The sequence below is a fragment of the Zalophus californianus genome, chromosome 6 (assembly GCF_009762305.2).
Source record: "Zalophus californianus isolate mZalCal1 chromosome 6, mZalCal1.pri.v2, whole genome shotgun sequence".
Taxonomy (NCBI): Eukaryota; Metazoa; Chordata; class Mammalia; order Carnivora; family Otariidae; genus Zalophus; species Zalophus californianus.
In genome coordinates, this window is record NC_045600.1 from 141105428 (window position 1) to 141365380 (window position 259953).

The window sequence follows — 259953 nt, forward strand, 5'->3', positions numbered from 1 at the left end:
TTGACCAGGCTTCTGGCTGGGTGCCTTGCAGAACCAGGCAAGAACTGCCCGCGAAGCCTGGCGGGGGGCCCAGAACGCGTTGTCTTCCCTTTAAACAGACACAAGCTGTCTGTTGAGATTCTGGAAACATCTGACCTTTTGCAGAGCCTCTCAAGGGTTGTTCGGAGGGCCAGAGGGAGGTCCCTCCATTTCTGTAAATGCTTTAACCCTTTCTGCACAGCCCTTAACAACAACAACAACAATGAAAAAGAGATCAGTTTTCAAGGAACTAGAAGGATTTGTTGCACCTGTTTTCCTGTTTTGGGGGGTGGAGTTGGTTGGGCAGCGGGTAGATCACCCCTGGAGGCACAGACTTTTCACCCACAGACCTCCTGCACCATTTTGTCTGTTCCTGGTCTCAAGAACAGGAGGCCCAGAGGCAGGAAAGATGCGGGAAACAGGGCAGCCCCACCAGCCTTGAGGAGAGGCCATATTGGAGGCCCCCCCGCTGATCAGGACAGGAGCAGATACTGTTCCTTTGATTGACTGGTTAATGTATTCCTTCACTCATCCGACAGATGATTGTAGGGCACCTGCCACGTGCCAGGCACGGTGTGAGGCGCTGGCCACACAACGCAAGCAAAGCCAGATAGACATATCCCATGCTGTCAGGAAACGCTCATTTCATGGGGGAGTAGCCTGGGACCAATCACCAGCACAGATAGCAGATACGGTTAAGTGAAGCGCTGGGAGAAACAGACAGGCAGTGCTGAGTGTGCCTGGCCGCGGGGGGGTGTGTGTGTGTGTGTGTGTGTGTGTGTGTGTGTGTGTGTGTGTGTAATTTCAGAAGGTCTGGGAGTTTTTCCAGAGGAGAGGTTTGAGCAGGGGTTTAAAACTTTGCTGCTTGAAGGGAACTTTCCAGAACGCTCGGTAAGACGCGGAGCAGCGGCGGCTGCCCGAGCTGCGCCCAGCAACGCGCCCCTTCCCGCTCCCCCACACCGGCCTCGGCCCTCTCACCGGCTGTAGAAAATGGTGAAAGAAACCACTTACTATGATGTTTTGGGGGTCAAACCCAATGCCACCCAAGAGGAATTGAAAAAGGCCTACAGGAAACTGGCCTTGAAGTACCACCCTGATAAGAATCCAAATGAAGGAGAGAAGTTTAAACAGATTTCTCAAGCTTACGAAGTACTCTCTGATGCAAAGAAAAGGGAATTATATGACAAAGGAGGAGAACAGGCAATTAAAGAAGGTGGAGCTGGTGGTGGTTTTGGCTCCCCCATGGACATCTTTGATATGTTTTTTGGAGGAGGAGGAAGGATGCAGAGAGAAAGGAGAGGTAAAAATGTTGTGCATCAGCTCTCAGTCACCTTAGAAGATTTATATAATGGTGCAACACGAAAACTAGCTCTGCAAAAGAATGGGATTTGCGATAAATGTGAAGGCCGAGGTGGTAAGAAAGGAGCAGTCGAATGTTGTCCCAATTGCCGAGGTACTGGAATGCAAATAAGAATTCATCAGATAGGACCTGGAATGGTTCAGCAAATTCAGTCTGTGTGCATGGAGTGCCAGGGCCATGGGGAACGGATCAGTCCCAAAGACAGATGTAAAAGCTGCAATGGGAGGAAGATAGTTCGAGAGAAGAAGATTCTAGAAGTTCATATTGACAAAGGCATGAAGGACGGCCAGAAGATAACATTCCATGGTGAAGGAGACCAAGAACCAGGACTGGAACCAGGAGATATTATCATTGTTTTAGATCAGAAGGACCACGCTGTTTTTACTCGGCGAGGAGAAGACCTCTTTGTGTGTATGGACATACAGCTGGTTGAAGCACTGTGTGGCTTTCAAAAGCCAATATCTACTCTTGACAACCGAACCATCGTCATCACCTCTCACCCAGGTCAAATTGTCAAGCATGGAGATATCAAGTGTGTGCTAAATGAAGGCATGCCAATTTATCGTAGACCATATGAGAAGGGTCGTCTTATCATTGAATTTAAGGTAAACTTTCCTGAGAATGGCTTTCTCTCTCCTGATAAACTTTCTTTGCTGGAAAAACTCCTACCTGAGAGGAAGGAACTAGAAGAGACTGATGAAATGGACCAGGTAGAACTGGTGGACTTTGATCCAAATCAGGAAAGACGGTGCCATTACAATGGGGAAGCCTATGAGGATGATGAACATCATCCCAGGGGTGGTGTTCAGTGTCAGACCTCTTAATGGGGCCAGTGAAAAACACTGCTGGCATTTTATATGCAGTAGTGAATGAGTGAAGGACTATAATCATAGCTCACTACTTGCTATTGTTTTTGTTTTAATATTCAACTATAGTAGTGTTTTAAATGAAGAATAAACTCAAATATAAAAGCTCAAAAAAAAAACTTTGCTGCTTGAAGACTGAGTATAATGAAGAATCTTGCACCCTAGACCTGCAACATCTAAATCTGCATTTTTTATAAAGATTTTATTTATTTATTTGACAGAGAGAGAGACAGTGAGAGAGGGAACACAAGCAGGGGGAGCTGGAGAGGGAGAAGCAGGCTTCCTGTGGAGCAGGAAGCCTGACGTGGGACTGGATCCCAGGACGCTGGGATCATGACCTGTGCCAAAGGCAGACGCTTCACAACTGAGCCACCCAGGCGCCCCTAAATCTGCATTTTAACATGAATCCCCCTTGTGATCTATACACACACTCAAGCAGTGCTCAGGGTTGAATGAGGAGTTACCAATCTGGGTACAGCTGGAAGCTGGAAGAGAACCTTCCAGTGTGTTTGTGTGTGTAGTTTATTTTTTAAGTGGGAGAGATTTGAGCATGTTTAAAAGCTATTGGGAATAAAGCAGGGAAGAGGGAGGGTGTGCGACACAAAGTACCGGGGAGGGGACGCCGGGAGGAGGGGAAGTTCCTACAGGGCAGCTTCTCCATCCCTGCTGCCAGCTGGGGTCACCTGGAAGCTTAAAACAATACTGATGCAGGGCCTGCCCCCAAAGACTCAGGTTTAAATGGTCTGCAGGGGGCGCCTGGGTGGCTCAGTCGTGAAGCGTCTGCCTTCGGCTCAGGTCATGATCCCAGGGTCCTGGGATCGAGTCCCACATCGGGCTCCTTGCTCCGCAGGAAGCCTGCTTCTCCCTCTCCCACTCCCCCTGCTTGTGTTCCTGCTCTCGCTGTCTCTCTCTCTCTATCAAATAAATAAATAAAATCTTAAAAAAAAAAAAAAAATGGTCTGCAGGTGCGGCGCCTGGCTGGCTGTCGGTACAGCATGCGACTCTTGACCTTAGGGTCTTGAGTTCAAGCCTTAGGTTGGCCCTAAAGCTTACTGGTAGACACAGACAGAGAGACAGAGAAAGAGAGAGATAGTCTGCGGGTGTAGCCAGCTTCCCAATGATGGCAATGGTGCTGCCAGGGTGGGGGCTCTCTGCTGTGATGGAAAAAAGGCCAGGAGGGGAAAGGTGATGGGTTGGAAGAAGATGCGGCCTCTCAGGGGCCCCGGAGGGCTCTTCAGCCGGGTCTCCCATTCAAGAAGGGCCTCAGATTTAGACTTGGGATGTTATTGTCAAGTGTATCTGTACCTATAGCCATTGTATTCATGTCAAAAAGCACTGCTTTATTGTGCCTGAACAGTTAAAATAGCTACCGTTTTTACTAACTGGTTTTGACGTGCTCTCTGTCCCAAGACCGTCACCCTGTTGGTGAAAGTGGCCTGGGTCTCCCTCTCTCAATGCAAATAGGAAAAAGATAAGGGAGACCCCCCCTCTGTTGACTCGTGTTTTGCATGTGAAGTAAAGGGAGGGTTTTGGAAGCTGGGAGAGGAGGGAAAGGTGTTGTTGCAGACAGTGGGCACCGAGAAGTGAGCAGAGAACCCAGTAGGCCAGCAGGTAGTGTGGAGGGTCTGTGGGAAGTGCTGAGCTGAATTTGCAGTGGAGCCTTCCCCTCTGAGTGAAGCTCCCAGCCACTGCTCAGGAAGAGGTAGTGGGAAGGTAGAGCCCAGAGCACATGCAGAGCTTTCGCCCAGCAGTGAAAATATGTCAGCGGGGGAGTTCAGGAAAGGTTGTTGCAGGGGTGAATCACAGCATCTAAGTTGGGTCGGGAAGGAGGGAAGAAAGGCTAATGGGTGGGGAGAAGGTGGAGATGCTGGTGAGGTCCCAAAAAGGTCAGAGGGAACATGGTAAACCAGAAAGTTGGAAGGAACAGAGATTGTGGCCCGGAAGAGAGATGCCTGAGTCTGGGATCTTGGTGATGAGCCATTATTGATGGTAAAAGGGGGGTGGGGGTTGGGTTGGGGTAGGGGAGGTCCCTGGAGACCTGAGAAACCAGATGTAGGACACGTCTTCCATGTGGTTGCTGAAGTCACCCAAGACGATGACAGGGCTTTAGGTGGAAAAAAAGATGGGGAGCCATGTGCCAAAGTCTCCATTGACTACGGCGGGGAGTGGCCAGGAGGGTGGACAACCTTAAGGCTTTTACCAGAGGTTGGAAGACCGTGTGGTTCAGGAGGGGCATCGGGATGTGATCATAAAAGGTGTGCTTGGAGCCCCAGGTCCTGGGAGACCTCGGGGAAGGTAGGGGAGGAGTGTAGGATGGAGCGTAGCCAAGGAATATGGGCCATTATGGAGACACCAGTGAGCTAGGGAACAAAATCCATGAGGTTCAAGGTTTATTGTTGAAGGCAGTTGTTCTGGGAGTGTGCTTTCTCTGCCTGCATCAGTGGCATCAGCTGATTACCTGGGAACTTATTAGATATGCAGATATTCAGGTCCCACCCCAGACCTACTGACTCAGTGGCGTGGAGCCTGGCCATCAGCTTTCACAAAGCCTTCTCCTGATTCTCACAGAGGCTCAAGTCTGAGACCCACAGGAATATAGTATTGGGAAAAATGGTTCACTTTGTGGAGAAAAATAAAATGGAATCCCAAACTTAGCATCACCAGGCGCCTGGGTGGTGCCGTCGGTCGAGTGCTGGACTCTTAGTGTCAGCTCAGGTCGTGATCTCGAGGCTGTGGGATCAAGCCATGTGTCGGGCTCCGTTCCTCTCCGTGCAGAATCTTCTTGAGTTACCCTCTCCCTTTCCCTGTCTCTCTGCCCCTACCCCTCGACCCCGTGCGCATGCGCACGCGCACGCTCTCCCTCTCTCTCAAACAAATAAATAAATAAATCCAAAAAAAAAAAACTTAGCATCACATGGAAAAGTGGATTTCATATGGATTAATTCCTAAATGTGACCAGAAAACTATGAAGTTAATAATGTAAAATGTTGGGCGCCTGGGTGGCTCAGTCGTTAAGCGTCTGCCTTCGGCTCAGGTCATGATCCCAGGGTCCTGGGATGGAGCCCCGCATCGGGCTCCCTGCTCTGCGGGAAGCCTGCTTCTCCCTCTGCCTCTCCCTCTGCTTGTGTTCCCTCTCTCCCTGTCTCTCTCTGTCAAATAAATAAATAAAATCTTTAAAAAAATAATGTAAAATGTTGAAAAATATCTTTGTGACCTTGGGGCAGGAATGAACTTCCTTTTTTTTTTTTTAAGATTTTACTTATTTATTTGAAAGAGAGAAAGAGAGCAGAGGGAGGAGCAGAGGGAGAGGGAGAAGGAGATAATCTCCCGCAGATTGCACTGAGCACAGAGCCGAATGTGGGGCTTGATCCCATGACCCTGACATCACAACCTGAACCGAAACCAAGAGTCAGACACTCAACCAACTAAGCCTGCCAGGTGCCCCAGGAATGAACTTCCTAAACAAAATTTCAAGAACACATACTAGGGGTGCCTGGCTGGCTCAGGTGGTTAAGCATCTGCCTTCGGCTCAGGTCATGACCCCAGAGTCCTGGGATCGAGCCCCACATCCCGCTCTCTGCTCAGTGGGGAGTCTGCTTCTCTCTCTCCCTCTGCCTCTGTGCTCCCTCTATCTCAAATAAATAAATAAAATCTTTTTTAAAAAACCACATATTATAATGCAAAAAGATCCATCAATTTGATTAATGAGAATTAAAGATTTCTGCCCAAGGATGGCTCCATTGACAAGGTTAACAGATGACGAGATTGGGAGAATATATTTGTGATATCTAAAGCTGATAAGAGGGGTGCCTGGCTGGCTCAGTCAGTGGAGCATGCAACTCTGATCTAGGGGTGTGGGTTCGAGCCTGAACCTTCAGCGTAGAGATTACTTAATGATAAAATCTTTAAAGCTGACAAGGGACTAATATCTAAATTCAGAGTATGCTAAGAACTTCTGCAAGTCAATAAGAAAAAGATGGGACTGAAATGGGGAAAAATGGGCAAAGATGTGAATAGGTGATTTACACAAGGGGAAATGTAAAAGCTAATAAACATAGGAGACGTTAAGATGTATTAGAAATCCGAGGAATACACATTAAAACAGTTGTTAGCAGGTTTAGTCATAGGACCTCCAAACTTCCCAAACTGGAAGCAACCCAGATGTTCATCAATAGGTGAGACAAACTGGTGTTCGTATAATAAATATTATTTAATGATAAAAAAGAATGAACTGTTGACACAACTCTCAGAAATATTTTGCTGTGTGGAAGCAACCAGACACAAAAGGCTACATACTGTACAGTTGTGTCTATATGGAGTTCTAGAAGAGGCAGAAGTAATCTGTAGTGATAGAAATCAGATTGGTGGCTGTAGGAAGCAGGGAGGGGAGACTGAGAGCAAGGGGCACAGGGAATATTTTTTGGGGTGATGAAAATGTCTCACATTTTTATTTGGATTGTGTTTACAAGTACATATGTGTCAAATGTGTTAATATTACTGAATGCAAATTGTGCCTTGGTAAGGTTTATTTCTTTTTAATTTTTTAAAAGATTTTATGTATTTATTTGAGAGCGAGAGAGCATGCAAATGAGAGAGAGCATGAGCGGGGGCAGGGGAAAGAGGGAGAGGGAGAGGGAGAAGTACTCAGGGCTCAGTCCCAGCACCCTAAGTCCCAGGAACCCAAGATCACGACCTGAGCCGAGGGCCGATGCTTAACCGACTGAGCCACCCAGGCGCCCAAGTAAAGTTGATCGAAAAACAACATTATAGGGGCACCTGGGTGGCTCAGTCGGTTAAGCATCCGACTCTTGATTTTGGCTCAGGTCTTGATCTCAGGGTCATGAGTTCAAACCCCACGTTGGGCTCCACACCCCAGTGTGGAGCCCACTTAATAGACAGATAGATAAAACAATGTTATAACTTTATATCATTTAGATTGTTAAAATGAGACAGCTGGATAATGCCAGGAATTGGGAGGGTACAGGGGTCCACAGCTGGTGGGCTTGCAGAGAAGGTGGCCTATGACTCCAGAGCAAGTCGTACCCTGTGAATAATCTCAAAGAAAACTCTTACAAGGTAGAGAGGAAAGAAGACATCCACTGTAGACTTATTTACCAGGGTGGGGAGTTGAAGACAATTTGGGTGTCCATTCCTGAGGAAGTAGAGAGATAAAATGTGGATGCACACCCTGGGGGCGCACTCTGCAGCAGCTAGGAGCAGTAGATTAGATGTACCCAGAACAGCATGGATGGGTCTGAGAAATAAAACACTAAGAAACTGAATGAGGGACGCCTGGGTGGCTCAGTCCCTTAAGCATCTGCCTTCCACTCAGGTCATGATCTCAGAGTCCTGGGATCCAGACCCGCATCGGGCTCCCTACTCAGCAGGAAGCCTGCTTCTCCCTCTGCCTGCCGCTCCCCCTGCTTGTGCGCTCCCTGTCTCTCTCTCTCTCTCTCTGACAAATAAATAAATAAAATCTTAAAAAAAAAGAACTGAATGAGGTACATCACAAGATGTCATTTATGTAAATTAAATATACAAAACAATCCAAGAAATGGGCCAAAGACATGAACAGACATTTCACCAAAGAAAAGATACGGGTGCTGGGGTGCCTGGGTGACTCAGTCAGGTAAGCATCTGTCTTCAGTTCAGTTCCCGATCCCAGGGTCCTGGTATCGAGCCCCTGGAGCCCCAAGTTGGGTTCCCTGCTCAGCGGGGAGCCTGCTTCTCCCTCTCCCTCTGCCCTTCCTCCTGCTTGTGCGCGCGCGCTCTCTCTCTCAAATAAATAAATAAAATCTTTTCAAAAAAATAAAACCTATTAAAAAAAGAGATACAGATGTTGTACAAATAAGCACATGAAAAGATGTTCAGAGGCGCCTGGGTGGCTCAGTCTGTTAAGCATTTGCCTTTGGCTCTGGTCATGATCCCAGGACCCCACATCGGCTCCCTGCTCAGTGGGAAATCTGCTTCTCCTCTCCCTCTCCCTCTGTGTGCGTGAGCTCCCTCTCTCTCTCTCTCAAATAAATAAATCAATCTTAAAAAAAAAGAGAGAGAGAAGATGTTCAACATCATTAGCCATCAGGGAAATGCAAATTAAAACCACAATGAGCTGTCACTGTAGCACCTATTAGAGTGGCTGAAAACTAAAACAGTGATAACACCAAATGCTGGCAAGGATGTAGAGAAACTGGATCTTTTCTGTGTTCCCGATGGGAATGTAAAATGGTACAGTACTCTGGAAAATAACGTGGTGATTTCTTATAACACTAAACATGCTCTTACCACAAGACAAGGAATGGCTGCCTTGGGGCATATATCCCAAAGAAATGAAACTTACGTTCATACAAAACCTTTACATGAATGCTCGTATTAGCTTTATTTGTAATAGCCCCAAACGACCTGTATGTATCATAAGGGCATTATGGTTAGTAAGAAAAGCCGACCTTAAAAGGTTTTATTTATATAACATTCTCAAAATGACAAAACAATACAGATGGGGAAGAGATTAGTGGTTGCCAGGGCTTGGGGATCAAAAAGGGGGGGAGTGTGACTATGAAAGGGTGCCACGAAGGAGACCCTTTGTGGTATTGGAACATTTCTGTGTCTTGATTGTGGCAGTGGTTACACAAATGTATTCATGGGATCAAATAGAGCTATGCACACACACACAAATAAGGGCATTATAAAAATTGGTGAAAACTGAATGATAAAGTCGGTCGTCTGTTTAACAATATTATATGAATGTCAGTTTCTTTGGTTTTGCTATTTAGTACAGCTATACAACATCACTATTGGGAGGAGTTGGGGGGAGTGTTTTCAGGATGCTGTGTACTATTTTTTGTCGCTTTTTGGGAGTCCCTAATTATTTCAAAATACAGAAGTGTTTAAAAAGTATATGCATCCAGGGCGCCTGGGTGGCTCAGTTGGTTAAGCGGCTGCCTTCGGCTCAGGTCATGATCCTGGAGTCCCGGGATCGAGTCCCGCATCGGGCTCCCTGCTCGGCAGGGAGTCTGCTTCTCCCTCTGACCCTCTTCCCTCTCGTGCTCTCTAGCTCTCATTCTCTCTCTCTCTCAAATAAATAAATAAATAAATCTTTAAAAAAAAAGTATATGCATCCAGTTCTACAATGCATTCTGCAAGAATGCGTACGAACAAAGGCATGTATATTAAACATCTTAGAATAGTAGCCTGTGGGGGAAGGAGAGTGAGGAGGAGTGGAGCGGATAAAAGGAAACAAACAGCTACATTAATCAGGGGACCCTGTGCTGGGAACTGAGGTGATTAACGCAAGGCTTTCTGCACCTGAGGTCCCACAGCCAGGAAAAGGGGTGGGAGCGGGGGAGGGGGAATCAATAACATTAAAGGTAAGGTCTTCTTTCAATGCATTAAAGATTTTTCCCTTTTTTCATTAGAAGGCTGGAAGAAGGTTGGAGCTGGGGAGGCAGGAAACAGGGACAGGGAGGAGGGACGGAAAAGGGAGGGGGGAGAGGAAGTTAGAAAGGCTGATAGGGGGAGAAGGAAGGGGAGGTCATGGACAGCATTCTTTTCCTGAGGGCTTGAGGCTGGTCTGGGGCCGGAAGAGGTCACCGTTGCCTAAGCCCTCCGGAGCTCTGAGGCCTCATGGGGGAGGCTTAGTTTCCAGGAGCTCCTCTGAGCAGCCCTGGCTCAGAGAGACACAATGGGCTCTGTGGTGGGAACTCGGAGGTGCTGAATTTTAGCATCTCCTCCTGTCCCTGCCCCCCCCCATTGTTGGGCAGGCAGTGCTAATAAAACTAATGGACCGGTTTTAAAGTCTTACACAAATGAAGTGCACTACCTTGGCTATAAATGCAGCATGTTTTACTACTAAGTGTGGACTATGAGGAGGAAGGAAGAATACGAGACACAGCAAGAAATAATTGAGGGAGTATGGAAAAGCTTATTGATAAGGATGCTCATAGGGATATTACTTACCATAAGGAACAATGAGAAAAGAGAGAGATGCCCAGTAGACCTAGTTAAAAATGTATGCTACACACACACACAAAAAAAAGGATGCTACGCTCCCGTGATAGAATACATTAAAAATGAAGGTATGCGAGAACTTTTTTAAAAAAGATTTTTATTTATTTATTTGACAGAGAGAGAGATGGCGAGAGCAGGAACACAAGCAGGGGGAGTGGGAGAGGGAGAAGCAGGCTTCCCGCGGAGCAGGGAGCCCGATGAGGGACTCGATCCCAGGACCCCGGGATCATGACCTGAGCCGACGGCAGCCGCTTAACGACTGAGCCACCCAGGCGCCCCGAGAATTTTTAATGTTATGGAAAAGTGCTGTGATATACTGCTGTCCTGGGGAAAAGTGATAAAAGGACACGCACTGAATAATCCTTTTTCTAAAAGTTTTTTGTTTTTTGTTTGTTTGGGGGTTTGGGGGTAGTTTTTGTTTTTGTTTTTGTTTTAGTAAGCTCCATGAACAATGTGGGGCTTGAACTCACACCCCAAGATCAAGAGCTGTATGCTCCAGCAGCTGAGCCATCCAGGCAGCCCCTTTTTCTAAAAGTTTTAAATGCAAACTATGCATAGAAAAGAGACAGGATAGTCACCTAAATATTAACTCAGTACACTTAAAATTTGTGAGCTTTATTACATATAAATTATTTCTCAAAAGAAGTTTTAGAAAATACTGACACAGGCTGCTTTAGTGGCCACTCTGGAGTCATTCTATTCTGGTCTGGCAGGTGAAATTATGGGTATTTTTTTCTTTTTTTTTTTTTTTGGAAGGATTTTATTTATTTACTTCAGAGAGAGAGAGCAGGGTGGAGGGGCAGAGAAAGAGGGAGAGAATCTCAAGCAGACTCCCCAAGCCCAACTTGGGCTGGATCCCACGACCCTGAGATCATGACCTGAGCCAAATCAAGAGTCCGAGGCTAAACGGACTGGGCCACCCAGACGCCCCTAATTATGGGTATTCTTCATTGTGTTTTCTGTTTTCCAACATATTGGTAGTAAATATGTAGACAGACCACTCTATGGGGGAGCACTATCTGGGGGAGTCTGGCAGTGCCTTGGAGGGAAGATGGAAGAGGAACGGTGCGGAGGCACTTAATCCTGGCCCGGCCTGCCAGGTGGGGGAAGAGGCAGACACTTGCCCTCTGGTTTCTCCATCCCCTGGACCAGCCAGCTCCGGCCGGCTCAGCCACGAACACGCCCAGAACGGGTTGTTTCAGGAACTGCCCTGAGAGCGGCTGTTGCTTTCCTGGAAGATAGAGCCAGGATGCAGGGCCTGGAGAGGGACGAGCCAAGGTCCCTTGATAAATGCTGCATATTTATAACCATCTCTCTCTCCCCTCCCGCAGATCTCTTCGTTTGGTTTCACTCTCACAGCTTGGCCCATTGCGGGTTAAAGGGATGCGGTGAGCAATATTTACCGCGGGCGGAGACGTGGGTGGTTTCGTGGAGGGTGGCACTGAGCTCGGCTCTCACTTGCCTCTTACTGGAAACAATACTGCCATTATTGAGCGCTGACCATGTGCCAGTTGTGTGCCTACATAATTGCATTTCTCACCACAACCCTGTGAGGTCTCTACTGCTCTGATGCCCACTTTGCTGATAAAGAACTGGAGGCTCAGAGAGGTTAAGGAGCCCGCCCTAGGTAACACAGCCAATTAGATGGTAGTAGATCCAGGAAGGATTCCAACCCCCGCGCGCCGGTTCCAGCTAGTGAGCCTGCCCCCTACGGGGCCCTGGACCGGCGAGGCCGGGCCTCCCAAGGTCAGGGAAGGCGCAGCCCCGCAGACCCTGCGGCCTCCTGGGGCTGGCGAGCTGTCGTGGGGCCAGGTCCCGACTGGGGGAGGTGGGCACAGCGGCGAGTGCAGAGTGGCCGTCCCCGCCCGAGGCGGGTGGCAGCGGCGGGGCCCTGCTGGGCAGCGGGCGAGCCCGAGGGCGCCTCCGGACAGTTCCCATAAACAGGGGCGGGGCGGGGCGGGGCTTGGCCCCGGCCCCGCATTTCCGGGGACGCCGCGCGGGACGGAGGGTGTTCGCGGGGACACTGCGTCCCCCGGGAGTGCGTCGGGCGGGCCAGGCAGGCGGGGCGAGCCTGGGGGCGGCCCGGGAAGAGGAGCCGCGCCGCAGAGGTGGCCCTGCCGTGGGCGGTGGTCGCGCGGGGGCCGTGACCCTCGCAGGTAGGCGCAGGGGGCAGGGCGGCCGGGAGCCGAGGCCCTGGGAGAGGGACGGACGAGGGCAAAGCCGCCGAAGCCGCCGCCGCCGCCGCCCCCGCTTCCCGCCGGGCCCCTCTCCCGAGAGGGCGCCACCTGCACGCTCTGATGGGCACCGGCGCCAGCCACTGGGGGAGCTTGTTGCCATGGCAGCGCGGGAGGCTGGGCCCTTGTTCCCATGGCCACCCGGGGCCTCGGCGCAGAGTCCTTTTAGCAGTGCCTTCAACCTACTCCCGACTCCCAAATCTAGAATGGAGAGAGAGGCAGGAGTCCTGGCCCGGGAGGGAAATCGTTTGGGATTTGGAAAAAGCCTGGGCCCTACCTCGTAATGGTCGTGGTGTGGACTTTGGATTAGGCTTTTGTCCTGGCTGTTTCTGTCTGAGTGACACGTGGATGTAGGGGTTAGGAAGGAAAGACGCTGGGATCCTGGAAATGAGGCTGATCTAGTGGCCACTCTGGAGTCGTTCGGGTCTGGCCAAAAGACTCAGAATCCCTGCATCCCCCAGGGAAAGTCTTCAGCCCTGTGCTCATATTTCCGAACCTGATTGTGAGTAGGTAATTTCACTTAGGAATCATAGGATTCTTGTTAAGACTCAAATGCCGCAAGAATGGTGAAGTGCATACTTTTTTAAAAAAATTGTGGGGTTTTTTCCCATTGATGCTTTAGAACTGAAAGAAGTTTAGGAATCCACCTAGTTGCACCTTCTCACTTTCATAAGAGAAACTGGACCCAGAGAAGTTAAATTACTTCCCAAGATGACAGTGGGTTGGGAAGATCAGCATTTGAGGCCAGTATCCTGCCTTAAAGGCCATGGCTGTTGCCTTTTTGGTTATTTTACTGAAGCTCAGGGAAGTCTGGGATAAGTCCCCTGGCAACCCTGGGGCTCAAGCTTTTGGTGACAGGTGACCTAAAGATGGGCCGTGGAGGCTGGAGCCTTGGGGAGAGCTGAAAGAGCCCCTCTCCCTTGTGCGTCGGTCCTATGCCTTGGGGCTCTTGCTTTAATATGATATTTGACAGGATTGGCTTAAATAAATCCCCAGGAGCCGCGCATTCAGCAGCTCTCCAAAATACCATTTCTTCTGAAGCCAACAGATCTGTTCAGACTGTATGAGCGCCCTTTGGCTGCCCAAAAGCAGGGAAGTGGGACTTCCCCCCCATCAGTGAGGTGCTTTTTCCTCTGAAAAGGTTTAAGAGGGAGGTGGGAAGAGAGATCCAGGAAGAAACACATGAACGAATCATTTGGAAATGATTCGAGCAGAAAACTCACGTATTCATTTATTAAACATTTACTGGGTACCCACTGTTTGCAAGCTCTGCACTGGGGCAGAAGATTAAAAACCTGTGTTAGGCAGGCCTGGTCCCTACACTCAAGAAGCTTGTAAAAGAGATGGCCAGAGAGAACTGTGATGTGTAAATGAGCGTATCACTAGAGCACAATGCGTGCCTTAATGGAAATCTGAGCCCAGAGCAGCGGAGCCCAGAGGAGCAGCTCCGGAAATCAGCTGAAAACAGCATGAATCTAGCCTGCACCACCTGGGAGCACTTCTGGGGCTCTGCCAAGGGGGCCCTGGCCAATACCTTTGTTGGGAGACAAAGGAATGAGTGAGTGAAAGTGTCTAGACAAATGTGGCTCAGGATGGGGATTCTCGGGAAAGAAGAGTTTTAGGGACCCTGATAAACTGTAAACCCTATGAAGGCAGCGACCTGTCTGTTTCTTTCAGTTTCTGCAGCGCTTACAAGGTAACGCGTGGACAAGAAAGATTTGTTGAGCGGATGAAAGAAGGAAGGAAGGGAATAAAAGAGGGAAGAATGGGGGAGAAGAGGAAGGAAGGAAGGAAAGGGACAGCAGTTTATATGATTAAGGAGAGGATGGCTGTAAGTTGAGACAAAACCCTGGTTGAAATTCTAACTACAGGTTCTGGAGTCAGATCTGCGTTCTGGTGCTACTCCTGACTTACCGCTGGGGTGACCTTAGGAAGTCCCTGAACCTCTCTGTGCCCCAGTTTCTCAGCTCAGGAGTGGGGATATAATAATTCCTCTCTCTCTCTGTTGTGAGAATTACATAAAAGATTGAACAGAAAAAGCTCAGCGCACAGTGTCTGCCTCAGTGAGTAGTAAGTATTCAGTAATAGCCTTACAAACGTCAACTTTGCTTTAGGTGAAATAATCTGCCAAGCAATTCATGTCAAGATTATAAAACTACTCCAAAAATGAGATAAATAATTTCTTTTTACCTGATAAAGGCTAATTGTGAAAGGTGCCTGTGTCTGCAGATTAGCATACCTCAAAGAAATGGTTCTTTACTTTTTTTTAAGATTTTATTTATTTATTCGACAGAGACACAGCGAGAGAGGGAACACAAGCAGGGGGAGTGGGAGAGGGAGAAGCAGGCTTCCTGCAGAGCAGGGAGCCCGATGCGGGGCTCAATGTGGGGCTCAATGTGGGGCTCGATCCCAGGACTCCAGGATCATGACCTGAGCCGAAGGCAGCCGCTTAACGACTGAGCCACCCAGGCGCCCTGGTTCTTTACCTTTTTTTTTTTTTGTAGGGGGAAGGGAACGGTGATCTTTTTGAAAGTAGATGAAAGCTCTGCTCTCACCAGAGACCACATATCATTCTTAGGGTTCATAGCTCCCTGAAGCCCGCCCTTGCTGCTCATAGGCTGTCATGAAAGAACTAAGGCAGAATTCACAGAGGAAGAGCCTGGGAAGAGCAAGGTGGGCCTCCTCTCATTCAGGGGGTTTGTGGGGTCCCTGTGGAAACCACAGCTGGAGGAGCTGGAGCTCTGCCTAGGCAGCTGGGTGGTCCAGGCTCCGGGCCCAGGTCCCCCAGAGACCCTCCTCTGCTTTGGACAAGCTGGGCCCACTTGGAGCCTCATAGTGTCCTCCGGCCTGATGCTTCCTCACAACGCATCAACGGTGCTGCCAGGAGTCCTGGGCCAGGGTGCCTGGTGTGCAAGATAATTGTCCCAGCACGGATCTTTGGTGTCCCCACACCAGCTCTGTGAGTGTTGTCTCTTAATACCACTGCTTTAGGGTGTGGCAAGTGGGGACACCTCCCTCCCACCATGACCAAACAGGACAGTAGTCCTCTCTTTGGAGCTGCAGGAAATCCGTGGAACCTGCATCTATCCCCCACCACCCTGATGGGCTCGCCCGTCTTCGCCCACTCTGTAGGAAGCAGTGGAACCAAGAGCAAGATGATCTCTCTGGCAGCCACCGGGTGAACCGAGGTGACCAGGAAACTACAGGGGTCAGAGAGCCCCTCATCTTTGCGAAGGGAGAGCCTTGGGCTTCCGGAAAGGAGGTTAGTTTCCTGGGGTGGAGGAAGGGCCCTGACCCGGGCCTTCTTTCCCTTCACGGGGCAATGGCCAGGAGTCTGGAGCTCCGAGTGAGATTCAAGGAGGAAGAACTTGGTGGCAAAGGGGGCAATGGATTCCTGATTTCTTGGTATCTTGGGAAGGGAGGGGCCTCAGGCCTGATAAGCCAAAATGGAAACCACGCTTTCCTAGATCCTTAGAACGTCTACCTCCCACCTAAGAGTGGATGCTGTGGTGTCAGAGAAGGAGAGCCCTGAGCAGTCACTGCGCCTCTTCGGGTGGCAGGTGCCAAGCATCAGCCAGGCCAACTACCCAGGCCCCCTAGTCCCCCCCCCCCCCCCCCCCCCCCCCCCCCCCCCGCCGTGAGCAGGACTGCAGGCCCAGGCAGACAGGGCCTCCCCCCGCCACAGCTGGTGTTGGGGGCAGGGGAGTGACAGTGGTAACGTCATGTTCTACCCTGTCAGGACTGGGACAGGTCGAGCCCTGCTGGTTGCACCCCAGCCCTGTGGGGCAGGGGGATCCCCTCCCAGGGAGTGGCCAACTCAGGCCCCAACAGGCCCCAGCGGGGCTGGCACTGGGGCGTGGGGTAGGCTCTTCGCCACAGCGAGCGCGGCGGGGGCCCGGGCTGGGCAGGCCGGTTCCTTCTCCTCTGGAGAGTTGCAGACTCAGCACTGGACTTGGAGGAGGCAGCTGAACCCGAGGGGAGAGGCCAGAAGGGGCTCCTCGGGGCCGGGCGTAAGATGGTTACGAGTTACTGAGGTCGTGGCAACTTGCGGGTAGGGGAGGCGAGCCGCCGCCTCAGGAAGCCTGGCTCGGCTCGGGGGGCGCTCACCGCAGGCCTCACCGCCGGGGCCCGGATGTCAGGGGCTCTCCTCAGTTCTGCTCAGCCCTGGGAGGGACTGCTGGCGTTCCCATCTCACAGATGAGGAAGCTGAGGCTCAGGGACATCGTGTGGCTGGCTCACAGCCCACAGAGTATCGGATGGTGCTGACATCCTTTGGGCAGAACTGGCGTGCTTCGCAACCGGATCCTACCACCTACCAGGGCCAGAAACCCAGGGACCAGTGGAGGGGTTAGAACAGAATGGGGGTCAGGGATGAGGCCATTTCCATGTGTTGCCAGACTCTGGTTAAAAGCTGCCCATGAGGCCTGAAGGCAGTGTTGGTGCCGTGAATGCCCTCTGCTGTGGAGGGTGCTGCCCCCGGGAGGCTCCCAGCCCCCAGGAGGCTCCCAGCCCCCAGGATCTGGAAGTCACTGGCCGATTTAAAAGCACACATGGTGTGCCAGCTGGTGTCGCTTCCTCATCAAAATGTATTGATGCTGCTGCCCAGCCCCTGGGGAGGAGACACCAGCGGCGTGCCCAGCCAGGGGGTGGGGTGGGGGGGGCAGCTGCAGCTGCAGCCTGCCATCAGAGGACGGCCCGGGGCTACGGGGGGATGGTGGCAGGGGGCCAAGGCCCGGGGAGCTGGGCCGCAGCCCGTGCGTGTCTGTGAGGCCTGGCCAGGCAGCCTGCCAGCAGAGCCTGGGACGGGGAGGAGCTCGGTGCCACTCCAGAGCAGGGGTGGATGGGACCTCTGGGTTCAGGCTTCACCGGGCTTTGGCAGGAGGCCCCTCCCCCGTGGCCAACAAACAAAGCAGTGACTCCCAGAGTAGAACTGTGGGAGCTGGAAAGCAAGGTTGCCCTGGGTGGGAATGAGAGCAGGCGGGCCTGGCCAGGGGCCGCCTGGCAGGAACCATCCGTGCCCAAGGACGTGGCTGGCCTGCACCTGGGCAGGGCCTGTACCTGTAGACCATGAGCGATGACTGATTGCTTGGGAAGCTGGCAGTGTCCTGACCATGGCACTGCCAGCACTCTGCCTGGCCTAGGCCCGCTGCCGTCTTCCTTTGTGCTAAGCAGGTTAGAGAGGCAATGGGCACATGAGTTTGTGTGCTTTACGTTTTTGTCCTTTTTCTCTTTATTTTCTTCTCTTGTAGGCTCTGATTTCTCTTCATTCTCTCCCTCTTCTGTAGCTCTTCTCATCTTTTTAAAAAATTTTTTATTTATTTGGGGCACCTGGGCGGCTCAGATGGGCTCAGATGGTTAAGCGTCTGCCTTTGGCTCAGGTCATGATCTCTGGGTCCTGGGATCGAGCCCCGCATCGGGCTCCTGGCGCAGCGGGGAGTCTGCTTCTCCCTCTCCCTTTGCCCCTCCCCCTGCTCATGCTCGCTCGCTCTCTCAAGTGAGTAAAATCTTAAAAAAAAAAAGATTTTATTTAGAAAGAGCGTGAGTGTGGGAGGGACAGAGGGAGAGAGCAGAATCCCAAGCCGACTCCGTGCGGAGCCCGGAGCCCGACACAGGGTTCGATCCCACGACCTTGAGATCATGACCTGAGCCAAAATCAAGAGTCAGATGCTTAACTGACTGAGCCACCCAGGTGCCCCTGTAGTTCTTCTCATTTTGTTCTTCTCCCATCTGATCCTACAGGTGAGTTGTTGTTGTTTTTTAACCTTTTGGCTTCTTTGTTTTTGTTTTTTGTTTTTCCCACGATAACAGGTATAAGATATGAATTTACATACAGGAAAATGCACAGATCTTAAGTGTACAGCTCAAAACATGTTAACATTTGTATACACTTGTGAGACCAACACCCAGATCAAGATAGAGAATATTCTGGCCTAAAGTTTCCTTCTCTGCCTACTAGGCATGTGCCCCCTAGGCCGAACATCTCTCACCATCGAGAAGTTTCATTTGGCCCCTCTGTATATATTCTCATACACATTTTATCTCTCATTTTTGTGTTTTTGCCTTCCTTCTACGTGTGTGTGTGTCTGTGCCAGAGAGAGGGAGAGAAAAGGAGAGACTGGGAGGGAGAGCCAGAGAGAAGAGACCCAGGGGAGGATGGGAGGGTGGAAAGGGCGAGGGCCGTGTGAGTGTGAATGGGGAAAGAGAGGGCCCGGCTTCACGACTCCATCTTGCTGGCTGGGGGCACAGACGCGTTGCTTTTCTCTTCGTCTCTTATGCTGCCTTTCCAAGCCGCCCCTGAGCTCTTTATAAACCCCGATTTTCTGGCCAAGAAAGACTTGCCTACATCCAAGAGTGGCAGAGGGGAGCAGGGGACACAGCATTGGCTTGGGAACCACTCTTAATCCCACAGGAAGTCAGCTCAAATGAGGTCTCTCTCGGTCAGTCATCCTCCTGTTTTTTCCAGTCTGGGGGAGAACAAATTAGCATGCTAACGGAAGACAGAGGAGCCCGCAAGGGCCGATGTTGCCATCTTGGGGGCATGGATTGGAGGGTACTCCTCCAGGTCCCTCATTTTGTCAGCCCTGCTAGAGTGCCACGCTAGGCAGTAGGGGTTCCAAAGATATGGAATTGTCACTGTCCTCAAGAGACTCGCCACCCATTTGGCATACGACATACTTGAAGCATTTGAGCAACCACAAACAGGGTGTAATTACCCACCAAGCGAGGCTGCATCAGCCTCTGCCTCTTCTCTTCAGGGATGAGCAGAGCAGCCAGACAACCCATGTGTTGCCAAGACACTAGGGCACACCAGCCTCACTGCCATTTGGAGAGCTAGCTGATGCAGAGATCCGGGCACCCACCAGCTACTAACTGAGCACGTGCCACTCACCAGCCCCTGTTCCGGTTAAGAACGGTAAGGAGACGCTGAAAGGAAATGCCGTAGCTAGTACCTGGATTTCAACAAGGTTTCTCACAATTGTTTCATAATATTCTTGTGGATAATATGGAGAAATGTGGGCTGAGGAGTGCAGGTCAGAGGAGACACATAGCTGGTTGTTCAACCTACAAAGGATATTGATCAGTTTCCACCCTGATAGAGGTCTCTGGTGGCCCTGGCTCTGCTTTTGGCCCCATTCTATCCGATCTTTCCCCCCAAAACTTACAAACCCCTGAAACACCTGGAACTTTTCTATATCAACTAATTGTTAAAACTTTGTGACAGTCGCACTCACTCTAACACACACACACACACATACACACACACACACGTTTTTGCTGAATCATTGGAAAGTAGGTTGTAGACATGACACTCACCTCTACAAACTTCAGCAGGCATCTCTGAAGGATGGTAACATTCCCCTAAAACCACAGTGCCATTGTCATACCAAAGAAAATGAGCAATAGTACCATAATACCTAAGACCCAGTGCACCGTAACATTTCCCCCAATTCGGAATGGCTTTCTTTTTTTTTCTTTCAAGATTCCATCAGTGTTCACATATTTCTTCTGATTATCATGTCTCTTTTCGTTTCTTGACCTAAAATAGTCCCCTTGTCTTTTTTATCTTGAGCTTTTTGAAGAGTCCCAGCTAGCTGTCTTTGTAGAATGCGGGCTGTATCTGATTGTGTGCTTATCATTAGATCCGGGTTTGCCAGAAGTGCTCCAAGGACCGGTGATGTTGTGTATTTCTTGTTGCATCATACCAGGAGGTAAATGCATCAGGCACTCGCATTACTGGTGATGCTGCTTTATTTATTTTTTTAAAGATTTTATTTATTTATTTGAGAGAGAGAGAGGGGAGAGCATGAACAGAGGGAGGGTCAGAGGGAGAGGGAGAAGGAGACTCCCTGCAGAGCAGGGAGCCCCAGGAAGGGCTCCATCCCAAGACCCTGGGATCATGACCTGAGCCGAAGGCAGGCACTTAACTCACTGAGCCACCCAGGCACCCCCGGTCATGCTTCTTTAGGCCACTTGGTTAAGGTAGTGGCTGCCAGAGTTCTTCCCCAGAGATACATTTTCCTTTTGGTAATTAGTAAGTCACTTGTAGGACAGACTTTGAGACCTTGTTCATATACAGTTTCCCAAAAATCTTCTACCCAGTGGCTTAGCATCCACTGATTACCCTTGCTTGAACCGAGGCTTTCTGAAGTCTACTCTTTCTTCTACAGTCATCAGCCAACATTCTTCTATAAAGAAAAGCTTCCTTTCTACCTCTTTTCTTTCTCTCTGTGTGTTTTCCTGAGTTTCACTGCAGACTAATGGATTGTTTTATTTTGATGCATTAGGGCCCATTACTTCAGTATGCTTTTTGATTCTCAAATTATCTCAAGTTTAGTCATCAAGCTGGGCCTATGTCCTTTTGACATGACCCCATTAATCTTTCATCACTTCCTTGCTTTTTGGCCCAAACAAAATGTCCCAGGCTTGCCTTCCCCAAGGAGACCTGGTACCTTTTATTGGAGAGTGGGTAATAGGTCTGCTCACCTAGTATGTTTTTTTTTTTTAAGATTTTATTTTTAAGTAGTCTCTACACCCAACATGGGGATTGAACTTACAACCCCAAGATCAAGAGCCTCACGCTCTACCGACTGAGCCAGCCAGGCACCCCTGACACCCAATATTTTTTATCAATGACTCAAATAAAGGCTAAGAAATGATTACCAAATTTACTGATGATTCAAAACTGGGAAGGGAAGTCAAATTCTATGATAATAGAATGAATACTCAAAATGACCTCAATAGGATGAAATTTGGACCAGAACTAGTAGATTTAAAGGAGATCAATATGAAGTCCTGTGCTTAGGTTGAAAATGTTAATTGCATAATTTGAGGTTTGGGGGAACTCTTTACTAGATGAAAGTTGGTATAGAAAAGTAGCTCTGGTTGTTAGCTGACATGAGCCAGCAGTTCCCAGGACTCTTGGGTTACATCCATCCATCCATTCATTCATTCATTCATTCATTCGTGTAGCCAATACTTATTGAGGGTCTGCCATATGCCAGGCACTGTTCTAGAAGCTTGGGCCATGTTAGTTAACGCCCGAATAAGCAAAAAAATCCCTGCCCTCCTCAGGCGCCTGGGTGGCTCAGTCGGTTAAGCGTCTGCCTTCAGCTCAGGTCATGATCCCAGGGTCCTGGCATCGAGCTCCGCATAGGGCTTCTTGCTTGGTGGGGAGTCTGCTTCTCCTTCTCCCTCTGCTGCTCCCCCTGCTTGTGCTCTCTCTCTCTCTCTGTCAAATAAATAAATAAAATCTTTGAAAAAAAAAAAACCCTGCCCTCCTCAGTCAACATTCTTGGTGCTGGGGAGTGGGGTCAGGTGGGGATTTCAGGCAATAATGAAAAACCACAGCAAAGGTGATGAGTGCTTTGAAGGATTTTCTCCAGGTAAGGGGATATGGGTGGAAGTTCAGATTCTTCAAGAAGGTGATCTTTGAGCAAGGGTCTGAGGGAAGCAAGGGACTCAATCATGTGGCTATCTGGGGGAAGAGTGCCCCAGGCAGAGGGAGTAGCCAGGACAAAGGTCCTAAGAGGAGTGTGGTGGGGGGTGTGCCTGAAGTAGAGTGAGTAGGGGGAGAGCAGTGGAGGATGTGGTGGGGGTGAGGATGGCACAGGGCCTTGTACACCACTGTAAGTCTTTGGCTTTTATTCTGAGTGAGACAGGGAACCCTTGGAGGGTTTCAAGCAAAGGAGTGCCATGACCTTACTGGTTTTGAAAGATTCTCGTTGCTGAGTTGAGAATAGGTTGCAGGGAAGCAGAGGTAGCAGTTAGGAGGAACTTACAGTAAGCAGGAGAAAGAGGGTGCTGATAGTCATCCCCCCCACACACACACACTGGGAGGTGGTGAATGGTCAGATTATGGATTTCGTAGTGGGTCAGATGTGAGGAAATGAAATAAAGTAGTTAGGCAGCTTGAAGACGGACTTGACTTTAAATGAGATGGAGAAACTCACATAGGAGGAACCCATTTTGGGGAGGGAGAGGGGAGACATCAGGAGCTTAGTGTAGGACATGTTGGATATGAGATGCCTGTCGGACAAGACAGCCCGATAGAAATGTTGAGGCCATCTGGAGTTCGGGACAGAGGTCCTGGCTGCAGATAGAAGCCTGAGTATAATTGGCTAAAAAACAGATTGACACCATTAATAGAGGTAAAGTGTCTAAGGCCTGCAATGCTAGAACCTCTGGTGGTTGGTGCTGCCCACATCCTGTGTGGAAGTCTGTGTCCAGTGCTGAGCGCCCTTTTATAAAAGGGGTGCTACTAGCCTGGACCGTGTCCACAGAAGGGTGTTAGGATGGTGGAGGTACAGGGGCGCCTGGGTGGCTCAGTCGGTTAAGCGACTGCCTTTCATGATCCTGGAGTCCTGGGATCAAGTCCCGCATCGGGCTCCCTGCTCCGCGGTGAGTCTGCTTCTCCCTCGGACCCTCCCCCCTCTCATGCTCTATTTCATTCTCTCTCTCAAATAAATAAATAAATAAATCTTAAAAAAAAAAAAAAAAAAAAAAGGATGGTGGAGGTACAGAAATCACAGAGCATGAGGAAGCCTGACTAGGAGAGGAGACCTGGGACCATGTGGGTGCTATGCCCATCTCCTGACAGCCACCCTGTGGGAAAGGAAGTGGCAGGCCCTGGGGGTGGGGTGAAAGTGACAGGTGGTGGCTCTGAGGAGGCTAGTTATGGCTGGGGGTGAAGAGGAACTTTCCAGCCAATTTCTGGAGAAACCATCACCACTGCCAGGAAATGACTAGCCTAGTGGAGGTTTTCAAACTGCCTTTGACTTGAAGTGCAGGAAGAATTACATTTTACTGCAATCCTGTGCACCTTTAGGAAAAGTTGAAACACGTTTCCCAACACTTTCTGATCTCCCGTGATCATTGCACTTTGATATTTGCTATTCTGACTTTTTCCTTAAGATTTTATTTATTTGAGAGAGCGCACGTGAGCACAAGCAGGGGGAGCAGCAGGGGGAGAGGGAGAAGCAGGCTCCGCAGGGAGCCCCACCTGCTGCTGGATCACAGGACCTCGGGATCACAACCTGAGCGGACGGCAGACGCTTACGGGACTGAGCCACCCAGGCTATTCTCCTTTTTTAATGCTGATAGGAACCCACTAGGGGGTCCAGTCTGCAGTTTGACCTCCCCCCTCCAGTCTCAGCAGAACTAAGCCCCATCCCTGAGGATGTTAGGAGCCAGGATTGTGGTGGGTGCCAGTGGGATTCCACTCCAGCCTGAGGGAGTACTTTCACCTGCCAGGCAACGTGCAGCCTGTGGAGGAGGTCAGTCGTCCTTGACAGTACATTACATGTAGTTATCCCACTTAAGCTAATCTTGCTCCCCCCGCCCCCCCCAAGGTTTGGCTTCGTATGGACATCTAGACGGGGATGACCCCGCAGGGTACCTAGATCAAGCCCTGAGCCCGGAGTGAACGCCCAGCCAAGACCTAAGGTGGGTTGACCCGTGCAGAAGTGAGCCTCAGAAGCAACTAGCCTCGTCACTAGCACGGGCTCGGCCGATTCATTTGGTCACGGGCAAGTGGGTGCCAGGAGCACCAGCGTGGGGGGGGGGGTAAAAGGGGTGGAGACCAAGGCCCGACCCTCGGGAGGCGCCCAGGGAGAGAGACCCACACGTTTTCCCAACGGCAAGCGCTCAGCGGGTCGCAGAGGAGCCGGAAGGGGTCGGGGAGGTGGTGGGACGGCCTGCGAGGCGGGGGAGAAGAACCACGGGTCCGCTCTCCGCGCCCTCGTGCTCCTGCGGCCTCGGCGGCGACTGGTTGGCGTCCTCCAGACGCGCACCGAGCTCGGGCAGCACGCGGCCGCCCCTCGGGCCGGCGGGGCGCCCTCCGCGCGAGGAGGGGGCGGGGCGGGAGCGGAGCGGGAGAGGCGGGGCTAGCCGCCCGACTTCCTCCTTCTGCCCCGCCCACCGCGGGCCACGTGACGGCAGCTCCCCCCACCCCCACCCCCACCCCCCCCAGGTCTAGCGGGCGGGGCTGCAGCCCGCGAGTCAAGTTGAGCCACCTGAGCCGGAGCCCGGAGGACGCCGTCGCTCCCCGCTGTCCGGAGCTCCGCGATGGGCCGGGGGAGCCGACCGTGCGCCCCGCGGGGAGCGCTGCCGCCCCGGCCGCCGCCGCTACTCCTGCTGTTCCTGCTGCTGCTCCCGCCGCCGACTCCGGCGCTCGCCCCTCGGATCAGCCTGCCGCTGGGTGAGCGCTGGGGCGACCCCGCGGGGGCGCGGGCTGGGGTCGGGGGGAGGGGAGGCGGCCTGGAGGTGCCTGTGCGGAGGCTGCCGTGACAAAGGAGGCAGGGAGGAGGCGGCCTGTCAGAGGCTTGGGGTCCATTAGGACCCCTCCTCCTTTCAGAGCGCTGCGGGGAGGGAGAGAGAGGAGAGGGCAACTGTGGGGCCGCGGGCCCCTTTCTTCCCTTCCTTTAGAGGGCGGGGTGGGGGGGTGTCTCGCGCCCGCGCTGTCGTCCAAGCTCGCCCCTCGGTAGGGCGTCCTTTTCGGCGGTGGCAGCTCCCCGCCCCCACCCCCGGTGCGGGCTACCCGCTGGTCCGCCTGCCCATCTGCTTGTCTTTGATGCTGACCAGAGCCAGCCGCGGTGCCGCCCCCGAGGGCGTCTCGGGGTGGAGGGGGCCGTGCTTGCCGTCCCATAAACACTGGGGTTCTGGTATTCCAGCAAGTCGCAGCAGGACTCCGGAGCCGCAGCGGGACAGGAGTCCTATCTTCCCTCCCAGCCCTTCACCCTGGCCTGTCGGCGCTGCGCCCGCCCCAACATGGTGGGATCCCTCCGGGGCCCGAGAGCGATCCTACCAGGGATGGGGGCTGCTCTGTGACTCCTAGGCCCTGAGAGAGAATCCTCCTGGGAGTACCATCCTCATTGGTGAGGTCCCTCACCTGGTGCTCGTGCCTGCTTCTGTGGCCCCTGGCTCTCCCCTGTCCCTACCCCTTTACATCTTGTTGCTTCTCCAGCTTCTCTTTGAAATCAGAGGGACCTGGGTTCCAAGCCCATTTCTACTACTGGGCAAGTAATTCCCTTCTCCCTGTGCCCTGGTTTGCTCATCTGCAAAATGGGCACAGTCGTAGGTACCTTGCAAGGCTATCTTGGAGATTTCATGAAACTAGCTGCGTTCTGTGGGCACAAGCTTTATAGGGGCCCAGTAGATGTTGTTTCTCCAAGCCCTTTAACTTGTTGTCACACTGGGAGAATTAGAATAAAAGATGTATGAATTAGAGCTTACATATTGAAGGTAGACCAGACTTCCTTCTCTCTACTGCATCCCCACCCCTGAAAACATTCTGTGTACAGAAGGGAAGAGTAGCAGAATCAGCACTTAGATTAACTCAGGGTGCTTGTGGCCCTGAATAATCCTGTCTGAAACATTGCAAGACCGTACTGAGAACATAGCCTGGGTTCAAATCCTGCCTCCACCACTTAGTAACCATGTGACCTTGAGCAAGCTACTTAACTCTTCCTGTGCCTTGATTTCCTCATCTTTAAAATGGGACAATAATAGCACATACCTCAAGGTTGTGAGGATTAAATCAGTTTATGTTTGAAAAGTCCTTAGGACAGGGCTTGGTACATGGAAACCGCTCCGTAAGTGTTAGCTGGCATTATCGTTACGTGTTAAGCACAGGCTTCATTCTTGCACATCCTGCACAGAGCCAGGGTGACTGCCTGGGGTGGGGGTGGTGCTGTTCGTTTGACCACAGTCCCTTGGGTGCTCCATCTCATTAAGTGAGGATAAACAAGTGTATCCGAACCCGGGCCTACTGCCTTGCCACTTTCTCGGTTGTGGCCACAACTCCCTTTGTCCTTAGACCCTCTTAGCTCTGGCAGGAGGGCAGTAAAGTGGGAACAAATGTTCCGAAGAACTCCATTTATGGCCCTGGGCTAGCTCACAGAGCCATCGCAAGCGCAGCTGGTCTTGTGTCCAGCTCTGGAACTGGATGGGGACCACCCAGAGGGTAACTGAAAGGCAGAATTGGGGAGCCGTGAGGGGGAACTGAGAGGGCGTGCGTCCTGAGAGTGGCTAGAACACTTGGTGGTTATTACCCACATAGCTCTCAGACCTGGCCCACTTCCACAAATCTGTGACTGTTGCCAGGCTGTGTCACACACCAGCGTCCCCCGCACAGGTCAGTTGGTGCTCTGGTCTGGCTGTCTGTGCACTCCCCTCTCCCAGATCCTTAGGTGAAAATCCAAACTCCCAGAGGACTGAGACACAGCCAGTTCCCCTGTTAGGACTGGCACAGATGCATTGCACAAAGGTGTCCCTTGAGAGGTTCAAAGGGCCTAGAAATGGCAGTCGATACTCTGCTTTCCAAGCTGTGGCTCCTAGAAAAAGACAAAGCTTCCGCTGTGTTCCTGAGACTGGGTCTGCCCAGAGGGAGCCTCTTTTTCTAGTCCCCCCAAAGCCCTGGAATAGTTAGCAGCACCTAATACCTGAACTTGTGAGCACACATCCATACTTTACTGATATGGACCACACCCCAGAGGGCCTGCCTCCCTAGACTTTCTCCTGGCCCTTGATACTGGAAGCCCCAGAGGGGAATGCCCTGGTGACTAAACAGGCTCACCTTTGGAGCGTGGCTGCAGGCAGTTTCCTGCCTCATCCTTGGGGGCTTGTTAGATGTTCTTGGCAGCGTGCCTATCCTGGGTAGGCCTGAGGTGACCATGGGGACTCGGCACAAGGGCCCATGGCCCCTCCCTCACAGAAGAGGGAGAGAGGCATGGAGGGAGAGCCTGCACCTCCCTTTCAGGCTACCTGTCCTCCCCTACTGCATTCCCACCCAAGCTCCCCAAGGGCCCAGATGCCTAGGGACAGTGAGCTGTGTCTTTGGTTTGAAACAAAGTCCCTAGAAGTGGATCGTCCAGGTCATGTGTGGGGTCCTTCCTAGGGAACCCTCACTGCTGTTAATCCGCAGCAGATTCCTGGGACCGTGAAGGAGGGGATTCCCCACTTGTGGTCTCGTCCAGTGGCCAAGGGGGAGGGGGGGAGCTGGGGACTCCAGGGCCAGCTGGGCAAGGAGAGGCCTTAAAGGGAAGTTACTTGTCTCTGTGGAAGGAATGCTTCAAAGAAGTGTGTGCAATTTTGGTTCTGTTGCGCTGGAAGGTGTAGTTTGAAGTTCCAGGACCAAAGACTCAGAAGAGGAGAGCTGCCGAGTGGAAATAATGGCGCCGGGTGTGTGAGCTGCAAGGCCATGTGCCTCCCAGCCGGGCTGTGTAGAAAGAAACAAAGCAAACCTCCTTTGGCTCATGAAAGTCTTATTGAGTTCCCTTATTTGGGCAATTAAGAGGAGTTATTAATTTCCCCCTGCCCCAGAAGTGCCTGTCTGGAAAGGTCTGGACACAGTGTTTCCAAACCAGATTGGAAATAAATCCATAGGCCTTGCAAACTTCAGTCAACAAAACCCCATTGAGCCGGGGAACTGGGCATTGGCACAAATCAGCTGCCTGTCCTCTGACCCTGGAGTGGACACCCAGGGTCATGGCTACCCCGAGAAGCCCCCAGTGCAGGCCGCTTTCAAAGTCTTGCTGGCTGGTGACAGGCCTTCCTCCTGAATGTGGCCTCAGCTCCACATGAGCGTTTGTCTTCGGCTCTGTCCCATGGCCTGGCATCTTCGTGGCCCCTTCAGAGCCAAATGGAAAGAGCTGTAACTATGGGCGCTAATAGCTAGGCTTTGAAGACTCACTTGCCTCCTAACTGCACCACCTGGGGCAAGCTGGGAATAATGGCAGGACCCATCTCACAGGGCTCTGAGCGGATTACAGGAAATAATGTATGGAAAGTGTTTGGCCCAGTGCCTGGCACGTGCTCCGTCCCCAGTAAAAGGTAGCGGCCTCTGTTCTCTGGTGGAAATTCCCTGCCTGCCTCGCTTGGTGAGGTTATTTGCATCCATTTGGGTGACACTGAGCGCTGGCTGTAGGCAGCCCCTCTGCTAGCTGCCAAGACCAGCCAGGTCAGGGAATGGAATAGTGCAGGTCCCACCCCCTGCTCTGGGGTGGAAGACAAAGCAAGTCACCCAAGGGGTCCTGCTGAATTTAGTGCACTTTTTAAGTGCTCCTGGTTCAGCTCTTTGAAGTTCTTCTTTGCCCCTAAGAACTTCCTCTGCCTGAGGGTGGACCCCACATCTCCCTCTGCCCTGTGTATAACCCACATTCAGCTGGGTGTTGAAATGCCTGTAAGCCAGCCCAGCAAAACTCTAAGCTTGCACAAGTTTGGGGGGCACATCTGGATACACCTGCACGTTCTTCCTCCACACAAGGGAGACAGAAGATGGCACAGAGCCTGGAGAAAAGGCTGGACTCGGCTTATGTAGTCACTCTTTCCTTTGTCCCCTTCTAGAGGCTGTGGCCTGACCCCCACCCTGCCATGGGTGCTCAGGATGGGTGGAGAGGCCTCTGATGGGCCCCTCCCCAGGGATCCCCACCCCTCCTCCTTGCATTCTGTCCTCCCGGCCAGGCTCCCCTGTGTCCAGGGTGGAGAGTGGCTCACATGGAGTTTGCTGTCTTGGGACAGATGCCCGAGGTCCCGTAAAGGCTCCACCCCATCTCCCGCCATCCTCAAGGCCATAGGTGAGCCTTCTCCATGTGCCTGGCCCTATGCAGTCTCCCTGGTCCTTTTTTAACCGCCACTCCTCTGTGAGCCTCTCCGGTTCGGGGCAGGACCACCTGCAGCCCTGAGGTGGCACAGCCGGTGTCCTCACGTTTGTGTTGCAGTATTTCGTGTCTGGAAGAAGGTAGAAAGTAAGGTAGTGGGTATAGAGCTACTGCGGGCGCCAGGCTTGGTTGTCTTGTTTCCCCCTACACGGTGGGAAAAGTTATCCCCATTTTACAGATAAGACAGCTGAGGTTCAGAGAGGTGACGTATTTTGTCCAAGGCATATGGCTCTGCCTCCCTGAGATCTGACGTGTTCTCTGTGGGATCTCTCTGCTCTGCACTGGTGGGTCCTCTGAAAAGCCCATCTTGACGGTTAGTAGGGTTCAGAGAGGTGGGGCTGTGGGGAGGGAGTTTCAGTGGGTCCAGTAGACAGAAACCTTTCATTTTATCATAACTGCTACTAAATGGGGGCCAAATGAGCAGACTCCTCTCCTTTTTGGCCTCCCCTTGCTCATCCTCTGAGGGGTGCTAACAGAAACAGGAAAGAAAGCTGCCCAGGATGGGGCACCCACCGTGTGCCGGGTGCTGGAGGTGGCGTCGCTCCATCCTGTGGGGGGCCCGAGGCTTGGAGACACTAACTAACGTGGTCAGGGTCATGCGACTAGAAAGCTCTGGGGCCAGGCTGTGGGCTACAGCTCTCTGACTCGAGAACCACATTCTGTCCGTTAGAACGGCTGCTTCCAGCCTCAGTCGTGAAGTGCGGGGAAGCAGCAGAATGGCCCAGCTTGGCCCTGGAATAGTTGATAGGTTACATTTGTCCATCTGGTAAAGAGACATACCAAGGTCACTCCCCGGATGGGAACGGGATCTGGCTGAGGCCCCGGATGGTGTGGCCACCGGTGGAAGTACAGTCCACTCAGGAGACCAGGAGCAAACATCTCAGACACAGGTTTGCACCCTGCGGGGGCGAGGGGGGTGGCAGGCCAGAGCCAGCATGGAAGTAGCTTTTCTTTGGCCTCCAAGTGTTTTAGGAAATCTTAATTAGTTGCTGATATTTAAAACTCAGGAAATGTAAGGTAAAAATCCAATTTTACAGCTCTTCGGAAGTTCTGGCAAGGCTGGGCCCCCAGTCCACTTGGCAGCATGCATCTGGGGCTGAGCACTAGCCACCTCTTCAAAGGGGCTCCTGCCTCCAGGCGACTGGAGCGCCACCTGCCCTCGTCCCCTCTCTTCTGCATGAGTGGGCTGCTGAGGTGGCCAGAGTGCTGGGTGTTTACTCAGAGCAAGGGTGGGGAGGAAGGAAAGTGGTAGGAGGAGCGGGGGGGGCACGGATAGGGTCAGTCCTGATTGTTGGTGGCCCCCTAATCTGGGAGCAGGACTTGGCACTTCTCCACATTGCATTTATCTGGTCTTTGCGGCGGCCCGGTGAGGGCTCAGGGACAGCAGGTCCCCGTTCCGAGCTGCACAGCTGGTCAGTGATAAGTCAGGACTCACACGTGGGCAGTGAGGCTCCCCTTTGCAGCCCTTGTGACCTCTCTCCTGTCTGTCAGCTGTCACGCTTCTGTCTGGGCCCCGAGCTCGAGGGACTGAGTGGTCAGTGCTTTGGGGAGGGGGCCGAGCAGGGCAATGCTTCTCAGACACGCTCTTGTGAGCGAGAGGCTTCGGGACCTCTAGGTCGTCTTGGAATCTCGAACCCCTCCCTGGACCAGAGTACCCTGAATTGGGACTTAGCATTCAGTCATTCAGTGACATGTTCCTTGGACCTTACCTGGCCGGATGATACAAATATGAATAAGCGCGTCTTGCTCCTCAAGGAGCTCTCGACTGGATGGAGGAGACAGACACAGAAAGCCATCAGCAAACCACGTGGCCGGCGCACCGTGAGAGGTGTGAAGGGGAAGTGACGGGCGCAGAGAGGGGGCCCTCGCCCAGCTGGGGATTCAGGAAGGCCTCCTGGAGGAGGTGGAACCAAGCTGAGTCTCAAAGGACGAGTAGGAGTTGGTGAGAAGGAAGGGCGTTCCAGGCCTTGAGTAGAGGCGAGAGAAATAGGACCTTGAGTTGCAGCTTGGTGTCCCTCAGTTGAAGCAGGGGAGGGAGATGTGGCGAGGGCTGGTGAGTTAGGGGCCTGGACGGTGGGGCACAGCGGAGGATTTATCCAGGACTGGGACAGTTCCCTGAGAGCCCTGTGGCTGCAGCACGGAGGCTGGGCTGGGGGCAGGGGCCTGTTGGGGGGCTGTGGTGGTATCCCAGGCGGGAAGGGGTGGTGGCCTGGCTCAGGACTGTGGTAGCAAATGGGATAGATTTGGCAAGTATTAAGGAGGGAAAATTGGCAGGATTTGATTACGGATGGGATGTCTGTGGGGTGAGGGAGAGGGAAGAAGGAACCTGTCCAGGTTTCCAGTGGGTGACACAGAGCACAAGAGCCCAAGCCAAAGGGGGCAGTGGTGGGTGGTAGTCATGGCTAGTCTCCCGCTGGATGGAAGATCTGCACTGATGGCGAGATTTGGGGGTTGCCAGTGTCTGGAGTGTTGAAGCGATGGGTGTGGGTGTGTGATCTTGAGGCCAAGGGCAGACCCCAGGGAACAACATGAAAGAGCAGACTCTGGAGCGGCGGCAGTTAGGTTAATGACATAGACGCCAGAGCTGCCAGCCCAGGTTCCAATCCTGGCTCCACCACTCTTCCTAACTGGCTGATTGCAGGCAGCTCTCCCCTGAAAACCTCAGGTGGTCAGGCCTCCTTCACAACCACCTTGCCAGGACTCCATGCATTCATCCATTGAAAATGTGTAGTAGGTGCTCCAGTAAATTAGCTCTTGGAGGGATGGAGACCCAGAAGGAGTGGCGGGGAGACGGGAAGTGACCCTTGAGGCCATTGTGGCCCACACCTGGGGGACAGGGGGCCCCCACCAGGCCAGGTGCTGCAGAGGCCATGCCCTTCAGTGTCTGAAGGTTGGCAGTGAGGTGATGCCTGGCCCCTGGCGAGTGTGGGGCTGGTTGAGGCCTGACACCCAGTCGGGGTGAGTGGGAGGTGAGGAATGGAGACAGCTCTGGGCGGCTCTTCTCTTCAGGAGTTTGGCTGCAAAGGAGAGTAGGGAGGCACATAGATTTCTAGGCTGAATATTGAAAAAAAAAAAAACGGCTTTCTGAGAGGCAGAGGTTGACAACACGGGGCTTGGCCTCGGGGGAGATAGGGAGGGAGGCAGTGGGAAATTGAGGTTGTCCGTACCCGATGGTCCCAGTTTCTTTTCTTTTCTTTTCTTTTTTAAAGGTTTATTTATTTATCTATCTATTTATTTATTTATTTGACAGAGGGAGACATCGAGAGAGGGAACACAAGCAGGGGGAGCGGGAGAGGGAGAAGCAGGCTTTCCGCGGAGCAGGGAGCGTGATGCGGGGCTCGACCCCAGGACCCTGGGACCATGACCTGAGCCGAAGGCAGACGCTTAACGACTGAGCCACCCAGGCGCCCGTGGTCCCAGTTTCTTCGGAAAACAGGAGACGTGTGAGAGGAGGAAGGTGGACTCTTGGGCAGTCAGGAGAGGGGTTATTAGGGAACAGAGGAGCTGCCCTTGGTCCTGGTGGAGGGGACGCTCCCGAGGTGATGACAGCTCATGACAGGTCCTGGGTTAGGGTGCACAGAGGGGGGTGCCTTTGAGGGGTGAGGGGCCACCTGGTGATTCTGGCGGGAGCTCTTGGCCCACTCGCTGGAAGCCATAGCAGCGGCCATTTGGGAAGTGGGCTTCCCTAAGTGTGCCTGCCCTAGGAACAGGGGATGCTTCTAGGCTGGGTTCCCTTGACTTCTTACCTCTTTCTTGGTTACCCCAGCATAGGGAGGACTTTTGGCCCACAGCCCCTCTTCCCCTGCAGAGAGTAGTCCTTCCCTGCTTGGGGGCTCGGCTCCGGTAGCAGCCCCGTGACAGTCGTTGGGCCCACCGCTTCCGGCCCCTCGGGCTGCCCTGCCCCAGCACTTGGGCGGGGTGGTGTAGAGGCAGGACGTGCGTCCGGGGCGGCTGACATGCCCTCATTTGCTGCTGAGTCAGCAGTCCTGCCCTAGGAGTGGTGCTCCTGCAGGTACAAGTGGGTCCAGGAGTCCAGTGTGACGCCTTGGGGAAGAAGAGGTGCTCTCATGGAGCCTGTTGGGAGGCTCCCAGGGACTTGTCCTGGGGCCCAGACCCCTCTCTGGGGACTTTGTGATTGGAGCTAAGGGGCAGCCAGCTGCCTCCCTGCTCTGGGGGCACCTGTCCTGGCTCTTCACAGAGAAGCTGGCATTTTCTGGCCTCATCCTGCTGGGGCCTGCGGGGGGCAGGATGTTAGGGCCAGGTCAGCGTCAGCCGTGGTGCCAGGAGCCACCGTGGAGAGAAAGCTGGGGTGGTGCTCTGAGTCACGGCCCTGCTGCAGCTCGCTGGTTTGGCTGGGTGGGGACCCTGCTGAGCCCGATTCCTGTCTCACCCCAGAGAGCTCCAAGCTTCCGGCTGAGTCACAAGGAAGGGGAGAAGCTCTAGCTGAGGCAGGGGGCTGAGTTGTTCCCGCATCACTTCCCGCGGAGAGAGCCCCAGGCCCCCGGGGGGTGGGGGGGAGTGGGGCCCTGCAGGTCGCTCTGACGTGCCCCGTCCAGCGTGCCCTCTCCAAGGAGGCAGCCCCAGGCCAGCCCCTGTGCTACCTTCCTGGAGCCCCAGGGAAGCCACCAGCTCAGGCCTGCCCAGGGTGGATAGAAAGGTTTCATCCGCCTGGGAAAACCGGCCACAGCCTCAGGCAGACCAGTTTTCTCCCTACTGGCCCAACCCGCTGGGTAGAGGATGTGGAGGATGTGTGAGCAGCAGGGGCTGCCCAGGAGAGCACACGAGTTGCCCTCTCTGCCACACGGAGAGCAGCCTAGAAGCTAAGACTGCCCCCGAGGTGTGCTGACACCCCCTCCCAGTCACCTCTACACAAAAAGCAGCCCGGAGCAAACACACAAGCATGGACAGGCCTTGTGGTAGGGTGTGCAGATGCAGACGCGCGCACACGCACACACACATGCACAAACACACGCACGCACACGCCTCAGGCAGGGCCCACACAGATGTCTGTGCGGTGACTCTGGAGGTGACCCCAGGTACCTGGGCAGGAACGCCACTCAGAACACCGGGGGGCAGGATCCAGCTCAGGCGCACAGCACGTGCCTGCGACACCCGACTGGCGTCAGAGCGGATGCGCTCTGGCCAGGAGACCCCCGCGTGACCAGGTGCAGACCTGGGTTAGGAAAAGCCCTGCGTGAGTTTTTTTTAACCCTGAGGACGAGGGAGGCCCAGCTCCTCCAAACAGCCCTGCTCCGCTGGCAGCCCTCGCTGGGCTGGATTTTCCTGCAGGGCTTTTGGATTTTGTTTTTGATCCACTCAAGTGTTGATCGTGTGCCAGACCCCGTGCCAGCACTCGGCTAACGTGTGCAAAGTTGTTCGGAGTAAAGCTCTCGGTAAATGTGGGTTATTATGTACGTTGTTATTTACATACATAATCTAATTTCTTCTCATAACAACCCTATGAGGAAAGGTGCTATTATCCCCATTTTACAGATAAGGAAAGTGAGGCTCCAAGATGTTAAGTGGCTTGTCCTGGTGGCAAACAGCCAGTAAGTGACAGAGGCAGCGTTTGAGCCCAGGTCTCAGACTCCCGAGCCTGTATTCTTAATCTCTGTCTCGTCAAGACTCCCAGTTGGGAAGCCAGCCCCCCCGGCCGGGGGGTACCACAGGGGAGCAAGGCCCTCAGGACGCCATGGCTTTGGTCTGAGAGGCTCGGGGCAGGGGGACAAAGGGGGAGAATGCGCAGAAGGGGAATGTGTGGTGCCAGGGGCCCCTCTCCCCCTTCCGTCCCTTTGCCCTTGCCTTGACTGTACCTCCAGTATGACCGGAGGTGCGGAGCGGGTACCGGAGCCACTGACGCCCTGGCTGTCCTTCCAGCCTGGCTGTGCTCAGTCTACGTGACCCTCGGCGGTATTCCACTCCCTCCCAGGCCTGAGTAGGGCTGAGCTGCCCCCTGGATGGCACCTTATCTCCGACCTTCAGCATGTCTGTGTCTGGATGGATTCCAAGTGCGGCCTCCTGCCTAGACTTCCAGCCCACCCTGGGAAGATGCCCCTGCTGTGCGGGCAGATAAGCATTGGCAAGTTTGAGCCCGCCCTTGCTTTCGGAGACCCACGAAGGGGGTGTGGAAGGCGTTGGCCCGCGTCTCCAGGACTCCTCCTCGTGAGGCCGCTGGGGGCTGTATTTTCCCCATTATCCCTGGGATGTGTGTGAGACAGCCAAAGGTCAGTGACCCCGCGTGCACCACCCTCTAGAGGACCTACATGGTGCTCTTCAGAGGTTGCTCCGTGGGCCTCCCACTTGAGAATCACCTGGGAGCCGTCAGATGGCACGTTGTTAGGCCATCTCAGGTCGGCAGTGGCAGCACCCTGGGCAGGCCTGGCCCCGGACAGAGGTCAGGCCTTTTGGGCGATTTTGCTGCATCCTGCCGTTGACCGACCAGGGGTTCTTTGGGAAGGAGACCTCTTAAGCCAGCCTTCCCCCACAGCTGCTTTTGTGCTGTGGGGCTTTGTGTAAGTTGCCTGGTCTCTCTAAAGTTTGGTTTCTTCTTCTGTAAGGCTTTGTAAGCCCTTGTAGGGCAGTCATTGGCCTGCAGGGGTTAATACCTGCGTATGTGCCCTGCTGCGCCCTCCCAGGTGTGAACCTGTGCTGGCCGGTGGGAGGGGTCTCTTCAGGGGGTTGCCTTCCTAGGAGCAGAGCATGAAAAGGTCAGTCTGCTTGTTCCAAAAGGTCATCAGCACACAGTGCAAGCAACACGATTGGGCCCCATTGTGTTTGGAAATTTTGTGGTTGACAGAAGTGGGGGATTAGAACTAGAAACTTTCTTCGGGCTTCCCAGCATGTAGAGTGCTGATAGGTGGTGAGGAGTTGGGAACTGGGAGCAGAAGACCTAGAGTCTCATGCAGTTCTGGACTTAATAGCTCAAAGAGAGGGGCGCCTGGGTGGCTCAGTCGGTTAAGCGACTGCCTTCGGCTCAGGTCATGATCCTGGAGTCCCGGGATCGAGTCCCGCATCGGGCTCCCTGCTCGGCGGGGAGTCTGCTTCTCCCTCGGACCCTCCCCCGTCTCATGCTCGCTCTCTCTATCTCATTCTCTCTCTCAAATAAATAAATAAAATCTTTAAAAAAAAAAATAGCTCAAAGAGAGGCCTCGACTGCTCCGGACCATAGCTGTTCTATGGTTTCAGTACCGCAGTTTGGGCTCCGGATGTGAGGCGTGACTTTCCCCCATCAATTCCCAGTGCCCCCCCCCCTCCAAGTTCTGACTTTGCTTCTAGAGCATGACAAGACTCCCAGCTGCAGAACCACACACGTCCCCCCATTGATTGCTCCACTGGTCACCTTGCGTCCTCACCTTCCCTCACCAGGAGATATCGTGGGCAGCGGCCTTGGGAGCTCTGTCATCCTGTTTGCTGGTGGGATGCTGTCCATCCCATGTCCCATTGGCTTTGCTAGGATGTCCCACCTGAGGGCTTCCTTCAGCATCAGTGGCTAGGCAAAAGGCTTAGCTTCTCCAGAATGGCTGCCACGTGTTCCTTCTCTTGGACAGCAAGAACAGGGTCACTTTATTTCCCTTTTCTCCTCAGCCACCAGGAGGCTCGGCATTAAATGCACAACCCATCTCTAGTAGCTGCGTGAAGATCTCTTCTGACCTGCCTGTGTGACTATGCCCTTACTCTCTGGTTTAGGCCTTTTCCTTGGATTTGTGGTTTTGGTTTTTTTCCCTCTGTTCTTGATTTTAGTGTTTATGTTTCACTACGTTCTTTTCTTTGTTTTCTTGCCCTTTGTGGAACCAGGCCGGGGGTACGTAAAAACACTCACCATGTAAAAGCACAAGAAGCTGTCTTCACAAGTGCTTTGTTGGCATGTTGCTCCTTTTGCTCCCTCAGCTTCATGAGACCGTGTCTGTTTGCGTGGCCATTATCTATTGGTCAGATAGGAGATACCTGAGGCCGGGCAGGGTGGCTCATTTCTGCTTGTTTTTCTTTTCTTATCAGCTGCTTCGAATTTTTTAAATAATTTCTCTTCAAACCCATTAGTCGCTCAAGGCACAGACGGTACCCTGGTTGGACAGATATGTGCGTTTCTTTCTTTTTTTTTCCTTCTATTTCTTTTGCATCACACAAGAGTCACCTGTTAATTATAGAATCCAAACATGGTAAGTAAAAAGGAAAAAAAAATGACCTATACTCCCACCAGGGATACCAATTTTCAGCATTTTGTGATTCATCCTCCTGGATTTATTCCCCCCCCCCTTTTTTTTCCTTTTTCTGTTTATACTTTTCCCACAAAAAATAAGATCTAACTAGACATACTGTTTTCTTTTGTTTTTTTTCCTTTAAGATTTTATTTATTTATTTGACAGAAAGAGAGCACAAGCAGGGGGAGCGGCAGGGAGAGGGAGAAGCAGACTCCCCGCTGAGCAGGGAGCCTGATGTAGGGCTTGATCCCAGGACCCTGGGATCATGACCTGAGCTGAAGGCAGACGCTTAACCCACTGAGCCACCCAGGCGCCCCTAGACACTGTTTTATAACCATCTTCACTTGGTGGTAATTAGAATCTTCCCTGTTATTATGGAATTTAAAACAATGAAAGGTATTTCAAGTTTATATCCAGGATACATGCACATAATTCGTTTTTAAGGGTGAAAGTACTTACTGTGAAAAGTGACCAGTGCCTCTGTCATCCCCGGCCCCAGGCCTGGGTAAAGGGACGGCTTTTAAATCAGACTTTTTGTTAGTACAGTGGTTTCGTCCATATACTTAAGTAAAATGCTTGCACTACTACTATTGCTTGGCTTACTTGATTTACTGATTTGCTGCCGAGAAAAAGAGGGCTTTCCATCACTTCTATCAGCCTTCCCCACCTCCTGCAGACATTTTTCTACCACTATATTGGGTTGCCTCTGTAATTTAAAATATTATCCTGAGGGGTGCCTGGCTGGCTCGGTTGGTAGAGCATGTGACTCTTGATCTTGGGGTCATGAGTTCAGGCCCCACGTTGGGGGTAGAGATTACTAAAAAAATAAACTTAAAAAAAAATTTTTTTTATACTTAAACCTCAGTTTCTTATTCCATTAACCACTGACAATATCTTGTGGCCCTTTTTGCTCTCCCAAGGAGATAGAGACTCCATTTTTTCCTCAACAACCCTGGTACCCAGCATCACAGCATCTCTCTGTTGTACATTGAGGTCAAGGTTGGTAACAGTTTGCGTTCTGTTTTATAACCGTAAATCTTCGATGAGTGACTGTGAGCTGGTACTGCGAGGTAAAGACCAGCGCCCCGCATTTGCTTCCCTTAGGCCATCGGAAATCTTTTGCTGCGGGACCAGGGTGGGGTGGGCTGTCCTTACAGGTCCTTCTCCTTGGATCTGATGCTACTCAAGGAGGGTGTTAAATGTCCTTTCTTTTCTTTTATTCTCTTACATGCTCAAAACCCACCACTTTATATTTTAGTTTGCTTCATATTTGACCCTGTTTTCCGTGTTTCATTTTGTTTGCTTGTTTTCCTGGTGTTTCTAATACTCCCTCATCTTTACCGACTGCATCATATCCCACCGAGTGCAGCGTTAATGCCATCTTTTCCTCTCGTCCCCTATGGTTGGGGTTGTTGCCCATTTCTCACTCATGTGAACGGCGCTCTAATAAATGTTCTTTTACATTCATCTTTGTACATTTGTTTCTGACAATGTCTGAGAGCCCAGGAAGGCTGTTCCCCTTTCAGCCTCGTCTGCCCGTCCCCAGCTCCTTGCCGTGCGCTGCCTTCCTCACTTCCCTTCACATCGGCCTGTCCTCGAGGTTGGTGGGAGACGTGTCTCCTGGGAGGCATGGGCCCCAGGGAATGTCCGTCTTCCTCTCCCCAGGCTCCCAAAAGCGGCCATTCCTCAGATTTGGAGCGGAAAACGTCTCCAACTACACGGCCCTTCTGCTGAGCAGGGATGGCAAGACTCTGTATGTGGGCGCCCGAGAGGCCCTCTTCGCTCTCAACACCAGCACCAGCTTCCTGCCTGGCGGAGTGTACCAGGAGGTGAGAAGGTGCCTGGGGCTGGCTAGGCTGGGCAGAGGATGGCAGAGGGGCAGATGGTTGGAAAGACCGACCTTCTGGGTGTGAAGATGCTGCAAATGGGAGAAGAGGGGCCGGGCACACCCCCCATTCGCATATGCACACTCCCCTTCTCCCGTTCTGCAGCTGCCGTGGAGCGCAGATGCCGAGAGGAGACAGCAGTGCAGCTTCAAGGGCAAGGACCCGCAGGTGAGCTAGCACCTGGAGGCCGCTCGGGCCGAGGGAGAGATGGAGAGAGGTGCACCGGACCCAACGTGGAGGCAGGATGTGGGAGCGGTGTAGCCAGCTGCGGCTTCAGAGATGGCCACACCTGCGTTTGGCCCTATGCTTAACTATCTCTGTGACCTGGGACAAGTAGATTGACCTCTCTGAGCCTTAGTGTCCCCACTTATAAAATGGGGATAATGATGCCTGTCTCACAGGACTTGGGGTGAGGATTCAGTGAGCTAATACGTGTAGGGCACCTGGCACCTAATCAGAACCAAATAAAGTCGGTTTCCAGCAAGAGCAGTGACTGGGTATCCTCCTGCGGATGGGGCGCTAGAGCAGGTCTGACCGATCCTGGTGTGGTTCTGGCCAGACCACAGGGTGTGGGGGTCTGGTCCAGCCCCCCTGGAGAGTGTTCTGCTGGAGAGTGTGGAGCACTCTCCACTGTTCGCGGAGACCTCTTTTTTTTTTAAAAGATTTTATTTATTTATTAGAGAGAGAGAGAGCGCACATGCGAGGGGGGAGGGTCAGAGGGAGAAGCAGACTCCCCGCTGAGCAGGGAGCCCGATGCGGGACTCGATCCCGGGACTCCAGGATCATGACCTGAGCCGAAGGCAGTCGCTTAACCAACTGAGCCACCCAGGCGCCCTCCCGGAGACCTGTTGTCCTGCGTGTAGCAGGAGGCGGCTGAGGTGAAGGCAAAAGAGCCCCAGACTTGGGGTCAGACGCAGGTTCGAGTCCTGACTGCCCCTGACCTCTTAATGGACAAACGTTTATCAAGCACGTGCTCTGTGCTCAAGTCCTTCTAGACACTGGCAATACAGTTGTGAAAAAGAAGAAAGAACAACAGGCCAAACACAGCCACTTGAGCAGGTAGTCAGGCCACACCTCATTAAGGAAGTGACATTTGCGTCAGGACTAGACGTTGCTGAGGGAGTTGGCCATGGGATACCTGGAGAACGGGCAGGACGGGACTGACCCTGAGCAAGGTGTTTGGGGAACCCCCAGAGGGCCGGGCAGGGGAGCGCCATGGTTGGCATGTGTGTTAAAAGGGTCGCTCTGGCTGCCGTGACGGAGCGTGGCCTCTGTGGGGACAGAGGTGGGGAGCCCAGTGAGGGGGACCAGACCAGGGTGGCACCGGTGAAGGGTGTGAGAAATGGTCAGGTTCCGGATGTAGTTTAAAGATGGGCCCACCAGGACTTCCTGACAGGAAATGGGGGATGTGTGAGAGAGGAGTCAGGGCTGACCTCCAGGTTTGGAGCGTGAGCAGCTGAAAGGGGAAAGGTCTCAGAGGAAAAAGTTTTGGGCAAACAAACAGATGCTTGGTTGGAGATACCGCTAGACACCCTTGCAGAGGCGATCCATGAGTCTGGGGTCCGGGGTCCTGCTCTGGGCTGTGGCTTACCTCACCAGGCAGGTGGGGAGGACCAGAGATTTTCACTGAGGTTCTGAAAAAGACCTTCAGGGGGCAAAGACCACCTAAGGGGAGGGGTTCCGTGCCTTCACTCCCAGACTGAAAGGAAGTTTCCGGAACGCAGAACTAGCTGCGCCCCCAGGCCCCCCTCCAGAGTGCACACGCTCCTTGGTCCTCAGTGTACTCTGCCCCAGGACACTGCTGGCTTCTCATTTGCCCTGGGATATGAGCAGCTCCAGAGAGCAGAAGCTTTCCGCACGCACCCTGCACACACTGGTGGTGAGGGCTTGGCAGTGCCCCCTGGTGGCGTGCTTGGGCCTGACATCCTCCTCCCTCGTTCCCCAGCGCGACTGTCAAAACTACATCAAGATCCTCCTGCCACTCAACAGTACTCACCTGTTCACCTGCGGCACGGCGGCCTTCAGCCCTGTGTGCACCTACATCGTGAGTGCCCCTCTCTGCCCAGGCTCGCCTGGGGCTGGCCTGGGAGCCGCCCCTCTCTCTGCACCAGGCGCTGTTCCCCAGCACTGATCCCGGGCCCAGGGCAGGGCCCAGGGCGCAGCATCTAGGGAGCAGTGGGTCTGAGAGCCCTGAGGCCCAGCCCCAGATCTGGTGGCCGGGTTGGCTGGCAGGGGGGTGGGGGGCGGGGGGCGGAGAGGGGTGCAAGAGAACACCCCCGGGCACAAAGGTCCTGGCCAGCCCAGGACTCACACCCTCTCTTGCTTCCTCGAGCTCTCCGTTCCACAGCCCACCTCCTGCCCTCACTCGGTTCCACAGCCCACCTCCTCCACCCCTCCTCACACACACTCACTCCTGGTTTCTGTTTTACCCACACCTTAGCAGGGGGTGGCATTCTGAGGCAGTGGGTTGGAGCACCGCCTTTGGAGTCAGACACACTGGGTTTGAATCATGTTGCCACCCTTTCTGAGTCCTGTCGTGTCTCTCCGGTGGTCACTGGGACTAGTAATGCCCACCATAGAGGGTCCCTGCCAGATGGCGCCCACAACTGCACCCTGGGTGCAGAGATGACCTCCCCTCTCGCCCCCCCACAGAGCAGCCTTCTCTGGCACACCCCCCTCCTTTCCCTCCAAGCCCACACATTTCCTGGCGTGCCCCTGACCTCTTCCATCTGCTTCCCTGCAGAATGTGGAGAACTTCACTTTGGCACAGGACGAGGTGGGGCACATCCTCCTGGAAGATGGCAAGGGCCGTTGTCCCTTTGACCCCAATTTCAAGTCCACGGCCCTGATGGTTGGTGAGTGTTGGGGACAGAGTGGCAGCATGAGTTCAGCAAGGCTCCGTGTGGGGGTGGGAAGGTGGGCAGCCTAGGTCCCAGGCCTGAGCTGGTGGTGGGTCCCCGCCATGCTGAGTCCCAGGGGGCACAGAGTGACCCTTGGCTGCCCTTGGGTTTGGCTTTTCCCAGATCCCACTCCCTTCCCTGTCCACCTCAAGTGAGATAGGCAATGCTGGGGTCACTCAGGGCCCTGTGCTGAGGGGCCATTCCCATGGGAATGTTCTCTTGGCAGATGGTGAGCTCTATACCGGAACAGTCAGCAGCTTCCAAGGGAATGACCCGGCCATCTCCCGGAGCCAAAGCCTCCGCCCCACCAAGACCGAGAGCTCCCTCAACTGGCTCCAAGGTGAAATCCTCCCCACACACCCAGTGGGCAGTCCCCAGAGCCCAGGGAGGGGCACGCTCTCCCCTCAGGGCCAGGCCAAGAACAATCTCTCTCCTGTCTGGGATTCCCAGGCTGACTACACCCCCCATTGGTCCCACAGACCCAGCGTTTGTGGCCTCGGCCTATATTCCCGAGAGCCTGGGCAGCTTGGAAGGAGACGATGACAAGATCTACTTCTTCTTCAGCGAGACCGGCCAGGAGTTTGAGTTCTTTGAGAACACAATCGTGTCCCGCATCGCCCGCATCTGCAAGGTGAGGGGGCCGGGCTGCCCCAGAGACCCCGAAGGCTCCCCCGGTACAGGATCAGGAAACACCAGGAGGCCTCTTCTGTCCTCCAGGAGGAGCAGCTTGGCTAACTGCTTTTCTCTCTGTCCTTTTAAGCTCTCGTGTTTTTTCCTGTTTAAGAAAATGCGAAAGTACAGAAAAGTACACGCAGAAATCACGTACAATATAAAGAGGCAGGGTAGAATCACGACAAAGAGCAGAGACTCAAGCCAGGCTGCTTCAGTTCCGACCCCACCGGTCCTGTGACCTTGGGCAAGTCCCGTGCCCTCTCAGTTAGCGTCCCCATCTGTTCAGTGGGCATGATAATACCTGCCTCAGAGTTGTGTGGGCTAAATCCATCCCCAGAAAGCTTTTAGGAGTGTGGTAGGCAAAAACTAAATGTTGACTGTTAGTGTCGGCATCCTCCTGTTGCACCACAGATGATTAGAACATTCCTTGATGATCTATTTCCTTTTTTTGGAGTATGTGTAAATAGGTAGGTATTTATAGTATTAAAAAACTATTTACAAGCAAGAGTTCTGCAGTGTGGGTATTCAGGTTCCCTGCTCTTGGGGAATCATGACCTCCTTCCCTGTGTGTAGGCAGGCTCCCATCTGTCCGTTTCCGGGTACTCTGCAGTAAGAAGGGCACCCTCGTTTACTTGGCCAGCCTCCTGGTGATGGGACCTGGACCCCGCCTTCATGTCTTCCTGATTCTAAGTGGAACTCCGCCCTGGCTGTGGCTTGCCCCGCCAGGTGTCTGTGTAGCTACCACTGGGGAGGGCCCGCAAGGAGCCCCAGGTTCCCCCCCGGCGGCCCGTGTGTACGCCCAGCCTCTCTCTCCCTCCCCCAGGGGGACGAGGGCGGTGAGCGGGTCCTGCAGCAGCGCTGGACGTCCTTCCTGAAGGCCCAGCTGCTATGCTCGCGGCCAGACGACGGCTTCCCATTCAATGTGCTGCAGGATGTCTTCACGCTGAGCCCCAGCCCGCAGGACTGGCATGACACCCTGTTCTATGGGGTCTTCACATCCCAGTGGTACAGACCCCCGGGACCTAACTGGAGATGGGAGGGTGGGGGATGCCTGTGACTGGGGCCCAAGATCTGGCTGCATCCCGCGCCCCAGGGCTCCTGGGTTCATCCAGCTACTTCCTTTGTAGGCACAGGGGGACCACAGAGGGCTCTGCCGTCTGCGTCTTCACCATGAAGGACGTGCAGAATGCCTTCAATGGCCTCTACAAGGAGGTGAACCGTGAGACACAGCAGTGGTACACGGTGACCCACCCAGTACCCACACCCCGGCCCGGAGCGGTGAGTACTGGCTGCTGACAAGATGGCTCCCCACGCCCTGCTGGCTTCTCTGAGTCTGTTTTCTCATCTTGAAAGTGGGGACCAAAGCCCAGGCCTGCTTGTTTTACTGGGTTGGATGTGGCTATGAATGTTGGAATGGCTGAAACCTGCCTCAGGGTGAGCCAGTGTGCTCCCATCCCAGCGCTTAAGTGTGCGCTCTTGTCATTGTCCCTTCGTTTGTGCCTCCCCTACTCAGCTGTGGGCTCCTTATCTAGTGAGTGACTGAGTGGCTTGGCCATGGGGACATCTTCCTTCTGTCCTTCCAGCCTCATAGACTCCCTCCCAAAGCAGACCTTGAAACAAGGATATGAGTGTCGGCAGTTGATGTGGGAGGTGACTCCAGGAAGCACCATGAGGGAACAGGAAAGTGAGAGGGGGGAGCAGAGCCAAGGAAGAGTGTCACTGAGCTGTTCCCCTCATGGGCATCTGGGCCTTACTTCCCTGGGGCCCCGAGAGAGCACCTTCTGACCCTGCACTAGGAAACCCGGCCAGCCAGGGCTTCCTTCGAGCCTGGCGAAAGGAGCATGAAGGGTGGTCATGCTTCTTGAGGCCTGGGTGAGGGTGAAGGGCCTGGGCGGGAAGGGGGAACCCTGCCAGCCAGGGCCCCTGGGTGCCCCATATCCAGGCTTTGCCCTTGGGCCTCCAGATCAGTGTGTTGGCTCCATGCAGAGCCAAGTGATGGGCCATGGCTTCTGAGGGGTGGGCAGATACCCGTCCTGTCCGCTGGGGAGGCAGGGCCGGCAGTCCTGGCCGCGTCTTCAGGCTGCCCCTCCTGCGTGCTGCCTTAAGCGGCACTCCGTCTCACGCCGCCACCTCTTCCTTCAGTGCATCACCAACAGTGCCCGGGAGAGGAAGATCACCTCATCCCTGCAACTCCCAGACCGTGTGCTGAACTTCCTCAAGGACCACTTCCTGATGGACGGGCAGGTCCGCAGCCACCTGCTGCTGCTGCAGCCCCGGGCCCGCTACCAGCGTGTGGCCGTCCACCGTGTGCCTGGCCTGCACCGCACCTATGACGTGCTCTTCCTGGGCACTGGTGAGTGCCGACAGCAGGGCAGGTTCGGGGTAGAGGAGCCCCGGCTGTTGGGATATGGGTCTGAGTGCCGTCCATGTTCCAGGTGATGGCCGGCTGCACAAGGCGGTGGCCGTGGGCTCCAGGGTGCACATCATTGAGGAGCTCCAGATCTTTCCAGCAGGACAGCCCATCCAGAACCTGCTCCTGGACGCCGACAGGGTGAGCTGGAGGAGGAGCCCAGGGGAGCGTGCTCGGCTGCCCCTCTGCTATGGACAGGCGGGCCCCAGCCAGCTTTTCCTCCCTGGCACCAGCAGGATGGAAAGATCCAGGCTCATGGCATAAGGCAGCAGAAAGCGGGGTGCCCGGGAGCACGAGAGGAGGCTCCTTGGGGAGTGGCCGGGTGCGGCTGTGGGTGGTGGCCCTGGCTTCCCGCTCCTGCCTCTCATCCCCGTGTCTGCGTCCGTACAGGGTCTGCTCTACGCCGCCTCCTCCCCTGGCGTGGTCCAGGTGCCCGTCGCCAACTGCAGCCTGTACCAGAGCTGTGGGGACTGCGTCCTCGCCCGGGACCCCTACTGTGCTTGGAGCAGTTCTAGATGCACACACATCAGCCTCTACCAGCCTGAGACAGCCTCCAGGTGAGAGCTCCTGCCGGCCCTTCCCACCTGGCCATCCCTGTGCCCTTGGCCTCAGAGCACCTTCCCTAGGCCCTCTGTAGACTCCCCAGGCAGCCTCCTTTTTGTGTCCACGGTCAGCGTGACTAGGAACTGACTCCCGTTCTGACTCTCTAAAGTGTTCTGGTTTGGGCCATAAATGATGTTTGCCTTACCCATCTGTAGAGCTGGGGACCTCATTCGGTAAAGTACGAAGTGTCACGGCTCTGCAAAGCTTTGCAGGAGATTGTGGATTGGCGTGTGAACGTGTTTAACAAAAAAATAGGAGCTATGTGACAATCCATTAACAAACCCATTGAAAATCGCTTTCAGAAGCATGAAATTGGGTTGTAAGATGTTCGTATAGAAAACTTGAGAAGTAGAGGTAAAACAAAAACTATTCCGAATCCCACCACCTAGAGGGAATTGCAGTGAGATTTTGATATATACCCTCCCAGGTTTTTATATATATATCTGTGTGTGATAAACAAAAATACGTGTATTTTAAATAAAAATGGCATCTGTCCCATTCGTAGTGTCGTTGCTTCTACACACAGACCTGGTGCCAGCTTTATATTTCAAAGAATCCCATTTGAGCACACGCGTGTGCACCTGGAAGGACACGCCCAAACTGCCACCTGTCACGATCACCACCGGCTGGTAGACTGTGTTTGACTCCTGTAGTGTTTTCAGCGTTTGTACTTGGTTGAGTTTTTTAGGTTTTGTGAGTGTATCACGAATTACTTTTATTCTTTATTATGTTTTATTAAGCAAGTGCGTGCATGTGCATTGCTTTAAAAGAGGCAGAGACATGCGTATAGATTCAGCCGTCCTTCCAGAAAGGTCCGTAGTGCTCTTGTAGTGCAGGGAAGTATTGTAGTGAATTGTATTTGAAATAAATACTGTGTAGACAGAGGAGATGCTGGTTCAGACCCTGCAGGGCAGTCAGCTTGGGGAAACCACCTGCCTTTTACTCCGGCTTTGGGCCTGGCACACCCGGGGCCCCAGGCCCTTGCGGGGCTGCAGGGCCAGAGAAGCGCCATGTGCTGCACTGGGGATGGGACCAAGCGGGTGCATGGTGGTTTCCTGGCCTCTCTCTGACGCTCTCTGGTCCTCAGGCCATGGATCCAGGACATTGAGGGGGCTAACACCAGGGATCTCTGCAACAGTTCCTCACCTGGGCCCCGGTCTTCTGTACTAACAGGTAAGTCGCCCTGAGAAGGGTTGGAGCTGAGGTGGGGGCCGGGTCTGCTGAGAAGGCCCCTGCAGGCAGTGGTGGGTATAAATGCCTTTCCTCATGTCCTCGTCCCAGACTCCGAGTCGCCAGAGTTGCGCATCGTGGCACAAGGAGTGCAGTCCCAAGAGAGGTGGGGCAAGCCTGGGGCTCCTGTGGATGCCGGTCCCCCCGCCCGTTACCCTGGGCCCCTTCTCTCATCTGTCCATAGGTGAGAAGCGATGTGAGCAAGTCTACTTCCAGCCCAACACGGTGAACACCTTGGCCTGCCCCCTCCTCTCCAACCTAGCCACCCGGCTCTGGCTACACAATGGTCTCCCGGTCAATGCCTCAGCCTCCTGCCGTGTGTTGCCCACTGGGGACCTGCTGCTGGTGGGCAGCCAGCAGGAACTGGGGGTATTCCAGTGCTGGTCCCTGGAGGAGGGCTTCCGGCAGCTGGTGGCCTGTTACTACCCAAAGGTGGTGGACGACATGCTGGCCGACCGAGCCGACCGGAGCGGCAGCATCCCCGTCGTCATCAGCACGTCCCGGGTGAGCGCACCAGCGGGCGGCAAGGCCAGCTGGGGTGTAGACAAGTCCTACTGGACCGAGTTCCTGGTGATGTGCACGCTGTTTGTGTTCGCCGTGGTGCTCTTCATTTTATTCTTCCTCTATCGGCACCGGGGTGGCATGAAAGTCTTTCTGAAGCAGGGCGAGTGTGCCAGTGTGCACCCCAAGGCCCGCCCCGTGGCGCTGCCACCTGAGACCCGGCCGCTTAATGGCGTAGGCCCCCCTAGCACCCCACTCGACCACCGAGGCTACCAGGCCCTGTCAGATAGCTCCCCGGCACCCCGCATCTTCACTGAGTCAGAGAAGCGGCCGCTCAGCATCCAGGACAGCTTTGTGGAGGTGTCCCCGGTGTGCCCCCGGCCCCGGGTCCGCCTGGGCTCTGAGATCCGGGACTCCGTGGTGTGAGAGCACGCTTCTCGAGGAGTCCACCCTGGCCTCCGAGGCCGTGAGTGCTCAGAGGGGGCCAGCCGGACCTCTGCGCCTCAGGGAACATGACCGTGGCGCCCCGGGGTCGGGGCTGATGGAGCCCGCCGGCCTGCTGCTCCTCCGCCAAGTAGCACGGCCCCCTCCGACCGACCAACCGCCGTGGCCCAGGAGGACCCAGTTGCAGATGGGGGCCTGCCTGGATGGGCAGAACAGTGCTCCTTGTGTAAAACTGAGCCCTTTGTTTAAAAACAATTGCAAATGTGAAGTGGTTGAGAAGCACGACACATCACAGAGCTCCCTGTGTGCGAACAGCCCCGCCGCGGGGCCTCAGGGGCATGGCCGACTCACCCAGAGTGCTTGAGACAGCGCTGGCCGTCCCCACCAGCTGGTCTCTTCCACCTTCTGCCTTACCCTGCGGCCACCGGCCGCCCCTCGTCTCTGCAGAAGCAGGGGCCGGCTTGGGCTCCGTGGGTCCTGCCTTGCCAGCTGGCCGACTTATTACAGCCATCATCCCGTCACCTCAGGGACCCGAGGGCCATGCTGCCACTGCAGCTGTCACGAGGCCTTGGGCTCAGACTCACCTGCTGGACCTTTCGGGCCTGTATCAGGCTGTGGCCACGTGCGAGAGGGGCAGCGTGAGCCCAGGAGAGAGTTTAGGACGATGGACGCCTTTCCATCGAAGTCAAGGAAGGGACTGTTGCCTGCCTTCCTCCATCCCAGCCTTCAAATCCCACATCCACCCCGGGCTCCTCCCCAGAGCCCCGCCCCCGGTTCATCCCCTCCACCTTGCCTGCTCCCCCTCTAAGGGGTGTTGATACTGCCCTATACAGGAACCCCGAGTTTATGTGGGTTTTATATTTTTTTTAATAAGAGGCACTTTACTTTTTTTTTTTTTAAATAAAATCTAAATAACAGAAACGGAACCATGGCCCTTCCTCCCAAAAGACTGTTCCTTTTTTGAGGTTGGCCCAGTTCTCTGAGTTTCGAGGAGTTCTGAGCCTCCACTTTCCAGGGGCTAGTGGGCCAGAGCCATCGTGGCCTGGCCGACTCCCATCTCCCAGGGGAGTGTGGTCCTAAAGGTGGGAAGTTTAATGCACTGATGGGAGGGGCAAGGAATTCATTCGTTTTCCCGCAACCCCTTTGCTCTGCACCTCCCCCCGTTCAGTTCAGGGTGGGAGCACAGAGGACCAGAGGTTTTGTCATGTTTTTTGTTTTGTTTTTTTTAATTTAAAAAACGTTTATTTTTTTAAATGATCATACGGTGAAATTGGCGGTTGGTTTTTCTTTTGGCACACGGTTGTCTATAAATTTTTACATGTGTGGAAATTCTGTAAGCAGCACCAGCATCAGCATATGGAGGAGTTCCATCTATCAGGCTGCCCCTTCCTGCTCACAGCCTCGTGCGCGGTGGGCGGTGGGCCGGGTAGGCTACAGTCTGACTTCCTGCTGGCTCTTTAGATCCTGTTCTTTCCGGTATGACCGAAGGCTTCTGGAAGTCCAGTCCTTCCTCATACCAATGTTTCTAGTATCACGCAAAGGGTCAAAACGTCTAAACCTTTATTATAGATTAGTAGAACACAAACACACGGGGGAGCGATGACCATGACAGAAGGGGAGAGGCCCTTGTCCGGAGGGCCTTCCCCGCCCGGAGCAGGACCGCACGGCGCCAGCTCGGCTAGGCCAGCGTGGCCGGCCCTGGCAACACAGGCATGACCTTGGCCACAGCTCAGCAGTGGAAAGGCTCTCTGACGGGGTGCTTGCTGGGACACACGCTGTGGCTCCTGTCACAGGACAATCTTAAAGGAGCTGAACAGGAGAAGAGCGGGTCAGGTTTTCTGCTGAAAGAGGAGGGAAGAGGCTAACCCCAGACTTACCCACATCATCCCTAAGACCCTTTGGAATGGGCTGTCCCACATCTGTCCCTCCCCTTGGGAAGAGCTACCCTGAGAGGAACTGGGGCTTTCCCAGCCCGGCCGCCGCCGCCCATCCTGACACCCCAGACCTAGGTGCAGCAGCTGGGGACCCAGAACGCGGGGGGACCACTACTGTCATACCTGGCGAAGTCCGGTGAACGGGAGATGACGTGCTGAAACTCTGAGAGGTTGATGGTGCCATCCCTATCAATGTCGGACTCTTCCAGGATCTGGGGAAGGGAGAGCTTCAGGCCAAGTCCTGGCCCTTCCCTGACCCTTCCCTCCCTGGCCCTGCCCGGCTACTCACGTTGTCAATGAGCTGTTTCATCTCTGAAGCACTAAGACGTGTGTCCTCACCCTGTCCCGTGAGGCAGTTCACGAGGTGACTCAGGTCTTCCCGGTTCAAGGTTCCATCATCATCAAAGTCTAGAGACAGACACAGGAGGCCAGAAAGAATGTGGTCAGGGTGAGCTCCCAGGCTCCACAGAAGGCCCCCAGGTCCCGAGCGGTACGCCGCCACCAAGACCGTGTGGGGACAGGCCTGTGTCCCGCCAAGCTGCTCCTGGCTCTCACCGAAGATGCGGAAGGCATAGTGGGACTTGATGTCTGGAGTCGCTGTGTCACTGAACACACTGAGGAGGTCCAGGAAGTCCTCGAAACTCAGGCTGTCCCTGGCTGGGGATGTGGAGAAGACCCTGCAGATTCGCTCCTTGAAGGGGTTGGCCTAGGCAGGAGAACCTTGTGTGAAGGCCACAGGTGCGGCCCAGGTCACACACTCCTCAAGCCCTACCAGGAACTGGAGGAGGCAGGTCACAGTGCCCGCTCCATGAGCTCAGGCTCACAGGAGAGAAGGGTCAGTCTTCTAGGGCCAGCACGGAGGGCAGGAGGACCACCTGACTTGGGGAAGGGATAGGCATGGCTTCCTGTGAGTCAGTTTAACCCAAAGGCTGGCCCAGGGGCAGAGAAGGAAGATGAAAGCATCCTAAGCAAAGAGAACAAGATGGGCTGGTTACTTTAAAACACATTTACTTGAACACTCACTGTGTTACAGGCACTAGGCCAAGCGCTTTGCATAAAAATTTTCAGTCAGGTGCCCTGGGTGTCTCGGTCAGCTGTTAGACTCTTGATTTCCGCTCAGGGTGGTGAGATGGAGCCCCTCGTCAGGCTCCGTGTGGGGTCGGCTTGTCCCTCTCCCTGCCCTTCCCCCAACTCTCTTTCCCAGATAAATAAGAATCTTTAAAAAAATTTTTTTCACAGCAACCCTATGGAGAGGCAATCAGTCTCTGGAATAGGGTTTCTCAAACTTGAATAAGGTAGCTCAACTCCTTTTAAAGGACAAAACTTCTTTGACTCTCCAAGAATATGTCCAAGAATCCCAGTTTGCAAAACACCACTCTAGTTCATTCCACTGGGTGATTCTGGTAAAGCCCTTGTACCCAGGAAATCAGGGCCAAATGGAGAGACCAGAATGGGGACCAGTGACCACACGATCTCGAGACAAACAGCAGAGGGAGGGTGGGGGACTGGCACCTTGAGCTCTGGAAGGCTGAGGATCTGCTCCAAGGACACTCGCATCTGCAGTGACTCCTCCACACTCCGGTGCTCTGGGGGGAGCAACTCACAAAACCGCCTGTGGGCTCTGGCAGAAGGAGAGGAACCTGTTGGCAAACCTTCCTGTGTGTATTACATCCCCACTCCTTGCCTTGTTACCCACTATAAACCAGGTGAGGAGCTAAGGCACATACACAGAACTTCTCAGTCATCAGGCATAAGCCAAAGGGAGACTACATATGTAGAACCCCTTATGTCACAAGACTATGGGCTGAGAGTGCATTCATGCCATGGGTATTTACGGAGGGCCTAAAGTATGCCAGGCACTGTACTGGGCATTGGTTCTCGAGCTCCCTGAGGGATGGAGAGGCTGCAAAAGGAGCCAGAAGTTGGCCCTGAAAAACAGGGAGAAAAGAGTTTGAAATCTCTTTCCCATTTCACTCCAGGAATCTCCAGCAAAGCCTCCCCCTTTTTAGCAACTACCCTACACGATCTCTTCCTCAGCCCTCACCTCCTTCCCACTGGGATTATTTTTGCCAAGGGAAGCCAAGGAATCTCCTCACTCAAGTGCCTTGGCCACAAAAAGCTGGCACGCGGCTAGGAAGGGGGTTCCGGCCCGAGTTCAAATCCTCTTACTTGGAGTGTAGTCTTAGGCAAGTTACCAAACCTCTCTGAAACCGGTTTCATTGTCCCGGCACCTCCCTCCTGAGGATTGAATTAGGTAATGCCGGCAACCACTTCGCACACAGAGAGTGCTCAGTAAGCGTTAACGGTTACCGTGTTGCTTCAGATCAAGTTACCAGGAGCCAGGCTCCGGGTCGGCGAAGTCCGCGGAGAGCCACAGCAGCCCCTGCCGGGCCGGGGCAGGAAGTTCGGTTACGCAGAAGCCAGCGGAGCGCAGGCCCCGGAGCGCCCAGCCGGGCCGAGGCTGCTAGGTGGCCCCCGCGGTGCGCAGTGGGGCCCCCGAGGCGGCAGGGAGGGCGGGACGGGTTGAGGGCACCGCCCGGGGCTCGGGGCCCGGGCGCCAGCTCCGGCTCGGCCGCGGACCGCAGGCGGGCCCCTGTCCCTCCCTGTGGGGGGGCCCTCAGTTTGACCGTCTGCGGACAGAGCCCCCCACCCCCGACGCCGCCGCTAGAGGATCCGGGAGCTGAGGTTCGACACAGCACTTACAGGAGGATCTCCTGCTTGGTCAGGAACGTCAAGTCCTGGAAGGCAAAACGGGAGGGGTTCAGCGAGCCTTTCCGGAGGCCGCGCCCGCTCTGTCGCCCACCCCGGGACCCCGTTCCCCAGCGCAGGCCCGCGCGCAAACTCCCCGGGGACCGGCGTCCCGCGCACCTGGTACTCGGCCAACAGCTCCTTGGACAGGCGACTGCCCGAGCCCCCCATCGTCGCGCCGCGCGCACAGCTCCGCCAACTTGCCTCGGGGCGCCGGCAACTTTTTCACTTCCGCCCTCGGGCCGCGTCACCGCCCTGTCCCCGTGGCAACCGCTCCTGGGGCCACCGCCCCCGGGCCCGCCCCCCTCCTTAAAGTGCCCAGGCGCTCCCGACCCGGTTCCGCCCGCCCGCTCCCCGCTCCGGGCTGTCCGCGGCGAGCTGGAGGCGGGGCCCGGAGCGGGGCCGGACGCTCCGGGGCGGAGCCCAGGCTGCACGGCCCCGCCTCCTGGGTGGGCGGGACGAGCCCCGTCGCGTGCGAGCGGGCTGGCTGCGCATGCGTTCGGCACGCCGCAGCCTCGCCATGGCCCCGGTAGGAGCTTGCGACAGGTGTCGCGTTGCGTCCTTCTCCACTGCTGTCGGTGGTGGCGGCAGCCTTGGGCGCGAGAGGGGCCCAAGGGAAGTACCTGGAGCCTGGAAATCCGGGAAAGTTCGAGACTCGCTACGTGGCGGAAGGCGGCCAAGCCGCGCATTGGCGCGGCGAGGACTTTTTCACCCAGACGTTGCCACTGCGCCCGCGCCGCACGCGTTGCAGCGCGCATGCCACCTCCAGAAATGACTTGAACCTTGCGGGCCACTGAGGCTGTGCGCTGAGGGTCTGCAGACTGCAGGAGCCGTGCATCGTGATCTTCGATTTTCACAAGAGCCCTGCAAGGTAGGTTCCCGTTTTACAAATGTGGAAAACAGGTCCGGGAGAAGGATTCAACTGACTTGTCTAGGCTCCGGCATTTAGAAAGCGGTCACCCCAGTCTAAGGTTCTTCTCACGGCTCCCCAATCCTGTAGACCTCACTCGAGCCGACCCCGCGCCCAGAGCTCTTGTTTGCTCTTGTCCCCTCTCAACCCCTAGGACAATGCTTGGCCCGGAGTAGGCTCTCAACAAACTGGATGCATGAATGCATGAAGGAACCTCCACTATTCCAGAAGTTGAGGATCCCAGGCTGAGGGAGGAGGTGGAGGTGAGATGAATTCTTTTGTTTTCGGCTTTATTGACGTATAATTGACAACATTGTACGGATTAGTTCTTGATTCTCCTGATTCATTCTACTTGCTGATCTTTGTAAAGTCTAGATCTGATCATGGTGATTTGAGCTTAAAACTAATAAATGGTTAAAAACCGATATACTGGCCCTCTGAAATCTGACTTCAGCCTCTCTCTGCCCTCTCCTCTTGGCTTTCTGGGTTCCCGCCACAATGGGCTCTCAGTTCCTCTTCCGTGTTAGCCTCTGGGAGGCCTTTCCTGGTTCCCTAGACTAGATCAGGAATCTTATAGTTCCGGAATAGCCTGTGCTTCTCCTTGACAGCACTGTCTCACGTTGGCAGCTTATGTTTACTTGGGTGTTGATTGGGTTAATGTCGGCACCCGCCCCCTCCGCCCGCCATTCCCCGCTAGACTGTAAGCTCCACGAAGAGCTATGAGAATCGTGATCTACAGGATCTGATAGGTGGCAGTTGTTGAGTAAATGAATGACCGTAGCTTCCCCAGCACTCAATAAGGTGTTCCTCTGAGAGTGGCTTTAGGAAGACTCACTATCTCAACATGGGAGTCCGACCCTTGTGGAAATAATTCTGTTCCAAGAAACGGAGGCTGCAAAGCAGTGAGAACACCAAAACCAGTCAAAGTGAGTGGTTCCATCCCAACCTGATCCTCCTGACGGCAGGCTCTTTCTGCACGAGAAATCGGTTCGTATAATGATAGGCGAAGAACAGGAAGCTGCCCTGGTGTCCCCTGTACTAGACTGAGGGGAGGGGGCACCGGCCAGCGAGGGCCAGTCCCTGGACTCTGTGGTGAGACTGTATCTCTTTGGAATGAGGATGTGGGAATTGGCCCTGTGCCATGGTGACCAGCCGTGACATAGATCTCTCAGCCACCTCACTTGGTGCTGAACCCTTAATTAAACAACCTTCTGGTTATAATTTCGCTTCGTGGTAGATTTTTGTACAGAGGAGGGACTACACTGATTAGCCAATAGGACTACGTTTTGTGCTCTTTGGCATGTTTCCCATTAGAAGTCACTGAATAGGCGTTCTGAGTCCGCTTAGCACGGTGTCCTGGTCTGTGCCTGACCAACTCTTGAAACAGTGTGAAACTGAGTTGCTGAAATCCTTTTTTTTTTTTTTAATTTAAATTCAGTTAGCCAACGTGGAGTACATCAGCTAATATACTTTTAAAAAACAGCCTCTAGTGTTTCTTGTGAAATTATCTGATTTCTTAGTTGGATCTCTTCAGGTTTTGTTCATAACTACGAACTCTTGGATCTGAATTCCACTTTTTTTTTTCTTCCCCCAAGACATCTTTTCCCTATTTATAATATTATTTCCTTCTTCCTGTTTCCCGCCCGAGACTTGAGGGAGGAGAGCCACCCCAGGTTTCCCCGAGGGGGTGACATTTGATCTGAGACCTGAAGGGGTCAGCCCTGTGAAGAAAGTCTGGGAAAAGGGTATGTTGTAGGCAGGAAGCACAGAAAGCAAGGCCCTGAGCTGGAACAAGGTCAGTAAGTGGGGAGCAGAGTAGGGGGGCGAGGAGTGGAATAGGAGGAGGCGAACGAGGGAGGCCCAGCTAAGCCTCATGGACTTTCTTCTTGGGGCTCAAGGTCACATCCCTAGTGAGTAATAGAGCAGGCATTCAGACACCTGGTCAGCCAGTAAGGCTTGATCTCTCACCTTTGTCCCAGGATGATCCCCAACTCCACACGCTTGTTGTGAAGGTGCGTCACCGGAGAGAACTCAGAAAGCCCCCAGCCATGCCTGGCACAAGATAAGCACGTGACCAGTGCTCCCTTGCTCCTGGTTTTTGTGGAAAGGTTTGATCCCCTCACGTGGTCGCTGCTGATTGATCACTCTAAAGGAGTTCTTCTTTATTCACAGGTAATGCTTTGAGCCTGCCAGCTCACTTTAACGTAAATATGACTGTGCCCACTTTCTTTTGATTAATATGTCTTTACTCGTATTCTTAGCCTCCTGGTATCGCCTTGGTCCTGGGTCCTTGGTCCTAGCCCCTGGCTTAAAATGTTATTCCATATTTGTATCTAATCCATCCCTTACCCTTGACCTCCACGTTTGACTGTCAGCTGCCTATTACCACTTCTCAGATGTTCAGGCTGCATCTCAGGCTCAGTAATCAGAGCTGAACTCTCGATTCCGCCCCCTTCTTCTAATCAATCTGTCCCCCCCACCCCGCCCTCAGCTCCTCCATCGCTGTAAAGGCCACTACGGTGTACCTCGGTCCTGAAGCTGAGACCCCCCCAGGTCCTCCTGGCGCCTCAGCCCCCCTAGCCAGCTTGTCAGCAGGCCCTGTTGGTTTGGCCTTCCAAACAGGACCCGCGTCCCCTGCTCTCTGTCGCCCTTCCCACCTGTGCCGTCCAGTCGACCTCTCGCTCGCCTGGCCATCTGAGTGGCCTCCCAAATGGTCTCCTTCCCCTTTGCTCCCCTACATCCCCCTTCCACACAGCAGTCTGAAAAAAGTTTATTAAGTGTCACATGGTGCTTCTGCTTAGAACCTGCCAGTGGCTCCTTATTCCATTTAGAATAAAACCCAGGCGCCTGAGCGTGATGCATAAGGGCCTGCAGCGAATCTGGCCCCTGCTTTCCTCTCCAGCCTCGTTTGCCCCCTCCCCCTTGTTGGCCATGCTCTGGTTAACACTGGCCTTTCTGTTCTCGGAGCAGGCCAAACACCTGCCTGACTCGGACCTTGGACTTGAGCTTCCTTTCCTAGAACACATTTTCCTTGGCTCCTCATTGCAGCTTTCCGCTCAGTTTGCATGTCTCTGCTCAGCTGTCCCCGCGGAGAGCTGTACTCCGCCCTCTTCTTGAAGTACAATGCCCTGGTCCCATGTTTTATTAGTTATCCTTCACCGTCTCACATGTTTGTTTTCCACAGAATGCCAATACCATGAGCAGTTAACATGTTCATTTCGCTCCTTGCCTGACTCTACCACAGGATATAAGTTCCATGACAATAGGGGCCCTTTTCATCTTATTTGCTACTGTGCCCTCATTGCCTCATACATAGCGGTTACTTTTTTTTTTTAAGATCTTATTTATTTATTTGAGAGAATGAGAGAGAGAGAGAGCATGAGAAGGGGGAGTGTTGGAGGAAGAAGCAGACTCCCTGCTCAGCAGGGAGCCTGATCCTGAACCCAGGACTCCAGCATCATGACCTGAGCTGAAGGCAGTCGCTTAACCAACAGAGCCACCCAGGCGCCCCACTTTTTTTTTTTTTTTTGGTAAATATTTATTTTTTATTTATTTTATTTTATTATTTTTTTAAAGATTTTTAAATTTATTTATTTGACAGAGAGAGACACAGCGAGAGAGGGAACACAAGCAGGGGGAGAGGGAGAGGGAGAAGCAGGCTTCCCGCGGAGCAGGGAGCCCGATGCGGGGCTCGATCCCAGGACCCTGGGATCATGACCCGAGCCGAAGGCAGATGCCCAACGACCGAGCCACCCAGGCGCCCCTATTTTATTTTTTTAAGATTTTATTTATTTATTTATTTATTTGACACAGAGAGAGAGAGAGCACAAGCGGGGGGGAGAGGGAGAAGCAGGCTCCCAGCTGAGCAGGGAGCCCGATGTGGGGCTCCATCCCAGGACCCTGGGATCATGACCTGAGCCGAAGGCAGATGGCTAACTGAGCCACCCAAGCGCCCCAAGATTTATTAATTTTAAAGAGGGAGAAAGACCGAGTGGGGGAAGGGGCAGAGGAAGAGAGACTCTCAAGCGGACTCCCCACTGAGCACGGAGCACAACACAGGCTCATTCCATCTCACGACCCTGAGATCATGACCTGAGCTGAAACCAAGAGTCAGACACTCAACTGAGTCACCCAGGCGCCCCTAAGTGTACGGTTCGGTAGTGATAAGTATATTCACATTATTGTGTAACCAATCTCTACAACTTTCTCATCTTAAAAAATCGAAACTCTATACCCATTAAACTCAACTTTTGATAGATCATTTTGTATGTTTTTTAATGTTTCCTTTCTGTTTTATTCATGTAAAGTTTCTGGACCAGCAGAGCTGAGGGAACCCAGACTTGAAGTGAAGCAACTCTGCTGAGGTGAGCCTCCTTGTGAAGTCCTGGCTGAGCCAACAGCAGGCCCTTGTCCCTGACACCTCCGGGTCCGCAGGGCTCCAGGAGCCCCGTGGGAGATGAAGGTAGCCATCCATTTCCCCCCCTGAAGGATTGGCCTTGGCACTTACGCACGTACTGGGTCATCCTCACCCAAATGGCTCTATGCCTGGCCATTTGGAATCCCTACCGAACAGTGGGAAAGCTGTTCCCATAAAAGGAATAGATGGCTTTGAAACCCTGGCCATTCTTATACACTGGAACACTGCTACAGTTTTCTGGAGGGCAGTTTGATAGAGTGTGTGTCAAAAGCCTGACCCAGTGGTTGACTGGGATTTTATTTTAAAGGAAAATAAAAACATGTCTGGAAACAGATACACAGGATGTTCACTGCAACAAACAGATATGAAATTGGCAACAACCTATATGTTACTTATTTGTTTAGAGAGGGGGAGCGGGGAGCGGGGCAGAGAGAGAAAGCGAGAATCCCGAGCGGACGCCGAGCTGCGCATGGAACCCAACATGGGGCTCAGTCCCACGACCCCAAGATCATGACCTGAGCCAAAATCAAGAGTCTGATGCTCAACTGACTGAGCCACCCAGGCGCCCCGGAGCATGTGACTTCTAATCTCAGGGTCGTGAGTTCCAGTCCCACATTGGGCATAGAGATTACTTAATTTAAGAAAAAAAAAAAAAAGCTGGGGCACCTGGGTGGCTCAGTCGGTTAAGCGTCTGCCTTCGACTCAGGTCATGATTTTAGGGTCCTGGGATTGAGCTCCATGTCAGGCTCCCTGCTCACTGGGGAGGCTGCTTCTCCCTCTCATCTTCCCTCTCCCTTTCTGTCTCTCTCAAATAAATAAATGAAATCTTTAAAAAAAAAAAAAAAGCTGAATGTAAATGATTTTTTTCCGGGCATTGGAATAAGGGTCGTATTTTATCTTTATTTTTTTCTTCCATTAAGAAAGTTTACTCAATAGGGATGCCTGGGTGGCTCAGCCAAGTAAGCGTCTGCCTTCCACTCAGGTCGTGATCCCAGGGTCCTGGGATCGAGTCCCACATAGGGCTTCTTGCTCCGTGGGGAGTCTGCTTCTCCCTCTCCCACTCGCCCTGTCAAATAAATAAATAAAATCTTTAAAAATAAATAAGTAAAATGTCGAAATGGGACAACATCAGGTATTTTTCACCTCTTATGATTGTTTCAGGTCAGCACCATGGCCGCTCCACAGGATTCAAATGAGACTTCCTATCTGTTCCTTCCAAACAGTAAGGACTGGGAAGAGCAAGGCATTCCTGACTTTGTCTACGGGCAGAAGGAACTTGTTCTGGAAGGGATTCAGTGGCCTAGGGCTGCCCCCAGCCTCCTGGACACAGCACCGCGGTCTCGCTTCGACTCTGCGCTCTGCTCCGCCTGGAGGCAGCGGATGGACCTGGGGCTCTTCCGCTACCGCCTGGGGGAGCTGCAGACCCAGACCCTCCCGGGTGCTGTGGGTTTTGTGGCTCAGTTGAATGTGGAGCGAGGCGTGCAGAGGAGGCGCCCCCAGAACATCCGGAGTGTGAAGCAGGCATTTGACCCTGAACAGTTTAACTTCAACAAGGTCCGGCCAGGAGAAGTCCTTTTCCGTTTGCTCCGGGAGCCTGATCTCCCAGGTGCTCTCCGGCAAGAGGACATCCTCGTCATGATCAATGTCAGCCCCTTGGAGTGGGGCCACGTGCTGCTGGTGCCCGAGCCCCGCCGTGGGCTCCCCCAGCGCCTGCTGCCAGGCGCACTGCGGGCCGGAGTCGAGGCAGTGCTGCTGAGCTCACACCCGGGCTTCCGCGTCGGTTTCAACAGCCTGGGTGGCTTGGCCTCGGTGAACCACCTGCACCTGCACGGGTACTACCTGGCTCACAGACTGCCTGTGGAGGGGGCACCGAGCGAGCCCCTGGACCCTGGGGGCCGTTTGCATCTGCTCCGGGCCCTCCCAGCTCCCGGCTTCCTCTTCTACACAAGCGGGCCGGGGCCTGACTTGGAAGCCCTGATAAGCAGGGTATGTCGGGCCACCAACTACCTGACCGACCATGAGATTGCCCATAATTTATTTGTGACCCGGGGGGCCCCCCCTGGAAAGACATCACCTTCCTCCGCTCTCACAGGCGTCCGAGTAATTCTGTGGGCCCGGAAGTCCAGCTTTGGGGTAAAGGAAGGCGAGGCGTTCAGTGTCGCCCTCTGTGAGCTGGCCGGGCACCTCCCTGTCAAAACGTCCCAGGATTTCGGCAGTCTGACAGAGGCAGCCGCTCTGGCCCTCATTCAAGACTGTCTGCTGCCCTCGGCCCAGGCGGAAGAAGTACAGGCAGCCCTGGTGGCCTTGGTGGCCCAGGACGAGCAGTAATCCTTCTAGAAGTACTTATTTTCTACCTGCTCTGAGTCCCTTTCCATGTGGTCATTTGGGCATCCATGACTGCCACCTTACCCTAACCTGTCTCAGCCCAAGGGGAGGGATAAAGAACTGATAAGTGGTCTCTAAAGAGAAGAAACCTTAGAATAAATCGAATGAATGAGGCATCATGAATGTATCTGCTTCTCATTTTTCTTCTTGGACAAGCCTCAGGGATGTCAAACCTGTTACTAAGAAGGGAGTATGGGGGCGCCTGGGTGGCTCAGTCAGTTAGGCATCCAGAGTCAGCTCAGGTCATGATCTCAGGGTTGTGGGATCAAGCCCCACATTGGGCTCAGTGCAGAGTCTGCTTGAGGTTCTCTCCCTCTCCCTCTGCCCACCCCCCACACACACATTTGCACACATGTGTTCTCTCTAAAATAAGTCTTTTTTAAAAAACAAAGAATGCACAAGAGTTACATACCCTGGGGCTCCTGGGTGGCTAAGTCAGTTGAGCGTTTGCCTTCTGCTCAGGTCTCATGATTCTGGGCTCCTGGGATTGAGCCCTGCATCAAGCTCCCTGCTCGGTGGGGAGCCTGCTTCTCCCTCTCCCTCTGCCCCTCCCTCTGCCCCTGTGTGTGTGCTCGCTGTCTTGCTCATAAATAAATAAAAATATTTAAAAAAGAGTTACGTATTCCTGACTTCAGACTTTTCATATCAAGTCTTGGCAAAGTAATGGTTTAAGTGCCTCTGGCATTGTGCCCGCACTTCTGCCCTCACCTCTGCGTGTTCTCCCGTCGCCTGCCTCCAATGACCATTTCTTCATCCCTCCCCTCCATTCGGTCTTGCTCCCGCATAGGCCCTTAGAGCACCTTGCCCTGCCTGGCCAGCCTTGAATTTCCCTCCAGCCCCCAGCACTAAGTTGAGTGTACCTCCTGTACATCATCTCGTGTGAAAAAAGGCATCTTCACAACTTGAATACCGCCATTTACCAAGAACAGGCTGGCAGAGCAGAGGTCTGGCAACTTGTCTGAGGCCAGACGGCTCACAAGTGCTGGGGTCAGGACCGCAGCCCCGGTTGTCAGGGGCCAGAAGCTGGCTCTGTGCACCGGTGACTGCCTCTCTAGGCAACGGCCGGCATAGTAGTGGTGGTGTCCTTAACAGGTGACAGGCCCTGAGCTGAGGGTCAGGTCCCTGGGTAGCTGGCTTTCTCTGTCCAGGTCTTGTCTGAAGTTTTTATATAGAATTTTAGTGGTGTACATCCCAGAAGATGTTGTAAAGCCTCATTGGGTTAAGGCAGAATATGTACCACGAGAAAAAAAAGTTTAACATTTACATTTAAATATTACATATTTGACATTTGAATTCCTACAAAAAATTTGGGGTCAACTTCCTCTCTCTGGCACATCACAGTAATTTTAGCTTATGCTTCTTTCTGTGAGCCTTTGCATATACAAGCTCCAATAGCGTCACTTTGTGTTGCTCGCTCAGTCTGGAGGAAGTACAGATGACCATTACAGCAAAGGGGATTTTGTGTCCCAGGTGATGAGCCCAAATATCGGGTTTTTCCCCCAGGACTGCTGTTCAGAGGAAAGCCTTCTCTGGCCAAACTAAGTTTCTCCGTAAGATGGCGGGGGCGCCATGTGCTGCTGTGGGGGTGTGAAATAGCTTTTCTTTATGATGGTACTTCTCAGCTGTTTATATAGCTCATGAATTGTCAAGAAGGGAATTCAGAAGCTTTTTCTAAGCTTAAGTGTGGAACACTTAGGGGACCCTCCATACTCACCTTCCAGCACCATAGAAAGATAGGAAGGCACGATCTAGCCCAGCACCTCTCCACCTCTGCTTGCATTTTGGTTGAGGGCCTATGTAACCAAGGGGTTTGGGATTTAATCTAATGGGAAACCTTGAAGAGTTTTAAATTGGGGAGTATCCAATTTGCATTAGAAAGAATACTTAAGCTGTAATGGATGGGTGTAGAGGAGGGAAGAACAATCAGAGTCCAATTAAGAGGTTGCTGCATGGTGGCAAATTCAGGCAAGAATTGGTGATGGTTCAGGTCCCAGAACAGTGTCTGGAACGCTAAATATTTGTGCGAAGAATGAGAAAAATGATAGTCCTGGAAGGCAAGGGACTCCAAAGCATTTCAAGAAGGGAGTAACAGAATATATGCTGAAGAAACAGCAAGAAATGGGTGACTCAAACAGTGCCCACGTGTTTTTAAAGGAGGGAGATTTTAAAGTGTCCTCTAGATTTAGGCACACGGGATAGTCTTTTTAAAATGACAAGGTGGACTGAGTTCGGTGGTCGGAGGGTATGGACGTCAGGAGGGGCAGCGAAGGCGACGGTGAAGGAGCGCTATGAGGCGGCCGCTCTGTTACGCAGCGCAGCAGGGTGAGCGCTATTCACGGCTGTCCCTCCCGAGCGCCGAGCGTGTTCACCCAGGTCACTGCAACACCGAAGGCAGGCAAGCAGGGGTTTGTCCCGAACGCAGACTTGGCCAAATTCCGGGGCCCGGCCCGCGCGTTCGAGATAGGCTGGGGAGAGACGTGTGCGAAGCGGCGCGAATGCGGAACGACTGCAGGTCCGGGCAGATGCAGCCCCGAGAGCGGCCGCAGAGGCGCGACCCCGACGGAGAGGCCCCCACCCCCAGGGCGGGCGTTTCCGCCCGCGCGCAAAATGGCCTCGGCCCCCGCCCAAGTGGGTGTGGTTCCGGGAAGGCCCCGCCCCCAGAACGCTTCTCCAATGGGGGCCGCCCTCGTGTCCATGGCGACAGCGGCGGCGGCGGCTGCCGGCTTGCTCAAGGAGGCGCCGCCGCCGCCGGGATCTCCGAGCTAGGAGCGAACCCCGGAAGCGGGGGGGAGCGGGCTCCCCCTCGCGATCGGCGGGGACAGCCAGTCCTGTGGAACAAGGGGGCGGTCCCGGAGGCCCAGCGACGCCCGGGAAGGAGCAGGAGCCGGGCGAAGGGTGGACATGAGCGACCACCTGAGACCAGCCTCGGACCGCTAGGGGCGGACCCAGCAGCCCCTCCCCTCTCCTCGGAATCTCGGGTGGGCAGTGTCCGCCAGGGGCTCCCCCTCTGCCAGCAGAGCCCAAGGGGTCTTAGCCATCAAGTGCCAGTGTGTACACATGGAGAAACCGAGTCATGGGACAGGGAAAGGGCCGGCTTGGGGGACCTTTGGTCTTCAGCTCTATTTTAAAATCGAAGTTCCCCCCAAAGCCCAGCCATTCCCCCTTCCCATTCAGGAATAAAAAAGCAACGGTCATGCGGCCTGCCAGCTCTGTCCAGCTTCTGCGTGCACCCCAGTGTGTCGTATGGAGGGGTGGGTGATCTTGGATGATCAGGGATTGTCGGGGAATCCAACATTTCACAGGCATTCCCCGGCCCCCATTACCTACTCGGAAACCATCCCATTCTGCAGTGGGATTGTTCTGTTCTGAGGGGCCAGCAACGTTCCCCTATAACACCATGAAGGAGGCCCTTTGCACCGACTCCTGCAGGCCTTCCTGGGCCTGGAGGAAGGAAGCTCTGATACATATTTCACTCTCACCCTCTCTCCTCAGAACCTAAGAGGATGGAGCCAAATACCTGCAAGACCAGCGAATCGGAGGAAGACTACGTTGGGGAAGAGAAATCCGAGGAGGAATGTGTTCAAGGGGAAGCTACCATCCCTTCTGACTCTCCTCAGCAGGAACTCTCAAAGGCTGACTATAAGGAATTTGGGGATGGAGTTCCCTTATCTACTGTGGCCAAGAAAATTCCAAAGAAAATCATAGCCCCAACTGACTCAGGTGACTTAGAAGTTGGGAGGAGAAAGAGAAGGCGGAAACGCAGGTAACAGACAGGTGCCTGGGCCCCCTCACCTGCCTGGCTCCCGAAGAGAGTCACCCCTTGGCCTCCCTTCAGCAGTTCGGGGGGGGGCTTCCCTTTAATCTGCAAAAGAGGACTACAGGGAATACAGGAACATCATTAACCTTTTGGTAGTACAAAAACACAAAATTCTGAACCATTTGAGCTGGCTTGGTTTGCATTTTCGGCACCTTTCTATCATCCTGGTCTTTAAGTGGCTTTCAGAGAAAATGAATTGCATTGTAGATGTGTCGGGTGCCTCGCAGCCCAGGGTCTGTCCTTTATCCCACTCTGCCTGATTTCCGCTATTCCTCCATTCCAGACCCCTGGCCATCAACCTGACCAACTGCAAGTATGAGAGCGGTAAGCACCCAGCTCACTCACACACCACTGCGCATAAGAGGGCACATGCAGGTTTTGCTCTGGGGATGGTCCCCCAGTCAGGCTCCCAGCCCCTGTACCTTGTTAGGCTGGCCTATAACTGAGCTACTAGCAGCTGAGATACCACTGTTCCACTTAGGCTTCGTGGTAGGGTGGAAATCCCCCAGCTAGCTAGCAAGAAAAAAAGTGACTGAAGGTCACCATTGCCCTGCCCTCCCCAGATTTTACCAGAATTGAGACGAGAACAGGTCAACACGGTTTTTTTTTTTTTCCAAGGAAGCCCTTGAGGGGGCTTCAGGAATTAAAAGAAAAAACTGACCAGCTAGATCAGCTATCTTTTCATCTCCTCCTGTGCCCACTGTCATCACCACGGGGCCACCCAGTGTGGGAGGTGCCAGTGTGACCCCTCCAGAGGGTCGGCTCTGCAGGTCAGAAACCATCCCAATTGAGAGAGAGAGGACTGACAGGAGCAGAGAGAGCCAGGCTCTAGTTTTCTCTGTCACAGATTTTGGAAGGGCCCTGACAGCCTCATGACCTTGGAATTGTCACATGGTAATTACGCTGCAGCACTGAGGTAAGAACCACCTCCGTCTTCAGCCCACTCTCTGGCCGAGTCTCTTCCTTACCTGACCCAGCTACAATCCCAAGGCTTGCTGCCAGTGTCTCGGCTGGCCCCGCTGATCTCCCTCTCTCCACAGTGCGTCGGGCAGCCCGAATGTGTGGCCTGAAGGAGGTGGGGGAGGACGAAGAATGGACTGTGTACTGGACAGACTGCTCTGTCTCACTGGAACGAGTCATGGACATGAAGAGGTTTCAGGTACAACCTCCGGACCCAAGGGCCTAAAGGGGCCATGGTCCCTGAATGAGTTCTCCTGTCCTTCTGCTTGGGCACCTGCGGCTGCCACCCTCTGTGGCTGTCCCCCTGGGCAGAGCAAGAAAGGCCACGGCCAGGGCTTCTGCTCCCCTGGAAAAATCCTCCTCTTGGGTTTCTGGAACTTCTCTTATAGGAAGGAAGCTTCTGCTGGGCACCGTTTGCCTGAAGGCATCTGTGCCCAGCTGGCCCTCTTCGGGGCAGGTGAGCCCAGCTAAGGGGAAGGCTGGAAGGGAGCTTCGATGCCAAGAGCCAGGCCAGGAGAGTGATCCAGCTTCTAAGCAGCTTAGCCTAGCGGCCGCATCCATTGAGAGTCAGTGTGGGGTTCAGCACAGCAGCAAGAAAGTCAGGAAGGATGGCTCCTCAAAAAGAATATAACCTCTTCATGGCATTTTTGTTATCCTCTAATTGCGTCTTTTTTTTTTTTTAAGATCTTATTTTTAAGTTAATCCCCATACCCAACATGGGGCTTGAAATCAGAACCTGGAGATCGAGAGTCACCCACTCCACCGAACGACTGAGCCAGACCTCTCACTGGGTCTTTGTGGTGGTTAGCAACACAAGAATGTAAAAAGATCTGCAGGCTTAGTTTGAGGGGAAGCCAGGAAGGGAGTTGAGGAGACTGTAACTTGTCCTACAACAAGTCACAGGAGAAGAGCCCGAGAGAGAGACAGAGAGTGAACTCGAAGTGCTCGAGAAGCCCCAAGGGAGGGACACGCAGGAAGCAGTGGGAAGATGAGCGAGACAATAATTAACAGCATTCCTTGACGATGTACTGAATGTCAGTCACTGTATTAAATGCTTTTACCACCCTTACCTCATTAAATCCTCAAAAACAACCCTGAGTGGCAGATACCCTTTTGTTAAGAGGACACCAAGGCTCGGAAACACGAATTTTCTGCAGCAAGCGAGTGGTAAAGCCAGTGAGACAGCCCAGAACCAATGCGAGATGCTGCCTCCTGGCATTGGGGTTCCAACGGGCACCCTGGCACCATCATATCCTTGGGGGGGGCGCTGTAGCAGGGCATTCCTGGGACTGCTTCTCAACTTCCTTTGCTCTTTTGGAAAATGGTTTCTCGTTTGCTTGTGCTCCCATGCACCAATTTTTCTTATAGGACGAGTCTCCGGTGGTCTGGGGGATGTTATCAGGTGGCTAGAAGGCCCAAAGTCCTGGCAAATCCTTCTTGCTGCCCCTCATTTCCTGACCTCAGGGTGGACGTGTGTTTTGGGAGAGGCCAAGGAGGCCAAGGTTCTCACTTGCCTTATGGAACCTTCCTTTTCTCCCTTAGGGTATTGGGTACAGTGTTTACCCCCATCGTGACTTTTTTTTTTTTTTTTAGGATTTTATTTATTTGAGAGAGAGAGAGAACACAAGCAGGGGGGAGGAGCAGAGGGAGAGGGAGAAGCGGACTTCCAGCTGAGCGGGGAGCCCAAGGCGGGGCTCGATCGCAGGACCCTGAGATCATGACCTGAGCTGAAGCCAGACGCTTAACCAACTGAGCCACCCAGGCACCCCCCCCCCTTTTTTTGAGAGAGAGAGAGCACACGTGCATGTGTTTGTGGGGGGTAGGGCGTGAGGAACAGAGAGAGAGGGAAAGAGAAAGAATCCCAAGCAGGCTCCACGCTCAGCACAGAACCCAATGAGGGGCTCGATCTCAGGACACTGAGATCATGACCTGAGCTGAAATGCAGAGTCGGATGCCTGACCGACTGAGCCACCCAGGAACCCCATCCACTGTGACTTCTACCTCGACCTTTCCAGTCCTCCTGGTATGCCCAAGGCCCCAGGGACTGCTGCTTACTCTGCTGGTGGGGGTAGATAACCAACTGACTCTGTTTCAGAAAATCAACCACTTCCCTGGAATGACAGAAATCTGCCGCAAAGATCTGCTGGCTCGGAACCTCAACCGCATGCAGAAACTCTATCCTACCGAGTACAACATCTTCCCCCGCACCTGGTGCCTCCCTGCAGAGTGAGTGAGCCCCTGCTCCCCAGGCTCATATCCTTGGGGAAGAAAGGTTTCACCATCTCGTTCCCTCCGGACTCTGGCCTTGTGACCTAGAAAGTCTCAAGGGATGAGAGTTTCAGCTGGTCTAAGAAAAGGAGGTCCGAGACGGAGGCTCCAGAAGAGTGTGGACAGGACAGCAGAGCTCCACAGGGCCTGGCTCAGCTGTGATGCACCGAAGCCTTCTGACCAGCCTCTCTCTGCACGTAGCTTTGGGGACTTCCAGTCCTATGGTCGTCAGCGAAAAAGCCGCACTTACATCTGCAAGCCAGACAGTGGCTGCCAGGGACGGGGCATCTTCATCACCCGAAATCCCCGGGAGATCAAGCCAGGAGAGCATATGATCTGCCAGCAATACATCTCCAAGGTGAAGGGTGCCTCAGAACCACCAGGGCCCTCCCCGAGCCCTGGGGCGCCTCATCTCTCCCCGTGTCAGAGAGGAAGCCAGCCTACCCTTCGGCTCCTACCCTTCCTGCTGTTTCCCCTTAACTTGGAGGCAGTCCAGAGCCATGGTTCAGAGCCAGCCTGTCTGGGTCTGAATCTGAGTTTTCCCACTTCTTAGGTGTGTGATCTTGGGCAATTTCTTATTCTTTCTGTGCCTTAGTTTCTTCATTTGTTGAATGGGAATAATAGCAGTAACTACTTTATGCTTCATAAGGTTACTATGGAAATTAAATGAGTTATCATGATTTGAAACGCTTACAGCAGTGCATGGGATAGAATGAGCACTTCAGAGGTTTTCTTCCCTGGTGGGTTTGCATGCTTTCAGCCCTTCCTCATTGATGGCTTCAAGTTTGATATGCGAATCTATGTCCTGATCACATCCTGTGACCCTCTTCGGATTTTCATGTATGAGGAGGGCCTGGCCCGCTTTGCCACTGTGCCCTACGTGGAGCCCAGCCAGAGCAACCTGGTAAGGGGCCAGCTAGCAGTCCTGGGGGGCAGGGCGGCGACCTCTTCTTGTGAGCACAGAGGTTCTATGGAGAAACCAAGTAGAGAGGCTTATCATTGTCATCCGTGAACTGGGAATGAACCAGTGAGTACCCTGGCACCTGGCGGGGAGGAGAGCATTTGGTGGGTGGTGACTACTGCAAGGTCCTACCTGGAGGAGCCTGGCCTACATCCTTCCCCAGGGGCTTATGGGACAGTTCTTAGGTGAAGAGGGACAGGAGATGAGCCGTCCCGGGGAGGGATGGGTAATAAAAACGCAATGAAGGGCTGGAGAGGGGTGCTGCAGGGAAGCAGTCTGAGCCACAGGGCCACTCTCTTCCCAGGATGACGTCTGCATGCACCTGACCAACTATGCTATCAACAAACACAATGAGAATTTTGTCCGAGATGATGCTGTGGGCAGTAAGAGGTACTCCCTCTCTGATTGCTCCTTAGCCCTACAGTCTCAGCAGCCCATGAAACTGAGCTGGCTCTTGGGAGGCCAGTTGCTCAGGAAAACCATCTTTACAGACCCCTGTCTTGTGCCTGACCTCTAAGTGCAGCACCCCCCCTTCCACCGTAAGCAAGCCCCACTTCAAGCTCTCACGTAGGCGCCCGGAAGTAGGGTTAATGGTAGGGACCCTCCTGTCTGTGGCCCAGACCCACTGGTGTAGAAATGGGTCCTCCTCTGAGCACTGGGCCTCGCAGGAAGCTGTCAATGCTCAACACCTCGCTGCGAGAACATGGCTACGACCCCCGAGAGCTGTGGGGGGACATCGAGGACATCATCATCAAAACCATCATCTCAGCCCATTCTGTTCTTCGCCACAACTACCGAACCTGTTTTCCCCAATATCTGACTGGAAGTACATGTGCCTGTTTTGAGATCCTTGGTTTTGACATCTTGCTGGACCACAAGCTGAAGCCCTGGCTGCTGGAGGTGAGGAATGTCTTTTGGGCTTTGCCAAACCAAGGTCCAGAGGCCACCCTGAACGGGATGCCTGGGGTAGGAGTGCACTCAGTTGGTAGAACACAGAATGGGGGACGTGGTGGCACTGGGTGGGGATGAACCGGCAGAAGGTGTAAGATCATCTCTCTGCTTTCCACCTGCTGAGCCAAATCTTTGTGGTCTCTGGCCTCCACCATAGGAATCCAGGATTTAGATCCCAAGTGTTTCTCAGATAATCTTTGTCTTTAGGGACACACTGTCTATAGAATCAGGCTGTCTACTTTGCTCCCATCAGCCTGTGTGTTGGAGGGATCTCTGCGGCGGAGTCCTGTGGCCTTGGAAGTCAGAAACACCCAGCCCCCTTGGCCGAGGCCTCTGTGGGGGGATGTCTTGACTAGAGCCTCCAGTCAGGCCTGCAAGAGACCACACCTGCTTGGGTGTTCTAGGAATGGGGTGGATAATGACTCCTCCTGGCAGGTAAACCACTCTCCAAGTTTCACCACCGACTCCCGCCTTGATCGAGAAGTGAAGGATACACTTCTCTGCGATACCATGACCCTTGTCAACCTCCGTGGCTGTGACAAAAGGAAGGTGATGGAGGAAGACAAGCGGCGAGTCAAGGAGCGGCTTTTCCAGTGCCACCAGCAGCCACGAGAAGCCAGGTGCTCCAGGTGTCTGAGTGGTCTTGTTAGCACTGGCCTGGGTGTTAAGAGTGCTACTTTAGGTGGTGAAAGTGGTCTGGGGCTGATGAGCTATGAAGAATAACTTTTCTTCTGCACAGATAATATATGACCTATCATAGACAATATGTTCAAAATTCAAAAGATACTGTGAATAATCTCTTAACTCTTCTCCAGCTACCGTGTCCCCCCCTGGAGGAGCTAATCTATGTTCCTAGGGTCACATGTATACTTTCACAAACATTTACTGCATACGTACCTACATATATACATATATATTTATACAGATTGTTCTTCTCCCTTTACCCAGACAATAGTGTAACTTTCGCACTCTCTGTACCATGCTTAGCAGTGTCGTTTGGAGCTATTTCATATTAGCACATAAGGAGCTTTATGCCGTTTGACGAGCTGTTTGTTCTTGCTTTTGTTTTTTTGACAAAGCCCCTCTAGAAAGTTTATAATAATGAAACAGAAAACAGTTTAGTCATTCAACAATAAGGGATTGTTAAAATCAGTCTTTTTCACCCACTGTTGCTTTCATTGTAAGATGGGTTACAAACATGGTGATTTGTTGCTGATACTAAATTATTATGTTAATAATACGTACAAATGAGTTGGAGTAGATTTAGAATTATTCCCATAACAACATTGCTCTTCGCCACCTGCATTGCAATATGCAGGGCCAGTGTGTATTTGATTTGTCATGATTTCCTGAGGGCCTGGCACACAGTAGGCACTCAAGTGTGTGAATGGAGGGGAAGTATAACTGTAAATGTGCTGGGGATTCCCACAGTGGGACTGCACACGTGACTGTATGAATCATGTCCTTCAGCAGGGAAAAGGGCTGAAAATTACTGGACTTATCAAACAGACATACAGGGGCGCCCTGTATGCTTAATAAGTCCAATCGTTAAATAGGCTTCCTAGTATTTAAGCGATTCTATGAGTGTATGTGACTCTTGTTCTCGGGGTTGTGAGTTCCAGCTTCACGTTGGGTGTAGAGATTACTTCAAAATAAAATCTTTAAAAAAATAAAAAAACAGGGGCGCCTGGGTGGCTCAGTTGTTAGGCGTCTGCCTTCAGCTCGGGTCATGATCCCAGGGTCCTGGGATCGAGCCCCACATCGGGCTCCCTGCTCCACGGGAAGCCTGCTTCTCCCTCTCCCACTCCCCCTGCTTGTGTTCCCTCTCTCGCTGTGTCTCTGTCAGATAAATAAATAAAATCTTAAAAAAATAAATAAGGTACAATCATAGAATCACTTGAATACTGGAAAGCCATTGTAAAATATTGTTGTATGATCCCATTTTTGTCCGAAACAAGAAAGGAAGGAAGGAATAGAGAAAGAGCAAAGTAGTTAGTAGCAAAGCTGGGATTCAGACTTGGGGGTCCTGCCCCTGAGTCCATGCTCATAACCAATATACTAATTGCACAGTAAGATTATGGGAGGTTTGATCTTCTTTTTGCGCTTCTGCTTTTTCTGTAATTAACATAGATTACTCTATAATCAGAAACCTAAAAGATTGTGATAACTTAGAGTACTAGCTTATGAGGGGACCCCTTTGCACTTAAGATGAAAACCCGATTTCTGGAAGTCAAGCCTCTGTTTCCATGGCTGCACACAGGTGGGATTGGCCCAATGGCCTTGGCAGCTTTCCCTACATGGGAAAGGCCATGAAGCTAGCAGGAGATCCTCAAAGCCTCGGCCAGCCTTCCTTTCCTCACTGAACGTTCTCACAATCCTCCTGACTCACTCTGAGCTTGGTTTCCATAGGCGAGAACACATTGAGTCGTCCCACGCAGCAATACTGGACCAGGAGCGCTATGAGGATTCCCACCTCGGGGGGTACCGGCGGATCTACCCTGGGCCTGACACGGAGAAGTACACACCTTTCTTCAAGCACAATGGCTCCCTTTTCCAGGAGACTGCTGCTTCCAAGGCCAGAGAAGAGTGTGCCAGGTACTCTGCCTTTCATTCTCCTCTGTCCACTTGGGTGGGGCATATCCTGAGGTTGACTTGCTCCCCGGCAGGGTAGAGAGGAAGCCGGACACTTGAGCAAAGAGGAATGGAGTCATACATCCTATCAGACTCTTAGTGACTCCATTTCCACTTAGGAGGTTTCCCGTCTTCCCCCTCATTCTTCTCCCTTCAGTCTCCTCAACAGATCATAATTCCCCACTCTCCCATCCCCGCTTTCCCTCACCCTGCTTCTCCCCAACACAATTTCTCCAGCATCTGAAGCTGCTGTGTCTTATCAGGCAGCAACTGGAAGAGATCCGCCTTAAGCAGGAACAGCAGGAGACCTCAGGCAGTAAGAGGCGAAAGGAAAACAGGGACCAGAACCAGGGCGAATCAGCAGGGGAGAAGAGCCGATCCAGGGCCCGGCTCCAGGGACTTTCCACCCACTTGGCTTACCGGAACCGGATCCGGGAGAAAGAGGTGTCAGGGGTTTGGTAGCTCTTGCCTTTCTGCAGGAAATGGGTTGGGACTCCTAGAGAAGGGAATCTTTGCTGTCCTCTCCTCCTCTTGTGAAAGAGAGGAGTTCCTAATGAATACACTGGATCTGGCCTGGTGGACCAGGAGGTGAGAGAGAGAACGATGGCAGAGAACCTTCTGCTAGGGCCAGGGAAGAGATGCGAGGGTGGGTAGAGTGGGCAGGAGTCCTGCAGCCATCCCTGTTGATGGTGTGGGCCTCAGCCTTGGAGATCTTGCATTCATCTCTCATGTATCTCATAGCTGCTACCGGTACACCTGGGTACCAGGCATCCTCAGGAAATCGTGGAAGAAGAGGAGCTGGAGCGAGTGAAGGCCCTGCTACAAAGGGAGAATCTCATCCGAAGCCTCGGTATTGTAGAGCAGCTCACGTGCATGCTGCACCCCAGCCACCGGGGCCAGAAAAAACTTCATGAGTATCGGGTGAGGGTCCCTCCGCAGCATCTCACAGAGCAAAGGAGGAAGGGCTGCAGCAGCACATGGTGGTGGTCACAGCACAGGCTGCTAATGTGATGGTATCTGGCACGGAGCCTGGGAAAGCAGAGTATGCTGGGTGTTGGGAGAGGGTCTCTGGGTTCCTTTTGCACTTGTTCCCAAGCTCCCTTGTTTGTAGTAATGACATCTGGCAAAATGCAGCTCCCAACCTTCTCCTAAGAGACCTGTTCTCTATATCCCAGTCTTGCAATAACCCCAAACCCATGATTGACAAAGAACAAGGCCACCACCCTCGGTGGCTTCTGTGTAATCTCTTCCTAGCACTGCCAGTACCATGGCTCTAATGGGTGATAAGTAAACAGACTGGGGCCAACAGAACAGCTGCTGCATTCACTATTCCCTGGGCTAGTAGCAAGCCTACTGGGTCCTCAGTTTTTGCTGAGCTCCAAAGGAGTCAACGGGTTAAATAGTGGCCACAGCCTAGATGCTTCAGTTACCTGTTTTCTCACACCGTTCCATCCAGCCTCACAAGAAATGTGGTAAGGGGCTGCTCTTCTCCTCCAGCCTAGATTTCACCAGGACGGGCTGGGCCGTCAAGAACTGCAATCTGTGAGTCTGGTCCCACTGGTCCTCATGAGAGGGGCCGCCAAAGAGCAGGGCCGCCCTCATTTCCTGCATCCAGTCCGGGCCCACGAATTGATCCCCAGGATCTTAGGGCCACTACCAGCCATGAACGCAGCAATTCCACATCATTCCTGGTGCCACCTACAGCCCAAGAACTTCAACTGGATAGGAGATCCAGCAGCCATCGGCCCCTGTTCACCGTCAATGAAGACATCTGGAAGGCGCTATTTTTCCAGTGCCAGAGTCAGGCTCACTAGCCGTAAGTATGCGAAATTAGCTTTGGTCACTCTGACTTGTGTAAATTCCCACTAGCAAACATTACAGCTGGGATGTTCCCAAAATAGAACATGGCACTTCCACCAGTGTGGAAATGGGATAGGTAGTGGACCCTGGTAGAAATGGCAGAAGTACAGTCCCAGCACTCAACAAACATAACAGGGAAACAGACACGTAAACACGCAATTACAATACAGTGTGGTAAAGATGCTGGAGGCGAGCGTGGGATCCCATTCCTCTGTGTTGGTAATTGGGCAACAGTTGCTAAAGAGGTGAGCGAATCTCCTGTGAATACCAACTCAGGGGACCCATGTTTCCACTGCAGAAGGCCAAGCCAGCAGAAGGCTAGAAGCCATAAACAGAGCCCTGGCAGGATCAGTGCCATCCTCTTTAACCCCAAAGCAGGGCTATCTTCTGCAACCAGAAAGAGTGCCAAGTGGCTCATGGACTGAATGCGCCTTGCCCTCCGCGGCAGACTCTGAACACAGAGCACCCAAGGCCCGGGATCTCACTCTCTGCCCTGCCTCTGCACCCCTGATGCTGCGCACCACCGCCCTCCTTGACATCAGCCACCATAGGTAAATGCAGGATGGAAGCCCAGCACTCAACCTCTCCTGGAGAGCCCCCTCTCAGGTTTCCAAAGGAGCAGAGGGCCTTCAATCTTTGGTAAATGAAAGACTGTCACCAAGCTTCAGTTTGAAAAGCCCTGGCCAGGAACCCTGTTTGCACAGGGCAAAACACAAAAGACACCAAGAATTCCTCAATACCCTAAGATTATTTTCAGATCCGTAAAGACTAAAAGATGAAGAGGAGCCAGGGTCGGCCATGTACTCATCCCCGCCCTTCAGACCTTATCCTGGATTTATTGCTAGGTGATGGGTCTGAACCCCGGGTGCAGCCCGGGGCTAGAGGTCATCCTGGCGACAAGGAGCCCCTTTCCCAGAGGAGCCGAGTGCCCAAGGCACGGGGCTGTCGTCATCAGAGGACCGCCGAGGAGACGCCCTTTCCGCCGCCGTGGCGGGAGACAGGCCGGCCTGGGCAGCCGTTGGGGCGGAGGGGCGGCTCTTGGCAAATGAATCCGTCTTTTTATTAAAGTTTATGGCGTTTTGCAGGAGCGTCCTCTACCTCATTCCGGCCCTTGCCTTTCAGGGTCAATACTCTCCACACCCGCTGCCGGGAAGGGTGCGCCGCACACGGGTTCAAGCCCAGATATCCCGCCCCCGGCCGGAAGCGGGAAAGACCCGCGGCCATCCCTGCTTCCGGCCCGCCTGTCCACTTCCGCCCCCGCCCCCAGACTTCCGGTACTGCGTGTTTCGGGCTGCCGAAGGCTGTTGTGAACATGGCGGTTACTCTGAGCTTCTTGCTGGGCGTGCGTGTACGTGCTGCTGTTGCTCGCTGTGGGTTCGCGACCCGGGGGGTGGCAGACCCCGGCTCTCTCGGCCGCGAGCCGGACCCCGATTCCGACTGGGAGCCGGAGGAGCGGGAGCTGCAGGAGGTGGAGAGGTACCGGCTCCTTCCCGGGCCCCTCAGCCTGAAGTAGGGCTTCGCGCCCCTGCGCTCCAGGCCGCGCCCCCTTGGAGCCGGGCGTCGTGCCGCCGTATCCGCCTTAGCCCTTGTTTCTTATCCGTTGTCAGGGGCGCAGGGGCAGGCGTGCGGCTCCTTTGGGACCACAGCTTTCTTCACTAGTGACGTATTTCATCACCCGTTTAGAAAGTTCGGCATGCTTACGGGCTGTGTTAGGTGTTAGATTTCTGGGGAGGTGTATGGAGCAGGTCTGAGCCACCACACATGGCCTGGTTGCCCTTGCAAACAAAGAGAAGAGGGCTGGGCTCTTTGTGATTTAGCCCGAGGCTGTTCAGCCACCCAGTCTGCTCCCACGCATGGCTTCTCTCCCCCAGCACCCTGAAACGACAGAAAAAAGCCGCCCGGTTCCAGAAAATTCGGAGGCAAATGGAAGCGCCGGGTGCCCCGCCCAGGACCCTGACGTGGAAAGCCATGGAACAGATCCGGTAAGACTCGCTGTAGTTGGGATCTGCTGTGATGAGAAGTGAGGGATACGGGGGGGGCCTAGAACGTTATATTTATATTTTACTTTTTTATCATTTAAAATTTCTAAATGCCAGGTGGAATAGCATAACGAATTTCCGTAAGCTTGTCATCTAAATTTAATAGTTCTTAACATCAGGACACAGTTGGTTCGTTTTTGCTGAAATTTTAAAAGAGTAAGCTGCAAGACATCCCATCATTTAACCTCAACCGTAGATCGTGACGTTCTTAAGCGAAGGTCAGGGATGGGGGCTTCCATGGTTATGTTATGTACGTTTTTCTGAAGAGAAAATCCCTACTTTAAAAATCATAAGAGATCTTTTTTTTTTTTTTAAGTCTTAATGTTTGTTGTTTTGAAGGGACAATACATTACATATGGTTCAAAATTAGAAAATCAGAACAGTGTAATGTGGTATACACATTGCAAAGTTTTAATCCCAGCCAGTCTCCCATGGAACTCTTTTTGTGCCTTTTTCCAAGTCTCTTTATGCAAATAGGAGTATGAATATAGGTTTTTATTTTCATTTCCTTAATCACAAACGGAATACTGTAAATACTGTTCTACACTTTTCCTTTTTCACATATTTCTTTTTCTTTACATTTTTTTTTAAAGATTTTCTTTTCAAATTATCTGTACACCCAACACAGGGCTCGAACTCACAACCTGGAGAACAAGGGTCTTGTGTACTGATTGAGCCAGGCCGGAGCCCCTTTTCACCTATTTCATAGATCTTTCCACTTCAGAACAGAAAGCTCTTTTTTTGGAGAAATCATAGTAAATCATAACTTTTTTTTTTTTTTAAGTAATATCTATGCCCAGTGTGGGGCTCAAACTCGTGACCCTGAGACTAAGAGTTGCATGTTTTACTGACTAAGCCAGCCAGGGGCCCCAGTAATTCATAATTTAGTTAACCAGTCTCTCATGATGTGTATTTGGGTTGTTTGCATTCACTTGCTGTCACAAATAGTGCTCTCCTGAATATACACATGATTCCACGTATCTACCCTGTGTATTTGTTGTGTACCTTCTTTAGAAGTAGAGTTGCTGGGTGCAAGGGCAGATGGATTTGCATTTTGATGAATATTGCTAAGCAGGCTTCCATAAGTTATGTGTCCTTTTCCATTCCCATTAGAATGACTCTGAAGTTGACACTTAGAAGGAAGGGGATTCTGTAGAGCAAGGAGATTTTGTGAGCCTGTAGCACCTGTTTCGTGTCAGCCTCCTTTCCCCTCTTGAACAACGGCTTTTCCAAATCTTCCTGTCACCTCCCTTTCTGTGGTTAATAGATACCCTTTTACTTCAAAGAAAAAACTGACCATTAGTTAAGAGCCCTTTAAAGCTTCTTGGTCTTCCTCTTTATTTCCCGTTCTCAGTGTTTACAAACCAGGGGAAGTGGTAGCCCTTTACTTGTCTAGGACCGATCCTCTGCACTAGGTCATAGTTGTACCTAACTCCTCAGAGACCTACATCTGTCACCTCAGGTTCTCCTTCGTCCTTTTGTTCGCAGGTAGCTCTTCCTGGCTGCCTGTCCTGGTTTGTTTGGTCACAACAGTGAAACCGTTGTCCACAAATCTTTCAGTGACTTCCTCAGTGCTAGGCACTCCTGACACTCTAGTCTCCAGCCTTTCTGTCTGTCTTTTTCTTTTTTTTAAGATTTCATTTTATTTATTTGACAGAGAGACACAGCAAGAGAGGGAACACAAGCAGGGGGAGTGGGAGAGGGAGAAGCAGGCTTCCCGTGGAGCAGGGAGCCCAATGCAGGGCTCGATCCCAGGACCCTGGCATCATGACCTGAGCCGAAGGCAGACGCTTAACGACTGAGCCACCCAGGCGCCCCTAGTCACTAGCCTTTCTAATGTTTTGGCAGCATTTGATCTTGTAGTGTGTTTTCTTGAAATTAATTCTCTTCTCCTTTGATCCAAGGTACTACTCACTTCTATTTCTTTTTTTTTTTTTAAGATTTTATTTATTTATTCATGAGAGAGGGAGAGAGAAGAAGAGAGAGAGAGAGAGAAGCAGGCTCCCAAGGAGCAGGGAGCCCGATGCGGGACTCGATCCCAGGACCCTGGGATCATGACCTGAGCCGAAGGCAGTTGCTTAACCATCTTGAGCCACCCAGGCGCCCACTCACTTTTAGTTCTAGAGCTGCTTTTCTCACTTTCCTTCCTGGGCTCCTGTCGTTCCTCCTGTATCTTAAATACTGCTGTTTTTTAGAATTGTGTCCTTGGTCATTCTCTCTCCACCTGTTTCATTCATGTGGCTTCAACCACCCCTGCTCTTCATTTATGACTTCCAAATCTGTCATCTCCAGGCCGTGCTTTTCTTCTGACCTGTATATATTCAGCCACGCACTAGACCATCTCTGTTTGGATGTCACACATGTTTTTCAAACCCAACATAATAAAATAGCAAACTCCATGTAACAAAAGAAAATTGATCATTATTCCCTGTTGACTTCATTTTGCTCCTTTTTTCGCTCTATCCCTGAATGGTCCCGCCAATCACTCAGGCTGAAAGCCTGAATCTGCGCTGACTTCTACCCCCAATATTTAGTCCTTACCAAGCTCTACCATATGGCCTTCCTATAACAGTTCTCAGCTCTCTTCCTTTTCCTGCTTTCTTTGCAGCTGCCGCAGTTCAGACTGCCTGCATTACCGGGACAGCCTCTTGCCTGATTTTTCCATCTCTAGTCCTGCCACTGAAAACTGCCCCCGGATTGAGCTTCAAAATGAAAAGCTGCTTGTGGCATTCCACTGCTTAAAGTCCTTCCTGTACCTGCATATGGTTTGCCATAGCTTGTGTGTCCTGAATTGCAATTCTTCTATTTTTGAATACACCCACTTAAAAATCCTTCCTTGGGGGCGCCTGGGTGGCTCAGTTGGTTAAGCGACTGCTTTCGGCTCAGGTCATGATCCTGGAGTCCCGGGATCGAGTCCCACATCGGGCTCCCTGCTCGGCGGGGAGTCTGCTTCTCCCTCTGACCCTCTTCCCTCTCGTGCTTTCTATCTCTCTCATGTTCTCTCTCTCTCTGAAATAAATAAAATTAAAAAAAAAAGTAGCAATATCTCATTTGAAATTAGTGCATCTGGCTGAGAAAAAAAAAGGGTCAGTGTATAGTAAGAGTTATATAAATGTTCATATCCTTTACTACCATGAATTCACAACTCAAACTGTATCTTAAAGAAATAGCTCAATAGAAAAAAAAAATCCTTCCTTGGTTCACTGTTGCTTTGGGATAAACTCCAGACTTGTAAGCATGACATGATCGTCTTCCTGTCCTCACTGTTGGACAAGTTGAGCTATTGCCAGCAATGGTAATGTACTGCTCTGCATTTTATATGCTGCCCTGGCTATCATCAGTACCTTTGATCTCTTCTTTCTCTCCTCCCCAGCTTAGTACTCTTCGTCTTGGTACTCTTCGTCCTTTCACACCAGCTGTAGGTGGGCTTCTGAAGCAAATCCCGAGCCACGCCTCAGGTGTTGGGATATCTTATCCCTGGGTCTCTCCTGGGTGCTCTGACAGCATCCTCTCCTAGGACTTACCACACTGGTGTTATATATGTTAATATTCTGTCTCCACCACCAGATTTTATGTTCTTTGAAAGGAGGGACAGTCTTCATGCATCTCCATAATCTACCAGGGGCCTGGGGGCCTGGTGCACAGTGGGAGGAGTTTAGTTGACAGAAATAAAGTGACTTAGGAGTGGTTGGGTGTTGCTGTCAGCTCACAGGAATGGAATACAGCCATTTAGTGGCAAAGGTAGAGGCTATGTATGTTTGCAGTTCTTCCGAACCCTCTTCTTTTCACATAAATATCACTAGATTATCCCTTAGCCACTTTGATAGCAGACTGCTTCACACCTTGAAAACCTAATCCTTTTTCCCATAGGTATTTACATAAAGAATTCGCAGAGTCCTGGTCAGTTCCTAGATTAGCTGAAGGCTTTGGTGTCAGCACTGATGTGATCCGAAGGGTTTTAAAAAGCAAGTTTGTACCCACATTGGAGCAGAAGCTGAAGCAGGATCAAAAAGTCCTTAAGAAAGCTGGGCTTGCCTACCCACTCCAGCAGCTCCCCAGCTTTGGGGATACCTTGAAGTCGCTATCTGCAAGCCACTCTGGATCAGGCTCTTTGTTGCTGCAAAGGGGTGAATCCTCATTCAAAGGCTGGGGTCACAGCACAGCTTTGCACGTGATAGAATCAAACACTCATGGTACAAATACACCAAGGAGACAGAAGGGAGGGAATAAAGGAATCCGGGTCCCGGAGGAGGAGCGCTCCGTGCCTGTTGCAGCGGCCGTAGGTCATCAGCGAGAGCTGCAGAAATACTCCACCAGTGACGGTGCGGGCAAGAGAGGAACTGATGGTTATGGATTGCCAAGTGACAAGCTGGAAGATGTGAAGGCACAGGAGCCAGGTGATCAGAACTTCAGCAGCAAAGTAGTCCAGAGGGGGCGAGAGTTCTTCGATAGCAATGGGAACTTCCTATACAGAATTTGAGCTGGAGCATGGCTTATGTGGATGCCAAGTGAAACACAGCTGGGAGAGTATATTTGGAGCTGCCTGGACTTCTGTCTATGGATTATCCACCTTGGGACAGGAGGAAATAATGAGCCTGGAATGTGGGAGGAAAGAGCTGCTCATTTGAATCTGACAAAATGCAGTGAACTTCACAGGGCAAATGTGTATGGCAGGGCAGGGTTAATGACTGGCTCGGTAGATTTCTAGCTTCCTGGAGCACTGCTCCTGGTCTGACCCACCTGGATCTTTAGTACTCACCCTTCTTGCCTGGGCTCTCTATGTTGAAACTAGCCCATGTTGCATGTATTGTTAGGACTTTCTGTGATACTTGCAATATATGTTTGGGAAAAAATGAAAAGTTTGCCTTCTGACCTCACTTACTTCTTGATTAATGAACATTAATAATTCTGGAACTGCTTAGTCAATTGATTGTTTTCATTATGTGCAAAAATAAAATGTAGCAGTTTGTGTTGATTGGTGCTCTCTGGGGTGGGAGGGTTTACCTGTGAACCTGGGGAGTGAGGGAGGGAAAGAGGCAAAGGGTGGGTCCCTTGTCCTTGAACGTTAAACACTGGGAGAGAGATGGAGCCTGAGGTGTTCCCAACAAAGGGCCCTATGCAGTTCACCCTGCTTAGTAATAGATTTTGACAGCTAAAAATTGGGCCTTCCCTAATCACCTGGTCTAAAGTAGGTCTTCTTTTCCTTCAGTTGCTGGGGCTTTGAAAGAGATTGATCTGAGTATGGGGGATTGACCCCTCCCCCACAAAAAAAGCAGGCAAAGGCTTTAGGGCCCTCAGCATAATCTCTAAGCTACTTTCAAAAGCTTGAATAGCATCTAATTTTACAGTTGTCATCAGATTTTTCCAAGGGAGCTGTGATGTGGGCGAGAACGGGTATTAATTTACCGATTCTTTGAGAGACTTCATTATAACCAGAAAGTGATGATCAATAGACAAAATAGAATGAGACACATGCAAGCAACACAAGAGTCTGAGGACAGTTTTCAGTCATACCTCATTTTAACAAGTCACTGGCAAAATACTGGTTATTCAGAATTTGAATATATGCAGGATATTTAATGAAAATAGTTGATTTTCCAAACCATCATCGAGTCTGTTCATGAATCTCATTGCTATTTCAAATGTCGTTAATAGCGATTACAATCTCATTGATTACTGTTAACTTGGGCATTTGTTCAATACGAATGGCAAGGCCCTGTCACATGCCAAAGTAAGAGAATCCAGGTGCTGGTAATACAGCAGTGGGCAGATAAGGCCCTGTTCTCCCTGCTCTGTCACTATCGTGACACTATCAATTTTTTTATGATTTAAAAAACAAGGTAATTTGCCCTTAGAACATTTTGGTCATTTTAAGAGGTGGAAGATGCTGTTTGACTAATTTTTAACCCCTGCAAGTCATTTGACTTTCCCCCGTGGGTTATGGAAAATTAGAAGCTATCATTAAAAAGCTTTGATGTTTTCCATTTACCTCATCCTCTACCATCCTATTGCATACTAAGCTTAAATCTTTTTTCCAGTCTTGCAAATCCCAATCTAAGGTTTTGCACCTACTGGTTCTTTGTCTCCAGATTTTCACGTGGCTGGTTCCATGTCATTCAAGCCTCAGATCAAATGTTACTTTCTTAAGCTTTCCCTCATCACCCAGTCTAAAGCAACACCCTTCACATTCTGTCACCACACCGTGTTTAATATTCCCTGGCATTTGAAATAGATTACTGCTGTATTGTTTGTCATCATGCACCTTGCCCATGGGGGCAGGAGACCTGTGTTCATTGCTGTAGTTTCAGCTCCTAACATCGATTTCAGTATTGGCTGAGTAAAGAAATGGTTGGAGAAGCTCACCATGAATCAGCCAGGCCGGTATGGCAGAAAACCCTGCCTTTTACCTTTGCCAGCCTACCCATCCAGACCTCAGCCAACAAGACCTAAGCTTCCTCTGGGTTGACCTGTTCCTGCTTTATTCCTTTTTAAAGATTTTTATTTATTTGAGTGAGAGTGCTTCCGTGAGTTGGGGGAGGGGCAGAGGGAAGAATCTTAAAGCAGACTCCCTGCTGAGCACAGCCCCCCCCCCTCCCCCCCCGCCCCATCTCTGGGTTCTGTCTCACAACTCATGAGATCATGACCTGATCTGAAACTAAGAGTCGGAGGCTTAACCCACTGAGCCACCCAGGCGCCTCTGCTCCTGCTTTATTCCATCAGCCTGTCTCAGATCCTAACTCACCAGCACTGCAGTGTTTTGGGAAACTGCATCCCCTTACCCCAGCCCAAGCTGGAAAGGCGGCTGAGGGATTCACCCAGTCTGTGTTCCAATGGGCTGAGGTCATAAGACTCTATGGTGCCCTACCCCCAGGCAGTCCTGTTTCATGACGTGATGAAAGACATTGACATCACAATGCGTGAGTTGGAGCTGCACTTTGGGGCATAGTGCAGGGTCTGGTGGAGGAAGCAACAGTTGGCGGGGCCCTGCCTAAATTGGAGATAAAGTGGCTGTGGGTGGAATGGACACCTCCTGGCGACCTTGGGGTCAAAGCCCCAGAGGCTAGCAAACTACAAACAGAAGACACTGAAGTCCCTGTGCCTTGGAGGGTCTATGTGTCACCAATCCGCTCAGGCAGTTATCACCTCTCTGCAGAGATTTGATCTGATGGCGAGGTGGTAGAAAAAGCTCAGTATAAAACACTAGATAAGCTCTTGAAGCCCAAAAGTTTCTTGTTTGTTTCTTGCTTAATCTTGTATTATAGGATTTTCCAAACACAGGAAAGTGGGGATAATATTGTAATGCAATGAACCCTGTGTACACATTGCTCCGCTTTAACATTTAACAAATGGCCAATCTTTTTTCATTATCTCCCATACTTGCCCCACAGCTCCCCCTGGCTTATTTTAAAGTGAATCCTATGGGATGCCTGGATGGCTTAGTCAGGTAAGCGCCTGTCTTTGACTCAGGTTATGATCCTGGGGTCCTGGGGCATCGGGCTCCTTGCTCAGTGGGGAGCCTGCTTCTCCCTCTGCCTGCCGCTCCCCCTGCTTGTGCGCTTGCTCTCCCCGCCCCCCCACCGCAAATAAGTAAATAAAATCTCTAAAAAAAAAAAGGAAGCGAAACCTGTATACTTCATATTATTTCATCTGTAAATAATTATTTCATCTGTATACTATGTATCTGAAAGAGATAAGGACTCCCTTTTATTTAAGTTTATTAATTTTTTTAGTAATCTCTACACACAATGTGGGGATCGAACTGAGGACCCTGAGAGGAAGAGTCACATGCTCTTCTGTCTGAGCCAGCCGGGCACCCCAAACTTTTTTTTTAAGATTTTATTTTTTTAGAGCAGGGGTGAGGAGCAGAGGGGGGACAAGCACACTCCATGCTGAGCAGAGCCTGACGGGCTCAATCCCACGACCCCGGGACCACGACCTGAGCCAAAATCAAGAGTTAGATGATTGGGGCACCTGGGTGGCTCAATCGTTAAGCGTCTGCCTTCAGCTCGGGTCACGATCTCAGGGTCCTGGGATCGAGCCCCGCATTGGGCTCCCTGCTCCGCGGGAAGCCTGCTTCTCCCTCTCCCACTCCCCCTGCTTGTATTCCCTCTCTTGCTGTCTCTCTCTCTCTGTCAAATAAATAAAATATTAAAAAAAAAAAAAAGATGGGGCGCCTGGGTGGCTCAGTTGGTTGAGCAGCTGCCTTCGGCTCAGGTCATGATCCCAGGGTCCTGGGATCGAGCCCTGCATCGGGCTCCCTGCTCAGCGGAAAGCCTGCTTCTCCCTCTCCCACTCCCCCTGCTTGTGTTCCTGCTCTCGCTCTCTCTCTCTCTGTCAAATAAATAAAATCTTTAAAAAAAAGAAAAAAGATGATCAACTGACTGAGCCACCCCAGTGCCCTCTTAACTCCTTTTTAACATAGACACATAAGCCATTACTGTACCTTAAAAGTTTTAGTAATTAGTATCAGCTAATATCCTGATCATATTCTCTTACTATTTCATAAATTACTTTTATGCTTCATTTCTTGGAATTAGGATCCAAACAAGGTCCACACATTGCAACATTGCATGATGTAGCTATGTCCCAGAAGTGTCTTATATTCTAAAGTGGTTTCCCTTTTCACCTTATTCCCCTATTTTACAGGTTATTTGACCCATATATTTCCTATATTTTTGAAAAACTTTTATTTGTTTATTGAGAGAGGGCACGAGCGCCGGTGCAGGGGCAGAGGGAGAGGGAGAATCTTAAGCAGACTCCACGCCCAGCATGGAACCGGATGTGACCACCCTGTGATCATAACCTGAGCTGAAATGAAGAGTCTGATGGGAACCAACTGAGCCACCCAGGCGCCCCTATTTCCTGTATTTTGGATATAGTAGGTTTCATTCCTATGATGTTTATTTATTGTCATGTTCCTACTACCCCCCGTATTTCCTATCAACTGGTATTTGCATCTTGAGACTTGATATGGTTCAATTTTTGCAATGTGTGAAGCTTTGTACTTCCTATGCATCTCACAAGGAGGTGACCGTGTGATGTTACGATGGATTAGTGAGTTCAGGTATTGTCAGCGGATCTATCCCTTATAATGGCTTTAAAAAACAAAACAAAACAAAACAACAAGGCGAATTTAGATCATTACCATCACCCCTGAAAATTCCCTAGTTTCTCTTCCCAGTCAATTCTTACCCCAAAGTCAATCACTTTCTGAAATTTTTTTTCACCATTGATTAGTTTTTCCTGTTCTAGAACCGTGTATAAATGGCATCATATAGATGCCACTCTGCATCTGGGTTCTTTCATTTATTTAGTTGTTTTTTTTTTTTTTTGAAGATTTTATTTATTTATTTGACAGAGAGAGAGCGAGAGCAGGAACACAAGCAGGTGGAGTGGGAGAGGGAGAAGCAGGTTTCCCGCCGAGCAGGGAGCCCCATTCGGGGCTCGATCCCAGCACCATGGGATCATGGCCTGAGCCGAAGGCAGACGCTTAACGACTGAGCCACTCAGGCGCCCCTATTCAGTTATTTTTATTTTATGAATATGCCACAGTTTATTTGTCCATTTCCCCACGGAGGATATTGAGTCAAAACTCCTGAATCCAAAGGTCACAGCTGGCGGGACTTAGCTTCCACTGGATCCTAACGTGTTCCCCTTCTTCCTACCCCCGTGTCCCATCTCTCCGCGTCTTGCCTCCTGCAGCTGGGAAGCCAGAGAGCTCCCAGTTGGCAGCTAAATTTGGGGAGTAGATTTGACTGACAGCCAAGATCCCTAGGGATCAGTGCTCTCCGGACCCGGAGTGGGTTTCGCCCATTTTACGAAGTTCTGAAAATCTAGCAAAAGTGCCCAACCCTCGCTTGAGCGAGCTAGGAGAATTGGGCGTACCCTTAAAGAGTAGTGATGACGGGAACACTCCCCTCCGGCCAGGTGGGAGACGGGAACGTTGACCCTTTGCCTCCCGCTTTTAAATGTCCCTTCCCGCGCGCCGTCCCCGTCCCGGTAGGCTAAGCGCTGGTCGAGCGCACGGGACTTCCGGGAGGTCTAGGAAGTCGCTTCTCTCTGGCAGGAGGCCAGGGTTTTCCCCGCACGCCGCGAAATCTGGGGGTGTAGACCGGGATCCTGGTTACAGGCGGAGTGGACCAGGGAGGGGCGGGTCGGTCCCGCGGCTGCTGATCTGGACGAGGGTCCTCCGAGGCTGCGGCTGTCTGACCGAGAGGGGGCCATTCATTCGCGCGCAGGAGCGAGGGCCCCTTCGGGGGCTCTTTCGCACCGTGCCCGGGCCTGAAGGAGCGCGGTCGTGCGCTTACCCCGGGCTGCTGCCGAGCTTCTCTGAGCGGAGGGCGTCGCCCTTCTTCCACCCCGCTGCTCTGGTGCCCGCTGCCATGGCTTTTCCCAATCGGCCGGACGCCCCAGAGCTGCCTGACTTCTCCATGCTCAAGAGGCTGGCCCGAGACCAGCTCATCTATCTGCTGGAGCAGGTCAGTGCCCGCCACGCTTGGGGCCTTTTCTGCATCAACAGTTTAGCACTCCCTGGACGCATAGTTCTTCCTTGCGGAGTCCCCTTGATCTTGTTCCAGGCCCTTGGTATTGTCCTTGGAGCTTCTGGGGCAGGTCCAAAATGAAGCATTTAGGAAGGAAAACCACAGGGCATTTAAGAGCTGCTTGGGACCTGGCAGAGAATTAATGAAGTCACTTCTTTTTGGTATAGGCAAGGGGAGACACCAGTCGTTCCCCGCATCACTGGGGGATGGAAAGATGGTTAAGACATCATTGTCCTTAAGGATCTACTCCAGTAGGAGCCTATGAAATACAGAAGTACCACACACGGCGTAGTGTGTGGTAAATGGGTGATAGCTAGGGTGCCGGAAGCATTCAGAATAAGCGGTCATTTTTAGCTGGAGTGATCGAGGAATTTTAAGGAGCTGGATTGTGAAGAATAAGCATATTTTCCTTGGAGATGGGGGGAGCATGTTCCAGGCAGATGGACTGGTTGGTAGAAGCAAAGTTGAGGAACCAGGGAAGGAGAAGGCCCATACAGGGAAGAGAGCAATCAGAAGTTACGCAGTAGGCATTAGGGAGCCACTGAAGATTTTCTTTCCCCACCTAAGGGGTGAAGCAATACTCGAAGATGATTCTAGGGGTGCTGGGTGGCTCAGTCAGTTAAGGGGCTGCCTTCGGCTCAGGTCATCATCCTGGGGTCCTGGGACTGAGCCCCTAGTCAGGCTCCCTGCTCATTGGGGAGCCTGCTTCTCCCTCTCCCTCTGCCCCTCCCCCCGGCTTGTTTTCTGTCTCTCTCAAATAAATAAATAAAATCTTTTAAGAAAATGAAGATGATTCTTATAGCCATGTGTGGAGTGGGGTGAATGGGGAACAAGAATGCTGGTTAGGAGGCCACAGATCAGGCGAAATTAGTGACAGTGGGAACGAAAGACAGGGATGGATTTTGAAGTCATGGTGAAAGAAGACTCAAAGATTTACTGATTGTAAAGGACGACAGAGAAACAAAGCTGAGTTTGAGATTTTTATCTTATGTTAATAGGAAAACAATGCTGTTGCTATAGTTGTAATGTGTTATATGTATATTTTCTTATTTAATGTTCACGTTCCCTACTAGATTAGAAGGTCCTTGAGGACAGGGAACATGTCTGTTTTGTTCAGCACTGTGTACCCAGGGAGTACCTAGTGTAGTAGAGTCAAGCACATAGCATGTGTTTAATAAATATTTTTTAAAGGAACATTGAATGAAATGAAAAAAAATTAGAGGAAGGAGCTGATTAGTTTGGGTTTGGAAAGGGTGAAGTGAAGATGCTAGGAGGAACATCCAGCAGATAGAAACATAGAGCTGCAGTCGGGATGAAAATGGGTACTTGGAAGAACCTCAGAGAACCTCAGGGGATCTGGGACCAAATTTTATATCTCATTTATGTGCCCCGTAGTGGTAGCACAGTGATTGGCACATAAAAGACGCTCAAACGTGTGAGGAATTGAAAGGAGATGCGAGTTAAAGCTGCTTATAGGTGAGAAGCACATGAAAGAGAGTAAAGGAGACCAAGGATAGGCATTTGTACATGGAGCTCGGGAGGGGCTGCCCACAAGGGTGACTTACCATGGCAGGTGCAGGTTTCTGTGCAATAATTTGCTCTTCAAACTGACTTCTTCTGACTTAATTCTTGTTTCGTTTTTTAAAGATTTTATTTATTTGACAGAGAACGAGAGCAGGAACACAAGCAGGGGGTAGTGGGAGAAGGAGAAGCAGGCTTCCCACCAAGCAGGGAGCCCGATGGTGGGGCTCGATCCCAGGACCCCGGGATCACAACCCGAGCTGAAGGCAGACCCTTAACCGACTGAGCCACCCAGGCGCCCCTGACTTGTTGACTGGCACTGCTGTTCAGGCTCGAGCCCTCAGAATCATCTTTGACTCTCCTTCCCTCCTCATATTTAACTGAACCAGTCGCTGAGTCCCAAGGATATTTCCTTACACCCAACTTTAGAGATTATACAATAACAGTTACACATTATAGAGAAGGTAGAAGATAAGGGAAAGTATAAAGAGAAAAAAAATCACATTCAACTAACAGATATAAGCGCTGTTAACACTGTTAATTTCTTTCAATTATTTAAAAAATTCTCTTACACATTCCATGTATCCTTAACGTATTTTTGTTCATAGCACCACCAGCTTAAATCAGGTCCTCATTTTATTGCTACACACTTGGGCTGCCTGGACTGTTGCTTTAACCACATATGTGGACTCCCTGCCTCAGTTTCCAGTGCCTCCAATCCATTGCACTCACAGTGCTTGTCCAGTTATCTAACTAAAATTGCCAGCTGAGTGGATGCTGCAAGGCTCAAAAGCTTTCTGTTCCCTTGTTCATAGAGGATCAACTCCAAACTCCCTAACCTGACATCGGGGTCCTTCATGCTCCAGTTCCAGTCAACTTTTTCTTTTTCTTTTTTTTAAGATTTTATTTATTTATTTGACAGAGAGAGAGAGACAGCGAGAGAGGGAACACAAGCAGGGGGAGTGGGAGAGGGAGAAGCAGGCCTCCCTCCCAGCAGGGAGCCCCATGCGGGGCTCGATCCCATGATCCTGGGATCGTGACCTGAGCCGAAGGCAGACGCTTAACGACTGAGCCACCCAGGCGCCCCCCAGTCAACTTTTTCAATCCTATTTCCCACCATTGCCCTACCTCAAGATTTCCCAGGCACTGACATTTGGGGCAGGTTAATTCTTTGCTGTGGGACTATCCCAAGCATTGCAGGATGTTTAGCAGCATCTCTAACCTCTACCCAGTAGATGGCAGTCAAACCCCTTGCCCCAAGTCAAATAACCAAAAATGTCTCTGACACTGCCAGATGTCCCCATGGGGCAAAATCATCCCGGCTGGAGAACCACTGCCCTACACTTAGCTTATGCAAACCAAATTGCTTTTTCTGTCCTTACCATTCAGCCTGTTCTCTTGCCCCGGCCTTTGCTGGATTGCCATCTTCTATCACTGCCAACACCCTACCCATTTGTCGAGGCCTAGCGGAGAGCAAACTTTTTCTTCTTCTTCTTCTTCTTCTTCTTCTTCTTTTTTTTTACTTATTTGAGAGAGAGAGAGCATGAGAGAGCACAAGCAGGAGGAGCAGACTCCCCATTGAGCAGGGATCCCGATGCAGGGCTTGTTCCCAGGACCCTGGGATCATGACCTGAGCCGAAGGCAGCCGCTTAACTGACTGAGCCACCCAGGTGCCCCTGGAGAGCAAACTTCTGATGACTTCCCTCTCTCTGCCACTCAGTGGGACCCCTCCTTCCCCTGGACACATGAGACAGCAGCATCAGAAGGGATGCAGGAATCAGATGGCAGGGATTTGGATGGGAGAGTAGGTGGGTGGCTTTGGACTGTTCTGGGCTAAGTTGTCTGCATTGAACATGGGTTATTTTTGTAATTAGAAGAAAAACGCTACTTAAAAAGAGATGGCAGTTAGTTGAGGGGTTGACAGATGCAAAGTGGGGCTTTGTGCGGTTTGGCTTAGTTCAGCAGGCGATCGGGGTTATTGGGAGGCAGAGTGGAGAACAGAGCAATGATGCAGAACAAGGTCATGGGCAAGCGTTGAGTGGTTGAGTGACGAGGACTGAACCTTCAAGAAGGTGAAATAACTCTCCACTGGTACAGAGAATGAGAAGACAAACCAGGTGAATATATAAAGAAACGTCTGCTGTGGCTACAGATAAATAAGATGTGGGGTTAGATGATAGGGCACTTCCAACTCAGTCTGTGCTTTTATTAAGCGGATGGCTGGACGAGCTCAGCTGAGGGAGTGTGTGTGACCTAGGAGTGACCCAAGGTACTGTGTCCTTCAGCTTCCAGGAAAAAAGGACTTGTTCATTGAGGCAGATCTCATGAGCCCTTTGGATCGGATTGCCAATGTCTCCATCCTGAAGGTACCTGCCCCTTTTCCCAGTGGACTTGGGCTCCTCTTTGCTCACGAAGCAGTTTTTATCTTAATGAACAGTACACATTACTAATGAGTGACTGCCCTTTTAGGGAAATTGCAGGGTAGCTGAATTGGGTGGACAAAGGGGGATGATTGTGTTGTTTGGATTGGTTTTGAATTGTTTGGTTTTGTTCTTTTGGCAGTTTGCGGAAAGTTCAGCGGGATGGGTTGTCGGGGACAGTTTGATTCCCAGAAGGAGCACAAAGAGGATCCCTTACAGAAGTCCTCTTTGGGTGCCGCTTCGGGTTTCCAGGAACTTACGTGCATTGTCTTGTTGGGTTCTCTCTTTAGCAACATGAAGTTGACAAACTGTACAAGGTGGAGAACAAGCCAGCCCTCAGCTCCAATGAACAGTGAGTATCTGGGAGAGTCTGTCTGGGCTCCAGGCCGGAGGAGGTCCCTGCACCTCTACCTCCCGTCTGTCCTTGGCTGGGATCTGGCGCCACGTTTGTGATGTGGTTCACCTCTCTGCACTTCCCCAAGTTCACGCCTAGGTTATGCTGTGCCCTCTTACTTGGTCTCCCTTCCGCACTTTCTCCCTCCCCTGTCTTCTTCTCTCTCTAATCCAGTCCACCATCTCTAGCCAGATTGATTAATCTTTCAAAAATATTTTCATTATGCTCTTCTCGGGAACCTTCCAGGCTTCCCTTACTTGCTGACTAAAGTCCAGATTGCTCATCACAGATTCCAAGACTCCAGTGAGGCTCACCTTGCCTTTCCAGCCTGCTCTGTCATGTGCCCCCTCAAGCCTCTGCTTGACACACACTTTCTTTCTTTTCTTTTCTTTTCTTTTTTTTTTTTACTTTTTATTTCTTTAAGTGATCTCTACACCCGACATGGAGCTCGAACTCCTGACCCCAAGATCAAGAGTCACGTGCTCCGCTGACCGAGCCTGCCAGCCACCCTGACTTGCACTTTCTCATGCTGCCCAACTATGCGCACATGCCTTTGCCCTCTGGCCACTCCGCTCACTCTGCCTGCCTCCTGCAGAAAACACCCAGCCTTACGAGCCCAGCCCCACCTCCTCCATGAAGCCCTCTGTCACCATTCCGGTCCGGGGTGTTTTTCTTCTTCTCTGGATTTCCGTGGTGTTTAGTATTTGTCCTGGTCACTTGGCACATTGTCACAGACGGCCTGTGTCTGGCCTCCGTTTTTATCTTTTATATTTTTCGGTCTTAAGTAATGTTCATGCTTCCTTAGAGGAAAAAATTCTCCTGGATCCATGGAGAGTACCTCCAGGAACCCTCGTTTGAAAAACCCAGTTTTGTATACTTTCTTGTATTGTTTGTAACACCTGATTATCAATATACTCCATACATGTGCATCTGACTTTGCCCAGTGGGTTGTAAATTATGTGAGAGCAGGAGCTCCTGGGGCCGCCATGGGCCAGTGAGTACCTGCAGTGCCCGCGTACCTGTGGTGTCGAAGGGAGTCTTCTGTGCGCGGGATGTGGTCGGCCGAGAGAGTGGGCATTACTTTGGCTAGGATGAGAGCTAAAGGCCTGGCGAGAAGAGCAAATGTTGGAAGAGTTGACCTTGTTTCCATTTCTTCTAAGCTGCTATCACCGACTTCAGGATTTTTCTTCACTGAGGTGTTTTTTTTTTTTTTTTTTTACTTTTTCTCCCACAGATTGTGCTTCTTGGTCCGACCCCGCATCAAGAACATGCGATATGTTGCCAGTGAGTATGCCATGGCACCACACCTAACTAAGACCTAGGAAAGAGTGGCCAAGATGAAGGGCCTAGGCCATAAGGACCTTTTAATGAGAAAAGATGGTTCGAATGGGCCACACCACTCGGAGAGGATGTCTGCTTCCTTGCATCGAGTCTAATGGCCTGTGGCTTTCTGGGTTGCTTTCCTTCTGTCTGTAGGTCTTGTCAATGCTGACAAATTGGCTGGCCGAACTCGAAAATACAAAGTGATCTTCAGCCCTCAGAAGGTGAGTTTGGGTCCTGGTGGGGGTAGGAGAAGGTAGATCAGCGCGGAAGGCTGCGAAGGGGCAGGGGGCCAATAGCTGTGTCTCCCCCAAAGCAAGTTATGTGTGACTGAACAAAACACCTGTCACTGTCTTGTCATTAACGTGGCCCTGCTTGTTTAGCAGAGGCTCTGTCATCAAACTGCCGCAGTTATAGACTGTGGAGTTGTGAGAGGTGGCCTCTATGTAGACTTCTTCTGAAGCATAACCTGCTGTGTGTCCGTTCTAACTCAGATTTCTGTATAGGAATGTGCACTGTGTTCTGGGGTCTCAGTGATTTTGTCCCTTTATCCCTTTAACAATAAATACGATAAGTCATTACTCCTCCGTGCTCATCCAAGGCATGTGGGCGGCTGCCCCCGGGTTACTAGAACCATGCCACTGTACTTTGGAAAGGCCCTTTCTTACACAAGAAAGGAGCCGAGAGACCATTTTACTCCACCCCAGCTTTGATCACAGCCTGTCCGTTCCCAGATTCCATCGGGCTCTGCTCTCACCCCCATGTCAGCAAAGGTACGTGGTCTTACTTGCACGGCCTGCCTGAGGCCTAGGAAGCTGTGCCAAGGAGTGCACACCGCATGGAGAGGTTGAAAGGACAGGGCTTTATTCCTTTCCAGTCTTTCCCCAAAAAACTCTAGAGAAAGGAGAAGCAGTAGCTCGGTCTGAGACACGGAAGCCAAACTGGGCGTGAATCCTTGCTTTAGTACTTGCCACCTGTGTGGTCTTGGGTAGGTTACTTAACCGCTTGCTTGGTGTGTCAGCTTTCTCGTCTATAAAATGGAGTTGACAGTAGTCCTTACCTTTTATTTTTTTTATTTTTTAATTTTTTTTTTTTAAGATTTTTATTTATTTATTGGACAGAGAGAGACAGCGAGAGCAGGAACACAAGCAGGGGGCGTGGGAGAGGGAGAAGCAGGCTTCCCGCTGAGCAGGGAGCCCGATGTGGGACTCGATCCCAGGACCCTGGGATCATGACCTGAGCCGAAGGCAGCCGCTTAACGACTGAGCCACCCAGGCGCCCACCTATTATTTTTTTTTAATCAAAACAGGGCTGAACATTTTTTTTTTATTTTTTTTTTAAAGATTTTATTTATTTATTTGTCAGAGAGAGAGAGACAGAGCACAAGCAGGAGAGTGGCAGGCAGAGGGAGAAGCAGGGAGCCCGATGTGGGACTCGATCCCAGGATCCTGGGATCTTGACCTGAGCTGAAGGCAGCCGTTTAACTGACTGAGCCACCCAGGCATCCCTGAACATTTTTTTTTATTTTAATTCCAGTATAGTTAACCTCCAGTGTTACATTTAGTTTCAGGTGTACGATATAGGGATTCGACAGTTCTGGGCCTTACTCCGTGCTCATCACGATAAGTGTGCTCCTCACCCCCTTTACCCATTCCTCCCACCCCCTCACTCACCTCCCGTCTGGTGACCCATCAGCTTGTTCTCTCTAGTGAAGAGCCTGATTTTTGGTTTGCCTCTTTTTTCCTTTGTATGTTTGTTTTGTTTCTTAAATTTCACATATGAGTGAGATCATATGGTATTTGTCTTTCTCTGTCTGACTTATTTCACTTAGCATAATACTCACCAGCTCCATCCATGTTGTTGCAAATGGCAAGTACTTACCCCTTTTCATTTAAATGACTCAGTTTTTATTAGGAAATCTAGTGAAATTACAGGCTTATATTGTTTTCTCATCACATGAAAGGAATAAAAGAGAGCTAATGATCTTCCTTTGAAGATCATTGGAAGATTCATAGAAAATCTTACGGCTCTTTTTCCTGTTGAGAAATACAAGTATATCAAGTATAACGACATTACGAGGGCAAGAAATTATTAAGACAACCGGTCGGACTCACAGGTTACTTTTACATGTTATTAAATGAGCTGTGGCAATAAATTCTAGTTTTTGGAGTCTTATAAAACCCCTTTTTTCAAATTATACTTCCAAGGAGAGATTTGTTTAAACAGGGAATAGAACAAGTTGGTAAGAGTTTCAGATAATCCTACAAGCCTCCATGGTACACAGAAAAACAAAATTGATACTTCGATGAATTTTCTCCATCTCTCATCCTATCTAATTAGATTCTTTGACCTAATTTTATATTGCAGGACAGTCTCTCCCTCAGTAGCTGTAGGGAAGAGGGAATCTCTCTTCCTGAGACGCCTTTTGTTAATTATGAAGATTAGCAGTTTTTGATCTGGGCTCTGGAATTCCATTAGTTAGCACTAAAAGTGGGCCTACAGTTTCAGTTTCACTGATGGACCTGACTGAAGGACAGGGCGCCTGGCTGGCTCAGTCTGCAGAGCACGTGACTCTTGATCTCAGGGTTGTGAGTTTGAGCCCCACATTGGGCGTAGAGCCTACTTAAAAAAAAGAAAAGAAAAGAAATGAGTTAGGGATGAATAGGATTCTTCTGTGTTAGGTAAAATAAGGAATATGTAGCATGACTCTTCCACATCTTGTGGAGTCATCATGAGGACAACGAGAGTTAATCCTTATAAAACACTAAGGATGGGGCGCCTGGGTGGCTCAGCTGGTTAAGCGACTGCCTTCGGCTCAGGTCATGATCCTGGAGTCCCAGGATCGAGTCCTGCATGGGGCTCCCTGCTCAACGGGGAGTCTGCTTCTCCCTCTGACCCAACCCCCTCTCATGTGCGCGCTCTCTCTCTCTCTCTCAAATAAATAAATAAATAAAATCTTTAAAAAAACACTAAGGACGATGCCTAGCACGTGTAAAATATTTAGTGCACATCAACTCTTACCACCATCGTCATTATCAGATGGGAGTGCCCCTCCTTCCTTCCTCATTGCCTCCCAAGTATTTCGCCTTCTTCCCATTTGTCTCAAAGGAGGAAGTGACCCTGGTCTCGTCCCCTCCCCGATCCGCCGGTTCATCTGTGTTCCTGGCCCCATGCCTGCGTTCCTTTTCTACTGTCTTGCTTTGTCGGATAGATTCTTTCTCTTTTGTCTTCAACCATGTCTATCTCCCCCTTTTTTTTAAAATATTTTATTTATGGGGCACCTGGGTGGCTCAGTTGGTTAAGCGACTGCCTTCGGCTCAGGTCATGATCCTGGAGTCCTGGGATCGAGTCCCACATCGGGCTCCCTGCTCATCAGGGAGTCTGCTTCTCCCTCTGACCCTCCCCCCTCTCGTGTGCTCTCTCTCTCTCTCTCTCTCATTCTCGATCTCTCAAATGAATAAATAAATAAATAAAATCTTTAAAAAAAATAAATAAATATTTTATTTATTAGAATGAACAGGAGAGAGAGAGAGAGAACGCATAAGCAAGGGGGAGGGATAGAGGGAGAAGCAGACTCCGTGAGGAGTGGGGAGCCCGATGCAGGACCCGATCCCAGGACCCCGAGATCATGACCTGAGCTGAAGGCAGATGCTCAACCGACTGAGCCACCCAGGCGCCCCATGTCTACCCCTTCTTAGTAGTTCTCCCTGCTTCATGTCTTCTCCTGTCAGGGGCTCTCCCTTCTGTTGTGTGGAGACTTGTGTCAACAGTTCTTGCTGCCACTGCGCCTGCATCCTCACCCCTGCCTTCGTCTCTTGAGTCCCCCGCCAGGGCTCTGTTGTCAAACTCAGCGATGCCTGGTTCCCGCTTGTCCTACTGGATGTCCTTGCATTTGACACTGTTGCCCATTCCTCCTGAGACTCACCTTTGCTGCCTTTAGAGGTGCCGAGTCCGCCTTTCCCGCCTCCACGTCATCTTTTCATCTCCTCCAGGGGTCGCCCTGTGCGCGCTTTTAATTGCCGTGTCCCTACAATCCCGTCCTTAGCGGTCATGTCCCTCTGTGTCCTTTTCTCTTGGACAAACCACCCACTTTAAATGCCCTGGGCCGGGGACCCCAGGCTGGATCTCCAGGCCTCTGTCAGCGACTCCAGGGGTCCCCTGTACATGTCTGCCCCGACCCCCTCTGCACCACCGCTCCTTCCCTGCTGCCTGCCTTGCCTCCCCTGTTTCTGAGGTGCGCTTGTGCCCTCGCTCCCTCCCATGTCTGCGGGGTGCACCCTTTGCTGATGCTCTGTGGAGCTTTCCAGTCTCGCAGGGAGAAAAGAGCAATGGACTTGCTACCTAAATACAGTGTATAAAGGGAAACAAAGCGCCGGGCTAGATGGCCCCAGTGGTCCTTCCTGTTGTCCTAAAGAGCCCACGCTCTTGTGTCGTCACTGGGGGTTCAGTAGGTATTGTCCTCAGCAGTGACTTCGGAGGAATGCCAGAGAGATACAAAGAACAGAGAGGAAGGCGGTCAGCAACCACTCCCTCTTGTCTTTCAGTTTCATGCGTGTGAGATGGTGCTGGAGGAAGAGGGAGTCTATGGAGGTGAGAGGAGGTGGCCGTGAGTGGGGACGGGGAGCATATGCAGGAAGAAGGGAAGGAAATAACGCTGGGACCCTCCTCTCTGCCTGTTGGCCTGGGGGGAAGGGGAGGTTCCGGGCCACAAGGAGCGGAACAGGGCCCTGAAGGGGGGGCCAGGGGCCACCATTCCTCCCTTTCCGAGACTCCCACAAGGAAAAAGTGTGCCTTCCCTCCCTCCATTCTGCATGCAGTGCTGACCTGAGCACCGTGCTGCCTGCTGGAGATCCCGCCCTGGTGCCAGAATCTTCGGCAGCCTTCTGCAATGGGCCCTTTCCTGGCCCCTCAGCCTCATCATGTGCAGCTCCCTCCTTCTCCTGACTCTCTACCCTCCAGCCATGGGCACCTCCCACTTGCTTTTCCTGGGGCCTAGAATATTCTCCACCCTCAGCTTTTTTTTTTTTTTTCCACACCCAAATCTTACTCAAATTCTAAGCGTCAATGTCACTTCTTTAGGGAAGTCTTTCCTATACTCCTGTACTTCTCCTATGCCCCATGTAGTTGAGGTTCGATCCCTGCAATATTTGTGCTCCTGGACTGCTGTTCTTCTCTGGAGCACAACTGTAATGAGATGTGTCTGGTGTGTTTCTCACTGGATTGGGATTCTCTCGCAGAAAATGGGGAGCATGTCCGTTCCATTCCTGCACCCCCAGTGCCCGGCCTAGTGCCCACACACGTGTGGCTTTTTGTCAGTATTTGTCGACCAGCGAATGAGTGTTTCCTCAGCACTTCCGGTCGGCACTCGAATGAAAACACGCCCCTCTCACATCGTATGACAGGCTGTGGTGTGCATGTCTCTTGTTATCCGACCATGAACTCCTTTAAGGCACAGACTGTCACTCATCTTTGAGTGTCCTGTGCTTCACGTAGGGCTGGGCATGTATGGCAGGCACTCAGATATTTCTGCGTCGCCGTGGTGGACCTTCTCTTTCAATGTGGAGCCCTGTGCCTTCTGCGGGGAGGCTGATGCTCTCTGTACCCGCAGATGTGAGCTGTGACGAATGGGCCTTTTCTTTGCTGCCTCTTGATGTGGATCTGTTGAGCATGGAGCTCCCAGAATTTTTCAGGGACTACTTCCTGGTAAGTGCAGGGTCCTTGGGTCTTGGCATCAACAGGTGGGGACACAACATGGGGTCCAGTGGTCTAGAAACATGGACGTAACCTTCCTGTAATTCCTATAATTACGAGGAAGAGCGTCTTGCAGACTGAATGGCTGATGTCCACAGGACTTCCTTTGGGGCCAGTCAGAATGTGAGTGGTCAGGCGGTCCCCACACATACCGGCCTTGCTGCTCCTGGGCTGCTAGGGGTGGCCCCTTTCCAGATGGGTCTCTTGGGCTGAGCCATACCTCTGTGGCCCATACGGTTCCTGCAGGAAGGAGATCAGCGCTGGATCAACACCGTGGCCCAGGCCTTGCACCTTCTCAGCACTCTCTACGGGCCTTTTCCGAACTGCTACGGAATTGGCAGGTGCACCAAGGTGGGCACGAGCAGTTCTGTGGTCCCGATGGCCCCTATTGTACTTGTCCTCTGTCCCCGGAGTGCCCAGGGACAGCTGTGATGAGAGCTATATTCTTTAGCTTGCTCTTATTGTTCTAGGAGAGTTCCTCAGAGAGGAGGACTTGTGTGACTGACAGAAAAGCAAGAGCCGGGGCCTCCGGATAGCACTCCCAAGTCTTTTCTTTGGGGGCAGAGATAGTCCTTCATCAGCAGGGGGAAGGCGGGGAGGGGTGGGCACAGACGGGAGTGCAGTGGGTAGTAGTGTTAATAATTAGCTCCCCTCTTGGGGTCAAGGAGAGGTGTCACCTGGAAAAGAGTTGGCCTCAGTAGGTGTGGGCTGCAGCAGGGACCTGGCCATGAGACTGAGAATGTCTTGGTCCCTGGCAGATGTCATACGAACTGTGGAGAAAACTGGAGGAGGAGGAAGACGGCGAGACCAAGGGCCGAAGGCCAGAGATCGGACATGTCTTCCTCCTGGACAGAGGTAAGTGATGCTCAGCACTCCTGCCATCTCTGGACCCTCGAGGACATGGGGATCCGGCCAACGTGGCGGCCCAGTTAGGATCCTCAGGTCGGGGGGCGCCTGGGTGGCTCAGTTGGTTGGGCGGCTGCCTTCGGCTCGGGTCATGATCCTGGAGTCCCGGGATCGAGTCCCGCATCGGGCTCCCTGCTCGGCGGGGAGTCTGCTTCTCCCTCTGACCCTCTTCCCTCTCGTGCTCTCTCTCATTCTCTCTCTCTCTCTCTCTCTCAAATAAAGAAATAAAATAAAAATAAATAAATTAAACAAATAAAAATAGTAATAACTTTAAAAAAAAAAAAGGATCCTCAAGTCGGGGCTGTGAGTGGCAGTGTCGATCGGGAGCCCGGCACTTAGGCCCCGTGGAGGCACGTGAGCTGACGCCGAGCCGACTGGGTAGCCACGTAGGTCAGGGAGGACCCTCACGGCCGGGGATCTCGGTTTCAGACGTGGACTTCGTGACGGCCCTTTGCTCCCAGGTGGTTTACGAGGGCCTGGTGGACGACACCTTCCGCATCAAGTGTGGTAAGTGGCATCTTGGCGAGATGGACAGGCTCCTCAGCTCACGGGGCTTCTCGCGGGGGGTCAGGGCTTGTGGAGGGCCTCAGACTCTGAACAAACTGCTGGCTTCCAGATAGTTTGGGGGACTTTGAGTGGCAGTTCAGGAAAGGGGAGGAGAGGGAAGGCCTCACTGGAGGTCCTCAGAGCTACTCCCTCTGCTCTCAAAGGGAGTGTCGACTTTGGCCCAGAAGTCACATCCTCTGACAGGAGCTTAAAGGTTCTACTCAATGCTGAGGACAAGGTGAGGGTACGGGTGCTGGCGGTGGACGGCCCCCGGGGCCACTTTTGGCCCGAGGCTGTGGGCGCGGCTCTGGGAGGGGAGGCTGAGCCTCTGGGAGAGGGATCCCCCACCAGGAGTGAGCGTACCCCAGACCCCAATGGCTGGGTGTTTAACATACACTTGTGATCCCAGCTCAGCTTTCTCTGTGCTTTTTTTTTTTTTTTAAGATTTTATTTATTTATTTATTTGACAGAGAGCGAGAGAGCAAGAGCAGGAACACAAGCAGGGGGAGTGGGAGAGGGAGAAGCAGGCCTCCCGCTGAGCAGGGAGCCCGATGTGGGGGCTCGATCCCAGGACCCTGGGATCATGACCTGAGCCGAAGGCAGACGCTTAATGACTGAGCCACCCACGCGCCCCTCTCTGTGCTTTTGCTAGAACAGCTGGGCACCCCTCTTGTGCTCCTGTCCCACTACTGAGGGAGGGGGTACTGGTTAGGGTTCTCTCTGGTCAGTTGTTGCTGTCTTGTTGCCCTTGCAGGTGTTTAATGAGATTCGTAATGAGCACTTCTCCAACGTCTTCGGCTTTTTGAGCCAGAAGGCCCGGAACTTGCAAGCTCAGTATGACGTGAGGCTCCAAGCCCAGGCTCCTCTGTTTTGTTTTCCCTCTGTTGGCTTCCCTTTGGCTCCCTTCTGATACGATGACAGCCCCCCTGTCTTTCTCTTGGAATCGGGGGGACCTGAGGGAGGGTGGTGGCTGCACATGTCTGAGGGCAGGGAGCGGTTGACCTCATGGGGACTTCCCCCAGCGCCGGAGGGGCATGGACATCAAGCAGATGAAGAACTTCGTGTCCCAGGAGCTCAAGGGACTGAAACAGGAGCACCGCCTGCTGAGTGTCCGTAGGTTTCAGCTTGAGGGGAGGGCGAGGGGATGCTAGGAGGAGACCTGCCCCGGGGCAGATCTTTGTTCACCAGCAAATAATGATCTTGTTTTGTCTGAAATGGGAAGAAGTACTTCTGCATTTTGCCTTAAGAACTTTTTATTCTTGGGGCGCCTGGGTGGCTCAGTTGGTTAAGCCTCTGCCTTCAGCTCAGGTCATGATCCCAGGGTCCCGGGGTCGAGTCCCGCGGGGCTTTCCTGCTCGGCGGGGAGTCTGCTTCTCCCGTTCCCTCTCCCTCTGCCCCTCCTCCAACTTGTGTTCGCTCGCTCGCTCTCAAATAAGTGAATAAAATCTTTAAAAAAAAAAGCTTTTATTCTTCTGGACAATAAAGGCATATCCTACGAGAACCGGGAATATGTCAGCTTGCTTTTTGTTCTGTCTGCAGATATCGGGGCCTGTGAATCCATCATGAAGAAGAAGACCAAGCAGGACTTCCAGGAGCTCATCAAGACTGAGCACGGTAGCCGTGGGGGCCGTGCTCAGCTCCTTCCTGTGCTTCCTTGCTCCCAGCACCGTCCCACCCAGCAAAGATGCTCTCTGGCTCCTTCCAGCTGATGCTGGCTGGGTGGAATGCTGCTTCCTGCTAGAAGTCCCGGGGGTCCCCTAACCCCCCGCCCCCCAAGCATGGAGAAAGATGGGGAGACAGACACCTGTTAGCATAGATGGCAAGAGCTGAGCTGCTCCCCCCCGTAACGGGCTCTCCTCTTGCTTCCGCACAGCGCTGCTGGAGGGCTTCAGCATCCGGGAGAGCACCAGCTACATCGAAGAACACATAGACCGGCAGGTGAGCAGGTGGCTGGGGTTGTTGGGAGCCATGTGTTGCGGCGGGCTTGGCCTCCAGCGGAAGGAAGAGGAAAGAAGAACATGGGTCACGGGACTTGAAATCTCTAGGACTCTCTTCCCACGCAGGTGTCGCCTCTAGAAAGCCTTCGCCTCATGTGCCTTTTGTCCATCACTGAGAATGGTGAGCCCCTGGAACCAAAGACACCAGACTGAAAAGCTGTACCTCAGGCATAGAAGAAATCATTTTGAATGACAGAGAGAATATCCTAGCCGACAGAACGTTTCCCAGTAATTTCATGGATTCTTTCCCCTGTAAGCTAAAGCAACCTTTGTTCCGCCTGAGACATCCCGAGGCCCTGGGGTCATTTAGTGTCCCGACCCTGAGCAGGACCGCACCCAGGGCCCCCCCTCCCACCCCCGGAACAAGCTCTGTCACATCTTAGGACCGCAAGGGCACAGCGCAGAGTGCCATTTCTCTCTCTATTCCATCTGGCCGCCTACCTTCCACGAGCTTTCATAAATAAAGAGACAGTCCAGGAAAAGGGGACAGCCAAACGATTTTATAAACATTCCCAAAAGCTCAGATTCTGCAACCTCCTGCGGTACAACTTTTAACCTGGTTATGCAACCCTTTCAAATGTTTTTTTCATTTTTAACTGGAAGTAGAGTTGACACACGGTACAGCAGCTGTAGGCGACAGGGATGGGACAAGTGTGTACGTTGTCCTGCGCTCCCCACGAGTGCGGCTAGTAATACCGTCGGCTCTACCCCTGTACCGTTCGTCCCAGTGACTTGCTCATCCCGTGACTTGCAAGCGCATTCTTTGTACCTCACCGGAGGAAAGCGCCTCAGACTGCACTCTTCCACCTCATCTGGACACTTGTCTGTTCCTCGGTAGCCTGTAAAGCAGTACGCAGGGGCGCTGGCCCCAAGCCAGGAAGGAACGTGCCCAAGTCCCTTTGCCTCCCCCCCTCCCCCCTCCCTCTGCCATCCCTGCCGATAAGCAAGCTGAAATTGAGGAGTCAGTTTAGAATCAGCTGGCTGGATGCAAGGTTAACATTTACTGATTCCTTCCTCCTGATAAAGGTGGTTTGGGGAGCAGGAGGGTGGGTGGGTGGGTTGGCATGGCTGTCGATTTCAGGACACCTCAGCTGGTGTTCGTGTGAACCTGTCTTATCTTCCTGACCCTCAGGTTTGATTCCCAAGGATTACCGATCTCTGAAAACACAGTATCTGCAGGTAAGGCCGCGACAGTGCACTCTGGAGGGAACTGGGTGGAGGGAGGTCATTGGACACTTCTGAAAGAGGCAGAAGAAATGGCCTCTTTCCTGTCTGCATCCCCATTTTGCTCCCAATCTGGCCTCCCTCTTAGAGCATCTCGGGACAGTCAGCCGCTCAGCGCGCAGAGACCCTCCCCCTGCCCCTGTCTCCCCCACTCCCTGCTCTCTTGGTGGGCGGCCGGTGCTGGGAGCGCTGGGGCCACTGAGCTGTCAGACCAGGTGGTGAGTCCTCACCCCTGGGGCTCTCCCTCACTTTAGCATCTTGTGAGGGGTTGATACGGGCCTTCCTTCCAGGTCTTTCTCTAGTCTTCCCTCATCTCTGAAGCCCTCCCCAGCACCCTCACATCAGTGGCTTCCTCTGTTCTCTCATAAGTTCCTGCTTTTCTTTTTTTCCCTCCTTCGTTTGGTGTTTGGTTATTTCTTTAGGGCACAGAATGCATAGCCCTTCTGTCCCTCACCTCCATATCACCTGACAGCGTTAGACCTTGGTGTGGCGGATGCTCAGTAAATGACTGAATTGCATTTTCTTCAGAGCTACGGCCCTGAGCACTTGCTGACCTTCTCCAATCTTCGGCGAGCTGGGCTCCTCACGGAGCAGGCCCCGGGGGACACCCTCACAGCCGTGGAGAGTAAAGTGAGCAAGCTGGTGACGGACAAGGCTGCAGGTGAGCAGGGAGCGCAGGGAACCCCTTCCCTGGCCAGAGTCCTCTCTCCTCGCAGCAGCCAGAGCTCCCTGGGAGGAAGGGAATGAGCTGGGGAAGGAGGACGTGATCCTTCACCCTTCCTGGCATTACTACTGCTTCTGCTAGCAGGGGCACGTTCCCTTTATTGAACACTTACCATGTGTAAGAGACCTGTAGATACCAGTTTCTCACTTAATCCTCACAAACGTAAGCTTATAACCTCCATTTTCTAGAGAAGGAAACAGGCTGAGTGAGGTTAAGTGACTTGTTTAAGGTCCCTCGGTGAGTAAGTCAGATTTGAGCCCAGGCCGGTTGACTCTGACGCCCACACCCTTCACCAGCGAGCTCGGGTCACTCTGTAGATTGCACTGAGTGGATGGCCGGTACCCTGTATGAAGACTGTGGTGGGGCGAAGGGTGGCAAGTGTCTTGATCAGTTCCAGGGAATCTTAGGGGAACGGCTTTGAGGAGGGCCTTGAGCCGGGAGCGGTCTTGCTGCTTGCAAGATCCTGCTATTTGTCATTTCCTGAGTGGTATCACCTGGGGCAGGGTCATGAATCCGTTGATCTTCGATGAGATCCAGCACAGATTTCCTTCCCAGGAAAGATTACTGATGCCTTCAGTTCTCTGGCCAAGAGGAGCAATTTCCGTGCCATCAGCAAGAAGCTGAATTTGGTACGTAGATTCAGGATGGATGGGGAAGCCATGGGTCCAGTCCTTTGCGGAGTACTTTGAATCCCCAACATCTCTTTGTTGTTTTGTTTTTATAAAGATCCTTTCATTTGGTAGCATCATAGCATGAGCTTAATTTAATAATGAGACAAGACACAAAAGATTCATTCACTTAATAAACCTGTAACAAGCACCCACCAAGGCCAGAGGATAGGCTGAGTGCCACATCAGTGACAGACATGTCCCTGTCACCAGGCGATCAGCAGCGGGGCATCTTTAATTTCCAGCCCTTCATAGGGAGCACAGGGGAACTCGTTCAGGAGAATCAGTGGGTACTGAACAAAAGCTTTAATCTTTGCTTATGGGCTTTTTTTTTTTAGGGCTTTTGCGGGTTTTCCCTTTAGCTGAAATAAGACCTGTTTGGGGGAATGTACTTTGACCGTGTAAAAGGCTGGGGAGATGAGTTGTCACGTGCCTCACGTAGTCCCCTTTGCCCTTTAGATCCCACGTGTGGATGGCGAGTATGATCTGAAAGTGCCACGGGACATGGCATATGTCTTCAGTGGTGCTTATGTGCCCCTGAGCTGCCGACTCATCGAGCAGGTGAGAATAAGCGACCCGCTGCCATTCCTGTTTCACTCTCTGCATTCTCTTGGTCCCTGGCCTATCCCGACTTTCAGCCACCCCCGTAACTAACAAGAGATGTGACAGTCTGGCTGCTGTGACCTCCCCTTCCTCAGCCGGTTAGGGTCTCAGACTTGAATCCCGTGCTCGTGCCTCCCAGGTGCTGGAGCGGCGAAGCTGGCAGGGTCTGGATGAAGTGGTGCGGCTACTCAACTGCAGTGAGCTGGCCTTCACAGGTGGGCGGCGCGGGCCCTGCGGTCAGGGTGGGGCGGGAGGGGGGCTGGGGGCGCCGCCCAGCGCCGGCACGGCGCGGGAGAGCAGAGTCTGGCCTGATCCCCGCAGACATGACCAAGGAGGACAAGGCTTCCAGCGAGTCGTTGCGCCTCATCCTGGTGGTGTTCTTGGGTGGTTGCACGTTCTCGGAGATCTCAGCCCTCCGGTTCCTGGGCAGAGAGAAAGGTAAGAGAGAACAGAAAGAGGGACCTGGGGGACACAGGGCGGTGCTCAGAAGGCTTCCCGACGGGCCTCTGGGCACCCCTTACTGTAGTCTAGCTGCGGGTTCAAGTGCAGGGAGCCCAGTTCCACCATGCGCAGCAAGTCGTCGTGCCCAAGAGTGTGGCACTGTGTCTGTAACCTGCTGCTCTGGTCCAGTCAGGGCTGTGGAACTGGAGGGCTGGCTGGGGCTTGTTGTGGGGGCCTCTGATCTGCTCTTAGTCACGTGTGCTGGTGCTTTTGACTCCATAGGGTACAGGTTCATTTTTCTAACAACGGCGGTCACAAACAGCGCTCGCCTTATGGAAGCCATGAGTGAGGTAAAAGCCTGACGTCCTCCCTGCTGGTGGTGACGTCTTCCCTGGACACGTTTCCCTACGGGATGCAGGAATTTGGTCCCAGCTGCTAACCAAGTGTCTGCCAACTACCCTACTAAGAGCCGGGGAGCTCAGAACTGACTCGGGATTTAGAGAAATTATCTGAGGAGAGCGCTCACTTCCGACCCCCAGGATACGTGTCTGTTTTGTGTATGAAGTAAAGCTTGTGCTGGAAAGATAGGAGGAGGGAGAGGTACCGTTTACTAAGTCCTGTGTGAGTATCATTGCAAATAAAGCCTCTACTCTCCAACGTCATGTTTAGTTCTCAACACGCACTTCTGTCATCTTGGCGAAGCAGAGGGGCTTCATGGGTTCTGTGGTCTGGACTCTGCAGTAGCTCTAGGCCTGGTCTGCTTCTCTCCTGAAACTTGCCCTGTACCAGAGTTTCCTCAACTGTAAAATGAGGGGGATCGATCAGATAGATGATCAGTAAGCACCCTTCCAGTTCTAAAATTCTGCGGTTCATTATACTTTATAAGTAAACCTTTGCCCAATGTGGGGCTCGAACTCATGACCCTGACGTCAAGGGTCATACGCTCTACCAACTGAGGCAGCCAGGTAGAGCTTATATTGTAGAAAAGATGAGTTTGTTACTGTTTAACTTCTGTAGGCACTTCAGTATTAAGCATTTGTCTCTCACTGCAGAATGAAGGATTGTGTCCCATTAGAGCAAGCACAGGCATCAGCAAACGGTGGCTCCTAAAAAGGTCACCAGTGCCCCCCCCTTAACTGCTGATTTTAGTGGCCTTTCTCTCCCTTGACCTTTTAAAAATTGTGAACTGTAACCACATCCATCAGTCTCTTTTTGGTCCTCCTCTAACTTGACGTCCCTGATAACCACTTTTCCTTTCTTCTGTTCAGCTTCCGTGACACTCTTTTGTTGTCTTCCTGTGGTCTCCTGGGTTATGCGTCTGTCTCCTTGGATTACTTGTCTCTGCCTATCCCCTCTCTGTCCAGCTGTCAAGCTTTCATCTTCCTGCTGAGCTTCACACTAGTATTTCCAACTTGGTCGTTCCACAGGCCCCTCAAACTCAACGTGTCTAAAAAACTCTCAAACTGAGCCTCTTGTTCTCACTTGGAATCCCCCAGTCTGCTCCTCTTCCTGTATTCCTGTAATTGACATCTTCGTCATCTACCCAAGTTTTGTTCATGAAAGAAATTCTAACCTTGACCTCAGATGTTTTCTTTTATGTGTGTTGCCTTTTTTTTTTTTAAAGATTTATTTGAGAATGGGAGAGAGAGAGCACATGAGAGGGGGGAGGGTCCGAGGGAGAAGCAGACTCCCTGCCGAGCAGGGAGCCCCATGTGGGACTCGATCCTGGGACTCCAGGATCGTGACCTGAACCGAAGGCAGTCGCTTAACCGACTGAGCCACCCAGAGCTTCTTAACTGACTGAGGTGCCCTCAGATGTTTTCTTTTATCCTCCACATTCAGCTGGGCCCACTGCCCATTATTTCTGAATGCTTCTGGCTCCTCCTGCCCTCACCATCCCCGTGTCAGAGATCCTTAATATTTTTTGCCTGGGCTTTTGCAAGACTGTCCCTCCCAGTCCCTTGGCTTCCTATCTGCCACTTACTAGAAGAAAGATCCAAATCTGTGTTGTTGGATCCTCAAAACTATTCTTTCCATAGAGGAGTGCTGTGTCAGTGCATATTCCAAGGAAAATGCGTACTTCAGGTATCCAGCTAGAATTTTTAGTTTTTATGTCAAGCTATTGTGTAAGATCAAAGACACTGCTGAGAGGGCTGTTAGTCTGCATAAAGAATATGTGGCAGTCAGACGACGAGCCTGTGACCAAGGAAATAGACCGTGGCAGCACACTGCACTTGCGTTCTAGAACAATGCTGTCCAGTCCTGTAACGGTCCTGCTCAAACACACATCACAGTGTTTTACATGCTGAGTACATGCTCTGAGTGGATATCTTCCAATGGTTCTCTGACTTCGTTGGCTTCAGAACTACAGTGCGAAGACATGATAGCAAAATTATCTTATCTCTGGGTACTTATGATGCTGGCTCTGTGTACATGACTGAAGATTGCAAGTTTTTGAAGCTCTCTGAATAACTTTCAAGTTAATCAACAAAGTGCAAGTAAATTTAAAAAGTGCCACGGGACATGGCATATGTCTTCAGTGGTGCTTGTCTACAGCTCACTCCATCAGCCGTTGGAAAGTTTGGTGTGCTGCTGACGAGTTAAAGGGTGTTGAAAGCTCCAGCTAAGGGGCGCCTGGGTGGCTCAGTCGTTAAGCGTCTGCCTTCGGCTCAGGTCATGATCCCAGGGTCCTGGGATCGAGCCCCACATTGGGCTCCCTGCTCGGCAGGAAGCCTGCTTCGCCCTCTCCCACTCCCCCTGCCTGTGTTCCCTCTCTCGCTGTCTCTCTGTCAAGTAAATAAAGAAAAAATCTTTAAAAAAAAAAGTTTAAAAGGAAAAAACTCCAGTTAAGTCCTTCTGAAAGAGAGAAACATGGTCCTGCAGGGGAAGCAAACAAGCATCCTTTACTTTTTCTTCATGGAAAAGGCAAATGAAAAGGAGTCACAGAAGTCATAGATGGCCAATACACTGAGGGAAAATGTGCAATTTCAGCTATAAACCAGCAAGTGCAAATCAAACAAGGGAATGACACTTTCTGCCTGTGAAACTAGCAGAGATTTAAAAGGACAGTAATACTCAAGAGCTCTTGAGGGTGAGAGGCTTCCATAGTGGGAAGGGCAAATTAATTCAATCCTTCTGGAAGGAGTGTTCAGTAGCTATCTTCTAGGAATCAAATGTAAGAAAATAATGCAAGGTGCGATTTATGTCTGAAGACATTTGTAAAAATTACGCTCTAAATATCCATTGATGGGGTGCCTGGGTGGCTCAGTTGGTTAAGAGTCTGCCTTCGGCTCAGGTCATGATCCCAAGGTCCTGGGATCGAGTTCTACATCAGGCTGGTTGCTCAGCCTCTGCCCCTGGCTTGTGCTCTCTCTCACTCACTCTCTTTCTCTCAAAATAAATAAAATCTTTTTTTTTAAGATTTTCTTTATTTATTTGCCACAGAGAGAGAGCATAGGCAGGTGGGCCGAGGGAGAGGGAGAAGCAGGCTCCCTGCTGAGCCCGGCGCCTGATGATGCGGGTGCTCCATTCCAGGCGGCTGGGATCATGACCTGAGCAGAAAGCAGACCCTTAACGGACTGAGCCACCCAGGCGCCCCAAAATAAAATCTTAAAAAAAAAAATACACACTGATAGCAAAACAGTTGAATTATGAGATACCTCCAGCCACAATATCATGCAACTGAATCACTGGAAAACAAAGCTGTATATAAGCATTTAGGGATGTAGCATATATTCAGCGAAAAGAGGATACAAAAGTGCTTTGATGTCGATTATGAGTTTTAAAGTTTTCGGATAACTATATAAACCCCTGTAATTTGAAAGAACCATGCCCAGGTGATCTCCATTTGTGTGCCAAGCATGTGACCTGGGCAAGTCCCTCACGCCTTTCAGAGCCGGTTCTCTCCTGCGTAAAATGGCGATAATACCAAACGGGGCTGTCGTGGAGATTAAATGGGATCGCTCTCTAGAAAGGTGCCGGGCCCGTGAGCAGGGACGCAGCGTTCCTTCCCTTGCCCTCGAGGGCACGACTTCCCGCACGTGGGGAAGGCTGCCACCAGAGATCAGCCCCAGGCTCGCCATCTGCCTGCGCGAGAGAAACGAGTTAAAGCGTCAGGCTTTCCCGCTGAGCCCGCTCCCGCCCAGCCGGCTGGCTGCGGTTCTCGCCCCTTCCCGGCGGCCTCCGGGCGGCGGCCAGAGCTTCGAATCCAAACAGTGCCGGGACGGGGTGTGGCCCGCACGCCGCCTCTGGCGCGGGGCGGGGCGGGGCGGGGCGGGGCGGGGCGGGGCGGCCCTCCAGGCTCGGGCGAGACCCGGCGCCGGCGCAGACAGCGACCCCACCGCCAGTCAGAGAGCGAGCGTTTCCCACGCCCAGCGCGCGAGCCCGAGCCCCGAGCCCCCGGCGCGCCGGGACCCAGTGCGCGCTCGCGGCTCGCCGCCAGGGGGCGGGGCTTGGCGAGGAGCGACGGGTCAGGGCGCCAATCGCGGGGCTGCTCCGCCTTCGGGCTCGGTTTGAAATTCCGCGGTGACCTAACGGCTCGCGGAGCCGCGGCTTGAAGCAAGACAGCCGGTGCTTGTGGGGGGTTGCTGCGCCCAGCCCCGCGCGGAGGAGGTTTGGGGCCTCGACGGCCGGCTGCCTGGAGCGTCCGCCATGAGGAGAAGGTGCGGGCTGCGGGAGAGTCGAGGGGACGCGGGAGGGAGCGACCCCCGTCCCGAGTGCGGGGCCCCCGAGGCGGCCTGGGCCGCGGGTGGTATGTCAGCCCGCGCCGAGTGAGGCCCGGGCGCGGCCGGCAGGTTTGGGGAGCGCCGAGCTGGCGCCCGGGCCGAGCGCCCCGGTGCGGCGGAGACAAGGCCTGCCGGGCACCGGCCCCGGCGGCCGCGGGCTCCCGAGGCTCCCGAGGCTCCCGAGGCTCCCGAGGCCCGGACGCGCCGCGATGTCCGCCAGCCCCGCCCGCCTCCCAGGTGCTGCCTCTTGGCACCTGCGGCCTGTTCTAAGTCCTGCGTCTTTTGTGGCCCGGTTTCTCGCTTCCGTTTAAATAAGGCCGTCACCGGTTCCATTTATCCGTGTCTTCCGCGGGGCCGGGCTGCAGTGCTCACGTTTTACCTGACTCGGACAGATAGCCGGCTTTCCTTGCCAGTTCAGGAGCTCCGTCGAGGAATTCCTCTCCGGTGGTTTTCACGACTCCCCCGGCCGTGCGGGGGAAGGGGCGGCCGACTTGAAGTAGGGGCCAGACTCGCCGCACCGACTGTCACCTGTCTCATCCTTTGTCCCCTCGATTTTCCCTCCGTAGCACTTACTGCCATTTAGTGGAAGGTTTGCTTATTTATCACCTTTCTTTCGCTCTCACAAGGTCAACTCCAAAGGGGCAGGGATGTCAGTTTTGTTCTAAAATAAGGAAAATACCAGGGCATGGGGCTCTTGTGTTAAAATGTCTTGTGATAAAAACGTTAACCCTACTTTCTGAAAGGGGCGGGTGAGGCACCGTGATGATTCATTATTAGTTTGTAGTTATTGGTCAGACTGATTGCTCTATGGCTGTAGAATGTTCTTCCTGCCATAATTACTAATGCCTGTCGTTCTTTTTCAAGTGCTTGCCTTCCGGAGAATGGGAATTGAGTACAAATCGTGGTACCATTGGAAAAAACGGCCAGGGTTTTAAAAAATACAATAAAGCTGTTATGTTTTAAAAATCTGCCACACAATCTGCAGTGTTTTTTGGTTTGTGACTTAACTGAGAAACTTAGCTATGTTTACTAATTTAGCCAAATTGCTTTTACAGAATTAAATGACGTGAGATTTGTAGATCTCAGAGCCAGTTAAAACCAAAACAAATGTCTGTACAGCAAATGGACCGCTAGCCTCCAGCAGATAAATGGGCCACTAACTAAAAGCAGTATGCACACTATTGTTATAATGTAAAAGTTAACCATCCCTTGGATTTCATTACTTGAACAAATCTTATTGGGCCTGTTGCAAAATGGGTGTTTGGAATTACAAATCTTCTAGAGACCCTTCTCACTCGTGTACTGTTTTCAAAGAGTTAAAAAATGTTCCACCCTTCACAACATTCATACTATTTCTTATATCACCCTGAAACCTCTTTCTTTTTTTTTTTTTTTTTAAGATTGATTTATTTATTTCAGAGAGAGAGCATGAGAGGGGAGAGGGTCAGAGGGAGAAGCAGACTCCCTGCCGAGCAGGGAGCCCAATGCGGGACTCGATCCTGGGAGCCCAGGATCATGACCTGAGCCGAAGGCAGTCGCTTAACCAACTGAGCCACCCAGGCGCCCCCACCTTTTTCTTTCATTCCTAAGATTAGCCTTAACTTTGAAAAGACGGCCACAGTCTCACTCCTCCCCCAGCTCTGCTGCCACGGCCCTGGTCCGGGTCACCGTCCTTATCTCTCGCTGTGTTCTACTGGCCTTTTAACTGGTCTCCCTGCTTCTGCCTTGACCTCCTGAAGCTTATTGTCAACACAGGAGCCAAAATCCTCCAATGATTTCGTATTTTATTTTATTTTTTTTTAAAGATTTTATTTATTTGAGAGAGAGAGAGAGAGTACATGAGAGGGGGGAAGGTCAGAGGGAGAAGCAGACTCGCAGGGAGTCCAATGCGGGACTCGATCCCGGGACTCCAGGATCATGACCCGAGCCGAAGGCAGTCGCTTAACCAACTGAGCCACCCAGGCGCCCTGATTTCGTATTTTAGAGTAAAGGCCTCTCTGCCTTTTACAAAGGCCTCTGGAGTCCTATTGTACTCTACTCCAGTCATACCAAAGTCCTTGCTCTTTCTTGAACCTACCGGGCACTATCCTACATCAGACGTTGGCATTTGCTGTTCCCTGTACCTAGATCTCTCTTCCCCCACATGTCCCATGGCTTGATTCCTTACCTCCTTTAGGTAGGTAGGCCCAGGCGAGTGAGGCTCAAAGATCACCTCAGGGAGGACTTTCCACCATTTAATGTAAGATTTGCTTTTTTTTTTTTTTTTTTTAGATTTTATTTGTTTGAGAGAGAGTGAGAGAGAGAACGCAAATAGGGGGAGTGGCAGGCAGAGGGAGAAGCAGGCTCCCCGCTGAGCAGGGAGCCCGACATGGGGCTCGATCCCAGGACCCTGGGATCATGACCCAAACCGAAGGCAGACACTCAACCGACTGAGCCACCCAGGCGCCCCAAGATTTGCTTATTTATCACTTTTCTTTTACTATTAGAATGTAAACTCCAAAAGGGCAGGGATGTCAATTTTGTTCAGTGCTGAATCCCCAACACTTAGAATGCACCCTATATGTAATAAACATTCAGTAGTATTTTTGAATGAATAACTAGATGTTTCAAAAAGTTGTATGATCGTAAGATGCCTCAGTGCATTCTCTGTGCGTAATAATTCTCTTGATGCAATTACATGCCGCCTGTAAGTAGATTCAGATAATTTCCCTAAAAGTACAAATTTGAGATTTTTATTCTTCTAACACATCACCAAAAAGCCGAGGATACCTAGAAAAATACTTCCCAAGGACACAAGCGGTTGTAGAAAGGTCCAATTTTCCCAGTCTCTTGAAACTAAGTCACTGGACTGGAAAAGATCTCAAATGAATGATTTCGTGTGGCATAGAGTGTGATGGGTTTTGGTATATTCACAGAGTTGTGCAGTTATCACCACAGTCAGTTTTGGAACATTCTCATCATCCCTTCAAGAAGCCCATACCCATTAGAGGTCAGTCCCTTTTCCCACCTTCCTCCCTCCCCACACCCCAGCCCCACAGAACTACTGATCTACTTCTGTTTCTTATACATTTGCCTATTCTGGATATTTCATATAAATGGAATCCTATGATACATTGTCATTTGTGACTGGCTTCTTTCCCTTGGTGTAGTGTTTTCCAGGTTTATTGCCAGATGACATTCCATTGGATAGGTATATCACATTTACCTGTTCATTAGTGGATGGCCGTTTTGGGTTGTCTCTGCTTTTTGGCTGTTATAAATATGTATTTGAGTTTTGTGTGGACATGTTTTCATTTCTCTTGGGTAAATACCTAAGGAATGGAATATCGGGGTTATATGGTAACTCTGTGTTCAACTGAGGAACTGCTAGACTGTTTTTCAAGGAGGCTTCACCATTTTTACATTCCCACCAGCAGTGTATGGGGGCTTGCCGTTTCTCCACATCCTTGTCAACACTTATTACTGTTTTGTTTTGTTTTTTTAACTGTCTTTTGTATTATAGCCATCTTGGTGCCTGTGAAGTGGTATCTCTCTGTGGTTTTGATTTGCATTTCACTAGTGATGTTCAGTGTGTTTTCACATGCTTATTGGCCATTATATATCTTCTCTGGAGAGATGTCTATTCAGATTCTTTTCCCGTGTGCTAGATTTTATGCTTCAGAAAAGTGATCACTTTACCCTCTGAATGTGTTACAGAGCTAGGCAGCACTGCTTTTAAATCTGTCAATATGTGAGAACTTATAAACTGAAGGTAGCTGGAAGTTAGAGGCATAATGAGCCTTTGGCAGGAACTCAGGGCCATTCATTTTACATTTATTGAACACTTGCTGTGCATTAGGGTCTGCTAAAATGAAGATGGATAAGATCTGGCAGTCCTTGCCCTTGAGTCTATGGTCTACAGGGTGGATGGGGGAGGTTGGGGGGGGAAGTGACTGTGAGGAATCCACAGCTGTCCAAAGAAGGTGATGGCAGGTGGAAGTTAATGTACAGAAGCATGACATTATCAGCAACTGAGAGCTACACACGGCTGAGTGAGGGGCATGTCCAGGAAATGCTCAGAAGGTCAGTTGGCTGGAGTCTTAAGGAGTGAGCTGGTGAAAGAGATTAAGAGACAAACCTGAAGAGAGGTTTTAGAAAGCCTTTTCTTTGAAAGTGGTTGAAGTGTTTCCTGAGGGCAATGGGAAATTGTGAAGGGAGTAGTTCAGTAGAGGCCTGATTGGATTTTGTTTTCCAGAGAACCTCGCTGCCCTAGCTGTGCCGATTGGCCAGGGCGGGGTGGGCCAGACTGGAAGAGACTGTAGAGCGCTCCCTCAAGTATTGCCCCTCAGGGCAGCGCCCCAGGCTGGTCTGGCTCAATGCCTGGGCTTTTGCATTCAGATTGAATATTGACCAAGATGAGATCTTGTAGTTGTTTTTTTTTTTTTTTTTTTAAGATTTTATTGATTTATTTGAGAGAGTGAGGTTGAGCACAAAGGGAGAGTGAGAGGGAGAAGCCCACTCCCTGCTGAGCAGAGAGCCCGATGTGGGACTCATCCCAGGCCCCTGAGATCATGACCTGAGCTGAAGGCAGATGCTTAACCGACTGAGCCACCCAGGCACCCACTGTAGGTTATTTTTAATAAAATGCAAAGATTAGGATTTTGATTGATGCATTCTTTTGTCTTAAAATTGGAGTGCCAGGGGAGGCTCTGTAGTTAAATTTTAGTTAATTGAGATTAGAATAATTAATATTAGTTGATTGAGATTAAATGCCTTAATTACCTGTTTACATTTCTAAAATGAAGGGAGTACAATAAATTCTTTCAAACACTATTCGCTATCTGGGTATTGATCCTGGCTATCTGGTATAGGCAACTGGTGTTTATGTGTGCCAAAGCCTTTCTTCATCTAGGAGAGGTGAACTTTTTTTTTTGGATAGGGAAACTTTATTTTATTTATTTATTTTTTAAGATTTTATTTATTTATTTGACAGAGAGAGACATAGTGAGAGAGGGAACACAAGCAGGGGGAGTGCGAGAGGGAGAGGCAGGCTTCCCACCGGGCAGAGAGCCCAATGTGGGGCTCGATCCCAGGACCCTGGGATCATGACCTGAGCCGAAGGCAGACGCTTAACAACTGAGCCACCCAGGCGCCCCGGATAGGCAACCTTTAAATTGGGATTTCGGGTTGGTTGAGCATACGACTCTTGATCTCAGCTCAGGTGTTGATCTTGGGGTATGGGTTCAAGCCCCTCGTTGGGTTCCGCGCTGGGTGTGGAGCCTACTTGAAGAAGAAGATTGAGTTTCCACAGTTTAAGGTGATACTGAATTTTGCTTTGCCAGTGTTGTGGTGTTTTGGAAAAGAGCTGTTAAAGCTGAATGCTTGTTTTCAATTTGTTTTATCCTGAGGCCACTGAGAAAGGAGTCTGTTTAGTTTGTGTAAATACTGCTTTTAGTCTGGGGGCAGTGGCTCATTTTCCTGGACTCTCTCTTGCTTTTCAGTGAGGTGCTGGCAGAGGAGTCAATAGTATGTCTCCAGAAAGCTCTGAATCACCTTCGGGAAATCTGGGAATTAATTGGGATTCCAGAGGACCAGCGGTTACAAAGAACTGAGGTTGTAAAGAAGCATATCAAGGTAAGTGAGTCGTACTGGTCTGTTTGCAGCGGGACAGCAGTACGGATACTGGTGTCCCATTGGAGATGGTTGGCGAAGTGCCACTGGAGTGTCACAGGCTCTTCCTGGTTTTGTTTCTATTTAAGTCCTTTCTTAAGAATTTGTAATTATGAAGGTTTTGGTGTTGTTGGTTTGGGGTTTTTTTCCCATTGGCCCCAAACTTTTATGGGACTGTTTTCTCTCTTGTAGGACCTCCTGGATATGATGATTGCTGAAGAGGAAAGCCTGAAAGAAAGGCTCATCAAAAGCATTTCCATCTGTCAAAAAGAGCTGAATACCCTGTGCAGCGAGTTACACGTCGAGCCATTTCAGGTACATGGTGGGGCCTTGGGGGCTCCTGCTTGTCTGAGATTTAGGAAGGAACTCTGACTTGGGGCTGCAGATGGAAGATTTCCTTTTAGAATCTTGGCCATAAAAAGTGGGCAGAATTTGCCACCTAGTTAATTAGTTCCAGCAACTTTCACTTAAGTAAAGAGTTGCCCTGTTGAGAGGTGGGACAGCTAGTAAGTGTTACAATCCTTTGATCAAAAACAGCTTCCTCTTGCCATCATTTTGCAGGGCATATAACTTTTTTTTTTTTTAACTCTAGGGAAAAGCTAGGTATAGATGGTACTATGCTATCCTTTCTCCTAAAGAAAATGAAAGGCACTACCTAGGAAGCAAAAGTGACTGGTGATATAAGGGAAAGTTACCAAAAGACCTGCCTTTGTGGGTTTTTTCATACCCAGTAGTTGTATACCACTGAACCAGCCAGAAGGGCTACTTGAAAGGAAATGTCTCAAGAGCTGGAGTGTCTGGAGAGCATAGTCAAATTCAGAGCATGCAGCATTATCTGTGTATCAGGCTGAGAGGTTGCTGTTTGGTGGTCCAGCACAAGGCAGGGCTTGAATGAAGACACCAACGAGGATGAAATGAGTAACAAATAGGATAGCGGGTCCAAAATATGTCCTTGGGGAGGACCAGTAAAAATAGTGTTGGGATCATAAAAATGGAAACCAACGTGGAGCTTGGGAAGGTAATTCAATAGCTGTGACTGTAGGGCCAGCACAGGATGGCTATCGGATTCTTGGGTCCCTCTCTCTGTTACAGCAAGAACTACCTGGGTATCTAGATGGAGTCAGCCTAGGAGGGAGTTTCTTCTTTCCTTTTCCTTTTCCTTTCATTTCCTTCCCTATCTTTCCTTCCTTTCAAAAGATTTTATTTATTTGAGAGAGAAAGCACAAGCGGGGTGGGGGGGCGCAGAGGGAGAGGGAGAAGAAGCAGACTCCCTGCTGAGCAGGGAGCCTGATTCAGGACTCGATCCCAGGGCCCTGGGATCATGACCTGAGCCGAAGGCAGACGTTTAACGACTGAGCCATACCTGGCAGCCAAGAGCAATGACAGTGGAATTTCCTGGAATCTACAGAAATGGCATATATATCATTGATTTTAGACAAATAGTTTCTTTAGTCATTTTCTTTTAACTTTCAATGTGAAATTAGGTGAGAAGTTAGATAAACAGTGATATATCTCCCTTAAATTATATGACAGTCTTTATTCATGAATGTTGAATAAAATTGTGTGAATTTTTAAGTCCGATAACTGCCACTTTTTTCCCTCTTGTTAATCAGTTGGAGTAGAGCAAGGACTATTGATTTTTATTGGTTAGGTGGTATTCTTAGGATTATTAGGATGAGCATCATGTTTTGAATTAGATATACTATGCTGTAGCTAACTCAAAGCAAGCTTTCCAGGCACTCTTCACCTCTTGCGAAAGTGTCCTGGTACCTTTCCTTATTTGAGACCTTTCTTAGGGAACCCTGTTTGTGCCATATTTTTTTGGCCATAAGTTGACATATTTGTAGGTTTAACTTAAAAGTCTGTCATCCTAGGGGCGCCTGGGTGGCTCAGTCAGTTAAGTGTCTGCCTTTGGCTGAGGTGATGATCCCAGAGTCCTGGGATTGAGCCCCTTGTCAGGCTGCCTGCTCAGCGGGAGGTCTGCTGCTCCCTCTGCCCTTCACCTGGGCTCGCTCGCTCTCTTGCTCTCTCAAATAAATAAAATCTTAAGAACAAAACAAAAAAAAGGCCTGTCGTCCTAGCCCTCTTCCCTTGTCCTTCTCTTCATTTGAAGAGATCCACTTGGAACCTTCTCACAATAGTACATTGTCTCCTGCAGGAAGAAGGAGAGACGACCATCTTGCAGCTAGAGAAGGATTTGCGCACTCAGGTAGAACTGATGCGAAAACAGAAAAAGGAACGAAAACAGGAACTCAAACTACTTCAAGAACAAGATCAAGAGCTGTGTGAGATTCTTTGCATGCCCCACTATGACCTCGACAGCACCTCAGTTCCCAGCTTAGAAGAGCTGAGCCAATTTAGACAGCACGTGGCCTCGTTGAGGGAAACAAAGGTAAGCACTTGCATTCATACTTCCTAAAAGTCAGTTTTGACTTTCCTGTAGGTAGGTACTTGTAATCATTTTATTTTATAGGCGTCTAGACATGAGGAGTTTGTCAACATAAAGAGACAGATCATCCTGTGTATGGAGGAATTAGATCACACCCCAGACACAAGCTTTGAAAGAGATGTGGTGTGTGAAGATGAAGATGCCTTTTGTTTATCTCTGGAGAATATTGCAACACTACAAAAGTTGCTTCGGCAGGTAATGACTGCTCACATTATGGCCTGGGATCTCCATAGTGTCCAGAAATTTGAAAAAACTGACAGTTTTGTCCTTCTGTCTTAAATACGCCAGTGTAAGTTAAAAGAATGAGGGAGGATAAAGATAGTAAATAATGTATAACCTCAGGGAGTTTTTTTGTCTTTTTTTCTTTTTCTTTTTTTTTTTTTTTTAACAAAAAATGTATTTGTGGCTCTAAGAATAGAATTGAAATCTTGGATGAAATACTATTAGTCATGTGAATTGGCTTAGTATTTAATTTTTTTAATAATCTGAATCCTAATTCTTGGGGCTTGAGATCCTACCATAATGGCAGCCATACAGTTTGTGTTCAGAAGTCATGAAAACACACTTCTTCACAATCTAGTAAAAGTGCTGCTTCTCTCTGTGGGTCCAGACATTTCTTTGCGGGAAGCCACAGGGCTGGCCTTCTTTGTGCTGCTCTCTGCCATAACCATTGGCTCTCCTTGCTACAGCTGGAAATGAGAAAATCACAAAATGAAGCAGTGTGTGAGGGTCTGCGAGCTCAGATCCGAGAGCTCTGGGACAGGTTACAGATACCTGAAGAAGAGAGAGAAGCTGTGGCCACGGTTATGACTGGGTCAAAGGCCAAGGTCAGGAAAGCGGTAAGAAATCCAATGGGCACTGGGTCAGCAGTCTCTACGAGTGTCAAGTGTATTGTCTTCAACAGTGTCTGCCTCAAGCAAGCCTGTTTTTTGTTTTGTTTTAAAGATTTATTTGAGAGAGAGCATGTGCACAGAGTGTGCAAGAACACGAGCGGGGTCGGGGGTGGAGGGAGAGAAGCAGACTCCCCGCCGAGCAGGGAGCCCGATGCGGGGCTCGATCCCAGGACCCCAGGATCATGACCTGAGCCGAAGGCAGTCGCTTAACCGACTGAGCCGCCCCGGCGCCCTGCGAACCTGTCTTTAAGGCCAGCGTTCGACAAGGATGGCTGTAGCCTGCCCATCTTCTGTCCTTTGTGTACATTTCTTAGGTTTCTGGCTCCCAGGATATCAGCGTTATAAAAAGTGTTGACTGGGGCACCTGGGTGGTTCAGTGGGTTGGGTGTCCAGCTGTTGAGTTTGGCTCAGGTCATGATCTCAGGGTCGTAGGATCAAGCCCCACGCCCAGCTTGGAGCCTGCTTGGTATTCTCTCCCTCTCTGCCATTCTGTGCGCGGGCATGCACACGCTCCCTTAAAAAAAAAAGTGTTGATTTACCTCTGTGGCTTTGTGTTATAATTTTATTTAAACGTTGTGGGGGAGGCTTTTGAACTTTTGTATTCCTATGTGAAAGTAAATGTATGGCAAGCACCTTTACCAGGTCTCTTTGTTACAGCTGCAATTGGAAGTGGATCGGTTGGAAGAACTGAAGACACAAAACATGAAGAAAGTGATTGAGGCAATTCGAGTGGAGCTGGCTCAGTACTGGGACCAGTGTTTCTACAGCCAGGAGCAGAGACAGGCTTTTGCCCCCTACTATGCGGGTTTGTACACAAGCAGAGGTTTTCCTGAGGGCAGACATTCACCAGCACGTATTTCCTCTACCAAACAGATACAGCTGCCTTTTCAAGCCCTGTAGCATAAATTGCCATTCCTGTATAATTAACATTTGCAAAAGCCATTAGGAAATAAAGGGCCTCTTGATTTCTGAAGTAGTAAATCACTGTAGCCTGTAGTTGCGAGGCTCAAGTCTGTCGGGTGCTTACTCCACGCCAGGTGCAGTGTTAGACCCTTAACACTATTATCTCAGTTAATCCTCACCTCAAGAGAGGAGGACATGAAGGCACATAAATGTTCAGCAGCTGCACTCAGAGGCACACAGCAGGTCAACAGCAGAGCCCATGTTTGAGCCCGTGGAATCCATCCCCAAGAGCTCAACGGAATTCGAGTCTGACCTGAACGGAATATAAAGATGAGATTGTACTAAGTTTTTAGACATCTTCTGTGAGCAGGATGGAAAGGAAGACTGTGAAGGAAACCTAGAACAAGGCAAGAGGTGACACAGAACTTTGAGAATCTTCATCATCGGAACCTACACCCTAGCCCTTACTCCCTACTCGCCCCAGACTGACCATGTGACAGAGCTGGCTTTATCATCCACAGTATATACTTAATCATGTGTCATTGGTACTATGAGGAATAAAAACTGATTTCCATCTTGGGAGGATGAGGGTTAGGGATTAGTAAATTGGGATACTAAACACTAGAGGAATTTTTTAAAACTTCTGGACCTGTATCTTGCAGAGGACTACACGGAAAATCTGCTCCAGCTCCATGATGCTGAGATCGTGCGGTTAAGAAACTACTATGAGGTTCACAAAGAACTCTTTGAAGGTGTCCAGAAGTGGGAAGAAAGCTGGAGACTTTTCTTGGAGTTTGAGGTACCACCCTAGCTTCTGTTTCCCTAGAGTGCAATCAAGGGTTAAGGCCTGCCCTGCAGAGTCAGAATCCACTCTCCTTTGCTGTTTACCAGGTTTCTAATACCCTGTCTTCATCACTAAGTTTCTGAGTTACTGCTAACCCATCTGTGTTTGCAGAGCTCATCGGTGGAAGCCTAAATTAATGCCTTCAGTAAGGTAGAATTCTTGTGTAAAGAAGTCCAGAGGTAGAGCGTGCAGGGCAGGTCCGGCTGTTCTGCAGTCAGCGGTGTCCCAGGCTTCTCCAGCCCAGAAGGGGTGGACCCTATCCTCAGGTTCAAGGTAGCTCTAGAGCTCCCACTGTTGAGCTTCAAGCACTGCCCCTCCAGCCCCTCTGAGGGCTCTTCCCAGTCCCTCTGCTTGCACACCACACCAGCTGCCAGTGAGGCTGGGGGAGCTTCCACCACAGATAAATTCAGGTTCCCCGGACAAAGGAAGGAGAGGGCGGATGTGGGGGCAGGCAGTTATTATTTGCTACCATTCCAACTTCTGTCTTCTTAGAAAGTTGCCTGGGTATTAGGGCACATTTGTATAGTCTGAATTCCTTTTCTTCTGAGAGACTTGGCACTCACAGCTTTCCTCAGAGCTTTCCTGAGCCTCAGGGCTGGGACTTGGGTGAGCCAGACGAGACATGCAGGGCACATGGAGACTCCTTCTCAGAGCTTGAAAGGGGCCATTAGTCGGGCGCCTGGGTGGCTCAGTTGGTTGAGCGACTGCCTTCGGCTCAGGTCATGAACCTGGAGTCCCGGGATCGAGTCCCACATCGGGCTCCCTGCTCGGCAGGGAGTCTGCTTCTCCCTCTGACCCTCTTCCCTCTCGTGCTCTCTCTCTCTCATTCTCTCTCTCTCTCTCTCAAATAAATAAATAAGATCTTTAAAAAAAAAAAAAAAGAAAGGGGCCATTAGAGAATCTGAGTTCAACTCCTTCAAGGTTACAGGAGGGAAACGAGGACTCAAATGGAGAGACCTGTGTGAGATCTCACAGCTGTTTAAGAATAGATGTCCTACTGTTACTCCTTAACTTGTGGTTGAAAGCAAGAGGGAAGGGTAGTAAATGTCAGTAAAGAGCCAGATAAGTAAGTCTTGTGGACATGCCAGTATTTAAGGAAAAATAAAAGCATTACCATCCCCTGTAGTTAGTGTTTATGGGCAGTTAGCAATCAAGTGGTCTGGAAGGGGGAACAATTTCTTTACAAGCTTTGCCCCCAAATTGTCAAGATTGTTTGTAAAGTTTTCTGATGATCTCCAATTTTTGAGTGTATAAATCTAACTTATATGTACAAATTAACATGCTTAAATTACTGTTCTGGTAAACTGTGTACATGATACAGTAACAAAAAACAGAAGAGGAAGCCTAACACTTTACATGTTTACTTGCCTATTTTGTGAGTGTTAATTTCATAAAAAACGGATTATAAACCACCTAACTGGGCACATTTAAGCTGCGTTGTCAATATGCTGGAAGTGAGTGGGCAAGTAGGGGTGCCACCACCAAGCCCTCCCGAGTGTAGACCTCTCCCTTGTTCCTCCACATACATTCCCTATAGATGACAAGTCATCTTTGACATCTGAACCAAGGAAGGGAGCCAGTGACATTGTGCATTACATATTAAAGCCTATCTTTTATTTTTTTTAAGATTTTTTTTATTTATTTGAGAGAGGGAGAGAACCATGGGGAGAGGCGAGGGAGAAGCAGACTCCCTGCTGAGCCAGGAGTCTCAAGCGGGGCTCAACCCCAGGACCCCGTGATCATGACCTGAGCCGAAGGCAGATGCTTAACCCACTGAGCCACCCAGGCGCCCCCTCTCTTGCTTTTAGATTAAGAAGGAAACCATAGTTTTCTTACTCGCCAGTGGATGATCTTGCATACGCCTGTGGTGCTCACACCCCACTCTCCTGTCTTAGGACACCACCATTTCTCACGCTGACAGTGGATGGGAATGCAAAACTCTCTTGAGTCTCCTTAGTATGTATCAGTTTATGAGAGCAAGGAATCTTAGCAGTAGTTACTAGTCTGATCATCTCAGGGCTTACTCTAATTAAAAGGTATTTTTTACAGAGAAAAGCTTCAGATCCAAGTCGCTTTACAAACCGTGGAGGAAATCTTCTAAAAGAAGAAAAGCAACGAGCCAAGCTTCAAAAAACGCTCCCCAAGGTAACATGGCCACTAAGAGTTTTTGGTGCTTGGCTACAAAATACCTTACTTTTTGTATAGCCTTTGCTTTCAATTATCTTGCCCCAGAACTGTCTTCTTTTCCAAAGCTTAGGCAAGGATGGTGAGTATATACCGAGCCTTCCTGGTCTAAGCACCTGAATATCAAGGTTTCTTAGCTTTCTAGGGCTGCCATAGCCAAGTGCCACAGACTTGGGGGGCTTCAACAACAGAGATTTATTTTTTCACAGTTCTAGAGGGTAGAAGTCTGAGATCAAAATATCAGTAGGGCTGGTTTCTTTGGAGGCCTCTCTCTCGACTCGTGGATGACTTGCCTTCTCCCTGTATCTTCACATGGCCTTCCTTCCGTCTGCATCTGTATCCAGATTTTCTCTTAACAAAGCCACCAGTCACGATGGATTAGGACTCACCTGAATGACCTCATTTTTTTTCCCCCCAAATGACTTCAACTTCATTAGCTGTATGTCCAAATAAAGCCACATTCTGAGGTACTGGGGGAGTTAGGACTTAAACATGAATTTGGGGAGGACACAATTCAGCCTATAACATAAGGCAAGCTTTTGAGAAAGTGCTGTGGGCTTCATTACTATTTTTTTTTTTAAAGATTTTATTCATTTATTAGAGAGAGAGTGTGCAGGGTGGTGGGGCGGAGGGAGGGAGAAGCAGACTCCCCACTGAGCAGGGAGCCCGACACAGGACCCGGAGATCATGACCCAAGCCAAAGGCAGACGCCCAACTAACTGAGCCACCCAGGCGCCCCTACTGTTGTCCATTTTAATAGTAGTAGTAATTGTTAGCATTTACTAAGTGCCAGATACTGTTGCCAAGTGCTTTCCATTTGTTAATTCATTTAGTTGTCACAACATCCTTATGAGGTTGGAATCATTTCCATTTTTATAGATGAGGAAATGCCCTGGGAACTTCAGTAACTTGCCCACCTTTTCATAGCCAATAAGAGGTAGAGTCCAGATCGGAACCCGGATAGTGGTGCTCTTAACCCACACTGCCTATTTCATGTTGTTCGTCTTCCCCCACTGCTGCCTCCAGCTTAAGGCACCAACACCCTAGTTAGACTCTGGGTTCTTGCCTTTTCCCACCTTCTTGTGTGTTATGAATGAACCATTACTAGGCTTTACTTTCTGGTCACTCTGACCTGTACCCACATGGGTCCAGCAACTTGACGTTCAGCTCATGGTCTCTGGGGTGGGGTCCTCCTTTGGGAGAATCATTTCATTCGAGCTTCATACCAAAGATTTGAAGTAATTAGCATGTCCTTGTCTATGATCCCAGTTGGAAGAGGAGTTGAAGGCACGGATTGAAATGTGGGAACAGGAGCATTCGAAGGCATTTGTGGTGAATGGGCAGAAATTCATGGAGTACGTGATGGAGCAATGGGAGATGCATCGACTGGAGAAGGAGCGAGCCAAGCAAGAAAGAGTGAGCGAGCACAGTGGGGGCCAAAGGGATGGGAATGTGAGCAGCCCAGGGTCTCTGCGAGGGATGAGGGGTGGCTGAAGAGGTCACCCTGGGTACAGGGACTGGGCACTTGATTTCTGGCCCTGCTTCTGTCCCATCTCAGGCCTGTTCCCTTCCTGAGATTTATCGCTGTTGCTTCTGACTTCCACACAGCAACTCAAGAACAAGAAGCAGACAGAGACAGAGATGCTCTATGGCAGTGCTCCCCGAACCCCCAACAAGCGGCGAGGACTGGCACCCAACACACCGGGCAAAGTGCGCAAGGTGAACATGAGGCTTTGTGAACCACTCTTTACGAGGGGCTGTTGAGGCCTAGGGCTCTTGGCCACCTCTTGCCTCCTGCCCTACAGATGGGAGAGGGTTTGGGGGCCTTCCGGTTTGGGTTCCTCTAAAAGTATGAATGGAAGAGTATACTTAGCCCCAGCAGCAACTCAATAATGACAGTCATGGAGCGGTCAGCTCGGATGTGTGCTTGTTGTTGAGGTCTTGGGTTAAACTCAGGGGAGACCATGCTGCCAACAGTCTGTTAATGATGATGGCCTTCAACGGTTCATCCTGGAATTCCAACAAGTGACCGTGGTATTCTGTGAAAGACTTTCATGTTTAGTAAATGGAATATTCAGTACTGCTCAATCTCTGGAGCAGGAAATTGGGGAGGATTTTAACCTTTTCTTTGATAAATGAAGTAGAGCGTTATTTCCCTTCTCTTTCCTCAGCTCGTACTTTCTAACACATAGATAGTTAAAGAATCACCTGCAGGGGCGCCCGGCTGGCTCAGTCAGTAGAACGTGTGACTCTCGATCCAGGGACCAAGAGTTCAAGCCCCATGCTGGGGCTAGAGGTTACTTAAAAAAAAAAAATCACCTGCAATAAACTCCAAGAGGACCACTGAGAATATTTGTTTTTCCTGATTTTAAGAAAGCTTTTAAATAATGTATTTTTACAAAATAGAGATTACATATAATTTGGATTTCTGCCTTTTCCCTACTTGGTATTGGTTGTGATTTTTTTTCATAGCATCAAACATTCTTCAAATGCACACTCATTATTAGCTGTACATTCTATCCTCTTGACATGCTGTCATTTATTAAACTAGCTCCCTGTTGTTATATAGTTTTTAAAGATTTTAAAGATTCATTATCTTAAAGACTCTGCATGCCCATGCTCAAGGCGGGGAGAGAGGCGGCGGGAGAGGGAGAGAATCCCAAGCAGGCTCCATTCCCAGCACAGAGCCCAGCCCGGGGCTTGATCCCACAACCCTGAGGTCACGACTTGAGCCGTAATCGAGAGTCAGACACTCAACTGACTGAGCCATCCAGGTGCCCCTACCTAGAGCTTATTATTTTTTTTAAGTTTAGTTTTATTGAGTAAAATTGGCACATAAAATGTATGCGTTCATAAGTTTTGACATATGTATACACCGTGAAGCCACCACCACAGTCAAGCCTGTGAACACAGCCGTGGCACGCAGAGTTTCCTCCTGCAGCTTCGTGTTCCCTTTGCTCCCTCACAGCAGCCACGGAATTGCTGTCACCACTGACTAGTTGGCATTTTCTCACATTTTATATACGTGCAAGTATACAGTATGTATTCCTTCATGGTCTGGCTTCTTTCATGTAGCATAATTTTTGTGAGATTCATCTACGTGGCTGCATATGTAATAGGTCACTCCTTTTTAACGGGGGCCAGTATTCCATTGCATGACTCGACCACGATGTGCTTATGTGCCTGTGGATGGACGTTTGGCTTGTTTGTGGTGTTTGGGCTATTACGCATAAAGCGGCTGTATTTGTACGTTGGTCTTTGGCTATCTGCTTTCATTTACCTTGTATAAATACCTAATTTGATAGATTTAGAAACAAAATGGCTGTACCATTTTATAGTTCAATCCAGATAGAAATTGGCTTTGAACACTTAGCACAGGTTTCCTCAAAGCTCTTAACCATGGAAACCCATCTTAGACTGTTCCCTATATTCCTTTCTCTCTAGTGCAGGGATGGGCTGCTGAGCATGTTAAATATGTTCTGTCCTTCTGTCTCCTTAGCTGAACACCACCACCACGTCCAACGCTACGGCCAACAGCAGCATTCGGCCGGTCTTCGGGGGGACAGTCTACCGTTCGCCCGTGTCTCGACTCCCACCTTCTGGCAGCAAGGTTAGTATGTTCTGCGTACAAGGACATCACCAACACAGCTCCAGCCTATTTAGGGGCCCCACCGGCTTGTTCCAGTTTCTAAGATCCCTGGATTCAATTTTCACTGAGATGCTGAGAGTAAGCTAGCTTATCTGTCAAAAACAAAAAAAAAAAAAGAAGAAAAAAGGTCATTCTGAACCCCAGTAGTATCACGGGAATCACTGGGATGTAATTCTGTGGGCTCAGTTCAAAGCCTGGTCTTCAGCTGCTGCTGAGGGAGGTCCGACGACCCTGGTCCACGAGACAGTTGGGTACACTCACGTAAGGAGAGGTAGGGAATATGGGCTAAATGCGTCTTCCAAGTATTTTACAGACTGGGCTCAAGAGAGGTACTTTGCAAACCATTAAGAATTCATATATTTTTTTTAAACCACAAGTAGAGACATGAATAATATAAAGACATTATTAGCCTTTGGCCACTTGCTCGCGCAGACGTGCGTGTGTGCGGGTATGTGTGGTCATTATGAGCAATGATGCACGGACTTCTCTCTTTTCTTTGCAGCCAGTCACCACTTCCACTTGTTCGGGGAAAAAAACACCCCGTGCTGGGAGGCATGGAGCCAACAAGGAGAACCTGGAGCTCAATGGCAGCATCCTGAGCGGTGGGTACCCCGCCTTGGCCCCCCTCCAGCGCAACTTCAGCATTAATTCTGTTGCCAGCACCTATTCTGAGTTTGCGGTAATTCACCTTTTCTAATATCTACCAGTCTCTGGGGAGCACACAGTTGGGGCAGAGCGGGTTTCTTCCCCAGGGCACCCAGACGATTAGGACAGTTCTTTGGAGGCTGAGAATCCCTTTCCTGCCTTGACCGTGGCATGGGGTCGGGTGGTTTAAGGGGATATATGAGAAGGAAGTTGGCAGTAGCAACTCGACATTTAACCTGGATCCTTCTGCTTAAGAAATACCATTCCCTGGCTGCAGGAGGTGACCCTTCTGATCACTGCCCTGGTGCTCTCTTGGTGGAGTTCTTGGTAATTGTCTTAATTCTTTGTCCTTAGAAGGATCCGTCCCTCTCTGACAGCTCCACTGTTGGGCTTCAGGTCTGTATGGCAATCCCTGCATGTCCCATGTCCGTTTTCCAAACTCATCTGTCACATCTGCTGGCTTAATTCCCATCTGGGCACGGAGCTACACTAACCAATCTCAGCTGTACTATCATAGAACGTTTTTTTACAAAGGAAGCAGGAGTTCCTAACGCAGAAATCAAAAATACTTTCTGGTTTAAGTCCCAACGGCCTAACCGGCTGATTAACACCTGTTCAGACTTGAATTGGATTCTCAGCCCTACCTAAAGTCAGGCAAAGTTTTTTTTATGATGTATTTCACACCAGAAGACCTTCACCCTCCCCAATTGTGACATCAGAGGCCTCCAATGTGCTGGAAAGAAGAGAGGCCCCATCACGTGGGGAGGGGAGCCCCAGCTGTGTGCTATCATGAGGTTCTTGGCCTGTGTGCTGATTATTTCCTGGAGTATATGCCTTACTAACCCCCTGGGGCTGAACTGCCAACTTTCTGTCTACTGTGAGCTAGCCACTGCTTATTTCCTTGCCTCTACCTGTTTCTACCACATTGAGCTGCTCAAGCATACATGCGGCTCTGAAAAAGTGATTTTTTTTTCCACTCTTCAGTTCCTACTAACCTACTCCATCTTCACTAACAAACACATAACCGCAGTGCCCTTTACTTAACAATGTGTGCTCTCTCTTCTCTGTGTCTCCCCTCCCTGTATTGAGAGGGGAGGCTGCTCCTCCCCCTTGGGAGCCATGGTGCCAACTCTCTTGCTGCTGCAGACGGAGAATGGGGCAGGTGCCCAAGGCTGGAGCTTATAAACTAGCTTCATACTATGGCACTTTTTTCAAATTACATGATTGGTATGGCTTTATTTATAGAAGTGTGTCACTCTGGCTAGCTGACTGCTGGACAGAGGGTCCCGCTTTCTCTTGCTTGCTTAGCCAAGCCCCGTGTCATCCACTTGGGGCTTAAATGTACCTGCTTATCTTTATGGCAAGGCCTAGGGAGGGAGGTTCATCTGGTTTGGGTTGCTCTGGCTGGTAGACTCCGGCAGGCAGTACCAAAGCCAGCAGACTAACCTCTACTAACACTAACCTCTCTTACTCAGTGGTCATTCGTGCTTTATCTTCTTCTATTCCATGTGCTCCAGCATGAGATCAAATCACCAGCAGGTTACAAGGCCCTCAGCCCCAGGGATTGGTAGATAGATGGTCTGGCCCACTGCTTTATAAAGGGCTCAAAAGACCAAAGGTTGTTGCCTGCCTAGCTTGATAACTCCAGAGAGTACTTTGTGAAGTGTAAGGGATTTCTCTTCTGTGAGGTTTTAACAGAATGTACTGGCTAAGGGAAGGGGTCCAGGGTCACCATGTGCACATGCTTCCTCTGTGACTAATAGAATGGTGCTCAGAGTCTCTCATCTGATGTTCCTAACATGACCTGTGCTGGAGAGGGACCTGGGGCTCGGAGGAACACACGCCCGTGCACACGAGGGCGGGGCACGTGGGAGGGGGGGTGTACTGCCACTGACAGTGTTTATTTTTCAACAGCGAGAACTTTCAAAGGCTTCCAAATCTGATGCTACTTCTCGAATCCTCAATTCGACCAACATCCAGTCCTGAGAAGCCCTGATCAGTCAGCTGCTGTGGCTTCCTGTGCTTAGACTAGATCTGATTATACAGGGGGGGATCTTTCTTGAGTTTAGGTGTGCTTGAAAATCTGGTTCCACTGCCACGAGCCTAACAACAGAAGTGAATGAGAGGCACAGATGAAAATCCATCAGAGATTTAGTGGGTCTTCAACAACTTGATTTTGTTTTGACCCAAGAAATACACTAAGACTTAGTTGATAGCGGTAAGTGCACATTTTAGCAGATGGAACCTGATTTCTTTGCCCCATCATTCTACTTGCTGAAGCACGATCAAGGGCTTGTTGTATGTCACCGTTGTGTAGGAAAATGACTGTGCCCGTCCTGGGGGCATGGGACAGGAAGTAATGTTGGCTCGTACCCTTAGAATTAGTAATTGACACTTTTTTTGCTTAGGGATGTTCCATGAATGCTCTAGCTGTGAGAGCTTTGCGCTCACCTAAAGATCTGTCTCCACCACACAGGATAGCCTTCCTCCTGATGAGGATGTCTGTGTCAGAAGGTGAGATAGCCTGACCTACTGCCAAAGAGGTGACAGGGAGGCTGGGAGCTCCTTTGTTCAGTTGTGTACAGTTATGTAGTTACATAGTGCAATGCCCTCTGCGGGGATATGTGTGTATGAACACACATGCTTACCTGAACTCTGGTTCTGTAATTTTCTCTGGGTCGAGGCCCCCCGCCCTGTGCCCACTGTGCCGGAGTTCGTCTGGCCCCTGCAGTTGGCAGTCACTTTGGGAGGCGGTCGGGCCATTTCTGTCCCGGAGATCTGGAACTTTGCACATATCAGTACTGGGCAGTTGTTCCTGCTACAGCGTCCACATCCTCACCTGCTCTATCAATCACTACTGCTCTCCCCGAAGCACTATTTATTCTCACTCTGCCTGCGCCAGTACGACTGTCAGCACGTTCGATGGTTCTTGAAAGCGTAGCAGCACAGGTTGGTTCTGTGTCCGCCATCCTGCTTAGACATATACAGGTCCTGTTTTTAAAAATATAAATATATTCTTGAAAATAAATTAATGTGTATACTTACGTTTCAAAAAGATGCATGGTGGTGTTTTTTCTTTTTTTCCCCAAATCACTTTTTGGTCAGTTTGGTCTGTGGAAAACAGAGAAGACTAAATAAACATACAAGAAATGTTTAGTCAGGAGTGTGATTTTTATATTCTTTTATGCACTTATTTCTAAGTTAAAAATATTTATTTTGAAGGGTGCCTGGGTGGCTCAGTTGGTTGGGCGACTGCCTTCGGCTCAGGTCATGATCCTGGAGTCCTGGGATTGAGTCCCGTGTCGGGCTCCCTGCTCAGCGGGGAGTCTGCTTCTCCCTCTGACCCTCCCGCCTCTCATGCTCTATCTCATTCTCTCTCAAATATTTTTAAAGATTTATTTATTTTGAGAAAAAATCCAACTCCTGATATATAAAGGGGCTGAAGTCATCTTAGGAAATTTCTGGCTGCATTGTTGTCTGCCCTTAACAGGATTAGCTTTTATAGGGTGAGGTTGCCTGGCCCTTTGGTTTCTTAACAGCCTTTATTTTGATTAGAAAATACACATTGGAAGTGTATACTTGGATAAATTTTGATGTCGTATATGTACACCTGTGAGACCATTGCCCCAATCAAGTCCTGTTTTCCTAGGTTTTGCAAAAATCTCCCAGTCTGTGGCTTTTTTAAGTGTTTCTGAAGAAGAGGGTTAACTTTGATAAAGTCCCATTTTTCTTTAGATTGTGCGTTTGTTCTAAGAAATCATTACCTAACTCAAGAGGTAATGGTTTTCTAGAAGTTTAAAATTTCAGGTTTTGCATTTATGTCTGTGATCCATTTGGGCTCTGTGTATTTATGGGTCTGGCTCCAAGTCTGACTTCATTTTCTTTGCATACAGATATCAAGTTGTCTAGCAACATTAGTTGAAAAGGCTGTCCTTTCTCCACTGCACTGCCTTTGTACCCTGTCAAAAATCAGCTGTATCCATTTGTCCTAATGCCCATACTCTATGGTCTTGATTACTGAATTAATATTAATGCTTGAAATGAGGTAGTGTTAGCTTTCTAATTTTATTTTTTCATTTCTATCACTTAAGTAGGCTCCACACCCCATGTGGGACTTGAACGCATGACTGGGATCAAGAGTCGCATGCTCTGCCTACTGAGCCAGCCAGACGCTCACACCTTTAAAAGTCACTTTGGCTGTTCTAGGTCCTTTGCATTTTCATATGCATTTCAGAATTAGCTTGTCAGTTTCTACAAAAAAATTGAGGATTATTGAATCTATAGAAGAATTTAGGGAGAACTGACATCTCCATTTTAGATTTTCTCTCACCGATATTTTATAGGTCATATATACAGATCTTTCACATCTTTGTCAGATTTCTTCCTAAGTATTTCATATTTCTTGATGCTACTGTGATATTCTTAAATTACAATTCCTGGTTGTTGCCTGCCTCTAGGAATACAGTTGATTTCTGTATATTGCTCTTGTATCCTGCTTGCTAAACTCACTCATTAAAAGAAAAATGAGAGGCACCAGGCTGGCTCAGTGGGAGGAGCATGCAACTCACGACCTTGGGGGGGTGAGTTCGAGCCCCATGATGAGTGCAGAGATTACTAAAAATAAACTTTCAAAGAAAAATTATCACATTTGGCACATTCCTTCATGGCTTAGCCATGAGACAACTCTGTCTCAGCCTCTACTTCTTGCTTGTGTGGAGCCTGAAGACCAGCTTTCTCAGGCTTTTCTGAGCGTCTACACCAGCCCTAGGCGTGGGCTATGCTTTCTCAGTTCCTCAGTACACTGTGGGAGCTTTAGAAGGCCTTTCCCTACGTATCTCCTTTCCCAACTTTTTCTTCCCAGGCTTTTTTGTATGTCTGTTGCCTGTCCCAACTATCGTCCCTTCTCCAAGCTGCTGCAGCCAATTCTTGTGCCAATAAATATTTTTGGCAAAAGCCACCCAGCCTTGGGAACACGGAGTCTGGCAAAACAAAGGCCAGCTCTTACGTTGGTCTTTCTGGGAAATGCCGGAGAGGTCAAAATCCAGTCACAATTCTTTGAGAAGGACTGTATTCCTCCCTCTGGTGCCACAGACCTGCACCAGAAATGCGAGCTCTGGTCGTCGTGATCCACCCCCCACCTCCCCCACTTCCCCCCCACACCCCCACCTCCCCCACTTCCCCCCCCACCCCCACCTGCCCCACTTCCCCCCCGCCGTGGGGTGTGGTTGGCAGGAGATTTAAAAAGGTCATAGGGCACTTACCCACAATGCAGCAGCTTCTTAGGGGAAGTTTTTGACTGGATTTCGAGAGTTCTGCACAAGTTGACTCTGACAGTTTCTGCCAGTCCGTTAGCTGCTTTTGTAGAAAGAGCCCTGGAGTTCCCTACACCACTTTCAGTGACATCCCAGTTCTCAATGTTTATACACCTAAAACAGCTTCAAAATACACAAAGCAAAAACCAATAGAACTGAAAGGAAAAAATGGACAAATTTACCAGATAAAAAATAGTCAAGGTTCTAGAAGAAACTAATCCCACCAATAACCAGCTGGACCTAATTGCAGAACACCATCCAGCAACAGCAGAAAACATGTTCTTTTGTAAAGTGCATATGGAATAGTCACCAAAATAGACCATATTCTGGGTCATAAGCCTTAACAAATTTTTTAAAAGATTTATTTTAGAGAGCCCATGTACACAGAGGGGCAGAGGGAGAGAATCCTCAAGCAGACTCCCCCCTGAGCGATGGAGACCAACTTGGGGCTCGATCTCACGACCCATGAGGTCGCGACCTGAGCCAAAAGTAAGACTTGGATGGACACTTGACTGACTGAGCCACCCAGGTGCCCCCAATTTTTTTTTACAAATTTAACTGATCAAAATGTTCTCTGACCATAATGGAATTAAACCATAAGAACAACAACAAAACCTCTCAGAAAATGCTCAAATACAGTCTTTAAAAAAAGAAAGTTTCAAATGAAATTCAAATACTTTCAACTGAACAAAAATTAAAATGCGAAATAATCAAAGTTTGAGATGTAGTTAAATCAATAGAGGAAATTTTACAGTATCAAATGCTTATATTAGAAGAAAAGTCTCAATAATTTAAGCTTCTACATTAAACAACCCAAAGTAAACTCACAAGAAGAAAGGAAGTAAACTTAAGAGCAAGAAGCAATGAAGCTGAAGAGACCAAAGCAATACAGAGGAAATAAAAATCTGGTTCTAAAAAAAAAAAAAAAATTGGCAAACTTAGTGATAAGGAGAAAAAAATACTGGCAATCAAAGTAAGCCTATCACTACAGATTCTACCAACCTGAAAGGGGTCATGAAAGATTATAAACCACAGAAATCTGACAGTTCAAGTGGGCAAATTCCCTGACACAAATTATCAAACTCATCCCAAAAATAATCCGAATAGTCCTACAGCAATGAAAGAAATTCAATCCATCATTGCAAACCTTCTGAAAATGAGAACTCCAGGCCCAGATAGTATTACTGGTAGATTCTATTAAACATTTAAATTAGAAATAACACCAATTTTATATAATTTCTTCCAGAAAACAGTAGACATACCACTTTTCACTCATTTTATGAGCATGACCCTGGTATCAAAACCACAGAAACACGAAACAAGAAAACTACAGACTAATATCCCTTGTGAACAGACACAAAAATCCTTAATTATAGCAAATTGAATCCAAAAATATAAAAGAATACACATCATCACAAAGTAGGGTTTACCCTGACAATGCAAGGCTGGCTCTAGATTGCTGGTGGAAATATAAGATGGGGCAGTTACTTTGGAAAAGTGGTGATTCCTTAAAAAGTTAACTTACCTTGGGACCCAGCAATTTCACTCTTAGTTTTGTTTGTTTGTTTGTTTGTTTTAAGATTTTATTTATGGGGCACCTGGGTGGCTCAGTCGGTTAAGCATCTGCGTCTGCCTTCGGCTCAGGTCATGATCCCGGGGTCCAGGGATCGAGCCCCGCATCGGGCTCCCTGCTCAGCAAGGAGCCTGCTTCTCCCTCTCCCACTCCCCCTGCTTGTGTTCCCTCTCTCGCTGTGTCTCTCTCTGTCAAATAAATAAATAAAATCTTAAAATTTGAGAGAGAGCAAGCATGAGCAGGGGGAGGGGCAGAGGGAGAGGGACAAGCGGACTCCCTGCTGAACGGGGAGCCAGATGCGGGTCTCGAACCCAGGACCCCAAGATCAGAACTTGAGCCAAAGTCAGACATTTAACCAACTAAGCCACCCAGGCGGCCCTCACTCCTAGGTATTCATACCCAAATGAAACATGTTCACACAAAAATATATTTACAAACGTTTACATTATTCATAGTAGCAAAAAAGTAGAAATTCAACTGTTCATAAACAAAGTATATCCACACAATATTATGCAGCCACAAAAAGGAATACATGCTACAACATGGACGAATCTTGAAAATACTGTGCTAAGTCAAAGAACCCTGACACAAAAAGCCATATGTTGTATGATTCCATTTATGTGAAACATCTAGAATAGGCAAATCATAGAAATAGTTGAGAGTAGTGGTTGTTAGGGGCTACTAATCGGTAAGGGGTTGCTTTGGAGGGTTAGGAAAATGTTCTGAAACTAGATTGTGGTGATGGTTGTTGCACATTGTGAATGTACTAAAAACCACTGAGTTGTGTAGCTTAAAAGGGTGAATTCTATGGTATGTAAACAATATAATTTTTAAATTAAATCACTGTAATCTACCATATTAACAAACCAAAGAAAATCCACATGATCATATCAATTGATGCAGGAAAGCATTTAACAAAATTCATGATAAAAACTTCCAGAAAGGGGCGCCTGAGCGGCTCAGTTGGTTAAGCGACTGCCTTCGGCTCAGGTCATGATCCTGGAGCCCCGGGATCGAGTCCCGCATCCGACTCCCTGCTCAGCAGGGAGTCTGCTTCTCCCTCGGACCCTACCCCCTTCTCATGCTCTCTCTCTCTATCTCATTCTCTCTCTCAAATAAATAAAATCTTTAAAAAAAAAAAAAACTTCCAGAAAATTAGGAAAAAAAGGAATGTTCCTTAACCTGAGAAATGGCATCTACCAAAGTCAACTCATAGGTAACATATAACGACTAAAGACGGCATGCTTTCCCCATAAGATCGCAAGGGAAAGAGGTCTACTCTCACTACTACTATTATTCAATAGGGAGGGCGCCCGGGTGGCTCAGGCGGTTAAGCGACTGCCTTCGGCTCAGGTCGTGATCCTGGGGTCCTGGGATTGAGTCCCATGTCAGGCTCCCTGCTCAGCGGGGAGTCTGCTTCTCCCTCTGCCTGCCACTCCCCCTGCTTGTGCTCTCTCTCTCTAATAAATAAAATCTTTAAAAAAAAAGTATTATACGGAATTCCTAACCAGTGCAATAAGGCAAGAAGAAAGAAATGACATATAGGGGCACCTGGGTGGCTCAGGTCATGATGCCAGGTCATGATCGAGCCCCACATCAGGCTCCCTGCTCCGCGGGAAGCCTGCTTCTCCCTCTCCCACTCCCCCTGCTTGTGTTCCCTCTCTCGCTGTGTGTGTCTGTCAAATAAATAAATAAAATCTTTAAATAAATAAATAAATAAATGCTCTTTCCTTAAAAGAAAATGACAGATTGGAAAGAAGAAATTAAACTGTCTTTATTCACAGACATCATGATCGTGTAGATTCCAAGGAACTTACAAAAAGCTCCAATTAGTAGTTTAGCAAGGCCATAGAACACGAGGTTAACCTACAAAATCAACCTCATTTCTACATACTAGTAACCAACAATCGAAAACTAAAATTTGCAAAACAGCATTTAAAATAACTCCGAAACAATGAACTACATACACCCAGGTATAAATCAAACACAACACACATTAGTATCTGTCTGCTGAAAACTGCCCGATACTGACGGAAGAGATAAAGCCTAAACAGATACACTATGCTCTTGGATTGGAATACTCAACATAGTGAAATATCTGTTCTCCCCCAAATGATCTATAGATCTAATGTAGTTCCATTCGAAGTCCCAGCAGAATATTTTTGGTAGATACAGATACATTAACATACATTACATGGAAACACAAACTAGAATAGCCTAAGAATTTTTTAAAAGAACCAACTTAGAGGACTCACCCTATCTAATTTGAGGCTAGTTATATAGCTATTGCAATCAAGACAAGGTAGCATTTATTGGTGAAAGGAAACAGGTCAGTGAACAGAACAGTGAGTCTATAAAGACCCACACAAATGTAGTCAAATGGTTCCCGAAGAAGGTGCAAAGGCAAGACAGGCTGCTATTTTCAACAGATGGTGTTGAATAATTGGATATTCACATGCCAAACAAAGCTCTACCTATGCCTCCTTACGAGGCAAAACTTAGATCAAAGATCTAAACATAAAAGCTAAACCAATATTTCTTTTAGAACAGAAAACACTCATGGTATTTGGTTAGGCAGAGTTCTTAGTTAGGACATCAAAAACATCCATAAAAGAAAAAAATGGTGAGTTGGACTTGAGCCATTTTTTTTTAAAGGTTTTATTTATTTACTTGAGAGAGAGAGACAATGAGATATAGAAAGCATGAGAGGGGGGAGGGTCAGAGGGAGAAGCAGACTCCCCGCAGAGCAGGGAGCCCGATGTGGGACTCGATCCCGGGACTCCAGGATCATGACCTGAGCCGAAGGCAGTCGCTCAACTAACTGAGCCACCCAGGCGCCCCGGACTTGAGCCATTTTTAAGACTTGCTTTGCACAAGATACTGCTAAGAGATTGAAGAGAAAAATCACCAACTAGGAGAAAATATTTGCAAGTCATGTATCTGATGAAAGACACGTATCCAGAATATATTTTAAAAACTCCCAAAAGGTAAAAGGAAACAACTGGACTATAGGAGGGAGAGGGGTGCAAGCCCTATCAGACCAAAATATCCTACAGAGCTTCTATGCTGCCATGTGGTACGGGCCAGATCAGAAGAGAAAGTCTAGAAATAGACTCAAATACACATAGAACCTAGGTACAGGATAATGGTGGCATATGGGTGTGCACATAATGGCTAGCTGCTTGAAAAAAGTCAAAATGAGGCAGATGGTAGAATGCTGGATACTGGGGGTGGGTGTGCGGGGGTTGAGGACTTAGTGTTTAATGGGTATAGAATTTCAGTAGAGAATTTTAAAAAAGTCCTGGAAGTGGATGGTGCTGGCTGCACAATGTGAATGTACCTAATACCATTGAACTATACACTTAAAAATGGCTAAATGGTAACTTTTATGTTAAGTATATTTTACCACAAGAAAAAAAGGTATCGGGGCGCCTGGGTGGCTCAGTCGTTAAGTGTCTGCCGTCGGCTCAGGTCGTGATCCAGCCCCGCATCGGGCTCCCTGCTCAGTGGGGAGCCTGCCTCTCCCTCTCCCTCTGTCGCTCCCCCTGCTTGTGCTTGCTCTCTCCCTCTCTCTGTCAAATAAATAAATAAAATCTTTAAAAAAAAAAGGTATCGTAAAGACACCCCAGTCAGGAAAAATTTCTTAAATCACATATATGCACACACACCAATTGACCATAAAGGGAAATGCTGATAAAGTTGATATTAAGCACTTCTGTTGATCAAAAGTTGTTGTTTGTTGTTATTTGTAAAACACTCTGAGCATTACCTGGCACAGAGTAACATTTAACACAAACTGGTTAACACCAAAAGATACCACACAGACTGAAAAACCAACACGGCAGAAAACATTCTCAACATGTAACCATTAAGAGACTTGTACCTAACATAAATGAAGAAAACAAATCACTAAGAAAAATACAGAAAAATTTAAAAGGGCAGAAAACGGAAACAGGCACTTTAAAACAGAAAAACCCCAAATGGCCAAAAAATAAATGAAAAGCTGCCCAACTTCCCTAGTACTGGGGGAAACACAAACGAAAACTGCTGCATGTCTGCGTGGTGTTTGAGCCGCTCCAAACCCCACACTGCTGGTGGGGCTACACAGTTCTCTGGTAAAGATACCTCGGCCGCCAGTTCTACTCTGAATATTCTGCAGATGAACCTGGACACATGTGCACAAGGTTTGTGACCAATAATCAGAAACAAAAATGACCATCGGAGAGGATTCTGGGAAAAGGCAGAGTAGGAAGTACCCGTCTCCGCACCTAGACAACGACGGTGCTGGCAGAATCGGTTTGGTGCAACTGTTTTGGAACTCGAGTTTGCTGCAGGCTCGCCACTTGCAGGGGAAGGCGTGGATGGTAAAAACTGTGATGAACTTTGGGCAGTTTCAGCTCTGCACAGTAGTGGCCACCCCGCCCCCACCCCCCAGCCACTGGCAGCAGCTGTACAAATATTCCCCAAGCAGCCGCCACACAGTTCTAAGAGTCAGGGTGGGCAAAAGGAACCTGTCCTCCAAATAGCAGGGGTCTGTGTTCTGGGTGCTGCTTCTCATCACGGAGGTGCAGAGAGGCAGGCGGCCAGGGTTGCGGTACCTCCGTGTATCGTTGCAAGCCTGTCCCCACTCTGGTTCAAGCGACTCCCAGGAGACTTGAAGGGCCGGTGCCTTTTGGTTCCCCCTTCATTTTTCACTTTTTGCCTTTTAGAAGGAGCTAGACATTACAGACTGGCACCTTGGGGGCATCTGGGTGATGCAGTCAGTTGAATGTCCGACTCTGATTTCTGCTCAGGTCATGATCTCAGGGTTGTGAGTCCAAGCCCTGCAATGGGCTCCACACTCAGCAGGGAGTCAGCTTGAGATTTTTCTCTCCCTCTCTCTCTCTCTCTGCCCCTCCCCTCCATGCTGCACACACACGCTCCCTAATAATAAATAAATCTAAAAAAAAAAAAAAAAAGACTGGCACATCCCAAAACTTCTGCATATGTGGGGGAAATTAGAAAGGGACTGTGTATGCCCAAGGAAAGGCTTAGAAAAGACACAAGAAGACAAAGCTTACACCTCAGGCTGACTGTTGGTACAGAGACAGCTTACAACAATAAGAAAACAAAAACAATAACAAAAAAGAGCAATCCTTGGAAAGAGGGGAGAATCCAATTTCCAGAGTTACCACATTACTGGATTCAGATGTCCCATGTTCAACAAATGTCACAAGGTTTACAGAGAAACAGGAAAGTATGCCAATATCAAAGGAAAAAATAAAGGATCTGTCCCTGAAAAACTTAATGGCAGACATGTTTGACAAAGGCTTTAAAACAATGGTCTTAAACATGCTTAAAGAGCTAGAGGAAGATGTGGAGAAAGTCAAGAAAGCATGTGAACAAGACAGAAATATCATTAAGGAGATGGAAAACCTAAAAAGAAATTCTGGAGCTGCAAAGTACAGTTCTCAAATTAAAACCTCACCAGAGGGAGTCAAAGACAGAGTTGAGCAGGCAGAGGAAAGAATCAGATACTGAAGACAGGACAATGGGAATGATTGAGACCGAGGAGCAGAAAGAAAAAAGGACTGAGCAAAAGCGAACAGAGCCTAACAGCCCTCCAGGATATCAACTCAAGGACCAACACCTACATCACGGGAGTCCCGGAAAGAGGAGAGAGAATGGGGCAAAGAGAGCATTTGAAGAAATAATGGCCGAAGACTTCCCGAATTTGAAGAAAGACATGACTATAAATATCCAAGAAGCTCAATGAACTCCCAAGTAAGATGAACTCAGACCCATATTAAGACACATCACAGTCAAACTTTCAAAAGACAAACAGCAAAACTTAAAAGCAGCAAGAGAGAAGCGAATCATCACATACAAGGCATCCTCAACAAGATTAAGTAACGTGAAGCCATAAGGAGAAATGAAGACCTCAATAAAGGTAAATACATCGGCAATTATAAAATCTTTTATCGTACAATTGGCTTGTAACTATTTTTCGTCAATGTGACTTAAGAAACTAATTCATTCAAAGAAAAACAATTACTAATGTAAAAGGTAGTTTCACTGTACCTTTGGTTTGTAACTCCAAATCTTATTTTCTACATGATTTGGGAGACTAATGCATTTAAAAGAATTATTAGTTCATGTTCTGGGGCACACATTGTATAAAGACGTAATTTTAGGACATCAACAACAAAGGGGTGGGGGCAGAGCTATATAGAGGAGCAGAGTCTTTCCAGGTTACTAAAGTTGCTATAAATTCAAATTAGAATGTTACAGTTTTGATAATAAATGTAATCCCTGCAGCAGCCACAAAAGAAATGCTATGAGGTTGCACAAAAGGACGCGAAGAAGAGATTTAAACACTTCACTACAAACAAACAAACAAAACCACCCTAAACACAAAAGAAATGCAGGAAATAAGGGACAAAAAAGTGACAGTATGTAGAGAAAACAAATAGCATGATGACAGAAGTCAGTCCCTCCTCATCAGTAATTAGTTTAAATGGAAATGGGTTTAATTCTCCAATCAAAAGACAGCGATTGGGGGGCATCCGGGGGACTCAGCTGGTTAAGCGTCTGCCTTGGCTCGGGTCATGGTCCCAGGGTCCTGGGATCGAGCCCCACATCGGGCTCCCTGCTCAGTGGGGAGCCTGCTTCTCCTTCTGTCCCTCCCCACTGCTCGGGCTTTCTTTCTCTCTCAAATAAAATCTTTTTTTTTTTTTTTAAGATTTTATTTATTTATTTGACAAAGAGAGACACAGTGAGAGAGGGAACACAAGCAGGGGGAGTGGGAGAGGGAGAAGCAGGCTTCCCGCGGAGCAGGGAGCCCGATGCGGGGCTCGATCCCAGGACCCCGGGACCATGACCCGAGCCGAAGGCAGACGCTTAATGACAGCCACCCAGGCGCCCCAATAAATAAAATCTTTTTAAAAAAAGACAGCAATTGGCATAATGGATAAAAACACACGTACAACTGTATACTGTTTACAAGAGGCTCACTTAAGATACAAGACATACACAGGCTGAAAGTGAAAAGCTGGAGATATCCCAGGCAAGTAGACACCAAAAGAGAGTAGGAGCTATACCAATATCAGACAAAACAGACTTTCAATCAAAAATGGTACATGACTCGGGCGCCTGGGTGGCTCAGTTGTTAGGCGTCTGCCTTCGGCTCGGGTCATAGTCCCAGGGTCCTGGGATCGAGCCGGCATCGGGCTCCCTGCTGGGCGGGAAGCCTGCTTCTCCCTCTGCCCCTCCCCCTGCTTGTGTTCCCTCTCTCGCTGTGTCTCTGTCAAATAAATAAAATCTTAAAAAAACAAAAAAAAAAACAAAAAAGGTACATGACTCAAAAAATTACATTACATATTAATAAAAGACTCCATCCATCAAGAAAATATAAAAATTATCAGCATTTACACACCTAATGACCATTAAAATAGGTGAAGCAAAAACTAACAGAATTGAAGGGAGAAACAGGTTTTTTATCAACATATAATGTATTATTTGTTTCAGGGGTACAGGTCTGTGATTCATCAGTCTTACATAACACCCAGTGCTCATTACAACACATACCCTCCCCAGTGTCCAGCACCCAGTACTCCATCCCCCAGCCTCCTCCCCTCCAGCAGCCCTCAGTTTGTTTCCTGAGATTAAGAGTCTCTTATGGTTTGCCTCCCTCTCTGGTTTCGTCTTGTTTCAGTTTTTCCTCTCTTCCCCTATGATCCTGGGAGAAACCAGTTCTGCAGTAACAGCTGGAGACTTCAGTATCCCGCTCCCAATAACGGACAGAACAACCAGACGGAAGGAAACAGAGGACGTGCACAGCACAGTAAATCAACTAGACCTAACAGACACGCGCACAACACTCCAGCCAAGAGCAACACACACATTCTTCTCCAGTGCACAGGGGACACTCCCCACAACAGACCATATATTAGGCCACAAATTAAGTCTTAAAGATATCATACAGAGCAGTCCCTATCAAAATACCAAAAGCATTTTTCATAGAACTAGAGTAAGCCTAAGGTTTGCATGGGACCACAAAAGATCCTGAACAGCCAAAGTAATTTTGAGAAACAAAAACAAAACCAGAGGCAGCCCAATTCCAGACTTCAAGTTATATTACGAAGCTGTAGTCATCAACAGTATGGTACTGGCATAAAAACAGACACATAGATCAGTGGACCAGAATAGAGAGCCCAGAAATAAACCTACAATTATATGGTCAATTAATCTTTGACAAAGCAGGAAAGAATATCCAATGGGAAAAAGACAGTCTCATCAACAAATGGTGTTAGGAAACCTGGACAGCCACATGCAAGAAAAACCCCCCAAGCCCCCCAAACAAAAAACTGGACCCCTTGCCTTCACCACACACAAAAATAAACTCAAAATGGATGAAAGGCCTAAGTGTGAGACCTGAAACCATAAAACTCCTAGAAGCGAGCATAGGCAGTCATCTCTCTCACACTGCAGCAACACTTTTCTAGATACGTCTCCTGAGACAAGGGAAATAAAAAATTATCAGGACTTCATCAAAACAAAAAGCTTCCACACGGTGAAGGAAACAACCAACTAAAAGGCAACCTACCTCCAAAGACGACATGCAGATGACCAGCAGACACACGAAAAGATGCTCCATTTCACTCATCATCAGGGAAACGCAAATCATAACCACAATGAGAGATCACCTCACACCGTCAGAATGGCTAGAATCAACGACAAGAAATACCAAGTGTTGGCAAGGATGTGGCAAAAAGGGAACCCTTCCACTGGTGCAGCCACTGTGGAAAACAGACCATCCTCAGAAAGTTAAAAATAGAACTACCCTACTGGGTGTGTTTACTCAAAAAATATAAAAACATGAACTTAAAGGGATACACGCACCCCTATGTGTATAGTAGCGTTATTTACAATAGCCAATTATGGAAGCAGCCCAAGTGTCCATCAATAGATGAATGGGTAGGGGCGCCTGGGTGGCTTGGTCGTTAAGCGTCTGCCTTCGGCTCAGTTCATGATCTCGGGGTCCTGGGATCGAGCCCCACATCGGGCTCCCTGCTCCGCGGGAAGCCTGCTTCTCCCTCTCCCACTCCCCCTGCTTGTGTTCTCTCTCTCACTGTCTCTCTCTGTCAAATAAGTAAATAAAATCTTTAAAAAGAAGAAATAGATGAATGGGTAAAGAAGATGTGGGGTGTGTGTGTGTCTGTGTCTGTGTGTATAATGGAATATTATTCAGCCATAAAAAGAATGAAATCTTGCCATTTGCAACAACATGGATGGAGCTAGAAAGTATGATGCTAAGTGAAATAAATCCTTCAGACAAAAACAAACAGCACAGAATTTCACTCGTATGTACAATTTAAGAAACAAAAGAAGCAAAAAGAAAAAAAAAGGGACAAATCAAGAAAGAGACTCAACTGTAGAGAACAAACAGATGGTCACCACAGGGGAAGTAGGAGGGGCATGGATAAAACAGGTGAAGGGGATTAAAAGTACACCTATCAGGATGAGCAGTGTATGGAAGAGTTGAATCACTACATTGTACACCTGAAACTGGTATGTTAACTATCCTGGAATTAAAGTTAAAAACTTAATAAAGATATCATACACAGTATCTTGTCTGACCACAGCAGGATGAAGTTAGAAATCAGTAACAGAGAAAACTGAAAATTCACAATATTGTTGAAATCAAACAATACATTTCAAACAACCAATGGATCAAAGAAGAAATCACGGGGCAAATTAAAATATAGAGACAAATGAAAATGAAAACACAACATACCAAAACTCACGGGACACAGCAAAAGTGGTGCTAAGGAGGAGAGTGGAGAGCTATAAATGCTCACATTTAAAAACAAGAAAGAGGGCGCCTGGGTGACTAAGTTAGTTAAGCGTCTGCCTTCAGCTCAGGTCATGATCCCAGGGTCCTGGGATCGAGCCCCACATGGGGGTCCCTGCTCCGCAGGAAGCCTGCTTCTCCCTCTCCCACTCCACCTGCTTGTGTTCCTGCTCTTGCTGTGTCTCTGTCAAATAAATAAAATATAATTAAAAAAAAATAAAAACAAGAAACAGGGCGCCTGGGTGGCTCAGTCAGTTAAGCGTCTGCCTTCGGCTCAGGTCATGATCCCAGGGTCCTGGGATCGAGTCCAGTTTCGGGCTCCTTGCTCAGCAAGAGAGCCTGCTTCTCCCTCTGCCTGCAGCTCCCCCTGCTTGTGCTCTCTGATAAATAAAATCTTAAAAAAAAAAAAATCCTGGGTGCCTGGGTGGCTCAGTTGGTTAAGCGACTGCCTTCGGCTCAGGTCATGATCCTGGAGTCCCGGGATTGAGTCCCGCATCGGGCTCCCTGCTGAGCAGGGAGTCTGCTTCTCCCTCTGACCCTACCCCCTCTCATGTACTCTATCTCATTCTGTCTCTCAAATAAATAAATAAATAAAATATTAAAAAAAAAATCCTAAAATCCATATGCAATCTCAAGGGACCCCAAATAGCCAAAACATTCTTAAAAAAGAAAAACAAAACTAGAGGACTCACACTTTGATTTCAAAACCTACTACACAAAGCTTCAGTAATTAAAACAGTTGTGGCACTGCATTAAGGACAGACATACAGACTGATGGAACAGAATAGAGAGCCCAGAAGTAAACCCTTGCATATGATTTTTGACAAGGGTGTCACGACCATTCAATAGGAAAAAGAACAGTCTTTTCAACAAATGGTGTAGGGAAAACTGGACAATCACACACAAAAGAACAAAGTCGGACCCTTATTTAACATCGTATATGTAAATTAACTCAAAATGGATCAAGGACCTAAATGTAGGACCCAAAACAATAAAACTCTTGAAAGAAAACACAGGACAAAAGCCTCATGACATTGGATTTGGCAATAATTTAATAGGACACCAAAGGCACAGGTGACAAAAGAAAAACAAGTTGGACTTCATGAAAATTAAAGTTTTTTTTTTTTTTTTTTTTTTTTACAACCAGAGACCCTATCAACAGAGTAAAAAGGCAATCCACAGGAGAAGATATCTTCGAATCACATATCCGATGAGGAATTAATATCCAGAACACAGGCAGAGCTCCTAAAACTCAACAAAACCCAAATAAATCAAAAACAGCCAAAGCGTCTGAATCGGCATTTTCCATATGAATGGCAATAAACACATGAAAAGGTGCATCACTAATCATTAGGGAAATGCAAATCAGTAACACAGGGAGACAGCATTTTATAACCATTAGGATGGCGATTTATCAAGAAAAACAGAAAAGAAGTGTTGGGCAAGGATGTAGGAAAACTGGAACCTTATACACTGTTGTAGAAATTCAAAATGGTACAGCCTCCGTGGAATACAGTATGTAGGCTCATAGAAAAATTCAAAATAGAATTATATGATCCAGAAATTCCACCTCTGAGTATATACTCAAAAGGACTAGAAATAGGGTCTCAAAGAAATATTTGCACACCTATGTTCATAGCAGCATTATTCACAGTAGCTAAAACACAGAAGCAACCCAGTGTCTATCAACTGATAAATGGATAAACAAAATGTGGTCAGTACTTGCGATGGAATACTACTCAGTCCTGAAAAGGAAATTCTGCAAAATGCTACAACATGGATGAACCTTGAGGACATAATGCTAAGTAACATGAGCTAGTGACAAAAAGATAAATACTGTATGATTCCATTAATATGAGGGGCTCAAAGTAGTCAAAATCAGAAAGACAGAAGGTATCATGGTGGTGGCGGGGAGGGCAGTGGGGAGTTACTGTTTAACAGGTAAAAAGGTTTTTTTTTTTAATATTTATTATTTATTTATTTGATAGCATGCATGAGAGAGAGAACAGACGGGGGGGGGGAGGGCAGAGGGAGAAGCAGACTCCCCGCTGAGCAGGGAGACTGACATGGGACTCAATCCCAGGACCCTGGGATCATGACCTGAGCCGAAGGCAGATGCTTAACCGACTGAGCCACCCAGGCGCCCCAACAGGTAAAAAGTTTTACAAGATGAAGAGAATTATGGGGGGCGGGTTGATGGTGTTGGCTGCACAACAATGTGAATTTATTTACTACTACTGAAATACACACTTAAAAATGGCTAATATACTTTTATGTGTATTTTAACTCAATAAAAGAACAAATGACCAACAAAAGAATATATAAAGAGGTGTATTCACACAATGGAATACCGTTAACACTAAAAATGAACGAACTGCAGGGCGCAAGGCAGAAGAATAATAAGACACAAAGGAACACACCCAAAATGATTTCATTTACATAAAGTTCAAAGCAAACACACCAAACTCTACTGAACAAGGATGCGCACAAGGGTGATACAACGCTAAGCGAAAATAGGTAACAGAAGATGCCCAGGATGACCCCTGCTGGTCCCCAATCTTGGCACGACCTCAGATCACCTTGGGTTGGCTGGGGGAGCTCTAAAATCTACCCCCTCCAGGCTCCGCGCCCAGAGGCTCGGCTCTCACTTTTCCTGCAGCGCTGGCCTCGGGCATGCCCTTCCAAAGCTCCTTAGGTGTCACCAACACGAGGACGAAGTTGACGACGCGGCTCTCCGGTGAGGGCACAGGGCCGGGGCGGGGCGGACGCGGGGCCTCTGGGCTGCTGGCAACGGTTTCCTCGGCTGGGGTGAGTCTCACTGGTGTGAGTGGATCATTGACTATACGTTCATTTCACGCCCTTACCCGTGGCCGTCAGCTCTCCCCTCTCTCCACAGCGCACACGTATGTGTTCCAGAGCCCACAGCTCACCGCCCTTACTTGGAGCTGCTTATCTACAAAATATTCCACACGGCGGGGCCGATCCAAGCTGGTTGTGCCCTTGTGGCCAAGCTGTCCATATTTACCTAAAGGGAAACGAGCTGCTGGGCCATCCTCCCCCCCCCCCCCCCCCCCCCGGGCCTTGGGGCTTTTCCCCGCCAGGAAGGAAAATCAGCCCATCAACCGAAGTGCAGGGCTTGAGCCACCACCCCGCCGGTGTCTGCTCTGGAAATTCAGGAGGCCAGAGCCACAGAGCCTTCGGGGCCAGGCCAGGTCCCCAAGAGGCAGCTGCCACCAGCCACACCAGGCAAGATGATCTTCCAGGTTCTCTGCTCCTAACCCCAGACACTACCCAGTGCCAGATCAACAGAGGTGTCATAAATGCTGCCTAACTCTTCCCTCAAGACAGTTTTTCAGGAAGATACACGGGAAGTACTAATATCTACTTCTCTCCCATGTGGTCTCTGACTTCGGTGTGCTTAGATCTGTTCTAGGCAAGGGAATATGTAGCATTTCCATCCCAGACTTCCAAGGGGTCAGGCCGAGGCCCCTGCTTCCGTCTGCTGCGTGGTTGTTATCTCCTGCCCTCTGCCCCCGGGCCCCTTCCTCCCCTGGTTTAAGCATCACACAAACAAACCTTTTACTTACCCCAGCCCCAGGTGTACAGCTCCCCAGTTCCTACAACCAGAAGGACAGTAAGGGGCTGTCACAAGGCATTTGTCTAGCATGACCTGCCACGGTCCAGAGCCAGCACCTTCTAAGTGTCCTGAGCTCTGCCTGGCATAGCACAACATATTCTCTAACAACTGTCTAATCACACCCGGGGCAGGAAAGGATCCAGGTGGAAGTTTACCTTCCTGGATGCCAACTGATGGGCCTGGCTCTCACAGCTACTGAGTTCAGGGGGCTTAGCACCTGGACCGCTCAGACCAAGCGGCCGGCAAACACTAGCATCCTTCCAGAAGGAGGGGCCTTCGTGGCCTGACAGTTGGGGGGCTACTGTTAAAGCCCCATGGGGGTTGGGGCTGTTTTCACTGAAGGAGGCGGCTACTCAGTACTTCTCAGAGACACTTAAAAGTCGAAGTTTTTAAGGGGATCACAGCCTTCTCTGCAGCACCAGCTAAGGGATGGGGTGGAGGACTTCCTGCTCCATCGTCAGCCGCCCGCCCAGCCCCCACTCACTTGTCACCACCGCTGTGTGCCGGGAGCCACAGCTGGCCTTGACTGCATCTGCGCCCCCGGGGAGATCCAGTAAAGCTGGGAAGGGCTGGAGGGCAATGAAGGGGGCCGGGGCTCCCTCCTCACCCCCGGCTGTTCTCCTCACTTCGGGGCCACCTTCATTCAGTCCACTGGCTTCAGAGAAGCAGCAAGAGAGAGTGAGGAGGATCGTGACTGGTAACGTGGAGCACTGGCTACACCTTAGCCATCCAGGACCTCAGGCGGCACGACAGCTCCACGAGGCCCCTGCCGTGGACACCACGGCTGCCGCTCCCAGCCCCCACGTTCCCCAGAAGCGCTGGAGTTGACAGGTCAGGGGGGAGTGCGCCAAGGAGGCTGGCATCAGCCCTGCCATACCCCCATCCCTCCCCAGAGCCCGGAGTCCTACAGAGGGTCCTGGGGTCCCAAGGATGTCCCGTGTCCCTTCTGAACACTACGAGGTCTCAGGCCAGCATGTGGCCAGGAGTCAGGAAGGACAGAAGCATGCGTGGAAGAACTGACCTTCACCTTCCCTTGCAACTGTCTTTCCATCCTCTGACAGGCTCCTGGTGGGCAGGGCCAGCTGCCCGGACTCATTCCAGCCCCAGATATAAATATCCCCAGTCTCTAAAAAAGAGGTGCAGGGGACCCATTAAGCAGACTGTGAACCGCACCCTCACCCTAAGCCCCCTGAATCCGTCCAAACACCCGCATACCCACTAATGCTGCCCCGCCCAGGCAGCCCTCCGGGCAGTGCCTCCCACAGGCCCCAGCAGCTTCCTGGTCTTACAGGCTTCCCTTCCCCCTCAAGTGCTTCCGGCGTCCTTTTCTTTAAACAGGGTCTCCTGGATCTTCCTCTCCAGTTTCACTTTTTCCCTTTGTTGCTAAATTGCCCCCGCCCCACCTCCCACATGTGAACCTGCCGAACGCCATCTTGCACAGCGCTGCCATGACGACGCTGCCATGACGACAGTTCGGAGGCCCCAACGAAGCCTCCTTGAGAACAGCCCCCAGACACACTTTCTTTTTTTTTAAATAACACACATAATAGACCCTAAGAACACCCTTAGGGCATAAGGTCCTTGGCTCTGCTCTGGAGAGGGGTCAGACACGGAACTATTCTCGCACATTCTCCTCCCGGGTGGTCGCCCAGCAGGGGCTCCCAGCCTCTAGGGCTATAAAAGCAGGTCTGACGGGAGGGGGCTGTGGTCACAGCCGTGTTGCAGCCGCCCAAGACGAGTCCGGAAGCTCCTTTAGTAAACCGTTTCTTGTCAAGCTGGACTTGTGGACCTTTTTCTTTGGTCTAGAACTCCTTTGGAGGTGGCTTCGCATAAACTTAACTTTCATGGAACACACCACCACACACACTTCAGAAATGTATCCCTGGAAATTCCCAACGGCCTCCGTTTCAAACCCACTGAGCCCGGGACACCCCTTTCCTCAGCCCCACCCACCACTGGTCCCAGTGAAAGCCTCTTCTGGAAGCTCTCACCTTCCTTGCCTCTCATGTAAAAATTCACTAATGACAGCTCATTTTTAATCAAGTGTTTACTTTGTGCCAGCATTTTAAGCACTTTTCAATATAATCATTTAATTCTCAGAAGAGCCCTACAGAGGGTTAGAGGGCAACATCCCCGTTTAATTCATGAGAAAACAGTGGACATGAAGAGGTGAAGTGCTCTGCCCAAGGTCACAAGGGGCAAAGTGATGATCTGAACCCAGCAAGTCTGGCCTGAAGCATCTGTGCTCCAAACACTCTAACGAACTCAAGACCTCAAATTTCTAGCACCCTGAAGTGGGAGACTTCCCACCTGGCTGTTTCTAGTCTTCTCCTCCTGTCCCTCCGGTCCAGTAGTTTCCATGCGTCGCTGCCAAGCCAGGCCCATGACAGAGGACTATGGGGGTGGCGGTGCAGGCACACGATGTTTTTAAAGCTGCCCCCCACCCCCGGGGATAGAAGCGGCAGCCAGAGCCCCAGGTGCAGACCCTTGCAAAGACCGCCTGCTCCCAGCCTCACTCAACAACCTAGCAATCAGCTACAGCTGGGTGGCCCGCCAGGGCGGTGGACTTACGATCCCAAACGAAGGTCCTCATTCTGGGCTCACCCTCACCACCTTTATCCTCCCTGTGGACATCTGCGTGTCCACCGTGTGCCACACGTCATGGCCACCTGACGCCCTGCACCCTTTCTCCTCCATTCTCCTCAGCTCAGCTGCCTCCTCACCCCTTCCTGCGCCCTTGCGGAGTGTTTTAGAATCGCAGCCCTGGCTGGCGGCCGAGGCCTGGGAGAGGTAGGGAGCCCACCATCAGAAGACAGCAAACATCTGCACCAGTCACGGTGCGAGTGGGTAATGGCCCGGGCAGAGGGCTGACTTTGAGAGGCACTGAGGAGTCCTCCAAGACCTGGCTGATTAATATGGGATGAACGTGGAAGGAGGCCTGGCTAGACTACCCACCAACACTGGAAGAGGAGGAAGGTTTGGAGCCTAGGAGACCTTGAGTTTGTCCGGAGAGGCACTATGTCACTTACCACTCACACACACGGAGTGCCAGCCGCCGGCGGCCACCTCAGCCATGGGAAGGCCCTGCAGCGCCTCCAGCAGCCTCGGCTCCGGCTGGGCCTCCAGAGTCCCGTGGCCCAGCTGTCCGTGCCTGCGCAAGCGAGAGCCCAAGCAGGTCCTCCTCCCCTTCCTTCCCCAGTCCCACGCTCGGGTCCCCACTCGGAGCCACGTTTACCTGCCCCCGCCCCGCGCCCACATCCGGCCACGCCCCCCCCCTCACCTGCCCTGGCCCCAGGAGAACACCTGGCCCGCCTCGTCCAGCAGCAACGCATGCTCGGCGCCCAGCTCCAGCCGGCGCGCCCGCAGCTCCGGGGCCAGAGGCCGGTAGAAGGGCGGCCGCGGACTCACGTAGGCGCGCGCGCCGGGCAGCAGGGGCAGCGCCCCGGCCTGGGCCTCACCGCCCGCGCCGTCTGCCCCCTCGGCCTCCGGCACCAGCGTGTGGGTCCACAGGGGCTCCCCGCGCAGCGCGGAACCCGGCGCCCAGGCCTGCAGCTCCGGCCCGGGCCCGAGCCCCCGCCCGGCGCGCAGCACCACGAGGAGCGCCTCCGAGGCCCACGCGTCCCTGCAGCCGCCCGCCGCGCCGTCCGCCGCGCCCGACAGCTGCACCTGGCCTCCACCTGCGAGAGCGGAGAGCGGGCTGGGGAGCGGCCGGGCCACGCGCCCGGGGCCGGGGGCGGAAGTGGGACGGAGGGGGGCGCTCACGGGTCACGACGGCGGTGTAGCTCCAGCTGGCGCTCACGCGGCGGACGTCGGCGCCCGCGCCCGGTGTCCGCAGCGGCTCGGGGCTGTGCACCTGGCGCCCGCGCCCCGAGCCCAGCGCCTGCCCGAAGCCGCAGAAACCGAAGCCGAACCAGGACCCCCGGGGCTCCTCGGCCATGCTGGCCGCCACCTGAATGGGGTGGGAGGCGGGACAGGGTTAGAAAGGCCACCAGACCGAGGAAGATTCTGGGCTGCCTAGAATGGGGGCACTTGCCCTGTCTTTTCCCTTGGACTCAAGCAAGCTCATGGCTCCACAGAGTAGGCACCAGGTATTTAAGTGGCCTCTCCCTTAGACGTCGTCCTAGGAGGTGAGCCCCTCCAGCTCCCAGTGTCAGGCACATTATCCCACGTCATCTTGGGAACCAGAATTACCCCCATTTGACAGAGGAGACTCCCAGAGAAAGTAACCCTTACGCAGTCACATAACTTAGGACCAAGAGGGGCAGAGGCCGAAATCAAGGCCCACCGACTCCACATACAGTGCTCTTCCCACCAGGGCAAAGCAGAGCGTTTGGGAGACAGGGCCCTGTGCGGGTTCAACCAGCTCCAGGGTTCACGTGTTTGCCTCTGCAGGGAGAGGTGCCTGTGTCGTTGGTCCATTTACTTAAGCTTTCTGAGTCCAGTTCAGTTTCTTCAGTTTTACAAAGGCAGGGGATAGGAGAGGGTGCTGTCTGTACGTACCTTGTAGACCTGTGGGGAACAGATGGAAATAAACGGTTCACGTACTGGCACATACCACGATAGGCACAAGGTAAGTACTGGCTTATTAAATCCAGTACTTAGAGTTGACTTTAGAAAGTCCAGGGGTGCTTACTGGTTTTCAAGGGACCCATATAAACACAATTTCAACTGGACCTCACCTAGTCATTTATTCGTTCTACAAGCATGTATTGTTGCCCTCCCTTGGGCGGATGAGAAAGACGGCTGTCTGCCCCCAGGGAGTTCACACATTAAATCGGGAAACCAATACACCGGCCCGTGGTTCCAAAAACAACGCCGCTTTTTCCGTACAGCATGTTCGGCTTTGAAGTCAGCTATGGGGTCCCTCCTGCGACCAAAGCTCCTTAACCCAGACCTGGGCTCCTAACCCAAGGGGGCCTCTGACCTTGAGCTTGACCCCGCGCCCTCCACCCTCCTCGGGCAGCTCCTCCCGGCGGGCAGTCTCGAGGGAGGAAAAGCGGGGATGCAGGGCAGTCACTCAGGACCCGGGTGCCGGCCGCCGCGGGGGAAACGTTTGAAGAGCCGCCCCCCGGGCCAGGCGCCCATTGGCTGCCGCAGCCTCCCCGGGCCAATCGCCGGCGAGGGCGGTGACGTCACCGCCCGGGGCGGGCGGCCGCAGGGCGGTGCTCACCTCGGTACCCGCAGTCCCGGCCGCGGCCTGTCGGGCCCGAGCTCTGACAAGCCGGTCCGCGGGTGTGCGCTGTGCCGCTGCAGCCTCGGGTGTGAGGTGGGGTAACCTCCGGTGGGCGCGTACCCGAGGCAGAGGTGGGCCGGACGGTCCCGCCCCCTGCAGGCCCGCACGGAGTTCAGGTTAGAATCCGAGCTGCGGGGCTGGCGAGGAGCGACCGCGGCGACGCGGGCACCCCGCCATTCCCCTCAGCCCCCGACGGCGGCAGCTCGCGACCCACACGAGGGGCTGATGCCCAACCGGAAGCAGTCGTACTAGGCGGGCGCCTCAGCGAGCTTGGCCTTCCATTGGCTCGGGGCCTGTCACTCATCTCTGCGAGCCAATGAGCTTCACTCTGGACTCCCAGAACGGAAGCAGGTGCTCGCGGCTCTCTGCCCCGGCAGGTGGCGGAGCTCTCGCTCCCCCCGGATCAGCTACAGGATTTTTCCGTGAGGGAAGAGCGGCCCAGGACGACACACCAACCCCAAATCCAGCGCACCGCCCAGTGGAGGCCACGGGGAACGCTCAGTACAGAGACAAGAGTATTGAAGGACCAGCATCGACGAGTCCAAAGCCATTTATTCCCACGCGACTTCAGAGATTTTTTATTCGCGTCCTAGGTTTACCCTGATCCTCCAGCAGAATTAAAAAGCACTCAGCAGGCCCCGGGGTGAGGAATCCGTTGGATTCCTTCCGTAGAGGTAGCTGTGCTGTGTAGCTCTGCGGTGCACTCAGCCAGGTCCCTGCCTCCGGACAGGGGGCACAATTGACCTCCACGTACTTTTTATTAGACGGCCGGCGTGGTCCCGCTAGCAGGCTCAGGTGAAGCTCCGAAGCTGGTGAGGCTGCCTGAGGTGCCCTTCCCAATGCTGGGAACGCGCAGGCCGGGTTAGGATGCACCTTCCCCGTTCCCAGCGGTCTACAGTACTACAGAAGGCCCTGCCGCGTGAGGCTGGAGGCAGTGCTGGTGGAGCAGGGCCAAGACTGACCGTGGTCCCTGATTCCGCAGAGGACATCAGGGGCAGCTAAGGAGAAGAGGCCAGTGTTCAGCATCCCAGCCCCCAGCAGCCAAAGCTGTGTCTGCCCTCACTCCTCTGCTGCAGCAGGTAGCGCGTGCGTGAGGCAGCCCCTCACTCTCCATCCCGGTTGGGTTTGATAAGCCCGTATTCCACCGCTTTCCCCAGGCAAGCCGCAGCAGCTCTCCTGACGGGGCTCTCCTTGCCCTTAGCCAGCACCGACAGGATCTCCAGCACCTCGCTCTCCATGAGGGTGCCGGCGATCTCTTTCGAGGCCTCCACCATGTTCAGTGCCACCACCACACCCCGGTGCTGCAGCTCCTGGTTGGGGCTCAGGAGCAAGGCCTGCAGGATCTCCAGCCAGTGTGTGGTCTGCGGGAAACAGGGCAGCATCACCACCGAGCAGCAGGCTCAAACCTGGCAGGAACACTCCCACGTGCCCTGGGATGTCCCCCCACCGGCCGCCACGCAGGGCGTTCCAGGCCCACATCCCCTCCCCCGCCAAGAAGAGGCACTGACCACTTGGGGGACGCGGCTGCAGAGCGAGGGCCGCATGGAGGTGAGCATGGCCAGGCCCCCAGCAGCGGCCCGCCGCAGCAGCTCATCCTCCTCTCCGCTGTATAGCACCAGCAGCTTCAGCCGGTCATTACCCTCGGCTTCAAAGAGGTCCTGTACCTGTGGCCAGAGGAGGGGAGGGGACTGAGTGAGCCGCGGCAAAGCTAGGCGGGGCACAGGTACCTCTGGGCACTTGCCCGTCATGACCACCCGGACCCGCCCTCACCTCCTTGCTCATGGCCAGGTTACACATGCATTCCGTGGCTGCCCGGCGGATCATCTCGTGCTCCTCGAACATGTAGCCCTCAATCATGGGCACGGCCTTCTCCTTCAGGATCTTCTGCCTGCGGGGCCAGGGTGGAAAGGTCAGCAGCCTCAGAGCTCCTGCATCCACTTCCCCCACCCCTGCATCCCCATGCAATCGAGCCCCGGGTCAAGGACCTCTCAGGCAGCGTCCAAAGACCCTCCTGCACCAGGTATGAGCTGCAGTGGCTTCCAGCTTCTTCAACAGGCCTAGGAGGTAGCATGGGACCGTGGAAAATGCTCTAAGGTAGGAGTTTGGAGACTGGGGGGCTGGTGACAGTGATGCTAACATCTAGTATTTAAGCACTTACCCTGACCCAGAATTTGGACTCTTTCTTAATCCTCACCATGGCCCTACGGTGAAGGTGCAGGTATGCTTAGTATTACTCTTTTGTAGAAGAAGAAACCAAGGCTGAGTGCAGACAGGGAGCCCAATGTCACCATTCTCGGTAACAGCTGATGCATACCACTTGGCCACACTGCTGGGAGCGAGTCAGGTGCCACATACTTGGTGCTTCTGCATGTATTTTCTCATTTAAAGCTCACTACCACTCCTGAGGTAGGTGCTACACCCATGCCATTCCACAGAAGGGAAACTGAGGCACGGAGCAGCACTCGTTTGTGGTTACACACTAGCAACCAGTGAGGTCAGGATGTGAACCCAGGCAGTCTGACTCCAGAGCGTGCACTGTCACTGCCCCAGGCCTTGCGCACTGGTGGACCGCGGTACAAGTCAAACCTCCTGACCTGTCTCCCCAGCTACAGGGAAGCCCCCCGTGAGGCTCAAGTCAAGCAATGATTGAAAGGTGCTCTTCAAACTGTAAAGTGCTGTCCTGGGGACCTTACCGGAGCCTCTCACTGATCCCCGCCAGGTTTGTGAGAGCCATGAGTGCCTCAAAGTTCTGCAGGCCTGAGCAGTGGAGGTGCAGCAGGGAGACAAGGGGCCGGACCACCTCATAGATCTGTAATACAGCCACCTGTCACGGCCACTCACCCAGCCCCCACCAACCCTACCAACCCGAAGGTGAGAGGCCACCTCCGGAAGGAAGGTGGCCCTCCCCACCCCGGGGCTTCCTGTCTGTCCCAAGGAGGAGCCACAGCCCGGGTCAGAGGCCAGGAAGGCCCAGGGAGGGGTGGAGGAGAGGCCAGGGCTGGGGCAGCAGGACACACACCCGCTCGCCAGGAAAAGTCATCTCGGGGTTGGAGGTGATGGTGAGCTTGGCAAGAGCCTGGGCTGCCTTCGTCTGCCCCACGTCAGTGCCTTCCAGGGCCAGCGGGAGCAGAGCCTGTAGGGATGAGCTGAGCCGTCAGGGTCTGAGATGTGCCCTGGAGGCTAAGGCCCAAATCACCAGCCTGGTCCGGATGGTGGCGCGCTCACCTCTCTCCTCCCTCAGGCCTGTCGACACTCCCGCTCAGACCCTCTTCCTCTCTCCCAGGCCTCTCCTCAAGCTGCGCAAACTCTTCCACAAACACTAAGGGGCCAGCGCAGCTTGGGCTGGGCCACGGGACACGCAGGCCAACGACACGGGAGAAAGGAGGAGAGTCCGGATCTTGCTGGGCACAAACCCGCCCCCCGCAGCACGGCTCTCAGCAGGAACACGTTCCTGTGGGTCCCTCATACTGTGTTCCAGCCTCATCTCCGCTGTGGCAGCCACTGCGTCATGTTTTATAGACCACTGGGAAGGAGTCTGTGAGGCAGCTTACCTTGCCCCCGCCCTGAGCCACCACAGTGCCACGGTCCTCTACCTCGTCCACCAACGCCAGGAAGACCCTGCGGGGAGATGGTGCGGGTGGGCGGGGGGCTCTGGCTGGCACACGCCCCAGCCCCGGGCTCGGCGACGGCCAGCAGCTACACGGGCGGCCCCCCTGGTCCCCTGCTTCCGAGTCAGGCAAGGTCTGGCTCACCTGGAGAGCAGCTCCCGGCAGGCACTGGTCAGCACAGGGCTCTCGGTCTTCACCATGCACGTCATGGCCGACACCACACCGGCCTCCAGCAGCTTCTTCACCCGAGCCCGCACGAAAGCCGGTTTGTCCTGGGAAGGAGGCAGCTTAGCAGAGGGGCCCCAGCTGACTGGACAGGGAGAGGGAGACCCTCCTCACAGCACCAATGGATGCGCGGGAGCACAAAGGGGAAGAAACCCGCTTAAACCTTAAACGGGAGGCTGCTGTGGAGGCCCCCAAAGCCTCTCAGAGGCTCCCTCACCTTGGGGTGCTGCTCGGGCACATGCTGCTTGGCGTACTTGGCCAGCTCCACCATCTTGGGGTCAGGCTCCTCACAGTCGTAGCTGTTGGTGCAGTTCACCAGTGCCGAGGCCACCGCAAAGAGCACTGACCTCTCCTCGGACTGCGCGCAGGAGAGGGGCAGTCAGGCAGCTGTCCCCGGGCCTCCACTTCCGCCCTCAGCTGCACCACCGGGGCAGCAGGATGAATGTGGGAAGCTCCCAGGCCCACCCTGGCCCCAGACTCTTGGGAGCTCATACACTCAACTTCCCTAACTCCCCCAGAAACACTGTCCTGCCTGACGTGGCTGGTGCAGCCCTGTAGGCCCAGGCTACGGAGTGGCCACGCAGGCTGCCAAACCTCCCACCCTGGGGCCATGACAGCCACTGCCTGAGACCTGCCAAGAAAACCTGGTAAATTCTAATCGCAGATACTGTTCCCAAATGACTAGAGGAACCCATGGAGCTACCCTGCTGAGCTGGAACAGAGCCTTCAGGGCAGCCTCATCTTCCACAAACTCTTCCTTCACATCGGCGTCAAAGGTGAGGTAGGCCAGGCCCTCCACTGCCCAGCGCCGTGTGCCTGCGTCGATCTGGTCATTGCACAGCCACCTGGGGACATGCAGGGTAGTGGGCAACCATCAGAACAGGGGGCTTCCCCTCTACACATGAAGCAGTTCATGTGGCAGGATCCAAGAGGGTCTGCCTGGCGGACAGCAGTGTAGTGGGGAGGCCCCATCCTTCACCCAGACCCTCCTCTCGAGGCCTAGCTGACAGGTGGGGAGCCATGGCAACACCAAATAACTCACTTTCGACACTGCTTGGCCAGTTTGAGAGTGGAGCCTTCAGCAAACTGCTTCATGCTAAAATCTGTCCCTCCAGCCGAGCCGAGCTTACACAGGCCCTGGAGGAAGAGGCAAGAACCAGCCGTTGGTCTCTAGGGATGGAGGCAGAGCTGGGCTCCTCCATACCTGGCATGGGCTCTCTCCCTGATGTTCTGCCGGGCCCTCTGGAGGCCATGCCCATCCCTACCAGGCTACTACCTAGAGCATTTGGCAGCAAATCAGCTACTGGGGTGGTCAGGTAGCATACATCTGGTAGAGACTGACATACTGTCCACTGCGCGGTCCTGGGCCCCAACCCCCCAGATTTGCACTGGGATTTGCTCTGTTCCTTTCCATGTCATACAGAGCTCTTTACAGGTGAAGCTAACACATGTGTGGGGAGAAGACAGGTGCCTCAAGCAAGGCAAGATCCTTCTGGGATGGAGAAACCCAGGACTACGTGCCCTAAGGAGGAGGACCAGCCTTCCCAAGGTGCACGGCTGCAGCAGGCTCATGGAGGCCAACCAGAGCCCAGAGCTCCAGCATCTGGGGCCACCTGGAGGCTGAGCCTTTCCACAAGGCCCCCCTACCCGGCCTGGCCAACTAGCCGGGCCCAGCAGTCCCCCTCCTCCATCATCTCCTCCTGAAGCTTCTCCTACCGCCTCCAGGGGGCAGCATGTGCTGTCCTGCATTCTCGGGGGCGGGGGGGGGGGGGGGTCCTCTCTGGACAAGGCTCATGTCCCTGACTTGACCATGAGCCCTGTGGTAGAAGGAGCCAGGGCTCATGCCTCTGGCCTCGACAAGGCCCTACATATCCCGTATTTTCACCAGGCTGTGCTGGAGCCACACCCTGACACACCAACCACCCAAAAAATTGCTCCTGCCTACCGGCAGGCCTGCCCAACCCACCACCAGCGCCCGGATGCGGATGCTGTCCTTCTCACTGCGCTTGTACAGGTCCTTCAGCAGCGAGACACCGTTGGCCGTGATGAATGAGGCCCGCTTGGCCTTGCCGGCCGCGTGGATCAGGGCCTCCACAGCCACCAGCTGCTCCTCCTCCTGCTCAGAGGCACACAGGGCCATCACGCTCTCCATGACGCCGCTCAGCTCCAGGGCCCGGTTGCCAGCTTCACATGGGCCCTGCAGGAGGCAGGACACCGTCTGGATGGCCCGCAGCTTCCCAGCCAGCCCTTGGCCCTCAAACCAGCTCCTGAGGGGCAGAGGGTAACAGTGGTCACACCAAGGCCGGCATAAAGGGACTTTCCTTCCCTCCCTTCCCGTCCATCAGCCCGGCATCTGCACTACCTGGGCAGGAACAGCAAGGAAAGCTGCTGCCCCTGGGACCTCGAGCACATGCCCCTGGGCACCGGCAGCCCATTTTCTCTTGCTAGGTTTTCGGGCCTCCCCTGATCGTACATCTGACCTAGGTTACTCTCGCTCACGCCACCGTTTAGCTCCTTTCCTGCACTCTGACGATCCAAAAGTGCTCTGCTTATTTCAGGATTTGTCCACAGTCCCAGCTGGAAGCTCCTTAAGGGCAGGACTGTCGTGCTGCACTGCGGTGTCAGAACAGACACTCCAAAGTGCTCAGTACGCACAGTGCACACTCGAGGACGTTCGCTGCGGCGCAGAACGGAGAACAGAAAGAATGTCCCCCGGGGAGGCCACTTTGGAAAAAAAGTGTGGTCCCTGCGAAGCCTCCCCAAGGCTGCTCTCCTGGTTGAAACCCTTTCACTGTTGCCCCTCCCCAAGGAGTGCAACCCCGTCGGCGCCCCTGGCAATGGGCTGCGGAGTTGGCTCCCTTACTTGATGTAGTTCTCACAGAGTCGGTGGAAATTCTCCCTCTCGGCATCACACTTCAGGTCATCAAAAAGCTTGCTGAGCAGCACGGAGGCACTCATGCGGCTGTTCGCGGTCACCGCGAGCTCCCCGGGAGGCTCCTGCACAGAGCCCCCCACCTCCAGAATCTTCTTCAGGCCTGAAAAGACACACTGCTATGGAGGCAGCAGAAAGCAGGCAAAAGGGAGGAGGTTCCTTGGGAGGGGTACGGACAAGCAGGGCCTCCCAGAGACGAGGGTACACAGCGTGGACAGCTGCGTGTAGGGCAGGCTCGGAGAGCCTGGGGGGCTGATCCACCGCCTCCAGAGACAGTCGTGGTGTCAGGGAAGGCCCGTGGAGGGAGGACTGCACACCGGCCCTGCCCACGGGTTCCTCATCTGTAAAACTAAAGGGGAAAGTAACATCCAGGCTTCACAGCATTATGGGGACACCAAAAGATGAGCACCCAATAAACGTCCTCATGGAGGGACTTTGCCAAACTTTCCTTATCTTTTAAGGGAAAAGAGAAGTGTCAATTGATTGCCGTATATATATGTGTGTACACGTATGTACGTATGTATTTTTTCTCAAAGATTTTATTTATTTACTTGAGGATCAAGAGTCGCATGTTCCAGGGGCACCTGGGTGGCTGTCGGTTAAGTGGACGACTCTTGATTTTGGCTCAGGTCTTGATCTCAGGGTTGGGATATCGAGCCTTGCGTCTGGCTTTGTGCTCAGCAGGGAGGCTGCTTGATATTCTCTTCCTCTCCCTCTGCCCCTCCCCACCCCATCACAGGCACGCTGTCTCTCAAATAATAAATAAATCTTAAAAAAAAAAAAAAGAATTGCATGTTCCCACTGACTGAACCAGCCAGGCATCCCAAGAAGTGTGAATTTGTATCGTAAACTCTTCTCTGAGTTCAGAAGTAATGCACACTCACTAGGCCACACCTCGGATGCAGAAGGCTGATCCAGCCTCCCCGCTGATGGGCTGGCAGGCCTGCTCGATGCGCACACACGTGCACACGGGCACGGCTGAAGGCTCTCACTCTGGGTCCCTGAGGCCACAGTGCAGGCCACAGGGTGCACTTCGGTGCAGACCCACGGCCGGGTACAGTCACCCAAGCAAGATGTAACATACGTTCAGTCTCCTTCCCCCTCTTCAAAACTGGTCACCTACCTTGGTCAATGACCCAAAGGGTGAGGCTGTTGTTGGGGTCCTTCAGAGACTTCCGGGGCACTGCTTTAATCAGGAGGGTCAGAGCATTGTCCCGGCCTTGGCCGGAGACCCCCACCTCAGTCAGTAGCTCCAAGAGGTTACTGATGAGGACCTTTAGCTCCCGGGCAGGGTCTGGCAATGAGAAGGCATCAGTGAGCCCCACAGTTGCACAACACTGCCTGACCCCTCACCTTCCCAATAGGCCAGGGAGACACAGGAAGGGGAGACCAGCATCCTGGGCTCTGGGCTGGGCTCCAGCCTTCCCTGTAGGTACCCTCATTGCTTCGAATCTGGAATAAAATACTGTCACTGAGCCATATTCCTGAACAACCTGCGGTGGCAAGTGTGGTCCCCCAAGAGCTGGCGTGGCTGGCTTGGTCCCTTCCCCTCCATGATCGCAACACCCAAAGGACCATAGACCTGCTTCCACTCACCCACAATGACGGCGCCTTCTTTGCCTCTGAAGCCTTTCTTGACGCCTTCCTTGAGGGCGTCAAATATAACCTGCAGCAGGTGGCAGGCAGCCAGGGACACGGCTTGGTTTTCCACACCCAGGATGGAGACCATACGCCGAGTTCCCAGCACACTCAGGGTTGCCACCGTCTGGGTGGGAGAAAGGGGGACAGAGCCTCCAGTTGGTGCAGGGCAGCCACAGAGATCCCTAACTGTGGGTCGTGAGTGTGGCCAGAAGGGGAAAAAACATCTGGGTGGGAGGCCAAGTGGAATCAGAGTGGCCCTGACTGAGAGTGTGACCCGGAGTAGCGTCAGGATTGTTTTGTGGGAACAGCTTCCTAAAGGAAACATTCCAGAGGAATCCACCACTACCTCTCCTCAGCTCATCAGAGACAAGGAACACTGTGACCCTGGGAGCAGCTGCTTTGGTTCGTGTTTCCCCAGAGCCCCAGAAGCCTGGACAAGCTCCGTAACTCCAAGTCCAAGGACACCTGGTTCCTTTCCAATGGTGACCCGGAGGTTCCGTCTGCAGCCTGAGGATGTGGACATGCCTGGAGCGGACAACAAGGCCTCTCCAGCCCATTTCTAAGCTGGATATCCCAGAGAGTCACCTGGCATGGGCAGGAAGGCTGAAGGAGGTACAGGGAATTCTCATGGCTTTACTTAGTCCTGGGAGACCCAGAAATATAGCCTGAGTCTGGCCTAAAGAGCTTTCACGGAATATCCCATAGCCCTCTCTGATCTCAGAATTATGGGCACCTCTCAAAGGAACCAAGGGTTGAGTTCCTGCCCCCTGGGTCCAGCCAGCGCAGGCAAGACTGGACTTCACCAGGGCAGGACTGTTCTTGCACAAGTGTCTGTGCTGGACATGTCCCATCTACGCTGACAACCAGTTCAGGGTCAAGCCCCTCCTATCTGGTCCCTGTCTCGATGGTACAGATGCTGTGGGTGACATCACTGACCATGTCACTGGCTGGAGGACACCGCTGCTGGGCAGATGTCAGTTTGATGGTTAGGGAAGGACGGGGGCCCCTTTCCTTGCAAGAGCTTGCTTTTACCGTACAATGAATGAGTCCAAACAAGGCGTCTCTGAGCCAGCTCCAGGAAAGCCTAGCTCAAGCCTACTTAAGGTACAGGCTCAGGGTGTCAGTGGGCTGCTTCCGCTTTTTACAGGCCCCAGTTCATCCCAAATCATGATGGTTTTTTTTGGAGCCATTTTAAGTTTTCCTCTCATTACACGTCTCCTTGTACTCTGCCTTCCGTTTTTCTGGGAATACAGTGAGGGGTGGAAGGGTGGGTGGGTGGGTGGATGGAGGAACAGAGAGCCTGACTGAGGTAGTAACTGGCCCCCCGCCCCACCTACTCGTGATTGGTGCTCGGAGCAGATGCCGACCAGTGTGCGCAGAGCTGCCAGCATCAGGTCAGCCTCGCCCGTGTCCAGCAGGCGTTGCAGGAGCTGAACCCCGTTGCTCCGGAAGATCTTCTCAGCTCCAGCATCCTCCCGGGCCAGCACCACCAGGTTCTGGGAAGCCTATGTCAAAGAAGCGCACCATGATGTGGACGCTACACACGGCACAGGCCAGGGTGAGCAGCGAGCCTGAGCTCTGGACCACACTGCTTCCATTTAGCAGCTAAGTGACCGTGTCATAAATGTAACCTCTCTGAACTTCGGTTTCCTCCAGTAAGTAAGTAAAAGGACACACGCAGGCCCCAGGCCCTGTAAGTTCTCGCTGGGAGCCCGGCTGCGTGGCCCGAGGAGCACCATGCACCACAGCGGGCCAGCAGTGGCTGGTGGGCCGACACAGGCTCACAGCGAGGGCACCATGGGGGTGGGGGTGGGGTTGTAGTGGCAGTTCTGCCCCCACTCGCTCACTCCAGACCTATACCTTTTGCTTCTTCTCGGTGCCCTTCTCTTGTGGGTCCAACAGTATCTGAAACATCTGTTCCACTTTGGCATCCGTCGAGGACATGTATCGCACCTATGAAAAGCCAATGAGGCATGGAGGAGGTCACTCCTTCTGCCAGAGACAGCGCATTCCCTGTGTGCTCCCCTCTGCTCCTCCCAGGGCCTGGCTCCCGTCCCTAGGAGGCACAGCTAGGACACCTGGGCTTCGGGCTCGCACCACGCTACCCTGGGCAGGAAGAGACTCGCCTGGCAGCTTCACCCAAACGTCCCGCGGCTGTTTTCCCTTCTGAGCTACTTCCCGCTCGGGCGGTAGGGGCGGCGCCATTCAGAAGGGAAGGGCACCCTGTGAGCCACGGGGCCACCCCCTCCCGGAGGTGCCCTCCATGTTGTGGCAGCATGGGTGCTCTGCCCGTGACACTCAACCCAGCATTGACAGCTGCAGCAAGGGAGTCAGCGGGCCACGAGGTAGCTGCAAACACTCCCTGGGGCTCCAGAATTCTCTTTCTGACGACTTTTAGAAATCATCTAATCGAGCAAGATCATCATAGGCCCTCTCCCGCCCCACGGTCCAGGGCATGGATGGTGGCACGTACCTAGCACGTGTGCCACTCCCCGCTTCCCCCTTTGCATCCATGGCGGACATGACCAATCAGTCATGCATGGAACGTTCTGCTAGGCCCACCAACCTGCTTCCTCATCCACCTCAACACAGGGCTCAGGCAGCTCCTGCTGACTGAACAGAGCTGGCATGGAGGAAAAAACGACCTGCTTTCCCAAGTCTCAACCTTTCAATAAGGTGTTTGCCAGCATATTACCTGCTCTCACTGTGACAGTATTGTAACACCACATGATCTGCTTAATTCAAGCTTCGTTGTGGTTCATGATGGGCTTTAGGTCCTTTTCTCCTAAAGTAACTTTTCACATATGTACTATACCAGCAATGTCTCTTTCTATATCATGAAGTTAATAGATGAAGCAAAATCTCTTTAAAAAACTCCATCAATCCCACTCCTTTCCCCATGGGTCATGCTCTTATCGTTTTGATGCGTTATCTCTGAAAATATTTTTCTTCGTATTTACACACCCAAGTGGGCCCACAGAAGAAACTTGGTACTGTTTTGAGAGTGTACGTGGGGTACTATTTCAACATAAACGGTATCATACTACGCGTGTTACAGCATACTTGGCTTTTTTTCATTTAAGTAATCTCTTTCTGGGGCGCCGGGGTGGCTCAGTCAGTTAAGCATCTGCCTTCAGCTCAGGTCATGATCCCAGGGTCCTGGGATCAATCCCCGCATCGGGCTCCGTGCTCTGCGGGGAGCCTGCTTCTCCCTCTCCCTCTGCCTGCCGCTCTGCCTACTTGTGCGCTATCTCTCTGTCAAATAAATAAATACAATCTTTAAAAACAAACAAAAAAAGTATTCTCTTTCCCCGTCTATACACGTAAATCTACCTATTGTTGGTAACTATGATATAGGAGTCCACAGTAAGGGCAGCACGCCATTTATTTAGCCATTCCCCTATTGCTGGGCAGTTAGCCAAGCTCCTATTTTTCATTACAACAAACAAGGCTGAAATAAACATACACAACACGCCTGCTTGTGTACATGGGATAGGCTTCTCCAGGGAAGACAGCAAGTAAACATACTGGATCACAGGATACGCTCGTTTAAAATTTTAAGAGCTATGTTCAGGTACTCCCCGAAAGAGCTGTACCAATATATATCGACTCCGGCAGTCATGAGCAAACCCACCACTTAGGCGTCTACCTCCCTTCTTCTAGCAAAGTGTATATACTTTAAAAGTTTGCCAAACAGACCACCGAAAAGACAGCACCTTGCTGTTATTTCCATTTGCTTCTCCCTAACCACTAGCAAGGCTGAGCATCAATACATAAGCTTGTTTGCCATCAGTATCTCCTGTGTTTACACCCTTTGCCCAGACCCATTTACCAGTGTCCCTCTACCGCCTGTCAATGCCTCTCTCTCTCTGCCTCTCTCTCGGTCATTCATGTACCTTCTCCTGAATTTGGCCCCCGATGTTCCTCAGGGCCTCCTGGAAAACTTTGTTCTTGGGCTCCAGGCTCACACATCTCTGCAGGTCGAGGATAGCCTGGTCAAGGCGGCCCAACTTCTCTAGGGCTTGGCTGCGCCGGTAAAGTGCTTTGACATCTCCTCCGTCCTTTTCAATGGCTGAGCACAAACGGGAGCTCTGTCAGCGCCCATGAGGCCACTGTCTCCAGGCAAGAGCAGTAGGGAAAGGTCTCGAGGGCCCGAGGAAGGTGGGGGGACAGATGTGGGGCTCAGTATTCCAGCCTCAGAAAAGGTGAGGGTAGCTGCAGAGAAGGAAATGCCCGAGGAAGTGGGAAAGAAAGAAGGCAGAGGTGTTTCTGGGGCCAAAGGGAAAGGAAAATGTGAAGGTGCAGTGGCCCCAGAGTTCTCGCCCACCATTAGAAGCCCCACAGCTCCGCACCCCAGCCCACAGTCCCCTACCTTTGGATGCCTCGGTTTCTGCTTTGTCATAATCTTCCTGTAAGAAAAGGAACAGGAGCTTGAGAGGCTGGTCTTCTCCATTTCAGGGCACTAGCTGGGCAGCAGGGCTGTGCTCTAGAGCCACTCGATTCCCCACCACCCTGAGGCCCAAAAGACATCAGACAAGTAAGTGTAGGTGGCCTGGGAAGGTGAATGCCCAGCCGGGACCCAAACAGCAGCGAGTTGGGCAAACCGGGCCCAGGGAGGGCAGAGGAAGAGCAGCCGGCTCCCTCACCAGCTTGAGGTGGCAGGCGGCCCGGTTTCGGTGCAGAATGGCCTGGTCCTGGGGCGTAGCACCCAGACCCAGGGCCTGAGTGTAGGCCGTCAGGGCGCCCTCGTAGTCCCCGCATTTGAACAGCTCGTTGCCCTCCTTCCGCAGCTGCTCCACCGCGCTGGCCTGTGGAGGGAACAGGTGGAAACGTCGCGGGTGGGCTCAGGCCAGGGCCGGGGAGCTGGGAGAAAGGAGCCCGGGGATCAGGGGCAAGTCCCGTGGAAGGCCAAGACTGGGGGAGAAGGAGGCCGGGGAATGTCAGAGCAGGTGGGAAGTGCTGATGGAGCGGGAGGATGCGTACGCACCCCGGGGGCGACCGGCCGGGGCTCGGGAGTGCCTGGATCACTCACGGTCATCGCGGAGCGAGGGGGTGTCCAGGGCGCGCGCAGGCGCAGTCTCTGGCGCGGAGTGGGACCCGGTTCAGGAATCTGGCGTCGGCTGCCCCGCCCCGGTCCTGCGTCAGAGGCGGAGGCAGGGGAGGGGCGGGGCCACGGCGAGAGCGCGCCGGTGGGCGGGGCTCTGGTGGGCGGGGCTCGAGTCCGCGGTGCAGACAGGCCGTGGGCGCGCCTAGTCTGTTCCCACCGGGACCTGCAAGGGGCGCGCGGCGGAGGACCCAGAGGGAGGCTGGCAGGGGCCCCGGCGCCGGCCCCCGCCCCGACCGCGGCAGAAGTGCACGAGGTCGGCGGTCATCAGGGCCACGAGCAGAAGGGTATAGAGACCCAGGGCTAGGAGCGGGCCCCGGCCCCTGTAGGAGAGGGGAGAGTATTAGGGTGCTGGCCCCAGCCGCGTGCTTGCTGCTGCAGCCTGTCGGTTACAGAGCCCCTGAGGGTCCGGAGAATGCTCGGGACACCCCTCTCCCCGGAGAAATGTAGAATTCGTAAATAGAAATTCAGGGGGCTCACAGGTGCCATGGAGCCATCCGTGGACAGATTCAGTTTTGAAAACCCCGACTATAATGGCTGTAACCCACTACAAGATCCTCTCAGTCTGACACCCGTCCCACTTCACCCCAGTCCCACAGTGCATGCAATGGCTCCCTGTTACCCGCTTACACAGCCCCCTGAACTTCCTTTCACACAACAGTTTTGTCATTATGTATTCACGCGATTTTCTGTTTGAAGTCGGCCCCTCCCCTCGTCTGTATGTTACAAGCCTCCCGCCCCAGAATTTAAAAACAGAACTCCGGATGCTGGAACACCCTGCCAGTGTCCCAGTGGCTCTGGGGCTTGGAGTTCTCACCTGAGGATGGGTGGGGGTGGAAGGGCGGACAGGTTGACCTGGTACAAGGCCTCAAATTCAGCCCGGGTGCAGCAGGAGCCCCCTGCAGCCTGCAGGTGGCAGCAGTAGGCCTCCTCCGGGGTATCAGAGAGCCGAGGACAGAAAAAACCGGGGTAGTAGCGGCCATCAGCGTCCCAGGTGGTCTGGCACAAGTGGGTGTGGTGGGCCAATGCTGAAGGGAGGAGCAAGGGGGCTGGAGACAGGCAAGAATGGCCTGGCCACACCCAACTCCAACCCTTCTGGAGAGTGAAATGATTAGCCATTATTAAAAGGCTAGGCTCCCCCCTACCCCCCACTGGCTGCCCAGAGCAGCTCATACCCTGCGGTGATTGTAGGGGCCTGAAGAGGGGTGCACGCAGAGGAGGTGTACCTGAGAGAGAGGTCGGCTGAGCAAGCGGCACCCAGCTGAAGAGCAGCAGCCGCCCCACGATCAGGCCAGTCAGCAAAAGGCCCAGCCTCCTCTGAAAGCCCATGAGTGGTCACCTCCACCTCAGCGCTGGTCTTAGGAACCCCAACATCTCTCTTTCTAAGCCATGGCTGCAGACAGTAGGGAAATAGTCAAAACCACACGGCCCCTGGGCGCCAATAACACAAACCTGAAGCTTCTATCACAGACCTCTGGAGAGAGATGAAAGTGACCGAGTTTCTATCTCCTGTTGGAAAACGTGGGGACTGTGTCTCCCAGCTGCCTAAGGTTTTCTGAGCTGAAGGGGAAAAGGTTCAGCAGACTAGAGAGCAGAGAGGCATGAGAGAGAAGATGAGCCATTAGGCTGAAGAACAGACAAGCATTTAGAGCCAGATATGTTTCTCTCTACCCACTCTCAATTTCCAGGCTGCTGTGGAAGCACTGGGAATTCTGGTCGTTCCATTTCAGGCCCCAGGGACCTCAGTTACAGCGTTTGGAGCTTCCCTCCTTAACGTCTGAATCATGGCAACCACTAAGACTAGCTGAAAAACAAGGGCAAGTCCTTCCATTAACTTTTCCCTTGAGCCCTTGTCTGCCCCAGCTACCAGCCAAAACATAAAAGCTATCAGTCTGGTTGGAGTACTATACTTTGCAAACCAGTTCACAGGAAAAGCTCTTCCAGGGTCTCCAGTTCTCTCTTACCCCTTAAACCTCATAGATGCCATCTGCAGAGACGGAATTTCTCTAGAAGGCCCAAGGCCACCAGCCAGCAGTGTTGTTATTCTAGTCTATGGAGACCTTACAATGCCATGCTCCCATTACAGCATGACAACAGTTATCATCTGAGGGGCCCACAGCAGGTGTCTGGGGACTGAAGCAGGAACAGTTATGGTACAAGAAAGAAATGCAGCACTTGAGAACAAAGAAGACAGTTCTTGCAGAAACATCACTGCTGCCCGGGAGTCTAAACTGCTGCCCGGGAGTCTAAACCTGAAGCAATTAGGCAGGCTTCTAGTGTAAGCTCCAGTTTCCAGAAGGTCAGGCCGTAGGGTCTTCTGGGCCCAAAGGTGAGGCTCCCATGCCCATTCCAACCAGTCCCTCCCTGCAGGGAAAACCATTTTTAGAACACTTTGAGAATTTTCAGAGCATTGACATTGAAGATTGTTTTCTCATGGGAGGAGACGATCCTCCTGGAAGAGGTTGTCTTTGACCCCGGGAGGCTAGGTGAATTGCCCTTCCTCCAAAGTACCATAGTCCCCTGTGTCTTCCTGCCCTGAATCCAGCACACTGTGAGAACACTGTCTTCCTCCTTCCCCGAGATTGTGGGTTCCCAGGGAGGCAGGCCATGTCCTTGTTGCACCCCCAGCAGATCGTCTGAACCAGGGGCTGCGATGCTGAGGGCAGCTGCCCACACCAGTTGCTGTCTCCGCCAGGATGTCAGCTCCCGAGAAACCTGTGTGGGTCAGACTCCCCAGCTCCCGGCCTCCGCGGCGCCAGGGGGCGCTACGGACGCTCCGTCTGGGCTCCAGGGGCTCCCGGGACGTCAGTCGCCCGCCCCACCCGCGCAATGGGCTCCGAGGCCGCGCAGCTGGTGGAGGCTGCGGACTTCGCGGCTCGCAAGCACCGACTGCAGCGGCGAAAGGACCCCGAGGGGACCCCCTACATCAACCACCCTATCGGTGGGCGCACCGCCCGGGGAGCGACCGCAGCGGTGTCTAGGGGGTGGGCACCGGGAAGGGAACGCGGAGGGCGCCTCATTGAGCCCCTACTCTGTACCAGGCTTTGTGCCGGGCACTCTCCGTGTGTAAGTCTCACAACAACCCGGGGCGGTAGGCATGGTTGTTCCTCTGCACAGTTGACACCCAAAGAGAGTAAAGGCCATCTGGCTAGTGAGAGGCCACATCTGGCTCTGCAAAAGCCGCAGCACGCAGCCTGGGACTCCCTCAGGTCTGACTTCCTGCTTTGCCCCGTCAGGTGTGGCTCGGATCCTGACCCATGAGGCGGGAATCACTGACACTGTGGTGTTACAGGTAACTCCCCTCGTTCTCTCCTAGGAGGCTAGGGTGGGGATCAGGGACCCCATTGGGCCCTGGGGACCCCTTGCCTGGAGTCACAGGGCTAAGTGGAAGCCTGTCCTCAGGCAGCCCTGCTCCATGACACAGTGGAGGACACAGACACCACCTTGGATGAGGTGGAGCTGCACTTTGGCGCTCAGGTGCGGCGTCTGGTGGAGGAAGTAACAGATGACAAGACTCTGCCCAAGCTGGAGAGAAAGCGGCTGCAGGTGGAGCAGGCACCCCACAGCAGTCCCGGGGCTAAACTGGTGAAGCTGGCAGACAAGCTGTACAATCTGAGGGACCTGAATCGCTGCACCCCAGAGGGTACGCTCCCCCACCTGCTCTGAGGGAAAGGGGAGGGACGTCCTTCTTCTGGAGGCACAGGTTGGTCAGTTCCAATGGAAAAAAAAAAGAGCCCGGGGCCTTCTTGTTGATTCCCGCAGCTAATCCTACTAGACCACTCTGATCTTTCACACCGTAGAAGTGCAGTAACTGGGCCAAGGGGACGTTTTCAGGACAAATCCCATCGGGAACATCTCGTGGCCCTGCACCACGCCCTCCAGGAAGTGGGCAGAAGTGGGCAAAATGCAATGCTGTCCTGGATGCCATGTGAGCAGTTTTCTGTCCATTCTCATGCAGGATGGTCTGAACATCGAGTCCAGGAATACTTCGAGTGGGCAGCGCAAGTGGTGAAGGGGCTTCAGGGAACAAACCGACAGTTGGAAGAGGCTCTAAAGCAGCTGTTTAAGGAGCGGGGGCTGACACTTTGAGCAGGGCTTGGAGCCATCAGGGGCCCAGACTCCACTGGCCAGGCCAGAAAGGATTCCTATTCCAGCCTTTCCTTGCCTCTCCATCTCGCTCCCTGACTGGTTCAGCCCAGATACGAGAGGCCAAAAAATAACTTGTCTCTTCTCACTCTGAATGTGTCCTGCCGACTAAGCTGAGCCCTGGATTGAGGAAATCAGATGCAGCCCGTCCAATCCTAATGCACTTACTGCCCTTTCTCCAGGCCTCGGGGCTGTTTGCTATTCGGTATGAATGAACTCTGGCCCCTCGGGGACTTGGGCTTCTGTAAACACTAGTTCATAAGTCATTATGGAAAAATAAAGCATTTGGGGTAAAGTTTTAAGTTCTTGCTGCTCCTTCCTCAGCCTGCCAAATGGGGAGCAGGTAGGCGGGATGCCTGCCCTTCGGCATGGCAGGGTACCGACTGCGTGCCCCCAGCGGACAGGTCGCTCACGCTGAGGGCCTCGGACCCACCCCCCGGCCCCCGCCCCGAGCCTGGCTTCCTTATCAGTGAGATACGCGGTGTAATTACTAGGGTTAGACTAGGTCCCGTCTCAGACGGAGCCTGACACATAAGTAGGTGTTCAAGAAATGGTAGTAGTCTTCCTCTTTAAGAAAGTTGGACGGGATGACAGATGTTTTGGAAAGGAATGCCACCTGCTTACCAGCAGCAACAGGACAGGGCCGGTGGGGTTACTGCGCGTCCCTCACCCCAGACCCCCCGGAAACTCGTCGCCGTTCGCAGGCCATCCCAGATCTCAGCCCTATCACGCCGCCGGGTCCTTTGGTTGCTAAGTGACACGAACTTCCGGGCGCCCCGCCCCCGGAGGCCTATGGTGGGCGGGGTCTGGGAGAGACGGCCGGCCGCTAGGTGGCGTCCGTGCGCTGGGGTCTGCAAGTGACGGATTTCTGGTCGCTGCCGAGCACCTGAGGCTTATTGGCCCCTTGGAAAGGATACACCTGGGGAATGAGGAAATTAAGTCAAAAGGCCACTTCATGCTAGACCACGGTGGTTATTTACCCAAAGAAGGCCCCGGTGCAGTTTCTGCAGGAAAAAATGGTGAAGGGCCGCAAGAAGGCGACTTTAAAAGGAAACGAGTTTCAGGATAGTCCAAGGTAGATGGATCAAAGTTCCAAAGTTCAGTGTAGTCCTCTTAAGGCTGGCCAGGATGTGGTACGTTTTGGAGAATTTTGGTTTTAGTTTAATAAATTATTTGCAGGGGGGCGCCTGCGTGGCTCAGTCCTTGGGCGTCTGCCTTCGGCTCAGGTCATGGTCCCAGGGTCCTGGGATCGAGCCCCGCATCGGGCTCCCTGCTCGGCGGGAAGCCTGCTTCTCCCTCTCCCGCTCCCCCTGCTTGTGTTCCCTCTCTCGCTGTGTCTCTCTCTGTCAAATAAATAAATAAAATCTTTTAAATAAATAAATAAATAAATAAATAATTTGCGGGGAGGTAGGATTACAGGATTTTTAAAAACTTTATTCCTTACACTTAAATACATATATTTATATACTTATATATAAATGTTAATAAACCAATAACTTAATAGCATAGTAATATCCTTTATTAACAGATAGTATATTTATTATACTATTAATAAATGTATATATGATAAACCTGCAGTTTATATATATATATTTAATATCAAATAAAATATATATATCTGCAGCTCTTAAGTGGCTTAAAATTAAGGTTTCAGGACATTTAACGAAAATCCTGTTACTTACAGAATGCAGGGGTAAACTGTCACACAGGGTGCTTGATGTACAAAAAAACCTCTTCACAGGTGTTACTTCATCTGTTCTGTATAATAACCAGACAAGGTAGTAGTGCAGGGCCTGGCTATTGTTTTCATTTTACAGAGACAAAACATGAAGCTCAGGGAGGTGACAAGACTTGTTAATGGTCAAACAGGTGGAACAGTGACAGATCAGGACCATAATTCCCCTTCTTGCCACACTATTAAGCCTTTAAAAAATTTTTTAAGTTTTTTAAAGATTTATTTATTTGAGAGAGAGAATGAGAGAGAGAGAGAGAGAGAGAGCACATGTGAGGGGGAAGGGTCAGAGGGAGAAGCAGACTCCCCGCTGAGCAGGGAGCCCGATGTGGGACTTGATCCCGGGACTCCAGGATCATGACCTGAGCCGAAGGCAGTCGCTTAACCAACTGAGCCACCCAGGCACCCTAAGTTTTTGGGTTTTTTTTTTAAGATTTTATTTGAGAGAGAGAGAGAGCACAAGCAGGAGAAAGGGCAGAGGGAGAGCATATCTGAGCTGACTCCCCAGTGAGAGGGGAGCCTGATGCCGGGCTCAATCTCACAACCCATGAGATCATGACCTGAGCCAAACCGAGAGTAGGACACTTAACCGACTGAACCACCCAGGTGCCCTTAACTCAATATATATATTTAAACAATCAGAAACTTAAAAGTTGGAAGTACAGTAACTTTTTCCCCTAAGCCATTTGAGATTATAGGCATAACTCGAAGATATTGTGGGTTCAGTTCCAGACCACGACAATAAAGGGAGTATCACAATAAAGCGGGTCAAATGAAACTTCTGGTTTCCCAGTGTATATGTTTACACTATATACTGTAGTATATTAAGTGTGCAGTAGCATTGTCTTTAAGAAAACAGTGTGTGTACCTTAATTTAAAAATACTTTATTGCCAAAAAACTGCTAATCATCATCTGAGCTTTCAGTCAGTTGTAATCTTTTTGCTGGTGGAGGATCTTGCCTCCTTGATGGCTGCTGACTGACCGGGGTGGTGGTTGCTGAAGGTGGGGTAGCTGTGGCTGTTTCTTAATAATTTAGTTTGCCACATTGATTGACTCTTTTCAAACGATTTTTCTGTACTGGGCGATGCTGTTTGATAGCATTTTACCCATAGTAGAACTTCTTTCAACACCATTTGTTGAAAAGACTGCCCTTATAGTACTTGTTTTGGAGTATTTTGTCATAAGTATGTATCACTCTTTTTTTTTTTTTTGTCATCTCTACACCCAGTGTGGGACTCAAACTTGCAACCTTGAGATCAAGAGTTGTATGCTTTCCTGACTGAGCCAGCCAGGCACCCCTGTAACTTTCTTTTCCTTTAGCAATGCTTTTGAGATTTATCCTTGTCAGTGCACATGAATGTTTAGCTCATTCCTTTAAACTACTTTCTAGTATTTCATTATATGAATGGACAGTATTTTCTTTATGCATTCCTTTTATTATTTATTTGTAAGAGAGAGAGAGCGTGTGAGCGCACAAGCAGGGGGAACAGCAGGCTCCCCACTGAGCAGGGAGCCCGACGTGGGGCTTGACCCCAGAATCCTGGGATCATGACCTGAGTTGAAGGCAGCAGATGCTTAACTGACTGAGCCATCCAGGCGTCCCTACGCATTCCTTTAAAAAAATTTTTTTTTAATTTGAATAAGCTCTGTGCCCGATGTGGGGCCTGAACCTACAACCCCAAGATTAATAGTCCTATGCTCTACCAACTGAGCCAGTCAGGTGCCACTATGCATTCCCCTTTCTAACGGGTTTTGTTTCTGGTTTTTTCACCACACAATGCTCCAGTGAACATCCTCATCCATTTGTGCATATGAATCGTGAGGTGTGCTTTTATTTCTTCTGAACAAGGACCCCAGGAATAATACCTAACATTATTGCTATCTGGAATATTCATTCTTGCCTCTTTTGAAGCTATATTATAGCTTATAGCCGATACTTATTAGGTCTACCCACCATTGGTTTATGCACCCTGGACTTTTTTTTTCTGAAGAATACCTTTGTTCTTCCACTGAAGTTTTGTACGCTGCATACTCTCAGCCTTTGCATGTTGGGAATGCCGTTTCTCCCTCACTCTGAATGGGAGCACAGCTAACACCAGGTCCGGAGTTGGCAGTTATGTTCTCAAAGTCTGATTGTATTATTTCATGGACTCCAGGTTATCTATTGATGCTAACTAGATGTCTACTATCATTTTGGTGGTCTTTCCTTTTGGAGTCTCTTTCTGGTTGATTTTTAGGGTTTTATCTGCAATATATGTAGGGGAGGATTTTTTTAAACAAGTTCCTTTCTTGGAACTTGGTGAGCACTCATTCCAAGGACTCATACATATCTTTCTTCATTTCTGAAGAACGCACCCGCTATCCTTTTGACGGTTTCCTCTTCCCTACTCACTAGTCTCTCCTAAAAGTGCTACTAAACGTTATGTCAATGTTTCCAAGTCCATCTGCCATATTTCTTTTTCTTTTCTTTTAAGATTTTACATATTTATTTGAGAGAGAGAAAACACTCGAGTGGAGGGAGGGGCAGAGGGAGAGAGACTCTCAAGCAGGCTCCCCGCCTGAGTGCAGAGTCTGACACAGGGTTCCATCTCAGGACCCTGAGACCATGACCTGAGCCAAAACTGAGAGTTGCTCAACCAACTGAGCCACACAGGTGCCCCTATCTGCCATATTTCTTAACCTCTGTTTTATATTTTCCTTTTAGCCCTGTGGTATCTTCAAGTGATTCCTCAGCTCTGTTTTCCAAATCCCTCTGCACCAAATCCAGTGTTTCTCCAACACGTAGACTCTATTTCAATAAAGTACTATTTGGGGCTGCTTACATTTTGTCCTGTTTTTCCTTGCAGCCGCTTTGCTTTCTCGTCCTGTGCTCCTCACTTGGCCTGGCTCTGGCCTCTCGGCATTCCTCGGTCACTCTCGGTCACCTGTGTGTCCTACACGGACTCCGGCACGGCTCCTGGCACGGCTCCCCTCCACTGCTCTTTCCCTTGAGCTGTGCAGCTTCCCCTCTGCTCAGGGCCGTCGCTGTTCTCAGCTCTGGGTCAAAAGGAGAGTTCCTCTGGTCTTAGGAGGACTACGCTTTTGCACCGTTAGCACCTCACCCCCCATCCCAGGGCACCAGGAGTTGAGGAGGCAACAGTGCAGGGGTGCTCACGCCTCTGGTTTCAATGCAAGTCCTTCAGCGTGCCGACAGGGAACCCCCCCACCCCCCCCCGCCGCCCCGGAGAGCTCCTCAAGGCTTCCACACTCGGTGCTGGGTTTTAAATCTTCAACCCTCTCGTGTTCCAAGGGCTGGGAAGTGCTCATCTCCCACCCACCCCCCCCCCGAGTCTCCTGTGCCCACGGAGTTCACTTTCAGTTCAGGCTTATCTTCAACTGGGGGGGGGGGGGTCCAAAGTCAGGACCCAGACTGGACAGAGATGCTCTGCAGATCCCCTTGGTCCTGGTAACCATTAAGAAGTTCTGAATTGATTTCCCACAGACCCTAAGTAAAATCAGGGTTTATTTTGAAGGATCTGGCCGCCTCCTCCCTCGCCTGTTCTTGCCATGAGACCTGCCCCTCGAAGTGTTTATGTGTACACATTTTTGTTAGTGAAAAACAGAGATCTCAGTTTTGGGCGGTGAGCCTCGCTCCCACCACCCGGACTGTGCTTCTCCTCCTCCATGAGGGCGTGAGTGCAGGTAGCCGACTGCTGTGATGGTGGGGGAGGCAGGTGAGCTTCCGCTGAGAGACGCCATTCTTTCTACAGGTCTCTCTGCCCACCCCCCAGGGAAGCTGAGTCAGAGCACAGTCTGTGCCTGGCTCAGCCTGCACAGGAGGACTCGGTTCTTGGTTTCGGTCCGCCTTCCCAGTGTTCCTTTCTTTGTGGAAATGGGGTAGTTCTAAGTGGCTGGAGGGGTGCAGGAAGGAAGAGAATTCTAGTTCCAGGGGTTGAGGTTGCCTCTGTGTCATGTCCTGGTTCTAATTATGATTATAACCCTCAGAACGGAGGCCTCAGTGCCAGGGCTCCGTGGTAAAGCACTGCTGCTTGCCTTAAAATCATAGGCCCATTTCCAAACTACCGTGTGCAAAAGAATCGCCTGGAAGCTCGTTAAAAATGCAGATTCTTTGACTGCAACCCTCAGAAATGGGTTCAGTAGATGGTGCCCCGGAATTGGGTTTCCCTCCCACACACAACTGGAAGGTCTGTCTCTGGTTCTTGTTATAGGGCTGTCTCAACGAGGCTCGGTCTCTGCTCCATGGGCCCCTCATCCCCACATCCAGGCTGACGGGCAGCCCTCGCCAGGGAAGGCCAAAAAGCTGGGCCTGAAACAAACACTCCTGGTGATTCTGGACCACACCTTGAACACCGCTGCCTGGAGTAGTTTTAAAAAGGCCAGTGTGCGGGATTAAACATTGTTCTTGGCAGATGAATAATTCCATGGTACATCTAAGACCTCCAAAGGTAAGAGCCTTTATTCTGCTCATTTCCTGGGGGGGTTTCACAGAGTCTCCCTTATCATTTGATTACAAGACATGTGATACTAGCAAATACCACCTACTGTGACCTAACTGCTTAGTGTCCTTTACTCATAAGATTACAGTTCCTATTTATTGAGCTCCTCTAGGTACCAGGCACTGTGTGCTGAGCACCTCACATTGCTAATCTTATTTCTTCCACAATGATTTAGACAGGCTTCCACGTGCCCTGGCCCGACGCTGGCAACAACTGCCCTGGATGATCTGGAAGAACTCTTGTTGTTCGGGGAGTGACTGAGCAGGCCCAGGGGACCCTCTCCAAGGACCCCAAAGCAAGCTTTTCTCCTGGAGTAATTAACTCATCAATATTGGAAGTGCAGCAAACATCTTCTCCCAGTCTGTCATTCGTGTTGTAACCGTGATGTTTCCCATCATACACAAACTTTCAATATTTTGGGGTGGTAAAATCTGTTTATCTTTTCCCTTATTAGATCTTTTAGGTTTCGTGTTATGTTTAAAACAGAGTCTCCCACACCAGAGATACAATAATCTCCTATATTTCCTTCAGTAATTTTGTAGTTGCACTTTTTTGGTTTCTTCCCTCTGGAACTAATTTTTGTGGCAACCATGAGCTACAGATCTAACTCTTCCTTTGAGGGCCCGTTGTCTTAAACTCCTATTTATTAAACAATCCATCTTTTTCCCCGACTTCAAATGCTCCTTTTGTCCTACTAAGTTTCCGTCTACCTGGGGGTCTGCTGCTGGACTCTGCCTTTTGTTCCATGAGCCTGTCTGTCTGAGCCCACGCCAGGTCACAGGGGCCACTCCTGGGCAGTCCTTCACTCCCTCAGCACTCCCCGCCCCCGACTCACCAGCGTCAGAATTACATATTCTCACATATTTACTCTTCCACATGAACTTGAGAACTTATCAAATTCCCAAAGTATCCAACCATGCTGGAATACACTGAATTTATGGGTTGATTCAGAGAGAACCGAAATGTTTCCAGGAGCATCATGTACATCATCTGTGTCCGCTTACAGAATGGTCTCAGTAGATCTCCCGCTGACTCCCTTAGATTTTATAGGTCGGCCGTGCTATCGTCTGCAAACAACGACAGTTGTTAACGTCCTCTCCTTCCCCTGGTCTCCTGCGGGGGTGACAGTGCCAGGACACTGCTAACGGGTGTCCTAGTTTCCGACGTGTATGGGAATGCTCGTGGTTCTTTAGAATGTCATTAACTGCTGGTTTGTGATGGAGATTTTTTATCTAGATGAGGACGTCTCTCTGTAATCTTAACTTACTAAGATTTTTAATGAGGGATAGATCTTAAACTTTACCAAATATTGTTTCAGCATCTATAGAGACTATCGGAAACCTTTCTCTATTAATCGAAGCTGAAACGAAGGCTGATGAGCAGCCGTACTGCCTAAGGTATGCTATGTATCCCGAGTCCCCGTGCCAGGACTCAAACACTTCTGCAGAAGGATGAACCACCCCCCCATGTAGGGATGGGGCTGAAAGCCTTCTCAAATTGCTCGCACTTATGGGCGCTTGGAGGCTCCACTTTCTTTCCGGGGAAATGAAGTGTGCTAGACCAAATGCCCCCAGGATGGGAAGGAGCTCCCGAGGACAGTGGTGTCCAGAGTACAGGAACCAAAGAGGGGTCAGGGAGGATGGAGGACCCCCCCACCCCACGTCCCTGCCACCATCCCACACATCAACACACACAGACCAAGTGCCCGCGATGAGGTGGGCAGGGGGTTTGGTATCTGAAGCGTCCTCTGAGCTCTGGCCATGACATGGTCTCTCGAGAGTTCTTCCTGCCACCCCACAGCCCCGAGCCAGGGCGTGCAGGCCAGGGAGCTCTTGTGGCGGAACGGTCACAGAAAGCAGGGATTCCTCCGCCGCCCCAACGCTAACTCCGGGTCCCCATCCCCCTCCTCCTGGCCGTCACTCAGCTCCCGCTGGTCACATCCGGACAAGCAGTCCCTCCGTAACCGGGGGGGTCCCCCTAGAGCCAGGTCCTGCCCCCAGTGGCCCCGGCGCTGGGCTGCTACCCATTCAGCCCCCGCTACCTGTTCTGACCCTGCTTCTCCACCATCCCGTCATGGGACAACGATGGGTGCTTGAGCCTGTGCCCAACTGGGCGCCACTCATAACCCAAAGCTGAGGCCGGCACCGCGCACTCTGACCCAGGGCCCTCTTGCCACGATCTCACTAGCATCTGCCCTGTCTACCCGACACGGGGCTTGGGGCTGCCACCGGACACAGAAGCGACGAGAAACAGAAAATGAGGGCGGAGCCCAGCGTGTCACAGTTCTGAGAGGTAGATCGGGACAGAACTCCCGTCCGGTTTGTCCAACCCGACCTTGTGTAAGAGGCAGTCTCTGTGGATGAGCTTTCTCTTCAGGCCACAGGGAGCCCTAGCCCAAGCGGAGGCGGAAGGTGGCGATCTCCATGGGCTCCAGATAGACGTCAGTGCTGTTGGAGGGTGAGGCCAGAGGGTACAGTAACGTCAAGGAGGTCGGCTGCAGGAAACCCACATCCAGGCCGTGGAAGAGGCTCCCCAGGGCCGCCTGTGGAGAGAACACGGTACGGGGGCTGTGCTGGGCGCTCTTCCTCTGTACGCCCTGTCACCTCTGGAAGAACCTCATGGAGGCAACATGGTGCCTCCCTGCACTTGGGTCCTTGAGGACCACGTCTGGGTCCACTCTGGACCCGCCGGTGCCCACACGGGCCGTGGCACGTGAGGGCGCCTATCAGCACCGGCTTAAACCATGAATAGAGCTTAGAAGTAGCAGCATGGTGCCTTTGGGGGTTTTCTTTCTGGGGTTTCCCGTCTTGTCTGACAGTGGCCTCTGCTCATGGAGCACAAGCCTCCAGCTGTATGCCTCGCCCCGAAACGTGCCCCCACCAGGCCTCGCTTGCTTTTTTCTCATCGACAGCTTCTCCCTTTCTCTCCAAAACGCCCTGGAGGTACCCCCACCCCCAGTCCCACCCTCACTGCCCACCTCACGGCAGCCTTCCCATTTTCCTGCCCATACCTGGGCCCCGCTCACCTTGCCTTGGCTTGTGGTGCAGTTGAAGCCCAAGTTTTTGGCCTCAAGGCCACAGTCGAAACCCTTGCGGTGTAAGATGAGCGCAGTTTCCGCCGAAGGCAAGGCATCCTCCTGGGTGACAGATACACAAGGGGCGGTGGGGGGGCCCGGGCCACTCGGGGCTCACAGGTGGAACAGCACTGCTACCCAGCAGGCAGTCCCGGGCCCGGGAGGAGTCTGGGTGAGGAAAGGCTAGAGCCTGGCCCTGGAGGTGCAGAGCTGAGCGGGACACTCACCTCGGCCTGCAGCGTACGCAGGTTGAGCAGGTGGAAGTCACAGGGCAGAGATGAGGCCAGGGGATGAAACGAGCGGAGACTGGGGCCCGGGAGCTGCCTCTTGGCTACAGGCAGGGCAAGCACTGGGGTATTCAGGTACATGGAGGTCAGGTGGCTGAGGAGGGACGGGTAGCTGGTGGAGCGGCCATCTTGGACCTGCAAGGTTGGCCCGAGATGCAGGTGAGGGGGGGGAGGGTAAACGCACGCCCAGGTCAGTTCCTCTGGAAAGAGCGTCCCCGATGTGTCTGGGAGGCTCCAGGACCCTTCACACACATGTGGCCACTTTCCATCTCACACAACTTAGAAAGGACTATTTACTAGGCCCTCTCTCGACTTTTGAGGGTTTTTGCTTCTATGACATCTATGACAAGCACACACCCCATGCCCTAAGCACCATCTCCCGTCACACAGATTCTCAGAATGAGGGAGGAGAATGGGAGTCAGACAGGTGTGTGCTTCGCATGGATGGAGGGAGTACTCAGAGTGACCCTGCGGTTGCACGTACGGGCCCACGTCCACAGCACCGGCCCTGGTCCTCGGGCCCAGGGCCTCCCCCACAGTTGTGTCCGCCGAGGACTGCTGTTTAGGTGGCTGGCCTGGACTTCCTCTCAGATGGCCACTTGTCCACAGTCCGGGCCTCTGTCCCTACCACCACTCTCCTTCCGGTCGCCCAGAATCTCTCACCTCCCCCTCCCCCGACCTCCGTCCCCCGCTCAGCCGTGTCCTCACCTCCACCCACAACCTCTCCCTCCTCCCTCCTCACTTCGAGCCACTGACATTTCCTGCTTGAACAGCCTTTAAACCATCACCCGCCTCCAATCTCCCTGAAGATCCACCCTGCTCCTGCTGTCAGAGCGACATGCTCAGGGCAGAGCCTTCCTGGTCTCCCTGGTCCCCCCCTGGCCTCCAACATAAAGTCCAGAAAATCTCCCACCAGCTGTCCCAGGCCCACTACAGTCTGCCCCAAACAGCCCCTGACTTCACGCTAGCCCAGCCACGGCCACCAGAACTTTCTGCAAAGACACAAACACTATACCTGCGCTGGACAAGAGAGTAGCTGCTAGCCACTCATGGCCACGGGGCACTTGAAACGTGGCTGGTACGAAAGAAGAACTGAATTTGGTACTGTATTTAGTTTTGATTCATTTAAACATTCACACGTGGCTAGAAGCTACCACACTGGACAAGCAGCTCTACTCTAGCTGAGCGAACTCACTGCTGTTCCCCGTTCACACTGTCTCTCTTGCCTTCCACCCGTGCCTCGGTTCATGGGATTAGATCGGACCCCGACTGATCACAGCTGCGCTTGGCTGACCTTTCCTCCAGAAGCAGTCCTCTGTCCCCCAGCTCACGACGTTCTCTCCCTCCTCAGCACCAGGGGGTATATTTCTACCTTAGTTCTACACACAGAGCTTGCCCCCCCCCCCCCCACTTCCCCCAAGCGAAGTCCTAGAGAGCAGGGTGAGTAATGCAGATGTTTGTGTCCCTCTCAGGCCCAAAGCACAGCGAGTGCTCAGGATGTCCTCGGCGAGTGAGGACGGAGCCACAGACTCGGGGGACTGAGTGGCAGGCTCTGTCATCCGCAGGCTCCAGTGCCAGTTACGACTCGCTAATGCTAGTTCAACACCCCATCGCTGGCCCTTACCTCGAGGTTACTGCTCCTGCTGCTCTGAAAGACCAAGTCCCTAAACATGGCTGCCAGTTTGGAGAAAAAGCCAGGCTGGTGGGGGCAAAGAAAGCCATGAGATGAATGCGGCCGGAGCAGAGAGGGTTAGCGGACGCGGTGGGGTTGGTGAGATGGAGCAGCAGAGCGTCAGACTCACTCCCCACACCCCCGGAAGAGCCCTGTACTACCCCTCGCCCGGCTCTAGCTCTGCCGCCCAAGGGACCAGCCTGACCTGGCTCCCGGGGGAGAGAGGCCCGGAATTTACCTCACTGCCCAGGGTTCGCCGCTCCAACAGGAGGCGGAAATGGTTGCAGGTTCTCTTGTTGTCCTTGAGCCCTTGGCCCAGACCCCGGTTGTCGTCCTGCATCAGCCGTCGGTCCAGGATCACCTCCAGCTGGCCTGGGGACGTTAACGGTGAGCCCCGGGCCTGCGACCCCCATCCCCAAGCAGATGTCGGGCTTTGGAAGAAGAAGCCCAACCACAAGCCCCGAGGGAAATGCCCGGTGAGCTCGCCGGAAGCAGTCACTCGGGAGAGGACGCGCCGTGGGACCTGGGCTGAAAGGGGGCTGAGTGAAGGGCCAGAGTCACAGAAGAGCGAGCAAGAGGCCCAGAGCGGGCAGGCGGGCGCTGTGCCTCAGGACTGGGGGCAGGCCGGGGAGCTCAGGCTGGGGACCACATCTGGACTGGCCACTTCCACGAAGTAAGCAAGCGAACACAGAACTGCTCTGGGAGGCCCAGCGCTTGCTGCAGAAGCCTGAGGCCACGCGGCTCGGGCAGACTTTTGCTGTGACGAGAACATGCCCGCCCGCCCCTGCTCTACACTGGGACGGACTCCAGCTCGGCCGCCGCATCTGTCACATGGGGAGCGCGGACGCCAGGCAGATGGCAGATCAGACACAAGCTCACATTAGGTATCACCGAGGGGTGCCCGGGGGAGAAGAGATGGCAGATGATCGCCTAGGCTTTCTTGGTAAAATATATGCTTGGGGAAGGGGCTCACCGCAAAGCTGACATATGTCAGGGTGAGGATTTTTCCCAGCACCTGTTTTTTTAAGAATCTCCCGAGGGAGTCTACTCAGGTGGCCCTCTCCCTCTCCCCAGCCCGATTCTGACTTCTGTAGTTCCTAAGTGTTTCTACCCTGAGCAACCTTTTTTGGAAAGGTATCTGGAAGTCCTAAAATGACCCCATGAGTATAAAACAATAATCCTGGGGCGCCTGGGTGGCTCAGTCGGTTAAGCGTCTGCCTTCGGCTCAGGCCGTGATCTTGTCCTGGGATTGAGCCTCATGTCGGGCTCCCTACACAGCGGCGGGGGGGGGGGGGGGGGGGGGGGGGCGGTCTGCTTCTCCCTCTCCCTCTGCCCCCTGCTCGTGCTGTCTTGCTCTCTCTCTCACATAAATGAATACAATCTTTAAAAACAAAACAAAACAAAACAGGGCGCCTGGGTGGCTCAGCTGGTTAAGCGACTGCCTTCGGCTCAGGTCATGATCCTGGAGTCCCGGGATCGAGTCCCGCGTCGGGCTCCCTGCTCAGCGGGGAGTCTGCTTCTCCCTCTGACCCTCCTCCCTCTCGTGCTGTCTCTCATTTTCTCTCTCTCTCAAATAAATAAAATCTTTAAAAAAAAAACAAAACAACAACAACAAACAATAATCTGAGCACCCTGTTTCCCTAAAGGCAGAGAGAACCAAGGGTGGGGGGACACCAGGCTCAGCTAGCAGCCAATGGCACAGAGACGGGCAAAGTCTGATAGCAGGGTGACCCTGGGCGAAGGGGCAGCAGTGACACACTCTTTCAGCAGAGGGTCAGGCCTCCAGTGCCCCAGCCACCGGCCCCCAGCACAGCCTGGACCAAGTGCTCTTGGCTTAGCCCTGCACAAAGGCTCCAACCCAAACATGAAGATCTGAAGGCCTCAGAGGCCAAGTGCAAACTGTTCCCTTTACCCTGAGGACACAGAGCCACCTCAGCTTGCCCGGCATGCCCAGCTCCAGCCCAGTACTCCTCATGGCTTTGTTTCAATTCTTAAGAACGCCACTCTCTCTTTTAATGACCGTTAGTAAGAAAACACTATATATTTTTCTCCTTTGCTAAATCTTTTTTAATTAAAAAAAATTTTTTTTTTTTTTTTTAGAGCAAGAGAGCAAGAGGTGGGGGAGAGGGAGAGAGAGAATCTCAAGCAGGCTCCATGCCCACCACGGAGCCCACCATGGGGCTCAGTCTCACAACCCCGAGATCACAACCTGAGCCGAAATCAAGAGACGCTTAACCGAATGAACCACCCAGGCGCCCCTGTTAAATATTTCATTATAACATCAAATGCACTTTTCCGACTGTCCCTACTTCCATCCCTGGCCAGGAAAAGTGGGCTGCACAGCTCAGTTAAGAATCACCGTTCAGTACCCTGGTGCTTCTTAAAGGGACCCAACAGGACCCCCACCCCCAGGTCACCTCCATGGCTGCCTCCACTAGGGGAGAGGGTGACAGCACACGTCTGCCTTCCTGCCATGCCGTGTGTGACTGACAGGAGCTGTTAATGTTCTCCAAGCACGGAAGTGACGTGGACTGGAAAGGGGTGGGGCCCCCTGAGAGGAGAGGCCCTGGGACAAAGATGGGCTTCTGCCTCGTCCTCCACCCTCCCCATAGCTCCCTAGCTGCTGCTCCCCACTCACCATCGTGCAGGCTGGAGACCCCCAGGGCCTGGGCGGTGTGCAGTGTGAGGCGGTTGTGTGCATCCTGGATGTAGGCCATGACTGGCATGGGGTAGAAGTTGGCTTGCAGGGGCAGCTTCTTCAGATAGCGCCGGGGCTGCACCTGGGAGGGGCAAGCCAGCAGATCAAGGGCGTCCAGGGAACCATTTGGGCCCGAGGGGTTCCCAGTCTGAAGGAGCCCCTGATCACTCTTGCCTCGGATTCCTCTACCTCCGTCAGGGCAGACTGGTGATTCCCAGGGCCCCAGGAATCACCTGAAAGCCATTGAGGTCCGTGAAAAAGGCACCCTGGCTGTCAATGTCTGTGTGGATGCGCAGGGCCAGCTCCTTGTTGACGTAGTCGCGGATGTCCACCAGGGATGACATGTCCAGAGACAGCCCCTCCACCCCTGGGCAGAAGGACAAAGGGAGAGCATGGAGAGGCCTGAGAGATGGGCTGGGGGAGGCTGTGCACAACCCCCTGGCAACTCCCAGCATTTCTGGAGGGCCTTCACTGCAAGAGAATTAACGTCATCCCCGTCTCAGATGATCCGTTTGCTGGGAACAGACGCATGAGCAGAGAACGGGCAGAAGGAAGAGCCTGGCATAGCCTGTGCAGCCCTGACCTTTCTTCTGACCTTCCTCATCTGCCGGGCTCACCTGGCAGATTATATAGCCGGACCACCTGGCGGACATGCTCGTAGTAGGCAACCACCTCGGAGAAGAAAGGGCCTTCGGTGACACGCAGCACGGGGGGATCCTTGGGGACGTAGGGCTGGGGACAGAGCAGGCGGCAGCTGAAGCCACAGCACAGAAGGTGGAGTGGGGAGGTACCGGCCCAGCGTTGGCAGAAATACCTGTTCCCAGCAGGCTCCAGCCGGAGACCCCACGCTGAGCTGGCCCAAGGCCCCAGCTGACGCTCCTCGGCCCACCCCACCTCCCAGGGGCAGCTCGGGCAGAGCCACCGGCAGGCAGGGATGACCCTGGAAGAAGGCTCGTGCCCCTCCCCACTGCCTCAGTTCATAGGGCTCCTCGGACCCTCCGTTAGCAGGGCCTCCCAGGGCCTGCTGGGTGTTTGAGGAGTCTTTACGGTACCTGGGCCTCCCCATCAGGCAGGAAGAGGTAGGCTCCACTCTTGTCTTTGGACGCGCGGGTGCCATAGACGAGGAACTCCACGTCCACCCGCTGCTCCTGCTCCTCATCCACCCTTCGGATGCTCTGCCAAAAAACACAGCCCTGACCCCTGGCCCCACACCAGCATGTCAGGCCTGCCCCCTGGGAGGGCATGGACGAACTTCCCCCGAGGAGCCAGCCCAGCTTCCCCATGCTGTGCCCCGCCCCTCCCGGAGCCAAGACAGCCCACTCCGCGGCCCCCCTGCCAGTCAGGCGGCAGCTCAGCTCCGCCCCACCGCCAGGCATGCCCTCCCCAGCCCCCCGCCCCGGCCCTTTACCTTGAGGAGCCCGGTGAGGCCTGAGAACCAGACCTGCATGTAGCGGTTGCTGAGGGCGAAGTCATTGGCGCCCGAGTCGATGATGCGCAGAGGGAATGCGTCCTGCCTGCTGACGGACAGCTGCCGGCCGTGCAGGTAGACGCGCACGGAGGACGGCAGGGTGCGGTGCCCGTCCAGACCCAGCTGCAGCTGCAGCACGCCGAGGCCCAGGGCCGGCAGGCGGATGGGCACAGACACCTGCCATGGGAGGGGCGTGGGAGGGAGGGGTGAGGGAAGGAGGGCCGAGGGAGGGAGGGGTGAGGCAGGGCGGCCCACGAGGCGTGGGCATCCGTTCTGGGAGCGGGCCTGGGATTCTAGGCCTGGGGCGTTCACTTCCTCACTAAGAAAGTCCGAGCAAATGCTGATACCTCCTGGGGCCTCGGTGCCCGCCCCCTCCCCTCCCCACTCGGAAAGTGGAGGTGACATCGCTTGCCTCTGGTCAGACTTCCAGGAGTCTCACATGATACCTGAACAACTACGAAGTGGGAAGCGCACGTTAAGCTTTCTGTAAACACTTGCTGAATGAAGGAAGAGCAGGGCAACCCAGCCCCCGTTTCTTGCACTCTCCTACCCACCAAACTTCGCCTTCCTTTCGAAGACAGACTCAAGTCCCAGGAGTGACTGTCCTCTGGGCAACCCCCTCCCCAGGACCGCTGTCCCCAAGCTGGGCAGGAAGCGGGAGGGTGGGAGGCTGGTGTCACAGGCAGAGTGAGGCCCTGGAGAGAGGCCCCGGGTCAGCACCGAGGGCTGGGGCCCACCCTGGGGGCCCCCACTCACCTGGTAGACATCAGCGACCATGTTGGTGGCAGAGCTCCAGTGTGCGCTGATCTGCACAGCCAGGGGCTGACCCTCCTCTGACAGGACACGCACCCGGGGCGAGCTGACCAGCAGGGACACCACGCTGAGCCGCTCCTGTTCCAGGGGGTTGAAGAGCACCACATACCTGCAGGGAGAGGCAGGCTCACCTCGGAGGCCACTGCTCCCAGGCAGTGGCACCCAGGCCGAGTCCTGTGGTGCTTGGGCAGGTGTGGGCGGGAGATGGTGTTGGGAGCCAGAGTGGCTTCGCCTCTGCGCCTGGCCTAGTCGGGCTCACCTGGGTGAGGAATCCAGCTGGATCACCGTGCGCTCCGGCAGGGCGTCGTGATTTGAGCGGGTGTCATCCTGGGATTAAATGGGTGGGAAGGAAGAATCGTCATGCGTCAAGCTCAGAGCCTTGTCTCCTCCCCAGCCCCTGCCTGTCCTGGCTGTGGACCACCAGCCGCACTGGGCACCGATCTTTCACTCCAGGGCAGGCGGGAAAAGAAGAGCAACACCCTCATACTGCAGCTCTTGGATGGGATTGCACACTCCTGAGAGCGCCCCGAGCAGATCGAGAAGTGGGGCTCACCATTTGGAGGAAGGGTGCCTCGGCATCGAAGTGGTAGGTCTCTTTGTCCCCCAGCACCAGATAGTGAGCTGCATTGATGATGACCTGCTTCAGGTTGACAAGGGAGCGCAGGAGCCTGGGGGGAGAGGGGACATGGGGTGGGCATGGAGAAGACAGCCACTGACAGACCGTCCACCTCTCCAGCAGGAAGAGCCCTCGGCAGGCCTGCCCACTGACTGCCCAGCTCGGCCTTTCTTTAGGACAGCGGGCCACAGCATGGATCCAATGCGGAGGAGGAGAGCCCCCACCTGACGCCATAGTCTGCCACGACGGCCTCCTTGGCCGTGCCGGTGATGGCATCGTGGTGCTGGAAGAGGCCCAGAGTGCGCCGAGCTTCCGTCAGAAGGGCGAAGTTCGAGAGCGGGTACTGGCTAGCCAGTCCAGAGCGGCGGGCGTGAGCTACAGCGAGGCTGTACAGTATCTCTGCCCCCCTGCCCAGAGAGAGAGGTCAGTCAACCTCCTGCCCGTACAACGCCCAGGCCGGCGGCGCTCAGCAAGCCCCGCCCCCTTCCTTCCACCCCGTCTCTGCCTGCCTTGGTCTCCAAGCCCTTCCGGTGCATTCTGAGCCAATCCTCATTAAACTCCTCATTAAACCCCAAAGGCTGATTCTCCTCTCTCTGGCCTGAAGCGGGGGGGGGGGGGGTGAGTCTCACCGCAGGTGGGCTTCCAGGACCCGGTCCAAGCTCTTGTAGAAGGGCCGGGAGGTGTAATAGCCGGTCCAGTAATGGTCCTCCCGGTCCGCATAGGAGAAGAAATCCCCGCTCAGCACAGGGAACCCTGGAGGCCGGGCCCCTGGCTCCACCCCGGTCTTCTTGTACAGAGCGTCAAAATAGTCAGAGAGGGTGCCAAACTGGGCCTGTGGAGACCCCCAAACCCGCTCCCATCAGTTCCAGACTTTCTAGGAGTTGTGACCCCGAGTGCTGCAGTTGGGCGCCAGGAGTAGGGACTCTGCCTACGCACAGGTAGTCACGGCACGTCCTACCCAGCTGGCCCGCAAGCAGACGTGGGGCGGGGGGGGCCAGGAAGGAATTCTGACATAAAAGGGAGACCCTTGCCCAAGAGTCGGGCACAAACCCCTGCCCTGGAGCTGGTAACCTCCCAGGCCAGGCTGCAGCACTGCAGAGGGACCCCCCCCCAACCACCCCCCAGCTCGGCGCCCCCTCCCACCTGCACGTGGAGGTCAGGCTTGCTGTTGAGGAAGTCAAAGAGCCGCTGGTAGTTGAAGAACTGGGCATCCCACTCCTGGGGCTTGTCGTATCGGAAGTCGTCCCCCAGCGGCACCAGGAGGACATTGCTTCGGAACAGCCGGGACTTCTTCCGGTACTGGTCCAGGAGCAGCGTGGCCCTGCGGTGGGGGGGTGGGGGGGAGAGGGCATGGGCCCAAGTGGAGTCTGGGCGGAAGAGGAACGGAGCAGAGCCGGCCTCAGAGGGCCCCTGAACACACCCAGTGAGGAGTCACGGGGCCTGTGGTGGGCACCTCCCGGAGTGGGAAACCTGTCGCCGGGAGCCCTGTGTTCTCTGGACAGTTCTGACAACCGGGGAGGTCTTCCTAGGCTGGGCTGCAGTTTCTGGCTACAGGTCCCAGACTCCAGGGCGGCCCTTGGACACCACGCAGAACGCAGCACTCCCCTCCCCTGGGGTTCTCTTTCAGACGTATGCAAGACGTCCTCTGTGCCTTCCCTGCCGGCTCCGCAAGCCCAGCTCCTCCGTCACCTGGGTCCCTCCATCCTCAGTGGTTCCCCAGCACCCTGTGCCTATGTCCCTCAGAGCGCAGGGCCCAGCACTGGATGCAGCCATCCAGGTGGGCCACCGGTGTGCGGGCGCATCAACAGGGGCGTCTTTGGCAGCCCTACGGTCACCCCACGGGGCTGATGTCAGCCAGCGTGCATGTTTCCCATGCCTGTGGTTCAAGTTCCTTCTCATCCTGAACTTTTCCATGCTGTTTTCTGAGGCTAAGGGGGGAACTTTACGTTTATATCCAGTAAATCTCATCTGGTTAGATTCGACCCACATCACACACCACCTGTTGAGATCTTGTAGGATCACGATCCCGACACTCCAGCTTCGCTTTGCCCACCAGTGAGCAACACGGCACACCACCAAAGAGCCTAGAATCAGAGCCAGACTATGCCAGCTCCACATGGACTAGGCTGAGTGACCCTGGGCAAGTTACTTAACCTCTCTGGGCCTCAGTTTTTATAAAATGAGAAGAATGTCAGTACCTACCCTCCTGATGTTATGAGAATTAAAACAGACTAAGCGAATTAATATATATATTAAACACCTAGAACTGTGCCTGGCACATAGCAGAAACTATAAGCACACGTCCATCATTTTTTCAGTCGAGTTACTCGTAAAAATCAATAGAAAAACAGAGCCTTGCAGCCTCTCACTAAAGCCCCTTTCTCTTGGGGCGCCTGGGTGGCTCAGTTGTTAAGCGTCTGCCTTCAGCTCAGGTCATGATCCTAGGGTCCTGGGATCGAGCCCCACATCGGGCTCCCTGCTCCGCGGGAAGCCTGCTTCTCCCTCTCCCACTCCCCCTGCTTGTGTTCCCTCTCTCGCTGTCTCTCTCTGTTGAAAAATAAATAAAATCTTAAAAAAAAAAAAAAAGCCCCTTTCTCTTTTCAGACCAACCTAGTAATTGGCACATCGCGGGTACCATGGTTCAACCAGCCACTAATCTACTTAACCGGGCTGATCCAGCTGGTACTTTTCTACTTTGCTCTCGAGAGAGGACTCCTTGAACACCATTTCCCCCTAATTTCTCAGCCTACTAAGCCTTTCAAAGGAGAAAACGTAGTTACTCTCGTGACTTGCCCTCCGCAAACCTGGGCTGGCATCTCTATGTCACAGATGTGCTTTGGGAAATACCACGCCTCAACAGCCCTAGATTTTTGCTTAGAATCGGCATTCAGACTTCTGGGTTTCAGAAACAAAAGACCACTTTCTTTCCCTTTGGTCACATGTTTCACCTCTTGGACATCATGGAAATCAGAGTTACTGGAACATAAAAACCAGTTCAACTTGTTATAATCTCAAGGCCAGTCGGCTCCGGCCAACCCACTGTTCTAGGTCACTCTTAACCTGCCCTTTCCCAGTGAGGGGGTGCTGACTTCAGCAACAGAGACATCTTTAGGGGTCCCTAACGACCCTCAAGAGGGCAGGTGTGCTTTCTCTGAGGCTGGGGGCCCTTGGGCAGGACTGAGTGGGATTCCAGGTCCACAAGCGCTGGGGATCCTGGCCAACTTTGGGCTAAGGCAGGATGCCTGCACTAAATGAAGACATATTAGGCCACAGGGTGCAAGGAACTTTACCTATTTTGAGAACTGTTCACTTGTGAGTCAGTCAACCGGCTCTGGCTGGGCAACATACTCATTTGGGAAAATAAAACCATTCTGGCAAAGGGGGTTCCCTAGAGCAGCTCTGGTTTTCCAGGGAGGCTCAGAAAAGGTGCTGCACCTTAGCGGCTGTGGACCTGAACTCACCACCTGTGCCCACCCCCCATTCTACAGAGGTACAACCCGAAGCACCCCCGTGCAGCGGAGCCTGGAGCGAGGCCAGGTCTCCTGGCTCCTCCATGCAGCGAAATGGCCTAGCGCAGGCCGGGGACAAGTACCTCTCGGCCACGTTTGCCTCTGTGACCGCCCGGGGTGGCACCTTCCAGGGGCAGTTGATGCGTCCACCCGGCAAGCGTTTGAAATCAAACTGGCAGCAGATCTTGGGATCCGGGCCACAGGTGTGGGGCACATCATAGCTATAGAAGGGCATCATGTGGCAGAAAATGTCTGTGTTGGAGTCCGAGTCTGGAGAAGACACAGCAGGCGGTCAGCCCCCAGCAGGCAGCCTCTGGAGCCGGCCCCGGGGGTGGGTAGCAGGGCGGGGATCTGCTCCAGCTACGGGAAGCTCTGACATAAGGTGAGGCCTGAACCAGACCTCAGGCTGCAGAAGATGTGCAGGCCGAGGCTTGGGACACAGGGAGGGCTCTGGAGCCCACAGCTCCTCCAGGGGTGGGACGCTCAGACCCTCAGTACAGAGAGCAGGCCCTGCAGAGGCCAGAGGTCAACGTGACCCTTGACCTCACCTGAAGGAGGCGAGCACTCTGGCTGTCTGCACTAGTGCTCACTGGTGTGCTCCAAAGGACACCGGGGCTTACTTCTCGTCCCCCTGTCCTTCCCCAGGGAGAACTGTGACCCCCCCCCCCCCCCTCCACCCTACCTGGTCTTACCCCAGGTCTGCCTCCACATGAACTCCAGACTGTGGGTGGAAGCAAAGTACTTTTTGATGGCATAATGCACCCTCTGGATCAGCATGCTGGTCAGGTTGGCACGGCGCAGCAGGTAAGGAATGGTGGAGCTGTGTCCAAAGGGGTCCACTGCCCAGCCAGAGCGCGGGGTCGCACCTGAGGACACGGGAGCCAGAGGTCCTGAACACTTCAGGACCGGGCCTCCTGGCCCTGGGGGGACCCAGCTTTCTTCTTGCCATCACACAAGGCCCAGGCTGGGGGCATCAGCTTACAAAGGAATCCCCCACCCCCACCCCTGCGCCTCACAGGCCCCTGCTGTGCCCTAGGCCCAGCTATGGGAGCAGACTCTCATTCCTGAGCCCAGACTCACCGAGGTTTCTCTCCAGCCACTGGTGTCCCTCAATGAGCTGGTCAATGAGCGCAAAGTAATGGGAGTTGGCCTCGTCCGGCATGACCCAGCCTCCTGTCACAATCTCCAGCTGCCCGTTTCCCACCAGCCTGGAGCGAAGGACGCACACTCAGCACGGGGCGGGGATGCTCTGCCCACTCCTGCCAACCAGAAGATGCCAGGACCTCTGCGCGCCGGCCTCGCCGAGCCCGCTCACCCAACCCCAGGACCAACAGAACAAATGTGCACTCTCCTCTCCCCCCACACAACCTCCACGCTGTCCTGGCCCTGCCTCTCTCTGGACCTCCGTCTGCGCTTCCCGGGGCCAGGCCCCGTGCTCCTTCCTCGCTGTGACTCTGCTTTCTCCCCACACCAGTGACTGTCTTCTTAGCCTCGGTCCCCCCTCTACTATCACTCCTCCCTGCCCTGCTCCCCCTTCCACCCTGGCACCCACAGCTTGGCCTCCGGCTGCTCTGGCACCCATCCCGGGGCCCAGAGGGTAGGGCCTCCCCAGTGGGCACTGGCCTGCGGACAGCTGCTTTCTTTTGGGCATTGATGTTGTCCCACCACTTGGCAAAGAAGGAAACTTCTGCCCAGAGGAAGCGCCGCCGGGGGTCCTCCTGCAGCTTGGACACCATGCTGTTGAGGATGTGCTGGGTTTGCTCTGTGTAGTACTTGTCAAAGGTCTTGATCCAGCCTGGGGAGCCAACACAGGTCGCCTAAGGACGCCAGCATCTCCGTCAGCCCCTCCCTTACCTCTGCCCCCGGAAAGCCCCCTGCACAGCCCAGCTCCCAGGGCTCTGCTGGGTCCTCACCTGGGTCATTGTGGGAGTGAGGCACCACGAACACCTGCAGGTCTTCAGCGTCCCAGTCGTGCGGGCTGTAGGAGATGTCAAAGCCTTGCTTCCACACGCCGCCATCCACATTGTCAAAGGGCAACTCCTCTGATATAGTCAGCATCTGCCAGGCCAGGGAGCAGCTCAGTGCCCATCCACAACCACCAGAGCTCCCCACCAGCGCTGATCCCCTACCTGCAGCTCTGGCTTCTGGCCCCGGCCCCCCAAAGCAAACTGGCAGTCTTGAGGGGAGATGGAGAAGAAGCTGGGCCGGGGCTCTGGGGGCACCACCCAGGAGCCATTGGCCGTGTAGTAGGGCAGCAGGGCGGGCGGGCCCTCCGCATTGGCTGTCAGCTCCAGCACCGAGTCCTTGATGTGGCTGATGATCTCATGGTTCTCCTCCAACAGCTGCTCCAGCTGCTCAATGCGGTTCTGGAGCACAGAAATTTGGCTCTGCCAAAACACCAGAAAGCAATCACCCATGGCTCCTGGTGCCACAGGGAGGATCTCTGCATGGGGCCCACCGCCTGAGGCCTGACTGTGATCCTTCCCTCCCCAAGTGCAGGCAGAACCAGGAGCCTACAGACCCGGATGGCTCTGGCCAGATGAGGGAAGATCTGCAAATCACTACAGAGGACCACAGTCCACTTGGCTGGGGAGTACCCTCACGCCCTGGCTCCCAGAAGGGCGAAGATTTCACCTCGCATGCCTACTCTCCACAACCGGTGTGGCCCGTCTGGAGCACTGTGCTGACAAGGACTGCATCCGGGCTTAGTGGGAAAGAATGCCGCAATCCCTTAGCAATGTCTGCCAAGAATTCAGGAGGACAGACCGGCAGTACACGTTTCTCCTTCCTTCTTCCTTTTTTGCTACCCTTGTTTTTATCTTCGCGTGTCTAGAAAATCTGCCAATCGGGAAGAAATGTTCCTATCCTGGGCTGACACTGACTCTCGACCTGAGCTCAGAGGACCTGTATATGAAGAGATTAGCAAGCAGGCATGACTCACCCGGGGGAAGTTCCCGCCATTCTGGTGACGGGTGGGATCATGCTGCACTCGGTCCAGCATGAGGTACAGCGAGAAGACAGCCACACAGAAGATAGCGGCCCCACATACTGTCACCTGCTTTTTCAGCTTCATGCTGGCCTCCACACACACCTGGCAGGAGGGACACCATATGCGGCTCCAGCAGGCAGAATCCCTTTGTTGGTCTTTCCACCAAATGCCCCAAAGAGTTCCTGAGTGCTACTCTCAAGGAACACCTATTTGCCTGACTCCGAAGAAAAGCGAGAGTCTAAGCACCAAATCCCAACACTGGCTGTGGAGCCTCCTCTCTTGGCTGAGACACGGAAAGCGCGAGGAGCACATCTGAAGCACGTCCTGCCTGGTCCTGGTGGCAGCTCAGCCCCTAGGATGCAGAGGATGCTCCTTCCCAGGGTAACACGACTGGATAACAAACGTCCCCGCTCTGACTCCAGAGTGCACCACACAACCTCCTGATTATGACTAGCTTCCTGTAGAGCTTGCCTACAGGAAGGACACAGCCAGTCAAAGGGGGTGGGTGTCCAGCCTGCTTGGCCACGTGCTTCTAGTTTCAGAGGACTAACCTGGGATTTAGTTTGAATTTAAAGAAACGTACAGGGAAACCTTTCTTCCTTTTGGATCACGCCGATGCTCACCAGAGAGCGCCTGGCACAGCACCTCTCTCATTAAGAAAAACAGAATGAGTTTACAAAGCTGCAAGGGCAGCTTGTGTTTCTAACATCCAGCGGGCCCTGCGTCTTCTCCCCGCTAGTTCAGATTCCTACAGTGGGTAACTTTCAGCTTTTGCTTCTAGAGCACCTGGCGGACCCCCTGGGAAGCCAGCAGTGATTGGTGCCCAAGGTCCCCTGGCTAGGGAGAGGCTGGGCACAGCTGCTCCGCTGTGGGGCAACTTCAGAGGACCAGGGCCCGCTGCCACCGCCCGCGGGGCCCCCACTTGCCTGCTCCCGCGGAGGGAGGCCGCTAGCTGCTGGGCCGAGCGTGGGCGGAACCGCCGCTCCGGAGACTGGCTCCTGCCCTGGGGCCGAGGACCTCTGTCGCCTCTGTGCGTCGTGCCCTACTTAGCACGATCTGATTCCGCTCACAAGCCTCCGGGCAATATTTTTAGCCCTTGGAGGCTGGGTCTAGGCCAAAGTGGGTGGAGCTGCGGGGAGAGCGCTGGGTCACAGGGTGGGTAGGCACCTGCCACCGGGTCTTCGGTGGCCCGCCCGCCGGCCGGCCCAGCCCCCTCCCGGCCCTCCCGGCCCCGGGGACCGCAACGGCAACGGCCGGGTGCGGAAGCGCGGGCCGCCTCCGACCCGAAGCGCCGCTCGCGCTACTGCCGCCCACCCCGGCGGCGGCCCGGGGCGCAGCCGGAGCCCTCCCCCGGGTCCGCCCGGCGCGTTACCGTCCGCGGCCGGCCTCCGCGCCGCTCCGGGCCCCGCCGGCCGAGCTGCGCCCCTCACATCCCCGGGGCCGGAGGCCCGCGCGGACGCAGCGACGCAGGCGAAGGCGGGCGTTCGCCCAGCCGTCGCCGCCCGCTCCGCGCGCCGCAGCCGCGCTCCCGCGGGGCCAGGGCCGCCCGCACGCTCCGCTGCGCCCGCCCCGCGCCCGCCCTCCCGCCTCCCGCGGCCGCCCGGCTGACCAGCGCGGGGGGCGGAGACAGCCGCGCCGCGCCCCCTCCGCGCCAGCCCCGCCCCGCCCCGCCCCCTCCCGCCGGCCGGGCGCCTCCCGCGCGCTCCCGGGCGCCTCCCGCGCGCTCCCCGCCGCCGTCCCGGGGCGCCGGCAGCAGGGCCGCAGCGCGCAGCCGCAGCCCGGGCCCGGCCTCGGCGCGCTGCGGAACCTCCGCGAGGGGCGCGCAACTTTATTTTTCTGGCTCTTACTAGCGTAAGCGCATTGCCAAGCAGTAGTAGAAACATTCCTCCTCCATTTCAGCTGCCGAACGGTGAAGCCCATTTTCCGGGCCCGCCCTGTTCCGCTCCGGGTCGCCTTAACTGGATGCGGCTACGCTCCCCAGGCCAAGGGGTGCTGCCTCCCGTGGGCGCCCTGCATTGATCACGATCCCTTTCCGTGCTTGCCACCCCGTCAATAAGACATCATTTTCGTGGTGGTTCTCCTTTCCCTGGGCATCTGTGTGGTTCATAATGTTGCAGCATCATAAACCATACCGCAGTGAACATCTCCATGAATTCCACATTCTTCTTTTTACAGTATCACCTGAGGACAGATTCGCGACAGTGCGGTTACCTGGGCTTTAAAGATAAAGACCGATGTGACTGAGTATACTTGGCGTTCTATTGCTCCCCCAAAGGATTGTGCTATCAATGACAAACTGTTGAATATTGCTTACACAGATTTTTATTTGATTAACCAGATTTAAACTGTCATCTCATTGTTTTAAACTCCCCTCTCTTTTATCACCACAAACATTCTTCTAAGTTTATTTACCAACTGAAGGGCCTGGTACTATGGTGTTAGACCTAGGCTAGGTTCATGGTCCCCTATGTCTCTGTGTTTTGCCCTGTCTTCTGGGAAATTTATCTTCCACCCTTTCTGTTGAATTTTTCATTTTGGCGATCATGATTTTCAAGACCTCCTGTTTGTTCCCTGGTGATTTTTTTTTTAATTGACGTATAATTCAGTCTATGGCACAAGTCTTCAGTGTAGAGCTTAATTAGTTTTGATAAATGTATGCACAAGGATAATCACCACTCACATCAAAATGGAACATTCCCATCACCCCCAAAATGTTTCCCTCTGTCAAGAGGTCAAGCAGTCCCTGAGCGCAGCATGGTGGCTAACGAGGGTCACTACAGAAGCTGCTAGGTGGGCCTGCCACATTTCTGTAGCCTCAGCCAGTGAGGAGACTTGTCGACAAGCCCCCATGGATCCAGATAGCTTTCTACTCACGCAGACAGCACAAGCAAAACCAGCATGGTGTCAGCTTTCCCCAGAGGACCAGAGTGAACTGGAGGGACCAGATGATAGGCAGCAAGGTGGTAGGTCTCTCCGTGGCTAAGGAGCCAACTCAACAACAATCGGACACTTTCACGGCCTGCAGCTGCCCTCGAAGTGGAGGGAGGGGCCGGGTGGAAAGCCTGGCACTCAGATGAACTAGGAGGGGGGCTGGGAGAGGGCCTGGGGGCAGTGTCCCCACACTGTCAGGCTGCTTCTGTCCTCTGGCTCCAGGGGGAATCATAATGCGTTCTGCCAAGACTTGGGTGGTTCTTTGGCCAAGCCTCACCTTCGTGGCCTATCGGGAGCTGGGCCAGGGCATCAGGGCGCTGTGTCGGAGCTGCTTCCTACAACTCTACTTCCTGCCACCCCAACCTTTCATGTCTCCAGCTAAGAATTCTTTTCAGGAGCCTAGCCACTCCATCAGAGAGTTAGTTGTACTGATGGGAGCTTGGACCAAATCCTTTCTATTTGTCTGAACATCAGATGAGAGTGACTGCAACTGTGCCTCCCGGTAGGGTGATCAGGCCCATGTGGAGGACCGACCACAGCCAGGCTCCCTACTCGGAGCCAAACCACGATGTCCCAGATGCCACTGGGGATCAACCTTAGAGCCGAGAGATAGATCACTCCACTTGTCCTAATTCATTAATTCGAGAGCAGCAAGAGGTGTTAGAAGCCATCAGTATGCTGCCTCGACTGGCCAGCACGAAGCCCAGAGCAAAAGAATTGTCCATCACCACTTGTACTACAGACTTTAGACTGGTTTGTGTTTGGCAGGCCAATGTAGGCCTAACGTCCTCAGCCATAGCAAGGGCAGTAGGAGAAACACCTGGTTAGGATCTCCCACCCCCGGCTCTTTGCTGCTGTAGGTCCCAGGAGCCTGGTTTCCTGGAGGTAGGGATGAGAGGGGAAAAGAAAGAGTAAAGGAGACCAGTTGAGGCCTCTTTTCTCCCTCTCAACCTTATAGTTAAACACTATCTGAGGGAGAACCGCCCTTTCCTGGAATTGCCACGTTCGGAATTCACACTGCCTCGCCTCAAGGGTGGGCTCCATTGGGAGCTGAGTTTCGGTCGTCCACTTATCTTTTTTAGTTTTTCCTTTAAGAGTACATTCCAATTTTTGTTGGCACCTGCTACCTGTCGGTGATACAGGGCATGCAACGTCCGGGGAATGCCACAGGTAGTTACCCATGGCCCAGTGTTCTTGGCTATGAAAGCACCACTGTCTGATTGGATGTGTTTGGAGAACCCAAATGTGCGACACAGCCCATTTAGGAGTCTTTAAATGGTAGGGCCCACATCTCCCGTGCAGATGGGAGTTGTTGTCCATCTCTGGAAAAAGCTGCTGAGAACAGTCATTGCCCGGCAGTGCCATTGAGCAGAAAGTAGGAGACGCGTCTCATCTATTTGTCATGACCAGCCAGGTTCGGTGCCCCAGACTACACGCCCCAGAGTTCTGTGACTCCACTGTATAGCCAGTGGTCCAGGCCTATTAGCCAGGCCCTGGGTTATAGCTGTGCAGCCACGTCCTGTGTGATAATGGATCCAGGTGGCTGTAGCTCTTACCTGGGTGGTGCCGGTCGAACCAGCTTTGTTGGTTCCACTGATGTTCATGGTCAAAGGGTCCTTTGCCATGGGTAGCCTGTATTAGCCAAGATTCTCCAGAGAAGAACCAATAGGATGTATGGATGTGTCTGTGCGTTTAAAGGAATAAGCTCACACAATAATGGAAACTGGCAAGTCAAAAATCTAGAGGGTAGACCAGCAGGCTGGAGACCCAGAGACGAGCTAATGCTACACTTCAGTTCTGAAGGCTGAGAGGCTGGAGACCCAGGGAAGAGCCAATGTTGCCGTTCAAGTCCAAAGGCCATCTGCTGCAGAATTCCCTCTTGACTGGGGGAGGTCAGTCTCTTGTTCTCTGCAGGGTTTCGGCTGATTGGATAAGGTCTACCCCCATTATGGAGGGAAATTTGCTTTACTCAAAGACCATCAATTTAAATGTCAATTGCAACTAAAAAAACCTTCACAGCAACATCCAGAATGATGTTTGACCATGATCTGGGCACCATGGCTCAGCCAAGTGGATACACAAGATAACCACCATGCTTTCCGTGGGTTGTGAACAGGAACATGTGTTCCACGAAATCTGTTGTCATAATGCTCTTCCTACAGGAGTTAGGACTGGTGGCAAATCACAGGTGAACTCAGCTAGTCCTGTGGCATCACTGTAAAGGTGTATTGCAACCCAAGCCAATGAAGGCAAGATGATTTTCATCCTTTGGATGTAATGGGATGCTAACAAAGGCATTAGCAAGCAATGTCCACCACCACCTCCCAGGTGTCTTCAGTCTGTGCCATGAGCTCTGTGACTTGTAATAATCTGTAAGGCACCACAGGCAACTGGCCTTTGTTAGTGGCCACTTAGGGCTATTATAAGAAGATATCAGGTCGTTGAGCCCCCTTAAATCTCCTAGTTCCTTCATCGAGACAGTAGTTCCCTTCTTCATCCCCCATCCCACTCTGCTTCGGGTTAACCACTTGGCTCCATTAGAAGAGGTGACCCCTGGTCCCTACCCTAATGACCATGACCCTGATCGTGACATTTCCCCATTGGGAACATCCCTCACAATCAAGAGACGTTAACACCCATACTCAAAACATCCGCTCCCACAATATATTCAACAGTATTCGTTGCAACCACTTGGGTGGGTGTTCGCTCAAAAGGACTCACCCCAAAACTACGGCAATCCAGCATCCAGTTTGTCCAAATCTAGTGAGGGAAGCTTTTGGTCATGCCTGAGAGCATGTCCCAGTATCACAGAGGCCCACAGGAGGCCTGCAAGGCTTTGGGAATTTTCATTGCTCTCAGTTTTAATTCACCTTGGCCGCTGCATAGGGCCTCTGGTCTCCCCTGGGGACGAAAGGACCTTGGCCTCCAACCTAGCCCCAGTTTGTCTATGAAGGGGGTCAAGGATAGTGCAGAAAGTGTTGGGTCAAACCACAGTGTGAACAGCACAAACCTCAGTGGGGAGGTCAGGGCTTTCTTGGTGTCTCTCCCGTTTGCTCACAGGACACGCCAACGCTGGGCCCTTACAGCCCACATCTTTAAGTCCCATGGCCGTCCCGTGGCATGATAACCAGAGAGAATTTTTTTGTCACAGTAAGATGATCACTTTCCTCTTTTGGGAACCCCTGGCACGATAGCCAGGTCCAAATGGCCTGGTTTCTCTCCCCTACGTTGGCCTGGGGTGCATTACCTTGGCCTTTGCCAAGGCTTCCATTCTGGAAAAATTATCATGTGGTAGCTGATTAGTTTCCCGGAGACATCCTCAGAAAGCAAGAGGAGGCTCCATTTCTCCCACAGCCTGGTGGTGTTGAGCAAATGTTCCAGCTGGCTTTGGGCGACTATTTTGTTTTCTGGGCACTCACGATCTCCATTATGAATCCAGGTTCCAGGGCACTAAAAGGAAGGGGTAGCCTCTCCTAGTACTATCTGAGGGTGCTCGTCGGATGACAGGAATTCATCTTGGATAGGCCACCATTTCATTATAGCTGCACAAACCCTGATTTATCTTTATATTGTCCTCCTCCACATCTGTGACATTGGCCGGGACGGTTGTAGCCAGGGGGCCTGGAGTTTGGGGTCAATTGTGAAGCACCCGAATGACTTCCATTCCTTGTCAGCCTGTGGAACTTGCATAGCGCCCTCATTGGCTAGTCAGATGAGCCATGCTTCTCTGGTTTCACTGGACTTTTGTTCAACTCTCTCTCTCCTTTCCTCCTTTCTCACTCACTGTTAGGAGTGGATCCCGGCGGATTTCGGAGTGGCGGACTGCCCTTGATCACCAGGGAGTGTTCCATCCGTAGCAACAGGAAGAGAGTGAGCAGTAACTGCTGTGTGCTTTCTTCAGCTCTGCAAGAAACTCCCTCTTTGGCTTCTAACTCTAAGCACCAATGGATGCGGCTCCTGGCCAGCTCGGTCAGTGGAGCCTATGACCCTTGATCTGGGGGTTGTGAGTTCGAGCCCCATGCTGGAGGTAGAGATTACTTAAAAATAAAATCTTAAAAAAAAGAACACCGACGGAACTCATTTGGGATTGGGGATGATGGTCAAAGACCACCTGTCTCTGATGTCACCAAACACATCGGCACGAAGTGGACGCTAAGTGAGGCAAAGTGCTCTTCCCTACTTGACCTGACAGTCCGTAGAAGCCGGTCTCTTCTCCAAAGTGAGATTGTGGCCTTATCGGCCCCACAGAAAGTGCCAGACTGGTCAGGTAGTCCCTGAGGGCAGTGTGGTGGCTAACAGGGCCACAAGGGTCACTACTGCTATCACAAGGCCCATGTGACATCATAGACTCAGCCAGGAAGGAGATGACAAGCCCCGGTGCATCCAGACAGCTTTTTATTTTTTTATTTTTTTTAAGATTTTATTCATTTGAGACACAGAGATACACACACACACAGAGAGAGAGAGAGAGAGAGAGAGAGAGAGAGAGAGAGAGAACACAAGCAGGGAGAGAGGCAGAGGGAGAGGGAGAAGCAGGCTTCCCACCGAGCAGGGAGCCCGACGCAGGGCTCCATCCCAGGACCCTGGGATCATGACCTGAGCCGAAGGCAGACGCTTAACCATCTGAGCCACCCAGGTGCCCCTCCAGACAGCTTTTTATTCACAGACAGCAAAAGCAAGACCAGCATGGTGCCAACTTCTCACACCCCTAGTTCCACGGGACAACACTGACCTGGAGGGGCCGGGACAGGAGGTATGGTGGTAGGTCACTCTGTGGCCAAGGAGCCAACTCTAAACTCCAGCCAAGCAGTGGCACGGCCTCAGGCTGCTCTCTACGAGGACTGGGGGGCAGGTGAATAGCCCTGCACTCAGCCAAAACTAGAGGGATGGGATAAGGAATGGCCTCATGGTGGTCTCCCACAGATGGGAAGGCTCCTTACCCGGCTGCTGAGGGCCCCTTGCTCCAGGAGGAATTGTAATGCATTCGCTCAACCGACTGAGCCACCCAGGCGCCCTCCATTCCTTTTTTTTTTTTTTTTAATTTGAGAGAGAGAGAAAGTGGTGGGGGGGCCGACGGAGAGGGAGAAAGAATCCTTAAGCCGACTCCCCACTGAGCATGGAACCCAGTGCAGGGCTCTATCCCTGGACCCTGAGTTCATGACCTGAGCTGAAATCAAGAGTCAGATGCTTAACCGACTGAGCCACCCAGGCGCCCCTGCTTTCTCCCTTATTTTTTTTTCCTCCCTATACCTCAGTTTAGATACCTTCTATTCTGTCTTCTGTGTCCAACTCCTTTTGGTTGTGACTTTATGCTTTAGTCCTATGACTCTTTATAAAATTCATGCAAGGAGCACATAATGCCAGAGATGGCACTTTTCAGTTCTACCTGCTCCTTTGGTTCTTTTTAAATAGATTCAGTCCTGCTAAAATTCTCTATATTTGCTCCTATTTGTCCTTTCATGCAGTTAATATGTTAATCATAGTTATTTTTAAGTCCTTGTCTGCCAACTCCAATATCTGGATCATTGGTGGGTCTGCTTCTATTGTTTCTTTTTTCTCCTGTTTACTGGCCCCATTTTCTATCCCCTTTTGTGCATGTTTTATAATTTCTGATTTAGGTTGCATGTTGGGTATAAGAGTATATTGATGAGCACTGAGTAATATACAGAATTGTCAAATCACTATATTGTACACCTGAAACTAATTTAACACTATGTTAACTATACTGGAATTAAAATAAAAAATATATAATAACCTTAAAAAAAGGGGGGGAGGACTTCAGACTATGTTTTTCCTCTCCCCTACCCCCCATCCCAGGGGAGCCAGTCACCTCGATGTAATCAAGCATTGAGCTGAGTTGGGGCAGAGCTATAGTTCCAGTAAAACTCAATCCTTTTCTGGATTGGCCCTGTCCCTTAAGAGTGGCCCTCTTGGATTTGGGGTTGAAAGCCTGGCCAGCCTATATGTTTCTAGTCCTTCAAGTTCTCTTTTGAGATTTTTTTTTTTTTTAAGATTTTATTTGTCAGAGAGAGAGAGAGAGAAAGAGAGAGATAGCATGAGCAGGGGGGACCGGCAGGCAGAGCAGGCAGAGGGAGAAGCAGGCTTCCCAATGAGCAGGGAGCCCGATGTGGGACTCAATCCCAGCACCCTGGGATCATGACCTGAGCCGAAGGCAGACACTTAACCGACAGAGCCACCCAGGCGTCCCTCTCTTTCGAGATTTTGAGGTTAGCTCTTCAGCCTCCCAGACCACCCAGGTTCAAAATCTGGCCAGTATCTTGAGGGGGGAGACCAGTTATTGTTTCAGCCCCTCTCCCTCTAAACACTGCAAGACTGTGGGACTCGCCTTTCCAGCCCAGCCAGTACTCAGCTGCCCACAGTGCTCCAGAACTCAGCAAATCTTCTGTGGGGAAACCTGGCTTGGCATTCCAGCTTCCTCTAGTGCCCAACGCACGACAGTCCCTGCAAGAACCACAGACTGTTTCTCTTTTGCTCAGTAGAGTCTTCCTGCTCGGGGCAATGCTGGTCATTGGAGATGCCCCAGAATGTCTCAGAGAAGAAAGTAACCACCCATCAGCAGCTCACCTTGGAAGGTCTCTTTCCCCCTGGAAATTTTGTTCATCTGGTCCTTATTCCTTCCCACCACTCCTCATTCTCTTTAAAAATGATGACTTTCAGGACGCCTGGGTGGCTCAGTCATTAAGCATCCGCCTTTGGCTCGGGTCATGATCCCACGGTCCTGGGATGGAGCCCCGCATCGGGCTCCCTGCTCAGCGGGGAGTCTGCTTCTCCCTCTCCTTTTGCCTATCTCTTCCCCTGCCTGTGCTCACTCGCTCTCTCGCTCAGAAATAAATAAGATCTTTAAAATTTTTTTAAAAAAATTAAAAAGATGATTTCCATCTCATTTCCTCCTAGCTGTTGCAACGGGAGCAGTGGCCTGTGGAGACCTACCACATCCTACCCAGAAGCAAAAGTTCCTTGGTTCTGCTTTTTTATCACTTCCACTGACAAAGACTTTTTAGTATTTTTTCTTAATCACACTCTAACTTGATTTCCTCTTGTTTACACAAGTTACAGTGTTTTTATCTCCTTCAAAAATAGAAGTGATCTACTTCCTTAGCTTTCTTGAGGGATGGCCATTTTACCTCAAAGTTCTTGTTGCTTTGTTCTTTGGTGCGAGAGATCTTTCCTGGTTTCTGTTTTTCAGTTTGTTCATACCTCTTTGTCTTCTTGCCCTTCTCTGGAACTGCTGGGAAAGTTTCTGATGATTTTATAGATTCGGGGGGCCTTTACAGACTTAGAGGAGGAGGTGAGGGCTCCCCGCTCTGCTGCCCTGTTGCTCAGTAGACTTGTCTTGATGGATGAACTCCCTGGGAAGCATGTTCTTTCTCTTCAGTCACCCCAGTCCCCTTTCAGGGAAACTCACTTTCCCTGACTCCCTGCCCCTCTCTCCTGAATCTCCTAATGACTGCCGCACACATCATAGCGTCAGCTACTCCCTAACATTTGTCCGCTAAGGACTTCCCAACGCCGGTGGCCGTCCTTTGCCTCCATCTGGGCTTCTAGACTTCTATGTCACACCTACATCCCCACAGGCCCCTCAAACGCAACGTCTCCAACCTCCCCACTCCTCCTGCAGCTCTGCTCTTCTGCCAGTGACCCTCTTTCAGGAAAGACACCGCCCTGTGCCAGAAGCCCGCACACCGTCTCCCTCTTCCCCACGTCTCGCATCCAGGGGCTGCCGGATCAGGTCTGTTCTGCCCCACGAACACTGCCCGTCCTCCCCCTTCCCCACGGCCACAGCATGGGCCCCCGACTCCTCCTCAGACCTGCCGTCCGGAGGAGCGCACATGCCAAGAGCACTCAATGGGCACAAGTGGTTTTTATTACTTCCGCCCGGAAGAGGAAGGCCCGGCAGGCATGGCTGCCGGCAGCATGGATGCCAGTGGCCGGGGTCCAGGACGGGGAGGAGCCATCCAGCGGTGTGAGCCAGACTGCGTGGAGGTACAATCTTGCTTGCAGAGGCCACTGGCTTGAGAAGGGGGCCCGGCCTCACCGATGCCGCTTCCGGATGCTCTGCAGCTCCTGGGAGATGGCGCTGAAGCTGGGCCGCTGCCCGGGCTCGTAGGCCCAGCACTGCTCCATGAGCCTGAACACAGCGTCGGGGCACAGCTCGGGGCAGGGCAGGCGGCCCCCTGTGGGCACAGGCACCGCACACACGGGCCGTGAGGGGCGGGCGGGGGGACCCGGCAGCCCCTGGGGCCATTCCTGGAGCAATGGGAGCTGCTTATTAAGAGGCACTGTTCTCGGGGCGCCCCTCTTCGAGGGCCCCAAGGACACAGAGGCTCTAATCTCGGTCCCACTGTGTGCCAGCTGGGTGACCTCGGCCAGCCTGCCTGTTCCTGCTCTAAAAGGGATGTATTAAGCCCTCCCTCCCTTGCTGTGAAGAGTCAATGAGATATGCTGGCCTGGCACACACAGGGGCTCGCTCAGCGGCAGCTACGGGAGGACTCTCGCTCTGCGCCGTGGGCCTCAGGGGGCCTGAGGGAGCCTGGCCGGAGCCCTGGGAAGGCGGCGTGGCTCGGCCTTACCCTTTTCCACAAACTCCCGGGTCTGCTGATTGCTGAGGTTGGGGTAGGGGGAGGCCCCCAGGCTGAAGGTCTCCCAGAGCAAGATCCCGAAGCTCCACACGTCGCTCTCAGAGGAGTAGCGTCCTGCAGGGAGAAGAGGCGTGAGTGGGCTGGCCACGTCCTGCTGGCCGGAGGGAGGGCTCTGGCCTGGGGACAGCCGGGTAAGGCCCAGGTACCGTAGTTAAGAGCCTCCGGGGCTGTCCACTTCACGGGGACTTGTCTGAGGCCCCCTGAGGCTGCATAGACCCCATCGGCTTCCTCCCGGGACATCCCGAAGTCACTGATCTTCAGGACGTTCTTCTCCGTCACCAGGCAGTTCCGAGCAGCCAGGTCCCTGGGTGGGGCAGGAGAGCGTCCATGCGGTAGCTGCACCTGCCCAGGCCAGCGCTCCAGGCACAGCCATGAACCAAGCTGCTTCCCCCACCCCTGGGACTCCTGGTCCATGGGGACAGGCAACCGCCAGGGCTAGCAGCACGTGCTTGCCCTGAGGGGAGCGGCGGGGTGCGCTAGGTGGCGGGTGGGGGGGTGCTGCAGTGGGCGCCCCTCACTCACCGGTGGATACAGCACTTGCTCTCCAGGTACTCCATGCCCGCAGCCGCGTCCCCCACCAACTGCAGCAGGGTCTTCATCCTCAGGCGGGTGCCCTCAGTCCGCAGGAAGGTCAGGAAGTCGCCCCCTGGGGGTGGGCAGGGGAAGCCCGGGTGAGCCTTAGGCGGCAGCGTCCTCCCCACCCCGGAGACCAGCTTCCTCCGCTCACCCTGCACGAGCTCCATGACAATGTAGATGGGCTGCTTCTGGGTGCAGACGCCAATGAGACGCACGATGTTGGGGTGGCTGTACTGCTTCAGGATCCTGGAGAGCCCCGGGAACCCCAGGGAGACCGAGGGAGGGTGGGAGAAGGCAGCAGAAGAGGAATGGCCTCTGAGACCAGCAGACCTGGACATGTGACCTCGGGTGGGTCGCTGAGCCTCCACCCCTCGGCACTAGGTGGGGGGTACCACCTGCACGGTGCGGGGGACGGGGGCGTGAGGATCAAGTCAAGCACTTTACCTCATGCCACACACAGAGGGACCCTTTGTATGTGGAACTGTGGGATTGTTACTTTATCACCCACCTCGCTTCCTGTAGAAACTTGGCCTTGAGGTCAGGTGGCAGTGTCTCTCGACAAGACTTCACCGCCACCAGAGTGTTGTCGGCCCTCAGGCGTCCACTGAACACTTCGCCAAAGTTGCCCTGAAAGGGTCTCGGGCTCCTACCAGTCGTCCCTGGACCATGGTCCTCTTCCTCACTCCCGGGCACTTGTCCCCACCCACCCTTCACTGCCCCCGCGCTCCGACTGCTCGGCCTCGCTCCGCAGGAGTCTACCCCCTGGGTGGGGAGCCAAAGGGGTGTGCACGGGATAGGCAAAGAAGGTTACCTCGGACTTGCCACATTCACGGGCAGAAGTGACACAGAAAACCCCCAAATCTCTTTCACTTGGGTTGAAAAACCATTCTGACTCTTAAGAAAGTGCCTTCTTTCCTTAGCAGGTATATTATAGCTCATGTGAACAAAGGGTATCGCCCCGCTCACATGAGAGCAACCTGAGGAGAGAGGGCCTGGGTCGCGTGAGGGGGCGTCGGGGATGCTGGCGGAAGGGGGGGAGGGAAAATCAGGCAGCCAGGGGGCTGGCAGCGCACTCGACTCACCCGCCCAATCTGCTCACCCAACACCAGGTCCTCGTGGTTTAGCACCCACTTGTCCTGGGGGAGGGAGAGGGTGGGGGGTGGGAAGTCAGTGAGGGGAATGGGTGCTGGGCCCTGCAGGGGACCAGACATCCCCCACCAATGCTGTTTTTCATTTCTTAGCACCTCGGTTTGTTGGTTTGAAAAATGGGGGTTGGACAGTATCAGGATCACACTTAGATGACTTTGGGGACCAGGCGGGGGCCCCTAACTGAGGGAGTATCAGCTCTGCACGTATGTGCATATGTATGTCCCACGGAACGGGCGTGGCCTTGAGATTCCAAACCTAGAGGGAAGCTGGGCCCCTGAGGAGTGAGGAATCACACTTCACGCCGTACGTAGACAGGAACCCGGGAAACCCTTCCTGCTCTGACGCTGCGTGGCTTAGGTGGCGTGGGTGGGGCTGGGCCCAAGGCTCACCTTGGGCACAGCCCTGTTCAGGACAATACCGCTCTTCTTGGTGAGGGGCTGCTGGGAGTGCAGCAGGTGGTCGATGAGCAAGGGGATGCTGGGAAAGCCGTCCCCTTCCAGTCGGTACAGGTTCTGCGGGGCAGGGGAACCCAGGGTCAACGGCCTCCTCTGCTGGGGCGGCCTGAGCCCTGGGAGAGGAGAGACGGGAGGCAGAGCCGGCAGAGAAGGCGCTCTCTGAGGCCGTGCCACAAGCCTGGAGCCCTCCTCGGGGCAGGACCCACTCTGAAGACTGTGCCTCTGGCTTGTTGCACGGACTGGGTGCTCTCTGTGGCCCCTTGCAGCTCCGCCAAGGAAGCATCGGATGTAGCAGCAACTTCCTCCCCTCCCAAGGCCATTCCCCTGCGGGGAGGGCGGGGGGCGGGGGGGTGGCCCACTCACGTCAGCGGACTGGATGATGAAGTGCCGGGGCTGGCCATCCCACAGCACAGACAGCACATACTCCTGCTTGCCCTGGCTCTCCCGCACCAGGAAGTCCCCGGAGTGTGTCAGCAGCTCAGCCACCTCTGCCCGTGGGATGGCCCCATGGTACCACAGCTGCTCGTGCAGCGGCTTCTGCACCTCTGGCACGAGCTGCAGGGGTGGAGGGAGCTGGCAGGGACAGGGGAAGTGAGGAAGGGTCATTCAGCCAGTTTGCCAGGGGAGGCCACCAGGACAGATGGGGGTCAGCTGGGGGGGGGGGTCTCTCTCACATATGCCCCTCGTCCTCACAAACCAGCTGTGTGGCATTAGCGCCCCCGAGCAAGCAACAGACTGAGCCAGGCTCGCTCCAGGCAGAGCTGGGAGGGGGAGACCAGGCTGGCTGACCTCAAACCGGGCTTCTGCCTTTTCCTCCAGGCCCCCGCCACCCAACTCCTCCCTCCGGAGCCAGGAGGGGGGGCCGGGGGGGGGGAAACAACAAGCTTGCAGCACACATTGGGGTGGAGCGGAAGGAGGGGCTGATTGGCAAAGACCTGGGGACATACGGAATCTGGAATCCCAGGGAAGATAGGGACTCCCCGATAAAAGCAGTCCCCTCTGGGCAGAGCCGCCTCTCTAGGGCAACGCAGTGATGAACCCCAAACACCCTGGTGGGAGGGGCTTAGCGGGTACGTGTCGGAGACCCCTGGCCGGGCCCCCCGCCTTAGAGAAGGGCAGAGATGCAGGCCCACACTGGGCTCCACTCACCGAGAACTTGGGGCGGAAGATTCCCGAGATGTGGCTCTTAAGGATCTCCAGGGTGGGTGTCCTTCCCCCTTCTCGCTCCTGCTCCTGAGGCCAGGGACAGACGTCAGCGGGTGGCCAGGCTTGGGGAGGGGGAGGGCAAAAATGAGGAGCGCGCCCCGGGCGGGCAGGCGAGGCTGGTGGCGGCGGGCAGTGGCAGGCAGCTCACCGAAGATGACGTGGAGTGGCGGTCATCCTGCAGGAGCAGCACGGGTGGGGGCTCCCCAGGGCCCAGCTGCTCCAGCTTGGCCTGCAGCAGCTCCTGCTGGGCCTGCAGCTTGGCCTGGCTGCACAGAGCGACCTGCAGCCCCTGTAGCGCCTCTCGTAACACCTGCTTCTTGGCCAGCAGCTGCACCCTGCAGGTGGGGCCGGGTGGGGGGCGGGGAGAGGGGCTCAGCCCGTAGCTGGCGGCCAGCAGCGGGTCGGCCGGCGGGCGAGGGGGGCGGCGGCGGGCCAGGAGGCTGCTGGGGGCGAACCCGCTCACCGCTCCCGGGGATGGGTGTTCTGCTCCTCGTTCCGGAGATCGCGCTGCAGCTGAGTGACCGCCTCCTGCCGGCTAAGCACTGTCTCGGTGGCCACAGCCAGTTCATCTGTCACCGAGGTCAGCCTGTGCCCAGAGGAAGGGCGGCGTCAGAGCCGTTGCCCCTCAGATGCACCCCCGCAGAGCCAAGCAAGCCTGGCCACACGGCCAAGCTCTGGCAGAGACGGCACCGCGCCCCCGGCCACCCTGGCCCAGTGCCCAGCCACCACGCACGTGTGCTGCACGCTCTCCACGGTCAGCTCGTTCAGCTGCAGCTCCCCTGGCTCCAGCGGTTCACCCTCCTCAAGCAGTGACTCGTCAAAGGTGACACACGGTGGGATGTCAGGTGCGGACCTTGAGGGGGACAGTGCCCCATCAGTGAACAGGCCAGAAGCCCTGGTGCCCAGCAGGAGCAGGGAGGGGCTTACCCATACTGTCGCAGGAAGCCTTGGTACTCGGTCTCGGGCTGGATGCGGGCGACAGCAGCAGTCATCTCCAGGTGAATGGCCACCACCTCGTCCTGCACCAGGCTGCTAATCTCCAGGTACTCCTGCAGGATCTCCTTCCTGCCTCCGGACAGGAGCTCTGGTCAATGGGGCCTCGGGCCGGGCTGGGCTGGGCAGCACGGGGCCCCTGACGCTGGGTTTGGAGGAGTCCGCCCCGGGGGGTTGACTCTCCCTCTCCCCCTCATCATTTACCAGCCAAATGACCACAGGCAAGTTACTCAATGTCTCCCTTATCTCTGCTTCCTGGTGCATGTAATGGAGACGCTGGGCATGGTGACAAGGACCCCGTGAGAGCTGGTGTGCAGAGCGTGTGGTGTACGCGGATGGCTTGGTGAATGTGAGTACAGGTGCACCTGTCCCGGGCCGCCAGCCCCACGGCGGGGGCTCTGGGCTCCCATGTGCTGCTGGCCCTACACCTACGTGTCCAGTCCCAGGCCCTCCCCGAGCTCCAGCCTCACGCGGCCACACACCTACGCCAGCATCCCCGCCGGATGTCCCTCAGACACCCTAACTCCATGAGTTGAAACGTCACCTCCTGTCTCCCGAACCCGTTTCTCTCCTTCCTGTCCACGTAAGTTAGCAGGAGCTCCATCGTCCCTGGCTCCACCTCACACCTCACTTCTGGTCCGTAGAGAAGCGGCCCCGGCTCCACCGTGGGAGTGCACCCAGGAACCTACCACTGGCCCAGCAGTCCGCGCTCCCGCAACCGCCCTCGGCCCGGCCCCCTGAAGTGTCTTCTCAACACAGGAGCGCTCAAGTCCTCACAACGGCCTGCCGGCCCCTCCATCACCAGCAGCGCCCCAAGCCCTGGACCCGAGCGGCCTCCCTCCCACTCTGCCCTCCCTCCCTCTGCCCGGGCTGCACTCGCTGTCCCGCTGCTCCTGGATTTCAGGCACCCTCCGCTCTCCCACCCCGGGGCCTGCGCACCTGCTCTTCCCTAATTCTGGAACGGTCTTTCTCCAAACACCGCCCCCCCCCAACCCCTTTGCTCCGGTACCTCTGAGGCTTTCCCAGAGCACTCTACTGAAAGCTGTCCCTCCTCCCTGCCCGCCCTGCGGCCCCTGCCTCCCCATCGCCTTTCCTTGTCTGACTTTTCTCCGTCGCACTTACTGCCTCACACATGCTACCCATTGTAGCTGCTCTCTTTCCTCTCTCCGATACCATGAATGATCCTAGAGGACAGATGCTTTCATCTCCGTTGTCCCTGCTGTACCCCAGAACCTAGAATGGTGCTCCATAAAATAAGAAAACCTTGCGACAGGAATTCTGGAATAACATGGCCCAGATATAAGCTGATGGGCTCCACACCTCGGCCCAGGGCCCGTTCTCCCGTGACTATGTGGCTTTTCCCGCTTTCACGCTCACGGGACTAGATTTTCCGGACCCAGCCTCTGGGCCTGGCGGCAGGGCTGTAGGGTGGTGAAGGGGGCGGGCTGAGGCCGTGGGCTTACAGGATGCATGCCATCTCCTGGTGCAGGTCCTGCAGCGACTGCAGCAGGCCAGGCAGCATGAGCTGGTGGTGGTGCTGGTGGTGCAGCTGGGCGGCCCGCACGCCCAGCACGTAGCGGTTGTGGTGAGCAAAGAGCTTCCACAGGCTGCGCACGTACTTGTCCTTGGCCTTGTCACGGTCCTTGTCTGCCAGGGGAGGAGAGGGGTGGTGGGTGATGGCTCAGAGGCCCCGGGCGGGCCCCACTCCCTGGGCACCCATGGACAGGTCAGGACTGGCTCGGGATTCTTTCTCTTCCAGGAAGGGAAGCCACACACCTTTGCTGGCCTCCTGGTACTTGCGCCTGGCCTGGGCGCTGTCCCGCGCCAGGACTCGGTACTGGCTCTTCAGCTTCTCAATGTCCTGGTTGTGCGTCTGGGGAGAGAGGAGGGGCCAGTGTGGGGTAGCGGGTCCCCGGGGCACAGGAGAGTTCCGCCTGAGGTCCCATGGTCTCCCATGGGCTCGGCAGGCCACGCATCTAAGTCTGTCCTCAGGGAAGGCCCTGGAGGCTTCTGGGGCCCAACCTCTGCTGCTGAAGTTAGGTCAGAGGAGCTGGCTTAAGGACAGGCCCCTGGGCGAGGCAGAGAGGCGGGCTGGGCAGGCCACACCTGGCCCTCCTTGACCTAGAGTGGTATCTGGTGGCAGGGAGGCCCCAGCTGCGGGCACGTATGGCCTGGGCTTGGTTCAACGCTCTGTTGATGACATCTTGAAACTCTTTCATAATTTTTTGACAACAGGCCCTGCATTTTCACTTTGCAGCAAGTCCTGCAAATTCCGTTCCGGGTGGCAGGAACAATGGATGGCCAAGAGCAAAGTTCTTATCCCAGTTCCCCTGTTTATGCACTGGGATCCTTTGGGTAAGTTCCATCCCTGCCCTCTAAACCTTAGTTTCCTCGTCTGTATAACAGCTTAATGGAAAGACAAAATGAACCTTTCTCTTGAAGGGCCGGACGGTAAACACTTTAGGCTCATACGGTCTCTGCTGAAATCACTCAGCTCTGCCACTCTAGCTCTGTAACAGCCCCAGGTAATAGGAAAACGAAGAAACGGGCATGGCTGCGTTCCAGTAGAAGTACCCCATAAAAGCAGGCCGACCCCGGAATTAGATGCGCTTCTGGGGAGAGCGCCGGCAGGTGGACAGTGGCCACCAGGGGCCGCTGTGGGTCCGTGGGAAGGCTGGGGTTGGGGCAGGTGGAAGGGGTGTGGCGCGGGGGTTGCTGACCGGCACACCGCACCCGGCAGGCTCAAGCCGAACAGCTCGGATGGCAGAGCCTCTAGATGGAGCAGCAGGGCGGGGTTCACATGCAGGCGGGCAGGGTTCACATGCAGGCAGGCGGGGTTCACATGCAGGCGGGCCGGCTTCACACCTCTGTGTCGGGGCCACACTGCTGCCTTTCGAGGAGCCGACTCCTCCCCCAGGCCCCAGAGCCCGCCGGCGCCTGGCCGGAGGGGGGTCACCGATCCTGCGCGCCCTGCAGCCGACGGCTGGATCGCTCACCTTTACTTTACTCGGGCGTGCGGTCAGGGCGCAGAGCTCGCACGGAGAGGCCTTGCCACAGGCCGGCCCCGAGTGCAGGGAGGCGGGACGGAAGCTAGGGCAGGCCTGCGGTCAGGGACTTGCACTTCCCCCAGTGAATCCAGGGGCTCTTGTGCAAAAGCAGCCCCCTGAGTGTCAGCGTTTGGGCAGCAGCGGCCAGGGGGAGCCCAGGGCCCCCCACCCACCTTGGTGAGCTCCTGCTGCAGCTGCTGCCACTGCTCGCTGTAGGTCTTACGCAGCTGCTGCCGCTCCCGGATCAGCAGGCCCAGCTTGCTCAGGGGCCCTGAGTTCAGGTCCTCCGCGTGCTGCCGCAGCAACCGGCTCAGGCCCTCCGTCTGGCTGGTGAGCTCTGCCCAGGACTATGCGACACAGGACGGGCGAGACAGGGAGTGGGGGGCACAATGGCTCCCCAGCCCAGGCCTGCCGACTCCCCAACCCCACCCCCCACCCTGCCCAGCCCCGTGGGCTCCGGGAAAGGAAGGGGGCGGGCGGACAGAACCGTCACCCAGAGGAATTCCTCAGTCGAAGGCAGCAAGCGGACGAGGAGGCCTAGGGTGCCCCAGAACCCCCACCTGGCTGATGGGGCTATTGGGGCTCATGCCCCGGCCTCCACTGTCCTGCAGGGACATGTGATGCAGCAGCCCTGCATATTCCCGGTCGCTCTTGACACGCTGGGCCATCCACTTCCTCATGCCCTCCAGTAGCCGCAGCTCAGCCTCCTGCATCTGCTGCACCGCCCCGTGGCCCTGGGGGCTGCACAGCTCTGAAGAGAAGCCCATGGTGCCGTCCTGGGGACAGAGACAGGGCAGCCCGGCGCTGGGTAAGGCAGCAGCCGGAGATGGAGGGGCCAGCCGGGGAGGCTGGAGGCTGGTGGGGCAAAGAGGAGCTGCAGACAGACAGGAGGTGGGGTCCTGTCCCGCTGAAATGCAGCCCGAGGTCCAAAACGGCAACTTGGCCTGGGACAGGCCCTCATCGCTTCCCGTGTCTCGGGCCAAGGCCTGGCGCCAGGGGACCCCTCCCTCTCCAGGCCCTCCCACCGGGCACCCTTCCCTTGCCAGGGGCTCGGCGTGCCCGGGACCCTCCGCTGGGCTTCAGGCAGCCACAGCCTGAGCCAGGCCCCTGCCCTGCCACGCGCAGCCCACCGTGGGAGGCGGGGGGGGGGGGGGGGGAGGGAGTGTCCCCCTCTCGGCACCCCCTGGCCGCCGCTGCCCTCCCCGCCCCCACCCCTCCCCGCGCCCCTCCACCCCCCCGCGCGCGCCCGCCCGCGCCGCCTGGGCCTCGGGGCAGCACTTACCTGCGCGGGCAGCTGCTCCGGGGCTGCCGAGGACGCCTCGAGGACGACTCCGGCCCGACTGCGGCCCGGGCGACCCTGGCCAGTTCCTGATTCGGTTTCCTCCTGCCGCGGTTTCAGTTGGCCGGCCGGGGCGGGCCCGGCGAGGGGAAGGGGCGGGCGGGAGGGCCGGCGCCCCCGACGCCTGCCGGCCCCCCTGCCCAGCGCGCCGCGCGGCCGCGGAAACGGAAGGGAGGAGGGGGCCGGGGAAGAATGGCCGCGCGGAGAGCCGCCTGCCGGCGCCCCCAGGGCCTGGGCAGCGCCCGGGAGCGCGGGGAAGCGGCCGCCGCGCGGTGGGGGCCTGGCGCCCGGCCCGGGCGGCCCAGAAGGGGAAGGGGGAAGCCTGCTCCAGGCCTCCCCACCCCATCGGATTCCCCTAGGAGGGCTCAGGCGCCAGCCAACATTTGAATAAAATTTCCAAGTAAATATCCCCGAGGAGAGACCTCCTTCTCGGGCACAGGTCCTGGGGAACCGGCCACCACTCCCCAACCCGAGGCAGGGGCTTCCTGTCCCAAGGGAAGCTGGGGGAGGGGGGCGCTGGCCGGAATGGGGGAGTGGACAGGTATGGAGTTTCCTGACTGGTCACCGGCCAGCAAAAACCATCTATCCTGGTTCAGTCGGGCTCCACCGTAGACCTCAGCCCTACAGCCAAGGGAGATCCTGAGCAAGGAGGGGGGGGGGGGGGACACCACCCGCTGGACACCAGGCCTGTGGGGGTGGAAGCCCTCTGCTTGTACTACTTTTGGGGCTCCCATGTCCCACACCCTAGGGCTTGTCCCCAGCTGCTGCCTTCTTCCACAGCCCACCGCTCCCCCAGGGAGGCCCTAGAACTCCGCGGGAGACGGCCTTTGGAGTCCTGACTTGGGCCCACCTAGAGGCAAGCGGGACATCAACTGGCCCCAATCCCCGCCCCCATCCCGGATGCAGTCCCAGGGTCCCAGGAAGAACAACATCACCACACTGGAGACCAGGCCTGGTTTGCATAGTCTGCACGTTTAATCACTTTAAAACCTCTAACATTATCTCGTGTCCATTAAATAGAACCAACAATGCTGGGCCTGTTTAAATTACAAGGAAAAAAAAAATCACTGGGCACCAACCCAGTATCTTACAAAATCAGCCAGGCTGGCCACAAGGGTGGGGGGATGGGAGAGGAGGAGACACCCCTAGGCAGGTGGCTGGGTGCCAGGAAGGGCTGGGGGAGAGAAAGAAAAGAGGGCTCCCAGATGGGGGGGGTACTGATTGTCCTAATGGGAGGGGTGCGAAAGGCACGTCAGAAGAGGGGGACTTAAGGGGGCAGAACAGGTCAGTGCTTTCTCCACAAGGGCACAGTGTTGGAGGGGGCTCGGTGCCACCACCTGCCCGCCCCTGGCACTTGGAGAACCAGTGACCCATGAGCCCTTGGCACGATGCGCCCCATCTGAAACACGGGTGACAGCCTGCCCCTCCCACCACGATCCCCTTTCCTAGGGCCCACCTGGCTTGCCCGCCTGCCTCTTCAGGACTTGGGGCTCAGCTCCTCCTCACTCCTCAGCAACATGCTGCAGCCCCCCACACCTCAGGGCCAGCGTAGCTGGGGGAACAGCAGAGTGGACAGTGGGTGTGGGAAGGTGGGTGGTCCAGCTGCTACCCCCATTACAAATACAAAAAAAAAAAAAAAACCCCAAAATCAGCATCTAAAGTGAAATAATCACAAAGTGAAAATATATCCTCAAACAGCCCCTGAGATCCCCACAGGGGAAAGCAGCATCGGGTGGGAGGCGGGAGAGGCCGGCTGGGCCACCGTCCCTCCCCACCACCCACCCAGGGGCTCCAGGACTGTGAGTGCCAACAGCCCAGGCAGCCCCGGGCTCAGAAAACAGGGACTTGGGCCCTGGCAGGAGGGGAGGGGGCCCGAAAAGGTAGGGTGGTCAGGACACCAGCACGGGGCTCGGCGGGCAGCCAGCTGTGGTGGAGGTGGGCAAGGGGGGACACACGCGCGTGCACTCACGTGCACACCCTAAAGCACCTGCCTTGCCTTGGTCCCTTCCTTTGATCGCCACTTCCTCAAGAGGCTCACCAACGTGGGGGGACAGGGTCGGGGACACAAAAGCCCTTGGAGAGGTGGCCTCCTCCTTCAAATACCCCCTAGGCCAGCCTCCCTGCTGCCTGGATGGGGACCGTTATTGCTTTAGAGGGAACAGGGAAGGGAGAGAGCTGCAGCCCAGGTCAGGAATCCCCAAAGAGAAGGGCTGACCCTCTTCACTCCGCAGAGAACCCTGGCTGGGGCCTGGACCTTGGAAAGCTGCCCTAAAGGTTCCACTCCTTTCTCCACACGGAAGGGGTGCTGGAGGTGGGGGTGAGGCCCTCCCCGGCTCCCCAGCTGGTCCTGGGGCCCCACCTCAGGCAGCCAGGTGGCCCGAAGGTAGGGTGGGAAGCAGTCTCTGCCCCTCTTGCCTCCCAGGTGGGGTCCAAACCCAGTCCCAAGATAAAAAAATACTTTGGTGAATTAAAAAGTGCCCAAGGAGGGGATGGGCTTGAAGGGGCAGGCAGTAGGCGCTCGTCAAAGGGCGCTCTGGTCTTTGATAAAGGCGGTCCTCTCGCCCCGGCCCTCGTCTTCTTCTGAGTCAGATGGGCACTCTTCCTGCCAGGCTTCGGGGGGCAGCCCCTTGTAGGAGATGAGGCCACGGTCCATGGTGTACACCTTCACCCCCCGGAAGCTGAAGCCGGAGCGCAGCTGCAGGACCAGGAAGACAGTGACGAAGACCAGCACGATGAAGGCGCAGCTGAGGCCGGCCACCACCTCGGGCAGGTGTGAGGGCGGCAGCCCTGCCCGCGGCCGGGGCTCCGTCTCCACCTCGGCGGGCGGCGGCGGCGGCCGCTGCTGGGGCGACTCGCGGCTGCTCTGGCTCTGCCGGGAGCACGTCTGCTCCACAGGGTCCAGGGAAGCGTGGCTGGGGCAGCTGAGGCAGTCTGTGGGGGCCAGCCCCTGGCAGGTGGCGCACGAGCTGTGGCAGGGGGCGCAGACGCTGGCCCGGATGATCTCCACGTCATTCTCCGTGCTATAGTGAGTATCGAGGACTTGGGGGGTGAAGCCTGGCGGGCAGTGCTGGACACAGCTCTTCTGGAGCAGGGAGAAGCCTTCCTCACAGACTGCCGGCAAGGGGGAGAAGGTGCGCGTCAGCTCAGCAGGCATGGCGGCCCCAAGCAGCCTCCAGCCCCCGACCTGTGGCATCCCGAGGTCTCTTCAAACCCCCTTTCCTCCTAGCCCTGGGCTTCAGGACAGGTCCCCTCTGTGCCAGAGGGGGACCGCCCTCCCACCGCCCCCCCCCGCCCCAAGCCCCAGGAGCAACCACTACTGACCCACACAGGCCTGGCTGGTCGTGAGGGTCTTGCAGCCGCTGCTCTCGGGAGGCGGGTGCGACCCCTCGGGGGCCGTGCCATACAGCACGAGGGTGAACTTGGTCAGTGTCCCTATTCCAGGGTGGGGGAGGAGGCAAGAGTTAGGGAGCACTGGCACCGCTCCTGGAATCCCAGGGCCTGCCGGCTCCCATCTTTGTTCCCCCTCAGTCCTCAAACACCCCCAGTACCATAGTTGTTGGCTTCGCTGGTGTTTTCAATCTCCAGGACCCACTCGCCAGAGGGGTCCTCATCCCAGGAATGGGTTGTCATGAAGGCCCAGTCATTAAACCCATCTGCGGAGTAGTCGTGTGGCCTGGGGGAGAAGGGTGCCCATGGCTGTTGGAGGCCTCTGGGAGACCCCAGCAAGGGGACACCAAGGCCACAACACGTGGACCACACACCCTCCCCCAGTGCAGCGCCAACCCCACTGGGCTGGAAATGCCTGTAGCTGTTGTTTCCCAGTAGGCCAGATGTCCTCCACCACAAGATTCTGGAAACGTGCAGGGTGCTTGCTACACACGGGAAGGCACGCTACTGGCATGTAACGAGTAGAAGCCAGGAACTCCTTCGATGTGGGACAGTCCCTTAGGACAAAAGCATCCCTCCTAAAGTGCCAACAGCACCCGCACTGAGAAGACCGTGGTGGCCACTAAGAGTCTGTGACAAGTCCAGGAGGGTGAACGTGTGCGAGCGTGAGGGACGGAACAGGCTGGGCAGGGGAGAGGGCAGGCACCTGGCGGCCAGCAAGGTGGAGCGGGTGCCCATGGGGCTGACCAGGTGGATGGCCAGGTCGCCACGGCGATTGTAGGACAGGGTGAGGCGGGCCTGCGCGTGCTCTAGCCGTGTGATGTGGCTGGGCTCCCCCAGGCAGGCGGTCACCGTCTTCCGAACCTCCAGCCGCTTCCCGATGTCCCTGTGCAGACAGCAGGGACCGTCTGCCGGCCTGGCCTGGAGGGCGGGGCCTCACACACACACACACCCCGACACCCCCCCTTCCCCTCCCCCACCCCGGCACCAGCTGCGAGCCAGGCCTCACTTGGGTTCAGTGAGGATGTCGATGATGCATTTCCGCTGGGGGGGCACCATCGTCCAGTTCTGGGCCAGGGTCACCATAGCACCCGCGTCCAACAGCCCGTAGCCGTATGAATGGCTCACTGCGGGGGCAGGGAAGGCCGGGTCATCTGGGAGGCAGAGGGCCCCCCTACCCTCCCCCAGCCCGTGCACTGGGGGAGCCCCTGTCCTCACCTTTCCGGCCCACACCGTTGGTGGCCCAATCGTTAGCATTGAGGTGGGCGGGCTTTGAGGTCTGTACCACCAGGTGCTGCATGTCCCGCCAGGTGAGGTTCTTACTGCAAAGGGGGGAGGGTGAGGCCCGGGGCTCCGGCCAAGGGCTGCCCTGCAGGAGGCACTGGTGGGGGCGAGGTTGCTTACTTGGCTTCCAGGGTGAGAGCGATGATGCCAGCTGCCAAGGGGGCCGAGGCCGAGGTGCCCGTGTGAGACTCGGTGCACTTCTGCCGCAAGTCCGTGGTCACCTGCCGGGAGAGCGGTGTGTTGGGCCCGTGATGGGTGGAGGGACTAGAGGGGCCACCTGCCCGCCCCTGCCCACAGGCCCAGAGCACCAACGGATGGCAGGGGAGCCGGGGCCAGGACACCTCAGGCCCAGCTGCTGCCTCGCTCACTAGCTGTGAAGAGGCCAATGCCTGGCCCTCCCGGGGCCTCAGTTTCCCAAGGCACGAGGTGCTGAGCTCCAGGCTGGAGACCATTCAGAGCCGTGCCCATCTTCAGAGAGTCTACACTTCTCAGGGGCTTCGCACAGCCCCATGGCCCCATTCCCAGCGCCCGTCCCACGATGACTGGGCCACCAATTCCCCCAGCCACACATGGTCTGGGAGGGGGGCCCTGAGCAGAGCCAGCAGGCAGCCCCACCTCCCGCCCCTCCCTCCCGGGCGGGACTCACGATCTGCTTCTCGTTCTGGTTGCCGCTGCTGTAGGTGGTGGCTAGCGTGGACGAGCAGGCCTCACTGTACCAGGGTACGTTGCCGAGCTGCGTGGCGCTGCTGATGGACAGCGTGTAGATGCTGTTGGTGTAGCCGTCACAGTTGCAGCTGTCGTGCTCCCGGCCCCCGTTCCCCGAGGCCCACACGAAGATGGAGCCCAGCCCGCCGCGGCCCTGAGGACAGAGCGCGCCGGGGTCACTCACAGATGGGGCCTGCGGGAGGCCTGGCGGGAGGGTGCCGCCGGGGGACAGGGCCCCTCGTCCGCACACGCCACCCTGCTCCGCACCCCCTGAGACCCCCGCTGGGCCGGGCACTTGTGCAAGTCTGTCTGTTTGTGCTGAACAACAGACCCGGGCTGCTACTGAAATGCCCAGACCGGTGACTGCAGGGGCGGGAACGACAGGTGATTTCCACCTATTTTTCTCTTTTGCTATTTGTCTGGTCCATTAGCATTTTAATAAATAAGCCTTGTATAAACTAAGGTATAACACAAGAATAAACGAACAGGAACAGAAAAACATGGGGAAAAAAACTAGGGAGCAGACAGCACCCGGCCTGGCCCAAGGGGCTGCACAGGGACCCGCACCGCACCTGGCTAACCCCCCGGAAGAAGGCCTCCTCGGCGAGGCGGGCAGGTCCATCCACGGTCTTGCCGTCATCCTCAGGGCCCCAGCTAGCACTGTAGATGTGGATGTGGTTGGGGTTCAGGCCCAGTGAGCGAGCCTCCACCGCGTCTGTCACCTCGCCGTCCAGCATGCGCACCCCTGGCCACGGAGGGGGGTGAGGAGAGGGATGCTGCGTGGGTCTAGCCGCCAGGGGCACCCCCAAAGCACACCCAGCCCTGCACCCAGAGGATGTGCGGGGGAAGGCAGAGGCCGGTGCTGGGAAGCTTGAGCCCCTAGCCCCCCGGGCCTATCTGCCTCGCCAGGCCAAGAGCCCGAAGGGAAAAAGAGAACACACCCTGCCCTCAACCACACAGCTTGGCTTAGAAGGAGCCTCTGGGTTCCCTAGGGGGTGTGGCGATCAAGGCCTGCCCTGTAAGGACTCGGTGGGGGTGGTGGGGATTCAGGGAGGCTCCTGCTAAGAAGCCCTGCCCTGCCCCGCAGCGCAGGGGACTCGGTTCTGAGCTGTTGCGAAGCCTCTAAGGAACAGCCACGTGGCCAAATGGATCCATGGATCCACAGTGGGAAAGTGACAGGCGCTGGCCGGATGGGAGAAAATCCCACCCGCAGGGCCCTCCCCATGGACAGGGTGGCCAAGGCCCACACCCACCTCCGATGCGGGCGTTGTAGGCCACGCCTACACCACAGACACCGTTGTTAGCCACTGCGGCCACCTCACCCGCACACCGTGTGCCATGCCTGCCGGGGCCAAGAGCACAGCATTAGCGGCGGACAGAGCGTGGCGGGTGCAGCCTGAGGGACAAGACGGGCCAGCACACCCCTCCAGCCACGGCCCCTGTCCCCTCCGACGCTCTCCGCTCTGTGGCCACCCCTGCTCTGACCGGAACTGCAGCAAGACCACGGAAACGGCAGCCTACTGGGGGAGTGGGTCTTAGTCCGGGCTCGACCGTGCTTCCTCAGTGGAAGGGAGGAGAAGGCAGGCAGGGGCTGGGGACCCGCCGTTGCTTACCTGTTGTCATTCATCTGTGTGTACCGCGGCTGGGGGTCAGGGTCCTGGTCGTTGACGTCGAAGCTGGCCCCGGGATCCTGCAGAGGACATGGCCATCGTCAGGAACAGTCTGACCACACTGGCAGAACAGGACCACCCTGAGACACCCTTCACCGGGGATGGCTGCCTCCCTCCCCCACCTCCTCACATAATTGCCTGCCAAGTCTGGGTGGTTCTTCTCGATGCCATCGTCCAGAATGGAGACCACAATGCCATGCCCCGTGTAGCCCTGAGCCCAGGCCTCCTTCACGTTCAGGTCCCGCTGGGTGACGCCGGACTGCAGAGACACCCGCCCCATCACCCCAGCACTTACAAGATGTGGCTGGCTGTGTGCGGTCGGGGTACCGTGAAGAATCCCCTCACCACCCCGAAACCTCTTTCCCCGCCTGCCCCTGTGCCCGCAATGCCATCCCTGGCCGCCTGGGCTCCATGGGAGTGTCCAGAACTCTGGAAGGGCAGCCCCCAGGCTCAGCAGGAAGGGGCAGGGAGGGAGTGCTGGGCAGAGAGAAAGGAGGAGGAGGAGGGGAGGCCTCCACATCAGCCTCAGCCTCAGCCTCCCGCGGGAGCCCTCAGTGGCCAGATGGGTGCCACCGGGGAGGAGTACCCACGACCCGAGGAGGCAACATACCAGGTACCACTGCTGGGGAAATTTGGGGTCTGTGGGCTCCTGGTACACATCTCGTTTGGTCCTTCGCTTTGCCACCTGCTGCTCCAGCCACTGCACCTGCAGGGAGTGAGGGGGAGCCAGCGTGGGTGGAGGAGGGGGGCTCAAGCGGCTCCAGAGAGCAGCAAGGGAAGGGTGGCAGCCAGAGGGGCTGGGGCCACACTCACTTGAGGCTCCCTCTGCAGCCGGCTGTGCCGCGGGCGGTGAGGCGACAGGGACCGCTTTGTCACCGCTCGATGCCAGAAGTGGTAATAGTCGCCGAAGATCTGCAACAGAGCAGGGAGACTGGGCTGGGCTTTCCATCTGGCAGTCCCCGGGGAGGCAGCGGACGGGGGTGGACAACCGACTGCAAGGGGAGGCTCACGACGCCAGGGGGTGGTGGGGCATCTGCTCTCTGCCCAGGCCCCGGCCAGGGGGTGCAGGGGACGGAGAGGGACTCACCCTCCCGGGCAGAGTCTGGTCCCCTGAACAACCTCTGTTGGAAGCCCAAGGGCGGTACCAGCCACGGCTCCCATCCCCCTACGGCCACCCGGAACACGCTTCCTACCCAGATGGCCCTGAGAAGATAAGCCCACAGTCCCGGTCCCAGTGCCCAAACCCCTGCCCTCGCTGACCCCACCCCTGGCAATGACCCTGCGCCTAGGCCAGCTGGCAGTCGGCGCACCTACCTGGCCCAAGTTGAGGAAGCCGTGCTTGCGCGCCAGGCTGTCAGCCACGGCCGGGCCTCCGGGAACGTGCACGGCCCACGTGTTGGTGTAGACCTTCTGGGCACGGGCATCGGCTACCAGCAGGACCAAGGCTCCTGCCGCTACCACCCATAGCAACCAGGGCCTCAGCTCCATGGGGGGGCCGGTGGCCGGGACCCCGGAGCCCCCGTCTCCTTGGCCTGGTCACAGGGCCTCGGTTCCCACGTGCCTGCTCACTGCCTGTGGCCCGGGGCTGACTGGCGGGGGCATGGGGCCGAGCAGGGCAGGGCTGTGAGGGGAGGAGGGCCGCCGGCTCTGAGGGGAACAAGGGAGGAAGAAGGGTAGACAGTCAGTCCCCCCCCCACCATGTGCAAAAGCTGCCTTCCCACCCCCGTGGCTCAATCTAGGCCCGAAAAGGGCCCCCGGGGGAGACGGGTGAGAATCCAGCCCCCCAAGGTCAGCCAGCCAGCCAGATGGACCCCCCCTACACACACACACACACACACACACACACACACACAGATGGACCCCCCTACACACACACACACACACACACACACACACACACACACACACACACACACACACACACACACACACACACACACACACACACACACACACACACACGGCTCCTAAGCCTCTCTCCACACAAGAATACGGAAGTGGGATGAAGAGTATCAGGCTTGAGTCATCCAAAATCAGAAACAACAACAGAATAAATGTTCACCGCAATCAAAGTGAAAAAGAGATGGGTTATAAAGCAGTATGTATACATGACCCCATTTTGTTTTTAAAGAACTATTTATACGTGTGTATTTATATATAACCACAAAACAAAATCTGGAAGGACACATGCTAAAACGTTAACCAACGATTCTCTCAAGATGGTGACGATTATGAATATTATTTTCTTCTTTGTGCCACTGTATATTTTCCAAATTACCTAGGTATATTTCATAAAATGTTGGCTTTTCAAAGTTTTTTAATGGGTGGTGTCTACCCAGCTCACCAGGGGTTCCTGGTTCAGCAAAGCAGACCCAGCCACAGGGAGTTACCTGCATGAAGACCCACAGCCCTCTGGGAAGAAACAGCGGGTGACCCTAGGAGGGATGGGGCTTTGGGGCTGAGCACAGGGGATCCCAGTGGCTTCACCTCCCTCCATGGGCAGACCCCAGACCAGTGTCCGTCAGCAAAGTCAGGGGCCCAGACTCTTTTGAGGCTGTTTCCTGGGGAACACTGGAGCCACCCAGCCCTGCGCTGCGCAGGTCCTGGGCGCAAAGGCCTCCGGCAGCCCCCTTGCACTCCACGCCCACCGGCCTTGCGTAATCCGAGCCCAGGCAGCCAGGGCAAACACTGGCTGCTGCGCCAGGAGCACCAAGGTGAGGCTGAATCAATAGTCTGCGTGTTGTTTTTCCTCCTTCAGCAAACAGACAGCGGGACCTCTCTGCTCGGGGCCACATAACTGTCCCCACAGAGGGCCCCTGACTAGCCAGAAGCCAAGCCCCTGGGGTGGGGAGAAGCTGGGGGAGGCCCCAGGGGGGCTGTTGGAGGTATCCTGCCTCAGTGCCAAGCTCACTGAGCAGAGGGCCTGCCCACAGGGCCCCAGATGCCCCCACCACTCCCAGCCCCAAAGGAGGCCACTCTGCCAGACGGCTGAAATGAAGCTCCCCAGCTCACCCAGGCCGTGGGGAGCTGGGCAGGCGGGTTCACCACTGGGAAACCTCGCCCCTCCAGGGGCTACCCTCAGCCACAACCAGCCTTGCCGGCCGCTCCTACTGCAGTCCCACCCTGCAGCCTGGGAGGGACTCAACACACAATTCCCAGGGTATTTTCAGTTTACACCAAAATAACCTGACAGCTGATGGCAGGAGGCATCCACAATACGGCTCCTCCTCACCCTGGATGGGGCAGAGTCCACGGGGCTCCAGGACAGGCCCATGATGCCTTGGGCATCCAAGTTCCAGAAAGCCAGTCTTAGGAAAGGCTGGGTGGCCAAACATAGGCCCTAGGGTGTGAAGAGATGCCAAGCCCCTCATTTAACAGAGGATGTGGGGCCCTGAGGGCAGAGCCACGTAGGAACAAGGCCGCTTCTGCTCCTCTGCCCACTGCAATAGCCCCCTCTTGGGTCCAGATGGCAAGTAAAGCTGCCCCGGACCACAGTGCCGTGAGCCCTGCCAAAGCCCCCAAATCAAGACGGGCTCATCTGGGTCTAGCCTGGGTTCCAGCACATTGTGAATGGAACTGCAGCTGCTTGGTCTTAAAGGTGATTAACCAACTATTTAATTACCCTGCAGCACCCAAAAAGAAAACAGGCTTCAGGCACGACCCAACTATCTCCCAAGAAAGGGCCTGCCTCCCTCTGCCCAGCATCCCTAGCCATGGTGAGCTGTGGATATGGCTTCCACAGAGCCCCGAAGCGCCCCCCCACCCCCAGCCCTACCTCAGCATCCTGGAGGGAAGGAAGATTTCCCACCTCCCTCCCTCCCAAAAGAGCAGGCTCTGAGAACAATGAATGAATGGGCTTCTCCCCACCCCCATCCCAGACTCTGACTCACCCTCTGAGTCCCAGTTCAGCTTAAACACCCCCCCCCCCCCCCCCCCCCCCCCCCCCCCGGCCACCAGGCTGGCTGTATTTCTAGCCTCCTGTGATGCCCCTTCACATGGGACTGAGCTCTGGGCTGTGGCCCCAGAGAGAGCTGGGAGTGCCCTTCCTCGCTGTGTTCTTAGGCAAAGCCCTTTCTCCAGAGGTCCCAGGAACCTCCGACGCCGCTCTGAGGCATCAAACTGAACCTACCCCCAGGTCCGGAGGGTCTGGTGTGTACAGGATCCAGTCTCTCTAGCAGAGACACCAAGCCAGGTCCTGTTACAGGCACTGAGAGGCTCCCCTGAAATTCTGATTTCCAGTCTCCGCTCAACTATTCATTTGCTGTGCGATCTCGAACAAGTTACTTCCTCTCTCTGGGCCTCAGTTTCCTTGGTGGTAAAAACTGCTAGATATGAGATTTTCAAACTTTTTTTTAAAGCCACATAATCCTTTTTTTTTTTTTTAATCAAATCTTATGTGAAAGCCCCATAGAGGAAACAGTAAAATTTGGGCTGCTCTCGTTGAGAGGCGTCAAGCTTCGCTAGTCTGTGCTCCGTCCCCACCTGGCCAGCAGCTGCCCAGCCCTCACTAGGCCACATCACCCGGGTTCCCCTCACGCTTCCCGAGTCAAAAATAGAATTCCAACACCCTCTCCCGGCAGAGGGTCTGCACCCCCCTCCCCGGGGCACGCGGAGAGCAGGTACAGACCAGACAAGTGACTGCTGTCAGACCTGTCTGGCAAGCAGACAGCCCCGCAGCCCAGCCACCCCACGGGGGCAGCAGGGGCCTGCGCCAGGCCTCGGCGGGAGGCAGCCCCAGCACCTACCTGAGCCAGCCTCCCCGAGCCCGCAGAACCCGCACCTGCGTCTCCGTCGCCCAGGTGTGCGGGCGGGGGCGAGGCCGGGCCGGGGAATAATCCCCTCCGCCCGGCGACCGGCCGTTCCTCCCCTCCCCGGCGGCGGAGTGGGCGAGCCGGCGGCGGCGGCCCCCGGCGGCCGGCGGGGAGGCGGGAGCACCCGGCGCCTCTGGAATTCTCTCCCCATCCCGCCCCCAACGGGGGCCCCCGCAGACGCTTCCTGAGGTCAGAGGGCTCGCCCCGGCCCCAAGCGGAAAAGTACCGGCACGGGCCGGGGGCCGGGGGCCGGGGGCCGGGGGCCGGGCCCGGCGCGCTCAGGTGGGCTGCAGGGCGCCCTTCCTGCTCCCCGCGGCTCCACCCTCCGGCCGGCCCCCGAGCCAGTTCCGAAGGCCGGGCCGAGCAGCCGGGGCCTGGGGGGGGGGGCCCGGGTCAGGACGGCCCCGACCCTCCCCCGCCGGGGCGCCGGGGCCGCGGAGCCCGCTCCCGGGGCACAGCGGCCCAGTCCGGCCGGCTCTCTCCGGGCCCGGCGCCCCCGCGCCCCGGCGCGCTGCCTCCCCGGGCCCCGCGCCCTCCTGCTTACCCGAGGGAGCCCGGGCGGGTAACTTTTCCAGGCGAGCGCCGCGGCGGCTCGGGCGCCCCTCGGCCGAGCGGAGAGCCCGGCGGCGGGGGCCTGGGCTCGGCGCCGTCCCCGCGCCCAGCAGCAGCGTCACCGCGCGGAGGCGGGGAGGCGCGGCGGGCGGTCCTCGGCGCGGCCCGCGACCAGGGGCAGGGCTCGGCCTGGGCTCGGGCTCCAGCGCGGGCGGGGGCAGCGGCCGGGGCCCGGCGACGCTGCTTGTTTACTCCCGTCGCTGTCAGCGGCTGCGGCGGCCCGGGCTCCTCCTCCTCCGCCGCCGCGCCCCTCCCCCTCGCGGCGCCACCTCCGCGCTCCCGGCCCGCCGCCGCCGCCGCCGCCGCCGCCGCCGCCGCCGGCCCGCCGCCCATGCCGCCTGCGTCCCGGCCGGCGTTGGGCGCCAGAGCCGCGCGCACCCAGAACGCCGGGCCCCGAGCCCAGGCCCTGCGGCCTTCTGGGGCGCCCGCTGCCTCCGGCGCCCGGTAGGGGCAGGTAGAAAGTGGGGCCGGAGATCCCGAAGCCCGGGCGGCCGCCCGGCGCGTCCCCACACCCCCTACCCCCCGGCCCCGCTGCCCGCGCCCCCGCGCCCGGCTCTGCGCGCCCCAAGCTCCCGGGGCAGGCGGCGGTGGAGACCCGAACTCGGAACCCTCGGCTCGGGCTGCCAAGGGCTTGAGGAGGCACTCCGAGCTCGGTGTCGGCTGGATTGTGGGGGAGCCGGCCCTCTCGTCCCCAACCCCCCACGACTGCCCCATTCCTGAGCCAGGAATTTGGGCATGACCCAGTTAAGTGTCCCGGGGGACCGACCTGGGGTAGCTCCCCCTGAGAGCGAGGCGAGGCACCCCTTCCCAGGCCTACTGTTAGGGGAGTCACGACTGTGTGCGTCTATATAGACAGGTGGATAAGCTGAACCAGCAGCCCACGCCTTTTACTTTTTTTTTTTTTTTTAAAACACCAACCGCGGGCCAGGCACTGGGACAGTCACTTTACATTACCTCCTTCTTAAGTACATTATTTAATCCACATAATCCCTCCGGCCGACATTATTAATCCCATCTTACAGATAAGGAAACCGAGGAGCACAAAGTTAAATAATTTGCCCAAGGTCCCCCAACTAGCAGGCCTCAGAGCCTGGGCGAGATCTGGGGCTTTGGCAGAGCCTGAATCCAAGCCACTTGCAATATACCAACGGGCTCCTCTCCCTCCCTGGGTCCCTGCCCTAGAAAACGTCTGTGCTACTTGGCTGAGGCGGCCACTGCTTGAGCTGAGAAAGAAAAGAGGGGAAATGTGGCCAAGGGCTCCCCGGGCTGGGTTATTCCAAGGTCGTGGAGCAGTCTCTGCCCATCCCTTCCTGCTCCCTGTGAGGTTACCTGGCAGGACAGTATTATCCTCTGGTGTCCTCAACACAGGGGGTAATGACAAAACCCAACACCGCCCAGTGCTCCCTATGGGCCAGGTGCTGTTCTTGGCTCTTCTCCAGGTGTTAACTTATTTCTTTCTCCCCACAAACCCCACCAGGTGGGTACAATACATTTTCCTTTGGCACCTTTTATGTAGCATTTATGTCTACATTTTACAGAAGAGGAAACCGAGGCCCAGAGAGGTCAAGTAGTATCCCTAAGGTCACTGGGTGGCAAGTCAACTGGCAAGCCGGGGTCCAGATCCCCGGGGGCACTGTTGCATACCCCGCCCCCTTGGACAAGTTACTTCCTTCTGAGAGCCTCCATTTACTCCTCAGTAGAGCAGAGATGATCCTCAACGAATCGATGAGGTACCACTGGGACACCCTTTCAGATGCCGCGGAAATTGGAAACTCAGGTTGCAATGTGGGGTTCCGAAAGTCGGGCTGGGGCTAAGTCTGGTTGGCTCCCACTCAGGGTGGGAACTTCCCTCCCAAGGAGCTTAGGCTCCTGGGGCCACCCTGGGGTAGCCCCACCAGCTGCGGAGCAGCGTTTGGGAAAACAATGCTTGTGCAGTCAGACTGAGGCAGGAAGTGAGTCATGATTCTTCCCTAGTCTACGAGCTAGAGAACCCCATTGAGAGGAAATTTGGACTGGGCTAGCCCCACCTAGGCTCGGAGTTCCCTAGTGCCCTTCCCACTTGTCCTCTGGCCTTGGAAGAAAGGTCACCGCAGAAAGGGAGCAATCCTGGCCGCCTCGAGGTGCCGCACGCATCCCCGAGGCTGGCCCCAGGGGCGCGGCAGCGGGTCTCAGGACGGGGAGGGGCCGGCCCTGTCTCAGAGGGCCGCCACCCCGGCAGGGCCTGACTCTCCAATCCCGCCTTGGGCAGGAGGTGGAATTCTTTCAGCTGTGTTGCTCAGAGGTGCATCCCTTGAGGGGAGGAGGGAGAGAGGCCTGAGCGAGTGAGCACCTGTCCTTACTTCGCCCAGAGCATCTTTACCTTCGTCCGTCTCCAATTTGGGAGTTTCACACACAATTGTATTTTACAACAGTCCTCTTTGCTAAAACGGATTTGGAAGCCACTCTCCATGAGACGAGGCCCTTCCGGAGAGAATCCCACCTTGCCACAGCTGGTGACCGTTAGCCAACTTCTTCCTTTATCTCCCCCGAAACAAGTCCTGGGCGTATGTATTGTTCTTTGGATCACGCCCAAACATTTTCCCTGAGGCCTTAACACCTGAAGGAGCTAAGCTGCCCCTGAAGCCCAGGTCCACCACCCCCCCCCCCCCGCCCACCCCCGACTTAGGGCCTTAAGAACCCAGGGGTCTCTGGATCCGTTTACCAGTTTTACACAGCAGTTGATAAGATGGTGGCACCACATGACAGAAGCCTGGAGCAGGAAAGCCTGGGGGTGGGGTGGGGGTGGGGGGAAGCAGGGCCTGCCGGGTAAGGCCCGAGGGACAAAGGGGCTGCGAAGGGGGTTCCCACCTTCCTAGCAAGGCTCTGGGAGGAAGGATCCAGCCAGCCAGGCCTCTATCTTCGAAGTGGGGCGAATCTGCAAGGCTCCTGAGGGCAACCACCGTCCTGTGGCTACGTTCACGCAGACACTCGCATGTCCCTGAGTGCTCCCGGGGGGGGGGGGGTCCTCTTCTCCCCAAATCTCTTCCCCGCTCTCGGGCACCTCAGAGCCCTCCACAGCAGCACCCACACCTGGCTTTAATCAGACCCATTCGTGCGTGCATGTTAGGGCCCCTGACAAAATAACTGGTACTTTCTCTGAAAGGGTGGTATTTTGAGAGCTTTTTTTGTTTTCTTCCTTTTTGCTTACCTGCATTTTCAGGAATGTCTACAGTAACTTTTCTAATAAAATAATTAAACCTTGAAGTCATGCAAAATTGAGTAAAGCATGCCCATACTTCACCAGCTAGCGCCTGAACACCTGGGGTCCATCCTGAGCACCTCCGCCACCTGCCGGGGGCGACAGCCAGGCTCCTTCTGTCTGGTCACAGGGCAGGGCCTCTTCAGTTCTGGCTAAACCACTTTGGGAAAACCTCCTTTATATGACAGGCAAACAGGGTGTCTGTGGGTGGGGGGAGGAGCCAGAAGTGATTGGGAGCTGACATCTGAACCCAGCACGGCCAGCCCTCCTCATTTTCCTAGTTATTGGGGTGGGTCTGCGCTTACCTTTGCCTTGTGGCTCTGCCACATCCCCAAGTCATTTACCGGCTTAATGGCTTCTCTCTGCCCACTTTGTGTCTTCTTCCTCGCCCGCAGTGCCCCAGCCAGTGTTACCCACAGTTGGGCACCTGACAGGTGCATCGGGTGCAGTCTAGCCTGGCTGACATTCATTGAGCACCTGCTGCATGCGGGGTCCTGGTGCCTCAGTGCTGAGTCCCTTAGAGCTTGTCCTCAGGAAGCCAGTGACCACCTCTGCCAGGGTTGGAAGGAGGTGCCTGTGAGGACACCAGTGTCCCCGAAAATCTGCACCCTCCCGTGCCCTTCCTTCTCCCTCTTGATCCAGAAAAGTAAAACAGTTCATTTTCATGACTTCTTGTTGAGTTTTCCAATCAGTTTGTCATCATCCAGAATGGGGTTTCTCAACGTCAGCACTATTGACCACTTGGGCCACCTGATCATTCTTTTTTTGTGGGGACTGTCCTGTGTATCGTAGGATGTTTAGCACTATCCCTGGTCTCTAAACACTAGGTGCCAGGAGCACCACCGCCCCATCGTGACAACCAAAAAAACAGCCCCCAGACATTGCCTAATGTCCCCCGGGGTTGGGGGGGGCAGAGTCGCCCCCAGCAGAGAGCCACTGGTCCAGAGCGAGGAAGGGGAATGGTGCCGGAGGCGGCTGGTGAGCCCGGGTGCGAGACAGCAGGAGTTGTCTATGTGCCGAGACAGTTGGCAACAAGGGAGAAAACTGCCAGGCCTCAAACCGCCTGTCATAGCAGCACAACAATGGGGCCATTTAGTGTCCAGGGCAAACAGTCCTGGGTGTCTCTACAGCATCTCTTCGGTAACATTCGTGATAAAGCCAAATCCAGGGTAAGAACAACCATGGTGATCACACTGTTTCCTAAGGTCGGGGAGACAGCTTTGCCGTAAATATGTATTTAGAAAGCAGATCGGTAGCTGCTTGGGGAGGAGGGGCCAGGAGAGGCCGGAGGAAACTTTCAGGAGTGACGGAACAGACTTCATTAGCTTGATTGTGTGGAGGGTTTCATGGGTGTGTACAGACATCAAAATGGGTCAAGCTGTACCCTTTAAACACGTGCAGTTTACAGTGTGTCGATCATCTCGACTCATCTGTTTTTAAAATGTATTTGTCTCAAGTTTTAGTGCTTGAAAGGCATTATTTTGGAAAATTGACTAACATGCACTAGCCTGCTTTTTTTTTTTTTAAAGATTGTATTTATTTATTTGAGAGAGAGAGAATGAGAGAGAGAGAGAGCACGAGAGGGAAGAGGGTCAGAGGGAGAAGCAGACTCCCCGCTGAGCAGGGAGCCCGATGCGGGACTCGATCCTGGGACTCCAGGATCATGACCTGAGCCGAAGGCGGTCGCTTAACCAACTGAGCCACCCAGGTGCCCTGCACTAGCCTGCTTCTTGACCATGACGGATAAATTGGGGGTCCTTAAGATCAACGTGGTACTCAAGAAGAAAACAGAAAAAAAAAAAAAAAAGAAGAAGACGATCACGGGCCTCAAGGCTGGCCTAAGAAAGGAGGGAAAGCCAGCGTGAAGCCGGTGAGAGCCGGGTTCCCCCCTCCCCGCCGCTCAGGGGAAGCGCGGGAGTTCTGCCCTTGGAGCATGCTACCAAACGAACGTGTCTGGAACTGTATTATCAGGGGCTTGGGGAAATGAAATGACAAATGTGGTGCTGGCTGCCAGGAAGGGAACAGATGATTCTGGACCTTACAGGCTCCTCCACTAACTTTAATCCCTAAAACAAACATTGCTGGGGAGAAAGTCAATTAATACTGGAGGAGGGTGGGCGCTACCGCTCAGTGGGGCACGGTACACCCGCGGAGCAGAGAGCCCTTACGGGGGCCACCTGCCCATTAAAGGCACCAGCGCTAGTGCCCGAGGGGGTGCACTTGGCAGGGCGGGGTGCTGGAGATGCCCAGGAGGGAGAGTCATTGCAAACAATGAGGGGCTTCGAGAGCTTTTTAGCTGATGGAGACACCCAACCAAGGTTCTCAAGAACCTGTGAGTGCGGCCGGGGAGCGAGGGGAGGACTCGGGTGAGGCTAAGGTATTGGGACCGTGAGACCCTGTTTGTGGAGGGTTGATTGTGCACCAGGCGTTTCATACGTTCGTTCCTTAGACATCGACTGAGCACCTGCTGGGTGCAGGACCTCCTCCAGGGCTCCAGTTGTGGTAAGGGAGGCAGACAGCGGGTAGGTAAGCCAGTTTCCAAGAGGAGTCCAGATCACTGTAAGTTCTCTGGAACACAAATCATAAAGACGGTCATGCGGAGGGGCGGGGAGGGCGGGGTGGCAACGGCCGCTGTGGGGCGACGGCCGCTGTCCCTAGGGTGATCAGGGAAGGCTTCTTGGAGGAGGTGATACTGGAGCCGAGGCTCAAGAAGGAGGCAGTGATGTGGAGATCTGGAGAGAGGGCGTCCCAGGCCAAGGAAACTGGGAGGTCACAGGCCTGGGCGTGAGCTCGTGTGCTTGGGAAGCAGACACTTCTTGGTGCGGTGGGAGCAGCCAGAGCGGAAGAGATGAAATGGGAGGGTAGGTCAAGGCCAGGTTGTGGAGCCCGGTGGCAGGCCAGTCAGAGTGTTGAACTGAATTCCCAGAGCACTGGACAGCTTTGGGGAAATGTTAACTAATTTACCTCTTTGCAAGGTTCTCTGACTACAGTGGGGAGAAGACACGCAGGGGGTACGAGCGGGAAGCCCCACAAAAGCCCTGCGCGGGAGGCACCGTTAGCGACCCTCCCATGTTCCCTGTGGGCTAGGGGTCTGCCTAGGGGAAGCTGAGTGACTTTCATAGCTTGGTCAGTGGGTTTGTGGGCTCCTGAGTAAGCCTGGGAAAGATGGGGTGTCACTCATCACCTTGAGAAACCAGCACCTCTGCAGGCCAAGAGTTGGCCAGGGTTGCCAGGTCTGCAGTCATCCCACTACAGCGGGGGCTGCTCGGGTGGGCTCAGGGATGTCTTCCAAAACCACACCTATGTGGGCGTCCTAGCAAGTGACTGGGCAAGGGGGTTGCTTTGAGTGAATGCCTGAAAGTCACAGGGCACTCGTTCGCTGATTCTGTGACGGGGCTAAGTGCTTTGTGCTGGTGGCTTCATTTATGGCTCAGAACACCCCTGAGGCAGGCTCCATTAGTAGCCCCATTTTACAGATTCGGAAACTGAGGTCCGGGCGGCTTGCTGGGAGTCACAGTTAGGAAGAGGGAGACCCACGGTATGAACCTGGGGACCCGTAATGGAAAGCCCACATACTTAAACCACTCAGCTCTCTGCCTCTAGAAGAGGCTGAATCACAAGCCCCAGTTCCCTCAGGCGTCGTGGCGCAGGCTGCTCGGCTGTGATTCACCTTTGACTCTTCTTTGGACAAGGCCCGCTTGGCCACATCCTCCCAGAAGTCCATGTTGCCGTTTCTGGAACGTGCGTCCTGCTGCGCCGCTGACCCGCTCTGCCCCCACACACACCTTGCGGGAGGCCTTCCAGGTGTGCTGGTTGTCTGTCCAGATCCCGCTCTGAAGGGCCCCTGGGCAAATTACGTCACCTCCTGGGGCCCCAGTTCCCTCCTCTGGAAGATGGGATAAAAATCTACCCCGAGCATCAGGTGATACCTGTAAAGTGCTCAGCCCGGCACCTGGCTGGAATTGATGGCCTCTCTGATTAAACGGCCCCCTCCTTCCTTCCGAGGCAGGAATGCTTCCTGATGCTTCCACGCTGGCCTAAAACCAGGCTCTCGGGCTCGAAATCTCTGCCCTCACTGCAGCTCCTCTGGGGCTGTCAGACTTTTTTTCTCTTTCCTGGACAGGAGAGTTGCTAGCCTCCTCGCACTGCTGTCTGTGCTCGAGGCGGCCTTTGGGGTGGCCTGGGCCCTGGGTGGCCCGCGAGGTGACTTGTACCCATTCTGCAAGCTTCCTGCTCCTTCGCCCTCTTCTCTCTGAGGTCAGAGACCTGCAGGCAGTCTTCCTGTCTTGGTCACATCATGACTCGCAGAATATGGGGGCAGCCCGCTGGGGCAAATGGACCAGGCTGGTTGGGGCTGGCGGGGCCTTGCCGGCAGCAGCCACCCCACATCCTGACGCCTGCTTGCAGGGCTGTAGGAGCCATTTCAGGCACACTAGAGGGCAGGGCTCTCGAAGGGGCACCTGGCGGGCTGGCCACATGGGGGACAGGTGGCTACACCCCATCTCCCAGCACCGGCCACAGCATCGTGCTCTCTGGGCTCACTCTTCAGAGAGCCCTGCCAGGGCTAGTCCTCCTGACCCTCTCATTGTTTAGACAGAAGGAATACTTCCAGAGAGTATTCTAGGAAGATAGTTCTCCTGGGAAGCAATAGGGCTCTTTATCAGCGACAGTGTGCTTCTAATCCGAGCCTTGTACATTCCCTTTATGGGACAGAGACCCCTGCAGCCTACCCAACGCCGATTGAGGTACATTATTTTTGTTCTATTAGGTGTACATTCCTTGTCACACTTCTTATGCAGCCATCCATCCAGAATGATTCAAAGGTCAGCACCATACAGAAAAATACATAGAAAGCGATCCTACCTCAGCCCCTTCTACACGGCCCCCCGCTACACCTGAGCACCAATTTTTACTAGATCTGATTTATCCTTCCAGAAAGAATATATATATATATACACACACACACACATACACATTTATCTTTCTCTCCATGTATATTCTTATACTACCCCCTTCTTATCAAAAGGTAGCATATAACAATTTGTTTTTTACTTAGCTATACATTCTGGAGAAACTCACATAATAAAGACAAACAAAACTACAAACCCAATACAATTCAAAATGAACATTTGTCTAAAGGGAAGGATGATGTTGTTTGGCTGAAACCAATCATCGCCGCTTGTGGGGACGTGGGACTGACCAATGAGAACAGCGCTCCTTTTGGGTTTGAGATGCCTACGGATGCTGCCATGTGCTGGGAATGACTCAGTGCTCCCACTACTTTTCTCTATTTGAATTACTGCAGTACTTCTGTTTACACAGTGGGCTGTTACATCATTTGGCCTTCACTTGGCTTCAACGCATCATTTACGCATTAAATCCGCCTCTGTTCTTTTCTTGTTAGCCAGCAGCAATTAAAAAGGACTGCTTGATGCCAACACAATCATAAACACAAATGCAAACTTGGGCAGTGAAATCCTGTGTCAACAGTAGATTGTAAGGTGGTCAGGCCGACAGTAATGATGATGAAAATAATCGTAATGGCCAACACTTACTGAGTACTTGCTATGTGTTCACCGTGCTGAATGCTTTACATGCGGGGCCATATGTAATCCTTTATGAAGGAAGCACTACCCACTTTATTTTATTTTTTTAAGATTTTATTTATTTATTTGACAGAGAGACAGAGAGCACAGAGAGGCAGAGTGGCAGGCAGAGGGAGAAGCAGGCTCCCTGCTGAGCGGGGAGCCCGATGCGGGGCTCGATCCCAGGACCCTGGGATCACGACCTGAGCCGAAGGCAGCCGCCTAACTGACTGAGCCACTCAGGCGCCCCGAGCACTACCCATTTTAAAGATGAGAATGTTTGGTCTTACAGGGATGAAATAACTTGCTCCGGGTCACATACATGGACAGGAAGTGGTGAACCCATGTCACTGACTCCAGTGACCACTCTAAAGGCTGGGGGCTGAGGCAGGGACCTTACTAAGCTCTTTGACATCAGATCCTGGCCATAACTGCTCACCTTGGCCAGGCCCTGCTGGGCTGTGCTAGGCAGGATATACGGGGCTAGAGCAGAGGGCGAAAGGGGAGCATGGGGGTCACAGTCCCTGGTGGGACCTGGACTCCCAAGGGACCCTCTCCCCGAAGTCCTGGGTGAAAAAGTGTGCCGAGCCCGTGATCCTGCCTCCTTTCTCTCAGTATCAAAGCAAATAAACACAAGCCAAAAATACCTTTTAGAAGAAAACGATCTATGTCCGTGACTGTAACAATGACCCGTTGTCAGGTCCCGGCGGAGGACTAAGGGCTCTACATGTCCCCGTGGAGTCCCTGGCCAGCTCTGCTGGGCTGGGGCTGGGCAGGAGCTAGGCAGTGTTTAAGATAAAAGTGCAGGGGAAAAAAAAAAAAAAAAGATAAAAGTGCAGACTCGATGGCCCTCACCTCCCCATGGCCTACTATTTACCCCGGCTCCTGCCCTGCCTCACTTCACCTCCTACCCCTTCTCCTGCCACACCACCCGTTTGTTCTTTCCCTGTCCTGGAAAGAAAGTCCCTGATCCGTAGCCCCGGGTCCAGGAGAGAAGGTGGTCAGGTAGGTCCGGAGCTGGAAGCCTCCGCCCAAGCCTAGGGATGGGGTCACAGGGCATGTCTGAGCTGCACAGGCTTCCTGGCAATGGGCAGCAATAGTTTGATGATGAAGAGGGTGACCCAGTGAAGTCCCCTCCTCAATGGCCGCCCCAGGGTGGGTGGGGGTTTAGCCCTGAAGGATCAGGACCCTCAGGGCCAAGCAGGCTGCTGGGGCTGATTCACTGGAAGGTTCACATAATGAATGCCTGGGCCCTCTCCACGTCTAGGTATTCCTGCTGTCTGCCCAAAAACTCTCTCTTGACGAGGGTCCTGGGAGGCACTCCCAGGCCCAAGGCAGCCGGGGAGGGTACCACTCCACGCCCACCTTTGCACCCTTCCTCAGATCCAGGCCTGAGAACACTGACACCCTCCCCCGGCCCCCACTAGGCCCAAAGAAGCCCAGCCCTTTCTGTGAAGCCTCCTACCAAATTACATAATAATTTGGTTTCCATTTTCCTATGTCAATACAACTGTTTATAAAACTAAGTTGCCCTGTCTCTTTGGCTCCACGTGACGTGCCAGGCACTGTCGGAGTTCTAGAAATGCTGGTCCCATCGTCAGTTCCCAGCATGGTCTTCACTTGGTTCGCCATGATTGGGTCTGGGTATTCTTTTTATCTGGGTTGGAGCTTCTGCTAGAGTCTAACCCTTTCCTATTTAAAAAATTTGGCTTCTTGCCTTACGAAAGCCATACATCTGCAAGCACCATCTGCTCTACCCCTGGGCCTTCCTGACCCCATCTCATCTCCCATAGTTCTCCACCTGGCTCATTTGGTTCCAGCACACTGGCGTCCCTGCTATTTCTCAGTCTCTCCAATAGCACTCCTACCTCAGGGCCTTTGCACTGGCCATTCTACCTGGACTTCTCTTGCAAAACACCCATGTGCCCTAGTCTGGTCATCTTGCTCAGGATTTTGCTCGAACATCACCTTCACTGCCTACAGTATGTTAAAATGCAAATGTAACACGCCCATTCCCCCTTCCCTTGCTTCATTTTTTCTCCACCGGACAGACTCTGTCTTCTCTTTACGTGTTTGTGTTTGTTGCCCCCCCCCCCCACCCCACTGGATTGTCAGCTCTAGGAGGGTGGGATTTTTGTCCCTTTTTTTCACTGCTTGTCCCCAGGGGCTACAACAGTGCTGGCACTGTGGTAGGCACTCCGTTAATTTGTTGAATGAATGGGTTCCCTGTAGAAAACGTGAATCTACGTAAAGACACAAAGAAGGAATAAAAGATGCCTACAATTTCCAGTCCTTCCAGTGGAGCTCCTCATCTTTGGAGGCATGTAAGTGGAAACTGAGCACCCATTTGGTGAGGAGTTGTGGCACGGATGTGGGCACTGGGTGGAGGCGGGACTCTGCTCTCAGGAAGATTTTGGGGGATCCTGCAAAATGCTCTCCACCACTCTGCAATTTAGAGCCACCGAGCAGCATAGAACTTTCCTTTGGTCGTCAGCACTGGGCAGGGAGCCCTATGGCCCAGAAGGCTTGGGGAACAGGGTGGAGTAGAATTACTTATCACAGTCAAACAAGACTGTCCCGGGAGCAAATGCAACAGAGACCTGCAAAACAGTGACAAAAGTGCGGAGAAACCAACCCAGACACTCACCGGCCCGACTGATTTGAGGAACGTTGGCCCGTCCCCACATCGCCAGACACGTCCCAATGACCAGCCACAATGTCTGGAGTTCCTTCGTTAGAGAGACTTAAATTTCTGCTTTTTAAAATGCACTCCTGAGGGGCGCCTGGGTGGCTCAGTTGGTTGAGCGACTGCCTTCGGCTCAGGTCATGATCCTGGAGTCCCGGGATCGAGTCCCACATCGGGCTCCCTGCTCGGCGGGGAGTCTGCCTCTCCCTCTGACCCTCTTCCCTCTCGTGCTCTCTATCGCTCTCATTCTCTCTCTCTCAAATAAATAAATAAATCTTTAAAAAAAAAAAATAAAATGCACTCCTGAGAAGGTCACGCGTTCGGCCACGTCAGCCATGTAAACCAGGTCCAAGTTTGCACCTCAGCCCCGAACGGGTCACCAAGCCGTGTGAGATTTGGTCCCGGGGGCATTTAGGAGCAGGGTGCTGCCTGGAAAGAGAGCAGCCTGCAAGCCCCGTTCTCCAGGACAGGAGTCCCCAGAATCAAAGAGCTCAAAGACAGCAATGTGACATCACAGGTCAGCCCCGGTGCAGGTACGGGAGCGAGTTATCTGGGACAGGAAGTGGCTATGAGAGGCAGGAACCAATGCAAAATCCCCTCTCAATAGCTGCGTAATTTCTCCAAGGAGCCTGTCTTCACAGAAATGAGGTTACTGGGGCACGTCACCTGTGGGGAGCACTTGGGGAACTCCTTGAGGGCTCCCTTGGGACAAGACACTTGGGGATCACAGCTCTGGCAAATGTGCAGTGCACACGCTACCACTTCTTCATCCTTGCCCATGGCAGACATTGCTAATCCATCACCACACAGCTGTGCAGTCCTTCCCTCTCCCGAGTTCCAGACAGTCACAGCTAATCCACCGGCGCTCAGACACAAGAGGTGAAACATAATGGCTATCGCTGGTGGGAGGGCCGTGCCTGAGGGGGAAGGTGGTGGGCAAAAGAGATGTCTTCACCTTGCCTGCCCTTCAAGAATCATGGGGGTTAGGATTCCTCAGACGAGGAAACCAAGGCTTAGGGAGGGAGGGAGACCTGGCCCAGGTTACGCTGGACGTTAGCGGGGACAGGTGGGTCTGGCGCTCTGGTCTCCCTGCTCCTCACCTGGAAGCTGTCACCTGTGACTGGACAGTTGGTCCAGGAGATGGAGCGCGTGCGTATGTCCCCATGCCCACATGCCCAGCGGAAAAAGCCGCTCTAGCCCTGCATGTCAGCAAGTGCAGAGAATGTGAAACCCCAGGGTGCTTGGGTTGACCTTATAAAATGTGGACTTTTTGGGCTCCGTGAGTCAGCAGGACAGCAGTGGGCAGATGTTGGGGAGGCCCCGTGCCCAGAACATGGCTGCTGTCTGGATAGGCCCATTTGAGCCTTAGTCCCTGGCCTGTATCCGGGGCAAACTCCCCAGCATCCTCAGGCAGAGGGAGCCGGGCCCAGTCCAGGGGACAAGACTTACTTTGGGATAGTCCCTGTCCTGGGCAGGCCATCTCTGCTCCCTTGGCCTCAGATGCCTAATCCATCACCGAGGAAGCCGACCTGTGACTTCACCTTGCTGAGGCTCAGTTTCTTCATCCATTAAATGGGGATAATGACACCTCCCTGCTGGGATGTCACAAGAAAGGGATGAACTAATTCTATAAAGTGCTTGGCGCAATGCCCCGCACACAGCAGGTGCACAGGAAGGGCAACTGGAATCACCTGAGGTCTTTTCCAGCTGCCAGAGCCCAGCCCGTGACCCACACCTTCCTGTGGGGAAACAGGCCATCTCACCCTGGCTCTGCGGTCACCAGAACTAATACACCTTGGCCACGCTTGGAGGGGGAGAAAATTGATTTCTCCTGGATCTGGGGAAGGGCAAGAGGGGAAAACAATGCCCTCTGTCTGCAAAGCAGCCCAGGAGGGCCCAAACACCTGACCCCGAGTGCCCTCGTTCTGTGCTGGGAGCTGCAGACAGAGGGCCCCTTCCACTCACGGAGGGGACTCCCCGTGAGGCCGGCTGGCTGGGGATTGGGCGGGACAGATCAGTGAATCTCCTGCTTGGAAGCCGGTTCTGGCAAAGACAGGGCGGGCGTCACCCTGCCTACCTCTGGCTCCCCAAGAGCCCGTCCCCCGTGACCTCAGCTCCCGCGTGCCCACCCACATCACACAGGCCATGCCGGGGGACCGGGTGGCACCACTGGGTGAGAGAAGGAAGGGCTGGTTTTGCCTTGTCTGTAGTGTTTGAAAACACAAAGATGGCCCATACTGAAATTTTACAAGATAAACAAAGGACCAGGTTATAAAATAGTACGTGTAAATGGAGTTTACATTCGCACACGGAGCCACAGCTAGAAGGAAATGTGCCGGCAGGCTGAGAGTGGTTGTCCCAGCTGATGGGCTGGAGGCTGGGTTTTTAGTTTCTTCCTTGTGCCTTTCAAACTTCTCGACTGCGAACACGATTTGCTTTTGTCGTCAGAACAGCAACAACAAACCCCACTACCCTTACACGATGTCCACGAAGCCTACGGTTTGGACCCCGAAGCGAGCAGAGGGCAGACTTCCTCAAGCCGCGCCGCCGCCCCGCCTGCCCTGCCCCCGTGGCTGGTGACCCTCAGGCAGGACCGGGGCCAGGTTGGCTCCTGGGGAATGGTTAGATCTGGTTCTCTGGCCCTCAGGCTGGGGGCTGGGGGGGGGCACCTCCTCCCTCTTGCTTGGGGGTCAGGTCTCCCATCCCCCAGTCCTGAAGGCGGCAGGGGTCCCGTGAGTTTGGGTTTGGCCCACACCCCCCGGGGTGCCGACTGCCTGCCTGCCGGGAACCGGGCCGGGCGGAAGGACATGGTAACAGGCCCCGGTGACGTTTCCCCCACTTCCTTTACCTGCCCCACTGCGTGTGCTGCTGAGTCAGGGTCCCTTTGGGGACTGACCAAAGGAAGTGGCATGACACAGCAGGATGTGGCGATGCTCTGGGCAGTCCCCGAGGGCTCGGCAAGAAGTCCCAAGGAAAATGGGAGCAAGAGCAGAGGCACGGGGCGCCTGGGTGGCTCAGTCGCTGGGTGGCTGCCTTCGGCTCGGGTCAGGATCCCAGGGTCCCGGATCGAGCTCCGCGTTGGGCTCCCTGCTCGGCCGGGAGTCTGCTTCTCCCTCTGCCACTCCCCCTGCTCATGCTCTCTCCCTCTCTGTCAAATACATAAAATCTTAAAAAAAAAAAAAAAGGAAAGAAAGAAAAGAAAAAAAAACAAACAAACAAAACCCAAACAAGAGCAGAGACACTGTGTGTTCCCGCCCATAGGACCACGTCCTGGTCCTAGAGTTGGTTCTCTGCAGCCTCTCTTCTCGGGCCTTGGCCAAGGGCTGCCCCCCAGACCCTCACGTCTGTGCGTGCATTGGCCTGAGCGCATCCCAGGCTCCTGGCTGCCGCCCGTGAGGCATATGTGGTGGCAAACGCCAACCCATGTTTCCAGCTCCCCGTTTCATCGCTTCCGCTCTAGAGACCACAGAGCTTCGGAGTTTTTCAAAGGGAGAGAGACGCTCTTGGCATCGTGAGGGATAATCTTTCACGTACAAGTGTTCCCTGTGTCGCCGTGGCCCCTTCCACTAGATGCCCAATCACTGTGACGACCTGACATGTCCCCCCAACCCTCCATTTCCAAGCACCCCATAGACGCTTAGCCAACTGAGCCACCCAGGCGTCCCATGGAGAGCTTTTTCTAAGAGAAGGGACAAAGATCCTCTGTCCCAGCTCCCAACCAGCACCAGCAAACCACACACATCTGGGCTTCTCCGGAGGAGAAAAACAGAGCCTCTGTTCTGCCAGCGCTACTGAGTGTTGGGTCCTCGGTAACCTGATGACTAACGCGTTCCTCATGTCCTCATGCGGGGAAGCAGAGACACAGAGAGAAGGCGTCACTCACCCGAGGTCTCCTGCCCGGCAAGGAGCGGAGGCAGGATTCACAGCGGGACGCTCTGGGTCCAGAGGCCCCACACGTCGTTACCACTGAGCTAGGCGGACCCTGAGTGCCCTGGGACGCTCGGCCTCGGTTTGCACGCAGGCGCCTGAGTGCACTTTCTTTCCCCTGAGGGGAGGGTTCATTCCTTCCATCAGATTCTCAAAGGATCCACAATTGAATAAGAGCCCTCCTCCCTCTATGTTTTTGTCCCACTCATTTTACAGGTGATAAAAGGCAAGCCCCGAGAAGGAGAGTGCCTCACCGCACCGGTGACCAAGCTGAGATGCTCAGCGGGCCTCAGCCGTAATCCTCGACAAGGCCTGCACTGGCGCAGCGGCCTCCCCGTGGGCCGACTGCCTCTTGTCTTCCCCACCGGGCGGCCTGGGAGGCTCCTACTCTTCACCTGCTGCAACTCTGCCCAACTCATTCCGGCTCGAAACACGAGTATTTTCCTATGTCTACTGCCTAAAAAGGGCCACAGAAATCTTTTCAGTCCCACGCCGTCTGCAGCCTTGCTGCCCCCCCACAGGAGGTGGAGGTCATCTCCCCTCTCCTTGAACCTCAGCAGGGCTTTGTGGCTGACTCGCGGAGGCAGCCGTGGGTGGCAAGGTCATAAAGGTCCTAAAGATGATAAGGCTGCAGCCTCTCTCTGCCCTACAGCCTCTCCTGACCTTTGAACCCATTGCCATGCTGTGAGGACGTCCCCGGCCGGGACCTGCGGAGGCTCCGGCCAATGCCAAGCCAAGATCTCCGCTGATCGATCAGGATTCCAGTTTTTGCTGTCGAGTCTTCCAGCTGAGGCCCCAGGTGTGGTGGGGCAGGCACGGCTGTCCCCTCCGGTGGGCCCTGTCCAAATTCTTGAGGCCAGTAACAGTTAACTCCCTTGAACGGGAGACCCCTACAAGCTTGGGCTCAGGAGTCAGGAGCCATGGGGGCTGCTGGATGCTTTGGAGTCCTATGGGCTTTCTTTTCCTGCGAGGTGTTTGCTCACAACTTAGGCTGAATTTTCTGTTGGGTTGGTTTGTCTCTCTTTTTGGTTTGCAAAAGTCCTTTACATCTTCTGAAACCTAATCTCCTGCTGGTTGTATGTGTTGCAAATATCTCCTCCCAGACTGTAGGCATATCTTACCATTTTGGTTATGGTAGATTTTGTTGAAGATTTGAATGTAAATGTTATCAGGCTCATTTAATATTTTCCTTTATGGCTGATACCTTTTGTACCTGGGATATTCTTCCTTATCAAGGGGCACCACGGGACTTTCCAAGTTGCTGGCTGTGTCCCATTTCCTGGCTTGAGCCCTGGGTACAAAGCTGGCTTCGCTTTGTGAAATTGTACTGAGCTGTGCATGTATGACATGCACTTTCCTTTATGCATGTTGTAATTAACAAAGTTTTTTTTTTTTAATAAAAAAAGAAATCATTCCTTACCCTGAGGTCATAAAAATATTCTCCTAGGTTTTCTTCTAAATGTATTAAACTTTCATTATTCACAGGTAAGCCTTGACTCCACCTGGAGTTGTGTGTGTGGTGTTAGGCGGGGATCTAATTTTACTTTCTCCATATGGATCACCACTTGTCCTGATGCCATTTAGAAGAGTCTTTTCCCCACGTGGGTGATGCCTCTCTGTCACGTAGCAAGTTCTCATTTACGCACAGTTGTGCCCCTGAGCCCTTCTTCTGTTCCCTTCACCTCTCTGTAGCCTGATGCCAAAGCTGGTGGGCTTTGTTTCTCTAACAAGCTTTCATATCTGGTAGGATCCAGGGGAAGACATGAAGGCCTGATCAATGACTGAACGAAGGCGGGAAGGGTGGGGGTGGGGGTGGTGCCATCCCACCTCCTGCGACTGTTGCATCCTCTGGGAGGATGAAGGACCACCCTTCTTGTTTCACACAATTCTCTCTTTTAGGGCACCTGGGTCATGCCCCCCAAGCAGGACTGTCCTTGCCGTGAGGGGAGAGGGGCCTCCTCCCTGCCTGGGTGGTGGCACCGCCCCTGAAAATTCCAGCTCAGGGCTGGGCCTCCCAGACTTCTGGTCCGAGGACACTGGCCCGTGGAAGGCTTCCAGTCCCACGGGAGGCCCGAGGAAGGACAGAAGCAGGCCCGGTAGGCTGTGGGTCGGGCTCTGTCACCCACCTCCCTCCTCGGTTACAGATGTGGCCTAGGTGCATCTCCACCCAGTTATTTTGGGAGCCTGTGCTATTTGCCAGGATGAAGCAAGGAGCCTTTGGCTTCACCTGGGCGTGAAGGAAGCACCTTGGTGGAGAAGCTCACAGCCTCCGAGGCCTTGCTCGTGGGTGGGGGCTCAGACCTGGGCGTTTTCAACCAGATCATTGCTCTGTTTACAGTCTGCTGCTGGCTCGTCATCCCCAGCTGTTATGAAAACACCTTTAGTTCATAAAACTTAGAAACTGCCTCTGAGCACTCAAGCTGAGTCATTTCTCTGAGCAAGCCTTCAGCTGGGGCAGCATTTTTGGCCAGGCCTGGGGTGCGGCTCTGTGTGGGTCTGGGTTTTGCCTGTGGACAGCCCCAGGTGGCTTGGCAGGTCCGCTCAAACCCCAGAGCATGGCTTCCTTCACTGAATCAAGGCCCATTTCAAGCCCCTTCTTTGTTTTGTCACCAGGGTGGCTGAGGAGAAGAGAGGGACCCCCGGGGCCTCAAGTTCCCACACAACTCAGGGGGTATGCACAGGGGGGAGGCCTGGCGAGGAGGAAAGGGGTAGGGAGAACCTCGGCTGGTGGGGGAGAAGGCCAGGCTCGGCCTGGGGGCGGCTTTGTCCGAGCGCCTGGGAGCCCTCGGCCTGACGTGGCCGTCCGTCCCACCCCAACCCTGGCCAGAGGTGACCTTCAGACTGGGGCCCAGCATGGCTTTTGGACGGGAAGGAGGAAGGAGGGCAGTACAGAAGGAACCAGTCTTTACTAAGCACCTACTTCATGCCAAGCCCTTGGCTAGCTCGTTCTTCGGCCTCGTGCCTGGTCCGAGAACCCTGGCCCCTTGCCAGCTGCAGGACCTCAGGCCAGGGACTTCACCTCCTGAGTGTTCTGGCCTCACCTGCCTTACCTTCCTCATCCGGCCTCAGAGCCATTGTTGACGGTCAAGCACGGCGGTACAAAGGCAAGTCAATAAATGGGTTTTTATAAATAAATAGTGACCCAGCTCACATCTCTTGAGTACACACTGTACCGGGCTCAATGCTGCATGTTTTTCTCGCAGAAACTCATGGAACCCTCCCAGCAACTTTGAGGCGAGTTCTCTTTTTAGTCCCATTTTACAGATGAGGAAATTGAGGTGCAGAGACATCGGGTCATCTGTGGAAAGCCCCGGGCGCTCTAATGCTGAGGCCGACACTCTGACACAGGTAATAGTAATTTATGTGACATTACATAAACCCAGGCAGGCTGGATTAAGTTGGTCTCACTGTGAATTCTCCAGAACCCTCATCTTTTCTTCATTTTGAAAAGCTGCTTCACAAGGGCGCCTGGGTGGCTCAGTCGGTGAAGCATGTGCCTTCAGCTCAGGTCGTGATCCCAGGGTCCCGGGATCGAGCCCCACGTAGGGCTCCCTGCTCAGCGGGGAGTCTGCGGGGAGTCTGCTTCTCCCTCTGACCCTCCCCCCTGCTTGTCCTCTCTCTCTCTCTCTCTCTCCCCTCCTCTCAAATAAATAAAATCTTTTAAAAAAATTTTTAAAAAGTTGCTTCACCATCATATAAGCATGGAAAACACTGGAACATTGCATTCTCCTTCTAAGACATTCATTGGGAACTTTGATATAGTAAAGGCTCTCGGAAGTGCTGTGGTTAAAAGGGAAAAAGCAGGGGCGCCTGGGTGGCTCAGTCGTTGGGCTTCTGCCTTTGGCTCAGGTCATGATCTCGGGGTCCTGGGATCGAGCCCCGCATCGGGCTCCCTGCTCGGCGGGAAGCCTGCTTCTCCCTCTCCCACTCCCCCTGCTTGTGTTCCCTCTCTCGCTGTGTCTCTCTCTGCCAAATAAATAAATAAATAAAAATCTTAAATAAAAAGGGGGGGGGAAGAAGACGACCTGTTTGTGTTTAGCCCAGCATTTCTGAGCTTGTTTGCTCTCGGAGCCTTATTTCTGAGGAGCCCTTAGTAAGATCAAGCTTGAAGCCTGCACATTTCCACAGCCTGCATGCAGGTCTTTGCCTGTCTTATGGGGGCACCCCATGGACCGCCCTGGGTCCAGCACCCTGTGTTTCTCCTTTGTTCTATCATTCATTCACCTATTCCACATGCCTTGACTTTTTTTTTTTTAAGATTTTATTTATTTGAGCGAGAGAGAGAGAGGCGGGGAGAGGGAGAAGCAGACTCCCTGCTGAGCAAGGAGCAACTCGGGACTCAATCCCAGGACCCTGGGATCATGGCCTGAGCCAAAGGCAGATGCTTCACCGACTGAGCCACCAGGGCGCCCCACACCTTGACTACTCACTGGCGTGATGAGAGGTAAAAATGCGACTTCAGCTTTAAGAATCCTGTTAAGACTGACGGGGGAGACAGGACAGTGTGATCAGAAGCTCAAGGGCCTGAGGAAGCCCGGTGGATGGCACCTACCCGCTGTGGGAGCGGGGGTGGGTGGCTGCCTGCTGGATAGGATGTGGGCTCAGTTGCCAGGTGAAGGACTTTGGGTGGTCAGGTCATGGTTGCAGGAAAACGTGTACATCTGTGGAAAAGCAATGCATTATCTAGACTCTAGGGGACACCTCTTGGATTATCTGATTCCATCCTCTGTAGGCTCTTTTACAACTCTGCAAATTGTAGATAATGCAAAACCATTCTTATCTATAGACCGGCGGACTCCGAATTGTCCTGTAGAACGCCGACTGATCTCCCCCTCCCCAGTTTTGCCTTCATTTGCACATTCCTGATCGATAAATGCATCTGTTCTTCAGATTCTCTTGTGAACTGGTAATGACATGTGCCTGGTTCCCTCACTGATTTAGGAGTTTAATAAGCCTTTTTTTTTTTTTTTTTTTACATTTTATTTATTTGACCGAGAGAGTGAGAGAGCACACAAGCAGGGGAAGCTGCAGAGAGAGGAGAAGCAGGCTCCCCGCTGAGCAGGGAGCCCAACATGGGGCTCGATCCGAGGACCCTGGGATCATGACCTGAGCCGAAGGCAGATGCACATTAACTGAGCCACCCAGGCGCCCTGGAGTTTAATAAACTCTAACACATGTTCATTTTTATATATGTATGACCGTCATGATTCTACCTCTTCTTAAAAGGATGATGGTAAGAGGCTCCCTCGGCAGAGAGACGCACATGCAAAGACCTGGAGGCTTGCTCTCAGCACCAAGCATTGAGTAACAGGTACCCTGACCCGGATCCTTATCCGAGCAAACTATCAGGAGCTGCTGCAATGGGCTAATTTTTCAGCCCCCACTCATGAAGGGTGGAGGCGGCTGGGGTAAAATGAAAACAGCGGGTGATCAACTGTCAGGTGTTGATGTGCATATGCCACTGGGGATGGCATGACTTGGTGTCACCTTGATTGGTGTGTTTACAGGGGAGCTAAATGCACTTCCGACATGGAATCTATCACAGCTTCTGACACTGCAATTGAGGCGGGCGCTCCTCCCTGACAGGGAGCCCAGAGGGAACCCCTCTGCTCCCCAAGCTCTGCTTCCTTGTTGGATTTGCATGACCACCTGCCCAGACTTGCTATGTACCTTCTGCAGTTAGAGCTGGAGCCCAGCACTGCCTTCTGGCCAAAAACAGAAACAACCAACCCACCAGCCAAGCAAAGCTCCAGGCAAAAGGCGTGCCTGTTGGGGTTCCTGGGCAGTCTCTCTGGGGAATCCACACTTGGGAGCCGGCTGGCTCTGGAGGGAGGGTTTGGGTCAGACCCTGGGGAGGGACCCTCCTTGAAACCACACACCCTCCTAGTGTGAGGCCCAGCATTCCACCTGCGGGGCCTCGCAGAGCCCTCGGAGGGTTTCTCCTACACACACCTACATGCAAAGGGATGTAGGACAAGGGCAGCCCTTGCGGCACCGCTTGGCTGGAAATAACCTGCATGCCCCACACTGGGGGATCAGTGATCCTGGGCATCCATTCAGTGGAGTCCCCAGAGCCCTTAAAAAGAACGAGGTTTCCGGAGTGTTCTCACACAGGCAGGGCAGCCCCTGCGCCCCCCTGCAGGCACCCAGCCCATGCCCCGCCCCAGCGAGACGCCCCGGGGCCTTCAGAGCGCCCCCTGCAGCCACCCTCAGCACCCCTGCTTTGTGTCACTCTGTCCCTGGCCTGGCACTGAGGGGGGCCAGAGGAGTGAGGTGGAAGACGGGAGACTGCGGAGCCGGGTGGCCCTACCAATCCCAGCTGTGTGGCCTTGAGCCACCCAGCCGCCACTCTTTGCCTCAGTGCCCCCCTCTGTAGAGTGGGGACAATTTACCGACCTCACAGGTGACATGAACACCAGGCCCGCAAAGCAGGCGCTCAGTAAAGGCGACTATGACTTGAGTTTTGCCTCGTAGGGGCTATGGGGGTGCAGACCGGGGGCAGGGCCAGGCTCGGGGAGGTGCCCTGAGTCGTCTGCCGGGAGGAAACCTGCCCTGCCTGCCACAGGCGCCGGGTGAGGGTTACGCGTTGGGCTGTGGCTCCCCAGGCCGCCCCCACAGCAGACGACGACGTGCCCGAGAGGAAGAATTCATGCCACGAGGGAGGGGGCGGCGCATCAGGTGACGCGGCGGTTGACAGCCGCAGCCCTCACTCTCGCCTGCCCTGACAGCCAGCCCTGCTAGTGGCGGGGGTGACCTCAGTTCCCCCACCGGCGCTGGGGCTCGCCCTGCAGCCGCAGTCGCTCGCCCCGTGAATACTGTATGACCTGGGGGAGTTCTTCGGGGGTGGCGGACACTGAGCCTCCCGAGGCTCTGGGGGGGCGTGGGGGTCTGGGCTGGAAGGGGGGGGGCTTGGGAAGGGAGCCCCGGCTGGGCCTGGCAGCCAGAGACCCAGCCCCGACCAGGATCCTCAAAGTGCGTGACCCCGCGGCCCCCACAGACCTTCAGCTGGCTCCAGAAAAGCTAGACTTCTTTCCCAGTTAATTTTTTTTTCTTTCCTTCCTTCCCTTACTCACTTGGTGATTCCTCCTTTCACTTCCCCCTCCTTCCTCACACCGGTTGCCATTCTTTTAGCAAACATTAAAAAGGCATACTATTTTCTTTATTCCTTTCTAGGACCCCATGAAGAAGATTTTACCATGTCCCTATTTTTCGGATGAGGACAGCCAGTGAGGACAAGGGCCCTGCTGGTAAGAGGGTGAAGGCCCAGATTCACCCACGTACCTTCCTGCCTCCTGTCGCCGGGCCCTTGCAGGTCACTGGGCCGCAGGAATGATCAGAGCCACGCTGGCCCGTGGGGAGCTCACAGCCGGTGGCAGGGGCCTGAACTGTGGGGTTGGGAGTATGTCAGGGAAGGCTTCCAGAGGAGGAGACCTGGGATCTGGGGCGAGGGAAGGAGGGTCGGAAAGTGATTCCAGGGGCGGAGAAAGCATGTGCAAAGGCCCGGTGGTGTGGGAAAGGGAAGCTTAGGCCAGTGGGGCTAGAGTGAGGGTGCAAATGGAAAAGGACAGGTGACAGGGCTCCGCTCAGACGAGGTGAGAGTAGATGAGGGTGGTGGAGTCAGATGGGGCTCAGGGGCCTCCAAGGCTGCAGGGAGGAGAGCCTTGACTGGCAGGCATGTCCCAGACACTCTTCAAGGCTGGGCTGGGCCCCCAGCTGCCTGGGTCCTGTGCCAGCTAGAATGGGCATCTGTCAGGAAACCTGGGTGGCTCAGTGGGTTAAGCACCTGCCTTTCACTCAGGTCATGCTCCCGGAATCCTGGGATCGAGCCCCGCATCGGGCTCCCTGCTCCGCGGGAAGCCTGCTTCTCCCTCTCCCGCTCCCCCTGCTTGTGCTCCCTCTCTCGCTGTGTCTCTCTGTCAAATACATAAATAAAATCTTTAAAAAATAAAAAATAAAGTGTCAATGGCTCAAATGAAATGTAGCAGTACTCAGTTCTGGCTGTCTAGAATCATCTGAGGCGTGTGTGCTTTTATAAAAATAACACTTGCCTCATTCTCAAAACACCAACGAGTGATACAGGGAAGTACAAGGAAGGAAGCAGCAACCTGCCCACCCCCATTAGAAGACCAGCTTCCTAAGGGCAAGGTCTTTTCTCTTCTCGCTGTCCTCCCAGCACCTAGAATTTCCTGGCACAGAGTGGATGCTTAATACAGCCCCACTGCTCAGTGTTCACAGTTGGGGGATGTCATCTATACACAGAGAACTTTGGAGAGCTAAAGAGGTGTCGGTAGACAGAAAGGTAAATAGTCCTAAATAATTTTAAAAGATGGGATTGTACCACACCTGCTAGATTGAAAACTAAAAGTAATTTTACTTGAGTTTAACAGGAAAAAAAAACCCTAAAAAATTGCTGAATCGTACCTTTCCACAAAGGTATTCGTTCATGATGAATGTGTCTCGTGTTAAGAAAAAAAGATGATGAAATTCATCAAGAGATTGGAGTCTTGGGGAAAAACAAGAAATGCTTCACTTGGGCAGGCGCCATCATTCCTCGGGATGAAAAAGGTGATCACCTGCCTTACCAGTCTTCCCTCTGTTCCTGACTCTGACTCTAATATTTTCCCTTTGTCAAGGTTTCCAACACTTAGACTCTGCTCTGCAGTCATAATTCTCCTAGTATCTCATCTTAGTCCTGTATTTCAATGGACTCCATTTCTTTTTAAAGCACATTTTGTCCCTGAGTTTTGCATTAGGAGTCATCTCCTGGTTGTACCAGGAAAAGTGGGGAAAGACTTTGAAATGGTATCCCTGCCCCTGAAAACAGTCTACAGGGGTTCCTGTATTTAGGGACCTGTGCCTTTCATCATCTTGGAGCAAGTCTAAGTTGTAGAAAACTTCGGGCAATGCAAATGGTTCTTGTTCAGAGACATGGAAACGAATTTTGTGCGTTGGAATGCCTCGGATGGCCGCCTCGTGGCTCTTGTCAGTTACATACGTGCATGTACGTTCATTTCGGGACTCCTTAGCTGCCTGTTTGTGTGTACTTGTTCTAATTTTCCTTTAAACCAGTTGGAACCTATTACTTGTTCCCTAATTATTTAACGAGTTAAATAAAATGTTTGACATGTGTTCATTTTATATTGTAGGAGAGTCATGATTTTACCTTTAAAAAAAAATGGACCCTTTTAACTTTCGGCTACATTTTCATTGCTGAATAGTTTTTTTTTTTTTTTTTTTTTTTTCCCAAAGAAGGCTCAAGGGTGCTGTTTTCCCTGATCCTTTCCATGTTGTCTATAAATCAGAACAACCTCACTGGATGTAATATTCTTGGGTTCCCCTTTTTCCACACAACTTTGAAGACTAAGCTCCCTTGTCTTCTGGAATTGAATGCTGCTGGGGAAAAATGAGAGGCCAGACTGATTTTTTTCTCCCCTTGTTCGTGACTTGGGTTTTCCTCCTAGGAGCCTGAACGCTTGTTTTCTCTGTCCTTAAAGTTCAGTAACTCAGCCAGAGTCAGTGTGTTCCTGATGGTGATCATCCTGAATCCCTCTTTTTTTTTTTTTAAAGATTTTATTTATTTATTTGACAGAGAGACAGAAGAGCACAAGCAGAGGGAATGGCAGAGGGAGAGGGAGAAGCAGGCTCTGCACTGAGCAGGGAGTCCGATGCGGGACTCGATCCCAGGACCCTGGGATCATGACCTGAGCCAAAGGCAGACGCTTATCCATCTGAGCCACCCAGGCGCCCCATCCTGAATCCCTCTTTGTGCCCTCTCCATCTCTAAATATTCTTAGGCTTCAGCTGTCAGAAAATCAAGGAGCCAATCCCTCTTAGGTTGGAGGCTCTGGGCTCCATAACGACCATCTTCTCTCTGTTTGACTCTGTCCTTCTCTGAGTTCATAGTGATTATTTCACCTTTCTCTCTGCGCTGTGAGTTTGCCTTTCAGATGTGCGTGCTACACTGTGACTCGGTTTCTTAGATGTGCTGTGGTCCTACTTGGGTCCTCCTGTCTGCGAGCTCCCTCGGTATGTCTTGATGTGGTTTCTTGACTGTCTCTTCCTGGTGCTCTTATATATTGGATTCGGATTCTCACGCACTTTCCTCTGTCCTGGGGCTGCTGGTTTCATGGAAGCTGCCTTTGATCCTGGGCCCCTTTCAGCTTTCATGCCCTCATGTGATTTCCTTCCCTTTCCTGGTAGTTGGCAGGGTGGTCCTGCAGGTTCGTTTCATGGTTTGCTGAGCATGTCCTGTGGTCTTCTACTCGCGGCTGTAGCATGGGAACCAGCTTGCGTCTCCCCAGGACAGCTGTGAGGGCTGCGTGGTTCTCAGCTCCCTTTCCGGTAGCCCGGCTGTGCGGCGATGGAGTCCTCTACGGAGGCTGCCTGGCTGGGGCCTACAGGCCTTGTCTTTGCTGCTGTCCCCTACACACTCTGCACCCAGAACCCTCTCTGCCCAGCCAGGAGGGTGTCCTTCACCCGCCACAGGGCAGCCCAGGATCCGTGGAGATGGAGGGTCCTGGAGGCCACAGCTATGGAGACTCTTCTTGGTTTGTGGGTCCTTTCTTTTCATAAACAATTGGTCATTGTTACTCGTTTCGTCTGTATGGGGTAGGGGAGCCCGAAATCTTCCCCTCACTCTGTCCCCCAAAGTCTGAGCTCCTCTCCTGGGCAGCCTCCTAAAAATGCCAGGGTCCAGGACCTGAGAGACTGCTTCTGTGGGTCTGCATGGGACCTCTCCCTCCCCACCTAGAGTGGTGGGGTGTCTAGACCTGGAAGCGAGAACTGCTGAGTCATCTACCAGGGCCATTTGCATTTTGGTCACATTAAGGGAAGACGGCTCCGATTATGTGAAACCACGTGGCTCTGAACGGTTCAGTTTTGGAACGTCTAAGTGGGTGGGCAAATCGGATCACTCATTCTATTGGTGAGGCCGAGGAGGCCCAGAGAGGGCAAGTGACTGGCCCAAGGTCATGCAGCGAGCCAGCAACAGTTTTGAAGAACTGGAAATGCCAACCCCAGACGTGGGGTCTGGGGGTCCGGGTAGCCCACCTCTGAGGGCAGGAAGGGCTTTGTCGGTGGCATGAGGAGCCCCCCCTTCCCATCTCCCGGCCTCGCGGAGAGGAAATGGTTGTGGCCCTGCTCCTGGGGAACTGTGGTCACGAGCTTCCTTGGGGGGAGGGTGGCCACCCCAGGAGGCACGCTGTCAAATCCAACCCTCCCGGAAGGGGTGGCCCCACTTCCTCTCACGCCTGCCCGCACCCCCTCCACCAGCTTTCAGCACGAGCCCAGGGCCTGCTGACGACCCGGGGCCAGGCGGCAGGTGGAGCGGTCCTGGTCAGGAAGCAGAGGCGGGAAAGGCAGGGAATCTGGGATGAGTGCCGGCGAGGCCTCGGCTCAGGCCTCTCTCAGAGGGTCCCCCAGCTGCCAGGGGAAGGGGCTGCCGGAGCAGCTAGGGCCCTGGCCGGGGCCCTCAGGGCAGTCAGACAGAGCCGCTCGGCGTGTCCTGGCTATTCGTCGGCCCCTGGCTCCGTTCTTGTCGCACCCCACCGGCCTGGTGACATCGGGCAGCGCGAGCAGAAGCCCAGGTCCACCCCCTCCCTCCTTCCACGGCCCTCCACGGCCCCACTGGCTCAGGGAAATAACAGGACCCTCTCCACGGGGTTGTGGCAGGGATTGATTTCTGCAAAGGCACACGGGGGACAAGGCTCTCGGTAACGGGGCCACCAAGCCCAAAATAGATCCAGTCCACAAGGTAGCAAGAAGTATCTCACTGGAGTTTTTCGTGAGGTCATGGGGAAAGGGAATCTCACTGTCCACCACAGAGCTGCAATTTTCTCTCTGGGGGCATTTCTGATCTTTCTCTGCTAAGTCCCCCCCCCCACCCCCCACCTCTTCCCAGCGTCCCTTCTACGGCCCAGGCCCAGGCCTCTCACGCCCTCCCCCAACTGTGTCCTGGGGAGCATGTGAATCACGACAATGGCTGCAACTGGCGCCAGGCTCCAGCAAGTACCTGGCGGGGACTCTCCGGGCCCCACCAGACCCAGGAGCACCCGGGGAGGGAGTGCCGACTCTGGCCTCAAACTCAGGCACCCAGGCTCCAGCTGCTTCCACAGCGGATGCTGAACATGTCCCCCCCCCCCGCACCCCCCCCGCCGCCCTGCCCCCCCGGGGACATGTGCACGGCCTTCCTGGCTCTTCACAGCAACCCCAGGGGGAAGAGGGGCCAGGCAGCCACCGCCAATTCTGGCCCCAAGGAATCCCGTTTTTCGGATGAGGAAACGAATGAAGAGAAGCTAAGGGCTCATGTGGCGGAGGAACACAGACCCCGAACACCCCTCCACGTCTGACAGTGTGGCCGCCCAGCCGTCCCACTGAGCAGGTCATCGCTGGGTCTGTGAGGGGCAGGCCCGCTCCCCTTTCACGGGGCCCAGACCGCCTTGTTATTACGGCCAACCGTCGTCACACATTTTTGCCTGGGATTTCACCCTCCTCATTTGCTCTCACCATCTTACTGTGGAGTCTTCCTCCCACTGTGGAGGAAGCCTGGCTCTCAGGGAAGGACAGGCAGGGCTGAGCGGCTCCCCCCATCTCTGCCCCAGGGGCTTGCTTGGGGGAGGCCCTGTGTGTTCCTGGGAGTGGCTGTACTGTCCGGGGAGCCTGGCCAGGACCTCAGGGGCGCTGGCCCCTTTGACAACCTGATGAGAGTCGTGGCCTCTTTCCCAGAAATCTGCACAGACTCACAAACATAAACTTATAGGAGTTAGGAGTTGATACACCCTCTGACATCTCTCCTTGGGTTTCCCAGGGGCTCCTGGTCTAGATTAAGGCCTCCTACGTTACGGGGTGCTGTGTGCCAAGCTCCAGAACCCCAGAATCCGGATGCTTATGATGTTTGGATAGCTGGGTGTGGCCATGCCTGAAGCAGGCATCTTTTTTGGAGAGAACAATTTTATGAGAGGATTATGTTGAGAATGGCTGACCCCACTGAGTGAGAACGATGTCCGGATTGTTCGCCAGCCAACTCTGGCACAGATAGAGGCCACATAGGACAACAAATATATAGCGTGGGTCTCTGCCGGAATGACAGCCACCCACGTTCAGTGAGTGCCAGGCACCGTGCTGCACGCTGCTCATGTGTTATCTTAAATCTTCCTAACAAGCAATCCCACGGGGTCATGCTATTCTGATCTCTCTGAGGCAAAGGAAAGTTAAGTTACTCAAGGTCACGCAATACACTGACCCAACTGGTGGCCTTTGACCTCAAATACTCTGACCCAGGAGCCTGTGACAGTCTTCCTTTCTGTGAGCTGGTGACACTCACAGCCAGGGGAGGCCGGCCCCGATCTGTTCTGAGACAACTCTGTCCCCAGCTCCGTTGGATCCTGTTGGGTCTGGGCAGAGAGAGCAGGCGCCAAGTAAACACCGAAATGGCGTTTTTCTGGAAAGCCTCTGTAACACATTGGCGCCCCGGCCCCCTTGTCTAGGAGTCCCCGATGGACCGTATCATGAAGTGGCATTTGCCTGGCCCCGGGGGGGAGACAGAACTCCGCTCTCAGGCAAATTTGGCCGGTAACGTGATCCCATTTGACCCCGCAGGCTGGCAAGGCCTGGGAAATGTCAGCTTACACTCCTTTCCACCCTTTCCGAGGGGGTTTCCTTTGCCCCCGGGGCGCTCTGCAAAGCTGCTTCCCTGCAGCCGAGCCACGGGTGAAGACGTACTTTGGCGCTGGAAGGGGCTGCAGAGCCTGGCTCTCTCGTGACACCAGACCCCTGCCTGCACAGGGCCCCCCCCGCTGAGCAAGGCTGTCGCACTGCCATCTCCTTAAACCCCTCCGGGCGCTTCTGCCCCACCCGATGGGCTTGTCCAACATCAAGCACGGAGGGAGCTTAGTCATCCGCCGAAAGCAAGGGTGAAAGAGAGGAGAATGCCTTGCCCAAGGCCCAAAGCTAGAATTCACAGCAGCTGAGGTTTGTATTCACCCTGAGGGCTGACCCCTGGTGCCCTTTCCTCTACCCGAGGCCAGGGGTTAGGGGCTGGGACGGGGGCGGGGGGGGGTGAGGGGCGGAGGAGGGGGGTGGGGGTGGGGGTGAAGGGACTGGCAGCATCTGCCTCACGGCGGGGGGGGCGCTTGTCAGGACTGCAGACCCTCGGGCCCCAGCCCCGATGTTCGGAATCAGGAACCGTCTGCACCACTTCTGTAGTGATGCCGAAGCTGAGAACCACTGCCGTAGGCCTCCGCCTTCTCGGCTGCGACGTGAAGCCCTGTCCAGGCAGGAATGACTCAAGTTTGAATTCCCACCCTCCCCGCACCTCGGTCCCTCCCTGGAGCCTTTCCCACGCGTGATGACTCCAGATACGTCGCAGAGAATAGGGAGCTGGCAACAGATGCCGGTGATGGTACAAAGCTTAGCACGTAGGGGATGATGCACCTCCGAATCAGTAAGTGGGTAAATCAGCTAGCTCTCTGATAACCAAAAATATCAGCGAACACACACAAAAGGGGATCTCAGTGAACAAGGCCAACTGGAGGGCAACTTCCCCTCGCCTTCGCGAAGCCAGCAGAAGCGGTGAGGGAAGCCTGGAGGGGCGGGTCTGGCCACCGGGCTGTGCGATTCCAGGTTTGGCAGGCCCGAGGCCCCCGTCCCCACCCTCCGAGCTCATCCTCCCATGAAGGGGGCAGTCCAGGCAGATGCCTTTACAGTGGCCCTCTTCACCGCCCATCCGCCCCTCTACCACCCCCCCCCCCCGCCATCCCCCATCAAACAGACGTTGTGAGGCACCTGCTGTGTGGCAGCTTCTCCCGCCACAACCCCAGTCTGGGGCAAAGCACAAAGCTAAGGTAAGGACTGAGGAGGGGGTGATGGGGCTTGTGAGGCGGGGGTCCTTGCAGCCCGGCCGGGGCCCCCTCCTGCTGCCCCTGTGCAACACCGGCTCCTTGCGTGGGAGTTCCTGCTGTGCTCCTTGAGGCCCCCTAAGCAGGTGACCCAGCCCAGGGTGCCTGTCCCCTTGAAGTGAGGAGGGCGGTCAGGTGGAGAAGGGTCACTTTCTTCTCAGAAGTGGGTTCCTGGGCTGGCTCTGGGATCCTCTCACCCTTCCCAGAAGGTGAGGGAAGGAGAGCCGGTGGGCCTGGGTGAGCCCTGGGACCCCCGGCCTGAGGGCGGCTCGGCCTCCCCCAGCCCGAGGCCGACCGCACTGGAGCCAGCAGGCCCGGCGCGGCTCTGGGGGGGGGGGGGGGGGGGGGGTGGCCGCCCAGGGCCCCACAGCCCGTTCCGAGTCCACAGGGGTTCCTACCCCACAGCCCTTCAGCAAAGGTGGCCGAGTGGCTGTCTCCTTGCTTTATTTGATTATCAAAATGATACAGAGCTTGTTGTAAAAGTCAATCAGTTCGGCAAAGTAAAAATCACCTCAATCCTGCCACTTCTACTGTTTTGGTCAGCAACCTTCCTACACACACGCACACGCTCTCTTCAGTAGCCATGCTGTTCTGTAGCCTGCTTTTAGGAAAAGAAGAGCTGATGTTTACAAGCTGTATGACCACCGAGCCCTCCCTGCAGCTGTGTGGCTGGGGGTCCGGGCCGGGCGGTGTGGCAGCAGGGACTCGCGGGGAGGCGGTGGCACCCTCCTTGCTCCCCAGTAACTGCTGTGGGTGACTCCCCGGGCCAATGGGCAGTGCGTTCACCACATGCTCTTCGATAAAAACATAACTTAGCACAGAGGGGCGTGTGTGGCCTTTGAGGGATCACTCCCTGGGCTTGGGGGAGGCGGTGTGGGCGAGAGAACACAAACGCACACACACGCACGCACATCGGGGGAGATCCCGAGCCCAGGGGGCTGCACCGGGGGCCCCAGATGGACCCTCCAGGCAACAGGGACCTCCCGCCGGGGAGCGGGGAGCTGTTGGTATCACTCAGGCAGACACGCCATCTCTCTGGGGTGTCACCAGAGCATGTTGGCAACCCCTGGCCCTGCCCATTTTCCCTCCTTGGCCACTGGGATCGGTCTGCTCCTGTCGCCTGTGACCCTGAAAGCTGCCATGGTGTCTCCCTGGACACCCAAAGGCCTACTGCCTGTCTGCTGGCGTCCCGCTCACCCGCTCTGGTCTTTCCTGACCCTGCGGTCAGGGCAATTTTTCTAACCCTCACACCAGATCATAGCTCTCTGCTGCTTTAGCACCTTGCCTGGGCGCAAGGACCGTGTGTGGATTGGCTTCTCTCCCTCCCCCAGCCTGGCCTGAGCCCGGGGAGGCCCCCTAGCGGGGCCGTGCTCTGCCACACCTCCAGCCCTCCCCTCTGCGGCTCCCTTTGGCCTGGGGCCTCCTTCTCTTGTTCTGAATTCCTCATTCTTCAGGGCTTGAACTTCACTTCTCGTGCCCCCCCCTCCCCCACTGGACTAGGCCGCCCCCGGGGGGCTCCCACAGCTCCCCAAATACTGCTCTGTTTGCCTTCTCCTGGGGCGTGAGAACCTGTGCCTCCCTCCCTGACCGAAGCTTGCCGAGGGCCAGGGTCATGCCCGAGTCTCTGGGTTCCGGGCAGCACAGGTTCATGGAGTACGTGACCACAGCGGCGCCCACCGCCACCACAGCCCGCAGGGACCCCGTGTTTCCTTTATTGTGCGGATGAGAAACGGAGGCCCAGAGAAGCCAGGGAGCACGCGAAGGTCACTCACCTCGCGTGGCGGGCGCCGGGTTGCTTGGCTGGGTGCCGAGGAGCCGGCGGTGACAGAGGGACGGCTGTCCCTGCGCCCGCGGTGCACGTGCACGCTGAGTCGCAGTGGGGCTCGCGTGGGCGACTTCTCTCTGGCACCAACTGTTAAACCACAGCCGCCGCAGACGTTCACGCTTCTGTCTTGAGGTTAGAAGGGTTACAGCCTCCCGAGGGTCACGAGAGGCACGAGGTCCCTCGCTGGGGAGGCCCAAGGGTGCCGGGCGTGGGCAGGACTCCAGCCGAGAGGTCTCGGTTTCTGAGACGCACTTCCTTCCCGGCTGGGATTCAGTCTCACGGAGGTTCTTCGGACCCTTCCTAAGTCCGTGAAGGTCGGCTGGGTCAGGGTTCCCAGCTCACCGCCCTACCTTCCACTCCAGGGTTCTGCCCCACGGAGGGAGCGCTCTCTGCGGGCGGCAGGGAGCTGCATGCTCCGCTCTAACCCGGAGCTGGGCCAAGGGCCAGGGTCTGACCTTTGTGGGGCCCCAGGGCTCCTGTCCGGGACCGGGGACAAGCGGACACCCGTGGCCTGTGTGTCTGCTGGGCCTTGCGTGGGACTCAAAGGGACAGGCCCACAGGGGTGAACTCCAGCATCCTGAGAAGGCCCAGGGGCCATCCGAGTCACCGATGGTCACCAGTGGTCACCGGACCCTCTGTGGGATGGAGGAACCACAGCCAAGCTGTGAGGACACCAACACTCGGCAGGCCCCCATCCCTGCTTGAGGGATGCCTCCCTCTCCAGGGTTCTGTGGACTCAAGTTTGCATTTCTGTCTACCCTGTTAGCTTGTCCTCTGCCCTCCCCCACCAACCAGGAGAACAAGGGCCCAGCGGCCACCCAAACCACGGTGGAGTCTTGTTCCCTCTTCCTCCCCCCCCCCCCCCCCCCCGCAGGGAAAGCGGGTCCGCGGGTGTGAAGAACAGGAGTATGAGTGATTTGGGGAAAGCAGTTTTCTGAAGGCCAAGGGTGCTTGTCCTAGCTGCTCTGCGGTGCCCTGCACAGTTGCGAACGCTGCAAGAGGGGGGTCTGGTCAGGGCTCGAGTGGCGGCCGGCTTGTCCGAACTGTCTATGAGGCCACGTGGGGGCCGAGGCAGCTGCGCTGAGGAAGTGGCCACTGCAGGCTCTTGGGGACTCCACCCTAACCCTCACAAAGGGCCCACAAGGCCAGTGTCTCTCCGCCCAGATGTCTCTGCCAGGATGGGAGCCCAAGGCTGGAGGCCCATGCAGACTGGGAACTGCTCAGAGTTGGAGGGATGGGGCCGGGGCTCCGAGAGAGGCTCCTGAGGGCTGGGAGCAGCTCCAAGTCACAGGAGAAACAGTTTCTTAAGAAGAGCAAGGGGCCCTGGACCACAGCCTCCACTTCCTCTTCTGTTCTGGAGAAAAACCGCAGCTCAGCTGTGCTGGCTGATAATTCTGCAGCTCTATCCCTGATGTTTCAGCAGGTAGTGGCAGGTGGCCCCTGGGGCTTTGGATGGAAAAAACGGGGTTGGGAGAGGAGGCTGGATTGTCCAGGCAAAGAGCATAGACCTGGATTCCT

At 53.6% G+C, this 259953-nt stretch overlaps 13 protein-coding genes and 2 long non-coding RNA genes across 49 annotated transcripts; 8 read left to right on the top strand and 7 right to left on the bottom strand.

The window, feature by feature from the left end:
* Positions 1-894: 894 nt before the first annotated feature.
* On the top strand, positions 895-2217 carry LOC118357042 (dnaJ homolog subfamily A member 1-like). The gene has a single exon (XM_035727883.1). The coding sequence runs from the start codon at positions 1009-1011 to the stop codon at positions 2200-2202; it is 1194 nt and encodes a 397-aa protein (XP_035583776.1). The 5' UTR covers positions 895-1008; the 3' UTR covers positions 2203-2217.
* Positions 2218-12246: 10029 nt separating this feature from the next.
* SEMA4B (semaphorin 4B) lies at positions 12247-48907 on the top strand. Of its 5 annotated transcripts, none has more exons than XM_027569223.1 (18): positions 12247-12404; positions 15061-15155; positions 15615-15744; positions 23831-23924; positions 24451-24678; positions 39001-39164; positions 39327-39389; positions 41167-41265; positions 41965-42076; positions 42348-42461; positions 42601-42752; positions 43617-43798; positions 43921-44071; positions 44936-45146; positions 45229-45344; positions 45594-45760; positions 46894-46979; positions 47221-48907. In XM_027569223.1, exons 5-18 carry the CDS (start codon positions 24546-24548, stop codon positions 47961-47963), a joined length of 2493 nt encoding a protein of 830 aa, XP_027425024.1. In that variant the 5' UTR covers positions 12247-12404; positions 15061-15155; positions 15615-15744; positions 23831-23924; positions 24451-24545; the 3' UTR covers positions 47964-48907. The 5 variants fall into 5 exon arrangements, with proteins under 5 accessions (XP_027425024.1, XP_027425023.1, XP_027425022.1 ...); XM_027569222.1 differs by lacking the exon at positions 15061-15155 and adding an exon at positions 19238-19395; XM_027569221.1 differs by lacking the exon at positions 15061-15155.
* A 288-nt stretch (positions 48908-49195) lies between these two features.
* On the bottom strand, positions 49196-53024 carry CIB1 (calcium and integrin binding 1). 4 transcript variants are annotated; one of them, XM_027569231.2, is made up of 7 exons: positions 52784-53024; positions 52619-52653; positions 51428-51536; positions 50471-50621; positions 50205-50323; positions 50039-50127; positions 49196-49790 (listed from the first exon to the last, which is right to left on the bottom strand). In XM_027569231.2, exons 1-7 carry the CDS (start codon positions 52832-52834, stop codon positions 49769-49771), a joined length of 576 nt encoding a protein of 191 aa, XP_027425032.1. In that variant the 5' UTR covers positions 52835-53024; the 3' UTR covers positions 49196-49768. The 4 variants fall into 4 exon arrangements, with proteins under 4 accessions (XP_027425032.1, XP_027425031.1, XP_027425030.1 ...); XM_027569230.2 differs by having other exon boundaries at positions 49196-49819; XM_027569229.2 differs by having other exon boundaries at positions 49196-49822.
* Positions 53025-53136: 112 nt separating this feature from the next.
* On the top strand, positions 53137-60683 carry GDPGP1 (GDP-D-glucose phosphorylase 1). 5 transcript variants are annotated; one of them, XM_027569224.2, is made up of 5 exons: positions 53137-53534; positions 53728-53836; positions 55553-55745; positions 57881-57937; positions 59152-60683. In XM_027569224.2, the coding sequence occupies exon 5, from the start codon at positions 59161-59163 to the stop codon at positions 60316-60318; it is 1158 nt and encodes a 385-aa protein (XP_027425025.1). In that variant the 5' UTR covers positions 53137-53534; positions 53728-53836; positions 55553-55745; positions 57881-57937; positions 59152-59160; the 3' UTR covers positions 60319-60683. The 5 variants fall into 5 exon arrangements, with proteins under 5 accessions (XP_027425025.1, XP_027425028.1, XP_027425027.1 ...); XM_027569227.2 differs by having other exon boundaries at positions 59214-60683; XM_027569226.2 differs by lacking the exon at positions 55553-55745.
* Positions 60684-63085: 2402 nt separating this feature from the next.
* On the top strand, positions 63086-80832 carry NGRN (neugrin, neurite outgrowth associated). 7 transcript variants are annotated; one of them, XM_027571255.2, is made up of 19 exons: positions 63086-63353; positions 63868-64138; positions 64476-64516; positions 65233-65351; positions 67248-67378; positions 67622-67778; positions 68181-68324; positions 68686-68771; positions 69050-69281; positions 69768-69961; positions 71742-71927; positions 72227-72407; positions 72705-72884; positions 73461-73505; positions 73668-73779; positions 74122-74374; positions 74946-75299; positions 75695-75805; positions 79733-80832. In XM_027571255.2, exons 2-19 carry the CDS (start codon positions 63879-63881, stop codon positions 80340-80342), a joined length of 3396 nt encoding a protein of 1131 aa, XP_027427056.2. In that variant the 5' UTR covers positions 63086-63353; positions 63868-63878; the 3' UTR covers positions 80343-80832. The 7 variants fall into 7 exon arrangements, with proteins under 7 accessions (XP_027427056.2, XP_027427054.2, XP_027427055.2 ...); XM_027571253.2 differs by having other exon boundaries at positions 73461-73779; XM_027571254.2 differs by having other exon boundaries at positions 69768-69952; positions 73461-73779.
* Positions 80833-85902: 5070 nt separating this feature from the next.
* On the top strand, positions 85903-105594 carry VPS33B (VPS33B late endosome and lysosome associated). 2 transcript variants are annotated; one of them, XM_027572019.2, is made up of 23 exons: positions 85903-86340; positions 90210-90290; positions 90635-90696; positions 91973-92022; positions 92215-92282; positions 96603-96648; positions 97667-97761; positions 98056-98160; positions 98568-98664; positions 99145-99222; positions 99426-99499; positions 100016-100102; positions 100284-100374; positions 100801-100875; positions 101135-101199; positions 101325-101379; positions 102391-102437; positions 103011-103143; positions 103762-103835; positions 104334-104435; positions 104617-104692; positions 104799-104915; positions 105201-105594. In XM_027572019.2, exons 1-23 carry the CDS (start codon positions 86245-86247, stop codon positions 105278-105280), a joined length of 1854 nt encoding a protein of 617 aa, XP_027427820.1. In that variant the 5' UTR covers positions 85903-86244; the 3' UTR covers positions 105281-105594. The 2 variants fall into 2 exon arrangements, with proteins under 2 accessions (XP_027427820.1, XP_027427821.1); XM_027572020.2 differs by lacking the exon at positions 90210-90290.
* A 3678-nt stretch (positions 105595-109272) lies between these two features.
* On the top strand, positions 109273-130002 carry PRC1 (protein regulator of cytokinesis 1). Of its 5 annotated transcripts, none has more exons than XM_027571579.2 (15): positions 109273-109579; positions 115123-115255; positions 115484-115606; positions 117450-117683; positions 117765-117935; positions 118430-118579; positions 119291-119438; positions 120199-120335; positions 122430-122525; positions 123834-123980; positions 124173-124283; positions 126064-126174; positions 126716-126892; positions 127216-127254; positions 128773-130002. In XM_027571579.2, exons 1-15 carry the CDS (start codon positions 109569-109571, stop codon positions 128842-128844), a joined length of 1860 nt encoding a protein of 619 aa, XP_027427380.1. In that variant the 5' UTR covers positions 109273-109568; the 3' UTR covers positions 128845-130002. The 5 variants fall into 5 exon arrangements, with proteins under 5 accessions (XP_027427380.1, XP_027427379.1, XP_027427381.1 ...); XM_027571578.2 differs by having other exon boundaries at positions 109274-109579; positions 127213-127254; positions 128773-130001; XM_027571582.2 differs by having other exon boundaries at positions 109275-109579; positions 126716-126815; positions 127213-127254.
* LOC113909914 lies at positions 118220-142447 on the bottom strand. The gene is made up of 5 exons (XR_003515850.1): positions 142328-142447; positions 132120-132293; positions 129904-129969; positions 119716-119849; positions 118220-118429 (listed from the first exon to the last, which is right to left on the bottom strand). It is a non-coding gene; the product is annotated as an uncharacterized LOC113909914 (long non-coding RNA).
* A 3184-nt stretch (positions 142448-145631) lies between these two features.
* RCCD1 (RCC1 domain containing 1) lies at positions 145632-152743 on the bottom strand. 5 transcript variants are annotated; one of them, XM_027571583.2, is made up of 9 exons: positions 152383-152723; positions 151713-151721; positions 150975-151161; positions 150493-150889; positions 150242-150363; positions 148234-148338; positions 147697-147867; positions 147163-147192; positions 145632-146600 (listed from the first exon to the last, which is right to left on the bottom strand). In XM_027571583.2, the coding sequence occupies exons 3-9, from the start codon at positions 151147-151149 to the stop codon at positions 146449-146451; spliced, it is 1152 nt and encodes a 383-aa protein (XP_027427384.1). In that variant the 5' UTR covers positions 151150-151161; positions 151713-151721; positions 152383-152723; the 3' UTR covers positions 145632-146448. The 5 variants fall into 5 exon arrangements, with proteins under 5 accessions (XP_027427384.1, XP_027427385.1, XP_027427387.1 ...); XM_027571584.2 differs by lacking the exon at positions 152383-152723 and adding an exon at positions 151892-152249; XM_027571586.2 differs by lacking the exon at positions 152383-152723 and adding an exon at positions 152137-152243.
* Positions 152744-152973: 230 nt separating this feature from the next.
* UNC45A (unc-45 myosin chaperone A) lies at positions 152974-166038 on the bottom strand. Of its 2 annotated transcripts, none has more exons than XM_027571576.2 (20): positions 165839-165965; positions 165498-165659; positions 165224-165260; positions 164748-164923; positions 162712-162804; positions 162189-162356; positions 160807-160975; positions 160334-160504; positions 159142-159313; positions 158245-158545; positions 157321-157415; positions 156982-157123; positions 156496-156636; positions 156198-156325; positions 155997-156063; positions 155465-155578; positions 155139-155254; positions 154216-154333; positions 153954-154109; positions 152974-153806 (listed from the first exon to the last, which is right to left on the bottom strand). In XM_027571576.2, exons 1-20 carry the CDS (start codon positions 165887-165889, stop codon positions 153549-153551), a joined length of 2835 nt encoding a protein of 944 aa, XP_027427377.1. In that variant the 5' UTR covers positions 165890-165965; the 3' UTR covers positions 152974-153548. The 2 variants fall into 2 exon arrangements, with proteins under 2 accessions (XP_027427377.1, XP_027427378.1); XM_027571577.2 differs by having other exon boundaries at positions 152975-153806; positions 165884-166038.
* Positions 166039-168759: 2721 nt separating this feature from the next.
* Positions 168760-170412, top strand: HDDC3 (HD domain containing 3). Of its 2 annotated transcripts, none has more exons than XM_027571589.2 (4): positions 168760-168896; positions 169192-169247; positions 169358-169598; positions 169914-170412. In XM_027571589.2, the coding sequence occupies exons 1-4, from the start codon at positions 168785-168787 to the stop codon at positions 170042-170044; spliced, it is 540 nt and encodes a 179-aa protein (XP_027427390.1). In that variant the 5' UTR covers positions 168760-168784; the 3' UTR covers positions 170045-170412. The 2 variants fall into 2 exon arrangements, with proteins under 2 accessions (XP_027427390.1, XP_027427391.1); XM_027571590.2 differs by lacking the exon at positions 169914-170412 and adding an exon at positions 169718-169893.
* A 1316-nt stretch (positions 170413-171728) lies between these two features.
* MAN2A2 (mannosidase alpha class 2A member 2) lies at positions 171729-194988 on the bottom strand. 5 transcript variants are annotated; one of them, XR_003515848.2, is made up of 26 exons: positions 194828-194988; positions 194382-194584; positions 193408-193557; positions 192596-192853; positions 192380-192524; positions 192090-192261; positions 191547-191674; positions 191159-191332; positions 190550-190736; positions 188101-188278; positions 187587-187789; positions 187182-187364; positions 186895-187009; positions 186601-186668; positions 186285-186450; positions 185469-185705; positions 185113-185235; positions 184678-184792; positions 184294-184427; positions 184001-184142; positions 181601-181734; positions 181315-181389; positions 179631-179825; positions 179356-179466; positions 174657-178872; positions 171729-171859 (listed from the first exon to the last, which is right to left on the bottom strand). XR_003515848.2 is itself a non-coding variant. In XM_027571572.2 (25 exons), the coding sequence occupies exons 3-25, from the start codon at positions 193537-193539 to the stop codon at positions 178720-178722; spliced, it is 3528 nt and encodes a 1175-aa protein (XP_027427373.1). In that variant the 5' UTR covers positions 193540-193557; positions 194382-194584; positions 194828-194988; the 3' UTR covers positions 174449-178719. The 5 variants fall into 5 exon arrangements, 3 of the variants coding, with proteins under 3 accessions (XP_027427373.1, XP_027427376.1, XP_027427374.1); XR_003515849.2 differs by lacking the exon at positions 171729-171859 and having other exon boundaries at positions 174657-177397; positions 178665-178872; XM_027571572.2 differs by lacking the exon at positions 171729-171859 and having other exon boundaries at positions 174449-178872.
* A 9265-nt stretch (positions 194989-204253) lies between these two features.
* On the bottom strand, positions 204254-214024 carry FES (FES proto-oncogene, tyrosine kinase). Its single transcript, XM_027570170.2, has 19 exons — positions 213755-214024; positions 213033-213248; positions 212646-212819; positions 211202-211298; positions 210889-211072; positions 209360-209497; positions 209166-209285; positions 208896-209018; positions 208581-208767; positions 208376-208459; positions 207590-207799; positions 207161-207283; positions 206705-206758; positions 206131-206249; positions 205774-205868; positions 205569-205692; positions 205193-205350; positions 204978-205100; positions 204254-204581 (listed from the first exon to the last, which is right to left on the bottom strand). Exons 2-19 carry the CDS (start codon positions 213237-213239, stop codon positions 204439-204441), a joined length of 2463 nt encoding a protein of 820 aa, XP_027425971.1. The 5' UTR covers positions 213240-213248; positions 213755-214024; the 3' UTR covers positions 204254-204438.
* LOC113909115 lies at positions 213195-215459 on the top strand. Its single transcript, XR_003515693.2, has 2 exons — positions 213195-213280; positions 214592-215459. It is a non-coding gene; the product is annotated as an uncharacterized LOC113909115 (long non-coding RNA).
* FURIN (furin, paired basic amino acid cleaving enzyme) lies at positions 214764-229628 on the bottom strand. 3 transcript variants are annotated; one of them, XM_027570172.2, is made up of 16 exons: positions 229556-229628; positions 222172-222504; positions 221671-221769; positions 221468-221563; positions 220988-221116; positions 220801-220877; positions 220441-220529; positions 219760-219932; positions 219129-219341; positions 218603-218703; positions 218417-218520; positions 218208-218325; positions 217905-218084; positions 217360-217484; positions 217133-217243; positions 214764-216922 (listed from the first exon to the last, which is right to left on the bottom strand). In XM_027570172.2, exons 2-16 carry the CDS (start codon positions 222343-222345, stop codon positions 216333-216335), a joined length of 2379 nt encoding a protein of 792 aa, XP_027425973.1. In that variant the 5' UTR covers positions 222346-222504; positions 229556-229628; the 3' UTR covers positions 214764-216332. The 3 variants fall into 3 exon arrangements, with proteins under 3 accessions (XP_027425973.1, XP_027425972.1, XP_027425974.1); XM_027570171.2 differs by lacking the exon at positions 229556-229628 and adding an exon at positions 226213-226442; XM_027570173.2 differs by lacking the exon at positions 229556-229628 and adding an exon at positions 225603-225622.
* Positions 229629-259953: the final 30325 nt, after the last annotated feature.

Coding starts and splice junctions, on each gene's coding strand:
- LOC118357042 (XM_035727883.1), top strand. CDS start 1,009: ATGGTGAAAGAAACCACTTACTATGATGTTTTGGGGGTCAAACCCAAT.
- SEMA4B (XM_027569223.1), top strand. CDS start 24,546: ATGGGCCGGGGGAGCCGACCGTGCGCCCCGCGGGGAGCGCTGCCGCCC. Junction 39,165..39,326: donor CTGGCGGAGTGTACCAGGAG/GTGAGAAGGTGC, acceptor CCCGTTCTGCAG/CTGCCGTGGAGCGCAGATGC. Junction 42,462..42,600: donor CTCCCTCAACTGGCTCCAAG/GTGAAATCCTCC, acceptor TTGGTCCCACAG/ACCCAGCGTTTGTGGCCTCG.
- CIB1 (XM_027569229.2), bottom strand. CDS start 52,834: ATGGGGGGCTCGGGCAGTCGCCTGTCCAAGGAGCTGTTGGCCGAGTAC. Junction 52,654..52,783: donor AGCTGTTGGCCGAGTACCAG/GTGCGCGGGACG, acceptor TTTGCCTTCCAG/GACTTGACGTTCCTGACCAA. Junction 51,537..52,618: donor ACCAAGCAGGAGATCCTCCT/GTAAGTGCTGTG, acceptor TCCTTCTGCCAG/AGCCCACAGGCGGTTTTGTG.
- GDPGP1 (XM_027569224.2), top strand. CDS start 59,161: ATGGCCGCTCCACAGGATTCAAATGAGACTTCCTATCTGTTCCTTCCA.
- NGRN (XM_027571253.2), top strand. CDS start 63,879: ATGGAGCCAAATACCTGCAAGACCAGCGAATCGGAGGAAGACTACGTT. Junction 67,779..68,180: donor GCCAGCAATACATCTCCAAG/GTGAAGGGTGCC, acceptor GCATGCTTTCAG/CCCTTCCTCATTGATGGCTT. Junction 68,325..68,685: donor AGCCCAGCCAGAGCAACCTG/GTAAGGGGCCAG, acceptor CTCTCTTCCCAG/GATGACGTCTGCATGCACCT.
- VPS33B (XM_027572019.2), top strand. CDS start 86,245: ATGGCTTTTCCCAATCGGCCGGACGCCCCAGAGCTGCCTGACTTCTCC. Junction 98,161..98,567: donor GAATTGGCAGGTGCACCAAG/GTGGGCACGAGC, acceptor GGTCCCTGGCAG/ATGTCATACGAACTGTGGAG. Junction 103,144..103,761: donor GGTGACGGACAAGGCTGCAG/GTGAGCAGGGAG, acceptor TTTCCTTCCCAG/GAAAGATTACTGATGCCTTC.
- PRC1 (XM_027571578.2), top strand. Junction 115,256..115,483: donor TTGTAAAGAAGCATATCAAG/GTAAGTGAGTCG, acceptor TCTCTCTTGTAG/GACCTCCTGGATATGATGAT. Junction 126,893..127,212: donor GCACCTATTCTGAGTTTGCG/GTAATTCACCTT, acceptor CTTTGTCCTTAG/AAGGATCCGTCCCTCTCTGA.
- RCCD1 (XM_027571585.2), bottom strand. CDS start 151,149: ATGGCCGAGGAGCCCCGGGGGTCCTGGTTCGGCTTCGGTTTCTGCGGC. Junction 150,364..150,492: donor TTCTCCTGGGGCCAGGGCAG/GTGAGGGGGGGG, acceptor TCGCTTGCGCAG/GCACGGACAGCTGGGCCACG. Junction 147,868..148,233: donor AGTTGCAAGGGAAGGTGAAG/GTCAGTTCTTCC, acceptor GCTTCTCTGAAG/CCAGTGGACTGAATGAAGGT.
- UNC45A (XM_027571576.2), bottom strand. CDS start 165,889: ATGACCGTGAGTGATCCAGGCACTCCCGAGCCCCGGCCGGTCGCCCCC. Junction 159,314..160,333: donor CCTTTGGGTCATTGACCAAG/GTAGGTGACCAG, acceptor GTGTCTTTTCAG/GCCTGAAGAAGATTCTGGAG. Junction 156,326..156,495: donor TGCCCGAGCAGCACCCCAAG/GTGAGGGAGCCT, acceptor CCTCCTTCCCAG/GACAAACCGGCTTTCGTGCG.
- HDDC3 (XM_027571589.2), top strand. CDS start 168,785: ATGGGCTCCGAGGCCGCGCAGCTGGTGGAGGCTGCGGACTTCGCGGCT. Junction 168,897..169,191: donor CTACATCAACCACCCTATCG/GTGGGCGCACCG, acceptor TTGCCCCGTCAG/GTGTGGCTCGGATCCTGACC. Junction 169,599..169,913: donor GAATCGCTGCACCCCAGAGG/GTACGCTCCCCC, acceptor ATTCTCATGCAG/GATGGTCTGAACATCGAGTC.
- MAN2A2 (XM_027571572.2), bottom strand. CDS start 193,539: ATGAAGCTGAAAAAGCAGGTGACAGTATGTGGGGCCGCTATCTTCTGT. Junction 191,675..192,089: donor AAGAAAGCAGCTGTCCGCAG/GCCAGTGCCCAC, acceptor CCTTCGCTCCAG/GCTGGTGGGAAACGGGCAGC. Junction 187,790..188,100: donor AGCCTGACCTCCACGTGCAG/GTGGGAGGGGGC, acceptor GGGTCTCCACAG/GCCCAGTTTGGCACCCTCTC.
- FES (XM_027570170.2), bottom strand. CDS start 213,239: ATGGGCTTCTCTTCAGAGCTGTGCAGCCCCCAGGGCCACGGGGCGGTG. Junction 209,498..210,888: donor CAGGAGATGGCATGCATCCT/GTAAGCCCACGG, acceptor GTCCGGAGGCAG/GAAGGAGATCCTGCAGGAGT. Junction 206,759..207,160: donor TGAACAGGGCTGTGCCCAAG/GTGAGCCTTGGG, acceptor TCCCTCCCCCAG/GACAAGTGGGTGCTAAACCA.
- FURIN (XM_027570172.2), bottom strand. CDS start 222,345: ATGGAGCTGAGGCCCTGGTTGCTATGGGTGGTAGCGGCAGGAGCCTTG. Junction 218,704..219,128: donor ACCAGAACGAGAAGCAGATC/GTGAGTCCCGCC, acceptor CTCTCCCGGCAG/GTGACCACGGACTTGCGGCA. Junction 217,244..217,359: donor CAGCGAAGCCAACAACTATG/GTACTGGGGGTG, acceptor ACCCTGGAATAG/GGACACTGACCAAGTTCACC.